Source organism: Larus michahellis, chromosome 7 (assembly GCF_964199755.1).
Source record: "Larus michahellis chromosome 7, bLarMic1.1, whole genome shotgun sequence".
In the NCBI taxonomy this organism is placed as follows: domain Eukaryota; kingdom Metazoa; phylum Chordata; class Aves; order Charadriiformes; family Laridae; genus Larus; species Larus michahellis.
Window position 1 is genome coordinate 7,519,855 of NC_133902.1, and position 239,442 is coordinate 7,759,296.

Here is a 239,442-nt window from a genome sequence, read left to right on the forward strand (position 1 = left end):
AGCCTCCCCAGGCTCAGGGTGCCCGGCGCCGACACCCCCGTTTGCAGATTTGCCTGGGCACAGCGGGGTGGCCCCAGCCCCGCAGCAGCCCCTCGCTGTTGCCTCACCTTCCTTCAGGTGCCGGTGCTTCGGGAATTGCCCCCTTTTCCTGCGTGGTGCCAGCGTGGAGGTGGGGGCGGCAGTCAGAGGGTGCTGGGGTGAGAAGCAGGAGCGGACGGTGGAGCGATGCTGCAGGATGGGGTTTGTCCCACCAGCGCTGCAGCTGAGCGTCCTCGGGCATGCTTATATCAAGGTACGGGATAGTATCGTACATTAAATGTATGTGACATAGTTACAGCGAGGAGAGTTACCCCTTTTCCATTTGGGATCGTTCCTGGCACACGAGCTCCGTCCCATGAGCAGCAGCGGGGGGGAACTGGGTGGTTTTGCCACCCTGGAGCACGCTGCTGGCGCAGCCCCGTCCCTGTCCGCTGAGCAAGCGGGTGCCATAAAACCATCTTGATCCGAGCCCGGGTGAACCCCCGGCCCCCCAGCAGCGCCGCGGGGGAATCGGCAAGAGGGAGAAGAGTTAAAAGCGAGGGGGATGTGAGATCGACGCGCGCGGGTTCGCGTTTCCCGGCAGAATAAATGAGGTGGTGGTGTCTGGCGGTGCCTTCGCAGCTTTGCCAACCCTCATTAGCACCTTTCAGCAAAGCGGAGCTTATTCAAACTATATCACAAGTCTTTTGCTGGAGATTGCATCTGTGCCTAATATGCATTTTTATATAAACAAGGGTACTAAATGGCCTTTCAGTTCCCTCTGTAATGTCTTTTTTAATGGAAGGTCCTGAATTAAGAACATATATATATGACTCTAAGAATTTTCTAAGTGATATTGAAAACCTATTGTAAAGTAGGATTTCTTCTTGCAAAATTATTTTAATGAGGTTCCAGTTTATTTTCTGGCTATATTTTACTTACTTAATCCTCCAGAGGGGCTTTTCACAGGCAGCATCTCATTTTCAATGCAACTATTCTTAACATTAGGGAAAACTACCTTTCTGAAATGCATGAAGGAAAAAAAAAAAAAAAAAAAGAACCAGAGGAAGATGTTTGAGATAAGGATAAACTTGAAAAGCTTTGAGGTGGTTTATGGCTTCTCTTGAAAGAATAACAGTTCATGTATTTTTGTTATGGTGTGGTTTAATGATGCTTGCAGAAAAAAGATAAGGTAGAAATGGAAATATAAAATTAAACCAGCAAAGTGAATGTGATTATTTTAGTTACTAGTATTACCTGGGGAAAACGCTCTTGGGGTTTTTTATCTAGACTAAATATTTGCTTTTCTAAAAGGGAAGGCCCTCTGTGTCTCCTGGCACGAGGCGGGGAAGTGAAATGTTCCTGTTTGTCACAGCCCCACACGGCGCTGGTTTTGCCAGGGTTGTGCCAGGTGCCATGATGGGGAGATGACCCCGAGAGGGGCTTCGCAGCCCCGCGGCAGTGTCTGTGCCACTGTGACACCGCGGGCACCCCCGGCGGGTGAGCAGTGCCAAGGGAAGGCACGGTGGGACCTGCTTCCCTGCGACTGTGTGTGACCGGGGCTTTGTGCTTGTTCTGGAAGATCATCCTTCACCAGGATCCGGGCCCAGCTAATCCCCAGGGTGGCATGGACTTGTCCCATCCCATCTCATCCCACCCCATGCCATCCCACCTGGGCCATGCCATGCCACACCGTGCCATCCCCCCGCTCTCATTTCACCCCCATCCCCATCCCCATGCCATCCTATCCATCTCCTCTCATTTCACCCCACCCATCTCCGTCTCTCCACCTCTCCATCTCTCCATCCCCGGCTGTGGGTGCAGACCTGGGGACCCTCTGCAGCCAAGAGCTCAAAGGCCCCAATCCAAGACCTTTTTGCCTTCGCTGAGCAGCTCTGCAGGTTTCCCATCTGAGCCGAGCCACCGTGGGATGGTGCTGGCCGCGCAGTTTGGTGGGGACTGGACAGGATCAGCCAAATCTCAAGTCAACTCAGGCGCAACAGGCAAGTCCCCGGCTGAGCACGGCCCCCGAGCATCCCGCTCCAGCCGCTGCCGGGCGAGCCCAGCCGCCGGGTCACGAGAGGTAAACTCACCGATGAATTAAGCCTGACATGTGGCCTTGAGCTTCACTGGGTAGTTAATTTTTCAATTTCTTTCATGGATCTGGAATAGCGAAGAGTTTGCTTATAATTAAAGTACTTGAAGATTTATACTTTAATTCAAATAGCTGAAAAGAAGCAGTTTCTGTGTAGGTTTCTTCACTATCAGAATCTAAAACAGATTATTATGTAAATTTTTTCGATCCTAAATTCATTATAATATTCAATTTCAGGAAATGCTCTTGACCATCTGCTGCTGCTCTAAGAAATGAGTCTTGGAGATTGTTTACTACCAGAAATATTGTAGGTATTTAGGGTAGATCACCGTGGAGTGTAAGGGCAATGTTCTGATTTCGGAGTCTGCTTATATAAAACCCTGGCGCTGACGCCACGAGCCGAGCGAGTCGGAAAGTGCATCCACGACAGCGGCAGCTTCTGCTCTGCCAGTGTCCTGGCTCGTCCTGGCTCGCGGTGCTGGTGCCACCCCCCTCTCCCCATCCGCAGCACTGTCCCGTCTGTGAGCAGAGGGTGACGGTCCTTCTCGGTCTTGTAGGGAGGCAGGATGGATCAATGCCTGTTCCTAATGAAAGTGGTTTGAGATCCCTGGGATGGAAAGTATCATCTCCTGTTTATTGTAACCCCCCAACTCGCCAGGAGAAGCCACGTGCTGATCCGTAGGGAGCTTTTTCTCTTGATGATTAGAGCAAGAGGGGGTGAAGTCCCCATCACCCACACGTGCAGGACTGGGAGCCCAGCGTGACTACTGAGCTGTGCTGGACTTTTAATCTGTTTTTTCCAGTGTATTTTACTACCAAAGCTCGTATGTCGTTAGCGGTGTCCGGTGCAATGGATGAAGCCCAAGAGCGGTGACACAGACGTGCTGCGGGATGGCCTCACATCCCGGGGGGCTGCTCCTCCCCGGCTCCCGGCACTTCCTTTTGCTGCCATTATTCAGCCTCTGCAAGACGCTAAAAGATGTTGCTGCCTCTCTGCTTGCTCCTACACGTTTGAGTTTGGCTTTAGGAGGAATGTATTAATCATGGCTTCTTTTTTCTTCTGCCGCAGCCTCGCTCAACAAGTGCAGCACCCACGGGGCCGGTGGCGGTGCCTATCGATCGGGGCTGGGGCCGTGCCTGCCCTTCCCGGCGACTGCGCCCGGTATTGACGGATCGAAGCGGCCAGCGGGGCCCAGGCTGGGAAGCAACGGCTGCTGGCGGGGAGCGGGAGGGGGCCACGGCGGGGGCGTCCCCAGGGCTCACGCTCCCGCCGGGCCGAGCATCACCCCAGCATCCTCCCGGCACGGGGGAGGCGGCTGCCCCACCTCGCCGCGGGGTCGGGCTGGGGACGATGCCGCACGGAGAATATTCATTAATGTTGAATTATGGGCAGTATTTGGGAAGATGAACTATTAATGTAGTGGAGTAAACTTCGGAACGGCACTCGTGTCCATCCGGGTGCGTAGCGTAGGAGTGCCTGCGTGCGGAGGGATGCCCGCGAGTGTTGCGTAGGTCCCGCAGGTTCTAGCGGAGCGTGTGCGAAGGGCGTGCAGCCCCGCGCCTGCCAGCCCGGTGACTCCCGAGCATTGCCTGAAGTCGGTTTTCTTTTTTTTGGCAAACCCGGTTTCACTACAAGGCTCCTCTGTACTACAGGCAGTGCGTGGGAAGGCGGGCGATGCGAGTGGGGGTCTACAGGAGAGGCACCCTTCAGCAGCCCTTGGATAAATATCAGAGCGTAGAGTATGACAGATAGGGGGTTGGTTTTTTTTGTTCCTGTTGTTCTTCATTCTTGTACAAACTATGAAACCAGCGTTTTCTTATCTGGAGTCCTTCCCAGGCTTCTGTATTCAAACCCTGGCGATCACTAATCGTCTTACTTCCCCTCCTTCGGGGAAATTTTAACTCTTGTCCTCTGCCGCCGAGTAGATCTTTAAGCCGGTAATAACATTAGACAGAGGGAAATTAACGGCCTCGTCCTGCCCCTTCCCTGGCTGAAAACTGCTAAAGAATTAAAGTACAGAATTAAAGTACAGAATTAAAAAGGTATAAATTTGCATTCAAATTATTTTCCAGCTGACGCGGGGTTCGTTTCCAACGGGGCGCGAGGGAAGGTGCGTACAAGTCATGCTCTCACCCTCCCCCTCTCCGAGCCCCCCAAGGTTTGGGGTCGGCCGGGGGGCGGCGGGGACCCCGTGGTGCCGGGATGTCTCTGCCCCACCAAGTCCCCGGGATTGCCTGGGATGGGATTACTGCTCCAGCGGCTTGTTCCCCTCCAACATCCGAATCCCACGGGTGACACTCGCGGAGGGGATGAGGAGGGCGGGTGGCCTTCCTCCGCTGTCGGGGGATGCTGTGGTGGCAGCCCGCGGGTGCCGCGCCCCGTGCGCTTGGCTGGGGGGTCACTCTGGGGGGGGGGGACACAAAGGGGGGACAGGGCCACGGTGGCCTTTGTCTGCCTGTGCCAAACAGATGTGAACAAACCCGAGTTCGATTTCCAAGACCGCCTGGGGAATATTGCTAACTAATTATAGAAAACAGAACGATGGGCTCCCCTCCTCTTGCATTTTTTGATAAACATTGTCTCCTCTCAACAGCTGAGTATTTAATTAGTGTTGATTGTTGTTCGCGTGTTCAATAACCACTCATCAGGAGGGGGGTGTCCGCTGGGGCAGCGTGGCCTGGAGCACCGAGGAGCGGAGGGTGTTCATAATTAAGGATGCAATTTATTTGAGTAAGTCATGTGTACAGCGCCCCGTGTTTTAGGTTAATTTTCAAGGTTAAAGGGTAAAAAAAAAATAAAAAAAATAGCTCGCAACTTCGGAGGACAAGGAGCGACGGTTGGCAACTCAGCACTGAAAGGGGGGTGTGCAGGAGGTGTATATATATATATATATTTATATATGTGTGTGTACACACACACGCATAAATATATATATATACATACACACACACGTATATAATGTATCCAAACCTCCAGTGTGTGTACGTATGTGGCTGCACTCCTGCTCCTACCGGAGCCCTCCAGGCCCCTCAGCGATTCCCATCCTCTTTCCCTACGGACTGCGCCCCTTTCCCAAGTTTTGGCTGGAAAACGCTGCTGTTTGTTTGTAGTTGGGCTCTCCAGCTGGGGGAAGGTTCCTGAGGAAGCAGGTTTCATGGGAAAGAAAAAAAGCAGCTTTCCCTCGGTGCTGCTGGGCGTGGGAGGGCTGAGGTTCACCGTCAGGCTGGGTTTACCACATCACGTAGGGATCGCTCCCGTTTCGAGGAGCGACTACGACCTCAGACAGAAACAACTGCGGTTTTAAAGGCGATGCTGTCTGGCGACGGGATGAGTTGGCACACGTGGTCTCTCTTCTCTTTTCTGGTGACCGCGCACCCGTGTCAGGCTTGCACCGACATCCGGAGCAGGACGGTGAAGGTCTGGGGGGGGTGTAGAAGCATCCCTGCCAGCGGGGACACCAGGGTCCCTTCATGTGGTTTTAGGGACGTCGCTGTCATTGTGTGTGACGCTCTGCGCCAGGCAGGACTCACCGGGAGGGGTTTACGGGGGCCGAGTGGGGCAGAAGCAGGCGTTGGGCAGAGCCCCGGTCCCCGCATGGCCCTGGTCCCCGTTTGGCCCCTCTCCTGCCACCAGGATGGGGGGCAGGGGGAGCAGCAGCTAAAATAGTAAATAAGCAAATGCCCGTCTCCTCCCTGCATGGTTTCCCCTTTATTTATTTATATGTTTATTTTGCCGTGCCTGCTGACAGTGGTGATGGAGCTGTCATGCTTTGGTGGCCACCGGCTCATGATCCGGCACCTGTTCTCCGCGCTTTAATCTCTCCGCTCATATAGCGAGTCTATACATAACCCCCAGCCAAACAAAACGTGAAGAAAAATCAAATCTAATTACATGCCATTGATTTCTTTCCAAATTTGCTTCTAATACACTTTTTGACTACTCCCTGATTATATTTTTTTAAATTTTTTTTCCCCAGTTTTCCTTTCTCCTCTCCTTCCCCCGTCCACTCAGACAGCAGTCGCCTCCTCCCGGGGAAGCGAGCGGCTGCGGTCCCCGCGCTGGACACGCTGAGCCCCGCAGCAGTTGGGACATGCACAAACCAGCCTGGTTTTTTTTCTTTTTATTCTTAGTAGGCGGTAGGGATGATCTGTGCGCTGAGCCTCTTCCCAAAGGACAGGTAGGACCGTACAGCTTCCTTCATTGCTTTTCCCCTTCTCCTCCTCTTCCTCTTTGCAAGCCTGAGCGTTGTTTTCAGTGCCGGGGCTGGGGGCAGAGCTGCTGGCCACCGGCACCTCCTCCAGCTCCTGGGTGCTCAGGAGGCGGCAGTGGGTGCCCCACAGGCCGTACCCAGCTGCCCCGGCAGGCACAGGGGGGCTGGGTGGGCCATAGGGGGCTTGTGCTGGTCCCAGCCTCCACCACCGATGAGTGTAGCCGAGGTTTGGCCGTGGAGCAGGTCCCGTGTCCCCGTGCCCGGCAGATGGCTGTGTCCTGGTACGCCACAATCACCCGGGGGGGAACGAGTCCTGGGACTCACAGGATGTGGGGGGTGGCACATCGGCAGTGTGGGACAGACCCTGATCCCAGTTCGTCCCATCACGCGCTGGCCCTGCAGCTCATTAGCAGTGTTGGTGTGTTGGGCCACCACTTTGGTTTCGGTCCCTTGCAGTGGTGGCTGGGCGCAGGTCTGGCCCCAGCCGGGCTGGGGGCTCACGGTGGGGACACCATGGCTGTCCGGGGACACCGTGGCTGTCCAGGGACACACGTGTTGGTTATGGCAGGGGGGACACTCCACACTCAGACGGTGCTTTGATCTCTGCAGCGATGGTGGGGAATGGCTCGTGATGGGCTGTTCCCCAGGTCTCGCTCCCTCCAAGCCGCCATGGCGCGCAGGCTCGGGGGGGGCTGATACGCCGGGTCAGCAAACAGGCGCCCGGCCAGGCGGTGGGCGATGTGGCCGGACGTCCCCAGCCCCAGTGACAACTTTGCTGGGTGGCCAGGGAGGGTGGAGGTGCGGGGTCCTGCCGGTGGGCTCTGGGCAGCAGCTGAAGGGTTAAAGGCAGCGGGATGCAGAGGCGCAGGTCACTGGGCAGCAGCGTTGGTCTGGTCGGAGCTTTCTCTTGCACATCAATATATTGAATATCCTCTAATCCGGATCCGCGGGAAGGGGGCGTGAGCCGTGGGGAGCAGCAGACGTGGCGTGTCCTAAGGGTGACATGGGACGGGAGGGCTGAGGGGGCTGCCCAGGGACCCCACGCTGCCCGGGGCCGCTTTGGCAGCAGGATGGAGGGAGGTGAAACAGTCTCCTCACCTTCAGCATTTCCCTGGGTACGATCTGACCCGCCGTTGGCAAATCTGACTCCTAAAAACGTTATCAGCTATGAAAATTAAGAAAAGAAAAGCCAAAAGAGAAGAAAACCCCAAGGATTGCCCCATCCCTTCCTTCTGTAGGGGTCTGGGCAGGGAAGAGACGCCAAGGCCACATCCTGACCGTGGCTACCAGTGCCACCGATGCGTGGCCCCAGGGTCAGCAGTGCCAGGGGGATGCAAACCCGCATCTGCGGCACCCCTGGAAACACCCAATTCCAAGAGAGGGGCCGGATTTATGGCACGAGGAGATGTATTTAGGCTGAAGACAGTTCAGTTGTGTTAATTATGAAAATCTAAAGGCAATCTATATTTAACGTCAAATTTTTCTCAAATTTACTAAAGAACCAGGCGAATATATGCACGTGATGACATTTAAATGAAGAACAAGGTGCAATTAAACTCCAAAATGTACAGTAGACTAATTGGGAGAGGATGACAAATATAGTTATCATCGGCAACTAATTAGGGACCTGCTTTGGCTTTCCCCGCTTGATTAATCTTGACTAGGTGTTAATAAGTTACGCGGGCCCGGCCGTAAGTTGCGAAGAGGCTGTTTGTTGCTCCGTCTGGTGTGGCCGGGGGAGGGGGGGTTATGTTTTTAGACTCCCGGGGAGGCTGCTTTGTGCTGGGGAGGGATATTCCTCTTAAAGGGGGTTTGTTTTATCGGGGGGGGGGAGGATCATGAGCGCACCCATTGTGCTGCCGGATGCTGTGGTTGGCGATGGCAATGTCCCCTCCGTTGCCACCTCGTGGGCACGGTCCCCCGTGAGCCGAGGGACCAGCACCCGGCAGCGCTGGCTCAGCGTCGTTGACACATCCCTTGTCTCCCAGATTTACGCTCTTATCTTTTTGCATTGAAAGGTAAGAATAATAGTAAAATGTTAATGCCGTACTCTACGTATAATACTGTACATAAACGGATGACATGACATGGGAGACAGATAAATCACCGCTGTGTTCAGACAATAATCTGCGGGAGACAGAATAACACATGAGTTCTCTGAGCGCGGGAATGTGCTCGGGCAAACGGGATTTTACAGCCCAGACCCTCTCTGGTTTTTTACTAGTGCGTTTATTAGAGTTCGATTTTACGAAATTAGATATATTTTTAAATATGCTGTTCCCTGCTCGTAATGGGCACTCAGCGCTGTAAGGGGCTGGAAATACTCGCAGGTAAATGACTCGCTGCAACTTGGTGCCCATTGAGATGCCAAATGCATTGGCTAGAGCTGCGGTAAAACAGGAGAACCGGGAGGAAAATGTGTTTCTGCCTGGAAAACGTATGGGAGCACATCCCCGGCACTGGGTTTGCAGTTTGTCACAGTTCCCTGGGGAAGCTGCGGCCCCATGAAGTCCTGGCTTTGCTGTGGGAGGGCAGTGGGGAAACTTCCCACGGTTCGGCCGCACGGGGCTGGGGTGGACGTGGTCCTACGACCGTCCTACGACCGTCCCGGGCTGAAGCTGCGCTAGAAAAGATAAAAGGCAATATCGCCTTCTGGTCCTGCTTCTTGAATGCCATTCCCAGGTGGAGACCATTTGGTGAGCGCCGTGCCACGAGCCCCCGGCGCCGAGCGGCTGTTGGGGGGGGAACGGTGCCACCACCCTTCAAACACGGCCCTTCTGCAAAACCCACCTCCAAAGGCCCGGGGGGGCGCTTCTCCCGCGCAGTGCCTGGCGGGGTACGGCGAGGAGGTGCCGCTGACAGATCGAAGGCTGTTTTTTCCCGAGAAACAATCCCGAGCGGTGGTGGGAGAGCAAAGCCATTACCGCGGAGGATGAACTTGGCTCAGTCGCCATGGAAACGCTGGCCGGGACCCCGGCGCCGCTCGCGTGTGCACGAGTCCCGTTGACCTCACTTAGAATTATTACCTTTAGCCAAATAAAATAATTTGTGTTAATAAAGAGACCATTTTCTCTCGGCTTCCAAGCGAGCCTTCCCCAGAAGGCAGAGTGACTCCTTAATTACACTTTTACTGCAAGGTGATTAATGTTCAATATGTGATACTCTGTTTAAATAAGTCGCTTATTAACACCTTTAATATGTTTTAATTTTTTTTTTTTTAACTCCTTCCCCCCCCCCCCAGCCCCTCCTTCCCCCTCGCCTTGGCAGGCCGGGCTGGCGGCGGGAAGCGCTAGGTGGAGCTCTGATATTAGACATGGGCATGGGTGGGCACCCACGGGTGAGCCCTGGGGCCCTGTAGCCTCCCAGAAGGACAAAATGATGGGAAGCGGGAGGGAACACCCCGAGCGTCGAGGTCCAGCAGCGGCAAAAGTTAACCGGCCAGCGCACCGGGAAACCCACTTTGCTTATTCCCGCGGCAGGGTGGCCGTGGCGTGATGTGTAATGAGCAGGTGAGGGCTCAGCGTGCGCTCGGCGAAGGGCTGCGGCAGCCGTGGGATGCTGGGCGGCAGCTGCCGGGGCCAGGCCGGTCCCCTCAGGGTGCGGGATGCAGCCACGGCGGGTTTGGAAACTCCAGCTCTGCCCATTTCCTCCACGGACGAGATGATGGTGGTGTCGATGGAGCGGGGCTGTCCTGAGAAACGTGCTGGAGCATGGCAGAGCACTGAGCAAATAAGGGAAAAAAGCTTTTTTTCGTCATTCCCCAGTTACGGAGGGTCTGTTTTGGGGACAGACGCTGCTGCCGTCCCTCCCCCTGCCCAGTGCCGCGCCTGGGCTGAGGGTGGGAAAAATGTCACAAGCCCTCAAGAACTTTTTGCCTTCGGATACTTGGAGGCGGTTGAAGTCCTGACGGCGGCAGGGTTTGGGCAGGGCCGCTCTCCTTCGGGACCGCGGGATGGTGTCACCGTCCCTGTCCCCAGGCGTGTGGCTGAAGGACGGGCTGGCTGTCCCCAAGGGCTGGGTGCAAAGGGGACCCTCCCGGTGCCCAGCGCCATGAAAAGCATCGCGCTGAGCCTGGACCCTGCTGTACACAATGTGGGTATAGAATGTATATATATATATATTCTATAGAATGTATAGAATTTCCATGGCCGCCGAGGCCATGGGAAACACCGCAGTCGTGTTCGGTGTAATAGCGTCATTTAACTGGCCTGGAGAGGTAGAACAGGAACCCTAATTAGAGTAATTCGTTATGCCTCTTGAAACAACATATATATGAAAAATATAGATACGTATATATATTAGCTGGGGCTTGTAGAAATACAGGGGATTCTTCTCTTTCTCAAACCTGATGGTTTGAAAATGCCCTGCTTCTCATTTCCCAAAGGAAACACCTGAGGTGGGAATGGTCCCCGGGCAGCAGAGCCAGGATCGCTGTATCTCCAGCTCCTCTCTGCTCGGCTCTCGAGAGAGAAGAGGGAGATTTTGAAGGGCCCCCTCCCCTTTTGCATGTCATTTTTAAGAATCTTTTTTTTTTTTTTTTTTTTCTGCTCTTGCTCATTGTTCGCTTGGGCGCTTGGCTGGCTTTTAAAAAAAAGAACGGAATTTCTGTTACTCTCTGAAATGGATTGTTTCTCATGATCACAGCTGAATTTCTAAAGTTAAAAAGTCATTTCATTTTATATCAGATTTCTTTTTTTTTAGAACTATTTTTATTTGTGCAGCAACAGATGTTTATAAATACACGTTACTATTTGTCATATAAAAGAATGTATTAAGGGCCGTAGTATATTCCAGAATGTTTTGCCTTAACGCGTGTGATTTTTACAAGGTGCGCTTTAAACAAATCTCGGCAGCATTTGTGAAATCTCTGCTTTCCCACCGCCGGGTCTCACACGTGGGATAACGTCCTCGCAGCCCGGCTGGTGAAGCGTGGGGACGGCTCTGGGCTGGTGACAGCCGCGGGGGACACGTCCCAGGTGGGGCAACCCCAGCCACCCCCCTGCCTCGGCCCTGCTGACACCCAGCGCAGCCAGTTTGCTTCCCAAAATGGGAACTCATACAAATAAATGAATAAATAAATAAATAAACAAATTAATTAATTAATTCTGGCATCACTGTAGAGTTTGGAAATAACGTTGGTGGTTTCTCCCTTTGCAGCCGGAGAAGGTGGCTTCAAACGCCGGCAGACAGGAATGGAAGGGGGGAGCGGGGCTGTTCAGCCAAAACAGCCCCTGTGCTGCAGGGAGAGGGCAAGGCGGCTCGACTGCGTGAGGAATCCTGATCGGAGGGCTGCTGATCCAAAGGATGCTGCGAGGGATGCCGATCTGGGGCATGCTGACCCAAGGGATGCCGATCCGGGGGATGCTGCGTGGGATGCTGATTCAAGGGATGCTGTGAGGGATGCTGATCTGAGGGATGATGATCTGAGGGATGCTGTGCAGGATGCTGATCCAAGAGATGCTGCGGGGGATGCCGATCCGAGGGAAGCCGATCCGAGGGATGCCGTGAGGGATGCTGGCTGCAGGAGGCCAGCGCTGCTCCCCTCCCGCTGCAGGTGCAGGTTTGTTACTCAAGGAGTATTCTCTTCTTCCTGCACTCCTATGGTCGGGACAGGGTGCACCACACAGGCTGACACCGTTGTCCCCGGCAGAGGTACCCCTGTGCCTGTCACTCCAGTCCCAATTTCACCTGGCAGCAGGGCCTTGCCTTCAACTCCAGGGGGAACCCGGGGGATGAACCAACAGCGGCAACGACAGGAGAGCGGCAAAGGGATGATGGAGAGCAGTGACTGGGGGTTATCTGGGGAGAAGATGTAAATCCAGGGAGGTATGTGTGAAGGTAGGTGGGATGGAGGAAAGCCCCCTGTCCTCCGCCGCAGCTGGCTCTGCTGCTGGGACTTTGCACAGCCCATCTCTGCGCAGCTGAGGGGCCGAGGAAGCAACGGCAGCTTGGATTATCCATGTTTGAGTTCAGGCCCTGCATCCCCGTCTCCTACGGGGCAGCCGTGCTGTGAGCACAGCTCCACCTGCTCAGCAAAACGCCAAATAAAATCCTGGCAGAGTCGTTTGCTGGGGGAAATACCCTCCCGGTTGCTGCAGGGGAGGTGTGCCCCATGGGCTGGGTTTTGGCCGGCCCGTCGCAGCATCCTCCACCCTTCCGCAGCCCCCCCATCCCTAAATCCCAGTGACAGTCTCTTAGTAAAAGACAGCTTTTTTTCCCAGCACTTGCAGTGTCTCTCACCGCCGTATGCTGCTGTATATTAGAATGTTATCCCAGAGCTATTCGTTGTCTATCACCGGTGTTTAAGGCTGCGGGATGCTCCGGGGAGCCACGTACCCCGCGGGGATATTCACTGTGACTGAGTGGGTGTCGTTTCTCCTGTGCTGGGGGCCCGATCCAGCCCACGGCTGCCCTTCCCATGGGGAGATGCCAACCCGTTTGCGCCATTGCTGTCGCGTGCAGAATCATCAGGTTTCCTATAAGCGGCTATGAAAACCCACAACGGGAAAAAATGCTCTTTGAAACCCAAAAAAAGGGGAGAGCAGGACTGTGTCGCAGGCCGGTACCCGCAGCGGCCGGAGGGTGCTGCGGCACGTTGGGAACTGGGGACCAGGCTGCTTGTTTGGGAAAGCTGGTGCCTAATTGTAAAGGGGCTCAAGGATGTTGCAGTGCAGTAGCCGAGCCCTGCTCCGGGCACTGTGGCTCCCCGGGGCTCTCGGGGCGGCTTCGCCCCCACCTTTGGGTCATGGGTTCCCAGATCTTTCCGCATCCCCGTGGGCGCAGGAGCAGGATCGGGCCCCGCGTTGGCACGTCATTGTGTTACCGCGTGATCTATGGCATCCGTCAGCGTCGCAGCCGTAACGCTGAGAGCTCCCGTACACCTTTTTAAAGAACTCCATTTACTGCTACAACGAACACCGGCTGCTCGGCGGAAAAAAAAATGGAGACGAGGGGGAGCCTTTTTATTTATACAGACAGCTAAAAAAGACAACCTCACACGGTATGGCATTTACCCAGCGGGCAGGAGCTGCCTTCCCAGGTTGGGTTCTTTCTGCTTTATGTCGTCTATTTTGGGTATCCCAATTCCTGCTTGGCCCCCCCGGTTCAAAGCCGGGGTGGGAAAGGATGCTCCCGGTGCCAAACCTGCCAATTCTGGGCCAAACTGCCCAAAAGTGCAACTCCATGTGGCAGGGGTTGACTCCCTTTCTCCTCCTTTTACCTGCTTTCTGCTGGAAAAGGGGTTAATTATTCCTCTTAATGGAGAAATATCCCAGGGAACTTGTTAAAGAGCTGCCCTGGCTGCTGCTGGGGGGTTGTACTGGGAACCGCTGCAGAGTTAACTAAAATTGCAGAGAAACAAATGATTTCTGAATGAACCTGTCCCCTAATTCCTCAGCGAGAGGGTCTGAGTAAGCGCTCAGGTGCTCCCCGTTGCCAATCTGCTGGAGCTTTTCCTGGGGAACCTCAATTCCCCCGCCCAGGGCCCAGGTAAGGGTGGCTGTAGGTTATAAATGCCTGAAATGCACCTTATTTCTTTGAGGCGTTTTATTTTCTGCCCTTAGCTTGGAGCTTTCTGAAGGGAACTGGAGGTTTGTTGTTGTCTTTACAGGGGTAGGCTCTGGTTTCTTTGCTAGTGATTATTTTTTTTTACTGATTTCTCCTTTTCTTTTTCTCTTCTCTTCTTGCAAAGAGGTGTTTTACCAGGGCCACGAGGGGTACCCCTGAGACCCCAAGCTCTGGCTGCTCTCCTTTGTTTGTCTTGAATTCCTTCACTTTCTTAAAAGGTGCCAAGAACTGGGAGGAGATAAACTGAAAAACACTTGATGTCATTTCTTAAAATTAGCAGTGGCCCCCTTTGGTTAAGGCTGGAGGGGACCCTGGGAATAATCTCTCATTAAATGATGCTAACGATTCTATTAATAGAAAATGCCTTGTAAAACCCCGGAAGAGGGGTAATACCTCTGGTTTGCTCTTGCTCTGGATTTTTTCTGGGGTGGGGCTTGTTTGTTGGCTTGGTTTTTAGTTTCCGTCTCCTTTGAGTAGTTTGGAAAAGGGAGGATCTTTGCTTAGGCTCAGCTTGTGAAAATACTAAAGCTCTGGTAGAGGAATAGCTGCTTAGCTGGTGTAAATTCTGAGAGCTCCGTTAATTTCAGTGCTAAATTAAGCATTTTCGTAACTGTTTGTCCTGCTAGCCACCTCTCTGACAGAAAGGCATCAAACGCCCCCGCAGCCCCCTCCCCTGTGCTTCACCGCTAGGTGTTGGGGAGTTCATTAGTTCAGAGGGCTGAGCTATACATCATCCGGCATTTCTTAATAGTCATCTATTTTGGGACTAATTCCCATTGAAAATGAGCTTTTATTGCCTTAAATAAAAACTTCAGGTAATTCGGAGAATAATATTTCTCTAATGTTCGAGACCCAGGGAAAGTCTCCAGCCAAGTCGATGCTGTTTAATCATCGGGAAACTATAGATAAGGCAGTGGTGGGGTGTGCAGGTTACCCCCCCAACCCCGCATTTTTTTTTATATTACTTTCCAAGTTTGCACCTTTAGTATAATTTTTGCCTGCAGCCGGATATTTTGCTCCGTAATTTCTTTCTGACCTAATGCCACTTGCCTTTACTGGGTGTTTAAGCCGAACAAGGGAAGCCGCAAATAAAGTGAAGTTCATCTTCGCCGCTTGATGGCAACGAGGAGATGGGCTGTAGCAGCCGGCTCCTGCCCCCGGCCCTTCGGGGATGCGTTTCTGATTACTCCTGGTGCTGCTTTCCTCCCGTCACAGACGTTCAGCACAGGGAGGGGAAGGAACGTGAAGCCCCAGCATCTTCATTTTTATTACGGGACCCTCCGCTGTGGCTGGGGTTGGGGCACGGCGGTGGCACCCCGCGGCTGGTTGAAGCCCTGTTGGGAGCAGAAAGGAAAGGGTGAATCTGTCTGAAAGTAGAGAACAAACTTCTCTACTGGGAGAGACGCGCAGGAAACTCAAAGCTTGAAGCGGGGACCCCGTCCTGTGCCACCACCAGTGGGGACATGACCATCGGGGACCCCAGTTTAGGGGAGAAAGTCCCCACTTGGGGTCAGTGATGGCCCTTCTGTGCCCACAGGTGAGACAGTGGCGTGTGTCCCCTCCCCTGTGCCATCAGCGAACCCACCTGTCCCCAACGCCAGCTCTCCTCCTCCCTGGTGACGGCAGCCAAGGCCAGCAGCGCCCGCGGGGGCGGGCAACACCTTCCCTATGCCTTAAAAAAAACTCCTTTAAAACTTAACAGTGGCCAGTAATGAACCAGCAAAGGTTTATTGCCTATAAAGGATAAAATTAATGTAAGTTATCCTCATAAACTCTCCTGATTTGTGCTGGTCCTTCCTGTTCTCTCCGCCTGTCTCTGGCAGCCTGTTCTAAACAGCTAATGGGCAGCCTTGGGGGGGGTGGGTTAATTAGCGAGTACCAGCCCTGCTTTGGGTGGCACCTCCCGAGGGAGCCCGGGATGCCGCCCCGGCCTCTTCCTCCCACAGCGAAACAGAGGCACGAATTCCATTTTCCCGTAAGGGGCTTCCTCGCTAGGATACAATCCTGGGTCAATATCTTTTTCCTAATGACCGCAGGATCATAACCGGGATTTTCTCGCTGTCAGGCCGCGCTGTGCTCCTCTTCCACCCCCCTCTCTCCAGACCGAACCGCGTGCAGCTCCCCGCCACGCGAATTGTTCTCAGAGAGGACGGGGGGAAATCGCACCTTGGTTTTTCTTTCTGATGCTGTAGCTAAACCCAAAATGCGAAATTCGGCCAAAAAAAGCACAGGAGACAAGCATACGGAGGCATGTACCTCTGACTTACAGTCTGCAGCATGTTTTTATGGTGGTTACTTATTTTCAGTAAATTGATGAGGCTTAAAGGGGAAGCTAAACTTTTCGCCGATATATAGGTGAAATAATATTAAATTCCCATATTAAAGATCATCATTAACCTGTTTGGCTTTTATTGGGCTAACAGTAAACGCAACAAGCTGTGAACAGGGCGCTTAATTATTTCAGTGAATATTTATAACATACAGGACCTTTAGAGTAAATAAAGAGAAGAAATTGTTGCACGGTGATTGGGAGGCTGATAAGCAAATCCTCGTCTTTGACCGGAGTGAGCAAAATGAAATGCATCCGCACTGTAAACCCTTGGGTTTGCAGTTTATATAGATATATCTATCTCTAAGTAGAGAGAGAGATTTAAAAAATTAATACACCTCTTATTAATCAACTTATTAGAGAGTAATTTCTTTTTAATGGACACCAGGTGGGTTTGGGATAACTTTGGTTTTAAATAGAAGTATTTGGAGGCTGATGCTGCGGCACCGCGACTCGGGATGCAGACAGGGTCACTAATTTCGGTAAAACCACCAGGTTTTGGGGTTTGGCTGAAGGAGTTTCTGGAGCCCCCAAACCCTCTTTCTGCAGCATCCTCACGTGGTGCAATCACTGCAGAAGTGTTTTTGGCGCTTGCCAGATATTTAGGGAGCCGGTTAAATAAGACATCGTGTAGGGATGGAGTGGAGATCTGCTCTACAACTTACTGGGAGGCTGTAAGAGGTACCACAGCACTGGCTGAAGTCCTTTGCCCTGTGTTATATATAAGGGGACATGAATGTTTAGCTTGTACAAGAATATATATGTTATAAAGCTCTCGATACAGACAATAGGACTGGATGCCATAAAGGGACATGTGACTTGTGAATTAAGGGACTTGGTAATTTGTAGAATGATGGTTTAAAATGACTTTATTTTATAGCTAGTTTCTGCCATCTGAGTGATGTTGCATGTATTGGTTGTATTTATAACTTAATAGCTTTTCTCAATTTTATTATATTTTTTATGATACTTGTGGCTTTATGGTACTTCATAATTTTTCTCAGATTCATTAAATCCGGTTGAGGGTGGAGCTAATGGCAGAGCAGGTAGTGCGTTCTGGGTGCCATGGAACACTCCGTCATTGCCCTGCAGAGCACAAGAGCCAGCTCCGGGATGAGCTCGTACTGCACGAGGTGACCTGGGCGGAAGAGGGGAAGGAGGGTGGTGATGGTTGGCACCCAACGGTTGGCACCCAACAGCTGCTGGTTGGAGGCAGCTCATGGCAGGGCTGGGAACTGCCGCCTGCTCATGGTTATTCTGTTGGAGAAGACGACCCAGTCCTGGCGGAGGAGCAATCGCTGCCCTGCCTGCGGAGCACATGGCGGTGCTTCGGTGTTTAGCTGTATTTAGGCACCATTGCCTTTGCAAACGCAGGGTGGTGTGTTTGCACCCGGGCATAGGCTGGGCTGGGAGCTCAGCCTGGGAGAGTGGCACGGAGACAGCATTGGTTTAGGCTTTACATCATTCCAAAACCAGCCGGTCACGGCACGGTTCCCCAGTATTCCCAGGGCCGAGCACGGGAGGGATCCCGGCCCACCGCAGCTGCCCTGCAGGTGCCAGAAGAGCCGGGAGAAGGTGGAGGTGCCAGCGGGCAGGGAGGCATCGGCTGATGTTTCTTGTGCTCCTCGGAGTCTTCATTTCATGGGTACCCCCGTCCATGGCAAGGTTAGGGTGGTTGATTTTTCTCTTCTGAACCAGTTAAACCAGTCATTCCCTCTCGTAACCACAGGGAAGGGGGAGGGAAATCTTGCATTTAAAACAAAGGTGTATTTTGGCAGCTCGGGCTTTGCTATTGACAAAATTCTGTAGAATTTCTCCGATCTCTGCATTAACCTTTGGCTCTGCCGTGGTCTGTCTGTTGTAACCCTTCTGGTTCTGTAGGTGCCGCGTACCAACGACGATGTTTCTGTGTTTTGAGGGTGTTAAATCCTCACCCTGCAGTTTGGCTGATGCCAACCCCTCCCGGCGTGCGATGGCATCCCGCCGCAGTCACAGGGACTGTGTATATGGAGAGAACACCTCCATGGCTTGTTGGCTTTGGCATTTCCTTCTGCGCTTGAAACTCGCCCAAAATGATGCTAAATTTAAGAAAACTTGTGCGTGACTCAGAGTGGGTGAGGTGGCATGAGGAGCCCTGTTGGCGTAGCCTGGGCTGACTGCAGTTTCGGTGCGATAAGAGGAAGGTGAAAGCTTGGGCCACCCGTCACCAGCCAGACCCTGGGCACATGGGACCCGCGGTGACGGCTCGATGGCTCCTTGGGATGTTTGCATCTCTCCTGCAATGGGGTTTTCAGTCCTAAAACTGCACTCTTTGGGACAAAAATAGCAGCATCTTGTCATTCTGTGTTTTTTGTTTGTTTTTTTTTTTTTCTTGCTGCTTTTTTAAAAAACAAAGACAACCAGGCTCAGGAGCCCCCAAACGTCACCATTTTTAAACAAAAAAATGTCGTTTTTGTTAGCACTGAAATAGAGGGCAACCTGCAGAAAAGCCGCGGGCCCCCAAGGGCAAGTGCCATGAATTCCCAGTGCCCAATGAGCCCCCGGCTGTAATTGCGTCTGCAACAGCCCTGGTGGAGCAGAAACGGTGCTTCGGAGGCAAATCGGGTCGCTTTAATGTATTCCTCCTGGAGCGGGAGATGCCGGGATTATTCCTTTTGTACAGTTTAAAACAATTTAATTCCGAATCCCATATTCTGGAAAATGGGCAAAGATGGAGTTGACTTCTCGAAGAAGGTCTGTGTCCCCGCGGGAGGCCGGTGGCCGTTGGGGACGGGGACATGGGACCCCTTCACCTTGCCTCCCTCTACCTATTTATGATCCCAAGAGATAACGCGCTACCCAACTCCGCAGCAACCTTCATTACAAGCTGTTGGTCTGCGGGACCGCAATGCATTTATAATTTTTATTGTTATATCTTTTAATTTTATTTTGCTTTCCTTGCTGTCTCGGCGAAGGGAAGATAGGAGTCCATATTTATTACAGAGCAAACGATCTACCTCTGCGAATGTATGTATCAGTTAATTTAATCTCACCAGTTTTATTTAAACTGTTTTTCCTTCCTTTCTTTACTTCCCTCCTCCTATCTCCCCCCTTTTCCTCCTCCTCTTGGTGCAAGGTGATCAGTTTGTTTAAAAAAAAAAAAAAAAAAAAAAAAAAAGCTGGAAAGTAAAACTATCCCGTGCCTTTTATAATCTGTATTGAAAAGGCTCTTTCTGGTTGCTACGGAATCGCTCTGCCTTTCACTGCTTACGCCTGTGTGCCTCCCGTGGCCCCCCGTCTGATTGACATTTACAAATTACCAAGCTGAGAGTGTTCAATCTTTGACCCGTGTGTTTCTATTCAGCAATGAGTGAGATTTGCAAGCATTTTGTCATATAATTACTGCAAATCCCTTGAAAATTTCCACAACAACGCCTAGATGAATGGTAATTTGTGCAGACAGCCGCTGATGCCTTTACAATGCACTAAGATGCAAAACAGTCTAATTTTTTTTTTATTTTTTTTTTTTACCCTAAGATTTCTGGGGGAAAAAAATGTTCTGCATGCGAGTGTGTTGTAAAATATTTGGATTGTTAGATTTATTTGCTTACACAACCTATATTTGTGCTGATTTTATTGTATTGACTGTATGCATTTTTTTCCTCCCATTCTACAGTTTTATTGTGCGTTGGTCATATGCATACATCACCCGCATTGTTCTCCGGGAAATTTATTCCACCTTTCAGCATGCTCTTGATAGGACTTATTGCATTACTAGTTAAGTGCTGAGATTTGCTACTACAAAGATTTGAAACAGCCCCTTGTAATGTTTATTTGCCAGACATGGCTGAGATCATACGTTTTCGTAACACTTGGAGTACATCTGCATTTCAGCAGTTGGCAGGGTTGGTCCGCTCAGGGTCTGGTCCTGCGGGATGGAGCGGGTACCTCTCCAGGTTGGGTAGCCAAGGGGGAGAGCATCAACGACCCAGAAGGAGGTGGGTGTCCAACACCTGTTGAAATAATCATATATATTTATTCATGGCTTACCGATATAATCAGTCTGGTTGCACGTGCATCCTCGTACCCCTACACGTGTTGGGCAAACACATTCAGCCATCCAATTCTCACAAAGAGTGGCAAAACCGCAGGAAGCGCAACGCTCCCCGGAGCCGCGACCTTCCCTGCCCATGGGATGCAGCTCTTCCCTGGGGAATGCCGGGGCCACTGACGGGCGCAGAACCAGCGCCTGCGGAATTCCAGCCCGTGCTGCGGGGTGCCAGCGAGGGCTGCACTGATGAGCCCTTGCCGGGGAGGAGTCACTGGAGTTGTGTCTAAGCTGGGAAACGCTACAGTTGTGTCCCAGGAGTGAAGGATTTAGAGCTTGGCCATGGGAATTCTGGATTTATGACCTGTATTTTAAAGCAAGCTATTTTTGCCAATAATGTTTTGGTGGCGTTTAATAAGTATTTGCCTTTAAGCAATGCTTGCAATTCATCCAGATCACCTTTTCACAGTTTCCCCACACTGATGCATGTATATATTTATATTTATCTATATGCACGTGTTGCTGGTGCTGCGGCTGTGGGAGCCTTCCCAGGCTTCGGGTCTTACAGGGACCTGAGCTCGCTGCCTGGCATGAAAGTCGTGATATATGTTTTGTTGTCGTTTGTTAAAAACAAAACAGCTTTGCAAGGATCGTGATAACCAATTTGTGTTTTGGTATTGCTTTTGGCTTTTCTCTCTTCTATGCTGGCTGGGTTTCTGGCCCAGGTGGCATTGGGTGAGGGTGGGAACCTCTGCTTTTTGGGCAGAAACCGCTGCTTTTTGGGGTTTATTTAATGCCGGGGTCGTTGTGCCTGTTGTTGGGGCCATCACCTGGATGGTATTTCTGGAGGGTACAAAACCAGACGCGTTTGCTGGGAAGGTGAGCAGCAATGGGGCGGCTCGTCCTCCCCCTGCCAGTGTCCCCGGCAAGCGCTTTGATACCTGCGATGAAAAACTCCTTACCAATCCCACGTATTATTATTTATTATTACTCTAGTGTTCTCGCCAAGTCAGCCTTGACTGCACTGCAGTATTTTCCCTTTGCTGAGGAATTTCCTCTCTTGTCTTTGCGAGTGATTGTCCCGCACCCCAGCGAGCAGCAGTAAAACACAGATTTTAGGCTCTGGGATGCGTAAATGCACGGCTGCTTGTGCAAAGCCGGGTTTGCATGTGCAGCTGCTGGGTCTGCAGGTGTTTTCTTCGGCCACTTTTAAACGTTGCGTCCCAGTGAAGCACAAGCAGGGTCACCCGCAGCTCCGGGGAACCCAGAAATGGGGGGAAATGGTGGGATGGGAAGAGCCTCGTGGACATAACTCCCAAATTTGTCCGTCTGGAGCTGTTTTGCAAGAGTGCGGCAAGCACCGGGTGACCATGACGGATCGGAGGAAGAGTTCAGTGACTGCAGTGCCTGAACAAACCACTCTTGTCATTAGGTTGGAAATGTAATCTCTGCAAAAGAAGAGGCTATGGTAGAGTTAGCAAGATCTGTTCACGTTATGGGAATTTAATGCACCTGGTAGAAACTAACTGCAGGTCATCAGTTTTTATTGGCATAGTGCAGATATGCAGTGTGATGAACTGATCTGGCAAAACATTAACAAAGATAAAAAAAAAAAAAAAAAAGAAAAAAATAATCCTAGACCAGGTTTTGTAGTGGGTATCATTGAAATCGGAGGAAATACTACTCTTCAGATACTTGTCTGTTCGTCCCCTGTAATTTCTGCTGCTGTGCTGCTGGTGTAGATGGTCTTTTATACAGAGTTCGCAGATAAATTTTTGTCTGACACATATCTAGAACTTATATAGTCACCTGCTAATTTAAACCAATTTGCCCTAGGTGATGGGTGAATACACTTGAAAATTAAATGGGTCTGATTTAAGCATCCCTTCTCTGAAGCCAAAGATTATATAATTAAATTAAAAGAAAATGTGTTTTATAATAAACTGTATTTCCTCTTGGCAAAATCCAATTTTGAAACAAGATTGTAATATCATATCTAAAAATGTTTTCCCATGGGTATTACCAGTCTATTTCATTTAATTGTTTTCACCCATCATATTATGAGCTTTCAAAGTAGTGAAATGAGTGTGGTTTTTACAAAGAAGAAGGGAGGAAGTGGCAGGGAGAGGGGAGGCCGGCTCCTTTCCCAGGAGGACCCTCCTGGAGGAGCAGGGGTGGTGGCGGGGGTGGACACCTCCTCACCTGCCCCAGGCTTTCAGCTCCTCACCTGGGGTGATGGCAGGAGATGCCGTGGCTGGTGGCAGACGGGCTGTGTGCTCAGCTCGGAGCAAGGATCCACGGATCCATGAGGACCTCTGGACAAACCCGGTTTTCAGGGACATGCGACTGGCCCTTGGCATCTCAGGTTTTCCTTCTCCGGTGAAGGCTGGGTGTAGGGAGAAACTCAATGAGCCGTACTGTAAAGATTTTGCACTTAAGCAGAAAATATTTAACACTTTGGGTCTGAGCTGCTGGGAGCACTCCTTCCCCAGCGTGGCCGTTTGCGGCGATGCACAGGGTTCATTAAAGCGGGGGTTTTCCTGGATGTTCCCAGGGACGTGAATGAGCAGGATCAGGCCCCCAGGGTGAGAGGGACCTGTTGTGGGACCGGCAGCTCTCCGGGGTGGGATCCCCGCGGGTACCACAGCCATCCTACTGTCCCACCAAGCGCCCAAATCCTGGGCAAGGGGAAACGCCACATAAATGTAGGGTACACTCCAAGTGAAATATGAGCCAATTCCACCCTTAATTGATACACTTATTTTCTTCTATATACATTTAACTGTTCACCTATTGTTCCGGTGCACCGACGGCACAGCAAAGAGGGACGGGTATCGCATTCAGTCTTGCACATCTAATTAATGCAGTTGACAATAATTTGAAGCCAAGGCGATGGCAGCTTCGATGCTTCCAATTCTGTGTTGATTTGGCAAACTTTGGCAAAATGCTTCCACGAAACACCAAGAAAAGCTGGAGGTGCCCATGCCACCTCGGCTGCCCTGCTCCCGGCGAGCCCCAGCAGCTTTGCTCTGCGGAGGGGCTGGGAGGTGCCGAGAGATGGGGCCAGAGAGCAGCATCTCGGTGTCTCCGCTCCTCGCGGGTCCCCGCTGGACCCATTTATTTCCTAGATGGGAACGGGTCTATTTATTATAACCAGCAATACGTTAATCAGGGGCAGAGGAGTCAGAAATGGGCCCAGCGATGACAGGCCAAAGTGCCTCTGCGTGAGAGCTCAGCACGTGTCCTGCCCCGCTTTCGCTGTGAAGGCAAACACCCTTCCACCCCGAGAACCCTCACAGGTGTCCTCACCTCCCTTATGCCACATCTTTCCTTCTTTTTTCTTTAGAAAACCCTGATTCTGTTTTTATATTTGTCTTTTTTTTGGGGCGGGTGCCCGACACCGCGGGGTGTTTCTCGTGGGGGCATCACGGGGTGCCCTGCGTTGGGTGGGTTCGGTAGTAGCCATGGGGTTTCCTTGGCAGCTTTGAGCATCCTCAGCACCGTAGGCAGGACCACGGGGTACAATCGCCCTTTTCTTCTGCATCCTTCCCCCATCAAACAAATCAGCTCTTCCACTGTAAAAACTTCCCAGGGCTCATTGGCTTTTTAATGCTGGGGGTCATACAGCCCCCCCCAAAGCTCAGGGACTGTATTGGACCAGTGCTGGCTGCTTGGTGATGTCCTGGGTGCCTGCTGTCATCTGGAGCCCCCCAAAATTAAAGCCGCGTTCAGGAGCATGGAGGGAGCTGCGCTGAGCGGTGCGGGGCTTCCCGGGGTTTGCAGCCCTCGGCGGCCTCATTAAATCCTTCAGAGCCTTTATCAGGGACAAAACCGTTGACTTTCTGGGAAAACGTTGATTAAAGCAACAGCGAGCAGGAGTTGAAAGGCTAATATTATCAGTTTTAGCTCGCTGGGGTGGTGTTTGCCTGAGGTAAAACAATCTTGCGGCGGAGAGCGGTGATAAGTGATGCTGCGCCTGAGCCAGCCGGGCTGTACGAGGACGCGGCGCGGGGACCCGGGGGCATCGGGCTGTGGAGGGGGAAGGACGAGGGTATTTAGTCGGGAAGCGTTTTCTGCGGGCGTTCGACTGCTGTCAGCCATTTTAGGTTTCTGAATCCTATTTCCCTGGTGCTTCCAAGAGAAGCTTTTGGGGGAGTCCCCAGCTAAAACTCAAATTTGCATTTAAATGGAGATTTTTTTTTTTTTAATGAGCAGGATGCATGGGAGACTAAGACTATTAGGTTTCCTTGTGGGAGAGTGCAGAATTCTCTCACCTTTTACATCCTACCCCCTCCCCAGCCCTTTTAATGCACACTTTAAATTAGACATTAAAAAAAGGAATAGTGCGTCTTTAAGGAGAATATAATCATAAACAAATAAGTCTCGTTGCCCTTGCAGCAGAACTAATCTTCCCTCAGCTGAGCTGTGATATAGATCAGTAACAAGAGCCACGCGCAGGGGGTTCCTTTGAAATGCATAATACCTCCTCGTATAAATTGGAGTTGGTGTGATGGAGCTGTGAGATGACATATTGTGGCATGACCCCTCTCTACTGATTGTGGGTGAACCCTGCAAAGGTAAATCTAACACGGCGCACACATCAGACAATTTCATTTTCATCACCCAGGGACAAAAACATAGCAACAGAATCTTTTCAAATGATAATCTGCATGCTGGGCGGAATATTTTCCCTTCCTCCCTTCCTTTTTTTTTTTTTTTTTGCATGTTCAATTCATGATGTAGGTGAAAGGAATTATAAATTGCTTCCAAAGTTCATTCATTCCCTTCTTCTCATTCTTCCCTTTCTTTTCCTCCTTCTCCTTTTGTTCTCTACCTCTCTCTCTTCCTCCTTTTCTTCTGTCTTTGTCTCCTTCTCTTTTGCTTTTTTCTTTTCTTTCTCTTTTTTCTCTTGCTTTTCTTCTTTCTCTTTTTTATTTCCTCTTCTTTCTTTCTTTCTTCTCTTTCTCTTTTTTGTCTTCTTTCTCTTTTTTCTCCCTCTTCTTTTTCTTTTTTCTTTTTTTTTTTCTTTCTCCATCTAAAAGTTTGGCATTGTGTGTGTGTGTGTAACTGATTCATTCTTCTCATCCCCTCAGGGACATTCCAGTAATAATGATTTATAGGAGTGCAAAAATCTATGCTCTTACTGTTACCAACTAATATCCCTCCTACCCTCCAAAAAGGGAGTTTTCTTGTAGAAGATCTCTCTGTACAAAACCTTCTCCCCTGCTTCTTTCCACTCCCCCCTTCGCCTTCCTGTGCTTTTCCATTCAAGCATTAGGAGCAATCAGCCGGTTTGCATCGTGCCGACCAGGAATATATAGTCCTGCAACACCATATCTCATCTAGAACTAGTTACAATTGACTAAAACGATGCTACAGCTGTTCTTTGTTCTTCTCTCCAGCGGGTTTGTGTTAGGCTCTATTCTTTTGAGGCTAAGAACGGTATAGAAAAACCCCCTTTAATGCGATATCTCTAATTTACCATAAACCATTCCCCCCGCACCAATCAAGGTGCGTTTGCAAACCGTACGCAGCTACCAGGCAAAATGTGAGTTGTCAGTCCCCCTCCGAGAAGTGCAGCTGATGGTTTGGGTCAACCTGGTGGTTTCGGAGCAGCTGTGGCTCCGCTGCCTTTGCCAAAAGGGAGCTGGGGCTGGGGTGCACCTCGCCGGGGCTGAGCCACACCGGGGCTGAGCTGTGCCGCCGCTGGGGTGCACCTCGCCGGGGCCACGGCAGCTCTGGCAGCCCCAAAGGCATTGCCTGCTGTAGGCACAGGTGCTGGGCTCCTGTGGCAAACAATCGTGTTCAATATCAAAACAGCCAGAGAAATTATACCGAGTGGTATGTCCCAGGACTCTGCTCTGAAGGCAGAGGAGAGCCAAAAAGCTGGGCTCACAAGTGACCTGCAAAGCCTTAGTGAAGAGATGCCAGTCCTGGCACAGAGTCCTCTTCTTGGGCCATTTTTACTGCTATTATTTTTATTAATTAATTGCTCTGTTCATCAACACGCTGGCAGTGCCTTGGGCTGGCTCTCTGGACGTGGCTGTGATGCTCCGGACCTTCCTCTCCTCCATGTTGTAACTGTAAGGTGTTGGGGATGGTTCTGTGGGGACCTTAATGTCTCTCGTCTTTGCCCCGTGGGATAATTGCTGGCACAGGCAGAGCAATTTTGGGGGTGGCACAGGGTGAACACCGCAGAGCAGAGTTGTCCCTGGGTGTCTGTCTGCCTTCCTGTGCTGTCTGTCCCCTTCTGTTTGGCTGCAGATGTCCCTGGAGGGATCAGGGCAGGGACCTGGGTGCTCGGTACCCTCACAGCTATGGCACGGCTTTGGGACAGCCCCATTACCTGTCTGTGCCTCAGTTTCCCCATTGCTATGGTATACCCCTGACATACCTTCAATTTAATTTACGAAGCGATGCAGTATCATTCAGGTTGCAATATCTGAGCCACCTGATCTAGTGGGAGGTGTCCCTGCCCATGCCAGGGGGGTTGGAACTAGATGATATTTAAGGTCCCTTCCAACCCTAACTATTCTGTTTCTATACTATCAGAAGCCACAAGCTCTTACCCTCACAAGGAGAAGTTTTGCAGGAGACACCAACCCCACTCGGAAAGGAAAAACGGAGAGAGCACATAGATTTTTTTGGTGCACTTCGTGTAACTGGCCTCACAATTAAATAACCCCACCCCAGCCGGCACCGACAGAGGGTGGGGTGCAGTGGGAAGGCTTAAATCTGCTCACCGATTAGGGCCATCATGGGCCCGTAATCCCGTCGCTGCCTCCTCGTCGCTGATGCCGAGTGACACGACTATTGTATACGTAAGGGAGTGACACAGAGATGAGTTTGTCGGTTCCACCTAGCGTGATTGCCATTTTCTCCTCGCAGAGGAGAGGAATGAAATTGAAGGAGAAAAGGTCAGAAAGCCTTGGTCATCCTCTCCCCTTCTCCCAAATCACTCGTTCCTCTGGATGGAAACGAGAAATGACAGGTTCCCGTGCCACTTGGGATGCAGACAGCCCAGAGTAAAACAAAAAGGAAAGCTGGTCGGAGTAGGGGTGGATAGCAATGAATGTAGCCTGTTAATAATGCATTTCAGAGGCGCGGGATCCTGGTTATTGTTCGTGGCATCTGCTAACACCAAAGCGACAGTGACAAGTTCTTTGATTAGAAAGAGGTCCCCACCACCTCCTCCCTCCCGCCCCTGCGGAAGGGTTTGTGGAAAACGGCGCCCTCTGCCTCAAATCCCCGCTGGATGCTACCGCAGGGGGGGTTCAGTTGAGGAAATGGCTTTTTTTTTTTTTGTCTTCGGTTTCCACTTTGGTACAGAAATGTCTTCACTCAGACCCAGGAGAATCTCAGCACTTTTTGCTGGTTTTTGGTTTTCTCTGTCTCTTTCCTCACAAATTTTTCAAAGGAGGAACCATAATGATACCACCCATCCTCCTCAAAATTCCCGTGCAAATCGGCACACACCTTTTAAATCCCAGGGCATGGGTTAATAATCAAAAGGAAAGACAATTGGTGGCAGCATCTCTGAGTAGCCATTGACCCTACTTTGGGCAACCGCCACTACCCAGGTGGCTGGCGCTGGGACAGGGCTGGGAGCCACGCGTGGGAGGCAGCAAGCGCCACTGGGTTGTGTTTTCTCAGGTGGAGAATTAATTTTGGGGGTGTTTGCGTCACTGGTGGTTATTTGCTTTCATTGTTGGATAGTTGTTTGCTCTGTCTACATGTATTTTGAGAAGATTGTGCAAGAGAGTGCTGGTGCAGGTGATGGAAGCTCCTGGGAAACCAGTAGCTGGACCTGCAGCGGAGGATGCTTGGGTGGTGTGGGTCGAGGCAGGATTCGTGTCCTCCTGCCTACAAACCATCCTGCCCAGTCCCTCATAGTGACTCCCCTGAAGATGTCCCTTGTGTAAAGAACACTTTACCAAAGTGCTTTCCATGAGAAATGTAATCCATTTGGGGGATTTTTTGCACTGTGAGGTGTTTTTTCTACTTTTATGCAAACATGAAAATCTTCATTTGATCCTTCTAAAAATTATTATTCTACAACCAGCTACTTTTATTTGGGTTTCAGGGAGAAAGCAATGCTCTGTTAAGGTTAGAGGGCTTCACCATTGGCAGGAACTTCACCGGCAGCCAGCATCCCGCAGCGATGCTGATGTGTGCTGATGTCCGTAGGGATGCCGAGGAGCGCGTGCGCATGGAGGGATGCAGCGTGTGGAGCCCCATCACGGGTGCTGGTGGGGAGAGGAGGAGGTTTCACGGGCAGCCCTGGTGCAGGGAGCTTTGGGGATGCTTTGCAGGTGCCGAGCCTCCTTGCTACTGGACTTCCAGAGGCAAACTGGAAATAGTAATGCTCAGAGCATTGGGTACACACAGGCTTGTTCATAAGATCCTGCTGTACCGTGTGTATCTTCTTACCATCATATTTTAATTTTACTTGTAACTTTCCCCCACCCCCCGGAATATCTTTAATGGGTCGCATGGGGTTTTTTTGCTTTCTTTCTGTTTGTTGAAGAAAGAAACTTTTTCACAGGAAACATGGGGGAAAAAATATCCTACCTTTTTTCTGGTGGAAAAATAAGTGCCACCTTTGTTCATCTCTATTTCTGTGTAAATGGGGTTGTTAAAAAGAGAGACTGTGCCTGGGGTGTGCCTAATCTTACCTGTCTCACAGACAAAAACCATCATGACTGACAGCACAAATTCCATGATTTTACTGCATTCAGAGCTGGAGACGAAAACGCAGAAATAAGCGAAAGCGAAATGCACACTGTCCAGGTAGAAACTGTTTTACCAGGATTGTGATTTTTCCTGGGAACTGGAATCAGCAGACATCTGGAATGACGTCGGTTCACAGGCGGCAAGTTGGGCTAAAATACCCACAAATATAAGTAATAAAACCAGTGTTACATTTAGAAGCACAGCGTCAAAAGGTACCAGCAACAAATCAAGGCACAGGCCCCCTCTGCTCAGTGGTGTTGTCCAGACCTCCTCAGTGGGGTACCTGAGCCCTGGGCAGGTTTGGAATTTGCAGGTGTGAGGGAATCGCCATCCCTGGAGAGTTTTAAAATTCATCTGAAGAAGGCCCTGAGCAGCCGGATCATCCCTGAAGTCAGTGACTTTCTGTGGGAGCACAGTGAAGCTTTTCTGTACTTTCCTTGTCTGCCATCCCCCTCACCTGTCTGTGGAGGTGATCAGGGTTTGAGAGGTGATTTAGAGCTGCATAATTTGGTACAGAGAGCGCTACTAAGGTGTAACTGTGCTAAAGCCACTTGTGGGAAGCCACCTTGGCTGCAGTGCAATTTTTGGGCTCTTGTGCAGGCAGCCTGGCCGGTGGGGGCAGGATCTGCCACCCAGCACCTCCACACGCTCGCTGTCCACCTCGCCACAGTCCTTCCCTCGCCAGCAAGGATGATGGAAGCCCGTGGCCAAAGCTCTGTGCTTAGAGCTGAGCATTTGCTCAGGCATGTTTTTTCTCTTCAGGAACAAGATGCCTTCTAAATGCCTTTATTCAGTGCCCAGACTCATTGGCACTGGTTTCTTGACCAAAACCAGCCTCAACCAGAGAAGAGGAACTGATGACCTGTGCCTGCCCACAGTCCAAACCCAGCAGCAAACGTGCCTGAGCTATCGAAGAGGTCTCTGTGGCAAGTCCGCTCCATGGGCAGGAACTTTTCCAACCGCTGAGCCCTCCTCTCCCTGGGTGCTGCTATTTCCATGCTAAGCTGTACGGTTATAGATTTTAAGATAAGGTGCTTTTGTTTCCCAGTTCTGTCTGAGTTACCATTTGAAACTGATATGACAGGCCTAAGGCTAGTAGAGAAATTTGTTACAAGTTCCCATTTCACAAACGTGTCGCCAGTCAAATAGCCTCCCTCCGCCTGAGCCTATTTACTCTCTCGGGGATCTATTTTTAAAAGTTATTAGCAGATTACTGGTTTTCTCTCAACCTCAGGCACCAATCTCCCAAAGATACCATTGTACTTTAATAAGGTGCATTTGATAATCCTCAGATAGAGGCGTTGGAAGTCAGGGGGAGGAGAGGGAGAAACTCTTGCACCGATTCATCTAAGGGACACAGGCTAGAAAAGGGTTAAATATACTCATGTTTCTAAATGGCTGAACTACTGTATGTTGTAGTTTTCAACTGCAAATCATCTTTAATAGCAGACATCACGGGATGGCTCATTACATTAAGCTATTTTTCATGCTATCTCCTGTAATATCCTTTAATCCAATGCGTTTCAAATCACCTCAGGCTAAAATAAGAGACATAGCGATGTAATAGCCTAGTGTATTAGTGGGTTAATTGCCCTGTTGTACTCTCTAGTAGATATCTCTGGAATGAGTTCTATATTAATTGTAAATTGCTTAATACATTTAACTCCTTGAGCAGCTTGGTCCTCTGCTATGTCTTTAATGAACAAGAAAAGTTTGGAGTTGTAAACAGTTGTTTTCTCTTGGCCAGTACCACAGGGTCCCTGGTCTTTCCCCGGTGAGCACCAAGCGCACTCGTCACCCTCTCAGCGCTTCGGAGGAGTCAGCCTGGAGCACTAAAGGGAAATTATTGCTTTTTCCTGGGAGCTGCAAAGTTCTGCTCCAGCCCTGCCGAGCCACAGAGCGGAGCCACGCTGGGAGGTGGCCCAGGGGCCAGCTTCTAGATCAGCATCTGCAGGGGCAGCATGTTACACTGTGGCTATCCCCAAATCGGACAATCGGAGATTCTGCAGAGATTAAAAAAAAAAAAGAAAAAAGGGAGGGGTGTGTGTTTTTAAATAATACATAAGATTTCAGGCTCTCGTCTTGCCAGTGCCGCATCCAGAAAGGGAAGACGAATGAAACGCTCTGCAGCTCTGTCAGAGGATGCAGCGGCGGGTCACTGACACATACGGCTCTCGAAGTATCGCCCATAATGTGCAGTAGCTAGTTTTCTAAAATTACTTTTGCAGTGCTAGGCAGACGTGTCCACAGATCTGCAGTCACTTTTCTGAAGATTGGAACATAAGTGTCACTGGGCTACTGGAGGGTAATGTCACTAATTTCTTTGGATTGCTCCCAGTTTGTGTCAGGGGGGTGGAGGAAGGAGGAGGCACAGCAGAGGTTGGAGGGCGTCGTATAATTTGCAGGTGAGACATTCCTTATTCACTTCTTCTGGGACATTCCGGTTTCTAATGTTGTCGTCAATTTAAAGGAAAGGCACAGAGGAGGAATGCTGAACTCCGTGCTCTGAAAATTTAGGAGAAACTCTTCCCTGAAGTGCCACCTATTGCTTAAAACCAGGAGCATCGCAGCAGCGGTGGTAAGGAGACCACAGGTCAGTGGTTTGAATTTAACCTACGTGACTAGAAGTCCTGTCCACCTGATCTACCTGACCTGAGCTGTGCAGCTCACTGTTCCTGGTGTGGCGTGGCCACGCTGCATCACGCTGACTGTGCTACGAATGTCTTTTCTAAGTCTTACATCTAAGATAAATATAATACTCATAAAGATGCAGTTCAGGAAGCCTTTTATAACACACTTAACTTTAAACGTATGCTCAAGTTCCAGTACTTTTAATGGAGCAGCATTTTAATGCTCCTTTCAGCTGAAGTGTTTAACAGAAGAGATGCTTTGCTTTTGGGTTTGTAAAGGGAGGCTCAGGCAGGTCTTTCCCACCCCTGGCCTCCATGGGCTCCATCTGATGGAGAGCACGAGCAGGGAGGCAAAGAGCCGTGCAGGTATGATTCCTGCGCTGGGGTGGGACACACAGAGTATGGCGCAGGTTTCCACCCCTGCAAGCTTTCTGGACGTCTTCTTGGCTGTGCTTCCACACGGACCTTGAAGGTGGGGATGCAGCACGGCTCTATCCTCTGCAAGGAGAAACCTGACGTCACTTGCCACCATCGCATATGGCAGCTCAGAGATTTAAATTTGGCTTTTCTGAGCCGCCCTGCACTGTCTCTGACTCCTGCACGCATGCACACATGCAGAGTTATGATTATTATTAATAATCGTATAATTCACATAACTTCATATATGATTACTGCATACTATAACACCCAAGTAGAAATTTCCATTGCTGATTAGAGAATGTTCATACTAAACCCTCATAGATGGAGATTTGTTTGGAAATTAAGCCCCAGTAATGCTATTTGCCCTTTGCAGTGAAGCTGGGGAGCAGGGGGACGATGAAGCAGGATCCGCACGCTCACCTGGGGAAAGGCGGCAGCGGGCGAGGAGGATGGAGTCTTGCTCAGATGAAGGCAACTCGAAATTACCCTGGAAATCAGCATCTCCTTCAGTTGCCTTTGTTACAAACGCAGCAAAACCAAAAGGCTGCCTCATTCCAGTGCCATTTAGGCAATTTTTTTTTTGCTGTAAGGTAAGTGTACTGACTTCAGTGGAATTACTCCTGATTTATACCTTGGGAAGCGAGAGAGGAGCCAGACACACCGGGTAATTCTGCTCCAGCATTGCCTGTACCCATTAGCAATTCCTCACGTGTACGTGAATAGTTAGTTGGGGCTAAAAGAAATATCATCCCTCTGGCTTAAAACATAATGCAAAGATATTTGTGAGACAATCTGAATGAGAATTTCGTAACTTGCAGAGGAAAATTTCTGTGGAACTAGGGAGCCGGTTGTTCTTCGAAGGAAAGACACAAAGTGCTTAGACTGCTGGAAAAAAAAAATCCATCAAGTAATTCTCTATCTATAAAATAGGTGGTAATGCAATCTGAGCTTAATTTTGATGGCACACTGTACTTCATAACAGTGACAACACCTTAAAAAATGTAATGAAAGGGCCTGATTTATTACTGAAATAATCCATTTAGCACTCCAATAAATAAAAGGAGAAAATACGACCAATGTTTCGGCAGAAGGGTAAAAAAAAAAAGAGAGAAAAATCGCAATGCATAGCAGTTTTCTGTAAATGCATCCGGAGACTGTAGCCACATGTTTTGGGGCTTATTATTCTTCTGAAGACAAATACAGATTCAAAGTTAGATTTGCGATTTAGGCCTGATGTCCACTCTGCATTTTGATGTCCTTTGAAAACAGCAGCCCTGTGCCTCGGTAACACAAGGACTGGTTCTGACTGACAAGGGGGAGGAGAAGGGGAGGAGAAAACGCCAACTTACTGCCTTACAAATATTTGATTTTGAATATGCTCTCATAGCCGTTATTAAGTGCAAAGCAAACATATTTTCCCCTCATGCCAAATTTGTTTTAATAACATGACGTTACTTCTGCAAATGTCAGCCCCAGCCTCTCTCTCTCCATTTCAGTGGCTCTTGGCCCATGGTGAAGACTGACGGGTTTTATACTCCCTCTACATCACTTCTATTAATCTGTTTAATATGCTACAGGACCAGGCAGTGGCAATGACAGTAAAAGCAATAAAGTCCTCACATGGCAGATGTTTGTACTCGGGTACAGCGTTCTGAATGGCACGCTGGAGAGAGGACCTGCCATTTCTCTAGAGATAGAGAAAAACTTTCTAACACAGAAAGAGCCAGTCAGCAGAATGAGTTGACAGAGGAGGGTGCTGGGCTCTCGTTTTAAGGCCATGCTGGCCCAAGCCTTGAGGAAGGATGCACGAAGGATGCGAGCGTGGCTCTGCAGGGTCTGCTGCTTTCAACGAGGAATGGTGTTAGTGGTGACACCCACAGTAAGGGGGTTCTCCTGCACGTCCCCAGCATCGTGGACAACATAAAGCCATGGCTCAACAACATCGTCCTCCTCGCTGTGCCAGGGTCCGAGAGGTCTTGGCCGAACCTCAGCACACATGAGAACATGTTATTTAAGACGTATAGATGTGGTGTTAGGGACATGGTTTAGCGGTGGACTTGTCAGTGCCAGGTTAATAGTTGGACTCGATGATCTTAAAGGTCTTTTCCAACCTAAACGATTCTATGATCCTATGTTGTTTTGCCACCTCACGGCCCAGATCTCTTGGTGGTTGCATCAGCCAGTGCTGCATGCCATTTCTGCAATCATTAAAATGAATAAGTAGTACCAGGGATGAAAAATGAGGGGAGAAAAAGCACCAAACTGCTGCCACGTGGCCCTTTTTGGGGGGATATTTTGCTGTGTGGCCTCGGAGCATCCGCCATTGGTGGCTTCATCCCTTGCGCCCGTGTCTTGGGCGGCCGAGGCTGGAGGAATGGCTCTGGCGCCTGCGTCCCGCTGCGCCCTGCCCAGTCCTAATTGGCCTGTTTGTTTTGCAATAAGTGATTCCTGCCTGTCTTGGGGTGGATTGTTTTTCACACCATTAAATGAAGTTCTGCTGTATTGATCCCTGTTTTTCCAATTTGAAGCCTGAAAAGTGATGAAGACATTTTCTTGTTTTCTCATGTACTTTTCCCTCAGTTCATTTAGGTGACCTGTCTTTAGTTCCTTGCTGTACTCGCTGTAATTGCTTCTTCAGAGTAATGTTACACCGTAAGCGCAGTACTGCAGCCGGGGTATGTTTTTATGGAAGGATGAAGGAAGGCGAGGTTGAAGTCATCAACCAATATTAACTGTGGAAGGTTTGTCACAAATGACATCTCAATAGCAGTGTCTCAGTGTCTCCTGCTGGAGCCTCAGTAAATAGTGCAGAGGATGAGGGCAGGACCATGGGAGAGCTTTGTCTTTTCGGGCTGCTTCAGATTTTGCTGAAGAGATGGAAACATTGTGGAACGTTATTTTTCCTTGGGCACAGAGATCATTGGTTTTGTCCTTTTTACTTTTGTGAAAAATCTAAATACTTGAATGTTTGCATTAGATTTTTCCAGGGATCTATTTTTGTTTGGCACTAACATAAGGGGTGGATTTTTTTCAGATGAGATCAATAGAGCAGGTGCTGAACTTACATTTAAGTGGCAAGTTTAATTACGGAAGGAGCAATGGTTGCTCCAATGCAGCCTCCCTTGCAATTAATTAAAGTATGAGGTCTAAACTGAGTCCGTGCACACAGAGAAGTCTGCCGGTGGCTTCAGTAGGCTCCAGGCTCGTGGACTTCACTAATGGAAACCAGCACGAGTGCAGCAAAGCCTGGGGCAAACATGGGAGGTTGGGATTGTTGCCTGTCCCGAGCTGTTCCACAGAGCCTGGCGCAGGCTGGGATGCCCCAAGCACTCAGGGTGGGAACGCAGTACCACTCTGCTGGTTTGCCTCAACACGTAAGTAGGGACCGAATTTAAAGTTTGACTTACTGAGTGGTTCATAGCAGCATCTTGGGTACCTCTGCACCCACACAGGCTGCCTCATGTCACTCTGAAGCAAGGCAGGTATTCCTGAGACTCTACGATGCTCCAGAAAATTTTTACTCCCAGGCTTTTCTGGTACTTTTGCTCCCCAGTTCACAGGGAGACACATAAAACATCTTTCTTTTAAGGAACGTATTGTTGCTTTCATTTCTTATGGAAGTGGATTTTGGTGGCTTTGCAATAAACGGTGGAATGTAGCACTTTATTTTGCTTTTCATTACAGGAAGGGAGTAAAGCAAGTGCTAATAAAGAGGCAGCATCGGCAGCTCCTGTGCAAGGCCGGGGGAATGTGCCTCACCTCTGAGATGCTTCCCGAGGGAGCTCAGCCCTCCCTCCCTCCTTCCCTGCTGCGATGCTGCTTATTAAAGCAGCAGGGGGGGTCTGCAAACAGCCAGAGACAAGCGCATCTCAGGTAAGCTCAGGTATTGGCAGGAAGAATTTGTTCCCTGATCCTGGAAATAATCCTGTCGAGACCGAGTGGCCTGGAGGAGGGTCTGGAGTCTGCAGGCATCTGGGTGCGGGAAGGTGGCTGGGCATGGGGGCCTTCGCAGGATCAGGGCACCAGGGGCCGATCTCAGTGCACACTTATTAGAAAGATGATTAATCTATTCATTTTGCATTATTGCTATTATTATTATGCGCATAAGCCTGAATTATGTAAGAACTTTACTGCACAAATTGCGTTCGTTTGCTGCGAGCGCAAAATGAAGAGGAAAATTCTTTTCCTTTGAATATCTTCTGATCTAAACGGGTGGGAAGTGCTGAGAGAGCGGGCTTTGGGGGTCAAGATCTGCCTTTCTTCCCCTCGCATCTACTATCGTGAGGTCCCTGCTCCTAACTGGCCTTCCAAAATGTTATCACAGTGCCAAGTAATATATAATATAGACAAGAGATAGGGAAAGGGTTGCAGTAGAAAAATAAACTTGTGCCAATGTATTTTGCCAAGAATGGCAAAAAAAATCCAACATGTGGTTTGAGAACATGGTGCCATGTAGACATTTGGGGGCAAATTTTGGAAATAGCGTCCACTGGATCTGAGTGGCATGATAGATCTCAAAAGGGTAACTAGGCACTAGGTGGAGTAAACAGCAGAAAATACATGAACAAGGAGGATTTAATGATTTTTCTCTTTCCTCTCCAAATATAAAATCCTTGGAAAAAGGCTAAAAATTTGGAAAGGGGGTAGTTTGTAGAAATGGGTGATCTGTTCATCACCTAAGCGATAGGAGAGGATTTCTTTTTAAATTTTTTTTTTATTGTAAACTACCTTATGACAATTGGTGATAAAAGAGCTGAGCCTTTCAAAAATCCATTTTAATAAAACACCGTATGACCTCATAGATATGCATAGGATTTAGAAATAACATGGATTTTAATGAAGGTACTTGAAAGGTATGGTGCCATATTGCAATTTTATGGAAGATCTTAGATTAATGAAATTAAACGTGAACTGCATTGTTTAGATGATGAACTTAAGGTCATATCTGCAGCATTTGAAAGAGAAACCTTGAGTGGAGGGTGTAGAATCATTGATTTAGACCCTGGTAGACAGCTGAATAGCAAGCATTGAAGCATGAAGGTAAATTCCCATATTTCATTGTTAGAAGGTTAGCTGGTGGCTGCCAGCTTTTCAGTGATAATCACCAACCAATTCCACCCTGTTTCAAAAAAGATTTTGCCTTTGTGTGCTAAGACACTTTTAAAAACCATTACTGTTCAAAGCAGGGGCACACTGTTTAAAGAGAAGCTATTTCTGCAAAATACAGGATGGCAATGAGTTGATGCTGGCCTTGGATAGTGATGCTATTAAGTTCATTAGGATCATCATCCATTTAAAATGCTTATAAGGAGAATTGAGAGTGTTTGCTGGAGATGCCAGGGGCACCTCCTACTGCAAGTCACAACTACATGTCATCAGTAATTAGCTCTCTTGCTTCCTTAAGATTTTTTATAAGACAACGGCCCTTTCAGGTTTAAGTACTGTTTTCCTCCCCAGACACACACGCACACACTCACAGGGCATAAATGCGTGCACATGCACATGTGTTAAACTAATAGACGTGAATTTGTACAACAGGAAAATTGCAAGGAATGAAATCCTTGGGCCTTAAGAATAAGTGATAATAGAATGATACTGCCAATTACTGCTGGAGAACAGTGTTGTCACAGGGAGCAGCTCATGGAGATGGAAGGATGAGGGGCGGAGAAAAGATTCCCTTTTGACAGTTTGCCGTTAAAGGGAATTTGTCAAGGATGTTAAAATTAGATCTAACTGGGCCAGATCCTCGGATGACATAAATCAGCCTGTAGACTTCAAACCATGATCCGGCCATGTACTCCTCTTTGTTCTTTCTTCATCTTTATTATCTGCATCATAACGCTGCCTGAAAGCTGCAATGATGCTTTAAGCTCCATTGTCTTAGTGCTGTACAAATGCAGTGAGAGAAGGTATTTCCATGCTTTCATCTGCTCTGCACAGAGTCTTTTATTGCTCAAAACAGCCACACGCTTTACAAAACCTACTAAGCAAGTGTGGGAGATGGGGACCTTGTCTAGACTAGGATTTAGGCTGCGATGTTAGTATCGCTTAGACAATCTGTATGGGCTGACCCGTTTTCAGTGTGGGTAAGATGAGCCGCTTTGTACAATGGCAGAGTGATCGAGTTGCCTTTAATGAGTGCTGTTGCATACCGGAGTGAGAACACTGAAACGGGAATCCATCATCCTGCACCCAGCCCTGCTGATTAGAAATACAGTAATACTTAAAGGGAGCATTTAGCTTCTGGAGTGGCCTGCAGGGGTGCAGGGGTCTAGCTGGGGACAAGAGGGGGCAAACCTGAAAAAGACCCTCTCAGATGGGAAAAGATCCCGTACTTCCATGTATGTTCTCTTCCAGCCTGGATTTTTGGCAAGCAAAGCTAAACTTTGCCACATCATGAAAACTGTTTGAAAGCTGCCAGTAAGGAAATTAAAGAAGAAATAGTGTTAGATAATGGTTGTAAATGCATTATGATCACTCCTTTCATTAGAAACTTCCTTGTTTTTTCTCTGATGTACACCACAAACAGCTTGCACATGATTTATTTGTGTGTGTTTGGGGAGGAGAGGCAAAGGGAATAAAGTCTTAGCCATTAGACGTTTAAAAAGGCAGTTGGGAGATTTAGGGACACAACCCTTATTAAAACAAATGGAAGCTGTGTGTCTAAATCCCCTGGTCATCCTTGAAAATCTTGTCCCTTATATTTATCTTGCAGTCATTTCTAAATGGGGCATTGCATATCTCATTTCTCCTGTGTATCTAAGTGCAACTGGACAACAAAACCAGGATCACACAAGGGCCAAGTCCAGTGTTATGCCATATACTGCTTAATGTTCTGAGTAAGGAGAGAGCTTTGAAATGGTACAGAGCAGTTTCTGGGAAACTCTATAGAAAAAAGTCCAAGTCCCACACAAGTTAAGGGAACTTGGCTCCCCTCTCCCATTTCCAGAAGTTTCTGATATGTGCAGCCCTTGGTATCAGAGAGACTAGCCCTGCTGCCTCCAGCTCTGTGGAACTGATTTGCTGAGCTTTTAATACATTCATAATTTTCCATCCTGCTGTAAATCTTCCAACAAATATTTTTTAATTTTTAAAAGAAACTATTGGCACTGGCCACTTCAGAAATGCTGACCCATTAAGTCTAAACAGGGAAGTTAGGGCATGTTAAATATCAATTGATTATAAAACCCATATTAATTGACGTTTAGCAGCTCCACTAATGGAGAGGAGCTCATTACATAGCAGTTAACCCTCAACGCATATATATTAAATAATCAATTAGTATTTATTTAACATACAATAACCTCCCTATTAGAGCTAAATTAAAAGCCTCTTTATGGAGGCCTTGCAGAAAGCCCTGCACTGTGCTAACCTGAAGCCCGGAATTTGCATTAATAGCCTGAGTCTTTGTTACCCCTGGTGCTCCCAGGATGATCTTAACACGTTAAGTGAAAGACTAGAGGGGTTGTGTTTGTTACAGTCACTTGGCCCTACTAAGAGGGACTCAGCCCCTGAGTTATATCATGAAGTATGAAAAATGCATAGTTCAGGTAAGTATTTGTTAAACTGAGTGGTAGCAAAAATAAACAAAGTTCTCCCTGTTCTCCTGCAGCACAACGTTCCCGAGAAAGGCCAAGTGGAGAGCAAAGATGGGAAGAAGAGAAAGCCTGAATCTCTCTTGTGGAGACAGATGGAAAAGGTTGCAGTGCTTTTCCCAGCCCCCAGAGCGGACACAGGGACCTTTGCCATGGGGCAGGATAACCTTTCAGCGCCTGCACGTGCCACCACGCTATGCCATCAGGGACACCCAGAGGCCAAGAAAGCGTCCAGGGTCACTCATCCATTGCAGACAGACCACGAAATGTGAGTTTGCCACAACGGACTGTTCTGGCCACTGGGTTTGTTCTCTCATCCCCAGCCCGGTAAGACTGTGCTGACACTGAATCCAGCCAGGGTGTAGGCTGTGCGCTGCCGTGACTGCCCAGCCTGAGCAAAGGCTGGGGAGATGCTGGATTAAAGCTGGACCAAAGATAAGCCTCATTTATCCTCCTGTGCCCATCCGGCGCAGAATGCACTCCACTGACACAATTTCAGCCTGTAAAAATGCAGTTTTGACACTGTGCTACCTTTTATGAGCAGAATCTTCAATTAAAACTCTTCCTAAATGATAGGAATTGTGGCACTAAAGGAAAGGCAAGTGAGGTTTCTCCAGGATAAACCCGGTGCCGACAGAGTACGCAGGTGTGAGCTGAATGCTGTAGGGCTGTGTGGGGGAAAAGAAGTGAGAAAAGCTTCAGTAGCATGTCTTGTGGGCTGTGCACGTCCCGTGTGGGCCTGGCTCAGCTCCCACTCCCTCCGCACGGGGAGAAGCCCTGGGAGCTCCTCGGCAGGGGAGGGAGCACCGGGAGGATGCTCAGGGCAGAGAAGTTGGGGAGTTGCTGCTAACGCGGTCCCGGCGAGACGCAGAGACCCGGCAGGTGAGAGGGACTCACACACAAGTGAAAGACCTTTGAAGTGGAAGAAAAGTATTTTCAAATGTAAAAAGAAAGGAGAACGAGGAGCGAGATGGGCAGACAGCAAGACGATATAGAAAGCAAAGAAGTGGCACGGTTGGGTAATAGAAATAGGGCAAACTGGGGAGCTCAGAAAAGGAATAGCTGAACTAAATTGCTCAAAATGAGTCTCTCCTGTGTTATGTCCTGAGCTGCCATTTATTTCTGTGTGGTGTATTGAATATTAGCAAATGGATTTACTCACATCTCTCTCTGGTGTAAAGGGGTGACAAGAAGGGTATACCAGGGAGCTATTCTGTTTTCCTTGGAACCTAGGTGAGTTTTATATTGGGGTCTAATAGGCCCAGAACCTCTTTGGAGCTGAATTATATCACCCCCGCCCTATGTAATAATCTGTTTTCTGGCCGGGGAAAGCTGGGAAATCAAGCAGCTTCTCCAGAAGTCAATTTTGGTTCTCAAAATGGAGCCAGCTCAAGAAATTGTCATTGATCCACTTCTGAACTTCGAGCAAATTTCCATAAAAATAATCAGGTCCTCTCAGCTGCCGAAGTTTGTGATGCCGCGTGTTTCACTGGGTGGGATGGGCAGGCTGGGAGAGCAGGGACTGAGCAGCGCTTTGGTTTCAGGTTCCTCCTCTTCACCGCACCAAGTCTTGAGTAGGGAGTGAAGGGAAAAGCAAAACTGGAGGAGAATGGCAATGCTGTTTGGAGGGTAATAATGAATCTGATGATAGAAAAATTGCTTTAACCATTTTGGATTTCTTATAGAGAAAATTTAATTGTTTCAGGCCATCTCTGCTGTGAAGTAGAATGCAAGCATATGTCAATGCCTGCCCCTCCCAAAACTCAGGGAGGACTTTGCTGTTTGCTCTTCACTACGGTAGAGAGAGACCTTCGTGGTCTTTTCCCTCCAAGGACAGCACCAGTCTTTTGAGCAAGTGATGGTCACCTGTACTCACAGGTATATGATGTATTTTTAGCACCTGCAATAAATTACTTCTTTTTTCCTTACAGCTTCTGGAAACACTCCCAGTCCCTGGCCTATTCATCAGGATCGTTATATTTCTGCTGCTGAAAAGAGGGAAGTACCTTTTTCTCTTACTATTTATTAGCACGTACCATAGTGTGAGGGACTGTGCTGGGGCGGGGAACCCCGTTGTGAACAGCACTGGGTAAACACAGCAGAAATGACAGTGACAGTCCTCATCACAGAGTGTTAGCAATTCAAACAGCCACGTCAGTCAAAGAAATTGAGAGAAGGGATGTAACAGAAGCCAAAGGAAGAATGTGACAGTTTGCAAACACTGAGTGAGTTGCATGATTTTTCATAGGTGTGTGCGTTCTTTGAGTATCTTGAAGGAAATGAAAATGAATTTTATCCTGGACAAGTCTAAGTACAAGTTGGGTCTGTTGGAGCTTTATGTTAGACATGTAGAAGTTTGGTTTTTTTTTCTCTCGTAGAAAGAGATAGCCCAAAGGGCTTTTTGAAAATTTCAGGAAATTATCCAAGGCTCATTTTTGCCAAAGAGCACAGGGGATCTACCATTGAGCCCTAGGGAAGGGCAGCCTCGTCCTAATCTATTAGTAACAAGCAGAAGAAAGTCGTAAAACAGAAGCAGTGGAGCAAAAAGAAAACTAAAAAAACCCACCAGACAAAACCTGATGATTTTCCAAGGTAAAAGCTGTGGGTAGTTGGAATGTATTGATGTTTCCTAAAACAACCAATTTAATCCCTCCACACTGCAAAGGTAACATCAAACTTAAGAAACTTAGGAAATTAGGCTAAACGTTTTCTATTACCCTGAAATTTTGCCTTAGAGAAATGGTAACACAGAAGGAATTTCCTCAGGAAAGAAATGAGTAAAGGATGCCGCAGAATTATTTTACTTAAACTGACTGCGATGCTAAAAATGAATTCTGGGGCAGGACAATAAAGAAGCTCATACAAGAATATTAATTCTGCTTCCAATCATCCAAGGAGTTCAGTCACTGAAGTCAGGAGGAATTCATAGTCTGCCTGGTTTCCATGGGCTTTGGGGAGGCCTTGCCAATGCTATTCTTTCCTGCTAGATTTGCCTGTGAATCTTCAATGTTATTAGTGGAAATAATTTCCCTTATGGAGAAGCAGCCGCCTCTCTCCTGCTGCTCTGTCTCTGCTGTGGGTTGCTCCATTGTGCATCGTATCTTCCCTCAGTCCTCGCGGGCAGCACCAAGGGCTGCGCCTGCAGGGTGTTGTTCAGTCTTTTGCACAGTTCTCCAGGCACAAAATGTCCATCCTAATCACGAAGGACAGTCTTTTCCTGGTGAGAACACTCTCTGAGGACTCACCTCTGCCGTGGTGCCTTCAAGGAACTAACCCACTAATGATGGGAGAAGAGTGCTTGGATTTATATCATACATGACGTTAAAAGCAGGAAGGGAGATCCCAAGTGCGAGACCCCAGGTACTTGTCCCATCGCTTTGCTGTGCTGCTTGAGCCTTCCCTGTCTCTGCCTCCCCTGGGAGACAAGCTCGCCCCCACAGGGCAGCCTGTATTCCTTCAGGGACTCTTCAAGCCCTCTTTGAAACGCCAAATCTAAACACAAATGTGTCAAACTTTATGAAGTATGGCTGCAGACAGTAAGTAATTCCTACCTGTAACACCACATTATAAAGTCCTCAGCTAGCAGGCAGTAGGGCAGAGTGAAATGGTTATTTCAGCTGCATCACCTCTTACGATTGCTTGTCCTCCATCTCTGTGGAGGGGTGGCTGGCAGTGCACAGCTCCGCTGATTTAAGCTCACCAGTCTCCGGTGTTGGTTCTCTTGCTGAAGCACCTGAGTTGTCTTTCAGGACTTGGCCATAAACTGCGTAGCCCAAGGAAGATGTTGCTTGCTTTCTAAAGGACAGGATGAAATCACCCCATGTATGTCCTCTATCTATTGCCTCTCTGGGCAGGGAAAACATAAACGCCTTTCCCACCATTTTATTTATTGGCTTTTCTCTGTTTCCTGGGAAAAGCCTTTTATTTTTTATTTTTTTTTAGTACTTTCGCGCGCATGTGTGTGTGTGTGTGAGTCTGTGTGGGGTAGGCGTGTGTGTGTGTTTAGGAGGTTAAAAAAATTTCTTGCTGTCAGCAAGTGATGTTACAAACCTGCTCTGACAAGGCTGGTTGTATATTTACAGTTGGTGAGAGCGAAGGCTTCATCAATCTTCACGCTTTGAAAGGGACAGGCCCGCTCCCATGAGCACCTGCTCCGGGAGAACAGCTGAACTGTGACTTTCCAGGGAGCTAGCTGTAAATTTTAGCCATTCCCCCCGCAGCCCACGCATGCTTGAGCTCTTTAACCTTCCCAGGCTGGCAGGAGTCCCGGCAATCAGTTTAGTGCAAAGACTGGGGTTCTTTTTAATTAACCTTTTGTTTCCCACTGCAGGTGTTTCAAAGTTTCTTAATGTTAAAAAGGAAGAGGAAAAAAATTGTTTGCAGAGGCACATCCACTCTCTTCCACTTTTTCTATGCTTAGTGATCAAACAGGATCAAGCCTTTCTCGAGTTTCCCCTCCACATTTGCCTCTTGGATGTATGTCTATAACAGCATCTGCTGGGAATCTGCAGTGTGGATTCCCTGTCGAAAGTATTCCTACCAGTGCTTTGGTTTTGTCCTGCAAGGTCACGTTTCCTTCCTTCATGAGGCACCTGCTTTTCCCACCCGCTCCTCTTTCTCCAGGCAACTTCCTTCAGACACTTGACTCCCTCAATGGGTTGATGCTCTGTTTAATTAGTTTGGCCTCTCGCACCCAGCCCGCCCAGCCAGGAGAAGTTTGATTATAGACTCATTGAATGCTTCTGCAGCCTCCGGCCTTCCCAGAGTGCTCCGTCTGTGAAAGCAAAAAAACCCAACCCTTCCTACAACTCCAGACAGGCCAACCTGGGTTCACCACCTTTAATGTGAGGCCAGTGAGGAGACAGAGTTTAGAAAACGTAGTAGGAAAGCACAGGGAGAGGACTTGGATGGATCATGCTTGGGAGGCGTAGCAGTATTTTTGTATGTAGAAGCACTTGGTTTACTTCAGGTAGGCTGTCCGGTTAATAAAATAAAGCTGTATCACTTCAGGAGGGAAATAGTCCTGCGCTGTAGGAAAAGGGAAGTATTGTCCTGTTTGATCAATAAAATTAGTAGTAGAACAAGAACCTGTTGCATCTCTAAGAAAACTCATGTGGAAATTTATCACAAGGAAAAAAATACATTTAAGCCCCACTTAAAACAATAAAATATATCTTTGAGGGAAAGTTTCAGACTTTTCTGTGTAAGAGGAATAATGGTTTCTATAATTTAATAGGTGTTAAATTTGGTGAGGAGTGCCAGCAAATCCATTTCACGTAATGATATTTTATCTCTCTTGAAATAGTCATTTTCATGAATGTCTTTTTATTGGTTCCCTTGTCCCACAAAGTGTCCAAGGTGGTGCTGCTCATCCTCAAAAGCTGAGCACATACAGAGGCAGGGATGACTAGAGAAACCTATTAATAACGGTGACACGAAAAATGGGCAGGAACTGCATGACAGTTAAATGTGCTCCCTATAAATAAAGAGCATTTCTACTTTGACCCTGAGGGCTGTGGCTTTTTAGCGCTTACTTTTGTAGGAGTTAAGGTGGTCACAGCTATTAAAAACTAGAGATAAGCTGTGAAGAAATTCAGGTGAGGATAACAGGAAAAAGAGGGTTTCCAAAGAAGATCCCACTGAAAGTTTCAGCTAGAAAAAAATATGAAATTGCCCTCGAGTGAGGGATTTTGTTTACATAGGTGAGGGCAATTTGCTTCTTGGTAAAAAGGAGTGATTTATTCTCTTAAGTATCTAATTGCGAATTCACAGCCAAACGTTTTCCTCATGTAGCTCTACTGAGATGGACAGGAGCATTAGTTATGGAGGTTCACAGATTTTTGGAACTCTCAGTGTACATCGTATATAAGCTAAAACTCATGGTTATGGTTTCATTCTGGTTGGTACTTTATGCTGACAAGAAGTAGCAACCACAATCTGTGACTGCTATCACAAAAAATAAGCTGAATTTCAGAAAAGGGAACAGAGAAATTTTTCGTGGGAAAAACAAGCAGAAAGTTGGAAGAAAATCAGAGTAAAATGGAAGGAAGTGGAAAATATACAAGGGCAGGTACCAAAAAGGCAATATATGATATTATAGTGTGATACATACACGTGGTATAAAATGGCCAGTGACATTCACAGTCAGCACAAGGTCTTTTCTGCCATCCCTCTCATGTGCTGTATACCTGTAGAATCAAAATTGTCTGAATTTTGCCACACTTTGGATTGTCCCACCTTAAGTGGCTGGTTGCCTACCTGGGAGCTCCTGCAGCCCTGCCCATGTGGAGGAACAAGGATGTGCCAACACGTGGTCCTGAAACTGCAAATTCAGAATGAAGCAAGGAGCAAAAGAAGTGACAAGATGAGCCATTGTGGGAAATGAAGGGAAGACGGTGAAAATGGTTATAATAAATAACAAGAAATGTTGCATGGGCCAAAGGAATAATAGATCAGCAATGGAAAGACTCTAAAAGCTGCTGACAGTTATTGATAGACATTGTGTAAGAAAAAAATTAAAAAAGATCTCTGACAGTTTTGCCTTCATGTTCACAAAGGTGGGTGGCAGGGCAGATGCCAGAATGAAAGATAAATTTCCTTTTGCATAAAGAAGAAATATTGAAGGAATCTGAGCAGAGGTGATGGAGAAATTAAAAGTGTTAAAAGACCCTGAAAGCACGTGGTCCATGTCAAACCCCTTTCAGGATTTTGATCTGAGTCAGCAAAAAAGCAGGAATAATCTGTTGGGGGAAATGAGAAACTCTTTGAAGACCAGTAATGGAGAGGTTCCTGCAAATGTCAAGTCCGGAGGTCTGAGGAAGCTGTGCAGAAATGAAAGCCAGTGGTACAGAGGAAGGTATCTTGCATAGCCATGAGGCCAATTTATATTTTAATCTGGGCTTGCCATAGAGAAATAGTTAGGAGAAGTTATGAGTTTAATTACGGAAAACCATCAAGGATTAAAAAATTGGAAGCTGTACCAATAAAGGAAGAACACTGACAGTGGCTTTCTGAGGAATTAATGAAAATCATAGTCCAGGGAAAGCCAAAAGATATAACTTCTGCAGTGGCAGGAAAGGTTGGATATAACACAGTCAAGAAGTGTAATCTGGAGTAAAAGTGACGAGTGTGGAACATGCAAGAGCCTGGTCGAGCACTGGGCTGGTGGGTCCTTGCAGGTGAGCTACTTGTGAGGACGCACTGGCTTGTACTGCCCTGGCCGTAAGCTGGGAGAAAGTCTGATGCTGAAGGAACTTGAGGACACAAGAGAAAGCAATTATTGAGGTGAACTTAACTGAAGGAAGCACAATTTGGAGACAAAAGAGATGGGAACAAATACTACAAGGGTTTGAGGGCGCCTGGCTGGTGAACCAGCCAGCATGAGTTCAACCCAAGCCCTGACCAGGCAATTTTCTGTGTTTCTGCAACAAGTTTCAATGAAAGATTGCTAATTCACACACTTCAATTAATTAAAAGTCCTACGTCTAGCTGAAGTAGGTAAGTGCAAGCTGAACAGCTACCATCAAACATGATGCATCAGACTTTCTAACGGTTAACCGGGAGGAAACTGCTCTTCAAAAACCTGGTAAGTGTTTGGGGGGAAATAGCATAATTTTGATTCTCTCCAGCTGTCTAGTGCCTATTTATTTGCTATCCAAACAGCTTTAAAGCACTCATTATCATCTTGCCTAGAGTAAGAAGATAACGGGGACTCCAGGAAGGAATTTGCCCAGTAAATCTTATGTCTTTGTTTTAGGGAAACTGCCTGTTCTTCTACAGAAGAACAAAATGGGAGCCTGGATCCATATTTGCAACCAGCCTCAAGAAGAGCGGCATGTCTTGCTGCTCACCTGTGCTGAGCTGGTACTGTGCCCCATGCCTGGCCCTTATTAGCTCTACTTCGAAAAAGCTTCATGAAAAGCTCATGAAAGCTTTTGAGGATGAATCCACTGAAAAAGTCCCAGGAGTGCTTCAGGAAGCAACAGGGATAGGAATGTGTGCTGGCCCAGGGGGAACATGGGGCTACACGAGGGCCTTCCTCTGAGCTCCAGAGGGCTTCTGGCCAGAGTTGAGGGGAGTAAATAAAAAGGAAAGAGGACCAAAAGAGAGTTTTTCCAGCACTGCTCCACAGCAAGACTTCTGACACCTGTGAGGGAGTGTGCCCCAACTGCCTCAGACAGCCATGTTTGGTGAGGAGACAGCTGCCCCCATCTGTGCTGCCTGTTAGACCCCCCCCCCCCCAAATATCTAGGACTGATTAATTTATGCCTCAGATAGAAATAAATGAGGAAAAGAAGAAGAAACGTCTCCCAGCGCGTGCCGCACTGTGGGCTGGGACAGACTCTGCTGCCGGCGGGATGGCTGCCTCCCTCGCCCCATCGTGGACGGCTCTTTGGGGGACTGGCACGGCCTCGCATGAAGAACTTGGCTCAGCTTCTGTGCGCGTCTTCCTCAGGTAAAGTCCTGCGCTGAGGGGAGCTTCGGGGGGATTGTCGCTGTGTGCCCATGGAGGAGACGGGCCCCGTGAGGCGGTGTGGGACTGGCAGCCTGTGGACATGGCGGCTGGGTCAAACAGCCCTTGGGCGGGAAAGCAGCGGGTCTGTGGGGAGGACGGGCCGTGAAGGGGAAGGCACCAGAAGCGCCTCAGCCGAGCTCGCCGGCTTCTGGTCGAGCCACTGCCCGACGCCCGCCACTAGAGGCTGCTCCACACCTCATTAATAAACACAAACAGCAATTAATGAAGGATCCCGTGCCAGCGGGCCCTGCAGAGCTGGCGGCGGGTCGGGGCGAAGGGGCGGCGGGGATGCGGGTCCCCCCACCGCGGCTCGCTCCCTCAGGCACGCTGGCCACCGGAGGGTCGCTCCAGACCGAGGAGTCCTGAACGGGGAGATTGTCACCTCTTGTTTACCCTATACGGGAAAGACGGGGGGACATCTGTAAGAACTTATCCCCCTAAATAAGTATATTTATGTATAGCAGGAATTCTGAGTCACAGAATGGTTTGGGTTGGAAGGGACCATTAAAGGCCATCTAGTCCAACCCCCCTGCCATGAGAAGGGACATCTTCCACTACCTCAGGTTGCCCAGAGCCCCGTCCAACCTGACCTGGAATGTTTCCAGGGATGGGGCATCTACCGCCTCTCTGGGCAACCTGGGCCAGGGTCTCACCACCCTCAGCATAAAAAAATTCTTCCTTATATCTAGTCTAAATCTACCCTCTTTTAAATTAAAACCATTGTAGCTCATCCTATCACTATACTCCCGGATCAAGAGTCCCTCCCTGGCTTTTCTGGAGCCCCTTTAGGGACTGGAAGGGGCTGGAAGGTCTCCCCGGAGCCTTCTCTTCTCCAGGCTGAACCCCCCCAGCTCTCTCAGCCTGTCCTCACAGCAGAGGGGCTCCAGCCCTCCCAGCATCTCCGGGGCCTCCTCTGGCCCCGCTCCAACAGCTCCGTGTCCTTCTGCTGTTGGTGCCCCAGAGCTGGAGGCAGCACTGCAGGGGGGTCTCACAGAGCGGAGCAGAATCCCCCTCCTCATGCTGCTGGCCACGCTGCTGGGGATGCCCCAGGATGCAGGGGCTTTCTGGGCTGTGAGCGCACATTGCCAGCTCACGTCCAGCTTTTCACCCAGCAGTAGCCCCACATCCTTCTCAGTGGGACTGCTCTCCATCCCTTCATCCCCAGCCTGTGCTGATACTGGCGGTTGCCATGATCCAGGTGCAGGACCCTGCGCTTGACCTTGTTGAACCTCATGAGGTTCACACGGGGCCACCTCTGCAGCCTGTCCAGGTCCCTCTGGGTGGCATCCTGTCCCTCATCTCTGGTGGCTTTGCCAGGCAGAGTCTTGCAAGAAATGCATCTAAACAGATGCCCCGGCTTCCTTGCAAACGTCTCCTCTCAAGAGAGATATTTGCAAGAGATTTTATTTGTGAGTTGAATTCCTTTGTCTCAGAGGAACAGGCGCATGTGTTGTTGATCAGGCAGCACCCCAGAAATTCATTCCCTTTTCACTTCGTTTTAAAAAAACACAACAACAAACCAACCCAGGGATGATACCTTCATGTAAATAGCAGCCCTAGCGCTGTAGCGCTCGCTTTGCCAGGCTGAATGCTATCAGCAAGTGTTGGTGTGCTCTTGTAACTTACACCAAGAAAGCTGCGGTTGTTATTAATCTCAGTTCTGCTGTGAGCTGCCGCTTTCACAAAACAATATACAACTTCATTCAAGCATGCTATTGTTGTTGTCTGCCTGGCAGTTTAGGCTGCTGTGTGAGGGAAGGTTTTATAGGCTCAACATTTACAGTAAGTAAATATCAGCATTTTCACCAGCCTCCTTCCTCCTCTTCCCAAAGCTCAGACTGTATTTCCGCTCCCCCCGCCCTCTTTTGCCACCAACTTGATCTTATTAGTCTGCAAAATTATAGCCTTGTCGTAAACCTGGCATTCGGAACTAAGGAGAACCCCTAGCAGCAACGCTCATATTTTCATTTTGTATTTTTCATCAGTGACGTTGGTCCAGGGTTGTTTTTATTATTACTACTTTTTTTTAACACTGCTCTGAAAGGATAAAGCTGGAAAGCCCTATCCATTTCCTGGAAAAGCCAGTTTCTGCCTGTCAGCATCTGTCATGCCATGTACACTATTATTTAAAAACAACTACAGCAATGGACACACCAGACTATATAAGGGATTTCTCTCACTCCAATTCCCATATTCAGTGGCGCACAGTATTTCTTGTTTAGCTTCCCTGTGCTGCTGAGAAGTGGAAGGCTAAACAAGAAATAAACATTACAGAAGTGCTGCTATCCTCTTTTTGCAGTCGGACAGACAGATAAAACCGCATCCATGCTGAGTGGCTTGGGGCTTGAGGTTGCCTCTGGCCCCCACTCCCTGCCCTGAACATGCATGGTGGGGAGATGCTGACTCCAGTTCCCAGCCAGCTTTTCTCCCAGGGAAGCTCATGGATGAGGTGGGCTTCACTTGCCTGTTCCCTCTGCAAGCACTTCACACAGCAAACACTGCTCTGCAAATTCAAAGCCACAAATGAGTGAAGATGATACAGATGCAGCTTGGAGGCTTCAGACTTACTTGCAAATTAACATCATTTCTCAGAGGCAGGTGCGACTGGATCTTTGTGGGGAGCTAGGAGGGGAATGAAGTCACAGGTACATTACGCAGTCCTCTCCTTACACTTTAAGGGAGGGGGAAAAGAGAACTGACATATCAAATGCGAGAAATCAAAACTTAGCTGTTTGCTTAGGGAGACTGTAAAGGGACCAGCGCCGGGGTCTGTGGTGGGAAGAGGATTTTCTGTGAAACAAAGGCGCTGTCAGCTTTCGTGTCTGTTCTAGGCAGTCCTAGCATTAGGCAGCATTACTGCTCTGCCTTTTAGTAATTTTATGGACCTGATATTTTAAGGCACCAAAGGGAACGATGATGTTCATTCGACATGTGAGATTATAAAATGGTGAAGTGTTTGTTTGCATGGCCTGGATTGGTAATGTCTACTTTAGGGAGCTTGCTGTTTTATTACCCACTTTCTGATGGAGAATACAGGAAACAGAGAAACAGCAGAATTATTATTATTACTTTGTTTCAGTTAGGTTTTTATGAAGGTAGGTGTACAGATAGATTTATAGATATGCATGAGCAACTGCAAATACAAGACAAAAATATGGGATTTGCTTGCCAAAGCCCAGTTCCTGTGACACTTGTTTGCTGGAGAACACCAGTGGTTTGCTTTAATGGAGTATAAAAAAGCATGCACTGGTACAAGGAAGACTTGTGGGCAGAAATGACTAGATGGCCCGTGTAGGCAATGTGGGTTCTCTTTCAACAGTTCAGCGCTGCAGTCATTGTGCAAGCTGGATTTTTTGCACCCGTAAGAGGTGGGTATTTGGGAATGGAAGTCTCCCAGGTTGGGTTATGTGGTAATAGCAACACATGCCCGTGTATACATATTTTTACACCTGATTGTGCATATGTTTGTAAGTAAAACTACCCAGGCTCTTTCAGGAAAAAACAAACCCTGCTGATTTACATATATCCTGTATGTTTCCTATAAAGCGAGGTGGCTGGGCACTGTGATGTTTTGCTACAATGGGTGTCCATTTCTCTTAGCTTGTATTGCTTGAGGGAGTAAGTTAAATTCTGCCTCTAGGTACACACATGCGTTTGATATGGAAATTGAGAAATCTTAGCTGATGAGATGCTGCGGGTGTGCAGCTGGGGGCAGAACTGAGCCCATGGTTAGTACAGCCATACAGGCATCACTTCCTTCCTTCGTTCCCTGGATGCTGTTTCTGCCCTGTGAAATATTCCCCTCGTCTTCCTTTTCTCTTTTCTGGAAAGACCTCCTGTAGCATTTGCCATGCTTAGAGCTTTTTATGGGACTTCCAAATCTGGAGTTTCATTGCTGCTCCATAATCAATGTTAATTCTCCAGATTCTAAGGTTTTAAAAATGTACATGCTCTACTCTTACAAACTCTGTAAAATGCCATTAGTGTGTCTTGGGATGATCATATTTTGTTTACAGATGCCTTGCTGTTGTAAGCCTCTGTCTTTCTATGGTACAGTTACCAGAAAATGGATTAAAAATTAAATGAACATATTGCTTTGTTTGTTTGTTTTTAATGAAAGCTGTTTTCCAATTAGCTCCTTATTTGATCAAAGATTGCATGTGAGTTAAATGTATGGTTTTGCCCAGTTTATGATTCTTTCTCTGAGATAACATCAAAGATACTTGGTGAAGTATTGTTTACCTTGTGACCCACGTAAACCCCACAGTAAACCCCACTCACACCTCTTTCCCAGGGCCAAAGTATTGCACGGAGATACGACTGTAAACTAAATTAAATGCACAACTGTAGGCATGTAGTTATTTGAGGTCAGCATGTCTCACTTTTTCAAGAAAATTTCCATGCCCTGCTCCAACTGACATTCAGTCTTCGGGTTACATACTGGATGAATTTTATAGCCTTTGGTAGAGGCAAGAGATTGTCCCCAAATTGCCTGTGCTACTTGTTTATATCCCTAATGTTGTGTGTGTGATGGAGAAGCTTTGCTTTGGACTGTCTCAGTTTGAAAAATCTTGCAGCCATCATTTAAATGCTGTTGCCCCTTGTTTTGCAGTGCTGTGCCACGCTTCAGACTGTTCCTCTTCCAGCTTCCTCCGCTGTTCATTTCTTCCATCCTGGGCTCCTTTCTCACCACACAGCTTTGGAAAGGTGAGAACGTTTTGTGAGCTGATGCCAGCTTTGCCCACAACACTCATCGCTGCCAAAAGTAGTTATGAACCCTGCATTTTATGTGCTCCCGCTCACCAGGGCCATTCTTACCAGGGTCACTGTCCAGCTGCTGTGTCTCTTAGAGACCACTGTTTTGCGTCCATGTGATGGCTTTCTTCAACAGAAGTCCTTAATGACCTTTTTCTACTGTCCCATCGTGTGGATTGACTTTAGAATCAGTCTTTCCATCAACAACTCTGTAGATATTATTCACAGCCTGGTGATCTTTGCTGGAAGAGTTTGGCTATCTGTTGGGATAGACATAGCCACAGAGAAATTGCTACAGAGGTTTGATGACCTGTGTTAAGCAGCAAAATGAGATTACTGCAGCAATTGTATTTGTGGCACCTTGTTAGTAACCAGCTTCCTAATCACTTGTGTGAAAATATCACAATGAGGTTTCCAGAAATCAGTCCTTTTTGGCTGCTTATCAGAGGACGATGCTCTCTGTCCTCTCCATGAAATATGTGGATGGGAACCGGAATGTCTGTAGTCGACCTGAAATATATAAGCCCTTTATCACACATATTGCATTTAATGCTGCTTTTCTCCTTTTACATAGAATGTTCCCAAGCGACCGGCTGTTTTTTTCAGTGTTTTAAGTTACTTTTTGGCTCTCTGGTGTAAAAATGTAGCAATATTATGATAATGATGTTCCTGGTGACTGTGACAGCGTTGAGTGACCCATCACAGTCTGATATTCTGCTGGGTTTGTGTGGCTGTTGTGAAAATGACATTCAATTAATTTGGTTAGCAACATTAAAATTGATTACTGTCCATGAAAATGATAATTTGGAAATCAGTTATTGATTAACATAAGACCAAGATTCCAACTATCTCAGCATAATTGCAACTTGTGTGAAAAAAACCACCTTTTGTGACTCTTGCTGTTTTAGCCAAGAGGCGTATTCGCTTCATTTAGTGCGTGTATCCTCACCCATCTTCTCTCATGGGGTAGAGCAACTGGTATGGGTAGTAAATATGAAATCTGTGCTGACATGACATCTTTACTGCCAACACCTTCATTTCTTCTTTGTGCTGTTGCTACCTAGATATCATATCAGACACCCTAGGGCTTCCCTCCTGGCTTAATGATAGGTAACAACAGAACAATTAATCGAAGAACACTTTGTTCTCTACCTCCTTGGATGGGAAGGTACAAAACTGTTTCTGATTCTGGGTCTCTTGAATGGAAAGAACCACTGCTTTACTGAAACTGTCTCAGCAGTCAAATGAATGTCAAAAATACTGCTATTTTCTTATGTTTACTATTAAAATAATACATAATACGTGTTTTTATAATTAGTATCAGCATTATTATTGTGCTTACACTAAGAAGCCCAGCTGTTGACTTAGCCCTACCTATGTAGGGGCTGTACAAAACATATAGTTAAAAGGAAGTCTTGGCTGTGATGAACAGAATCCGTTACTTGAATATGAGTGGAGATTCTGTAATTCCGATTGTCGATGATCCCAAGTAATTCATCAGCAGTAGTGATGTTTCTCCAAATTGACACCACAACAGCAGAGATGAATCTGGCCCAAAGTGTCTCTCTAGTGTGTTCCTTTAGCAAATTAATATTAAGTTTTGTCCCCATTCCTTCCGTGGAGTGCCTTTGCTGCTGTGTCTTGCAGCACTCTGCAGGGACACGGCGAGGGTATTTTGCAGAGACAATGTCTAGCTTTGCATTCATATCTCTTAGGAGAGAGTACCTGTGATGCCTTTTTGGCCTATATTTCATATTGTTCTCTGCGAATAACAGGATCCGATGATTGAAATCTACTACCTGGGATCTGAAATAAATTGTTGGCTTTCTCATGAAATGTTACGCTTCTCCATTTCCTTCCCCTTTGCACACATATACATAAGCGTGCATTCACACAGACACACCGGGGCTTCATCATACAGCAAATTGCTTATACACATGTAAGCAAATATCTTCTCAAATCATCTCTTATCACCAAGTGGGGTGTGGTGCTTGTTGTTCAAGGGGTTGAGGTTGCCTTTCAATCTGCCAGGGCCAGCCTGACACCAAAAATAAACAGCATAAGCCTGGAACGGTTGTCACAAGGGGCAGAGAGAACTTGTCAGGCAGGAGTGTGTGAGCCGGCAAGATGATAATGTGGCATGACACTTCTGAAATGAGACACCGGTTGCCATGGTGAGGAGTCAGGAGGGACTATCTCTCCAGAGGCTGAAATAAAACATGCTTTAAATGATGTTTGATTAGAATTTAGATCATGTAACTGAGTGGCTGGACCTTTTTTTTTTTTTTTCCCTTTTTTTCCCCTCCCTTTACTTGTTGTCGTTGTCGTCTTTGGCTGCTGGCAGAGTTCACTTTGGGAAGAAAGGGCTCTGGGTCTGGAGCAGCCCCGACTGTAACCCCCCTCACTCCACCACTTCCAGCGTGCTGAGAGGTTACTTAGTTCCGTGCCCAGTCAATTATGCTCCTTGCTAACTCTGCTTGCATTTTCCACTTGAGTCCATCATAGTTTAAACCAGTTAAAAATGATTCCCTCTGTTCTGAAAAACAGTTAATCAATAATACCCTGAGAATATTTCTTGTCTTCGTTTGCTTTCCCTGACCAGTCTACTCAAGGTATCCGTCATCTTGTTAATATATATTAAAAATATAGCTCATGAAGGCTTATGCACAATATCCTTCTTGGACTCTTCATATTAAAAGAGGATGTGAATGTGTGTGTGTGTTTATGTGATGGTCTAAGTGGTAAAAGGAACCTGAAACAGAAAGAATTTGAGAGAATAACACAAAACAATTGTCCTTGTGGCCTTGTAAATGGAATGGGATGTTTAAAAGTAATTTTAGGTTTCTTTGCAGTTTTAACACAGCACACAACCAAATGTGTTTTTCATGTCTTTCCCAGCAGAAATGGACAATAAAAGGGCTGGTTCTGGGGTACAGAACTTTCTAACTCTGTGGTGCTTTTTGGTATATCCAGATGTTTAAAAATCTTGAAGCAGGTATCCAATGTCCGGATAAATCTGCTGGAAAACAATAGTCAGCCAGTGCCAGTGCTGCCTGGATGTGGACAAAAGCACTCAGCAAAGAAGGGCAAAAGCACGAAGTTCTAATATCAAGATCACCCGAGGGCCAACTATTTATTGATGTAAATCAGCTGGCTTAGCTGGTGCTGATGCACACAGAGTACCAGGGCCTGACATTTGCTAGGTGTCCTCTCTCATCGGTTGTGAGTGGAAGGTGTTAAAATACAAGGGAGTTCATTTTTTTTTAGTTGCTGGAGTGAAGTGATTTGATGACTCACTACTGGGAGTTGTTGTTAAGTCTGCGTTGGATAAGTCAATGGAGAAGCAGGTCTTATTGGCAATTTTTTGACTGAAAGGCAGAAAGTCAAACGATCATGGAGACTTTACTATAGCCTACACTGCGGGGAGATACTTTGTACAATGGTAAAATTCCCGTGGAACTGTGAACAGGGGCTGTGTGTGTGTGTAGCTAATAACGATATTCTTACATACGCACTGCAAGTGAGCTTCCCCTTTATCAGCACATTTAAATTGTGGTCATTTGCTTTGGTAATTGAAATAGTTACACCAGGCCAGTGAACGTGTGACTACAAGTACGTTTTTCTCGGCTATTAAAATCTCTATGCAAGACCATGCTGATTAGAGTTTCTATTGTGTGTATTTAGAGAAAAAAAAGACTATATAGTGGCTATGCATGAGGCAGAGTGTATTCTAGGAGTCAGAGGATGCCCTGTAATTTATGAGAGACAAAGAGGTACATTAGATATTGTTAGAATATGTAATAATCCTCTCACAATAATTTATTCGGCTTGCAAGGTTAGGATCTCCATAATTCTTGGTTGCACTCTAATGAAGGCTGCTGATGCTTATTATATATTTTTGTGTACATTAGAGGTACCTGTGAATATATGGATACTGTACTTGCCTCCTGCTACCCCACTACTCATGGAGCTGCCAGTGGGACTATATTGTGTAGACCATTTGTCTAAATAGTCCAGGAAAGTACATCAGCAGTATTGGCTTCTTGTCAGCGGTTCTCTGTAACTTTGGGCCCATAAAATCATCTTCTGCAGATTTAGCCTGCTTTTCTCACATCATTAGGTCACCCCTGGCTCCAGGGTGACACAAGCATCATCAGGAAGTCATGGTCTTCAGCAGTACATGCTGTCCATCTGCAAATATGGACAAACCAGATAGATGTTCCCCTAGAAGTTTTAAACTGGGCACTCAAACGTGATTAATTTGTTGGTGAGATGGGGTGGGGTGGTCTGGGATGAGAGGAAAAAAGGGAGGAAGGGGAGAAATCAAAACTTTCCTTTTCCCCAGAATTCAGTGACTTTCCATAAAACTTTTGCTCCAAAATCAGTTTATGATTCCACCCATAAAGTAATTTCCAGGTGATTTATTACCACCTGACAGTCCACTCCAGGATTTTTGGTGACACTACACGGGTCTTGTGAGCTTTATGTTCAAATTTAATGGTGATCACTGTAGCCAAATGGATGAAAAATGTCCATTTCTTCACCACTGTTTCTTGTATTGGCCTCAGGGATTGGAAAAGTAGGTCTTTTATTTAGTTACACTGTCAGCAGCAATTTTGATGTGAGTTCAATTGCTCAGTTTGGAGTTCAAATGTTCCAGTCTGAATACAGCCATGTGGGGTTGTAAAGCATCTTGAAAACTGCTCAGCTGCTTGCCCCACATGTGCGCGGAAAACTGCTCGGGGACTCTAATGGTCATTGCTGGGTCTGAATACCAAGTATGAGATGGAAGTAAAGCCAGAGAAGAAAGGGAGTGTCCTTTTTGAAAGAACAGCAGAGAGAACTGAGAGCGTGTGGGTGAGAACCTTGCTGAAAGCAGCATGGATCTTCAATGGGTGGGTGGGCCATACATCAAGTGTGTGCTTTTATGTTGCGCAAACACAATGTGGAGGCAGAGTATGGTAGGGTGGTGGGGAGAAGTAGGGAGCATGTATCAGATGAAGCAATGGGCTATAGCATGTTCAGAATCTTGCCCTATAGTAAAAATTCTTGGTTCCTATAGTAAAAATTCTTGGTTCCTATAGTCCAGAAGGGAGAAAAAATTTCATATTCACAAGGCAATGGAAATAAACAGGGAGAGAGAACTTGAGGTAAGGAGCTCAACGCTGGGTGAATTTATAGAGTGATGCCAACATCGGAGTAATGAGAGGAAAAACATAGTTTTGAATGGGGAAGCCTCAGTCTCTCTCACTGTTTATGGGTGGTTTTCTTCTGTTAGAGACTTGCACTCCTGGCAGCCTCATCTTACAACCAAGATGTTTTTCTGCTTAGGTGATTGCGGCATGGGATCTGTTCACACAATCCTTAAGAATCAGTGGTAAGGAAGGGGTTAAAATGATTTAACTATAGGGCTTTTTTGTGCATATTAATTAGGTATTGCTCTATTTTATCACCATAGTGCATTTTGTGCAGCAGTTTTAAAAATGCTTTAAGTAATGTTTGCTATGCTTCCTGCAGTCTAATCTGCCAAATAATTTAGGTTACCCATGTCACGGAATTTACTTAACACTTACGTAGAAATTAGCCCTGAAGTGCTGGAAGATCCCAGAGCTGCTGATTATGGTTGTCTGTTAAAAGCAGAGGCCTATAATGATTTTATCCTATGTTTTCATTTTGAAGGCAGTCAGCATTTGGATCATAGAGACGCGCATTATGATCCTCACCACCAGTAAGGAGCCATGAGAAAAGCCACTCTTGCAGGCTACTTGGTTTGCAAGGCCATAATATTAAACGGCAGATTCTTGTAGCAATGCTGTGTCTCTGGTCTTGATTCAGGTAAGATCACTCACTATGGTAGTGGCACTAGTTAAATAGCTAAACATTGTTTTGATGATACCCCATCCCTGGAGATGTTCAAGGCCAGGTTGGACGGGGATTTGAGCAACCTGGTCTAGTGGGAGGTGTCCCTGCCCAGGGCAGGGGGTGGAATTAGAAGATCTTCAAAGTCCCTTCCAACCCAAACCATTCTATGATTCTGTGATTCCTTCCTGAATTGTGACTGTAATATGTGTGGAGTTCAGTGACATGGCTTTCGTCAATACAGGGGTTGATTTGCTGCTAACCTGGTACCTGGCTGACACTGAAGACAAAGGTCTTTTTCAGCATGGTGCTGCAGGTACTCAGGAGACAAGAGCTGCAGTCATTTACGATCCTTTTGCAAGTCTGGAGGAGGCAGGTGCTTAGTGTGGAGGTGTTTGTGGATACAGGGATCACGGAGACTTCTCTGTGGACTCCAGCAAGGCCAGGATTTCACCCTTGGTCCAAAGCGGTCTGAGCAGCCTTTTCTGCCCTGCGCTTAGGGTGACTTCAAGAGCCTGGTCTCAGGTGGTTTCTCTAAAGTTGAGTGAGTTATGTCAGTTCAATCCACTTGTAGATCTCAGTCTCCCATTTCAGAGAAATATTTCTTTCTATTAATTCTAGATTTATCTACTTTTTTATTGAATCCACAGTGAGGTCACTACAGAACTATAAACCTTGACAGCGTGTCTCTTTGAGAGTGCTTGATTTCTGCATATGGCTGTCTAGAATATATTCTGCCTATTGAACCTGAATGCATCTAATCAATTTCTGGGTACAGGGTTCTACAGCATAATTAACAAAAAGCAAAGAAGAAATGATCTGGAAATTATTATATAACTTCTTGAAATACCTTCTGTGGAAACTGATTTTTTTTTTTCCTGAAGCAAGCATAAAACCTACAAGATTCTTCTATGGGGAATTTTCCAAGTTTTCTTTTTCCCATCATATTTCCACACTTTCTTGTCTTCCTTCCCTTTGGCCAAAGCACATACCACTTCACCGCGACATTTGCATGTGCTGTGGTAGCACACAGCTCTTCTGATCCCACATCAGGTGTCAAATCTTTAATATGATTTCCTACATGTTTGACTAATCAATGCAGAACATCATCATGAAAGATAATTTTGCCCTCTGGCACTTCAGGGACAGGATAATGAGGCCTGATGTTTTCCATTTTTTATTCTTCCACAAGAATCTACATTTTTTAGTCCCAGCTAATTGATTTAAGTTCATGGAGGAAGGTTTTTTTTCCCTTTCCCTTCCAGTATCTTGGATATTAATGGATTCTAGTGAGCTAGCAGAGCTGTGTGATCAGTATGTTTAGAGATTCAATATACTGCCGTTCTGACCTTTCAGAAGCCAGGGGAAAAATGTTAGGCCCAGCATGTTGATCCCACATGAACGCTGAAATCTCAGGCAGGTTGGAGCTGCTTGAGCTGGCCAGAGAATAGGGACTTTCTGCAAGAAGGGAGGTTTGTTCTCAAATCATTTGCCAAACAGGAGGGAACTCAGTCTCACAACCCAGTGAGAAGTGAGGAGATTTATGGCCTCGCTTAAGCAATGGTGGAAGGCGGAGGGATGGAAACGGAGGCTTTCAGATCAGGCACCCGTGCATTGCTCTGAAAGCCCTGATCAGAGAGCATGGCATAGCAGGGCGTGAGTGATAAACCATGGACACAGGCCAGATCTCTCAGCTCCTGCTCCCCTGATTTCATCAAAGAATCATCCCTTTCCTTTTCAGCAGCTTTTTTTGGAGGAAAGCTGGGCCGGCTCCTCACTCATCATCTGTGGAGTTGAAGGAATGGGACAAAGCCCTTTCCAGCAGTAGCTGAATTCCATCCATCTCAGCAAAAATATAGGTTAGTCTAAATATCCTTCCCTGAGATGGTGTGAACTAGCAGGTAAAAAACTGTTTTACTTACTGAGGCACCCACTGATAGCATGATAGCACTGATCGAACCTTTCCCAGTCACTCCTATTGTCCCTACTGGCCACTGATCCACTGGGTTCACTAGATGAGACCTAAAAGAGAGCATACTCCTGCTGCAGCATGTACCTGAGGCTCTAAAAAGTGTGAGCTAGACATGTTTTTATGAATAATTCGTATATTTCTTCTGTATTTTACCACCATTAACTAGAGTTATTCTTGTATTATTATTTTTTTTAGGGATGGCAGCAGCTTATGACAGATTTGTTTAGGGTTAGCCCTATTCATAAATTAAGTGGCAGATAAAATTTAATTTTTCTTATAAGAAAAGCCTATAGCTCCTTAAATTGCTCATTTAACATCACTGAAAAGTAATACTCCACTTTAGAATGGACATCGTATTAACTTTAAAAGGCCTATTTAAAGTGACGGTTGTCAGTGAGTGAAAGCCAGATATGGTAATTTCGAGTTACAAATCAGAGTGAGGAAACTGTAGAATGGACAACCTTGTTAACACAAGCGCGACGGAGGAAGCACCGGGGTCAGAGTGCCAGCACAGAAAGGAATAAAGACACAGCACCAAAAATATGTCCTATAATTAGGGCAGCTGTAAGAGTCAAGGTTGAAGATTCTTCACCATGACATGTCTGATATAGAAAAAGTGATAGCCAAGAGTAATCACTTACAGGCACCGAGCCTTAAAGGAGCAGCTCTGCACTTACCCTGGCTGGGGCAGGGGAGCCTGGAAGACAAAGAACGGGGGGCGTGGGGTGACTCTGAAGCAGTGTGTGTGGGGAAGCGGGTAAGGAGGAGTTGGAAATTTCAAGGGTCAACACTCAAAGGGACGGAAAACTAGAAAAAATTTCTCACTCGGCAGAGAGGTTTTCTGATCATGGTGTGGAACAGAGTGGTAACTCGGAGAGTGGGATGGGTTACACTGTGTGCTGGTGGGGGTATCCCGGGTTTAGATCCGAGTGAATGGGCACAGAATCACCCCTGGGGGTACACCGAGGGAGGAAGGTGACAGGAAGAGGCTGACACAGTGTGTGTCTGTAAATGGACAGACATAGGTGTGCATAGGTACACTGGGCAGCAGGAGAGCAGAAGCTGGGGAAGGGAGAATTTGGTGGGCACACACCAGAATGTCATTCAAAAAAAGTCATTCAAATGGCACAGAAAGGACCCAAACTCTAAGCAGCGAGCAATCAGGAGGGCACACATCCAGTTGGATGAGCAGCAGAACGTGGGATGTGCGATTGCTTCCTCTGCCTCGGCCTTCCCCGGGGCCAGGTGTTCATGGAAGGGAGGGACAGAAGATATCTAGGGTCTGGCTCAGACTCTGGAGATCAGCCTGCAGAGATCTGCCTCTTCATTTGGGGTTGGTAAGTAGGAAAACAGGAGCTGGAGCCAGTGTGCAGCACACTCCACGCTTTCTGTGGGAGCCTTCACGGATGCAGGATGCGTACACAGGAAAGGAGTGGGGAGTCTTCCTTGGCATCCTGTCACGGCAGACCTGGAGAAGCTGGTGTGACCTGACCTGTGGCGGTTGTCTGGCGAATGCTCTCTTCTCCTCTCTGCAATGCTCAGAGGAAGATCCCTTGCCAGCTAGGTCAGAGTGGAGCAGGGGGGCAAGGAGACATTTCTATTAGTGGAGAATGTCTCCGTATAATGATTCCTGCTTCCTGGGAATCCTTTGGGATCTGTGGAAACCTTCCAGGCATTGTGCCTCCTCTGTGACCCTCTTCAGCAATGACTGAAGGAGTCACAGGAGAAGCCTCCTCCTCTTCTACTGCCTTCTGCTCTATTTCCCTGGGGAAGGCTCCAGTCCAGGCAGTTAATGTGGAGTGACATGGGCACATGCTTTTCTCCTTCAGCCCCCACCTCCCCCATGGGATCCCCTTGAAAGGATAAATGAAATTGAGGCTGAACAAATGCCTTACCCCCCAAACACTCATCTTTCTCTGCATTAAAGTGTATTCCACAAGAACTGGTGTCATGTAACGTAGCCCCCCTCCAGCTGAGCTTCCCTGTCCTGCATCCAGAGCCTTCTGGCTGTAGCAGGCACCCGTGGTCTCTGGGAGCTGGGCAGCGCTCACTCTCCAGCTCCACATTTCCAAATGACCCACAGCACATCTCTGGACAAGCCCATTCCTCACCTAGCCCGAATCAGTTCTTACAGTATTTAAAGGTTTACAAGTAACAACGATGAGCCCTTAAGAGAGGGACTGGTTGACCTGGCTTTGGGCTATTGTCTCCCCTCCCATTGCTATCAGATTTGGTTGCCTGAGATATATTTTTGCCTACCTGCTTGTAGAGCCAAACCTTTCTTCAAGGGCAGGAGGATCAGCCTGCCTCTTTGGACATCTTCAGCATCCATCGTTTGGTTTGCAGCGTGCTCGCTGTGGGTTTCAAAGGCTGAAGTGAAGAAGCATCTCTCCTTTACACAAACCCCCCAAGAACAGTCACTGTGGCACCGGACAAGGAGTTTTCTGGCAGATCAAAGGCTGTGAGTCGTTCAGCTTCCTATCCAGCCCCTTTGTCAGCCAGTTTATTTTGCCTTTGTCTTTGGCGACCTGTACTTGGGGACGCTAATTCGATTTTCCATTGAGAGGTGCGGATATCTATATTATTTTCCTAAAACTCCAGAGAATATTATAAATTTCTTTTTATTGCTTCCAGCCATGTTATTTAAAGTAATTAACCTTAATTTATAAATTTTTATATCAAACTGCCTTTTAACTTTTAGAACTGGCAGGAGAAGTCCATTTCCCAGGGCTCCTAATAGTTCTCCATTTAATCAAAATTCATCCATCAGATTCCAGTGTTAAATCATCTTTTAATTGGGAGTTACATTCTGGTTAATAGTTTTATAATTCGCCGCCTCTAATAGTTTTTACCACAGGGATCTACTCCATTTTTTCTCACTCTATTATTCCTGGTGTTCAGCAGGGACATTTTAAAAACGTTCACTTCCCCTGCCTGTTCTTTGTGATCTCATTAATTCTTGATAGCAAGTTCCCTTTCTCCTCATTACTGGTGCATAACTACCTTTATCACTAGGTGAAACCTTAGTCATTTCTACATGCGCTCTCCAATTTTTTATATATTTTTTTTTTTGCCTCTTAAAAAAAAAAAGTAACAATCTGCAATTTGTCTCAGCAAATAAGATTATATGTGCTGTGTATGGTCTTGGCACTTGACATTATTGAGATTTCAGACTGGAGATTTTTGGGGCAAGAAGTTTCTCTGCCTTTGTGCAGTGCTTCTCACAGCGGGGCCCTGACGTTAGTCGGGTTTTCTAGGAGACAGATCCAATCAAAAATATAAATTGATAATACTGCTGACATAAGAGAACAATCCCGGAGTCATAAAAAGGAATTGATTGACAGGGACGGCGGATCTTTTTGGAGGGTGTCATTCACTGTGAACCCCCATGCCTTTTGCACAGTATGTGCCGTTAACTGCTCCCGATGCTGGCCAGTGAGAGGAGCGGAGTCGAGCCTCAGCACTTCTTAATACCAAAGGCTGGCTTACTTGCAGATGAACTCTGTGGTGTAGCACTTAATTGTCAGACACACTGCATGCAAATGGCCTCGCTCGATGCAGCTAAGCAGTTAGGGCAGTGTTACATTAGCTTGGTATCCTCCTAAAACAATAAAAAGAGCCCAAGGAGAAGTAAATAATGTTGTATATGAGGTAGTAAAGCCAAGCTTGTCGTTTTTCAAAAAATGCTTAGAATTAGCGTAAAATTAAATTTGAAACCTTAATCCTCCAAGGGCTGATTCTCAATTTGCAGATCCACAAAACCTCTGCAAATTACCCTACCAATCCTACTGACAGTCTTATAGGAATATGTTATATTGACTACACAAAGTCAGCCTCTGCAAAGAAGAGTACATTGTAAAGTGCCATTGGTAAGAGTACGGAAAAACAATCTCCCGGGGTTTATGTCTTAGTCCTGTAGAATCATTTCATATAAAACTTCCTATAAGAAAAATAGGATGGACAAGTGTAAACAGAATTATTATACAATTATAGTGGTCCTCGGAATAACTATAACGCTGTCCACAGTAATTTTTATGTCTTCATAAACTACTAGTGCCGCAGTATTCTTTTAGCCCTTCTTTCGCCCCATGCGGTAATGTAATAACTTTTCCTACTTAACGTATGCATCAGTGCAGTAATTTGATATGACAATGATTACGAAATACTCCAGCAGTTTTAATTGACTAGTGTTGAGATCATATCACCAGAAACAGACAAGATCTTATCTCATGTATGACTTCCATCCCGCCTGCCTGTTACAATATTTATGTTAATAAGGATCGCAGGCATTAGCCAAGTATTAAGTCCTCAGCTGTGGTAACTACATTTAGAAGCAAACAATAATTTCACAGACTGCTGGCCACCCTTTCCTTTGAGTGCCGTAGTGATGAATAAATAAATAAATAAATAAATAAATAAAGGTTTAGCTTTTCGCTAGGTACAAAATATATCTAAGGAGTTTTTATGTCCGGAACCTAGATTTCAGGATTTCTTAGGAGAAATATTACAGTAATTCAGCAGTTTAAAAGTTGCCAAAGCTTGATACTGTATCTGAAGAAATTACCATAGAAATCTAAACCAGTATTATGCCTCTCGTATGCATAGCAGGCATACTATTACCTCCTCTTTTGTTGCTGCCGCAAACATTTACTTGGAGAGACCTTATTGTCAATGAATTTTTGACAGAGGTCAAAGTATTTCTGAGTGAAACTGAAAGAGGTCTGGGGCTTATATCAAACAGCCGACAGCATCAACAATAGTGTGTTTACTCATCCTGCCTGCTGGAAAAATTAATTAAAAGTGTTTGTGAGATGTTCTGAGCCTGCAGAAGCGTTATATGCTGTTGGTAATGAGCACACCGGTCTCGCCTGTGGGTGGAGGAAGCATTCTAGTTGGCAATAGATCTGTTGACTGGAGATCGTTGGCGTTTCTTTGGTGGGGGTATTTAGCAAAAACGCGATTGAGTGTTGCGCTGAGTCAATGCACGACTCAGGTAGGAGATGCCCCATGGATTTTGTTTCGCGCTGTCAGCAGTGACACCAGTGCCCGGTACAGACGGGTCCTCGTGGCTGCTCTGGAGCTTTGTGCGGCCATACGGCAGTCGTGGCGTGAGGAAGGAACTCAGAGGCGTGTGCTCAATGACGACAAGTTTTTCCCTTTCCTACAACAAAATATCTGTGAATCAACCTGTGGTTTTTTTTTTACGTCTAAGATTTCTAAAAAGGTCCAAGAGTGCAAGTTCTCCGAAACATTTCTTAATTTTGTAATGTTATAACTTATTCCTAGTTTTAAAATACTCATTCCAACAGGAAGTTGGTCATCCACAAAACCATGCAGAAATGTGGTCGCTCTATGGCATCACTCTGTTATGTGCCCATTCTCTTCAGACTTCACGGGATCTTAGTGTGTGCTCAGATGCTGTCCTGCAGAGAAAGGAAGACCTCAGGACACAGAAATCAAAGCACGTATAATTGTTCATTTTTTATTTTTTTTTATTTTGACTGATGTGCGCTTAGGGCTGGGTTCTTGCAGTACTTAACCTCCTCATACTTTCGGGTCATTTTAATAACAGGGGAGAGTACTTTGTCCTTTTAGGTAGTGATGCTGAAACCTCTCAAAGGCTTTACAAACTCTTATGAAAAAATGTTTCAAGATTTAATGAGATGTAGTAACATTTTCATAGACTTTTTGAAATTTCCTGTAAAACTGTTGTCAGCTTAGAGAAAGTGCTTTATCCACCTCCATGTGTACACATATGTGTAGGAGTATAAAAACCCCTTGCTCTCAATTGGGGTGTTTCAGGATTATTTCAATGGGGCATGGATGATTTTTTTAGGAGTTTTGCTGGTTTCTGGCTTTTCAATGCAGTTTTCATCAGAGGACTTTTTTTTTTTCTCCCAAGTAATATTGCCTGTGTCTGATAGAGATGGGAACTTATGAGGATTTATCTAATCTTGAGTCACTGAGGACCTTGGACTCATACTGCAAAGTCCTAGGTGTTGGTCACTTGCCATCATAAGCCTCCCAGGAGTCTGAAAACATTGCTTTCTCTTTTACATCTACAGATGAGGAGACCATGGGTAAAGTTTCTGTTTTTTTTTTCCTGTAAAACACAGTATTACAGTCTTTGTCTTCACCTGAAGTGTTCAGTGCTGGGAGACGCAGGTCACGGAGACTGTCCCCACAAAACAGCTCAATGTATCCTGTACTTGATCCTGTACTTCCCTCGTATGAATAAACCCACTCTAAAATCAGTGTTTCAAAGCTTTTCTAGACCTGGCCCAGCAGGCTAAGCACCTTGCAGACTCATGTCCCAAATTCAGATAAATCCCATCACCGATGCAAATTGAAGATTGGTTGGACATTAAAACTGGTGCCTTTCATTTTGCCAATATATATATATACACACACACTTTTAATATTTGGCCACTTAAAATATTCATCAAGTATTTTCATTCTGTTACTCTTCACTAATGCATTTTTAAACGCATTTCTCTCGAATCAGCCCAGTCTCCTCTTTCATGAATCCTTATCTCTGTCCTATGGGCATCTATATCCCTGCCCTAATGTTCCACTGCACAAGTACTGAGCTGTTCATAACCCTAATCATACAAAAACAGACGATTCATTACTGAAGTAGATGAAAGAAGGCATTAAATATTGGCATAAAGGAGAAAAGATAAACTGGTACTGGAAGGTTCATCTCTATTAGCTAAAGTGTTTGGGGACACCACAGAAATAAACCTAGGGTTATAAATATTGCCCTTGATTAGGAACCTGCAATGAAATCCAGGAGAATGAACTTCTGTGCCCTATTTAAGACAGCGGTCTGCCTGCGTGGCTCTCACTGTGGGATCAGGGCTGATCAGAGGTGGAACGTGTGGCAGCCATCCTGGGTGCAATAGTTAAGGATTTGGGCTCAGTGTTACACTCTTGGTAACTGTGGGTGTTCACAGTCATGAAATAACTCAGGAAATACTGAACGCTAAAAAAGTCTTGCGGGCTCTTTTGAACTGCAGTGCAGACCTTAGGGATCTTCATCTGTTGGCTTTTCCTGTCAGGTAGGAGGATTAAGGACTTATTTTTATTTTTTAAGGCAAAAGGCAGCTGAATTCACTGGACTTCAGGAGCTGAGGGCATAAAGATCAGATCTTGTAAAACTTCTGATTAAACAAAAAAAGCAGAGGGAAGCAACCCTGCACTGAAGAATTGCACTCCTGTAGAAGGACATAGTGATTTGGAAGGTAATAAATACCAGCACAGTTTACCACGCTGGTCTCAGATATGAGCTAGGAGACAATGGTTGGCCAGGAACACATTATCCTTCGATGCATCAACCCAAACCCTGAAGATGAGCCTTAAACGAGAGGCTGAGCAGGAGGGCAGGGAGGGAGGCCAGGCTACAGCAAACCTGCCTGCACTTGCCATCACGAGGGCCTGCAGCTGTGCGTGGTTAGCAAGACCCTGGGGAAATAAGTGAGGAGCTGGGGGGGGGGGCTGTTTTTTCCTTTTCAGTGGAGTGAGTGGTACCTGTGCCAGGCTGCTGCAGGCTAGCAGGACATTGCCTGCTTGATGCCCACCTTGGAAAGTGCTGCTTTGGCTCCAAGGCTCTGGTGTGAGGCCCGTGAGTGTGGTTCATCTGCTGCGAAAGGTAAGATGTTATTTTCCTCTTCTCTGGGGCTGGGATGTGGAGGTGGTTGGTGAAGATGTTGCAGTAGCAGTGTGGTGTCCCTGGCGTGCATAGCATTGCTATATGGCCGTGTTTGGCTTCTTGAACTTCTGCTTGGGCGAAAGCAGTTATTGAGGGGGTTGTAGAGCACTGATGTCTTGTTTCTCCTTCTCTGGTCTCTGGGAATGTGCCTGGAGGTGTAGGACTGGCAGCTTCTGCAGCAGTGGTCTCTGTCTCTGGGCTACCTCTAGGGTAGGGGCCAGTCTACTCTGAAGAAGAGGAACAAGGTGGACTTCCCAGGGAAGCCCCTGAGAGTTCAAAATAAATATGCAGAACACAATTTTATTCACCTTTATCACTCAGGTGGCTTGTGAGCAGTGCTCCTCTGGAGCCCATGTACTGGACTCCGTGAAATAACTGTCCCTCAGACACAAATGAGATGTCCCTAGAGAGCCAGGGAATTGCGTGGTTGGGAAAACACTCCTGAATATCAGCTCTCCCTGACAATGTCGTGTTCAGCTACGTGCTGTGATGTAAGGCAGCCCTAAATTATAAGCAAATAAACACAAAACCCTGTCGTTCTTCATCTCTCTACTGTGTGGGCAGGAACTCCTCTGGTAGCCTGTAACAAACTGCCTGGGTGGCTAGCAGCCAGGGAGGCGGCTCAAACCACTCCTCCCGTGGAGATGCTGCAATTTACGGAATCGTTAAGAAATAATACAGGGTGTATCACTCTCTCTTGTTCTCGCCACCCATAATCAAACTGAAAATATGCAACATAATCTTGTGCGTTTATTTGGGGTGAGAGACAATGGCCTTCAGAATAAAGACCAGCTATTTTAAAAGGAAGCAAAATGCTCTGTCTCTGCTCCTCTGTCCCCCAGCTGACTGCTGGACCTTTGTCCAAAAAGTGGTAGTAAAGGGGGTTAAACCCTTACAGAACTAATTTAGGTAAAATTTACACTCCTTGATTTTGTGCCTCTTCTTTTTCCCCCCTTCTAGTTTTGTAGCTATGATGTGGTATTGATCCAAAGATCTATAGGATCATACCATGGCTCCAGGTGGGTGGCAGAATTGAGGCTAGGCTTCATTTCCATCTGAATGGTGCAGAAAATAATTCCACTTTCCAGCTTATATTGCTCAGAACATTGCATTTCTCTCATTGCAGTGTATGGGAATTAGCTCTGGAGGAAAGAAATGATTCCCCCCCCCCCCCTTGATGTAGAGTGGAGCAGAAGGATTCAGGAAGAAATAATGTAAGAAAGCAGACAGCAAGCTCATTGCTGTTTGAATTAGGTGCAGCTGGATTGCTCTAACTAAATGGGACTTCTCATCTGGGTTCAAGTGGTGTTTCTGTGGATGGATGGTCCCCAGACTGCAAATTCCTTGTCTGGCTGGGACAGTTTCCTGCAGTAGCGCAGTGTGTTAAATACAGTAATAGCAGAGGAGGAGGAGCATGCAGTTGTTCAGCTTTGTTCTAGGTGTCAGTGTGAGGGGATGCCTGATGGAAATCAGCAGGACTGCTGAAGGGAGAAATGCCTGCAGCTGGAAAATGCCTCTAATCACCACTGGTAGCCAGGCCAGCTCAGGTGGTCCATGTGAGCTGTGGTAATTTGCATCCCAAATCTACCCACACATCTGTGTTGGAGTGTGTGGCACAGCTGGAGCTTGGTCCCCACTGGGGCTCCAGTACCAGCTGTGCTGAGGCTGTGTGTGTTTTCTAGAATGGCTCCAGGCTATATTAAACACTGGGGACCAAAGGAACTTGATGGCTCTCTGTAGCCAAACAGGTTACCTTGAAAGTAATGAAGTTACGCACATGTGACTTTGTAGGCGGCAGAGAAGCCAAGTGACAGCAGAGCAAGGAAGTACATCTGTGAAGATGCAGACACCTAGGGCTGCATACTCCCAATTCCTTTCATGGTACCTCACTAATGTGCACAGAAAGGCCACCCCCACCAGGCTGGAGAATAACAGGTGATTAAGCTGCTTCTTGCTCAGTCTTGTGCTTGTTCTCCTTTCAAACCATCATCTTGGTGGCAGGGTGGGGAGTTATCTGGTTCTTTTTTCCCCACCCTACAGCAAAGACATGCCCGTGGCTCAGTGACTGAGGAGAGCAATTGAGATGGTGACCCATATTGGACTTCTAACATGGACATAGTTCATTCAATTTGCTGTGTGAATTTAGTAAATCCGAGAAGTAATTTCCCTGCAAGAGAAGTAGGCTGCCACCTGTTCGTGATCTTGGCAACCTTAAGTCACACCTCTGGTTTTATATCCTGCTAGAAAAGTTTTCAACAGTTATTTGCTGCTAAAGGGGGACGAGGGGAGGAACTCAGTAGCATGCTGAGGAAATAGTGTTGTCTGTGCCCAATGGCCAACCAGGAGAGACAGTAACTGGGAAAAGACTTTCAAAATCCAGGGGCGTACTCTGATAAACATAGCTCACAGATAATCTCATTAGTGTGTTAAGACTGGTTATAGAAGCACAGATCCTGGGAACTCCTTGTCAGTGCCAGTGTCTCAGGCAGAAATGGGGAGGGGGAAATAAAAAATAATCTACAAGGGTTTAGGTTAATTTATGAAGGTTCATGTAACGCTGCAACTGGCAAGATGCTAAATGTTTCTCATATCGGAGAGATGCTCTCAGGAGAATACCTGTCCTTATGAGGCATTTACTTCTCTCATAGAATAGATGCTTCTACTACCTGGTGTTACTTCAGTCATGACGCTTTACATGATCGCAGCGGGATTTTCTTCCCCTTCCCTGCTGCTCACCCAGCTTGTCCCACCCAGGGGGTTACTGCCTGGCAGGTCTCTCGTGGGTGCTAATCGCATTAGCACCCTGAGCAGAGCCTGCTTCCGTGCTTCCAGATGACTCTGTTTGAAATGCGCTGAAACTCAGGCTACAGGATTTGTGCTTTCTGTCAATGACAAGTGGAGCAAATATTGACAGTGCCTCTCAAAGACTCCAGTTACTATTGCTCTTGTTAATTCAGGGCAAAATTTATCCTCGTGCCAGAGACCCACGTTAAGTCTGTGCTATTGAAACAGCTGGACTTCCCTCTCCCATTTTTTGCTGTGTGGGTAATTTGGAGAATAAGGGAAAGACCTAAGAAAACCAAGGATGTGTTGTGGTCATCTGTGTGGGCTTTTTTGCTTGTTTTTGTCTTTTCTTTTCTCTTTTTTTTTTAATCCCTGTGCTCTGCTTTCCTGTTTCTGACCTTGTGTTGGACCACTCATGTGTGCAAAGGTATAATATGTTTTGGTAATGGGGCTCCGCTCTCAGATAAATTATTTATTAAACCATTCTGTGGTCCAATAGAAAAGATCTCATTGCGGTGGAAGGCTGGGTGGGGGCATTCCATGGGGCTTCTGCTGTTATTGACGCTTTCTGCGTTCACCTTCTCGTTTGAGTCTGGATTTGGCACTGACAAAGAGCTATTCCTGTTTTGTCTGCCATCGGAACTCCTCATTGTGCTGCTGTGTCCCAACCAGCATGAGTTGCTTTGTGCTTGTATGTTTGGCTACTACTTATGCCTGTCTCAGGAATGGTGAGTTTTGCACTGCTGACTACTTCAGATGATTTTAAGTAGATTAGAGGCAAGACAGAAAGGGTCTCAGTGAGACTTTCAGATAATGCTCAACTAAAGGGCCAAAGACAGAAGAAAAGACACTCCAATTCTTGTGACTATCAAATGCTGAATTGAGCTGCAAATCCTTGTCCTAGAGGCTGGAGCGTAGGCTTTGCGCTGGCTGGGGATTTTGGCCATGTGCGCTGAAATAAGAACAAACCTGGGCCGGACACAGGTGAAGCTGTTAGGTTAGGGTGAGATGGTTTGCACTAGTGAAGATGAGCCATGCTTGAAACCAGCTGGTTGGTGAATTTATTTTGATGGTTTTGCTCATAATTTGTGCCACTGTAAAAGATTGAGAGCCTTGCTCAGGCCCTACAGCCTTGCTGTATCTTGTAATCTGGGATTTTGAGGACTTGGAAACATGCTAGGTGTCTACAGCACCAGAGACAATGAATGGCAAACTCATTTCCAGCTTTCCTTCAGTTACCAGATTTTGGAAGGCCTTGAGGGCTTCAAGAAGTACAAGGGGAGGAGTGTGTGGGGGCTTCTTTCCCCTCAAATTTCTAGTTTGGATTATGTGCAAACTAAATTATAGGGTTCTCTGCATTGATCTTCCTTGGATGCAAAATCCTGTGAAACTTTCAAAGACTGTTTGGTTGGGGTTTTTTTAACTCTTGTTACTTCAAATTGGGAATGGGAGGAGATGGAACTAAAGAGAACCATATAGTCATTTTCCTCCTGAAGCTAACAAACTTCTGGGTAATGCTCTGAACATCTGTCTCTTTAAAAGACTCCTAGATTTAAAGAAGAGAAAAACCAAAAACTAAAAAGACATGGAAAAAACCTGGATTAAACTGTCACTCATTCACAATCTATCCAGGAAGCTCATCCATGCCCCTACAGGTAGCTAGTTATCCCATCAGGAATTTCATATTCTTGTCTGAATCCTGGAACACAAATTGGTCCAGCACTATGGGTCTGCCTTGATTAGGGCCTGCTGACACAGATGTCCACAGCATGTGTTCCAAAAAAGCCTGCTCAAATAACTGCTTCTTTCCCCAAAGGGATCAAAGGTTGAGATGGTCTTTCCAGAGCTTTAGCCAGGCTGTGCAAAGCATCTGCAAAGTTTAATCCCCTAACCTTTCCCTTCTTCCCTCCCTTCTCTCTTTTTTTTTTTTTTTTTAAGGATGGTATAAATGGAGTTTAAGGGTTTATCTTTTTTCTTTATAGAAAACAGCTATTATTTGTAAAGAACCCCTGGAAAAGAAAGCGCAGCCTTGCCTTTATCTGAGAGACAGTTGGGTTTTGGCTACTCTGTCAAGGATAAAGCCCAGAATACCTCTATACGCTTGTGCAAATATCTAATGTTGACATCTTTTGCCAGCTGCTGTTGTGACTTCCTTTTCCTTGATGAACAAAATCCTCTTGTGATGTGGCCTCTGGGCGCCATTATAATTAAAAGAATTAAAATTCAATTTGAGCTATTGTCGTTACACAATGCAAAGTTCAACACCACTGAAGGTTGATTTTATTGATTCTGTATTGGGTACTCCACGGAAATAAGTTACCCTGACACAAACATGGTATTGGCGGTAGAAGGCACAAATGGTCCAGCTCCAGCCCTTGCTCACTTTAATTTTATTGTTAGCAGCACCTTTCACAAAGACAAGTTGTGCCAGCGGTTCTGTCTTAAAGCATGTTTTTTCCAAGATCGCTTCAATCCTGGAATTATCTCCAGTTTAAATAGTAAGATAAGATTTACAGCCTTGGCAGAAAAATATATGTATGAGAGTTAAATGCTACAAAACTTGTTAAAATTGCAGCTGTCAGCGGCAGCAAGGAACCTTGCTCTTTCTTGTAGCTTGAGTGGTCAACTTTGGCTGCGTTTCACTTGTACCCTTACTATTCAGGCTTGCATATATCTATTTTGTTTCTTTATTTTAAAGAGTGGGCTTAAGTAAGGCTTATCTGAATTTTCCAAATCTGTTTCATTAAGAAACAACCGTCACCATCAAACGTCTCTTTATTCAACACAATTATTTCCAAGAGACTGAATATTGACTTGAAATCAGCTCTTCTGAGTGTAAGATGCTTTTAAGCACGGATGAGAATTGTTCCTGTTCTCTGAAGCTGCTCCTCTAAGCAGAGCAGCTGTAGCTTATGCTCCATGTATTAATGGTTCACTCAAACATGACAGTAGGAAGGTTAAAATTGTTGTGATAGGGAGACGGTGTGAGAAGTGAAGAAATCTTTCTGGAAGGTAGAGGCACTTGGACAAGAGCATGGAAAAGCTTGATCTTTGGAGCCTTCTTTTCTAGTCTTTATACTGGCATTCTTAGTTTGGGGGGAGGCAGATAACATGTTTCTTTTTTCCCTGGAGTGCCTCTTTTCATTGGAGCTTCTGTGCTGTTGCAGTATAATTAACTAGTAATAATCACCAAGGATTGAATGTAGGTGGGAGAGGAGTTTACTTGTCTCTGTGGGAGGCTCTGTGTCCATGTGCTGGGAGATGAATTGGGAGCAAGGAACCAACTTCTAAGACTAAACCCCAACATGGTATTGACCATAACTTGTGTGTGCTTGAACTTTCTCCTTTCCAAATGTGTCACCTTTCCTATTACACTGCTTTGCCAGTCCTGTGGCCATCTCGTGCATCATCCAACAAGTATGTAATGACATGTAAATATATGGCTTAAATCTTCCCCTTGGTAGGAAATCTGAAATCTGGCTGGGAGGTGCCCTTGTGGGAAAAGCAAAGGGCTTGATTACAAAGGTGTTTGTGTTTGAATTTTGTTTTAGAACTGGTCCCTGTGCCTGCAGGCAGACTTGTGCCAGCAAGGCGAGGGATGTGCATGGGGTCTGTTTTGGTCTCCGAGGCTTATTTGGAGTTGGGAGCTACCCTGGGTCTCAGAAGTCACGCTACCCCATGTTCCTGGGATGCCACTAAGCAAGACGTAGGGACAGGGAACACAACAGCCTTTCTCTGCTAATGTTGTGTTCAGCACTTCCAGAGTGTGTCTTCTTCAGGGGGAAAAAGCTGGTTGGGAAGGAAAAGTGTTACGAGTTGTTTTGACAGAAGGAGCAAACTGCCTGCGAAGACCTTGTCTTCGTATTATGTGACTGCTGCTCAGCTTATTGCTGCCTCATTAGCAATGAGTTACCTAATTAGCAAGGCAAGGTGTTAATTGTGTATTGCATTACTCAGCTTTAAAAATTCTTGTAGATGCTAAATATTTTAGTGATTAAGGAGTTGTCACTAAACTATTTTTTTTCTGTGTAAACTTCTCTTTCATCTGCCAAAAAGGAACAAATCGTGAACTGTTGTAACCACCACAGATTCCAGAAAACGGACTAAATTTCTTGTGACAGAGTTGGCACTAATGAACAGTAATAATTTTAAAAAAAAAATATAATGGAAAAGACTTGGTAAGGTTAATAAGATAGTAGAACCCCTGTGTATCGAATCAGTCTTGATAAGAGAACAAAAACTACATGTTTTCTAAAATAACTTTAAAAACAAATAACATTGACTTTCCACACCTAGCGGAGACCAAATTTTCACTTGCTTGCATGCCTGCTCTCCCGGCATGCTAGGACCTGTCACCGTTCCGGCTCTCACCAGGACAGTGTGACTTTGATTTTTGACTGCTGGGCAATCTTTTTCATCAGATGGAGTTGGATCACAAGGTGGAAATTAGGTGTCCCTGCATCTTCCCACTCCTTCAGCTCACATGAAAATTTTGTGTTGAGGACATGTATCCACTTCCTACTGGCCCCGCCGCGTGAAGCTTTGATTAGCAATTATTTCTGAGATATTAAAAAACACAATAGATGTTGCAAGGCTCTGGATTTTCCGTTATGATTATTAAGGGAAAAGAAAGGCTATAGTTACAACTCAATCGTTATTTCTCTATGTCAGAATGTAAATTATTGGCATGGCCTTATGATCGTATGTGCATGTATGCTCATGTACCGAATACTTATATGTGTTAACTGTGTCTTCATTTCCATTGATTAGTTGGATTATGATTTTTGCCTTTTTTTGTTTTTCTTGTGGGGGATAGAATAAACTAAAGAAGACAGTACCAAGTGCTTTGTTCTTTCTCGCTTAGCAATGTGTCTTCACCCCTACCCTGCTCCTCCTTCCTATCTGTGAACCAGGATAGTAAAAACTTTAGACTTTGCTATATGGAAGAATGAAAAACATCAGTCATTACTGAATAAATCGCAGACAGGGCCTCTGTGTGCAGGGGCTGGTGCTGTATGGTGTACGTACCCTAGCAGTTCTTTAGCTGTCATTAAGCTGCATGAGGACACAGCTCTGGTCTCTGTTTCTTAGTCTCATAATCTCTGAAATAAGGCTCTTTTCAGTAAGCACGTGGTCACTTGGTGATAGCGGCTTATTTGCTGTTGAGGTGTGTAAGTGTATGTGCTTAATATCAGATGAACATGTGTTGCAAGTGATGTCTTTCTTTGGGACCCTGAACTGTAGTGCTATCATCTTTCTGTTGCCTGCCTGCCTGCCTTGTAAATGCACTGCAAAAATGCCACAAGGGTAGCATTTTGGTGATAGGACTTTAAGTAGTGCATTTCCCAAAAGATGCCAGCGTTGGGTTCTTATAGAACTACTTAGGAACACAGTTGTGGAGCCGGGCTAATCCAGAATACTGCAACACTGTGCAATCTAAAATGGGCGTTACCTTTAGCTATCAAATGACTGAGGATTAAAAACAGCCTTTGAAATAAAAACCAACACCTGAAAGCACTGTGCATTGCCGTCTCATACTTTCCAACTGCTGTAATCTCAGATGAGATGTGGAGCTTCCAGGGGACAGGGCAGGTTCCCCACTTTGTGCAGTGCCTGGCACTGGGAGACCCGGTGACTCTTGAGCCCTCCTGAAGCACGAGTCAGTGTGTGCCCGTTCTTCCAGGTGCTGATGCAGCCCATCGGGGTGGAATCTTTAAAGTAGGAAGTGTCCACTCTTAACTATTTCATAAGGACTTTTGGGTAAGGAAAAAGTAAACTTCCCAGCGTGCAGTTTCTCATGGGGTGAAATCAGAGGCGAAGAGGCAATGTTTTGCGCTTGTAGCACTGATTGCGCTATGGGTTAAAATTCTTATTTGATAGTCAATAAAGATAAATTGCGCACAAAAATAGCCACTATTGCCGGAGTGAGCTGGCAGTTTGCAGAAGGGGGTATGTGGTATCTTAACGTGCAGTCAGTTGTAAAGGCTTGGGAAAAAAATTTTCAACTGCACATTATCTGAGTGAGCTTCCATATTTTACCATGACACCGACTCCGAGACTCATTTCCCTGGGTTAAGTAGTGTGGGGTGAAGTATCTGCCGCTCTCCTTCTCCCTATCCATCTGCTGCGGTATTCTGGGCATTTAACCTGGAGCGCTTGCTGATGTATGACCAAATCAGAGAAAAGAGGCCGCGCTGTTTAACCCTCTCCCTTTGTAGCTGCACTTAATGAATGTCACACAGGCCCACTATAGAAATGATGGAACATCCATTCTGGCAGCATGAACAGAGCCCACCGTGCAATGATACGGTGAAATATGCTGAAAATATTCACAGGAACCTGTGAACATAAACTCATGATTATTTTTTTCCCTTAAATCTCAATATTTGAGCTGGTTTCCCCCCATATAATAAAAGTGCAGTTCCTAGCAGCGTCTACTTTTTTTGAGGGGAGGAAAACCCTATTTTCTGTTTAATGTGGCTGTACTGAAATGGCTAACTTATGCTAACCAAAATGTAATTATGTTGTCCATGCAGGTCTTTTTGTCTTTCTAAAAAAATGTCTTGTAAATAAGATTGCGGGTCTTAATGACTCTATCCGGTCATTCCTGGGCTAAATTCAAAGGCGATGAAAGCAGCGCTATGCCTCCTTTTGCAGAAGTTATTTTCACGCAGGTGTGTGCTGTCTGATGGCCCGATTCTTCTACCTTGACTCACGGGGAGTCGCAACTGGTTGTTACGAACCTGTGCTCTTAAGCTGAGCAAGTTATTGCTCAACATCTTGGAGGCAGGCATGAGTGAGCCATGTATGGAACAGGAGCAGTATCTGTCTGTAAAGCAGCTCTTGTCATGAAATGCAAGAGTCTAATCCTCCTTTCACCATTTAATGCATCTTTCTCGACTGAACTACCTCCCCCCCCCAGCCCCTTCTGTGGCTATGTCTTGCTACTTCCCACTGGGATCTCCTGTTCCCTTTGGACTTCATTCCCATCATCTGAATTCAGCTGGAGAGAAAACGAGTGGAACTTGCTTTTGGTTTGGACGGCTGTACAAAGCCACCTATGTCACTTAAGTTTCCCTAAAGCACCATGATTCATCAGCCTAATTCAAAAATAAGTAAATCGGTTGTCTCGCTTCAAAAAGAGACTATAAATTCTAAAAGCTGGTGGCTAATTACTTCTGTTAGACTCAGCTTCATGCTGGTAGCAAATGCCTGTCAACTGTTCTGTCAATGGCTAAGGAAAGTACTAAAAATGTATAATTTCCTGTTACAGAGGATGCTGTGTTCCAGTGATGCTTTTCATAGAATTCCTCCCCAAATAAGAACACCAGCACCCCTGGGTGTCTCGGAGTGCTTTCCCAGTTGATGTACTCTCCATTTACAAAGACCGTGTTTGTACTGGAGGAGGGAGACCAAGAGAAGCTTGGATCTCAACCCTTGCTTCTCCGAGATAATCAGCAAACAGTGTGAGTGTGTGTGTGTCTGAACATGACGTGTAAATAAATGGATGAAATACTGTCACTGGGACCTTCATTTCACCCAAGCTACCGAATCATCTCGTCATAACTGCTTGTTATTAACCAAGTGGCATAATTCCAACTTAAACTTCCCCTCTGTTTACTAGAGACTTGCTGAAGAGCTACTGCTGAATACTTAATTTCTAACTCCATGTATTTATAGGAGGACCCAGCAACACTTAACTCGAAGATCTAGAGCTAGGCGATGAGCAAGCTAGGTGTGAATCTCAGCTTTATTTTTTAAAATAAAATTTCAGGTCTGTGTTTTAATAGAGGAAAATCTTATAAACGTGATCCATTTAAACATAGCATGATGAAAAACCAGAAGGTGCAATTTCTAATATTTACATGCTCGCTTTAAAGCATCAGTTTGTTCATTATTTTAACTTTTAAAGGTTTTTCTCAGGAAGCACGGTGCTGAGTGTGTGGCTTATTTCTGTTTCTCCTAGTCTGTCAAATTAATATTGTGGCTCCAATCAAACCTTGACTTCTGTTCTGGTGCACCGGGCAGGAGTTTGGCCTGTTATAACAATACCGAGTGTCTGAAATACCATTTTTACCATTGATATAGGCAAATTCATGCTGACATTAATACAGTGCTGGGAGGTCTTGGTTCTTTTGCTCAATTAAAAAGGGAAAATATGCCAATTGTGGAGCCTGTACTAATAGTCTTAGGCAGGTGTTACTCGGGTGAAATGTTTTAGCCTTCCTGCTAAACGTCAGGGAGATGAAATAGTATTTATATTGAGAAGTTAATGGTAAGCAGCCAAGTTTTAGGGACTGTTTGTACCTGGATAATCTGCTTTCCCACTGCAAGGAACAGAGGACAAAAAGGCCAGGCGTATGGGCAGGGATTGAGCCCGGCGCTTGGGGGATGGACAGGTCGCTCTGAGCTTCTCCTGCTGCCTGCAGGCAATTCTGTGGGTGCAAAACTAGGCAGGGGGGAGGAAATAACCCATCCTTTTTTCTCCAGGTGTGACTGCCGTAAAACAGCTGAGCAGGAGCTACAGCTGCTTGTGTCCCTGTGTGGCTGTCTTGCTCCGTGCAGTAGTTTCCAGGCAATATTCCAGCTTGTCAGATGGAGGGAAGGGAGGTGATGCTTCGCATGAACTGTCCTCGTAGCAGGTTACATGCATCCCTTCCCCCAGCCAGCCCACAAAGTTGAGCACTTCTTCTGTGATGACTAGAGGCTTAAAAGTACGAGTGATTGCATTGTCTGCTGCTCAGGGTGAGAGCAACTGTGCTCTGGACATGAGCTTGCTTATTTCTGGTCAGCGACTCAACTAAAAAGGGAGATTATTTCTCCCCTTTTTCTTCGCTGTCTTTCCCAATGTATACAGTAAAGCAGCCTATTTCTGCTATAGGGAAAAAACTGACTGATTTACTTTATCAACTGGCATAATGGAGCAGGCTGGGCTGTAAGCTGGTTTGTGGTGACTCAAAACTCATCTTCCTTCTTGCAGCTTCTGCTGGAGCTCAGAAAAGGTGAAAGCAAGTTGTTAATCATACGTGCTGCTGTACATCTTAATAAATGTCATAAAATTAGGATGGAAAGGTGGATGTGGCATTGAGGCCGAAGGACTGTGCTTAAAAGAGCAACCACAGCTCCCCCGGGTTCTGGAGCAGGGTGAGGGGAGTGAAGCTCCTGATGGAGCAGGGCTGCTGACAATTCTCTATTGAAATGAGAAAAGAGCGGTAAAGGCATCTCAATAAATTCATTTAGATGTTTAAATGATGCTGTTCATCCTTTCTGTAAACAGGGCTTTAACAACAAGCTGTACCTGCGCTTTCTGTGTTCAAATACTCTTCTCTGGCCTTCCCTTTCCCTGGTGGAGAACCACCAACCTGATTAACATATTAAATGAAGCAGAACCCAGTGTTATCTCTGCACATTACTGCTTCCTGATGGTATACGAGCAACTTCCAAATTACCAGTTGTAACTATCCTCCACCTTCCTAACCCAGAATATCCATATTTTAAGGACATTACGCCATGTGATGGAGGGTAGCTGCGTCCCTCAGATTTTGGGTTCTTAGCCTTCAAAAAAGGGGTTTGGGTTTTTCTTTAATCATCTTTAACTTTTCTTTTAGGGTACCTCAATGCTGCCCGTCCTTAGCACCCTGCACAGTTGTTGTTTTACCCTCTTCTGGCCCAAGTCTTCATGCGTGCAGCGATGCACAGGCTCCCTCCTGGAGCCAGCCTCCCTACCCCAGGCGGGCTTGACAGAATGGGTGCCCCAAGATAAATAGGCACCTTCTGCACGTCGCTGAAAATCGAACCGTCCCCGTGCTCATCTGGAGCCGGAGCTGAATAGATTGTCACGAGAGCCTGGGGACACGGGGAGCTGGAAGCGGGGGGGGAGGGGTGTTACTGGTGCTCTGTCCTCCTGCAGAAGATGCGATGGGGACACATCGGGCCCGAGGATTGCCTGGGTCTGTCTGCAGCACCCGGCTGCAGCCAGGCACCGGAGAGCCCAGGCTGCTGCGACACAGCATATGGGGCCCCGTGGTGGTGCGCGGGAGGGGGCACGAAGAGCTGGGGGAGGGGAGAAGCATGCATATAAATCATTATTGGCGAACATCTCAGCTCTTGAGCCAGGCTGTCGCTTGCCGCTGCTCGTGGTGCAGCCCAGACATAAATCATAATTCCCCTACAATAGATCCTTTTGCAGCCGCCATCAGGAAAAGTGTGTTGGTTTTATCGATTTTTTGACACCGGGGCCCTGGCAACGGCCGCTCTGAATCATTATGAAATGAAACTGATTAGGAATTCATGGAATACTAAATAAACTTTACGAGCCCGTTGTAAGTTTTTTGATGCATGGGGAGCGGAAAATGAAAACTAATGATATAAAAATTACACAGCGTGCTGAGTATTATTATACTGCTATTGATTTGTTTCAAACTGTACATCAAAATCGAAGTGTGCTGGGTGTGCTTGGCTGCAAGGCTGATGCTCAAAAGCTTTTGAGGGTGGTGTGGTTTTTTTTTTGGTTTTTTTTTTTTTTTAATGCTGGCTCCAGCATTTTTTTGCCAGCCAGTGAAGGTTAGTGCCACTGCAGAATTGCTGAAGTGCTCCCTGCACCTGCCTGTTCTTCTGCAACCACCCTTTGCATGGTTATCACTGACTTTATTCTCCTGTTTGCATGCGGACTCTCGGGAGACAAAAATATATTGACGAGGATTTTGAGCCTAAGTGGATAACTCCCCACACGCGCTTCTGCTCTGGGGAATTTTACTTCTGTTCCCTAATAGCCAACGTTGTGAGAGAAGCCCGAGACACTTGACAAACATTTATGCAAAACTGCACAAAGGGATCATTTGTTCTGGCACTAACTGCAGCCACCGCGGGAGTGAAGGGGAACAGCTGGTTATAATGCTGCCCATCACTTTGGGGCAAGAACAGATAACTTACCTTTTTGGTTTTTTTAAACTTTTCTTTCTACAAACAGACAATTTGTAACATGATCATAATAGCCCTGTCCAGATTTAAAATCAATGGAAATAATGAGTAGAATTGGTGTGATCTATTTGCTTCCTATTTACTATTTCAGACAGCAGAATTTAACAAAATTAAATAAGGAAGGAAAGGTAAAAAGGCTAGGATTGTTGCAGTGTAGCCTTGAAGACAAACTGCTAAATAAGAGCCAAGGGTGTGGGTAGTTAGATATATTGCTGGTGTTGCCATTGCATGCTTTTATTGAAATAAAAAGGACTCTCATGCTGCAGCTTGTCGTGGGGGACCAGGAGGGTTCCTGCCCTGGCTCAGCTCTGTCTCTTACAGTGCTGTTGCAGCTTTCCTGACGTACCCAACCTGGCTCGCTCTTCCAGGCAGGATGCTGGAGGATGCTGCTGCAGCTCATCTGGTGATTTTCTTCAGGAAAAAAAAAAATCCTGCCCTGAAGTAACTAGCTTGCTTCTTCATGGTATCTCTTCTGCTTGAGTTTCGTATGATGCAGAACCACGGTGGGACACGTGCTGTTGCGTTTAAAGCATTATTTGGAAAAAGCTTCTTTCATTTGGGTGCAAAAACCGAACTCTGATTTAGAAATCTTAGGTGGTGCAAATGGATTTGGCAGGTGATGGGAGCAGCAGTAATAAATAGGCTGGAACAGAACTCAGCAAGTCCAGAACCAAACCTTCTTGCTCCTGCAAAACCACCACCTTACTGGTGCTGGCATGGGCACAGGTTTGGGTGCAAAGAGCTTCAGGTACCCTCAACTGTGTGCCAAATACTTAACCTCTGCAGGATTTTGCAAAGTCGATGGTTTGCGGATTCTGGGGGTCTTGGTGAAAGCTGTGCTGAGGCTGCAAAGGTAATCCTGCTTCTAATGAACGGGTCCGGAGTGAAGCGCTGCGGTTTCTTGGGGAGATGGCTGATTGCAGGGCTGTGAGTGTCTCTGAAGTCGCGTGCAAGGGCAGGAGCTGTTTCTTTGAGCAAGTGAATGTACCGTGGTAGCTGGTAGCGATGTCCGATGGCCTCAGCTCCTGGAGGGGAGACAGATGGGATCTCATGGGGCAATAACTGCTGCTGTAGGATTATCTGGCAATTTAGCTGTGCTCTGATGCAGGGGACTTCTTAGAGGTAGGCACCTGTGTCAGCTCTATTTCTAGCTACCGGTACTGGTGATCATCTCTGGCCTAAGCATACTGCCTGTAAATGAAAATGTAATACTAGTGAGTAGGAAGAAAATCCAACGGACTCAAGAACAAGAGAGGAGGAGAAAATTTAAGCAACTGGAAATAAGCTGCTGATCCACAGAGGGCTAAGCTGCCATGTCCCTCAGTCGTCTCCTGAGACTAGGCTTTTCTGTGAGTAAACCTCACGCAGCTCCTCCTCCATCACTGATAAACTTGGATGTCACCGCTCCTGGCTGCGTATTGAACAGCAATTTGTAAACTGTGGTCTCCTGTTTGGGGTGTCTGTGCCTTCAGCCCACGTGGATTCAAGGTCCTTCATCTTACAGACAGGTCCACTGGGGCTCCTTTTCATTCCCAGACGTACAGAGAGCGGAGCGTGCTGAGTATTAACAGTGAATGTTGTTACACTTTGGGACAGGAGGCCTTTGGTCAGGGAACCTGTGTCTGTGGCCATTGTGGTACTGGATAGAAAGAAGCTGTTATCTTCAAATTCCCCCCAAAACTTCGCTCCATGAGTTTGAAAAGAAATCTGGTGGGTAACACTGAGCATCCCCATTTATTTGGAAAATAAAAACCTTATTTCCATCAAGTAATGGCACTTCAAGTGTGAGGTCCTGCCTCTGGTCCATGTCTGAGCAGTCTGTCTAGGTATAAAAAAAATAAAAATATTGCATTCTTTTTAGCCATTGTATATGAATATAGCATGTATTGAAGTGCAAACAGCTTTAGTGTTTTCCCCTAGAATGGAAGATGTGCTTAACTGTGTCGTAGCCTTCGTGCCGCTCAGCCGAGGGTGATCACGGGTGAGCTCAAGGAACAGCAACTCGCGTGTGGGGAGAAGGGTCTCCGTTCTCTTCCTCCCAAGTCCTGACTGGTCCCAGCATGCCACAGACTTCCGTAAATCCCTAGGCAGCGGTGCACTTGTTACAGTAATCTATGTTTATTTCGATATTTTGTCTGCTGTAAACGGGGAATCTTCTTAAATGAAGCCAGTTTTCTTCCTCCTTCCATACCACATGCAATAGCAGGGTCCACTTTATATGGCTTGTCAGCGTGCGAGCGCGTGCGCTGGGGATTTTTCTAAGATATGTATATTGAATTTAGATTTGTGCTCTTAGTACCTTCACTCATTCATTCAGAGCCATATTGACTACATAAATTGAGTGTTACAAGTAAGAGAGAGTTTAGCCATTATTTTCTCAGTGATTTGATTTAATGGCCTGGGTGTTTTGGCCATTACTTCTGGCTTTTCATTTGCATGGATTCTTGGCTCTGCTGATTAGCATGTTTTTTATATTTGCCATTTAATCCCCCCCCTTTTGGAAAGCTGAATTTTTCATGATTAATTAAATTCCTGTGTCTGTTTTATATCCTTCATGCACACACCCATATATATATACGTATATACAGGACTACATATATGCTACATATAGTTTTTTCTTTCTCCTGTCTCTGCTGATTATACAGAGTTAAATGCAGCTGTCTGTTTGACAGGAATATTGTGTACTGTATGTGGAGTGATATACAGGTCAGTATATTACTGATGAATAAAAGTTTCCTCCTAAGGCAGCTGCTGCAGATTACTTAGTGCTTGACATGGCGTGTCTTTGTGTCACTGTTACCGGGTGAAATTAAATCAGAACAGGAAAATATTAATTTAAAGTAGGGGATAGAGGCCGCTCACTTCCAATTACTCTCTACCCTGTCAGCTTTATATGGGCGCAAACAAGGAAGGAGGCTGGATTAATTGCTTTGGACTCTGCCCCACTACAGGCCCAATTATAGAAACATATTGGCTCCCAGCACTATTATATACACTGCTGTGCAGGAAATTGTGTGAAATTTTAACGGATTTCAGATGTAATAATAGAGAACACGATTCAGGACAGCATTAGCAGGCTGGGTGGAATCTTTACGGATGGGTTAAGGTTAAGCTGTTTGGGGGTCCTTTGTGTATTAAAGGATCATCTGGTTAACCCATGTACTGGGAGCTTTTGATACTGGCCTGGGAGCAAACAGAATAAAAACATTCATCCTCTGACAACAAGGAGCTAAATCCTCAGTCGGAATGAGGGCAGAAACATACAGCGTGAGGATGGAGAGCACGAGGCTTGCGTGCGGTGGGATTCTGGCGCTGGAGAGACGATGCGGAAATGGTTGTGTGGCGTTAAACACGTTGATGTTTCCAGATATTCTTTAGAAACCATTGCTGGCTAATGTCTGCTTTTGTGTGAGACCCGTCTGCAGAGCCTGGGTCAGAGCAGAGAGCTACTAATGCAAAGTGAATAACACTGACATTTTAAATGCGCATTGGATGATTATTTTGTAAGCAGTTGTAGAAATAGATTTTCAATTCACTATTTTAATTTAAATTTGTTTAGGTTTTTTGTTGCTTGCACTCAACGAAGAATTTTCCCTGCCGGTTGGTTGCTTTTTTCTGTGTTTAAACCCACGTGTTAAAGATGCTTGATAACTTGTGTGTGCACATATGTACTATTCTGTCTCTCTCTCCCTCGTATAAAATCCTTATTTTTACTTGCTGCAGCAAGAACACAGAGCTTATTCCAAATATAGAGCAACTCTCAGTACTCCTGAATGTACGATCAAATTACTGTGCCTCTGTGTGTGTTCATGTGTATAGCACTGCACATCAGATGTAATTTTGGTAGGCAAAATAGAAATTATTATTTTTCCCAAGGTTAATTTTCTTCAAAAATAGTTTTGGACTCTTGGTTCCTTTGTTTTAGGATAATTTATTTATCAGATGTGCGTGCATGTATCTTTGAGGGCGGTTGTTTTCTAGTATTTTTTTTAATTAACGTTAATTTAGTAAGAGGAGGTGTGCAATAAGTTAATTGATAGAGGCTTGTCAGCATTGGTTTTGTTTGTTCTTTCTCATATTTTTGTTCACTGTGTATTGACGTTGGGCCAGTTTGCATGAGTAAGTTGGTGCTTTTTGGTTTCTTTCTGACGCCAACTGGGTAACTCGGCCGTGGGCCCAAAGCCTGATTTTGTGAATAACGTCATTACCTGTTCCCATCTGAAAGCAGACAATAAAGCAACAGGCGTTGGGGTGAGCTCAGACACAAAGCCAAACTTGTCCCTGTCTGTTCCTTGTATATTCTGTTCTATGAAAGGAAGATTATTTTTTTTTAATGAGTCCACTCTCTGCTCCGTGAAAGGATGGTAATAGAGCTTGTGCATGGACATCCAGGGAGCAAATCTAGAAAGGTCCATGCCCTCGGGAATGCTGGCAGGTAAAACTGCCAGGTGGGCACTTTGGAAGGCAAACAGGAGATCTGATCCATAGCTGTGGAAAAGGAGGAGGGGAGGCTTTCTAATACACTTAAGGTGCTTTGGACCAGCCCAATGGAGATGTGAGGAACTAAGAAAAAAAATCTGTTGACTTTGCTGCTTCCTGCCCAGACAGAAATGCTGAAGTCATGTAGTAGATGCACCTTTGATCTCCTGCCCACCAAGCACTTTGCAAATTAGGCTTCACAACAGCCCTTTCTATGGAGTGAGAGCAAACTGTGAGTTTAGCAAGTGTCTACCATGCTTCCTTGTCAGTCCTAGAGCAAGCTTTGAAATTGTGCAAACTGTGTGATCTCCATCACTTCCACAGTGTTTCCCATTCATTGCTTAGGATATTTCAGTGCCAGCTGCTGCAGATTTTGAGAAACTGTTAGTTGGGATTGTAATTCGGGTAAATCTGGGCATTGTGGTTTTAGTTGGACTTGTTTAAGGGACCTGAGCTGATTTTTTTGGGATCCCAAAAAGCATTAGCGATGGAACTATGTCTTGAGACACGATGTCTAACAGCAAGTGAGATGGGATTGCGGAGTCCTGTTCCCCTTGGTGGGAGCCCCATGGCACAGTGGGGTCTGAGGCTGGAGGCAGCCCCGTAACCTGGGTCAGGGGCTATTCCCTTCCTTCCATCCTCAGTGTGTCTTGCACATAAAGGACAGTCTCTGCCTGCTAACAGGGCTACAATAAAAGTGTTGCAATAGAGGCGGTGATTTAGGGTGGCAGGGGAAATACATAAATAGCTGTCTAGAGAATCCAGGACAGTAGAAGCAAAGTAAATTCTGACCAGGAGTGGTTATTGAATGGCAGGATCTTTGCTATTTCAGTCTATTTGTCTGTCTGAGGAAAGTCTATTTAGCTCCCGGATGATTATTTGGAGGGAAGCTGCATCTCCAGCCCCAGTCCTTGCCTCCCTCCGGCTCCGCTCCCTGTTCGGAGAGCCAGCAGGGCTGCAGAAACCTCAGAAGCATCGCTTTCATATTTGCAGTTTGTGCTGGTTTTAAACCAGGAGGGGTGAAGCACTGAATTTATGATGTTTGGTTTGGGAAATCTATTTTTGTTCCCTTTAACTGATTGTCTTGTAACCGTGTCTGTTATGAGTGGAGAGCAATGTATCCAGATCTCGGGAGACACACGTGCAGAATCTTATTCACGAGCAGATGACAGTGTGAAAATTCTTTTGGCATTGAAGGTGCAGTGATACAGTGAACCGGGGAGGAGGGAGATGCAGGGGAGGCTGACGCGGTCCAACTTGGCCTGAACAGTTTCTGTCTCTTTAGTAGAGCAGGGGAGAATGCTGGAGGCGATAATGCCAACCGTCTGCGGAGTCTGCCAAGAGCACATCTTGCTGCTGGCGTTGTCTGTGTCAACCTGAGAACTGGTATTGACCTGAAAACCTTAGGTATTGACCTAATCCCTTAGGGTTATGCAGAGTTTTAGATGGAACTTGCAGCAGATCAGTAGTTCCATAGCAGCCCACCAGGACGCAGGTATTAAGCTGACTGATGGAAGAGCTTCCTTCTCCACCGGCGCGTGTAGGATGCCCTCTGGCAGGTCAGTGGGGTCTGAGGGCTTTCCATTCATGTGGCAGACCCTCTCCTTACTGACTCAAGGAGCTGCAGCGGTCTGAAAGCAGGTCCCAGTAGCTCTTGAAACCATGCTACTGAAAGGGAAAAGCAACAAGAAAAGGCTTGCATCACTGGCACATGAGGGGATGCTGAGTCACAAGAGAGAGTGACTGTTTGGCAGCAGTGACTTGTCTTCCATCCATCCAGTAGTCACACTGGGGACCTGATACACAGCCTCTTCTTTCCAGTGGAAGCCACTTTACCGGTTACAGTGAAGAATTATCAGGTTCTTGAAATGTCTTTCTAGGAGCTTGGCAGAATTAGCTATTGGGTTTTTTTGGGGAAAAAAAAAATTAAAAGTGTTGTCTTTAAAGCATGAGAGATGAATTTGCCACTGATCTTTTGAACAGAAAGACCTAAAAGGTGCCTGTGGCACTAAAACAGCACAGAGGGGGTTAATACTCTGCTTTGTTGATTTTGACTAGGGCCCATGGTTTTACTACAGCAGTAAAGTCACTGTCCTTTTATGTTTAAAAGCCAGCAAGGAAAAAGTGCAATTACAAAGACAACTAAAATCTTCACTGGTACTCAACAAGGTAATCAGTTCAATTGATTTTTTTTCTTTTTTCCCCCTAGCCAGAAAAGTATTTAAAGTTAAATTCTATCTGTGATTTTTATATGGGGAAAAAAAAAATACCTGTTCTCTGAAATGCTTCCTGGTTTTAAAAATGCTCTATTTTATTTGCCCTATAAATGCAAACTTATAAAATGCGATAAGGGATCTTTCTCTTCTCCCTGCACAGACAAGACCTGAGAAAGCTCACTGCTATTCCTGCATGGCTGCCAATTGCACAGACAGATATCACTCCATTAGTCATTAGCATCTAAATCATTCCCCTTCTCATTCAGGTTTACTGGGCTGTGATGGCTACTAGATTCATAGGACACCTGAGCCAGGTCTTTTGTACAAGGTCTCATGGAGCAATTGATTGTAAAAAGACAGCAGGAGAGCAAACCACTGGTTTCTGTGCCTTTTGAGCAGGGAGGATGGGCTGTGCTACCATGTGTTTTCTCTATGAATTATTAAAGTTTTTTTTTTATTCTTGCAATATTGTACAAGGATGGAGTTTGTGCTGTGTGTAGTGGTACAACACCCTGATGCAAAAACTGGAGGGACTCTGGGGGGAAAAAATAATGCACAAACACTTAATTTTCAAGGGTGCTTGGGATCCCTTTTGCTGGAGCGTGTGAGCATCTCCTCGCTGTCTTTCCTGGAGTGGCAGAGGAAGAGAGATAAAGGAGCTCCATGGCAGAGCAGCTCCCCGAGAGGTCTGTTCTTGGGGTATTATAGCTAATGTTGTGGTTAAACTTGTTCTTTGTAGGAGCAAAGTCTTATTTACATGGAACAGACTTCAAAATCAAACATGAATGATTCAGCAGCTGCTGTAGCATAGGCTAATGTGTTAATATGGCTTTAAAAATACTGGGAGAGTTCAATGGAGTTTAATATCTGAGTAGTGAGAAAAGGGCTGGGTTTCTCATTTGGATGATTTGTTTTCCCCCCAAGAAATGAAACACTACAAAATGTTGGCCTTTTTCCTATCTAGTAAAAATGTCCTTTGTTAGGGTGGAAGAGGGAAGGTGAAAGGTGGTATTTTAACCAGTAGCTCAAAACGTAGCTGATGCAGATCCCATAAATGGAAAGCTGATTTCTGTGTTTTGGTTTTTTTATGGTTTTCCTTGAAGGGATCTGTGACACTTAAGCTGCACCATATTCTCCTATCTCCTGTGTTGGAGTTTAATGCCAGGTAGATACCATCTAAGTGCAAGTCTGACTCCCTTGGGAAGGGGTGAGACTTTCTGGAGCATCTGGACTGGGCAGTGTCTGAGATGCCCTATCCTGGGGGGTTTTATCACACAGGCGTCTTTGCTTAGGGGTTAGAAGGTGCCTTTCATGTTGAGGTCTACAAAAAAACCCAAACAAACAAACAAAACCTCCAAAACACCAAACCAGCCAACTCTTCCTGGAGCTTTGGAAAGGCAAGGAGAAAAGAAAATGAAAGCGGAAAGCAGGCTGAGCTGTGATACAGCACTTACTGTCAAGGGATCGCGTAAAATCCACGAGGAGAGAAAGAAATGCTCACCACTTGTTTATTTTTACTTCATGGTTTTTAAAGGAAGTGTCTGACTTTCCAAGAACATGCTGGTTTGGGGGTTAACCCTTCCAGCATCCATGTGCCATTCCTTTGCCTACAAACCATGTATTACAAGCAAGCTCACATAAATTTCTGGCAACAGTATCCTTCCCAAGCCCTCAGGCTAGAGGGATCTTTAGTCACTTTGGATTGGACTGGATTTGAAAATAGGTCCCTAAGGTGAAGGGCCAATATATCAAACCAGTAAATCATGTTTTATACCAACTCCTAATAATGAATGAAGTGCCATTTCATACAATACCTAAGTTAGGATTTTATTGATTAACTCTCATCTTGGTGTTCCACCCAAATCTAAGATATATTGCCTGCTGTAATTTTTACATTAGCTGTCAAATTCATCTTGTCTTCCCAGGGTTATGATGTGTACAGAACAGACAATAAACAACATCACAGTTTCAGTGTTTATCTAATGAATATACACAGGCCAGAAAGATTAATAATGATTTGATAGGCAGAGCCAAAAGGCAGGAAACATCCGTGTTCAGGGCAATAGCTGAGGACCAGGATTTCAAATTACCAGGAGGGCCGGAGAAGGAAGCCTGCTTGTCGTGCCCCACGCCTCCCTCTGCCAGGCAGTAATATATGACGGAAGACTCAAGGAAGCAAAGTTGATGACTTTTTTTTTTTGTGCATACTGCAAAGGAGCAATGACAATAGGAAAAAGACTGCAAGTCAACAGTGAATTAATCCTCTGAATGATTTGCCCAAAGCTTTGTCACTGGTACTGATCCTGGGAATCCAAATGAACCTGTGCTTCCTGCCCTATGGAAATAACTATTTTGAGGATTCCCTTCCTTCCTGATATATCTTGTGATTAGTAACAGCCTGGGCATCCCCCAGTCTTGGAAGAGAGTCATGGGTGATACCTTCCTAATCTGAGTCTGATCCTTCCCAGTATCCTACAGCTGCCTCTGTGTTTTCCATGGCCCTGGGGGCCTTTGGTCTTTGCCCAAAGGTGGGTTGTGACGGAAGAGGGAGCCCTTGCCCCGGGCATGGCTCTGGCCACCGCTGTCCCCAGAGACTGGGGCCACCCCTTCTTCTGGGGACAGCTTTGCCCCTGGGACGGGTGGGGGAAGATGAGCTCCCTTGCTTGAAGCTGGGATTCAGCCTTAAATCCCTCTGCGCTTTGGTCCTCCAGTCTGTGAAACGGAGAGATTTGTGGCTCTCCAGGAGAGGGGCAGAAGAGGTTTGAGCTCTGTTTGCCGAAGCGCTCTGAAGTACTGGGATAAAAGACACTGTGGAAGCACAAAGGGCTTGTGCCTGTCTATTGAGCACAACCCGGGCCAACTCGCTCCGGTTCCTGCAAGAGGATGTGGCCAAAGCACGGGCTTAGGGACGGGGAGCAGGAGAGGTTTATCTCCCTGCCATTGGGAGCCAGAACTCACGCTGGGAGGGGGGGATGCTGTGGGGTTTTTTTAGGTAAATATGTGCTGTTCTGCTGGCTGGGGGCTGCCTGGAATTTAATGAGCATTAAGGAAAGGAGCGCTGTGCTGCGAGGGGGCCGTGCGGGAAGCAAAGCTGCTGCTTCCAGTGCTGAGTCAAGCTGACCTTACAGGGCTTTGGAGCCAGTGGCTCAGAGCTGCTAGCCACCTGCTGTTCCCGCTAGCCACAGCGGGTACTGGCTGCTCCCAGCTTGGCAGCCAGTCCCTCCGCCACCATCCTGACCTAGCAATGCCTTTGCCAGTTGTATACTCTGATGTAGGCTGAATTGTGAGCTCCTCAGGGCAAGGACTTTTTCCCCTGTCGTCATTTTCCTATGGCAGGAGGAACAGCAGAGTCCTGACTGGGGTGCGAGTTTGCTATGAGGTTATACAGGTGACTTTTCCAGGTTTCCCATGCCCTGCAGTTCTCCAGGTTTGGTGCATATTGCATATTTCACCTGTACATCCCAACCTCTCTACCAGCTAAACAAGCAGTCAGATCATAATCTGTTCAAAAATCTATTTATTAAAAGAGAGTAACGAAGCCTCAAAATGAATTGCTTCTCTGCCCACTTTCCTCCCTTTCTTTCCCTTCGGTCAGTGTTTGTTTGCATTTTTTTCTTTTAGACATCCCAGCATGAAACAGTAACACATTACAGCACAAAGCAATACACCACTTATCTAATCTTGAATATAATATGGGATAGACACTCTGTATAGAGGGGAGCTGCAACAGAATACATGCAGCAAGAGCTGCCTGGCGAAGGACAATAGATTGCCGCAGATACGGATTGAGTTAGACAATTGAACCAATTATACTATTCCGGAGACTTCAATGAGATCGGAGAGCATTTCCTGAGCTTTGGTAGAAGTAATCAGCATTCCTATTCATCTCGGCCGCCGTCCTACCTGCCAGGCGGCAGGGCTGTGCCGAATGCAGCTCCTCGCCACTTGTGGCCCTCAAACAATTCCCCGGCACGCTTTGCCAGAGTGGTCGCTCGTATCTTATTCTTTGTCCTGGTCAGAATTTAAAAATCACTAATTTTTTTTTTCCTCCCCTCCCTGTCTAAGCGCATGTAGCCATCTCACTTGCCTGAGTGATATTTTTCGAGTATTCCATCCAAATGTTGTTTGATTCTGTCTGGGAGCGGCTGGTTTTTCACCTCCGAAATGGCTGCATTTTGGCAGCTGATGAAGGGACTCCTGCAAGTCTAAACTGGAGCTGGTGGATAACACTACAAAGTGCTCTGTAACACTTTGGGTGAGAGGAAGTAGAATGACCTACGCTATTTCTTTTTAGCACCATTTAAGCTGTAAAACCAGCCAACCAACTCTCTTCCAAATGTTGGCTGCTGAGATTGACTGCAGCCATGAAGATAACAGGTGGGAAGTATTTTTTCTCTTAAGAAGTCCATAGCTGTCCTAAATCAGCCAGGGGATCCTCGAGGGCCGCCGTGTGAGTCTGAATGCTTAGCATCCCAGCCAGGGACATAAAGACACTAGGCAAAATGTCACTTGAGAAGTGTTGCCTCTTCTTTCGCAGTAACTCTGCTCCATAAATGCAATTGATCTCCTGAGAGAGGAGGGATTTCTTCAGCAAATGCAAGCTTTTTTGGGGAAAATATATGAGCTGTTGGGCTTCTGTTTCTTCTGTATTTGCTCCATACGAGCTGTTGGGCTTCTGTTTCTTCTGTATTTGCTCCACATCCAAGGCCTCCAACAAGCATCAGAGCAAACACAGGGAGTCTAGGGATTGTTGTATATACAGTTATGTGCTCTACATTGTTTTGCATGGTTGAATTAAATTTATTTAATTCAGATTTAAAATCACTTCACTGTCCAGGTTTAAAATCACTTCAAGCAGTTACCACAATCTGAGTTTAGCAGTGAGGTTTTCACTTTCCTTTCATTCAGTTTTCTTAGTAAGATACTGTTGCTGTTGTCCAACACCTGTGCTCAATCATGCATTTAAATCAACATGAATGGGAAGGTTTGATTCAACCAGTTTAAGTCTTGCTGTCTGGGCGAAGAAGCAGCTCAAGCATCTTCAGCTGAAAGGACTGTTTTGCAGGAGGGGGTTGAGGGAAGCGCGTGTAATGGTGGGAGTTTTACAAGTGTCTAAAAACAGAAGCTTATAATGAAAGTGCTTTCTCAGCCATAACTATAGCGTGCTGGTGTAATTGGAATGCTGAGTGGTGTGCTGGGTTTAGGAAGGTAATAAGAACTGCAATCAGTATTAAATAAAATGTATCTTCCTTTAGGGGAAATAAATGTATATTAAATCAAATATTCATGAATCCAAGTTAGTCTTCATACATTACACAAACAGTTTTTCAAAAATGCAGCTCTCTGAAAGGCCTGGTTTGATGCGTGTGAAGGAGAGGGATGAGCTTTCCACATGCATGTGGGGAGGGGAAGGGGCTGTCCTGGCCCCACCTGGAGGAGTAAAGCCCTGTGGGCTCCGGTGAGGTCCTGCCTGGATGTGGTGTTTGAGAAAGTGATCTAATTTGTGCAGAAACACTAGAAGAAGTGAAACTGCTTCTTTCTAATACCTGTCATCTCCAGCACAACCCACATGAACCTTCCAAGAATGGAAACCTGAAAGGGGAGTTAGGCCAGTGGTGAGTTTGTGGTGTTCTGGCAAATGCTCTGTTAACGAGGGGAGGATTTCTGCTCTGGCAGTCATTAAGTGATTCACTTGCCTATAGTCAGGCTGGCTTTTTAACTACTGCAAACTCCTGTTTTCCTGTCAGCCCTAACACACAGCTGAGGGACAGCAGAGCTTCCTGCAGAAGAGACGGACCAGAGCCGTCCCCTGCCCTGCCCAGCTGTGGACTATTGCGCTGGCAATGCGGTGTGACGGAGGAAAAAAAAAACGTGCAAGATGGCGGCTTGGTACCAGCTCCGAGTGTGGATAACACAGGTGTGTGAGAGCTTAAACTCCGCAGGGGTAGGATGGCTTCCCGCTTCTCACCTGAGCGGAGTCCTCTGTGTGCCCGTGGTACGGTGCCATGCTTGGCTATGAGAAACGCATTTCTTGTTTGTCACAAGGGCTCTCTAAGCTTCACAGCCTTCATCCCAGTTTCCATACAGCGTGATGCCAATTTACCTAAACGTGTGGGGGTTTGAGACGATTTGATTTAATCACTCTGAAGTCAGGCTATATTTATTAGCTAACACCTATATGTTTAGGAGACAAGGCAGTAAAAGTTCAGGTCAGTAAAAGTAGTGGTAAATCTGTGTTTCCAGAGGAGTTTGTTAGTTTAAGCAAATTGGACTTATTTGGAGTTGTGTCAGCAAAATTCTTCTGTGCAGTTTATGAAATGTCAGTGCTTTTATCTAACTGCTACAATCAATTTGCTGTTTGATAAAATAAGCAAACACTTCCGAGTTGCATCCTTATCCCTGTCTTTATAAACAGAGGGGCAGAGAGGCACGGGGATGGATTCTGTTACCTTCCTGGGGTGAGGAGGGTTTCAGGCTTGAAGACTTCCAAAAGAGCTGCACACAGCTGTGGAGAGAGGGCTAATTTGTGTCATTTGCTGAAACCACTAGGCTCTTCTTCCCTGCTTGGGGAATTATTGATTTTATCACTCTACGACCTTACATGTGTCACTGTCTTATGCATGCTGGCCTGTAGGAAGTGCTATCTACTGATTCACAGCTGAAGAATAATCTTATTTTATTTGTGATTACTTTCCCATTTTTGGCTCGTCAGCTGTGTGCACTTTTTCTTTTTCTCAGGCCTAAATCTTCAGGCAAAATGCACACGATGATATAAAAAACCAAAACGAAACGTGCCCTTTTCCCTGCCACCCTGCCTTCATGCCACCGCAACCCAAATACTTTTATTCATCTCCATGCAGGAGGAATATTCCTCTGTAAAGACTCATCACCGTCCCATTGATTTCATTGTCTGGGTGTCTTCAACAGTGACACGTTTTCTTGGATCTCTGTAAGTTGGGGAGTGGAGAGTATGATTGCAGGTATTAATACGCGAACGTGTAACCCTATCGAAAGGCTGTCAGGCTGGGGGAAGCGGACGGGGGGTTGCTGCGTGTTATTGTGCAGCTCCTCTGCCAAAAACTCAGTCCTCGCCTTCAGAAGTGGAAGGGAGATGAGCAGAGATGCTGTTATGGAGGAGGGGTGGTCGTAGGAAGAAAATATATGGAGCATCTACTAGAGCTTGCATGGTACATTAATTGTCTGTAGCTTTTTCCTTTCCTTCTCAAAGCAAAATTAATTATGGGGAGGTGATGTTCCTTTAATGAACATCATTTAATTTAAAAAATGGACAAGTATACTACCATTAGGTCTCTTACTTAATGTAGTGTGTTTTCTTAAGCTGAATTCAGTTATTGTTACATTGTGAAGGTGAAGAGAATCCCCTTTCTCTCGGATCTGAGAGAGGAGTGAGCATCTTGGCTGCCGAGCATCGCGTATAAACAGAGAGTCCAATCTCTCTTTGCCTGTGGGGGACACTGCTTGACCGCTTATTGCATATTTGATCAGTTTATTTCTGGATCTGAGAGTCTCCGATGGGTGTCAAGGTGACAGTCGGGTTCAGATTAATTGGCACGGTAAAGAATGGGAAGGCGGGGGACGTGCAGCGCCCGTCGCGCTGGGCTGCCAGTTTTGAATGATTTTCCCCCCCTTCTTCTTAAAGTACACAAAGGTGCAGCAGCACTCGCTGGGAAGTGCTTGTAGGTTGACAAGAGCTTAATAACATCACTGGTGAAGGGTGTTTTTGTTTTTGCCCAACACTGGTGAAAATAAGCTCATATACAAACCACCTCTGCTCCTCTTCCCGCTGCCACTCTTCATCAGCGCAGAACAATATAAACAGGCTGCGCAACGTCACTGCGGGGACGGGCTCCCCCAGGCAGTCCAGTTCGGGGGAACGCACGGCATCACCGTGACGGGGCCGTCCCGGAGCTCCCCCCCCTCAAGTGAAGGGCGCAGAAATTAAGAGCTTCAAAAATAACATTAAGAAATGGTAACAAGTATGAGAAGTCCAGGTTTTAATTAAAAATACAAGCTGTGGATTTGTAAATTTAAGTGTCCACCGGCAGTCACTTTGGTTTCACGTGTTCCTTGCTGTCATATCAAATCATGATTCTAGAAAGGTTAATCTCAAAATTACATAGTTGATTCCAATTAAGAAATGTGCTCTTACACTTGTAAAATCAAATGGTCTGCTAAAGACAGACAGCTTACTTGAAACATGCTTTTAAATGAGATGGTCAAAATCAGGATTTTTTTTTTTATCTAAGGCAAATGGCACGCGCAGGGAAAAAGGTCTTGATTTTTTTCTTTTTTTAATTGCTGCTTCTTTTGAAGATGGAATATGATGTTTCTGGACCGATTTCTGGCTCTCAGCACTATATATGAAGTGTGATTCTCGGCATGTGTGTCATCTTGAAAGATTTTAAAATGTAGACTTTTTAGAAAAACTAGAACTTAAATTTCAATGGGTGAAATAGGAGCTGCTCCATAGAAATTGTTAGGAAAGAAAAATCCAAATACCGCTGTACTGAGTTGCTGCTGAAGGTTTTTGGCAATAAACTTGAAGGCCAGGGAGGAAGATCTCAAATCTGCAATACCCACTTCTTAGCGTTGCTGCCGGGGCTCTTGAGCCTGTTGCTCTAGTGGGTTTTGGATCAGGCGGTTGCTTCTGTGCTGCCAGACCAAGCATCCTGATTTTCTGCTTTTTGTTTTTCTTTAGCGTCAAGTAGGATGTTTGTAAATGAGCTGTTGTGACACCTGAGCAACTGTATGTTAGTTATTTTTTTTGTTGTTGTTTTTTTGCCTTGAAGATTTTTTGGGGGAATTCAGACTACATATGTGGGTACAGAAATACACACTCTTCCCCTCTTTTTATTTTTATTTTATACAATATATGCCACTTGCTGTGTATTATTTTCTTCCACTGTCAAGGGGTTATTGCATTTGTCATCTCCTTTTGCCATGTGGGGTGAGATGCGGTATTTGTTAATATACAGGAGAGATGGCATTTCCACATCTGAGAAATGATGTACTTTAGAAAGTCATTTGAGGTGAAAAGTGCTACGTAAGGGTAAAATGTTATATGCCTGAAACAATGTCCGTGAGCAATGATCATCTCAGGCGCTCACCTCTGCAGGTCCGAGGTTTTGCCACCCAATCTCCCATGCTCAGATTAACTTGGCAGTATTAAACAAGTGCCCTGCACAGACTGCCTTACCGCTATCTGTTCTATCTGGTTTACTAGCTCCTACATGCTAAAATGGGAATTTTTTTTTTTAACCTAACGAAAACTATATTCCATTCTTATTACCCTCATTGTCAAGCTGTGTTTATACTTCAAAAATTGCAAGCCTAGTTTCCGGCAATAGCTGCCAATAGAAAAGATTACCTCTCTATTTTGAGCATTTTATTGGCTTGTTCAATAGCACTTTTCAGTTATTTGCCGTGACTGGAGGGTCTGACCGTGGGGCACCGCAGCCAAGAGGTACCGGCACCCCCTTCGCTGCCACCCCCCCAGCACTGCTGTCTCCAGCCGCCGGTCTGCGGGCAGAGTTTTCAGTTGTTTTGCGTTTAGGTTACTGGCGAGCAACTTGTTTATGTTGGGGCTCGATGGCCTGTCTCTTGGTGGAGCTTGAACTTGCCACATCAGGCACGTGTACGTGGCGGGGAATTTAAGAAATGCATGGTGAGATCTGCATGACCTGGAGTTGCCTGCGTGGAGCAGGAGGCATGGTTAGGATTGCCTGTGTGGCTAGGATTTCTTTTTTTTGGTCTTTACACTCTGTAGTTTGTTTTTAGTGCTGGCTTGGGGAATACTTTGTTGACCCGGCTGTGAGAGGCTCAGTTCTGCTCTTGGCATGCACGCGGGGTACAGAGACAGAGCTAATCCCGTTAGTGCACGAGCCTGTCCAGCAGAGAAGTCCTCAGTGGAGCCTGTAACAAATGCTGGCAATTCTGCCGGCCCACAGGCAAAACCCTGTCCTTGGCTGTGCTGGGGAGAGGGATGCAGGCAGCGCTGGGTGGTTTGGAGCGGGATGGAGAGGGATGCAGGCAGCGCTGGGTGGTTTGGAGCGGGATGGAGAGGGATGCAGGCAGCGCTGGGTGGTTTGGAGCAGGATGGAGAGGGATGATGGCAGCACTGGGTTGTTGGGAGTGGGATGGAGAGGGATGCTGGCACAGTGCTGGGTGGTTCAGAGCAGGATGCAGAGGGATGCTGGCGGCGCTGGGTGGTAGGTAGAGGGATGCTGGCAGCGCTAGGTGGTACGGAGCGGGATGGAGAGGGATGCTGGCAGCCTGGGCCAGGCTCAGCCATCACCCACCACCCTCCCGAGAGCACCCAGCCTGCGGCTCGGACGGGGCTGGATGCACAGTGCTGCCCCTTCTCCGCTCGCTTCTCCCCCACTCCCCTCTCTGGCGACATAAGAGGGCGCTCTGTCATCTTCGCTTATTTTTTAATCGTAGTCATTTCGTTTTGGTGGTGGGATTTACAGGCGCAGGGTGGAAGTTCTTGACAAACAGGCAGGAGGACGTGCGATAACAGAGCCCGGTGCTCTGCCATCGGCACTGCGGTTATTATCCACCGCCGCTCTCCCCAACCACGCTTGTGTTCCTTGTTGGCGGGGTTGTCTCATTTTTTTGAGATAGTAAATCTGTAGCATCGAAGCGAAGCTCCAGGCTGGGATTTTCAAAGCTGTTTGAAGGGGTGTGTGTGTCTAGTTTCAGCCGGAGCAGTGTGTCTAAATCCTTCTGCAGCTGAGGGGGGGAGGAACCTCCAGTCCCGCTCAGCCACACCGTGTCCCTGCGCACCGGCTCCTGCTGGGAAGGCACATCCTGAAAAAAATGCACTCACCTTGTCAGTGCTGTCATGTGGGTGGTGCAGGATGAGCTCTGGGATCACCGCTCGGATAAAAACCCCGTGGCTTCTCGTGAGCGAGCAGGTCTTGAGAGGCAGGAGCGGTGCAGCTCCCGCAGCCGGGTACCGGGAGGCGATGTGCCGTGTACGTGCTCCACGGCAGGCTGCTAATTCACCTCCAGCAATTCCTCCAAAGTGCAGCAATCTATTTTGGCTTTAATAGTATACTTTTTAGTTACTGGAGGAGGTTAAGTAACTCTGCTGATCCATCCTGTTGTTAAGTGAAGGTAGCAGGGTGCCAACAATTAAAGAAGTAATTGTTCAATTGGTTCTGCAATAATACTCATTGATTCTTTGTTTGAAGTGATTCGCTTTTCAATCCTCTTGCATTTAGAGATCTTGTTTCACCTGTGTCAAGGCAAGTTCAGGAAACCTAATTAACTGGGTTTTGTTTTTTATAATTAGGTCCCTAAAATAATTCATAGGTGGTGTTAATAACCCCATTTAAAAATCTATTAAGCTTTTGGAAAAGTTGGACAGAATCCTCTGTGCTGATTTTTTTTTTTTTTCCTTTCCCTCCCCTCTTCCCTCCTCCTTTTCCCCTTGGAGATGTGGTGCGTCTTCCTTTTGCAGCGCACTAATTAAAAACAGTAGGATTATGGTGGGAAATAATATGCATGTGAGGTTATCATCCACAGGGCAAAAGGAGGCTGCTGCCTCTTTTCCCCTGCCTCGCTCCAAGGTACGCTCTACATCTTTAGCGTGAGCTGGCAGAGTTCATTAAAGGACAGATTGCCTGTGCACGCGGCAAGGACCCTTGGCATTTGTGAGGCTGCAAGCCGGGCCCAGAAGGGAAACGACAGGAAGAGATAATCTGCGGAAAACGATGGGTTTGGATCATCCGCTGCGACTTCTTAAAAGGCAGGTTTCCATTTATGGGAGACCCTCCCCAAAAGACTGTCTGCAGAGAGAGCTTTTGGTTTTTTTGGTTGTTTCTTTTTTTTTTTTTTTAAGACCTGTGTAAACATTGGTGCCAGCCAGCTCCAGCCCCCCTGCCCTTCCCACCTGGCCATCCTGGGCCTCGTGACGGCTCTTCCTGGCACGGCGGTGGTGCCGGGGCTGTGCCGTGCTCTGCGGCAGCCAGCCTGAGCCGTGGGGAGCGTTTGCGCAGCCAGTCCCAGCTCACTCGCAGCGAACGCACATTTAGACTCCTTTTAGCGGGAGCAAGGAACCAGCTGCCCCATTTTACACGAGCTGGTGACTGGGGAGAGGCTTCTGCTGTGTTATTTTCTCCCCTCCAGTGGAGCTCTTGCAAACCGTTGCAGACCGAAGTTGTCTGTCCGTCTGTGCCGCTTGTGTGTGCTCCTCCGTGCCACTGGCGCGTTTAAGGGCTTTGCTGCCATCTGTGAGCAGGCCCCCGCTCCCTTCGGCTGCTGTAGCGTAACGCAGGGAATCATGTGCCCGTCGGGATGCCAAGACTCTCCAACATGGATCCTATGAGGAATTTAAAGGAAATGCTGCCTTGTGGCTAATGCACAGACATATGTCAGCTTTGGGCCCTGGTGCTGCTGGAGCCGGTACAGGAATGCTTTGTCCTGCCTCCTCCGGAGGAGGTGTTTATATGTGTACAACAACAAACATATCGGTAAGCTGCTGGCATCCCATGGGATGGGGCTCTTGCATACTGGATGGTCATCATGTGTGCAAAGGCTTTGCCTTGGAGCACAAGTTCTGCTATATTCTCCTTGTGCGGGGGATGTATAAATTCCAAAAGGAGACATAGTGGGAACATCTCCTAGTTAAATCTGGCATTACCTGCGAGGTCTGCTCTTAGCATCCTCAGGGAAAGTTGCAGACCATTTTTTGCCTGGCAGAGCTGAGATGATGGCTCGGAAGTCCAATATGACCTTCTCTGTGAGCTCTGAGGCATGTCACACGTCCTGAGCCAGCTACAAGAGCAGTATTTTTCCACCACCACCACATTTTCTTCCTGAAAGTCAAAATGTAAATTTTTTTATTACCCCTCATGAATGTGACAAAGTCCTACTTAAAAATGTAAAGACTCCCATCTTCACATGCACCATAAAGGCCTTTGCGTTCCATGTGAAGCCTCCAGACTGTTGATTTATTATTGAGCTGCAATGGCTGGAGCAGGAGAGCAAAGTTAAATCTACAAAAGTGGCTGATGTGACAAAATTAACAGTTGTCAGCGGCAGAGAGGGGGAAGCAACCGAAGGCGAATGTTAATACTCGGCAAACTGTGGCATGGGGAAGCGAAGTTGACTTCACACTCCAGTTGCAAAAAGCCTCCTGCAACCCCAGGGGCAGGACGAGGGGGATGCCCAGGAGCTCGGAGGCAGTGGCACAAGGACAGGGCAGCCTTCCTGGGGGGAGCGACAAAATAAAAGGTGAAGAAGCCCCGCAGGGCACTGCCCCATCAAACCCACTTGCTTTGACGGTGTGAGATTATTTTCTTAGGGAGGAACGATTGCTGTACAGGGGGTCTTGGGCAGCGTTCCCATCGGTATTCAAGGTAACTTGGGCTTGGGCATGCATAGCTGGAGAATTTTAGGCTCAGAGGAGAAGAGAGTTCAGGAAGGAAAAATAAAATAAGCAAACCTGGTGGGTTTGGTTTGGTTGGTTTTTTTTTTTTTGTTTTCCTAGATTGAGCGCAGCACTGAAGCTCCTGATCTTATTTTTCTGAACCGACAGGAGGGGGCAGGTGTCATATCTTGAAAGTGGATCTGAGATTTGGAGGATGAGGTTAATTATGGGGTTATTTGTTATGAACTTCTGAATGGAGGGCTTTTGCTGAGTGGGCTGAGTCTGCAATGTGCAGCACAGAAATCTGGAGCCCTTGTCTAACAAAAGGGTGAATCGCGCACTTGGTGAAATTGTTTATAGTGGGCCAGGGTTAAAGCGGTTTGTGAGATGTTTGCTGTCGCTTTCCAGGCTTCAGGCATCGCTTTTCACCTTGACTTTGCAATTTTTGTGGCTTTCTTGTATACAAATGGCTGTGCCATTCCAACAGGGCCCCTCTTTGGTTGTTTGTGGTGTTGCTGGCAGGAACCAGCCCTCCTGTTACCTGGGAATTTTCCATGCGTTTCACTTGAACGGCTCTGATAAAACAAATGACTTCCTAGGTGGATATTTTAGAACTAAACCGCCTCTTTTTTCCAAGCAGCACATCTTGAGTTTATGAAACAAAACATGTGAGAAGTTGGCTGACCAACCTCTTATTGGAAAACGTGGGTCACAGTTTGGATGAAAAGCTCTTCACAAGACTCCAAGCAAGATACTTCCCTGTCAATCCTGTGTAAAAAAAAAAAAAAAAAAAAAAAAAAAAAAAAAAAAAAAAAGGAAAATTATATTAGTGAAAATTGCATCATTAGAAGAAGCCTGTTCCTGCAAAATGCACAAATATAGTTGAATTCACAGATGCATTAGGGTCTTGTGCACTAGGAATATTTGTCATCTCAGAAGAAAGTGGAAGAGGCTTGTTCTTCAATGCCTGACATGTCACTACATGCTGTGAAGTGCAAATAGAGGAAAAAAATTAACACATAAAAGAAACATACTGTTTCTGCAGGAAAATTAGCTAGTTAAAGCTGCGGGAACTGGATTTTTTTTTTTAATAAAAAAACCAAAACAACACCCAAACAACAAAATAGCAGCAGAAAATAGCAGCAGTATTTTCTTTTTCCTTTGCTGGAAAAGAAAAGAAGAGCAAATTTTATATTGCAACTTCCAGTGCTGTGAGCTGGAGGAGATAAGACTTTGCATGAGAGGCAAAAATACTCGCTAGAAATACGCAAAGCTGGAACAATCCTGCAAGCCCTTTTGTGTTTACAGAGCTGTAATTCTCAAACGAGCAGCGACTGCGAGGCATGTGCAATAGTAAGGGAGAAGGAAAGAGGAGGAGCTGAGCGCTGTTGCATTGCCTGCATAGATTTCTCTCTGGAGAAGCTCGCTGCTCCTCTCCAGCGTCCCGGCAGCCTGCCTTCCCTCTTCCTCTCCCCTGCCCACTGACATGGATAAAAAGGGGGTCTCAAACTGTTGCTCAATTGTGTAAACATACTGAGTGTAAGAGAAAAATAATCTAATTATTCTATGATGAGGCACTATCAAGTACTTCAGATCCATTGTGTGTCTATGTCTTGTCTTTGTTTTGTTTTTAAAAAGGATTTTGGAGGCTAATTGACTTCTTGACTTACCCCTTGATACTATCAGCCCTTATGGATATAGTTGACTTCAGAGTAAATTTGTGGGGTTGAGCAGGGTTGGGACTCTGAAGAGTAGAAACTTATCTGTGGCTTATGTTCCCAAAAATCTGAGAGAAAGAGCTGTTGCTGTGGCTTTGGCCAGCCAGGATTAGACGCTGTCGGGTGGTGGAGCTGTGCCTGAGAAGCAGTAAGGGAACTAATGTGGTTCATTGACCTTGGTCTTTGGAAAACAAACACTGGAAAGGCAATGTCTTAGGTGTTAAAAAAATAAAAATCAACTCACCTTATCCTCGTTACCATGAAAAATGGATTAGTATCTTCTGATCTTGTGGTGTATTATGGGTTTGTTTTGCTCTGTGGCTGATCAAGCCTTCAGGCTGCTCACGAGCCACAGTGTGAAGTCGGTCCTTGCAAGCACAGACCAGAGACAGGCGCTGCGATTTGGTCGCGTGTCCTCGCTGGGCCCTTGAGAATAACTGCAAGCAGTGCAGAACTCCCGGTCTGCTATGTCCTAATGCTGTAAAAGGAGATGAGCAGAGCGTGGTCCTAACCTTCCTCCTCCTGCCCCTCTGGGAAGCGCTGGGAATGTATTAACTTCACGAGATGTCAGATGTCCAGAGCCTCTGTGGCTGAGGTCCAAGGCTTTAAAATGTTAACTATAAAATGCTTCAACCACCACAGATTTGAGAAAAATGTTAAACCTATTTCATTAGCTGCCTATGTTAACGTTAGCGGTGAAGGCCCTCAGAAGGGTTTCACTCCTGAACGTTTTTGTGTTGCCTTCTCAGTTAGCTATGTGAAGTCCTGATAGAAGTGTCTCAGAATAAAGCAAGCTTGCAAGGCTTCTATCTTTATTTTCAGGATTATCTCGTACTTTTATATCAGAGATTTTTTTTTTTTCGAGTGAAGTAGGTGAGGACTGCATTACCAAGGAATTTCTTTGGCTATGAAACAAAATAAATGCTAAGCTTTGTCCCAAGAAAGCAAACACCAGCGCTCCTGGCTGAAACACATCTGCTATAATCTCAGCAGCTTCTAGTTACACATATGGGTTATTACAGGAGAAGGGCTTTGCATCTGACCAGCATCTTGGCCTTTTGATAAATTAGGATGATGGAGGTGACTTTCCAGCAGGAAGATTAGAGAGTGGCAGCCGTGATTTTTCTAACTCTTTTCCCAGGTCTGCCACCTGGCCCAGGTGAGAAATCATTTATTACAGAGCCAGGCTGCCATTGCAGGGTGCTCGCTGCCTGTGGCACACGATGCAGTGAAGCAGGGTGGTGGGGGGCACATGGTAGGACTTGGGTTTTGACCTCCTCAGGAACGGGGAAGCCTTTACCAGTGTGGAGGACCCTGCTGCAAGGAAGGGCTGTGCAGGGTCTGGAGCACGGGGAGCTGCACTGTGTGGGGAGGAGAAACCTGTGTGTTTGTGTCCCCTCGGGTCTGTGGTGTAGCCAGACATTGGCAATCTGCTCGGAGCAAGGACATTACCTGGCCTTTATTCAGAGTGGTGGGGCTCTGGTTTAAAGGGAAGTGGCTGAGTTATCAGTTTGCGGTGACCACAGGCACATCCTCTGGCAAGGGTGTGGTATTACAAGCTGCGATTCGCTCCTTCCCCTTTGAAGAACTGGGTAATTGGAAGGAAATAACCCCTTGCCTTTACCTGCTGCCATGTTGTTGTATGGTGGTCTGAACCTGGAGGTGGGCAATGGTCAGAATTTCATAGCTCTTCTGATATGTGCTGAGCTGAACCTCTTAACCTCCTGGTGATGCTGCATGCGAGGGATGCTGCTGGCGCCTGCGAGGGCTGTGAGCACACAGCACTCCTATGGTAGCGTGAGGCTGCTCACAAAGGTCAGCTGTTGGAGATGGGAGTCCAAGTGATTAAACGAGGCTTATTTTGGATCACAGCAGTATCCCTTTTTACTCCACAGTCTGTAAAGTAAAAGGCCGCCCGAGCTTGTTCCCTTTAAACCTTGTCTCTAAGCGTGAAGTGTGGACCATAAGCTGTAGGCTAGCAAGATGTCTCTGTTTCCCTGCTCCCCCCATCCTGATACAACAGGACCACTGCCTCATTCCATTCCTGACGTGATATCATGCCAGAAGTCTGGTCTTTGCAAGGCAAAGGGCACAAAGGGGCAAGGGAAGACTTGCTTGAGACCTCCTCCTGGCAGTCGCTTTTAATTGCAAATGGTGTGATTTTAAAAAAGGGGGAGGGAGAGCCCTTGCTTCAGGCTAGGGAGCAAGAGATTGAAAGCTTGCCGCTGTGGTCATCGGAGGTGAAGAATAAGTCATAAATGATCCAAGGGCAAAGGCCAAATATAGACTGATAGCTGCATTGTTCCCTGCAGCCTTGGGAAGGACCTTGGTGCCGCACTGTGCCTGCAGCACCCGTGGGCTTAACCCTTCCCTGCTCAATGCTGTGACAGACAGCGGATTCCAGCAGTGGATGTCCCGTGTTGTTTGTCTGGGTATTGGCGTCCAGCTGGGCTCTTGGGTATTCACCACCCAAGCACCCAATCTCTTGCAGAAGACCAAGGCCTGCCGAGAATGTCTATGGGGACAGGAAGGAAAAACGGAAAGCTCTGTCCTCCTATTGCTTAAGCAAATACATGATGTTGTGGGTTTGAAACTCCCCTGAGAATATTTGCTCAAAAATATCTTGTGGTGAATATCGTCTTTTGTTCTTTTCCTGGGCAAGTTAATGTATTTGCCCTGGTTTATCCTCTTAAAATGAGCACCATAAAGTTGGGAGCAAACTTCATGGCATCTAGCTCAGAAGCTCAAACTCCTGCACTAAAGGCTTTGCTTTTGGTCTAAGTGTTGGATGGTCACAGGTCCCCAGTGTGATGCAGTCTCTGGCCAAGGTGAGTCTCCAAGGCATGGTCAGGATTTCCTTGTAAACTGATGGGTGATAGACATCTGCTCACCTGGGGCCAGAGGCATTAGGCACTGTTTAGCTTCTCTTCTTTCCTCTTCTCTCTATTTGTTGGCCTCTCTTTATACCAGTGTACAGCGTAGTACACACGTAGTACACACATAGTACATCCTTACATGCAGCCTCAAAGTCTTATATACAACCTGCGAAGAACACAGGCTGGCTTAGTTGTACTAAGAGACACCTGATGAGCTGTGAAAGCTCAGCAGGACGGTTACACCAGCTCATCTCCTTTCAGAGGATCAAGCGCTGACCAGGACCCAATGCTCCACTCGCCCACTCCTCCTGCCTTCCCCCTCCGACCATCAAGCCAGGGCTGAGGAACCATCCCCAGGACGCACTGGCATGGAGAGCAGGCTCACCCCGGTCAGGCTGATTGCCTCCCAAATTCTGAATCCGTTCCTCCAAGCGAAGCAGTTGTGCTGAGCACAGAGGCCATCTCCCGCCCTCCTGGATGGGTTTCTGCAGCTGGCACCGTGGGCATCCATCCATCACTGTCCCTGGTTAATGCTCAAGCCAGCTGTGGCAGGCGGCCAGCAGCTGTGAGACGATCTTCCTGGAGCAGGGAGAAGATTGTTGGCTTTGTAACTCTACTTGCCACTCCTCCCCCTTCCCGCTTTAAATGAAATGTCTTTCATCTTTAAAAGAAGTGTAAAGAAAGCAGTTCCCTTAAAAAAAAAAAATATCCAAGCTGGTGCAAACATACTGTAGGCAGGCTGCAGAATTTGGCTGATCTTAAAAGCGCAAGACCATGCAATGGGATGGGGTCCTCTGATGGAGGTTCTCCTGCCAAAGCCCCCCTTGGCACCCTCCGGGGGTGCCACCCTTCCCTCGGGGACACTGTGGAGTCCCCTGGGCCGGGACACTGCTGTGTGTGGCTGTTGGCTTGGCATCACTTGAGCCATGAGTGTGAAGTCCCCTGTGCCTCAGTTTGTCCTTTTCCTCCCTTTTATGAATGGTCAAAGTTCTTCAGCACCTGGATTTGTGCATCACCACAGTGGATGCGCATGGGGCTGGGAAAGAGTAAATCTCACAGCCTGAGAAAACGAAAGGGAGCTGAGATCCAAGACCTTCCACGTGCTAGAATTCATTTTCCTGCACATGTGAGTGAGGTGTCACTCTGCTAAGAATTAAGTTAATTCTCATCTGCATGGGGGTTTTAGCTGCGGCAATTCCATTGTGGGTTTTTTCTTACAAATTTGCACCCACTGATTTTTCTGGATCAAAATTATCTCAGCGTCCGCTTCCCTGAAGTTTAATGGAGCTGCACTAGGGAAAGGGAATGTTTTAGCCCATTATCTTCCAGGAGAGGCAGTGGCAAGATTTTCTCTATTTGCTGCCAGGCAGTATAGAGAGGCTGGCTTCTTGTATGGTTAAAAAAAAAAAAAAAACCCTTTACTTTTGATGGGGGTCAGCAAGGGGTCCAACAGTGTGAGTGCACATTTCTTTCCCTTCCTTGCCTTGTGCTGACGGGATACTCGGGGAGCAAGAAAGCTCTGTAGGGAAAAACAACTGCACGCCTCAGCCTGTCGCCGAGCCCCGGCGTTGCTGCGGCAGTCCTGTGCCCTGCATGCATTATTCCTCAAATCAAAGGAGGAATCGGCAAGAAGAATGTTTAACTGGAGCCTGTGATCCTCAGGTGTGACACTGGGGGCCCCACCGCAATGAGATGCACAGTCATGCTCTCTCCGAGACGCAGGGTTAAAGATTTGCTTGGGGCCAGTCAATAGCACGCACTGAGTATCTTCCTCAAGAATGTGTCTGCTCTTTTCCTGCCTCCAAGTAGCAGCACTTGAGTCTCAGTCCCCTACTTGAATCACTGCACTATCTCCACTTCATCAGAAACCGGAGAGTTGAGTCTTTGATGATTGTTGTGACTCACGGTGTCACAGAACTACTTACCCTGTGATTTCAACTTTAATCACTGATCCACTATCTATAGAGCTGCCTGTGGAACAGTTCAAATTGTAATTATAGGAAGCTCATCTGCTGCAAGCCACAAAGCAGGCTTTACCATATGCCTTTAAAGGTGAACTAATGTCATGATGAAATAACTGTGTTTTGCTGCAGATTGATACCGCTGGCTGGGAAGTTAACATACAGGATGAAAGCTCTGACATTTGGCAAGCTACACTATCGCTCTCTAAGTCATGTTAACCTAACATTCCCCGTTGTTTTACAAGGGATCCCAGGTAACTGGGAAGTGTCCTCAGACGCCAGGGATGGGGAGGGTGTGCGGTACGGGGGGAATGTGCTGAGGTGGGCTACGAAGCTGTGCAGTGGTTCCTGTGTAATACAGGCTTGAGAACACGGAAATATTGTCCTCCCTTGCCCCTCACCCGACCTTGAGATTTATTTTAGTCTCTCTCTTTTCCTTGCTTTTGAAAGGTATTTGCTAATTTTCTTTTTTTTTTTAGGGTTACTACTGTCTGCTGCCGCCTCCATCCCCATTTTCTTGGGAACCTTTTTGAGGGGCTGTTTTGTGTCGCCCCTTGCCCGAGTGCTAAAATCCCTGGCAAAGATCTGCCCTGTGCTGGGTGTTTCCTGTGCTGCCGATGGGAGCGTATTCATGCTCCTAAGGGCTCAGTGGTTGTACGCAGGGGATATACAGGGCAGGATGCAGATGAAGGGAAGTAACTTGCCCAAAATCTCAGTCAAAGTCCCTGCAGGGGTTTCCGCAGCTATTCACACCATGTTGTGTGGGTGTCTGCAGCACCTCGCTTCTCAAAAACCCAGCAGAAGCATTAGCAAAATTAACTTGCTCCTAACATGCGCTATAAGAAGCATTATTTGCTTTCTCAACAGCAAAATGGGAGCTGCAGGGCACAAAGCAGTTGAGAGAGACCCCTTTTCCAAGGCTCTGTGGTGGAGTTGGGAATGGTTCTCCCAGTCTTTTTCCAGCTGGGCGAGGCGCAGCGTTCAGGCTGGGTTTTCAGGTAGAGACCTTTCCTGTTCCTCGTATCTGCAGCCCCTCCTTTGAAGAGGAGACAAGGGGAGATGGCAAAGTGAGTTTGCTGTGAGAGGTCTTTCAAGACCCCTTCAAGAGGAGTGAGCAGTAATGCTGTCAGGTGTGGTAGAGATGGTCATGCCCCTAATTCTTTTCTAACCTCCTCCTTCTCCCTAGATACAGATGCATTTCAGTAGCGACAGCTCCACATTTGAAGAGATGTTTGGGAGCTGGAAGGATCTGTTTAAGTCCAACCCAACCTTGTCTCGGTAGATATCCTTTCCACTGCTATTCTCATAATTAAGCTTTTGCCATAAAGTAGGGAAATGATGAGATCTGCAAGTCTGAAGTTGGCAACCCCTCATGACTCCTGGGCCTCCAACTCCGCCTGTGCTAAACTGCTTCTCTTTCCTCCTGCAACTGGCCGCATAAAGATAAGTAACGAAGATGGTTTTATTGCAAGCAGCTGGGGAAAATCACGTTGCTTCAGTTTCCATAAAATAGCCGAGCCTCAGCTTTTTTATCCTGCCCATTCGCACATCCACTATAAAAGGGACATCAGTTATAAACATTTCCTGTTTGTGCATACAGTCTTCCAGTGCTTATGATGTATAGACTGACAAAAGGCTTAATGCTTTGAATATATAAAACACAAGGCCTGTGCAATGGAGGGTGACAGTTGCCCTTTAATGTTCTGCTTTTTAAAGATCAGGGTAGAGTTCAGAAAGCATAGTCATGAGGTTTAATGATTTAATGGGGACGACTGGGGAGCAAAAATAGTTACTACACCCTGGGGAAAAGTGGTTCCTCATACATATTACTTTAGCCTAATGGCCTATGAATGCTTCCTCTGTGGCATAGGAGGGTGTCACGGTACATAGACTCTATAATACTGAATGGGTTGATTAAATGCATATTAAACAATACTAAATTGGAAAAAAAAAGGCGCCACCAACTGTATTTATTCTGTTCTTAGAAAATGTTGTTACTCATTCAATTTCATTTGTGATATTATTATAATTTTCCCCCCATTTCGTGCTCGTCGCAGAGCGAGGGAGCCAAGTGTAAACACCATTGATGGATGGGAGGTAGCAGAGTTCTTGTCTAGCGGTGGATGGGGAGGTGGGGGTGAGGGGCTGGGCGCTGCAGGCTGAGGACCACCTGGCTGGGGGCCAGCGGCGATGGGCTGAGCAGCTTCTGTGTGTTGGAGATGGCTGCAGGTGGGACCTTCTGAAACTGGCAAAGCGTTTGGCTGGAAAATGTGGAAAATGCCTTTTTTTTTCTTCTCTACCTCTGCGCTGGTTCAGGTCCTTCTCCTGCGCTTTGTGTGTTCCCCTTGCTGTCTGCCCTTCACGGCAGACTTGGACTTGTTTGTTCTTTGACTCCGTCGTATAACTCAGTGGTGCCACCTCCCTGGCACCCAATAAATGCCGTTTTGTGCTGCCAAATGGAAGTCGCAGTTGACTTGAGGAGTCAAACTGTTCATCCTTCCTGTGAGTCCAGCGCAGAGGGCAGGTCCCTATGTGTCCTGGGCTGCAGGGCTTTGTTTCCATTGCCTGTCCTTAACTCCACTCGTGATGTCCCGGTGTCTCCTGTTAATGATTGCGCAGACCCTGCGCCGCTGTCCTCGCTGGGAGTCAGACCAGGACGGTGGGTGCAAGGGCGACCAAGCTGTTTGTAATCAGTTTTCAAGTAAATGTAAACACACCATACACCAGTACTTTCAAATGTGTTTTTTAGGACCCCCAAAAATACAGGCCATGAGCATATGCTATTGCTGCTATCTCCTAGTTCTGAATATCTGTGCAAATTTACAATTTTCTAGACAGTCTGTTTTTCTAGTCATGACCTGTTAATACCATGTGGATTATTAGATATTATAAGAAGTCTGATCAAGTGTGATCTTTCTGGAAATCACCTGACAGTTCTGCCCAGGTATTTTTATGCCATAGCATTGTGTTCTGTCGGATATGTGTTAATTATCTCCTGTATTTCATCTCTGACATGTATATTCCCTCCCAAATCTTGTTACCTTGATGAATGAAGTATCTTTTTCCTACGGCCTTTCCACCAACGTGGATCTGGTGTTTTCTTTTCTTTTTACTGCTTCAATCAGCTGCTTTATTCTGCACTTTGTAGTTTCAAACACGATTTACAGTTCGCTATACTGCAGGAGTAGCTGGAGCGCTGAACGCTGCAGAGCAACTCCAAATTAAAGGGAGAGGAGAAATTGCCTTTGTAATAAGAACTGCAGTAGGGTTGCAACCAACAGAAATAATTGTCTGGAGGAAAAACAGCAGCTGGGAGGCATGAGCAGAGGGTTGCGTGTGTGTCATTTGGGTCTATAGGCTTTCTGGGACTCTCACTCGGAGGCATCTTCTCTTTCTTCATCTTTGAAGTCCTGCTGACTTGACAAGAACAGCGTTCAAATATTTGCTCACACCCGCTATGTGAACTGTTTGATGTTTTCTGGGAGTACATGAATATGAAAGGAAGAGACTTTAAGGTGGTCTAATGGCTTCGAAATGAGAATGTCATAGGTTGTGGCTCCAACAATGGCTCTTCAGATGTCCACACCTGTTTCAGGCCTAGTCCTAAAACCTTGCTTCGTATCTCTATATTTTGAGGTGGCACTAAGCGTTTGCTTTTGTCAATGAGCATAGATAAAGCTTTTATTCTCTAGACTTCTGGCCCCTCTCTCTGATGATACTTTTATGTCTTGAGCACCTGGCGATGCTGAGGGAGGATCCCATACCCCATACAATGAGCTGCAGGAAGAGCCTCCTTTACTGCCAGTGAAATTCCCTCAACGTATAAACATCCATCCCAGCAGCCAAGCAATGGACCTTCTCTCCCCCCTCCCAACAACTTATTATTGATAGAAACATTTTATAAATAAACATCTCTAGGTAACATATTCCATAAAATATCTAATTATAGATTATTGGATTGAACATTTCTTGCTTCAATTAAGTGATATTTTTCCCCCCACCTCAGGAAGCCAGCTCAATGCTCTTTCTGGGGAAATTATGAGTATTTATTCTATGTTCTATAGGTGATGTCTTTTTATGTTGTTAATAAATAAACTACAGTGCAGTGCTTTACCCTAAATAAAACTAATGGAGGTCAGGCTTTGCATTTATTTTTGTTTTCCTGATGAGATCTCTCCTGTCTGGTGGTCTACAGCTTTAGTGCGCTGATCTCTGTAGAGAAGGAAATGAAAGAAAAAGGGAATGAAGAAAAATGCATAATGACTTGGAGATCTACATTCTTGTACCTGCCTCAGACCAAATGCATTTAGATATTTAAAAAAAAAAAAAAAAAACAACCAAAAAAAACAAACCTGAAAGCAGAGAATTCAGCACTGGTGTTGAAGTTCAGTCCCATTCATCCTTCAAGCCGGTGTTAGGATCTTTAGGTTTGAGAGCTTGATTTGAATTACTGGAAAGTTGGTGACATTTTCTCAACAAATTTGTCTTTAGCTCTGGGTTTGAAGTGCCCCAAAGTGTCTGTGTTTTGCTTGATTTAAATCAAGGACTCAGTCTTTGGCCTGTCTATTCTAGGTCTAGAAAGCTACTGCAGCTGGGAGCTGGAATTGTTGTAGGTCATGAAAGGTGGCGCTGGCAGCTTTGACACGGGAGAACCCAACTGAGCGGGCATGTGTGGTTCTGCTCTTTCCTGAGAGAGGTGCTGTAGATCAAAGATGCATCAGTTCAGAGCAGCTCTGGTAGAGCACGGTCAGACCAGGCGATGCCTTTGTGGATTGGGTACCTATGAGCTACTCACTCTGTCCTCCTGCTGCAACCTTCATTCCTCACCAGCTCTCATCTCATCCTCTTTCCCGAGTGGCGTGTGAACCTGGGGAAACCCAAGTTCAAGCTGAGCTATCCGAAGGGACTTCAAACAGGACAAGCTGAGCTATCTGAAGGGACTTCAATCAGGACAAACTGAGCTTGCACGCTTCTCCTGGGCTTTCATCAAGCCTTTCAGAGGGGCCTGCCTGGGATTTTCCCTTTGGCCACCTTCAGCCAGTGAAGTGCAGTGGAGGTGGCAGGGGAGTTTGCAGTGGAAGGAAGGTGTGAGTATGCTCTGAGGTCTCGGAGAGGAGCATGGCTCTGAGCTCTTCTATGCCCCTCATCCTCAGCGAAAGGGGAGAAAGTCCTAATCGGGGAGCTGCAGCCTTTCTCTCGCTCCCTTACCTGCCATTTTAAACAAATGCAAATTAAAACCCTCCATCGGGTTGGTTCATTCCCTTCCTTCATGTAACTGATGTTATTGGATTTTTATGCAGCACATTACACCCTGAGCCATGTCTTCTACTATTTTGCTTTCAAATTGTATCTCCTGCCATTTGTGTCACATTTAAAATGCTAACAGTATAGAATGTCATTTACAGAATCGGGGCGTTTGCTGCGGAAAATTAATTTGACTTATTCCTTCTGCCTGTTCCTATCTCCAGGCCAATATTATGCTACTCATTCTACAAGAGTAATACTTAATGAATAGGACTATTAATAATGTCAAGGTCCATGGGGGTCTTATGGGTAACGGATAGGCGTAGACTGTAAGGGGGCAGTCACCTGACTTCGGTTAATGTTCCATGAAAATATCAGGCAGTGCAATGTAATTATGGAGCAGAGGATAGTAAAAAAGGCAGGGAACTTGGAGTTTCTTAAATATTTTTTCAAATTAGTCGGTGCTTTTTCGGTAATTTACCTGAACCTTCGTCAGACCAGGTGTGAAAACTGTTTAAAATTCGAAAGGAAAAACCAACAGCTAGGCACGTGGTTCGTAAAAAAGGGTGTATGGTCAGATGCATTTGCAGTGCTAGGCAGGAATTGTGTGTTTGGCGTTACACGAAAAGATGAGGAATGTATGTGTGTGTCATTCCTGTTTGCAGGAAATAGGAATGTGAGGAAAGGGGGGTTGCTGGTTTGTTTGTTGGGGTGTTTTTTTGGTTTGTTTGTTTTGTTGTTTTTTTTTTTAGCTTGTACACTTCTCTAGTATTTAAAAAATGAAAAACTATTGGTGAAAACAGAAAATTAATGTTATAATGGGAAAAAATTCCAAATAGAAGCAGCAAAATGTTTTTTCCTGGTATTTATTGTGCTATTTGTTGTGAAAATACTAGCCACGGTGAAATGGTTAGAGGCACAAGCCTGGCATGGCAGGGCAGTGCTCATTTTTATATATATTTTTTTTTCTTTTTTTTTTTTCCCCATTCTCAAAGCTGCCAGCAATGCTAATGCAAGTGTCACAAGCACACTGAGGGGGGGAAGGAAGAAGCTGCTTTTAGGGCTTGCTAGGACCACTTTTTTTTTTTAAAGTGGGTTTAACAGGGGTATTGTTTGATCCTCTGATTTTTCTAAGGTCCTTGTGCCTCTAGTTGTGGCCAGGATTATTGGGTATGTGTGCAGGAGGAAAGGGATAAGGAAATCGGCTACTGAGATGCTGCTTCTCAGAACTTTCAGCTTTTGCCATCATTTTTTGCTAGTTATGTGAGAAAATGTGATATGGCAGTTAAATCTGAAAAGGGGTGTTTGGAGACCTGTTTGGTTGTACGTACTTATGGCTCCTGTTCTCTGCATGAAAACTGGATGCCACCTAGCTCTCTGTGTTGCACCTTTCTTCATTTGTCTTTGTCTTGCTCTTGGGACCGTTGAGACCGACGGAGAAGGTTGTAAAATTAGCCTCCTGCTTTCCAAAGAGCAGGTGAAAGAGGCTGTGAAAAGAGTTGATGTTATGCAGCAAAGTAACTTTGCATCCGCTCTCTTCCTTTCCTGAGGAGTTAACTGTTTCCAGATGCAGACTGCGTGCTGAAATCATATTGGAAAAAACAGAGGTTGTGAGACAAACTGGGTCATGTTGTAGTGAAAGCATCAGGAGACGACACTGGCAGAGACCTGGGGTTCTGCCTCCCCGTGCCTGGAGCTGCTGGTGGCTGGGGCATTGCCCAAGAAACCTCTCCCACCTCTCTCCAGCAGTCGTGCCTGGGAGCTGCTGTGACAGTTGGCTGGCTGTGGCACCTAGAGGACATGAGACCTCTTCAGATGGAGAGGCTGTCTAGAGTGTCCCACCACACCAGCAGAGGCTGTGTTAGCACAGAGGAGAGCAGCAATGAATTGCTCCATCTTGCTTGGATAGAGGTTGAGTGTCTTTCTGAAATGTCATAGATGGAGGAGGATGGCGATACAGAAAGCTCTGGCATAGGAAGGTCTTTCTCAGTCTCTGACCATGAAAGTTCTCAGGGGTTATTTAAAAGCAAAACATTTCTCTCTCCCATTTGTGTTCGGTGGAGTCTGTGTGTGTGGGACTGAGGTCAGCGCCCGCATGGAAGGGAGAACACCTTTTCGATAACTGAGCGTTGGCCAAGCTTTGCGTGGCGTATTGGGCTTCCCCTTGGTTCCTCCTACCCCTCTTCATCCTCTTATTATTGTTATTTTTTCCCCTCGAAGAAGCTTTATTCATTTCTGAAGCGTGCATTAATATCGGCAGCATTAGGCAGCCCCAGTATGTCTCGTTGCTGTGTGGCTCACTAATTCTCACTATTAGGCCACCTGCTGACAACTCCCGAATGGAGCCGTATCCCTCTGTCAGAGTTCGCCATGAATAAACATGAAAGAGACAAATGAGGCAGCGCTGGCGGTTGCTTTGCAGCCAGCCGTGCGTTATTCCTCGCCCACATGCAGATGGCTGGGCTTTGGTCAGTAGGGGCACACATACCTCCTGGTGGGGTGGCTTCTCCTCAGTAGTGGTTTGGGGGTGTTTGTTCGGAATCAGAGACTGGATTCCTCTTCCCGGCAATTGGGAGCCCGAACTGTAGATGATGTGGCGTAGCCACACTTGGATTAGCAAACGAAGCGTGTTTACTGCAGCTTGTTGGACGTCCTGTAAGCACACATGCCACTAGATTTCTTGAATTAAACTCGTGTGAACTTTAAGCTGTTTCAGCAAAATCAGTGAAGATACTTTGGATTACAACTCACTTTAATTCCCAGCCATGTGAGGTTAGGAGAGGTGGGTTCACTGACAAATGTAGACTTGTGAGGAAGGTGGCTCTCATGAGCAAGCAATGCTGGTCAGGAGTTAGATGTCCACAGACCCTCCCAGCTGCCTCTTGGAAGATGCTTTCATGGTTGAGGCAGGAAAATAGCTCCTTAGATTTTGAGCTAGTGAAAGAAGCAACAGGTATTTTTGCAGTGACCTGCAGAAGCAGGGCTGTTGGTGGCCCTGTTGACTCTGTGCCATGAACCTCCTGGCAGTGCAGAAGACGGGTGCTCCTCTGGGCTGTTGGTCCCTTGATCGGGCCTGTAACCAGAGAGACTCAGGTCTCTTGGCTTCCATTTGTGGTCAACACTTAGGCCATGGGGGACAACCTCAGCTGAAGGAAGGCTCTGGAGAAGGACTGGGGTTGAAAAATAGAGACTATTTTTTCTTTTCCTTTTCTTTTGGTTCTCTTGAACTTCCTTTAATCAGAAAAATGTGTGGGACCAAATATTGAAGGGGTTTTTTTAATGATTCTTTGAAGGAAATTAGGTTTTTCTAGTCTTGATTTATTTAAAAAAAAAAAAACATGCAAAAATCCCAAAACAAACCCACAAAATATTGACCTCTTACTGAAAATTGAAATGACCCTTTTCTTTGACGTTTTCCTGTGATTGAAAAGCATCCTTTTTGTGATATGACTCTCAGGCCGTGGCACTGGAGGAGGAAACAGCTACCTCTGACTATCTCTGAGCAGAGAACGGGTGTCCAGGGCCTTCTCTTAACTGTACCTGTTCTGCTTTAATAGCCATTACAGCTGATTTCTGTAGCGTCTTCTCTCTTGGCTCCAGGACGTTGGATGGGTAACAAGGCTAGTTTGTAAATTTTAAGGGACATCCCCACTGCTGTATATATCACACTTAAAAATACACACCAAATGTATAATAAAGGCCCGTTCTGAACTCCTGACGGTGGCCGGGAGCAGCAGCGTGGCTCGGAGCTGTGCGAGGCAGCCAGCCCAGTCAAGTGCTGTCTGTAGGTGAATGCTCTAAATCCCTGGATCACAAAAGCTCAGGGGCCATATCCACAAACCAACACGGCTTCTTTCCCTTCGACCCCCATCTTCTCCTGCCACTCTTTGATTTCTCCTCTTGCCTCAGATTTACAGCTACCTTGTCCAAATATATTACAGGAAATAAAGGATAAAATGCTTTAAAAACCAACCTTCCCAAGCAGGAGAACAGGCTTTGGTGAAAATAAACGAGCTAGTTTGTTATATTGCTCAGCCTCTGTCACGTGAAGGTGAGGCCTCCTTTTTTATTATTATTATTTTTTATTGCTACCCATTTGCCTTCATTATAATTTATTTGTTAATCCATGCTCCAGCTCATGAATTTTGCATTTGGGGAGGTGGAGAGAAAAGGGGAGGGGGATTCAAAGCACCAAAAAAGATGCTGGCCCACTTAAAGGTGAAGGACACAGTTGGAGGGCAGGGCTGCCTTCCTGGCCTTCCATCATCCTTTTAAAAGGCAAATATGCAGTCAGCAAAAAAAAAAAAAAAAAGAAAAGGGGGGGATGGGGGGGAAAGCTAAAGACTTCCCAATTAATAATTATTCTGATGGCCTCATCGGGATTCAGAGCCTCACAGGTCAGAGAGGACAAATTCAAACCCCCTTCTCCTGAGCTCTAGTCCTCAGGTGAGCTGATGGCTCCTGTGCTGTGCTTCCATGTCTCCCATGCCAACTTTCCTTCCTTCCTTTTCTCTCTCTATCTTTTTTTTTTTTTATGAGGCATCCTGAGTGTAAAAAATATGGCCTGCCTTTATGGTGCTCCAGCACGAATGAAGCTATAAAATTATGAACAGTTTTTATGATGGCTATTCAGGGGATGCTTTTATATTGATGGTACGCATGCTGTATCTATCTTTTTTCCCCTTTCTTTTTTGCATCCCTTCTTTCCCTGAAAAAGATGGCAGTATATGTGTATGTGTGGGAAGGATCTGGCGGGGGGGCCCTGTGTAACTATTTTTCATGCATTTAATATATTAATTATCCGGTAAATGCTCCCTAGGCTGTACTTGGGATGCCGAAGAATGACAGCTTTTCAACGAAGCTCCAAAGGCAGCCCATCAGCCCACAGTGTATTATGTCGGAGAGGTCAGGGTGGGGTTAATGTAACTTTTTATTTGCTGATTTTTCATAGACGGGAGCAAAGCTGGTAAGGGGAAAAAGAGAGAGAGAGACTGAAAAGAAGGTGCAAAAAGAGCAGAGATAATGGCAAGTCTGTTACATTCCCCCTCCTGCCTCCCAGCCCACTCCATGGCAGATAGGTTGATTATGCAAACGAGAGCGACGCTCGCAGCCTTCTCGGGATGCTCCTTCTCCAGGGGCTTCTCTGCAGAAAAGGGGACGAAAGTCTGCGAGGGGAAAGTCTGTCGAAGAGACGACAACAACAATGAGAAATCCCACGTGCAATAACTAAACTCAAAATAGATCATCCGTCCTCGCTGAAAATAGATATATCTAGGCAAAAAAAAAAAAGTAGGAGGAAAGAGGCAAGCTTTGGCTGCTCGGGGGGTTGTGAAGCAAAAGGCACCAGCGAAACCTGAGCTGGATGTGCAGGAGTGAACTGGCTGTCCCGGGATCCTGCTCCTGCTTCACTTGAGTCTTGTCTCTCCCAAGAGGATGGTCTTGGGCTCCAGGGGTGTAGGACTGTCCCTGCGAGGAGCTGAAGCACCAGGAGGACAAACCTCTTCTTCCTGCCCCCCTCGCTCCTTCCCACCCCTCCTTTTATGAAGGGTCTGGGGCGGCTCTGCTCTAATGGCCGTCTCTATCAAGTATTGATCTAAGAGAGGTAATAGGGGTTTAATTTTCCTTTAAAAGGCCTGTAAATGATCTCAGGAAAGATATTTAAAAGAAAAAAAAATCTGTCTAAATCAAGGTGGAAAAGCTAAAGAAATTTAAAAGAATTTAAATCTTTTAGTTAGAAATTCTATAGCGAAGTCTGCTGTGACCCTCCTTTGTAGGAGGGTTTGTGTAGCTTCAGCATCTACCTTGTCAGGTGGAGGTAGTTGTATACAATATAGGGTTTTTTCTAATTTCCGCTAATAAAAAAAAAATCCTAGTGTTGTATATATTTGGTTTAAAAGTATCTTTTGTGTATGCAGTATACATTTGAATGAAGAACGTATCGAGGAAGGGAGTGTTCATGTGTGTGCATTTACCCAGTGGTTCAGTGATGCTCCTGTTACACTTAAATTGAGTAAAATATGTCCCACTGAGTACAATTGCTACAGCTTTGGGTTTGCTTTCCCTGTTTTAATGCTCCAAGCAATCCTAAGCAAGAAGGAGTTGGTTATGCCGTATTCTTTGAGAAACTGAGCTTGTGTCGCATCACCCTTCGCTGCTCGGCACACCCCTGGTTCTGGCTGGAGGAACGTGGGTCCCATGGGCCGTCCGGGGCCAGTGAGACCCCGGGGGAGGAAGCCAGCTCTTGGGAGGCCACTGTAACCTCTTGGGGAGGTTACACTGCCATGAAGGTGGCGGCAGCAGCCGGAAAAGTTGGCTCCTGCTGCTTTTTAGTACCACTGGGCACAGCTGTAATTCAGGAAACGGCTCTACCATGAGCTCAGCTTCAGCTGCTTGCCTGGCATAAGAGGACTCCACAAATGCTTGAAGTTCAGCCTGATTTTGTTGGACAGGAATGTGGATTAGTGTGTGCTCTTGCCGTTTTTTTGGTTTTGGTGTTTTCTCTCTTTTTTTATTTTTTTTTGTTTGTTTTAAAGAGGACATCTGGTTCTGAGGAGGTGGAAGAAAAATGCAAACTGGCAAACTTGACAAAAAGTCATGGGTCAAGGTGACTGAAGTGATCAAGTCCAGTTCAGATCCTTAGATCCCAAAGGCACATTAATTATTTTCTGGACATCACCACACAAGATATTTGCCCTGTTCCTATGGGAGACTGCGTGTTTCTTAGTGTTCTTGTGGTTTTCTCTTTGTCAGCATAGAAGCAAAAAAAATATTTTCCATCAAATTAGCAATAGAAGTGTGTTTTGGTTTGGTTGGGGGTTTTTGTTGGTTGGTTTGGGTTTTGGGTTGTTTGGTTTTTGGGTGGGTTTTTTGTGGTTTGTTTTTTTTTTTTTTTAAGAGCTTGATGTGGTGTTTGTCATCCAGGATGAAAGTGAGCTAATTCTGCACTCTCAGAGCAGTCTGGCAAACAGGGGGGACACCTTCCCCTGCCTTGGCCTGGTGGGGAACACCCCCCAGATGCTATGGGGAGAAACACCCGTGTCTGGGGGGGAAGATGGGGATGGAGACACCCAGACCACCCCCTGCCCCTGGCAAACAGAAAGGGCCTGTGGGAAGTCGGGGCAGCGTACTGCAAATAATAGCAACTGAGATACGTGGAGGCGCTGCAGGTTTTCCTGCCCTGATGGTGAAGAAGTGCTGCATGAGGAGTGGGATTACGGTAACAGCTCGGTCTGAACGCGAGGAAGCCGTTGCCGCCTGCAAGCCAGAACCTGGCCTTAGGCATGTGTCCAAGCGTGGAGAACACAGGGAATGGACACGAGATCAGTCTGGGAGTTTGTTCCCCCTCATTTTAAAGCACGTGGCTGATCCTCCTTGCTAGGCAGGACATTTAAAGCAAAAGACTTCGAGGGTTTCTTCATTTCAAATGAACTCTTTGCTTCCATAAATCATATCTGAGTTTTCTCTTCCCTGACCTACAAAGAGCATCTCTTCAGATGCACTTTGCTGCCCAGTGGTGAATGCGATCGGCACGGGATAATCGCTCCGTGTGAAGAAGGGTCACTTGGAGCTTGCGGTTACACAGGCACGAGGCCAAGCAGGAGTGCAGGGGTTAGAACGAAACGCTGCGAACCTCTTCCATGGGCTGTATTGAGGATTAAGGGCCTGGTTTGTATTCCAGGACAAAGGCAAAATGGTTAATATTAAACAGCTGAGTAGTGGGTTCATTGCAGTCACTTTTTGCCGATACATACGTCCGCATTAACATTGTGTAGGTTCCACATAGCTTGTGACTGCAGCCTGGTGTCACAGCTTAACTATAACAAATGCTTGCTTGGTCATTGAGTTATTAGAGCTCAGACTGCAGGGCCAAATTCTAGCAGGTGTAAAAAGTCTTTTCAATAGAGAATTTTTTTTTTTTTTAAAAAACTAAACATCAGAGCTGCACCAGGCCCCAAGAGTAAAACCTGCCGTGGGGACCCAGAAAGAAGAGATGCTTGCCGGTTGCATCCATTGCATCAGCTTTTCCCTGTGTCATCACGATAGGGATTTATTTTGCGTATAGGGATTTATTTTGGACCCTTTCCTGGAGGCCTGCACCTCCAAAGCAGCCTTCTCCAATGCGCTGCTGAAGTGAAAATGGGCCTGAACGAAAAATCACGTATTGAAGGTTTTCTCAAGATATGGAAGAGTTTGAATTCTAAGGCAAAAGGTCTGTTAAATGGGTTTTGCTGTGCAGCATAAGCTACGTGCATCAGAGAATAGAGAGTAGAAATGATGTGAAACGAAGGGTATGAAAAATCCGTGGCAGCAGCCCATGGCCCAAAGTGCTCGGAAGTCCCAGAAAAGTCTCTCTTGGACTGGAAACTAATATTGGCACAGTCGGTACACACCAGAGGGCCACGAGGAGCTGTCGGCCCTTCTTGTTTGATATCTTATCTGCACATATAGCTTAGACACATCACATGGCTTCCTCAGTCTCCCAGCTACATCCCAAGACTCTTCTTGACTGGTATTCGGCTGGATCCATTCCTTAGACAGGTAGAGCGCTACCTGGGGAGGGCTGCTGCTCTAATCACCACAGCTCTGTATGTTCCCTAGCTCGCTTTCTCCTGCATTTTGCAGGAGAAATTACATTCTGTATTATATTTTTTTATGTTAATATTTTACATTTCAGAAATGTAAAATAAATAGACTAATAGTTGGCAGGTAATACAGGGCGCACATAGAAACTTCATCAGAAATGCACAAAAAAAAAATAAATATGGTAACAGCTTGAACTTCTCTTGCCTGGCAGAAATTGTTTCTGTCAATATTTTTAATTTCAGCTTGTGGAAGTGTAGGCTGAATGGGATGGAGAACTGAGGTCTAAGCAGATGGTTATTAACGAACTGATAAGCCTATTCTGCAGCCAAATATCTGAGCGCAGAAATCCAGGAGACGTGGAGGCCCAGCACCTTCAGCTGTCTGTATGCACTGGAAGAACTTTTGAGCATTTTAGAGTCATCTTTGCTGACCGGTTTATTTAACAACTAAGAAACGCTTTCAGATAATAGTGCTTTATTGCAAAACATTGTGTCATCTGGGAAATAAAGGTAAAACAAATAAAAAGCCACATCTTCAAATTACCAGTAGTCCCTCCCTTAATTTTCTTAAGGCGACTGCCATTTCATAGACCTCCAAAAGCTTACTGCGGGAAGACCTTACATCTTTTACTAAGTCTAGTATAAACAGAACAGTTTAAAAATTTATTTCACAAAATGATGCCTTCGCTATTTATGGGCTAATGTCAGTGCTAAAACCCTGAAATGGACTGGAAGCATGACTGTAGCCGAGTGACCTTTCCTTATTCTACTTCAGTAACTGCATCCACAGGGAAGAGCAACTGAAACATTAAAGCTTGGTTTTGTTCCTCAAATCTTTGGAAATTTAATGCAAGCACAGAAATGGTCATATTTTTTTTTTGTCATTTTCTTTGCCACTGGCTGTTGTTTCCTTCCAGCAATTCTATGTGGCATGAAATCTGTTTGTTCTCTGTTTGTCTATGCCAAAACCCGTCCTAAGTTGTGACCCAAATTCTCTTTGGTTCTTCAAACAAAGGTTTATGCCACGGCCAAGCCTTAGCAAGGTTGACAGCGCTGCAGTGCCAGGATCTGAGCAAGGAGTTTATATTCTCAGTACAGAGAAGGAAAACTGAGGCAGGCTGACAGCAGCGTCCTCCAGAGCTTGTACAGCACCTCAACGGGAGACCCCAGATGTCGTGGTATCTACTCTGAATCGTGTGATGAGAGAGGGCTATATGTTAACCAGCTTTTACACCAGGTTTAGGTGTTGCATAGGAATTAGTACAACTCCTGGCAAATGTTGGAGAAGATCTTCAGGAGGTTTGGATAAAAAAATGCACTTCCGTGGAGGAATAATGGCGATGTGCTGCCTGATGTGTTGGTTGTAGGCACTGGCTTCCACATGGCTTGTCTCAGGTGTCTGTGCCACCTTTCCCTGTCTCCACTAATCATTAAACCAGGTACAGGGCATATTAATTGCTTTGAAACTCAATAGTAAGATGCTTTGGATGAGAACAAAATGGGGTCATTCTCACAGCTGTAATGACTCATAACTTGGTGCCAGTAAAAAAAAAAAATAAAAAAAAATCAGCTAAAATAGCAGGTGGAGGTAGAGAGCAGATCCTTCCTGACTTGTGTTGGTAGCTGTGATGTGAGATGAGTTCAGGGGGAGTCAGACTAAAGTCACTGGAAAGGGGACCTGTCCCTGGCCCCAGTGGGGAGCTGCTTTGTGGGTGCAGCTCTGGGGTGCTCACAGCCCGGCTGCCCCGAAGCATCCACCAGCGCCTCTGCCGCGGGAGGAGTGCTGGGCCAACAGCTCTGACCTCGTAAAACCGGATTGGAAATGCAGGCATGATTAACTTGCCATAGATTTATGTGGAATTAGTATGTGTTTCAACGCTGGTGTTATAAATACAGGTTGCCCTCATCTAACCAGCAGGGCTTTACATAATTTCAGAAGGGCCCTCGCAATGGCAGCTTTAAAATGACAAAGGAGGGGAGGAAAAGCTGAGCGCGGCAGGTCCTGTATTAACTGCACCCCAAATCCTGCAGTAGGTTGTGTCGAGGGGAAAAATGTACTTTTGAAGAGTGAGGATGTCTGTTCTGAGCGCAAACTGTTCCATGTAGCGCAGCTCAACCCCGGGTATCGAAACCACCCCGGGTACCACGGCTGTTCCTGAGCTCCCAGGGCCCTCACGCCATCCCCAGCGGAGCCCAGGGCTCCAGGCCTGCCTTTGTGCCGGGGATCTGCAAGTTGGTTTGGTCTCGAGAGCTGTGAAATGCTGTGAGTTGACACAGACACCTCGTCTCGGCTTTCTATGAGTTTGCCCCATTTTCCTGAGGGCACTGCAGAGACCCAGAGAAGGGACCTGCCTAAAGAGGCCGGGGAAGGGACCCTGTGTCCCACACTTCAACTACAAGCACATCGTCTCTTTGAACTTCTGGCTGTGCAATGCCAACTTGAAGTTTGCCCAGAAGTTCTTTCCTCACCACTTTTGGTTTATATTATCGGTAACTCCACATTCCTTAAGGCACCTCTGCAGGCTTTTTGGTTAATAACTTAGTTCTCGAACAGCAAAATAAGCCAGCAGCGGCGGTGCAAACCACTCACACCACTCTGTAAAATGCTCGCTGCTCCATGAGGCAGTTTTCCTATGTGCTCAGTGTGGCTAGTGAGGTGGCTGGCATTATCCAGGGCCAGCAGCAGGCTTTAGTGGGACTGATCCTTGGGTACCTTCGAGGTGTTCACCCTACCTGGGAGGAAGGCTCAGTTCTGGGATCCAAGCGATGAAATGGGGCTCTGTGCCCTCCTAGAGAGGAGCGTGCTTCAGCGAGGAGACTCCGGTCTCTTCACAGTCTGCCTCGCAGGCTAGCGCTGCTTTCCTTTTCCAAATAATCTACAGCATTAGAAGGATCTTTCTTTGGCATCACCACACGACAGGTTGCCTCTCTGCAGAAGCACTGCATTGTGGTATGCTCAGGTGATGGTCCAAAAGCTGCCCTAGCTCTGGCGTGCGCTGCTATTGCAGCAGAACGCCAGGAAAGAGACACTGCGACTGAGAGGAGAGGGTCATGCTGGAGGGGGAATGGTGCTGGTGGTCATAGGAACACGTGCATCACAGGAGATTGTCTCCATTTTTGTCCGTTCCCTTCGCATACTGATTTTTAGAGCTTCTGAATCTTCCAATAACTCATGTTTTAGGGTGAGTGCCAACCATCCAGACGAACTGCGGATGAAGGATCTATTTTTACTTTTGCATATTTTTAACCTCTTTTCTTGTTGTTCCAAATGTACTTATGCCAGATTTAAAAACAAACCAACCACACAAGGCGCCCAGTGAGACTTTTGTCATTTGTTAATACCTGAAAGAAGCCTGCTACGACACAGGGACCCTCCTGTTCTCTTGGAATAAGTTACCCGGGGGGGGCGGGGGGGTAAGCTGAGCCATTGAGCCAGGCAGGGACGCGGCTGTGACCCGCCACCACACGTGCTGCCCTCCCCGGCATCCCACCTGAGACAGGTTGATCTCTGCCCTTCCAGGAGAGGGAGGTGACACGTGTGCCCCGAACTAAAGGTATCTGGACATAAACCCGGAAGAGCATAATTTGAAATTCTAATTGATACGATACAGAGCTTTTCAAAGTGTTTGGCATTTGCATTGTGTTGCAGAGCAGACTCAGCTGTGTGGCGGTTGTTATGCTCTTTCACAGCACCCTAAGATGCTAGATATCTGAATGTCAGTGTACGGGCGTCTACATAAACTTATATTTTGTGTGCTCTAGAAAAATATTTTCCTGGCATAATATATGCGTGTTTATTGTCCAGTGCATATAGAGGGTCCTTTAACGTGTCTGTATGTCAGTGTATGAATAGCTGTGTGATTGCACATATATGCAATATACTAGGCCTTGATTCTTTCACACATTTCATTTCCAGCATGAGTAGTGCAATTTGACTCTGTAAGGATATTTGTGGGCAAAATGAACCTTAGAGATAGAGGCTGAGCGCGGCTTTAATTTTTTTCTTTATTAGCATTCTCTACATTACTACTTAGCTCTGTAACCACAGATGTCGCAGGGATTTGTGCATGTTTCTGGTTAAAATACAAGAAAACAGCAACATTTCTTCCACTAGTGCACTGAATCTGCAACTTCTGAGAGACACAGGGGGCAGGTAGGTGAGGGGGGAAGAGGAGTGGTCAGTAAAATCCAGGCTATTACTGAAAATAATCAGGAGCAGTTGGCAACCCTGCTCCTGCATATTCGCCAAGTGCTTGGTGATTCAGCCCTTCTCCATTTTCAGGCCAATGCGGCCGTCACTCTGAATTATTTTCAGTGAGCACTTCTATATCTCATGTCAGTTCCCAGTTCGAACCCATCACCGAGTGTCGAGGCTGCGACGTGCCGTACATGCCGATGAGCGTCCCCCCCTTCCCCTGCTTTGCTATTAACCTTTCCTTTTACCAGAGTTACCCCTTTGTCCTGCTGCAGTTTGCAGTGGCTGATAGAAGCAGCTGCCTGTGGCCAAACGACCATCACATTTACATTTTCTTTCTTGAACCAAAGAGTGAGACACAGAATTGCAGTAAATGATCTCCCCTTTCTCTTCTTGCCTCCCCCCCCCCCCCATCGTCTTTAATGTATTGCCTAGAAATCTATTTCTTATCTAATTTTACTAGATGGATCAACAGGGCTGAGAATGTAACCCTTTGTCATCTATGGAAATCTTTTTATCCCATAAAAATGATTAGATTTGATGCAATTAGGATTATGAGGAGGTGGGGGGAGCCTAAGACAGTGTGCCTTGTCTACTGCTGTGTACTGACACATTAACAGCCTGTTTATTAACTGCTTTACATTTGGGCTACGAGCGATGCATTCTTATGCCTGATATGCCCGGAGAAATGCGCACGTGTGTGATGCGAAATGTGAGCCTCACTTTTTTTGGCTGTCCCCCTCCCACCTTTCTGCATATGAATCTAGGAGGAGGGCTCTAACTTGAAACAAAACCCCAGTTCCTGCGAGAGAAAAAAAAAAAAAAAAAAAAAGGCGTGTTTCCATTTGCCGCTTCTCCAAGCGGTGGCTTGTGTTTTCCGCTCGTCTAGCAGGGAATATGCGAACGTGGATCTGCTCCTCTGCCCTGCTGCCCCCTTTGTATTCCTCCCGATGGGTTTGAGGGGGTTTGCACTAGAGACAAACGTGTGTGTGTGTGTTTTGGCTTCCTCCTTACCAGACCTGGGCTGGAATTGCCCATCCTTCCAATGCCACCCTGCCATTCAGCTTGGATGTGTTCTTGGGGGAATTATGACTTTAGTTTTCTGAGATATTTTTTTTTCCCTCTGATGCTGTCAGAAAGAGAATACGTATGGGTTATTTCCCAAGATGTTTGCAAGCACGTCTTCCTTGGCTTGCCCACGTTTCTCCCTGGGCTTGCGCTGCCCAGGCTGTGCTCACACGACTTCTCGAAGCGTCTGACGTGCCATGAACACCAGTCGGTGCCTCCCAGTGCACAGAGCAGGCTGGCATCACAACAGAGAAGAACAAATCCCTCCCAAATCAATGGGAAAACACAGGGGGGATGTTGATGCGGAGCTCAGGGAAGTGTTTTTGTAGTGCAGAGCGTGTGTGTGTGTCGACCTTTACCATGGCTCCTGCTGCCCACTGTGCCCCAGATGTGTTCTCGCAGAGGTGGGTGAGGATGTGGGGCTCGGAGCTGTGTGAACAGGCTGTGAGAGGGAACCCAACTATGTTCCCCGTCACAGAATCATAGAATGGTTTGGGTTGGAAGGGACCTTAAAGATCACCCAGTCTGACCCCGCTGCCCGGGGCAGGGACACCTCCCACCAGACCAGGCTGCTTAAAGCCCCGTCCAACCTGGCCTTGAACACCTCCAGGGACAGCTGGTATAGTCCTTTACATGCATCTTTTTTTCAAAAATTGCTCCTGAGCATCCTTTTGCCTCCGTTTCCCTGTTTGATGTGAATAACAGCTCCTGGCTGGGAGAGGACAGAAGCTGAGCGCAAGCTGGCACAGGGCTCAGAGAAAACTTTATACGGAAACAAAGGAATAGATTTACTGCAGGTCCTAGATATCAATTAGTAAAATGAAACTAAATAAATCTTATTTTGTGAAGATAAAAAAAAATGATGCCTGTGTATTTAAGCACCTTTTGGCTATTGCCCAGACTTTGCGTGCAGGGTTCCCATGTGAGCAGTGTCTCCCTGTGTGAGGCACTGAGGTGGGTGCTAATGCTAAAGCTCTTCTCCGACACAACTCAAAGGACAAAATCCAGCCTTTGTTTCTCACGGTTGCCAGAATGCTGAGAATATTTCATTTACAAACATCTCCGTGTTACTTAATAGCAATGCAATTATTTTTCCCGGCTTTGTTTGCAGATCACAAATAATCTCCTATGGGCACAGCTCGCCAGCCCCCCTCCGCTTCTGCTGGTCATCTGCATTTCGTTGCAGCTTGTTTCATGCCTCTGCTTCAAGTTTCTAAAAATAACTTCAGAAATAAGTTGAACCGTAGCAGCTGCGCGCACCCCTATCCGTCACCGTGTGCCTGCCTTGGGATTGTGCTCCCGGGAGCTGGCAGAGCCCTGCTGGGGGGAAGGATGCTGGTGAGGGGGCAGCAGCAGTGCCCTGCCAGCGCCCGGGGCAAGAACCGCCCTGATGCTGCCGACACCCCGGAGTTGGGGGTTAGGGGATTGCTCCCGCAGGATATTGGGGGAAACACGGTGTTATAGCCCCGTCCTTGCAAGGATTTATCTTAAAACTGTTCTTATTTAACAACTTCTCTTTAAAACTCAGCTTCCTGGGACCTCTGGAGAGATTTGCGTGCCCAGAGCTCGCTCTGTCCCACCACCCAAACATGTCTGCGTCTTATGCTAATGAAGTTTCACGTTGTTTTAGTGGCAAAAGAAGACACAGATGACTTATTCTAGGAAAGGAGGCTGAATATTGGCTATTACCTTTTCCTGCACAAGGAGAGGAGAGTCAGGCTGGCTCAGCTCCTTCCTCTGCAGCGGGCACGAGCAGCTCTCTGGGCAGTGCTCTTCAATACGTCTGGGGCTGCTCAAAATACAGCCCTCCCCAGGGTTTGATGTTAAATGGGGTATGGCTTGTGCTGAATTGGGTTAAGCCTGTAGCAGGATCAGTTCTCCTCCCTTTTTCTCTTTCTTTCTTTTTTTTTTTTTTTTTTAAATTGTGAACTAAAGAGATACTTTCGTTGGATAATAGCACATCTCTTGCGTTCCCTTGAACTTAATAGGTGCGAGGGAGCCCGGCAGCCTGTGTGAGCACCTAGGAATCAAGGCAATAACCGGCTTGCCTCTGTATTCCCAGCAAAGCCGTGGGATGGGGGATGAGCGTGTACAGGAGCTGATGTTTATTAGCCTTATTTCTTACTAGAGGAACAAATAGCCCCTCGTTATTAGGAGCAAAGCAGCGGTCCCCTGTCTGGGCACTGTCATCCAAGGCAGCAACCGAGACCTTGGTAACTTCAGCGCGCGGGGCACATTTTGTGATTTACAACTAATACGCAGCCTTGCCAGCGCTTTCACAGCCACTCCTTGTGCTCTAGATAGATAAGCCCAAATCCTGCATTTGAAATGCCAGCAGCGAGACCCTGGAAGAGTTTATGCAACGTCTTCCCATCTCTCCTGCCCCGCTGCGGCTCCCTTTCCTCCAGGGAAGGTGAAGGCCCGGCCTCGAGGCATCTCGGATTCTAAATGTGCGAATGTTGTGCCTCCCCCCTTGACTTCCAATTGAAAAAGATTACAAATAATGTAAAATAATATAGTTTATAACCTCAGGGCTGTTTTCAAAGGTGTATAGACCAGTTGTCAACAGGCAGAGAGGTAGGGAAGGGAAGGGAAATTATAGGCTGCACAAAAGAGGAAAGTAAAAGTGAAAGCTCCATAAAAGAAAGTGGAACTATTATGGAGCAAAATGCCAACTCATTACAAAACAGCCAAATAAGAGAGAAATACAGCTTTACCCGTAATAGCAGTTTACAAGGGAACATTGTATTGCAACATAACGGTGGTGCTATAATTTGCTCTAACAACTCCAATTATGCCTTTTATTGATTTGGCAACACATTTAATAGGAGTAGCCACACCTCTTGTGTTACAAATCATTAAAGGTGTTGAACAGTGTAATTTTAAAATTGTCCTTCTCCTACAGATGTCAGTGTGACAGCATAATTTCCCCTGATTTCTGCTATGTAAACAGCGCGTTACAGTAATTTCCCCCTTACAAAGCAGAAATGTTGTCAGCCTGGGTTTTTTTGTGCAGAAACATCCATTTAATATTTTCCCCCCAGTCTATTCTCCTAATTGCTGGGTTTTTTTCCCTTTTTCCTCTTTCTTTCTTTTTTTTCTTATCTTTGGAAAATAAACATGCTGTTTTGCTATCTTCTACAGCAACCTTAATTGCTACTTAAATCTTCAATATGCACTTAACATTGGGGAGGTAAAACCCTTTTGGTTCAATTCTGTTCCACTTCACTCAAGTAGCATTTCAGAGCTGGTTAAAAGCCACGTATCTCCTGGTAGCAGTTTTGACAGGGGATCGCAATTCCACTACCCAGTTTCCTTGCAAAACTCAGAAAGCATCTCGGAAAAAGAATCAGAACTTATTTAATTTTTGTTTTCTTCCCACCACGGAGGATCTAAATTTTGCGTAGGAATCGAGGAGGAAAACTTTCTTGTGCTCAAAATTATAGGCATTTGGATAGATGCAAAGCTTTGATGGGCTCAGTAGCTAGGTCTGCCTCCCCTAGATCCCAGGAAAAAAAAAAAGCTTGATTTTAGGAAAAGCAGGACAAAGATGTATTGAGCAGGCAGGACTTGACATTTACGCTGCTTAAAAGCTGAGGTGGTGTTTCTCAGGCTGGCGGAGGATGGTGGTTGAAGGACCTTTTCTTGCTGGCCTTTGCTCCTCGAGCTGGAGCCTGGGCTGAGCCAGGAGGACGTGTTTTCCTGCTCGCGGCTCCGTCGGTCCCAGGGGGCTGCGGCCGCGGGGCTTGCGGGGGACCCGGCAGACAAAGAATGTGTTTCCCCTCTCTCTTCAAGCACATGCAGGCGGTGACGTGTGTAAATGAACCTGACAAGCTCTTTGAAAAACAAATAGAGGCCACCAACCAAGCTTTTGGCACGCCAACATGCCACATGTTTACACCGAAGGTGCCACGTTGCCCTGTTTGCCCGCTCCCAGCGCTTGGCCCCCGGGCAGAGCCGAGCGGTGCCTGGCTGCGTTTGTCTGGCTCCAGCAAACTGTCTCATTAACAGCTGTGTGCAGAGGGGGGGAAAGGGAGGAAGGGGGGAAATAAAAAAAGCCAACCCTGAGGAGGGTGACATTTTTCACGCTGGAGCGAGTAAAGCGGCTCTGTGTCCCGCTGCCAGGGCTGACCCCCGTCCCGCCCCATCTGGCAGCCCCAGAACAAAGCGCCGCGAGCCGGCCCGGCTGGGCTGACACTAGCCACACACCCGCCTGCGGCTGGGCAGCCAGGGCTGCCGAGAGCCCCCTGGCCACATTTCACACGTGCCTGTGTCCCAAGGCACCAGACGGAGCTGCCGGGCTCTCCTCTTCCTTGGCCGCATCACCTTGATTCGGGTTAAGGCAGGGTGTGCATGAACATCCCGGCCGAGGGTGATGGTGGTCACTGCTGCAGGAGACGAGGTCCCATCAGTTGGATGAGGGAGGGTGCAGCCACCATCACCATAAGCAAAAGGTCGACCCACATCCATGGGGCTTGCTCTGCTGATGTGGGGTACCGTGGCGCTGGAGGTGGTGCGGCAGCGCAGGGCTGTCTGGAAGCTCAGGCTTTGGAAGGTGTCAGTTTTTGGCCATCCCAGCCGTGCGTGGGCGCTGGGACGTGCCATATGGAAACACACCAACATCTGGAAGGCTTTCCAGCCAAGAGGGCTGGACCGCAGCAGTCGGTGCCAGGCAATCTGCAGGTGCATGAAGAAAAACAATGTCTGACGTTTGCCAAACAAAACCCTCTGTAATTACCACCCGTGCCTGGCGATCTTGAATTAAACCGGAAGCCGTAGCTTTGGCTCCAACAGAATCTGGGTAAATAATTAACTAAGAGTGAATTTATCGGCTTAATTTAAACTTGTTTGTGGAAATTTGGTGAGCAAAGCCACTCTGGGTTTTCTCAGATGCATGAAAGCATTTCCGAGCGCCTCCCGGGTGTAGGCTGGTGCGGCCGTTGGAGCGTTGCGTGTGGGTTACACGGACCCATCCATGGGATAGGAGCAGGGGCGGGTTTCTGGAACCAGCATTGTGTTTCTGTGAATTAAAAATTGCTCTTCCGGAAGTTTTTCCATAGATCTTGTACTAAATACCCTGCTTGTACAAATACTCGTTAAGGTGGGGATGGAAAAGGATTGGGGAAAAAATTATTAGTGAGAACTAGAGAAATCTGTTTAAAAAAAATGAGGAAGTCCAAGACTGCAGAAGGGGGGGGCTGGCTGCCTGTCCTGGGTCAGCCGGAGGGACACGGTGTGTGCCACCGGCACTGCCATCGCCTCTGGAGAGCGTTGGATCATCGTGGTGACGAACCCGCCAAGCCTCTGGCTGCTGAGCACATCGCAGGTGACAACAAGCCGGAGTAGGGAGGAGCGTATTTTGAAGGACTGAAAGCAGCCGAGCTTTGTAACAGCCTCGTGTATCTGGTGTTGGCCAAGGGGACCGACGTGCTGAGCAGATGAATCATTTGCCTGGGAAGACGGTGGCAAAATTCATAATTCTCAGAAGGCGTTAAACTATGGCTTCTTCCAAGAAGTTTGGCTGCGCTAAAAAAGCCAAATACAATGGGTTTTCACCCTTTTTAGTGAACAACAGGCAAGTCCCCTCCTGCCCAGTGGTGTCTTTGTGAGAGGGGTGCTGGCGGGGGGGAGCAGCGGGGGCGGGCGGCGCGGCGCGGGCTGTGCTGGGACTCGGGCTGACGCCGGGCTCCGAGCGCCGCCTTAACTCCAAGCTTTTCTGGGAAGGAAATTTGTTTTGCTAGAAACTAATCATTCGCATGCATTTTTCATTAGCGTTATTATCCAAAAGAAAGGCTGCTGTAAAGTGCTTGCAAGGAGAGGAGATATTTGCTACCTCTAGGGGAATTTTACAAAGGGAGCGGGAAGGAGGGAGCGGAGCCGAACAGCAGCTCCTGTTGGTATTCTGATGTGATGCCTCTCAACTGATCTTCCCAATCAGTTCAGACTTAATACCGAAAGCCTGCTCAAATATACAAATCATAAGGAAAGATTTCAGAGGGTTTATGTAGCTTGGTTTGCCTGGGTCTTCTCTGGATGGAAATTGTGAATTATTTTGCTCTTCTTGGGGTATACAACTCCTAGCAATGAAAATTATTCCATGTGCCAGGCCCCTCGTCGTTTGCCAGGGTTGTGTGGGATGTGCCAGGCGTTTGCAGGCAAAAAAAGGAAAAAAATTCTCTTGGCTTAGCGAGGAATCTTTACCTCAGCGTGGATATCAAACAAATTAGCTGCGATGTAAACACGAGGCTTGGAGAGGCTGCGGCTGTGATTGCTGGTGGAAGGGTATAGAAAGTAGGGCGATTCCTCTTTTCATAACGATTTTGGTTCCATTTAAGTTGGAAATCAGATGCTCCCCAGTAAAGATATAAATTACAAAGGCGCTAAACTTGAGCACCAATAAGCTTCCCAAATTTATTTGCATTTGTCATCTGGCAGTTTCATTTACAGTGAAGAAACTTTCACAGTGGATCAGATCTTTTTAATATTTCCTCATAACTTCCCAGTGACAATCAGTTTTTCCATTAGGAGAGATCAGACACATAAGTAATACTGAGAGAGCTACATGAATACCAAGTCATTCATTAGGAGCAATGCCACTGCCATGAATGCTGAGTGAGTAGACAGCGAGGGGACACTGAAAATTAAAGGTTATTCTAGGTTCATTAACTTCTGCACTCCTTTCTAAAACAAAACCTTGGGTGAGAGCAGCCTTTGACTCCTAAACGGGATCTCCTTGTCCCCTAATTTAAAAAATATTAACATCGGTTAACTATTTCCCCTTTCTTCTTAATACGTGCAAGAGGAAAAGTGTTTGAATTAATGTTGATGGAAGTGACAAGCACAGATGGAACTGCGTGTGTGAACATCTGCTTTGCTTTCCTCTCACCATGAAGCCTTTCTATGCACCTCTGGCTTGATTTAGAATCATAGAATGGGTTTGGGTTGGAAGGGACATTGAAGATCATCTGGTTCCACCCCCTGCCCTGAGCAGCGACACCTCCCACCAGCCCAGGTTGCTCCAAGCCCTGTCCAACCTGGCCTTGAACCCCTCCAGGGATGGGGCAGCCACAGCTGCTCTGGGCAACCTGGGCCAGGGGCTCATCGTTCTGTCAGTAAAGAATTCCTTCCTAATATCTCATCTAAATCTCCCCTCTTTCAGTTTAAAACCGTTCCCCCTCATTCTGTTGCTCTTCTGCCTGATAAAGAATCCCTTTCCATCTTTCCAGAGTCCCATCCTTGGAGCAGTGGATGAGGCTATTTTAAACAGTGTTTTGGTAATTCCTGGATGGAGATATGAGACAGTAGCTCTCAGTAGCTTGCTCTAAAGCGAGAAATAATATTTCTTCCGTACAAAGTCTTATGTTTCTACCATTTTATTCTAATTTTCTGTTTGCATACGTGATCTGTCTTTAGCCGAACAAAAAACTTAAAGCAGTTTGGTACCAAAAGTAGTTGCAATCTCAAAGGCAGCAGAAGCAATAGGTAGGAAAGGGGCTGATACGTGATGGTGATGGATGTTAGAGCCTACAGAGAAAATGTCATTCAGGAGGTTAGAAAGAGCAAGCTGTCCCCATGCTATTTTCATCCCTGGCACCACAACGTAGTTGTGCTTTCCTTGGCTGGTTTGTTTGGGTTTTTTTTAAGCCTTTGGGTTATTATCCTGTAAATGTCACTCACGTATGAGTGATATTGATGGGCAACGTGCAGATTGGTTAAGGACCAATAAGCAAAAATGGAGTCTTTACATACGGAGCAGCACATGGGAGGAATGACTGTACAGTAGTCCAACCCACAACTGTTTAGTTAATTTGTTAATCCCAGGCAATTATTAGTTTTCACCCCTCTCGGATGTACCCCAAAGATATGACCACTTTGGCGATAGAGAAGGGTGACTATCAAGTCCCCAGAGAGGAGCTTTTGTTTGGAAGGGAGGAGTAGCGGTGCTGTGTAAATGGTCTTAAGGGAAATCTGACACTGGAGTTGCCTTGCTGTTATTTGCTCCTTCCTCTGGCCTGTGTTTTTCTGGATTTGTTTGTTTAGTTGTGCTTGTGGCAGTGGTTGCAGAGCGGGAGTTATCAATGCGCTCTGTGGGCTGCTTTGTCCATCTTGCTTTGGTCTCCAGCGCTTAAGCCTTGATTTAGGGAAGCTCCAAAGCTGTTTCCCTTTGTCTCCCTCTAGCGCGGTGTCGAGCACATCCTTAAGTTCGTTTCCTTCCTTTGGGGCACGTACAGTACGGCTGGGAAACCCCCAAGTGCAGGATGCTATGGAAAATGCCCAGCGAGCGGAGGTGACTCTCGAAGGTGAGAGTGGTGGCCCAGACAAGGTCAAAGCTCCTTCCCCCTGTGATGGACAGTCTCCACCACCTTCCTCTCACAGAGGAAATATCTCGCTGGCCCCATCGCACACGGTGTAGGTGAGCAGCTGGGCTCAGGTGCTGCGTTCCCTCCTGCCGTACGTGAATTTCCCCGGCGTCCCAGGCTACGGACCTCCTGACTCACCTGCGTGGCGAAGAGCGAGGTACAACCGTGTTGTACTTTTGTTGCAGAGCCTTGAATCCATGTTCCTGCAGGGAGGGGGGAAGAAGCCTCACGTCTTATTTTATTTTTTTTCCCCCTCTCTCCCTACATGGGTTAATCTGTTTAGCTTTTTAACCTGTGAGCCAGAGGAATTCTCAGCCACCGACAATGGGAAGCTTTTGAGCCGGGGATGGGGGAGGCGGAGAGGAGAGAGGATGGGGAAAACGTATGGGAGGTGGGGCTGGCTGGTGAGATAAAATATCCTCCTGAATTTCTGGCTGGAAAATTATGCTGATGGTGGAAGGCGAGAGGTTAAACTGAGACAGAAAAGTTTGTGTCAGCCCTTTTTTGATTTCTCCCTTCTACAATTGCCACCTCCTTTTCTCTCCTTTCTCCCCCCGCCCCACCGTACCGTACCCCCCTCCCGGTTTGGAAAGAAGGAGGTTTGCTGTCTTTGTATTTTAACTGTAGCAAAAAGATTAAATTGTTTACGAGCTGCGAGCCCCGGCTGCCTGGATGAGCTGGGAGAGACAAAGATAGACAGTCTAATTCTCCGGTGTACTTTGTGCTTCCGTCCCCCTGCGCTGCCACTAATTCTTTTATCTGGCCCCAACACTCCAGGCATTATGTGCATTCATAAAAAAAAAAAAAAAACCTAAAAAAAAAAACCCCTAACTGAAGCAGGCAAAATTACTGTTCTCTGCGCTTTACCTCTGATAACAATCTCTTGAATACTGATTACTTTTTTTTTTTTCCCCAACACAAAGCGACCAACACAAGTTGGTCTTTAACCCTTTATCTTTAGCAAGCAGAAAGACACGAGGAACATCTTACTCAGTTGGAAAAAAAAAAATAGCATACAGAAGAATTACTGTTATCTCCTAGCCAGAAGAGGAACAGCAGAGATAAGAAAAGCCTGAAGAATTAAAAGGAACGTTGCATTTGGGCTGTAAATTCGTGCTGAAGCTGGTTCTATTTGTCTGTCACTAGGGTTCATAATTTTTCGAGGTTGTTTTGATAGACTTATTGTGAAGACTGCATAGAAAACTCATCAGCATTTGTTGCCTCTGAGCATTATTGTCAGTGGTAACCGCATGGTTATAGACTGGAGGAAGATAATGGTTGAAGTATAAAGGAGATAAAGGCAAAACCTCTTCTCATTAAGGGCTATCTCCACCTCTGCAGACTCTACAGTATTGAGTGACTGGCGCTAGTGCATTGGGCATAAATTATAGCAAAAAAACTAAAGGCAGCGTCATTATTTCGAAAAAGTTATAATGACATGCCACAAGCTTAAGACCTATTTACTCCAAAGACTGACAATAAATACAGAGAGAGCTTACTGTGGAGTGACCAGCACTGCCTCCCTATTGATTGTACCCCCGTGCACATCTGTCTGCAGGTAGCCTGCTCCAAAAGGATCAGCTCCAACCTCTACTGTACGTACAAACCCCAAAGCCCAATTGTTTTCCGCTGAGTAACACCCTGATGGAGGCCAGGGCAGGGACTCGTCCTCCCCTCCATTATCTGGAGCAAAAATGTCATTTTTTGTCTGAGTTTCAACTTGTCTTTTGGGAATACCCAGCCTGGCCAGAGCTTTCCCTGTAGGGCTGTACTGAGACAGTGCAGTCGGGGTAATCTGAAAGGATGGGACAGGACAGCGTGAATCTGTCCCATGCAGGTGGTGGTGTCTTTGTTGGTGCCGTTGTGTAGCTTCCCTGTCCTTTCGGTTTATTTTTTCCCAATTGCTGTTCTGCAAAGTGAAGGAAATCTCCTTTCCGCTGCTCTTTCTAGGTGCCATTCTTTTCCCTTTTCATCCTCAGTTGCCTACAATTTGAACTGTTTATCTTCAACGTGGTGGGGGAAGAACTATATTCAAATTCAAGCCAGGTCCACAGCAGATAAAGCACACTCCTTTGGTTGTTTTTACTAGGCAAGCTTGTAAAAAACACTCTGTACACCTGTAACACTGATTATCTACAGCTTTCACAGCTACTTTCTAAATTGGAATTAGTTTCCAATGCCCCTCTGAGGAAGGGGGATTTTTCGCAGTTGGAGAAACTGAGGCCGGAGACTGGGTGAAGCTGTGGAGATTTGCTGGCGGTACCTCGCTTTGCCAGAGCCCGGTCCCTAAGCCCTGCTTTAATAACTAAGCCAAGTGCCTTTTTAGTGATTGTGCTGGATTAGCGGCCCTAGAGGCTCCTAATCTGCTATCCATATGGCACATGCAGGGCAAGGATCTACCCACTGATCTTCCATTGTATTTCAAGGCTGATTAGATGGGCCAGTCCCCTGAGATCAAAACCCAGTATCGTCTCCCCAGCCCATTCATTGGAGATTTGCTACCACAGTGCCCAAAAGGATGCAGCTGCCCTTGCCGCTTCTCTCTCCTTCTGCGCCATGGACCACGAAGTGCTGTGCTCCGTGTGGGTCAGAGCCCGCTCAACGCATTGCTACATCCAGACGAATTTTCCATCGTTGTAGTAGGATGCCTTGGTGGGCAGGAGGAGCAGTCGCCGGGATGGAAATGGGGTGGTTGTGGGGTGTCAGGACAGGGTGGCAGCTCGTTGGGGGCTCTTGGAAGAACTCCGGCATTGCAGACTTCCCAATAGCTCTGCAGACACTGCAGCATCCCTGCCAGAGCACCAGCCACGCATCTCGGTGTTCTTACGAGGGTGGAAAGCTGGTCTGTGCGGTCCTGACAAAGTGCATCTCACGTTGCGGGGAGAGGAAGGTTGCCGCTGCTGTTTCTCCAGCTGCGCCTGGAAGGCAAGGCACATGATAGCCCCTGGTATTTGTTGTTTAATCAGGTACGATCAAGCAGATGCCTAGTAGCGTATTGACTCCATCTATAATTCTGGAAGAAAATTGTGAGGAAATGTGAATTCTGGTTTCATTTCTGTAGCTTCCCGGTGAAATAGTGCCTAGTCTGCAGGGAGATAAGAAGAGCAATAAGGCTGTTGCACTTGATTTGGAGGTTGTTCTGCCGTTGCCACCAACTTATTGATAATTTTGTGTCTCACTACAAATCACGGCAGGCTGAAGAGTTGGTTGTTGATATCTGGCCTGCGTTCCTGGCTTCAGCTTCGTCATCAGTACTGAAATTAGATCGTGGGTTTGGTCTCTAGTTCAAAAGCAAAGTTGCGCGAGATCTTTCTGACAAAGCTGAGGTTGAAATGAAGGGTAGGTGGAACATTTGCACTGGTTTTGGGGACAGTGCTGTTTGGGGTTAAGTAGCAGTGGGGGGCATTGCAGGTAGTGAGCATGAAGCTGGTGGGATCAGGGCCTTAATGAGGCCGGTGAGCAGTGTTCCCCTCCACTGTGCAGGAAGGTGGTGGAAGGACGACATGCAATTAGATGAAGATTTCAGACACTTGGGTGAGAACTAAGGGAAGCTCCGGAATTTCTTTGCAATTCCTTTCCTGGGATGATTGGCAGCCGGAGGGGAGGAGGTTGCTCTGTAGATACAGTGTTTGTCTCTCTGTCCTGAGTGGGCTCTCTAGATTGGTGATAACCTCGGGGTTGGCTGAAGAAATGTCACTCTAAATACAGGTATCGACCTCAGTAGAAATATTTTCATTTTATAGTGTGAAATGCCAACAACGATATCTACCTGACAGCTCACAGCTTATAATATCTGTTCCCTACCAGCATGGGTACAAGCCTACCATTCAGGCTTACAATAAATACAAACATGGGTTGCAGTCATATTTCATTTTTGATGGCATAGCCGAAGGTTTTGATTATATAAATCAGGCTTTAGAAAAGGAATACGGCTTTGTGACTGACTGAATAAATAAGTAAATGCAAATGTAAAAGTCCTTACAAATAATAATAATAATAATAATGATAATAAAATCCACAGCTTTCGAATGGACATTCAGGATCAACCAGAAAACATTGCACTCTTGGTGTGAATAGGAGAAATCAGTTGGGTGCAGCATGCAGGCGGGTTCCTGATAAACTAATGCTCCTTCACACAATTTACAATCCAACTGAATTCATTTGCATGACAAAATTGGCTCGGGTATTCATGTGTTGCAGCAAGACAAGTGTAACATTACAAAGAACAAGTAACCATGGGGAAGGTTAATGCAGACAATAAGGAAATACAATGACATGAATCGGGTTCTTCTTTTGCCAACCTTTTATCTGAAATAGAAAAATAACAAGCTCCCACCCCCCCGTTCCTTCTTGGGAATAAAGAGTTGTGTTATGGGAAGGGGGGAGGGAGAAAATGTGCAAAGTTGGCAAATAAAGGTCTGTCATTTCCCTTTTCCTACCTCATGGATGTGAAACGTGTGCTTGTGTCTGCATGTGTGTGTGTGCAAGGAAGGTGGGAGAGACGAAGGACAGGGTGTCGTTATTTTGGAGCGGGCGAGCAGGTTGGTGCGACATGCAGCCAAATGCAGTCGGTCCATCGGGGAAGGACACGTGGCCGGTAGCTGTAGTTCACTGCCCTTGTGCTGAATCTCGTCCTCTTGTAGCAGAAAAGTTGAGCTCTGTTAGCTCAGATGTGGCTCAACTGGAACGAGCTTCGCAGCACAGCGGGCGCTGGCTTCTCGGGAGGACCTGGTGGGTGTCGTGATGGCACTCTGAAGACACTGAGCATTTTCTTGCACATCAAAGAGTTATTTGGACACCTGCGTGGGAGTGGGCATTGATGATCGCGTTCCTAGCTGGCCCCTCGGTATTTGAAAATCCAGATTACTATATGGGCTTCCCTGAATGCATAAGATTTTTTTTCCCTGTGTGAGTCCACGTGAAACTACTCTGCCATTAGGCACGTGATGCTTGGTGATAATATATTTGGGGTTTCATTTGGAATGAGGTGGACAGATTTTTCATTGCATCCTGAAAAGCACGTTATTAGATTTTTTTTTTTAAGTTAAATTAATGTTCAAAAAAACCCTCTCTAATTGGTGGAGAATGTGTTAATTGTTCCCTGGCATTTTGGCAGCTGGTTTTACTTTGCAGCTTAGTGTTCTGAGGACCTTCCCTGAAGGCTCTAAGTGTAGTTTATTCCTCCCAAAAGACAGTTTCAGTGGGTATCAAACTATGCGGAAATCATAAGTTCATTGTCTTGCCTAGTGTATGAGCACTTGAAAAGTTTGGCAGCCAGGGCTAGCTGCTCACCTTGACTTCTTTTATAGTTCCTGGTGGACAGTCTCAACCTGCTTCACCTGCCCTGGGCTCCTGTCTTCGAGCGGGATGAACCTCTGCTCTTGTAGGGTCCGCGTTGGGTGCAGAGGCTGCACAGATGGAAAGCCAGCGTGGGGCTGCAGGCTCGCAAAGCTACTCTGGTTCCCGTGCTCTGGAAACTGGCATCTGCCTCTCCTTCAGGGGAGCACGGTTTGGTGCACACCAAAACGGTGTTGGTAACTCCCAGGTGCCAGAGCTGCCTGGAGACCAGGGTGGAAGAGATGCAAGGGTCAGCGTTGGAGGGGCTTCCCCTGGGCTCAGAGGAGTCTCTGCTCCTGGACGCTGTGGTCCGCTGCTGCCTTCAGCTCACAACTTCACTTATGGTTGCTAGCTCTTGCAGCAGGAGAGGCTACGTTAAGTGCAAATTCTAATTATTCCAGCCCAGAATTGCTAGGAGAGAAGAGCTGTGCTGGCTAATTGGCTAAATGCTTAGTGCATGGGGGAAGCTGTCTGGGAACAAGGACCACGTCACTCTCTGCAAGCAGACGGCATCGTTTTCCTCATTGTTCTCACACTGGAGTGCTGAGCTCCCTTTCCAGCCGGGATTAGAAGCTCTGACATCGGCACTCACTAAGTACAAGGGCCCCTCTTTAGATCAGCTTTGTTCAGCGACGCAGCAGGCTTGTCCCTCAATTGCCATCTGCAACAAATCTGTAACAAGTTGACAAACGACTAATTTTAATTTAATCTTTCAGTTTCCAACTTAATGATGAAAAAAAAAAAATCCAGGGGAAGGAAGTGCTCACCCGCATCTTGCCTTCACACCGTTCGCTCAATGGGGGAGTTTCAGGGCAAAAATGGTTAGGAGCGCAATAAGAGCCTTACATTTTTGAATTAAATTTAACCCCGGGGTGCCACTGCTTCAGAGCCTTTGGAGGCAGAGTTGTAAATCATGGCAGCAGATTCTGCTTCTGATGAGCACTTCCCATCATGATGACATTTAAACTATTAATTAATTAGGAGAGAGCAAGATGAGAAGATTTGGAATTCTCCCCTTTGGATAATTACTGTCGAACACATTTGTTACTGTAATGAACGAACAGGATGTGACTTCAGCCCGTGTGTTCTCCCTGCTTGTGTGTCTTTTCACATTATTATGCCTTAAAAGGAGAAAGAGCGTATTTTTTTCTTTGCAACCATAAATAGGGGTCATTTGTGTGTTTAGCATTTTGGCAAAGCTGTAGTTGGGAAGGAGGAAACAGATGATGGGAGCGAGCGTGACCATCAGATCCACTGAGACCCGGAGCCTGATGGGTGTGTTGGTCCTCACGGTGCAAATCTGTCTTGTGGCTTCCAGTTGGGCAGCTTTAGGCCATTCAACCCCTTACTAAGCCCATCAAAGCTGGTGGCAACCTTCCTCTGGAAACTTGCTTTGAAAAGAGATCCTGAGTCAGGCACATGCAGTGGGCTGCGCGGGCTGTGCAGTGGGAGCCTGAGTATCCTGGAGATCCCTAGAATCATAGAATCATAGAATTGTTGAGGTTGGAAGGGACCTTTAAGATCATCGAGTCCAACCTTTAGCCTACCCTGACAAGAGCCACTTCTAAACCATGTCCCTCAGTGCCCCATCTACCCTTTTTTTAAACACCTCCAGAGATGGTGAATCCACCACCTCCCTGGGCAGCCTATTCCAATGTTTAATAACCCTTTCAGTGAAAAAATGTCTCCTAATATCCAATCTAAACCTCCCCTGACGTAACTTGAACCCGTTTCCCCTCGTCCTATCACTTGTCACCAGGGAGAAGAGGTCAGCCCCCATCTCTCCACAACCTCCTTTCAGGTAGTTGTAGAGGGTGATGAGGTCTCCCCTCAGCCTCCTCTTCTCCAGGCTAAACAACCCCAGCTCCCTCAGTCGTTCTTCATAAGGTTTGTCCTCCAGGCCCCTCACCAGCTTTGTAGCCCTTCTCTGGACACGCTCCAACACCTCAATGTCCCTCCTGTAGCGAGGGGCCCAAAACTGAACGCAGTACTCGAGGTGGGGCCTCACCAGTGCCGAGTACAGGGGGATGATCACTTCCCTAGTCCGGCTCACCACACTATTCCTGATACAGGCTAGGATGCTGTTGGCCTTCTTGGCCACCTGGGCACACTGCTGGCTCATATTCAGCCGGCTGTCCACCAACACTCCCAAGTCCTTTTCTGTCGAGCTGCTTTCAAGCCATTCTGCCCCAATCCTGTAGCGCTGCATGGGGTTGTTGTGACCCAAGTGCAGGACCCGGCACTTGGCCTTGTTGAACCTCATACCATTGGTCTCAGCCCATCAGTCCAGCCTGTCCAGATCCCTCTGCAGAGCCAACCTACCCTCAAGCAGATCAACACGCCCGCCCAGTTTAGTGTCATCTGCGAACTTACTGAGGGTGCATTCAATCCCTTCATCCAGATCATTGATAAAGATATTAAAGAGAACCGGCCCCAGCACCGAACCCTGGGGGACACCACTTGTGACTGGACACCAACTGGATTTAACTCCATTTACCACCACTCTCTGGGCACGGCCATCCAGCCAGTTTTTTACCCAGCGAAGAGTACACCTGTCCAGGCCATGAGCAGCCAGTTTCTCCAGGAGAATGCTGTGGGAAACAGTGTCAAAAGCTTTGCAAAAATCCAAGTAGATAACATCCACAGCTTTTCCCTCATCCACTAAGTGGGTCACCTTATCATAGAAGGATATTAGGTTTGATAGGCATGACCTGCCCTTCACAAACCCATGCTGACTGGGCCTGATCACCCTGTTCTCCTGCATGTGCCGTGTAATGGCACTGAGGAGGATCTGTTCCATCCTCGTGCTGCTGGTCTGATCGAGAAGTTTTCCATAAACCTTGGAGGAAGTGGACGCTGTTGGAGACTGAACCATGACAACCAAGATCTCACTGGGCTTTGTCTGAAGCTCCACCAGCGTTGCCCTCCTTCGCAAGCCATCCTTCTCGCCTGTGTTCAGAAAGATTTTTGAAAGCTTCCCTGGTTTTCCCCGTTTCCACAGGATTTTGTCCTCTCTAAAAGCAGAGTTCACTACTCACGGCATCTCTGCTTCCTGCTAGCAGAGATCCTTGTTTACTTCTCTAGTGTTAATATGCCCTTTCGCAGATAATCAATCTTGCTTGGCAGGATCAATTAAAATGAAGTGGGGATGCTCCACGTACCTTGGTCTGGAAATTTAACTCCAGTTGTACTCCCACGTCTAAACCTACATTTGCAGAACTCCTGGGCTAGATTATCACCATCTCCAGTGACTGTAACAGCACTAGCGATTTAACAAAAGGAATACGTTCATATTGACTCTTAGAAGCAGTTATTAATTATGATCATCAGCAACGTGGAAGGTTTAGGCAGACCTCCTTGCTGGAGATGTTGGCTATGAGAGCATCAGCATGGCTTTGGGTCATGTAGGTTGCTGTCATCTCGGCACCTTTCAGCTCACAGCACTGGGACACTACGGCATGTCCGAGTGGGTGAACTGAGAACAGTCCTGCCCTGCCAGAGCAGCTGGGGCTGCTCGTGTGGGGCTGGGGTTCCCTCTGCAGCGACCCCCTGATGCCGTGAGGTAGAGCCCGCGGGTGTGCTGGTGCTGTGCTTTGAGTCACTGGAGCTCCCTGGGAGCGTGGTTTTCCAGAGAAGAATGCGCTCTCGTGTCTTTTGCTGCAACAGCTGGCCCTAGAGAATTATCCTCAGGTGAACCGATGATTTTTTGGCAGAGAAACATTTACGTTTCTCATTTTAAATGGAACCGTCTCTAGGTACTTCTTTTTCATCTTACTCATTTTAACCTTCTAAAGAGAGGTTTTTTTCCTCCTGGATGTTTCCATGACCTATTGATATTTTTCTGTTTAAATGTCTCTGTTCAAAGTTGTCGTGGCAATTTTTTTGGTGTCCTACAGGAAATGAGTTTGGGCCCCCTCTAAATTCTTGGTGTATAAATATCCACCTTGAAAGAACTGCTATGCTTTAACCTGAATACGTGCCGTCTATAATCTCTAAGGGCTCCGACCTTCAGGGCTGCTCTCACCAGTGCAGACTCTGCTCAGTGATCAGGGAAATAGGGATGTGGATGACTTGAATTTTTTTCATTTGCCAAATTTGCCTTAATTGCTGCTGCTGCTCTTCTGGAGCCGGGAGTTAAGCCTGGTCATTAGGTGCAGCCCAGCCGTGCGCGGTGCTGTGCGAGGTTTTGCTAGAGGAGGGTTATTTCCCAGTGCCCTTGACTTGACAAAGGCAAACCTTTGGCGTGGAGCTGAGGGGATACGGGGCTGTTAGCCAGGCTCGCGTCGCCTCGTATCTCGTGGTACCGTTGGCAGAGCTGCCTCGAACCTCTTGCGAACGTCTCATATAAAATAAAAGCCCTTATGTGTACGGGAGCACGCGCGGCGTCGCAGGCTACGGCAGCGCTTTGCTGGTGGTCGGTGAACAATGACCCTGATGGGACACGAGCAGCTCTGCTCCCACGGGATCCGGCCCCTTCCTTCAGCCACCCAGGGAATTCACAGTTATCCCTCCTCTAGCACTGGGAAGACACTGGGGATCGTGGGGCTCTGCTGCCTCTGAGCCTCACCAGGTAGGTAAAAACACGTTAAAAACCTGATCCTGTGTCAGGAAAGCAGAATGGGTATTTTGGGCTTTGCCAGGTGGATTTTCACAGGAACTGGGCCGGTTTAAGGGCCATGGTCGTCTTCAGTAAACAGAACAAGTTGTAGAACTTCCTGCAATGGAAAAGACCATCTGCAGCTATTTCTTGGTAACTAAATGCGTGGATCTTAATATGAAATATCAGTGTTGTTGTAAGAGTGTTTTCTTTTTTCCTCAGAACCTTTGTCGCTTGGGGACACTGATCTTTTCATAGGCAAGCTGGAGAATTTTTACTGTGAAAAGAAAAATAGAAATACTGATTCCTTTTCTGGAAAAGCAGACACTTTTCCCAGCGGGAAAATAAGTATTCTTAACGTCCTCTTGAGGGAGAATGACATCAAAACTCACGGGGTGTTTTTGTCTTTGCATCTTTTTTTCACAGGGATTCAGAGCGAAGGTTTCTGGCTTTGCTCTTTTTTCTGGAAAACCCAAACAAAACCATTACCAAGCATCGCCTTTTTTTTTTTTCCCTTAATGACATCGCTTTTTTTTTTTTTTCCCCCTTCCAAGTATGACTCATAAATTATTTTGCAGCTCTGAGCCTCCCACATGGCGCTCTCACTCCAGGTAGTTCAGGACAGTAGGAGTTGGTGGTGCCCAGGGTGGAGCAGAACAGTCCCTTTGTTCTGGGGATGACTGGGATGAGCAGGGCTCGGCACGGGGAGCCATGGGCGTTGGGAGCTGAGTGCCCCCATTCTGCTCCCCCACGTGTTTTATAATGAACGAGTTTCATCGCATACCTCTCCCTCCGCCGGTGCCCACGCGAGAGATGGGGGCCCAAAATGAGACAGACAGACACGCTCAGACACACCCCCCCACGGGGAAATTAATACTGCAGGAAAGGTCACTGCAAGGTGGGATTTATTTTATTTAATGGTAAATTATTTTTTTTATTTTAAGTTCCAGTGATTTAAAAAAAAAATAAAAATTAATTGGACAGAAAAATATTGGTCTGTATGTGGAAAGGGCTAAAATTTGAATCTAAATTGAAGAATATTGGAGGGGTATGGTAGAATTAATTTGTTTGTGCTCTGGTATCAGCAAAGATGATACCGGAAACCTTTGGAGACAGATAAAGGCTTCATATGTGAGTCAGAAAACATACAATCAGTCAGCAACAATCATCTTTCTGGAGATTCTAGATAATCCATGCTTCAAAGCAAAAACCTGTGTTTTGGAATATTCATGCTCTGATATTCAAACATCCAACTTTGTTCTTCTAATTATTATTATTATTCTTTTGATGTTATATCAGACGAGTGCCATAAGGGTCTTAAAAAGGGCAAAATAATTATTTCCTTTATATCTTAATACCCATGTGATGCGGCGGCTTTGGTGGAGAAAGGAGTATTTTTTTTGACAAATCCAAAGGGGGAAGCTTGGCAACATGGTATAGTTGAGTGTAACCATAAATAAAACCCTGTGTGAATTCCCCCTTGGAGACACTACAGATCTATTGAACAGGGCACCCTCTCTATAAAAATTGTTCTTGAGAGGTAATAGCAAGCTATACATTATGAAAAAATATAGCACAGGGATTTGCTGTACTTGGAGCAAAACTATGAGAAAAATGGTGGGAGGTAATAAGGGATTGTCGTTCCATCCCATTAGAAATGTGTTTTATTCCAGACACCCAGATTTTATCTTCCCCCTGCACCTGAATTAGAAATGAAACTGCCAACTTTCTAGGATGTGCAAGAATCCACACAGTAATGGGTTTTCTTTTTTTCTTCCCCCCCCCCCCTTTCCTTTTCTTTTTGGGAAGCTAATTAGGGCAAACGTAGATAAAACACACTCTGTGTGTTATGAGCTTGTAAATAACGGAAAAGGGTTTCCTTAGGAAATTAGCACTAGGACATACAGGAAGCAATGAAATCCAATGCTACAAATATACACTGTATTCTCTACGTAGATTAAAATAATAATAAAAAACCCTTTAAAACCAGTCATATACAGAAGGGAATCCTCTAGGATTTGACTGGCACAATCCTGTAAAAGAAGAAGTTCAGTAAAAAAAAATCCACTCATTTCTAAAGAAATTTCCCAGATTAGATTTGTAAATCAAAAACCAATATATAACATGCAAGAATTGATCTGTTTTATATTCCTCAGTTACATTTTTGTGAAGCACATTTAGAAGATTTAGAACGTATTTGCGCCTGCTGGTTGAGCCATTATATGCTTGAGTTCATACATCTATTTGTGAGGCTATAAAACAGGCATCGACTACCCATGTAAATTGTGTTCTCCACAATAAATTATATGCATACTTGCAAAAATACATAACTGCTGTTGGTTGGCTTACGTAGACTGAATACTAATGATGTTTAAAGTTGTATTGTCCCTCTTCTCGGGCCTAATTTAGCCTCTACATCAAAAATTATGTAGGAAAAAACACTTTATCCTCTCACTGAGAAATAAAATGGCACTTACGGGCATCCACATATCTTTCTTTTATGAAACACCACCATTTTCATACTAATTTTAGCTGCATAGGGTTCATGGAAAAGTCTGTGTCGTGCAAACCTCTTAGGAGACTTCAGTGTGTATATACACACACAGCTATATAAAATGTATTTTTGTGGGGTTTATATAAATGAATTGGGTTTTATGCGCGTGATACGCGCTCGCAGATAGTATAATCCTTTATGATAGTCTGAGTATTTTTAATTCCTAAAGTTCTGAGAGGTTTTTTTTCACGGTACGCCAGGGTTTAGTGCGGCACCACGAAATCCTTGAACAAACTGCCAGCCCCGCCAAGCGATACACAAATGTTGTGCGTCTTCTCTCCCTTCTACCTGCTGCCCATCAAGGCACCACCGGGTTAATTAATTGCTTTTGCTCATATTTCAGTTGTCTTAAGAGCTGTGAAATGCGCCTCCTCTCACAAAGGAGCTGGGGCTGACCCCGGCTTCACCATTTTGGGTCATTTATTCTCGAGCGTGAGGTCGCGCAGCCTGTGCCTCTCTGGTCGTTTTACAGATTTTAATGGAAGCCAACGTCCTCGGTACAGAAATGAATGAAGGCGCCGCGTAACCCTCACACGTGTTCTTCCTCCCATCTCACCCTTTGCTCTGCTCTCCCCTCCTCTCCTGCCGCCACATATTGATATCATTTCCCTATGTCTTTTTCAGTCTTTCGTTAACCTGCTTTATTTATTACTTTCACCGCTTATCCTTTCCTTGCCTTTTTGCACAGAGATCTCTTTCCTTCACAGGTTTTGTCTCCCTCGGTGTATTTTCTCCATTTTGCCCTTTATTCCCTCCTTTCTCCATTCCCTTCCCTCGGTTACAAACAGTCCTTCCTCCAGCTACAAATTACGTCTCTGCTGCAGCCCGTTTCTCCGCGTGCAATGGATCACTGTGAGCGCCCGGGTACCCCCGTCTCTGCCGCTCTGCCCGTGGGAAAGGAGAATTTTCCCGTCCTTCTTCCCTACCCAGGCCATGCGGGGAATATGGAAGCTGTCACACACTTCCTCTCCTGCCCAATGATGTGTAGGAGCATAATATATCCCTTTTATTGGGCTTGCAACTGGGCAGAGGAATGAGAGAAGCAAACTGCCTCCTTTTTCCTCACCCGGAATATCCTTTCAACTCTAACATGCGTTATCAATGCCGTCCCGGCCGTAATTTTGTGGAGCCCTCCCGAAAGGCCTGGGCTGTGTCTCTGGGGACAAAGCCTGTGCAGACGCAGGGACGGCACTCTCTGGTGACACGGGTGTGCCAGGGACGGCACTCTGCGGTGACACGGGGGTGCACTGCACGGCTGAGAGCGACGGCGGGGCCGCGGGGAGCTGCGCTGCCGGGCACGGGAACAGGCTGGATAGCTCGGCCCCGCTTTTCCAGCCTGACTTCTGCTACCCCGCTGCAGAAATTCAGGCTGTATGCCCAATACTAGCACTGTAAAGCTGGTGCTAAAAAGCAGGTAGTTTGTTTTTCCAGGGACAACTTTTCTGGGGCCCTGAGCTGGAAAGGGATAAAGGGAGAGGTACGAAGGTGCGTGCGTCACACAGCGCTGCAGGGGATGTGAGTTTATGCAGGGAGGACAGAGTACAGCTGCCTGAGACCTGCTCGCTGGTCCTGTTCCTGGTTTTCCTGAGACCTGCTCATTGGTCCCATTCCTGGGTTTCCATGCACCAGCTCTGGATGGCTGCGTCTGACCCCAAAAGCATCAGGCAGAGCCCAGCTCACAGATGAAAGCCAGGAGGGCCCTCTGATGAAGGGTCGTGATGTGCCACGAGGGTTTGTACACGGTTAATACACGTCCATATAACTTTCTATGTTGTTTTTCTTAGTGTGTGATCAAATTTTTAACTTCTGGAGAAAAAAAAATATTCCCGGAAGGGCTCTGCTGCGTGGCAAACGGGGGGGAGTTCACATGGGTTTTGGGCAGGGGCAGCTTTCGGGAGCCAGGTTGTCTGAAGAGCACTTTGTGGAAGAGCAGACTGCGCCTCTGGCTTCTGCAACCGATTTGTTTGCGAATTAGAGGAAGGGCGGACAAAGAAAACTACGCCATGCTCACACCCCATACTGCTGATTTATTTGTCGTCATCATCATCCTGGGAACCCTCGTGGCAAAGCCTCAGCGTCGGGGTGTTTCTTGGGAAAAGGTGGCAGGACCTTCCCAGAGGAGCCGCCCGCTTTTTGGGGCAGAACTGGGTGTTTCCGTACTAACGTAGCAAAGTTCCAGAAATGCCTGTAGTGCTGGAAATCGGCCTGGGACAGGGAGGCGATCAGCGTCGCGTGGCCTTGAAATACAGCCTCGTTGGGCAGAGCGAAACGCTGCCGGGGCTGGGTCTCATCGCAGCCCGTTAGAAACCTGTGTTGCTCTAATACCGGGTTTCAGAGTTGCAGTGGCTGACAAAGTAACCTAGATATCATTTTCCTTTGTGTCACTTCCAGCCACTAAAATTAGTATTAAGAGACACAGAAAGCTCTGTGGAGTTTTCCCAGTTTATCCTGCGGCTAATCTTTTTATATCTTTTTTTTTTTTTTCCTCCCTTTAAAATCAGGGGGAGGGGAAATCCTTCCATTCTCTGCAGCTGGCATGTCTAAACTACTAACATATGTGCTTCTTATACAACATACAGTAGCTTAGGACTTTTCAAAAACACAGAACCCCTGAATCCAATAAAATTGCAAATTTCACTGTATTTCACAATATCCTAAATAAACATGAACAGCGTGCATTTCTCTTTCTGGCATCAAATATTAATCTGTCCGTGGTCGGAAATGTGCTTTCCATCTTGTGTGCGCTCACATTGGGTAAACACTTGGGAGATTGCTATTCCAGACCTTTCATTCTCTCCTAGAGTCAAGAGCATGACAAATTTTTCTCCTAATTACACCTGCCACTGTTTGCCTTCTAATACTGTAAATCCTCCATCACATAGTTTTTCAGATTCAGGATTAGGTTCCTTTTCTGTCATACAAATGATTGGAGGTGCAATATGCAGTTAGCAATGCACATTATGAATGTTTAGGGTGGGTTGTCTTTTTATTATTTTATTTATTTTTTTTTTAAAAAGAGAGGGATCGGTGTGAAGTAGATCCACATTTAACTTGCGATGTTGAACCAGGACCTCTGGGTTGGTTTTTCCGGCTGTTTTGAACCAGCGGAGCCCTCTCCCCTCTGTCTGAAAGCACAGCCCTGTGCTTGTCTCTGCTTTTCGGTTTGTTTGGATTTGTCTCTGATGGTGGAAATTCTATTTTCTCGTATCTCCTTGCGTGGCTCGGTGTTTGTGGGAGAGCGTGGAGCTGGGCAGGTGGCAGCTTCCTTCTCTCTGGGGAGTTCATGGCTGTCACAGTGTCCTGGTCTGCCATCGCAGTCCTCCTGCCTGGGATGTTTCAGCGTTGGCGTCTCACATCTTTCTGTTGGGAGAGGGCAAAGCATGAGGCTCTTCTATGGATCAGGACCCTCTTGTTCTGGGTACTACTAAATAACGCCAGGTTTCCCCTTCCCTGGTCTGCAAGAGGTCCCCTTGTGTCTCTCTGGCAGGATGGAGGAGATTCAGTATAAGGATGCTGGTACCTCGGTTCCAAAAACCAAGCAGTTCTGGGAGTGGCAGATGGTCCTGGTCTGCTCAGTGCTCCTGGGTATGGCAGGACCTTCACAGGTACCATCGCGGGGGCATGCGGAATCCAGTGACGTGTTTCTGGAGGTCGTGCTGCATTCGGTTTATTTTGCTTGTGTTCTTGAAAGTCAAAATAGTTAAGGGCAGCCAATGAAGATATGTGAAAACACATCAGAAAATGGTGGCAGACTGAGAACCGCAGGCTGCCCTTCCACAAGACTATCCCTCCACTTTGCGGGAGGATGGGGAGCGATGGGGGAAGCAGCCTCTGCCGCACTTCTCCTGCTCTGGCTTTATGTTTAAGTGAAAGTCTCTTGGGCAAAGAGGCTGTTTCGCTTTGCTGGTACAAATCTTCCATTAACATGTTCCAGCAGGGGGGCAGAGAAATTGGGCCAGCTCTGAGCTAATGGAGAGTTAATACACACATGATGAGCTGATAGAAAAAGAGTAGATGGGATATGGGTGAAGGACATGCAGTGAGGAAGACCAACAGCAGAGATGTCCACAGCTCCTGTGTGTGTGTGTTTAAATTGGACAAAAAAATGCATTTACATGTTCCATTGGGATGCAGGGGTGTCCCAAATCCAGAGGGTACACCATGCAGTGCAGCAGGACATGGGTGACGTGCATGGTTCCTGCACCTAGAGTAAATGACACGAGTGTTTTAGTGTGTGGCTAAGAAAAATCAGGCCAACACCGCGTGGTGGTGGCTGTGTGGTTGTGTGGGAGCAGAGGACGAGTCCGTGTTTGCACTATTTTTGCAGGGTGTGCGGGGAGGCTCGCTGTGCCGGCACTCGCTGGTTCCAGCGCTAGGAATAAATATAGAGGACTTGAGCCGAGAGAGATGGAGTGAAACAATTTATTTGATTACTAGGTAAATAAGCTAAGCTCCTTGCGGATAGATGCGTCCGTGGTCGCTCCGTGAAGCGGTACCTTTCTCTGTTTGCCTCTCGGTGCTTTTTTAGCCAACTGCCAAGGAGACAGTAATTCCTTCCCTCCTAGTAGACTTCAAAAAGTTATGTATTTTTTATTGGAAGCTTGGGTAGAAGGGAAGAATTTTCTTGATTAGAAATCGGTCTCGATTTTCAAAATGTAAGTTAAAAAAAATTGCCCTCTGCCTGATCTGTTTCACTACAAGACTTTGGATGTTTTGGATTCTATTTTTCTTTGAAAAGCCGGGAGATTGACTAAATTAACAGTTTCTTGTGCAGTTTTCACTTTGTTTGAAAAGCTCTTGCTCGCAGGAAAAGCTTTTTATTTACTCATTATATAAACCCCAGTCTTTCTTGCTGCCTGCATCCTTTCAGGACAACCCCTTGAAGGTACCTTACAGAATGAGCACCTCCAGCTTTGGATGGGGCGCGCTCAGTACGTGTGATTTAGTGTACATACATCGGATTATTGTCCCACCCCAGAACAACTGTGAAAATATCACTTTTGTAGCAAAAAGCTAAACCTGCATTTAAAAGCAAAAAACCACTCTTGGTTTTCTAATGCTCCGTGACCACAAAGGGGACCTCTCGTCGTCCTCTGCCCACCCTGTTTTCATTCAATTCTCCTTTTACTCCATGGTGCATTTAATTAACGGGCTTTTAACTAATACTTTATACCAAAAAAGAGGTTGCCGTCATCTGGTGGATGGGCAAAACATGGCAAAATTGCTGTTAATTGAGAAAGGAGAGGTGGCTGAGGGTTAGTAAGGGCTTTCTGCATCAAATCCTGTGTTTATGAGAGGGAACAAAGTCTTGGGGCCGGGCTGCAGAGGAGCGGGAGCCCCGTGTCACCTCTCCCTGCCAGAGGGAACATGGGGACGGGTTTGTGGCTTGGTGTGGCTCCGTCGGCTGATCCCATGGGAGGACTCCAGTCTCTTATGCTCCGAGTAAACTGTTCCTGCTGCCCCGTGGGGTCTGTCAGTGTTTCAGCGTGGTTTGTGCGTCGGCTTCGGGGCGGTATGTCCCGACCAAAGCTGTGCTTCACCAACCTCCGGGCTGCAAGTAGTTAAATAACTAAAATCATCTCTTTGGTCAAATTCTCTTTCAAAGTGAGAGGTTTGGGGGATGTTTTAGCCGAGAATAAACAATTCCCTCTATGTTTGTATCCTATACATGAAAATTTCAATTTTAAACCTTGTGTTCAAATACAATCTTAGAATTCAAGCTCCTCCAAAAGGAGGATTTGAGATTCTCATTTCTCTCTTGGATGAAGACTCCAAGCGCCAACTTTTTCCCCGGCATGAGTCCCGGGGCAGATCAATCCTATCGTAAAGCTGACACAACCTCATCCGCAGCGCCCCGACCAGCCGCTGTAACGATGGAGAAGTGCCCGCGCTATTGCAAAATCCATTCTGCTTGGCTCTGGATTTCTTCCAATCCTTCAGCAAGAAGCGAATGGCAGCCACTGCCACCAAAATCCGATTTGTGCCTGATTGCCATCCCAATACCATTTCCAGGGGTGACAGGCATGTCGGAAAGGGCTGGGCCGCGGCCAGGCTGGGCACCGGCTGCATCCCAGCGCCGTGATTTACGGCCCCTGGCCGCGGCGCGGATGGTTTGTGGCTGTGACCTGGTTGTGACCCCGGCAGATAGCAAGGAAACCTTTCGGTGAAACACAAACAAAAGGTTAAATGCTCCAGTTCTCAGCTTAGACAGAGCCAATCATTCTGAAAGGACCGCTCCCCCCCCTCCTTTAATTGGTTCTTTATTTCATGTAATATTTCTTTCGCTTGCTTGCATGTGCGCTCTCTCCCTCGCACTTGTACACACAAAACTCACCTCTTTAAAACATCTTAATAGCAGCCACTTTAAAACTACGCAGCAGCTATTTCCTAGACCTCTTTACAACGGGCTGGATAACATCTCCATCACATGTGGCAAGTTTAATGAGTTAAATCTCTCAAGGGTTTCAGTGTTTGCTTCCAGGGCTGCAAACGTGATTGCCCTATTTTATTTTATTTTATTTTATTTTTTTCCGGGGGTGGATGGTGCTGCGCCTGGCAGAGGGCTCTGGCTTTGGCAGCTCTCGCCCCGGTCCCAGCGTGGGTACCGCCAAGGCATCCCTCCCTCCCTCGCAGCCTGCTCTAACTCCGCTCTCGACACAGGAATGAGTCAGAGACAATATGTTGCGGATCAGCAGTGCAGGGAGCGTGTGCGCCAGGGAGCTGGGAGTCACGGCAGCATCGCTTCCCTCGTCTGCCCTCAGCAGGGAGAGGAGACGGAAAGCTGGAAGCGCCTCCCGAACTGCCCCGTCTCCTCCTGCGCTTCCCCAGCAGGATAAGTCAAACACCAAAGGAAGAGGCTGAAAAGTATCAAGTTTGTATGCTTAAAAGCTTACAGAAAAAGTTACCTGCTAACTAACTACACGGTGCCTACTGTAGTGCCATCAGCCCCATGTGCCTTTTCAAAAGTGCGTATGGTGAAGGTAAAAATAGAAAAGTTCAGAGTTTGTCCTGATAAAAAAGGATGTCAAAAAACCAAAGCCGGAGGGCTCAGCTTCCTGCCCTCTGGCTATAACCCTTACAGGAAAGGGTGAAAATAACCAGCATTTAACTCGAAGACGCTGCTCTGCATGTCATAAGTACCTACTTCACAGCTGATGAACTGGCTCTCGGGTTAGTGACCCCCAGACAGGGAATTTGGGGGGGGTTATGCTAAACAGGACCAGCTGTGACCATCCAAACTGGCTTTTTGCGACCAAACTTCCCCGATTCTGCAGAGCTGGGAAAGAAAACCAGAAGGAAAACCCAGGTGTCCTCACTTGGAGCGGTGTTGGCTGTTCCCGCTGATGAATGAGCGCCGTCCATAAACGTTGAACTTTGATTAATTCCTAGTGTCCAAAACCTGCGAGAACTTGGCCATTTGGCCTCATTGAAAGCGGCACTCAGATGTCACTGTGATAGGAAAAGCAGAAACCACCTACAGCAGCAGCGGCTGTAAAACATCGGGAGGAGAAAGTGACAGCTCGGAGTCATCTCACTTACCATCCCTAAAGGACTGTGCCGGCATAAAGCTGCCCGGCATGAACGGATTCGCTCACAAGTTACATCAACAAAGCTATGATGAATTGAACTAAATGAACTGAGGCAGTCCATAAAAAGTGTTTGCCTTCTTTTTAGTCCCGGAATTGGAGTTTATGAAGTGATTGTTCAAGATAAATAGGAGCTGCTGCAATAAGTTCAAACTAGTTCAGAAAACTATATATCCCTATCCCATAAATGGTATTTTTTCCCTTCTGAGGGCTAATGTTTTTTCTCGGATTGTTTACCTTTTTCAAACTCGGCTTTGACCTGAAACATCAGCGATGTTAATGATGTTTAGAAGTGATATTGCGGATTTATGATACTGTTGTTTAATTCAGAGGTTTCAAAATGCCAGAATAAGTATTAATTTGTGGTGTTTGCTGGTGCGGCCGGTCAGCGTTATCCTCAGCGTGCTGAACTCTTGGTGAGCTGGCGAGGGGATGGCACCGATTCGGCTGGGCTCCTGCGCACGTGCTGCCTCTCCCTGCCCTGCCCCGGGCTGTTGGGTTTGTTAGAGAAGGGCCCTCCCCCCTTTACTCCCCATCCTATACCTCCAGAAACCAGCACCTGAAGATCTCAATCTCCCCCCAACTTGTCCCTTTCCTGACCATCAGACAATACTCTCCTTAAAAGCGAGGAGCCGTATTTGCCTTTCTGGAGCTGAGGGTACCTTGCTCTCTAAACACACCGTGCCACAGAACAAAGGCATTGTAATTCCCCTGGTGAGTATTAGCAATAGATGCACATATGTACAGAGCTTTTCAGAATACTGTAATTATATTTATCTTCCTGCTCTTGCTTGTGAATTTTTTTTTATTTTTTTTTTTTTGTGGAAGATTAAAGGCGGTGTTTTATGATCCAGACTGCTTCCCTCCATCCCCTTTCAGCAAACTGGCAAGACGTTGTCAAACGCTTCCCGCGCGTCACTCACATTTGTCAGTTTAAAAGGCGTTGCCCTGTTTGCCATAAACCAGTCTATAGCGGCAGTAGCCTTTCCCTGCAGTAAATTAACAGCTGACCTCTCTGAGCTGGCTCAGCGTCACCCCCAGTGACACTTGGCCACTGCTTTGGCCACTAAATGCCACTGCAAAACTGCCACGAGTCCCAGCCGGCCTCGGCATCCTGGGAAGCGTCACGACCACCACGCAAATGGTTACTCGATGCTTGTGGTCCTTCTGGAGGAGAGGATGGGAAATAATTGAGGTTCTAAAATAAGCAGTCGCTCTCTTGCTAGCGTTAATGAGCGAATGAGATTTAATTAATTTGGTCCAGCAAGTGGGTCAGCAGTTTCCCCAGCCAGAGAAAAAGGTATCGTGGATGGGGAGCACAGCAGAGGACGCTGCCCCTCAAATAAACACCTCAGATTTTATACAGTGGGGTTTCTGGGCTTTCGGCTTAACTTTATAACCTACTCAAGGCAGTTGGCTATTGCAACTCGGACCTAGGAAGACAGCACAGAATCACAGAATGGTAGAGTTGGAAGGGACCTCTGGAGATCATCCCATCCAACCCCCGGCCAGAGCAGGGTCACCCAGAGCAGGTGGCACAGGAACGCACGTGACACAGGAACCCTGGGGGGGTTTGAGTATTTCCAGAGACGGAGACTCCACCACCTCTCTGGGCAGCCTGTGCCAGGGCTCTGCCACCCTCAAAGGAAAGAAGTTCCTCCTCATGTTGAGATGGAACTTCCTATGGTCAAGTTTGTGCCCGTTACCTCTTGTCCTGTCCCCAGGCACCACTGAAAGAGCCTGGCCCCATCCTCCTGACACCCACCCTTGAAGTATTTATAAGCGTTGATAAGGTCCCCCCTCAGTCATCTTTTTTGCAGGCTAAAAAGACCCAACGTGTTCCTTGGGTGGTGTTCCAGTCCCCTAATCAGATAATGAAACTCAACCACGGTCATGTGGCTACCATGGTGGTTGTCTGCCAGCTCATTTCTGCTTTGCGTAACATGGATCATTTTAGCTTGGGCGAAATCAAAATCCACACACCCCCCTACCTTTTCAGCCCCACTTCTTCTCGCTTGTCAAAGTAATAAAACGCCAGCTCCTCCCAGCTCTGCCTGCGTGTAAACGGTGTTAATGCAGCCACAAAACAGCCCGGTTTGAAACGCCGGCTGCCGCGTCCCCGAGGAGCCCGAGCGCGGCCCTGGGGATCGAGGGATGGAGCGTCGGCCTTGACTTCGCTTTCTCACTCCTGCTCGGTATTTCTGACTCGAGCTGGTTTGTAGCTGCCACCTTTTATTTAAACATAGGAGGTTTTTTAAAATTTAAATTAGATCTCGGAAAATAGATACTGTGCACCTTTGTGTTGGTAAGAAAAAGAAGTGGTGTCATTCATGTCAGATAATTGGTGGTTTTAGCTCTCTGCAGAATAAATTACAGCAGTCATATAATGGCCTTTCATCCAATCACTTCTCTACTCCAGATCTAGACTTGAAATGAGGTTTGTTGAAAACATCATTTCAGGGATTATTGACCACAGCAAAACCTTGTTGTACATGTTCTTTGTATGTATTGAAAATACGTGAGTTAAAAAGGTAATAGTTGGTGCTTTGCCAGGGAATTGGAAGCCGCTCCCCGGGATCAGCGGGAGGGACGAGGCTCCTGGGGGCACAGTCAGTCTCTCTTCTCCCTCCAGATAGAGGATGGGAGGTGGGGGCTTGGTGCTCCGGGCACGAGAGTCGCTGGGAAACAGGCTGTACCGTCCTTGTGATGGTTTCTGAGTTCAGATGGTGGGGAGTGCTGTATTTAGCAAGATGGGGCTTCATTTAGCCCATTTGTTTGACCAATAGGCAAGCTGTCGGGGATGTTTTGATATCTTTGACTTCTAAACGATTATCTTCTGTGTGTTTAAATGACCGTTGTTTAGGTAACATGCAAAAAGGCAGCATGGATGTGATGAGTGAGTTGTACGGTCCCTCACACCTGCAAATCTTGTCCCTTTCTGGGGCTTCTCTGTACTGCAGAAGTGCGTTAGGATAATCTCGTATCAGGTGCCAAAGAGTTCAAACCAGTCTTTACGTGAGAAAAGGTTAAAAGACAATGTGGTCATAATCTACAAATACCAGAGCGGGGAAGAATAAAAGACAGTAAAAGACTCCAAAGCCGAGCAGAAAAAAAAAAAAAAAATATATATAACTAGGTTCCACGTTTGGAAACTGATGGCAGACAAATTCAAATGAGAATTGAAGTGCGTGTTTTGACAGTCACAGTAATTAAGCATTGGAGAAAATTGCCAGGGGATATGGTAGATGCTCCATCACTCACAAGTTTTATAAATAAAGGCTGAATGTCTTTATAAAACAAAAAAACCATTTCTTGGGGGGAAAAAAAGTTGTGGATGAGCCACAGGAACTGTGTATATTAAATTCCTGGGTCCGAGTTTAGGTTGGCCTGGAGGAGCTCCATGGATCTCGCTGGCATCTAAATCCAAGGACCTGCTCGTTTGGAGCCGTTGGTTTCGGGCGATAGAGACCCCGGTGTTGCCTTGCACTCTTTCAGTCGTTTTTCACTCTTGCAAAGAATTCAGGGACCTGCTGGCTCCGAGCTGATCAAAGCCCTGCTTGAGGAACGTAATAGACCCCACCAAACCGAGCTGGTCTTGCAGCCCTTGTCACAGAGAGCGAAACAACTCTGATGGAATAATTGATCATTTGCTTGACTAAGGATCAAAGCACCTGAAACTTGGTCACCTCTGTCTGCCATAGCGTGCCCCGAAAGAATAAATTCTTGAAAAATAGTCTTTTCCGTTTATATTATTTACTCCCTTTTCCTACTTATTCTCATTTCAATCTCGTACAAACCCTGACAGCTCGGAGGCCCGTGTGACGGTCCTACAGCCGCGACCATTAGCTTCTGCAGCTCCCGTTTTCTAAAGCAAGGCAGGGGATTCAGACGCCCAGCTTTGCGTAGGGATGAATGGGAATGAGGTTTGCCAGGCTCCTGAGCAGCTTGGGAAACTTCAGCTCCTCCTATTTCTCTTTCACTCTTTAACTTCTGGTACTCGGGAAAGTTCCCGGAGCCCCTGCCTGCTGAGACCACGAGGGGAGAGCCTGCCCAGACGCACCCGCTCGTTTATTTTAATTTAGCCCCTATGACAATTTCACGAACCGCTGTCGGAGGGGAGGAGGCGCGTTGGGTCTGCGTTTCTGCTAGGGAAGGGCTTTTCTTGCCTGCTTGTTTTCCTTTCCACCAAATTATATGACCCCTGCTGACGGGCTGGGTACTAGTAAAACCAGAGCCACCCTAGCGTGTGGTTTCCGTGCTGATGTAAATGAAGCCTGTATCTTTTTATTTCTCTGGAAAGTGCTGCTTACACCGTGCCTGTTTCAGAGCTCAATGGCCATCTTTTATGTGACTGCTGCTGCTCCTGTAGCTAACGGTTCCTTTGCTTCTCCTCCGTCAACCTACTCTGGCTGCCTCGCATTTCCCTCCTGCTGCATTGTTCAGCTGTTTGGAATTTGCTTCCAAAATGCACCAAGTGTATTTGTTTTAAATCTCCAGATGGATACTCGCTGGTTCCCAGTTTCTTTTAAAGCTGTATCAGTTGGGGAGAGCATCTTGTATCCCCTAAGGAAATAAGATAGGGTGAAAAAAACCAACCAAAATCCCCTTCTTTGCTTCTAGGTGGAGTTCACATCCAGCAAATCAGAAATAAAATCTCAGCACTTCGAGAACTGCAAAAAATCCTCAAGAAATAGAAAATATCTTGGTTTCTCCCCAGTTTGTAGTGCATGGATGCGTGGCAAAAGCATACTGAAACTCTCCTCTTCTGATCAAAACCTCTCTTTAGAGAAATATGTGGGGCAGGAATAGGATCAGTGGAAACATCTGATCTGGAGTGCGAAGGCGGGATGCTGGAGGCAGTAACCCAGTGCCCAGCAGAGCTACAAGTTCCTGGGGAGTTTTTTCCAGGAGCTGCTCTGAGCTGGAGCAGAGAGATCTGTGCGGATGTGCATACATTTATCTGTATCTTTGGTTATGTCTGTACAGCTTAATTTGCAGGGTTGGAACCCAGAGTGTGGATAGCAGGACGATGGCCAAGCCCAAGTCCTGGCAGTCCGCGCTGCGCTGTGTCGGTTCAAGAAATTCGACTTTTCTGGTCAGAAAGTATTTTACCAGCTGCCTCCTTCCCCTTCTTTTTCTAACCTTGGTAGCGAACCGCACACGGTTTTGCTTTCAGAAATCTCCCAGTTTCACTCAGTCTCTCGTTTTGTATGGGTTGATGACAGCTTACCATACGGACATAGGTATTTGTGTCGGTACCACTCCAGGTGAGCAAGGTGTGTTTGTGCCCCAGAGCTGTCCATCAACCAGAGGAATGACACGAAGGGTCTGAGGCGCTCCCCGCTCTCCAACACAACCCTCTGCGTGTTGCGTTCGTTCATACTAATACCTTTGATAAAGCCCGGTGGGCTCCTGCTGCTCGTCCCAGGCCCAAGCCCCACACCCTGGCTCAGCTGCCGCTTTCCAAGGTTGGCTCCGTGCTCTTCTTGCTTTCTTTTCTCATACTATTGACAGTCTGGACCAATTATTCCCCATGTTCCCATTGTGAATCGAAAGTACTTCTGAGCTCTCTCAAGGCAGAAAAGCATCAAAACCCAGTATAAGTCCATCCGTTCTGAGAATTGCACAAAACCCAGCTATGCAGGTTAACCCTTGCAATTGTGGCATTATCTAAACCGTTGCCTGAATGGAAAACACCACTATTTATAGAGTGAGAAAAGGAGGAAAGTGCTCTGCTCATGGGAGGCACGTGGCGGGGTGTCGGGAGGGAGCCCCAGGCAGTGCCAGGTCTCAGGTGCTGACTGTGCATATTAGATGTGGAAGACAAAAATAGCCTTTCAGGAGGATCAAATAGTGGGCCTTTTAAAAAAAATCAGGTTTGTTTCAAAGGGTTAAAAAAAGGCATAAGCGTAATTTTGGAAGGTGTAAAGAATTACGGTGTGGGGCTGGGAGCCAGCGGGGAGGGTTTCAAGCAGGAGCAAAGTTTTACAGCCCCGTTATAAACCCAGCGAAACAGGGAAAGGGTCGAGAGGAAACCTTGACCCTTTCTAACGCTACCAGGTGCTGTTCTGGCGATAGCGTGGTCTTGCTGTGGACTTCATTAGCCAAAGGGAAAACGTCTTCATCCTCCGCAGTGCTCTCGGGGGAGTCGGGTTAATAGGAACCAGATCACGGGCAGTGCCGAGACTTTGTCAACTCAGGAGAAACAAACCGCAATTTGATTGTTCCCTCCACGAGGAGATCAGGGAGGAGATAGGGTCCAGCTGTCCGGCCATCTAGGAGACTAATTAGTCCAATTAATTAAGAAGTTGCTCCATGTTTCCCCAGTGTCACACAGGGCTCTGAGAGAGAGAATGACAAGGGTGTAGAGAGCGAGAGGTCATAGGGAAAGCTTAATGTCTGTTGGGGTAGATACACAGTAATTAAGTGACAATAGACAGGAACTTTGCTGCTAGAAGAGTGCTAATTAAAACCTGTAGGGTACTATTCTCCCTCCGGGTATGCAGCATGTGCCCCTGTATCCCACTGGCATAAATGGGACCGATCCAGCAAGGAGCAATTTACTCTGTTCGTACACCAGCGAGTCTTTTGTGCAGTGACTCTCGCACAGGTGCCATGTCGTACGCAGCATATGTGCCTGGGATCTCGGACAGCTTCTTAGACCTTAGGAACGTCCGTGGAGAAACAAGATGTTAAGCTCCATTTTATGGATGGGAACACCGAGGGTTGCAGCAAGTGCAGGAGCTCCTGGCAGGGAAGCTCAGAAGGTTCCGTCCTTCAGCAAGGAGCGTTGGGTTTGCTGGTGACTTGCTCAGGGAGTCTTTCTGTGGCCAGGTAACTTGTACTTTTTGGTTTATGCACATCACTACACATCCTAGCTCGTTCTTACAGCCCAGGAAGATGATCTCTTCTCTTAAGCGTTTGGTCGGGGCAATGTGGCACCCCAGGGCCTCACCAGCAAAGAGGAGACCCAAGGAAACCAAGCCGGATATTTACTTTTCTGCTGTCCGTGTGCTATTCGTACTTTATACCCGCAGCAGGGAAAGCCATCCCCAGTTGAAACCTAAGCAACAAATGTTAACATTTCGTGTTAAAACCTAAGCCAGCTCACTTTATAATCCAGACACGGCGTCCTGAGCGAGCGTTGCTGTTGGATAATCACACAGTGGTGTGGCCTTTTGCCCTCGTGCCTCGCACAACGCACCCGAGGCGCGAGATTAGGCTCCAATAATAACACACCCCGTTGTGCCTTTTTGCTCAATTGATAAACCCGCTGTATTAGGAGATATTGTCATAAAACTGAATGGCACCCTGTAAACCTGAATCACTCTCTCTTCCTTGTAGCCAGGGAATTAGATGTTCTAGCTCCTGTCTTGGCTTTATTTCATGTCCGCAATATGCAAGAGACTATATAAGCTGCTGCTTTATTGTTTTTAAAACACTATGAGCAACACTGGTGCTGTGTAAATATCTATTTTATATACTTTGTCTGATTCCCGTCTCACTCACTGCTGTGTAACTCCACTGACTTCCATGCGGGTCCCTTTTGGTTTATATCCTGGCGGGAAAAGCAGAATTTGAGCCCTTATTTTCCCGCAGAGAGCGTGCGGGGGGAGACGCTGCTGCTGTATATGTAGCTCAGTGTGGAGTTGAGTTTTTCTGTTGTGATCCTGGGTTATAAAAGTGCCAGAGGCGCGCATCCGTGCAAGGCGGACACCCCCGGTGCTCCTGCATGGTTTTTAGCCCTTCCCTGGACTTGAGCTACTTGAGCTGCAAGTCCGTTAACGGGGCAGAGGGAGCCCAGGGATGGAGAAAACGCAGTGGCTAGGGATGCTTTTGGAAGCTTTTTCCTAACAGAGACGGCAAGCTAGAAATAGGCTCTTTTTTCCCCTACAAATGCATCTGTTTCCCGTCCCTCCCTCTCCACCTTGAGAAATTTCCCGCTTTTGTCAGGACGCGTTTCTAAAGTTGGCGTCGGGCAGCAGTGGGACCGCCGAAGTCCGGCGGATTTCCATAACAGAGCGGCACCCCGGGTGCCCTCGCTCCGTAGCAGATTGATTAACAAAGCCTCGCGCCGGGGTGGCCGCCCGGGGCGGCTCGGTGGCCCGTGCGGTGCTCCCCGCCGGGCGGCACGCTGCTCGGCCAGCGTGGGCCGGGGCCGGCCACTTCTCCCCGTGTCTGTCCCCTCCCCGGGCGAGGGATTAACCAGGAAGTGATACAAAAGGCACATATGCTCCTGTGTCCAGTCCTGTCTATTCATATGTGTGTTACTTAGCCTAATAAGGATTAGACTTAATGAATTGGAAGGAGTTAACAATATAAAGAGGCAATAGAAAAAGGCCTAAGTAGTCGTAATTCCATTTCATGTAGCTTTGGTGTTGCTTTGCTTTCAGCGAATAGGTGTAATCCTCTTTGAAATCAAAGGTGGTACAAAGTATGAATTTAAATTTGACATTTACAGCTCCTGTAAGATTTAGTATTCCAGAAAGGTTTGCTCTTAAAAAAAAAAAGAAAAAAAAAGAAAAAAAAAAAGGCACGCCATCTGCTCTCTGGGACCGTCCCTCCGCACTGCTCCTGCACAAAAGTTTGGTGGCGGCGGGGTTTTTCCAGCAGGAGAAGCGCTGGGGCCTGGGGATGGGCAGCATCTGGGAGTCGCACCTCGACCCTCCGCCTTTGGGGATCCCGCAGGCACTGGGTTGATTTAACTGGATTAGTTTGCAAACGGGTGCATGCGGTGGGTTACCGGGGAGCTGCGGCCTGAGCCTGCGGGCACTCTCGCTGCAATAAACGTTGCTCGAACTGCGCTTAGGAGAGGGCACAGCCCCGCGTTTGTCCCAGCATTGTCTCTGCTGCTAGGGCCCGTGTTGCGTGGCCAGCAGGAGCTGCAAGCCTCGGCAATGATACCTACCCACCTTTCATCTCGTCACAAGCAGCAGTCGCCTCCCAGTCCCAGTTTACCTGATCCTTGGTGCCAGTGAGACAGGGATGCTCTGCCACGAGGAGAGTGGTGCAGGACTGGCCTCTTTTTCCTCACTCAGAGGTGCCTTTCTGACGGCTTGTGAGCTAAAATCCAAAGCGTGTCTGTAAATATGTCTACTTAAAGTCGAGATGTGACCCCCTTCTGCCGTTCCTGTTCCGATGCTTGTGTGGGAGATGCCGGTTAGCCCCGTTGGAGGCACCCCCTGGCTGCAGTCCGGCTGGGGACGCGGCACCTGGCGGCATTGGGGGCACCGTGGCTGCATTTGCCCCGTGAGCAACGCTTTGGCGACTTGTGCACTTAATATTTCTTGTAGGTTTAAAGAGAAATCGCTGGCCCCGGGTTATCCCACGGTGATGTGTATCACAAGCAATTTTACTGAAGAGGGGAGATGCATGGGTCTAAAAACAGCCTAACCAGAAAAAAGGCCCTGGGACCCCTGGGGATGCCTTCTGCTGTTAAAATCAGCTATAGATGGAGCTGCCTTACTGTCACCTGCGGTACGGGATGGCTGGAACAAACCTGGAGCCGTGGGCCAGGACCTGGCAGGGCCCAGGTGAATGCAGAGCACTGGCCTTTTGTCCCCCAAAATGTACAGCAGAAAGCATCTTACAGCCTTTTAAAATGCATCTCCCATTTAGACCTTCCAGTGCTTTTGCTGTATGCCCAGCTTTAAAACACATCAAGCTTCCCATATTTTCAGGAGCAACGTCCCCGGGGACACCCGAACACGGCACTCTGGGGGCTGGAAAATGGAAAAATAAAGTGAGGGAATTCAGGGTGTTTGAACTGGCTGGGGGTGCCGGCCTCGCCGCTCCTCCTGGTCCCCCCTGTACAGCGTGCGTCAAAGCTGTCCTCAAAGAGATTTTTTTCTTGCTCCTGAAAGCAGACAGGCTCTGCGTGGAGGTGTCATTTGCTGCCTGTCCCTTATGTCATTGATTTTTAAGTCGTTAATTAACGCTAGGTGTCAGCCTGGAAGATGAATTCTGGCCCTCCTCTCCCTTCTCTTTTGTTTTTTGGATTGTAAATGTTATAGATCTCCCATGATGGAGGGATGAGGGGTCAAAGGACATGAGAGCATCTCTGCATATGTGCACACAGTCCTCCTGAACTGCCCATCTGTATCACTCAGTAGACGGGGACGGGTGGCGGGGGGGGGACATCCCTTTTGTTGCCTGTGTCACTTCAGATAGAGACGTACCAGCTTTGGAGGGACAGTGTGGCAGTGTGTGCAGGCACATGCGTGCGTCGGGTGTAGGGGAATGCTCTTGGTGCATGGCTCTGCCAGATTTTACCACCTCTGGTGTTTCACCAGTCTCGGAGAGATTCATAAGGGACAGTTTCTCCCGACTGTGCCATTCCCGTTGTGCTGCAGACTGGCTGCATGACGCCAGGGAGGGAGGAGGAAGACGGAGCAAATTTTCTTCTGTGGATGCATTTGGAGCTCTTCACAGTTGTCAGTGGTTGTTCTCCGGCCCCGTTTAGTAACAACTTGAAATTGAAGCTGCCGGCGGGGTTTTCCAGGCCATAGCGAGATGGGATCTTCTTAGTACAGATAAGTGGAAAAAGCCCAAAGTGTCCCCCAGGAAGAGCTGTGGCTGCTCTGCCAGGGCTCGTCTTCCCCCAAGGGCCGGTGGCCGTCCCTTGGAGAGGCTCTGCAAACAGGGATGATGCTGCCGTGGCTCTGGGTGCTCCATGCGCCCGGGTGGAAGAGGAGCGTCTGGTCCCCTGTGCCGTCGGCCCTGTGTTTCATGAGCTGATGTGGCCTGGGCCACCTTGACTCGGCGTCACCTCCTTATGCCCTGCGAGGGACAGCAGAACTCTGTAGCAGTGTCCTCGGTTGAGTTGTCAGTAAGTGTTTCAATAACCTGAGTATGGAGAGAGGACATCGTGCAGGTCTGTGTCCGGAGGGTGCTTCGGCGGCGAGGTGCAATGTCCCCAGCTCAGCTGCCCCAGCATGTCCTTGTCCTGGTGCCTGGGTTTGCTCCCCACGTGTCACGACAGTGTCACCGCGTCCTGCAGCGTGCAGGGAGGGGATGGCAGAGCCCAGCTTTCCGTATGGGGATGTACCAGCTTGGAAGACAGCAAAAGGCAAACTGCAAAAAGCTCTGGGGGGAGGAGGAGGAGAGGAGAGCACGTCGGCAGTCTTTTATTAGCAGCATTAACACGTACTGATACAAACGACCGAGGCGTGACAGGAGTGGATTGGCTAAGGCAGGCGAAGAACCAGGTCACAGAATGGTCGGGGTTGGATGGGACCTCTGGAGATCATCCCGTCCAACCCCCTGCCAGAGCAGGGTCACCCAGAGCAGGCTGCACAGGAACGCGTCCAGGAGGGTTTGGAATGTCTCCAGAGACAGAGACTCCACCACCTCCCTGGGCAGCCTGTGCCAGGGCTCTGCCACCCTCAAAGGAAAGAAGTTCCTCCTCACGTTGAGATGGAACTTCCTATGCTCACGTTTGTGCCCGTTATCTCTTGTCCTGTCCCCAGGCACCACTGAAAAGAGCCTGGCCCCATCCTCCTGACACCCACCCTTGAAGTATTTATAAGTATTTATAAGCATTGATAAGATCCCCCCTCAGCCATCTGTTTTGCGGACTAAAATGACCCAAATCATCTGGGTAGCCCTTTGCTGTCCCCTCTCCGGTAGTTCCCTGTCCTTCTTGAACCGGTCAGCCCAGAACTGGAAGCGGTCCTTGCCCATCTGTGGGGCAGTGAGGTGGCTGGTGCTTGTGATGCCCTCCCCTAAGAGAGGTCTGCAGAAGCCTCACCGGGGCGGCTGGGCTGGTCCCGCGGTCACCGTGTTGCCTATTGTGATGGGCCGGCACCGGGGCCTCAGGGTGGGACAAGAACTTCATGTACGAAAAAAAATAGCTTAGGCTGAGAGAGGACTCAATATCCACTTCTAACTATATGTTGCCATGAACTGTAGTAAGAGGGAATTCTCAGTATCATATCCATCGTCCTCTTTTTCCTAATCCTTATTAATTTGCGGCACATCCTCGTTCTCTGCAGGCGCACACTGCTCGAGACAGCGGGTTGGTTTGTGTTTTCTTACTTCGGTGGAAGGAAAGAGAAACAGAGAGGAGGCAATGCCACCTGAAAGGCAAACTTGTAGGGCTGTGCATAGCCCCTGGACAGGATACGGAGGATAATAATAGCGAAGCATCCAGGTTGTGCAGCGAGAACTGTGTGTTGGGCAGAAGGGCATTTAAAAGGATTAAGGAAACAGGTGCTGCAGGACTTGGCGATTTGTGAAATCTGATCCATTCCCAAAGCCCCCAAAATAAAGTGTTTTTCAAAAATCTCTTTAGAGACCCCTAAGGGTAAACGTAATCTTTACTGGGGATTGTCAGTGGTGTTCCCCATCCTGCCCCTGAGAAAATAAAGAAAGAAAAGGTGAGAGGTGTTTGTGAGAGCTGCTGGCAGAGACTTCATCCCAGCTCCCGTCCCGTTTGGTGCCTTGATTTCATCGGGCATTGTGCCCGCGTCCTGCGGTACCTGAGCTGCTGTTGAGGGACCCTTGTGACCGCGTCGCTCGGTGCTGTCAGTAGGGTATAGACAGCACTAAAGAAACATGCGATCTGATTTCGGAGCATTTTTGGCTCAAGGATGTTATTCTGTTACTGAATTGCCTCCCTGGTATCATGTTTTGTTATGCTGTGAGACGTAAGAATAGTCTCCTGATTCCCCCTGCTTCAGTTTCGGTTCCTAATACAGTTTTTATTGTTTCAGAATATAGAATCATCGAACGGTTTGGGTTGGAAGGGACCTTAAAGATCATCACGTTCCAGCCCCCTGCCATGGGCATATCTTGCATTTTGTTTTGTTTTCCAAATTCTCATTTAATGTTTGCTTTGTGATAGTTTGAGAAGTGGAATCCGAAATTCGCTGCCTCTTTTGCCCGTCCGCGGGGTGGGAGGAGACGTGTCCAGCCCGGTGCAGGCGATGGGCAGCAGGGGGAGAGGGGCCCACGCAGGGAGCCGGGCAGTGCTGCCCACGTGCTTGCGAACATGCGACTCGGCTCCTCCACTCGGTTTTATTCAAACAAAATCTAATGGTACCAGGTTTTTACAAGAAAAATGCCCCGCACCTGAGCAATGTGAGAACCAACACCCAAACAGCAAGTGGAACTGCCTTGGCTTGAGGTTTCCGTTCCCAACACGGGTAATTCCCGATGCCACCACAGCCACCTTGTTCTCATGCCTTGGGGACATACGGCATATGTTCTTATGGACACGTTGCTGCCCTGTTGCCCCAGTTTCAGCCCAGTGGAGCAGCCTTTGCTCTTGATTACAGTTTATTTTTCCCTTGTTTATTCCAGCATAACAAATCCCCTTTGGGTACCTTTGGACAAACTGTGCTCCGTCACCATGTTACCTTATTGCCTTGGTTGGGTCACTGTTATTTTCATGTCGTGATTTTTCCTTTCTGCTGTATTTTTGCCCACTGAATGTGGAGGAGAGCTGTGTCTTAACCCTCTTCCTCCTTCCCATCTCTAGCCAAGGAGAGGTTGCACGCTTCAGTTCACTGCCTGATCCCTTCTTCCTCCAGCCGCTCGGGAAAATCTCTCCCCTTGGAAGCAACACAAACAAGAGGGATGAGCGGGAGGAGGAACCGTGCTGCTCTGTGGAAGTTTGGGATGTTTGACTTACCTAGAGACTCTTGATGGACTGATTGCCGCTGCTGTAAAAAAAAAAAAAAAAAAAAAAAAAAAAACAACAAACCTCCGGGAATGTAAATTGTAAATGAGCTTTGGAGAGGGCAATGCTAAATTTTCCCGTGCATGGATTTAAAGCAGGCTGAGCTTGTTTTCTACCTTGGAAGCTGATCCAGCTATACACACTGTTAATCCACTGTCCCCTCGCCGTACTGTAAATCAATCGGCAGGTCACACGTAAAGTGTTTTCGTACGCTGGGGTTAAGAGTGGGCCTCGGACCCGGTGGCTTCGGGTCACTCCAGCATGGCAGGCTGAAGGTTGATGCTATCAATGGTGGGATTTTGGGGTAAGCTTTTATTAAGTGGGAGAATAATATCTTTTGTGGTCGAAAGGGTTTTTCTGGGAGAGCTTTGGGTTGTGTAATTAATCATCAACTGTGTTTTGCTTCTTTTTCCTCTTCTCCAGAGGACACGAGAGCAGAGAGCTGAGGTCATGGAAAGCCCTGTTTCAAACGGCCAGCTCTTGGCTGTCATTCATCCTCTGCTGTTCAGAAACCCTAGAGTTTTTCTATAGTTCTGATATTTTTTTGTCATCCTGTCTCAGTTTTCCTCCTGAGAATTTCCCATTTTCTGCGTGTTCCCTATTTCATCATATATGTATGTGTATCCACGTGAAACATCACAGAAGCACTGAAAAAATACAGAAAGTTCTTAAGTCAGGCTGTTTTAAATTTGAGGTATGGCCCACGTTAGTTTAGAAATCTCACTCAGGTCTTGCAGGAGGCTCTTGGGATAATGTCTGAAATTTGGGAGCAGAGGCTCCAGGCCACATTCAGGACTGGGAGATTCGGGCATAACAAAAATCCACCCAAAGGAAATGCTTGACCAAGCTCCTGGGTTTCCTCTGACATTCATTCACGCCAGGAAAACACAAACCTGGCTGAACTTCTCCACCCTGAGGAAGAGATTTGCTTGAGAGCAGAACGATCCCCCTCTGTGGCTAAAGTTCACCCCTGTGCATAAATCTCTGCAAAATCAGGTCTCAGCTGCCTCGTATCACACAAACCCCTTTGGGGACACGCTGGTCTGAGCCAGGGGTGACCCTGGGTAGGGTAAGTCGGGTCCCGCTGGGAGCATCCCTGGTGCGAGGTGCCACCTCTGTCGCTCCCGTGGCGACGTGCCGTACCGAGAGAGGGTCTCCGGTACAGACACCGAACAGAACGCTGCGAAGTTTGTCTTCCCTTAAATCAAATGCTAGCACCCAGCGAGGCCCTGTTTTCAACAGGACACTGGCTCTTGAAAATTTACAGTATGCTTGGTTAAGGCGAGTAATTTTGTTCCGTAAGCAGCCCTGCGCTGTGGGGTTATTGCAGGGCTGCCAACACGGGCTGTAAATATCCCCGGACAACAAAACTATTCATTAAAGAAATGCACCCTCAGACATACAGCCTTAAGTTTGCTGACACTTAAATACCCCTCTATAATGTCACTTGTTACTGAGCCTGACTGCGGCCAGACCCCCTCGGACTCCCTGTCCGCCTCTGGAGTAGAAGGTGGAGAATCTTTTGCGGGGATGTGTTGCCACTTTGTTAGCCGATTCCTCCCTTCCCTCTTCTTTTAGATGTCCTTAGCGTGGCAATATCATGTTATCCTCCTGCCATCTTCCAGCCTGTGACATGGGGGCTCATACTCAGATCTTTCATCCGAGTCGTCACTATTTTCACCATTCAGAACAAGCTATTGTTACAGTGACATCTTAATGCCGGTTATCGGATTGATCTATTACCTGTCTCCCTACATAGGGACGAGGAAAAGAAATGAGAGAATACTTTAATCATTGAAATTGGAGAAATATAGCTTAAGAAAACCTCTAACAACGAACAACTTATTTTAAAAGTTAGCAAGTTTCACGTGTTTCACTTTAATAAGTGGGTTTATTCCAGCAGAAAGAGAGGGCTTTATGTCCCTCGGACCCACAGAAGATTAATGACATTGAATTGCGTTCCACGGGTGCAAGCAGGGGGTGAGATCCCCCCTCTTTCTAGTGAGGACAAAAATCCCATCTTAACAAAATTTCCCCATTTCAGGCCTAAAATGGGGCAGAAGATCTGGGGGTTCTGTTTTAACGTGCTGCAGAACAAGTTCTTCCCATGTAGAGGCTAATTCAGCACCTTTTTCCAGTTCCGGAGTAAACGAAATTGTATAAATAATAATTAACGATAACAAATCTAAAGATTTAGGAGAGACATGGAGGAACAACACTTAGTGGATAGAGAGGGCATCTTTCATGGAATGTGTTAACGAGGCAAAAATTGATTGCAGAGCGTTGGTTGGGATAGCTGCGCTTTCCCCGCGTAAATGCCTTTTCCAGTTTTTGTCACGGCGTGGAAACAACTTCTTGCCTTTCTCTAGCGTGGCTCTTATAAACAAGTGTTCTGTTTAAAAATACGCGTTAAACTGTGTTAAGTAATGTAAGCAAATAACACACGTGCTGTGCCGGAGATCCTTTCTGCTGGCGGATTGAAGCTGGTTTGCATACTGATTTGTAGCTCTGCCTTCCCTGCGTCTGGCACCTGATCTTTCTTGCAGACGAGGCTGTTTTGCCTCAAGGGTTCTCTACCGATTAAGTAATAAATAAATAAGGATAAAACCGAACGTAGCCTTGCCTAAAATAATTTTGGAGGTTAAAAAACAGAAAGACGGAAGGGGTTGCTATTGATCGGAGCTATTAAAACATCACGGCGACTTTTCGGCATTAAATGGCGATAGGTTTGGGAGGTGAATGTGGAGAGAAAGAGTGAAAAATAACAACCGTGCATGAGATTAAGGGGTTTCTTTGCTGGCGGGGCTTGTTTTGGTTTGGTTTTATTTTTTTCTTGACTATTCCGTACTATCATCCACAGTCCGTGTGCTTGCAGAAACGTAGCAGATTGTGCCAAAGCTGATTCCCTCTCATGAAATGTTGCTTTTTAAATCGGGCTTGCAGAAGTTTATTTTTGGAAGCCCAGGAAGGAATCCAGCCCTAAATCCCTCTCTTCTTAAACTCTCAGATTGCAAGGTCTGGCGGGCCAAACACACGGTTTTGTCTGATGCATTAAACCTGACACCCTCTTACCTAATGGCCTTCAGATGGTCCCGGCGATAGAATCATAGAATCGCCTGGGTTGGAAGGGACCTTTCAGGTCATCGAGTCCAACCATCAGCCTAACTCTTGACAAAAACCATCACCAAACCATATCTCTAAGCACTACGTCTACCCGTCTTTTAAATACCTCCAGGGATGGTGCCTCAGCCGCTTCCCTGGGCAGCCTGTTCCGATGCTTAATAACCCTTTCAGTGTAACAACTTTTCCTAATATCCAACCTAAACCTCCCCTGGCGCAACTTGAGGCCGTTTCCTCTTGTCCCATCGCCTCTTCCTTGGGAGAAGGGACCGACCCCCCACTTCTCTACAACCTCCTTTCAGAAAAGTCCACGTGAGCAATTTGCAAATATTTTAGAGTTCCTCACTAATACAAGGAAACCAAACTCTATAATATTTCCTAGCTACTGCCACAGCGGTGGCAAACCCTACTGTAGTGTACTGCAGTACTTGGCTTGTTATGAAGGGTAAGCCAAGGGCAGGCAAAAAAAAAAAAAAAAATCCTTCTTGTTTAATATTATTAAACTTCAAGTCTTCCAAGTTGCTACAAATAATAAAAGAGTAAATTTAAAAGGGACTGTGAAAAATGGGGCAATGAACATCTGTGCTATGTTGATTTATCCAGTAAAAATAAGCAGAGGAGTGAAAGCAGGAGCGGGAGTAATTTCTCCTCCGTGGCGCTGGGTTGTTGCAGGGAGCGTGTTTGCTGCATGGCAAAGAGCAGCGTGGCGCTCGGGTGAGAGGCGAGAAACCCCAGCCTCCGCCGCCGGAGCCTCTGATGTTAATCTTTGTGATGGGGAGGGAAATATTGACAGCAGGATGGTGCTCTCTGGCTTGAATGACAGGCCATATGTTTGTAAAATAGACTGAAGTACCAAACAGAAAAGGCATGGGCAAGTGGAGGGAGACGTATTTTCTCTTTACATGTAAAACTTCCAACACTTGGCAGGAGCCCAGCAACAATTAATCAGCAGGAGCCTTTTAGAAAGCTTCTTCCTAGGAAATAAGGGTACAGAAAAATCCTTTAAATTAAACATAATTTAAAACAAAGTAGTGTGTCAATAGGGGGGAAAAAAAGCACGGAGAATGGACTTACAATAAATACGGATTATTTGGTATAAATCCATCAGGCCTGATCCTGGTGTAGCACCTATCTGTGCCGCTCTCTCTCTCTTGGCCTCAGACTTTTGCCCAGGGATGAGCCGGATGGTGGGGTCCGGGGGAGGGGCTGAAGGGCTGCAGGCAGCGGGGCTGGGGCACAGAGTGGGATCCCCCTGAGCCCCAGGACCCCCCGACCCCTGTCCTGAGATGCCCCCAGTCTCGGGAATCCCAGCCCTGGGACCCACAAGCTCCGGAACCCCCAGCCCCAGGAGTACCCAACGCTGGGACCCCTGAGCCCCAGAGCCCCCCCAGACCTGCGGTCCCCCATTCCCGGCATCCCCCAGCCCCGGGACCCCCAGCCCCGTCCCTCGGCGGAGGAGCGGGGGGCTCTCACCATGCAGCAGTGAGCAGGAGAAATGCTGCCGCGGGGGAGGGAAAGGAGGGAGGAGATCAGATTTCTAAGCACCCTTGAAACCAAAGCCGCACTGTTTATAAACTTCCATAAATATTAATTGATATTTAATAAGGTAGGCAAACACAAGGGAAAGTATTGTTTTGGCCAACTCCTACACAGCGATCCCAGCGAAGCGTGAAAGAGTTTGTGTAACTTTCCTCGGGGGTTAAGAGCGGGTCACCGAAGGTCCTTTTTCCTGGCCGGTGTCCCAGCTTTTTAAGCTAGAAGGGAACATGGGAGGCTCCTGGGAATTTAACCCAAATACCTGGTGTCTGCAGGGTGAAACTACTTGGCTGCAGAGAGGGAAGGGCAGAGCCTGGGCCACGGGCATCGCTCTGCACCCAGCCCCGGCTGGGGCTTTCCGGGGGGGATTAGGCTGGAAAGGGGGTGACTGTTTTGTCAGATGGGAAGTCTGATGAGATAATCACGGGCCGTTAATTGATATGCTTTCCCACATAACTTGACAGTTCAAACAGGTGGTGAATAGCCCCTCCGCTAATTCACATCGGGCTGATGTCCCGTGCCTGGGCTCCGGCTCGCACGGATAAAATGACAGAGGAATAGGTCAATGTGGAAAAAGGAAAAGCTTTGCACCCCCCGGCGGCCCTCAATTCCCACCAACCCTCCTCTGGAATACAAGTCCCATACAGGGCTCCTTTACTTAATCTGTACTACCAAAGGGTGGAGCAAAATGCAAGGGAATGCATTTCCTCCCTTGATTTTTGGTGACTTGCTGAGATTTTGCTGCCAGCTCCAGAAAAAGAATCATAAAAATATTTTGTAGTTTTCTTTCTCATTCTCCTATCATGCGTGGGCTGATTCATGGATTTGCGCTGAGACTTAGAGGAAAAATCAATGTCAAAGAGAATGGAGGCTGATATTATAAAATTAAGATCTAAGATTTTCTGGCCGTAGAGCTGCTCTCGGAGTCAATCTGTTACAGAGGCATGGACTTGTAGGAGTTTGGAGGGGGGGGTCAGATACGAGCCCTTTTCTTGCCAGCTTCTCTCCCTACAACATGGGAATGATTCCGACTCCGCGTCGGGGCCGGCATCTGACTCCTCCTCGCTGCTGGCGAGGTCGAGCTCCCAAAGCCAGCCGTCCCCAGGCCATTCCCTTACTCTTCTGCATGGGGAGCCAGCCAGTTCTTTAGAGAAACATCTCATCCGAACCCGCAGCTGGAATGCGAAGTTTCAATTTCCCTAGAATTTCATAATTTCGTCTTTAAGTAAATGGATGCACCATCTATTCTGATTGCTCGCCATTTCAGTCTGTTCCTGTGATTTTTCTCCTCATTTGTTTGGGGTGGGGGGGGGATAGCACGGCACATTTGTTGGCCACCAAAATGCCCTTTTGGAGTCATTCCTCAGGCAGTGATAGCAGCCAGGACCCTTCTCACTGCAACGCGTAGAATAATTGGAGCCAAGGGGAAATTAAATCAGTTCCTGGGCATCAGAGAAAAGTTGGATATTTTAGAGTTTGGGGTGGAGTTATTTTTGTCTTGGTTTGCCTTTCCTTTTTTTCTTTCCCTTTTCCTTTCTTTTGGGGGGTGGGGTGGGAGGAGCATCCTCAGCATTTAAGCAGATACACTTCTGCGCTGATGAGCATCGCTCCAAGTTGCACCTCGTTTGGGAAGCGCTTGGCATCCAAAAGCAAAGCCTGACTGCAGAGCTAAACATCGCTGCCGGTATTCAAACAGCAGACAAAGGCGGCTTTACAATAGTTGCCCGTCTGTATCGAGTTCACCAGTTTTAATTACAACACCCCACAGTGGAAATTTCACAAAACATTTTATCCGTGCATAAAATTTAATTAAACAGAACCCTAAAGAAAGCGTTACATTTGTCACAGTGAAATCTGCGGCGGAGCGGGGGTATTTCCTGCTCCTCCGCACGGGTTATGTCTCAGGGATTGACAAGGGGTTACCTTTGATGCAATGCAGATGGAAAAAATCAAAATGTAGGGATTAATCCCTCTCTCGGCAGATTATGCAGGAGCGTGAGCAGGTGGCGGGGGAGGCCGAGCCCTTTCCATTTCTCATTATGTTGCGGCGCTGGCGTCTGCGGCGCCGGCCAAGCCTCTGGCGAGCGTGTTATGTGATATAATTGTAAGATGGAAAACAGCGAGGGAACTTCTTCCTTTGTATTTCAAAGGCCGCGATGGCATCTTTATTTGATAAAGGAATTGGATTATGGCTAATCCCTGCACTTGGAGGCGTTTTATTACTTAGAAAACACTTTCTTAAAAAGCATCTTCGCCGCTGCGAGCGGGCTGTAAAATATCACTTGCGGGAAAGCCGAGGGCAAGTTTTCCAGGGATGAACAGAAAATCCTCGGTGCCTTTCTGTGGGGGCTGGGTTCAGACTTAAGGCGTTTTTTTATTAAGTCTCAATTCTAAAAGTAGAGGCCAGGCTATGCCTTTTAATGAGCATCTGATTAAGAGCCCAAAGCTGGAGCCACCCAGCTTGTTAGCCAGGTGCTTAAATCAGTTTACGCTCTGATTCAGGATACGGCGTAGGAATTTAGATTCTTTCATAATGAATAATACATCCATGAAATGCGAGCTCTGTAAATTTAGGGAAACGAGCTGTCAAGCCTACCCGAGGAGGACAAATGAAGAGGCGAGTGCCATGAGCACAACACGGCGCACATTGTCTCGGGAACTTCCTTTGGCACCGGCGGTGGGACACACTTCGTAGATCAAAATAAAAGCTCAAAGGGGAGAAGGGGAATGACGCGGCTGGAGAGCGCTCAGCGGTTGAGAGCATTTGTAACGCCGCAGCGGGCCGGGAGCTGAAAGCTCCTGGGCCTTGGGAGGCTCGTGTGGGCTTTTTGGAGGAACACGGTTCAAACAGCACCGAGTTCCCTTAAAACAGGCTCAGCAAACTTGCTCAGAGCTGCAGGTGAGGTGCCTTTTTAGTCCCTGTGCTTTTATATTCTCCCTGTCCCCGCACCAGAAGTGCTTCCAAGCACGATCTCATTTCAGGAGTCAAAGTTCCCGACCAAAAACGTCTGCTGAGTTTCCTTACTGGTGCCCATCAGCCATACTGGGAGAAGCCTCCCTCACCCCAGTGAGCCTCCAGCCTTTTAAACCAGGGTGATCCCCTCCCTGGAGCCACCGAAACCAACCCCCTCTCGCCCCGCACAGGCATCGGTCACTGCCTGAGCGCTGGGCAGGGTCCACCGCACTTCAGGCAAGGCTGGCTGGGAGCTGGGAGAAACCCTCTGCTTTCATCTAGGGCTGGCGCAGAGTTTTGAAGCCTCTTTAGCCATCAAGCTGAGCCGTGTAAAGCTCAGAAAAGGAAAGATCTGGTGGGAAAAGCTGGTCCATGCTGGGGCCAGCTCAGCGCCCTTCTGCTGTGCTTGCCCTAACCCCCTCCTTGGCTCCAGAGAGCTGGATCGAGACCTCCTCATCTCTGCTCTTCCATGTCCTTATATTTAAAATTAGTCTATCGACCCTTATCTCTGGGTTTTAGAATTACTCTGGGTTTTTTTCACCCCTTACATTCCTTTCAAACATCCGCTGTGTGGCCGAATGGCAAGTGCTGCTCTAAGTGCGAGACGCGATTGCTGTCTGCTCCTCGCCACGCCTGGTTTCTGCGGGGTTCGGAGGGCAGCGGGGATCTTGTTTCTATGGGAAAAAGGTCCTCTTTCTCCCAGGAGACAAATTTTATAATCCTAATTCCCCTGGAGGGATCCATTTTGGGATGGGACGTGTGCGTGAGGGAGGCTGTGCATACATGTATCCATGTACCGTGCTGACACCTCCTGTGTTGGAAACCCTACTCCTTGTTTCTCTGCTACTCGTAACATCTTACTTGAAAGCTCGCAGAAAAATATTTTTTTAAAATGCATTTGTGAAGAAAGACGTTGTTTCCCAAAGTTTGGGACTTCGGAAGAACGCTGTGTTTTAGAGGCCGGTCCCAGCAGGGCTGGGTTTTAGGAATCAGGACTGTCAGGGGATTTTTGTTGTAGAAAGGACTTGCAGCGATGCTGGATGTGGAGATGTTTCGGTGGCTCTGGATCCTGAACCCAGTGCCATCCCCAGAGGAGGCGCCTTCGTATGATACATAGATTCTGTGATTCACTTTAGCTCCGTTAAGCTCAGCTCTAGAAAGCAGCAGTGTCTCCCACAGACACTCCTCATCCTCACACAGGGAGGCTCCCAGGTGGGAAAGTGGGTTTCCACTGGTGGAGAAGCTAAACGTCGCTTTCTCCAGAGGAGGCACAAAACCGGGGCCGTGAGTAGATATTTAAGAAGGGACCTGTATCCTTCTTCGGATCCAGGGTTTTGTGTTTGCCTAGGGAATGTCCTTCGCCGTGATCTCCTCCTACATGCGCTGGAGTTGGGAGGGAGGGAGGAAGCATCGCTGAGCACCACGCGGCCAGAGCATCCCTCGCCCCGAGGTGGGCACGACGCGATTTGCTGGGATGCCACGGGTGCCCGGGGCAGAGGTGGGACCTGACCCCCCCTTTCCAGCGCTTGGACCTAAAAGCTTTTCTTCTGCTTCCCTGAGCTCGCTGCCTGCATGCATGGGAGATGCATAGCCTTCTCCTGACTGACCAGTGGCCAAAAGCAGAGAAGCATTTTATTCCACAGGCTGGTATTTCACTATACAAGTGCTTTTGAAATAAGGAAAAATGGGTGGAAATTGCAGTGGGCTTAGCAGACAAAATTGAGCAGTTGACTGTGGCAAGGCACACAGTACTTAAATGCAAGAGCTGATCTAATCGTTGTTCTCGAGGAAGCTTTTTGCTGCATTTTAGCACACAAAGCTTTTCGTTTTCTCTTTTGTGGCTTGAGCTGCTATTTAAGAAAGCAAAAATCAATAAACCTTTCCAGCTTTCAATCTTTTGCCCCAAAAGGTGTTTTTTTGGGTAGTGTTTTGTCATTCATAAGCTGTGGCGACAAATCCTTGACATCATTCGTGGATAATATCGATCAGCTCTTCCGTTGCGCCAAAGGACAAATAGAAATCATTTATCTGTCTGGACTCCAAAACAGCAAAAGACAAAGGGCTCTGCCAGCCACCCATGACAATCAGCAGCTGAAGGTATTAGCAGGGGGTCAAGTTCAGAGGTCAGCGGTCAAACAGGTTGTCATCAGTTTCTCACAGCTATCAGAGTGGAAAAACCCAGCTGGTTCTTATTAGCCAAATCCGGGGAGGCTGGTGGCCGTGGGTGCTTGGTGGCTCGGGATGCGCCCGCTCCAGGGTGCTGCCGTGGAGAGCGGGGCCGCTGCTGTTCCCTGCCTAAGGGAAGGAGACCTTGTAGGTTTGGTTTTATTCATTGCAAATAACAGGGTCTTAACTCCACATTTGCTCTGCTGGGAACTGCTGGGACTACGGGCCAGGCCCAGACGAACCGTGAGAAGCTGCAGTTTTCCATGGTCTCTTTGCTCCAAGCATTCCCAGCATCCGTTTGTTTTGATGTTGTTAAAGGATTTTGTTCAATCTTCTGCACCTGTTTTGGGAACAGCCTCTTCTTGAGCCAAGGGTCCTAAACCTGCTGCTTCAAATCTGTCTTCCATGAAGGTGTCTGCAAAGGAAGGCAAAAGTTTGAAGTTTGGAGATTACTGAGCCAGGTGCCAGCACCCCAACTGTATTTCATCAGGTCTACACGTCATAGAGGGAAAGGATGAGTTCTACCTATATGTCCTTGTTCTCCACCATCAGTGCCACCAAATTAGAATTAACAAATGTTTCCACCAAGCTAAAACGTGATGCTGTATGAGCTCAGTCCCCAGTGGAAGAGCCTCCCTGGTGGTATCTCTCCAGAGCTACGAGCAGGCCACTGCCAGCGCTGTGCCTCTGCTGCACCTGCAGCATCTTCTAGCCCTGGTGTCAACACTGAGCCTCAGGTCTACAAGATCTAGAAGTAGTAGAAAAAGCAGCTAAAGAAAACTGTGGCTGTTTTTTTTGCGTTTATCTGCAATTAAAATAGACACCCGTATGGTCCTCCTTTCTCCAACCCCATAAAAAACGTGGGCTGCTCTGAGTTTTATGGGAAACCCTTGGTCCATCGTTCAGGCAGGACAGCACAGCTGCTAGAGAAGTCCCAGGGGAAGGCTCTAACCAGAGCTGCTGGTCTCATCCCCCCATGGGCTTTCCATGAACCTGGACCATGAGGGAGCGTTTCCACCAGTCAGCGGGCACCTCGCCCGCAATCGGCGGAGCAAGGGGAGGAGGCCCTACAGAGATGGCCCGTCAAGTTATCAGCAGGGTCACCATGTCCGAGAGCTGCCCCACCGGCCTCCCCCGCGCTGCTGGGGACATCGCGGCTCTCTGTAAGGAAGACGCAGGTGTCAGGCAAGGGGCTGCGAAGGCTTTTACACGTGTGTCTGTACACCTGGCTTAAAAACCAGCAGAGTGAAGGATTGTGTTAATATTTCTTGTTGGGAACAGCGTCTGCTCTTCAACAGCAGCTCTTTTTCTGTGCTGTGAAGGCTTTCACGCGCTCTCTCCCCCTTTCCCATCTCCAGCTCACCACAGTTATACTCAATGTTTTTATTTTAAGGGGGCTGGCAAACAGAGATTCATCTTGTATTTAACTACGAGCGCCTCGGTGGAGTTTCGCTCGGAGATTATGCTCACGCAGTATTGACAAGTGGTCCGGGCAGCCTGGAGAGAAACACGCTGTACACACACTCGGAGGTACATTTTATTTAAACTGTGACAAGTTTTCTTCTATTCATCAACAACCAGTTGAGGCAACGGAGACTTTCTTACAAGAAACGGGCATCTTCTCTTGCTATAACAAGGCGCTCTCTTTGCATTTTAGATAGATAGCTGGGGAAGTACTTGTGCAAACATAAACTCCCACTGGAGAAATAAGCCGAATCCGCAGTGCTGGGAGCCAGCGTCGCTCCTTCACGCTGCAAAGTCGATGTGGTAAACGTAGCCCTTTGCTTAAATTTCTTCTCGTAGATAGAAATTCTCTCTTTTATTTTATTTTATTCTCCCAAGGACACTGTCAAGGTCACCGCGAATCCTGATGCTCCAAAGAGTGTATCAGGGATACAAACCCATTTCACCAGGCTATTGTTGTATGTATCCTCCTGTGCATCCAACTTCATTTCCACTTCAATTTTATCAACCTTCCGCTGGAGACTCAAGGAGATAGGAAACAAGTACTGACACGAATTAGCCCGGAGATTGACTGATATAGCTCAGCCCAGGGAATCCTGGGTAAAACCTTCTCCGGGCTTTTTCTCTCTTGCTCTCTCTCTCTGCCTTTTTTTTCCTTTTTCCTTTTTTTTTACCCCTTTTTTTTTTATCCACTACAACTGTCTTTGTCAGTCACCTGTCAGAGATGTCACCAGTCCTGTCCAGGATGACAGACAAGGCGGTGAGGCTTTTGATGGGGTAATTTGCCAAAAATACCCAAAGTGGCGTATTAAAGATGGCAGCAGGTGGCAAAGCCTCCAGGGAGGAGATCCCCGATAGGCAGCCACGGGTAAAGCCAACTTTCTCTTCTCAAAACTGCTGTGAAACCCCAAAGGCGCTCCCCGCTTTGCTTTGGGGAACAGGTGGGAGAGCTCCGCTGCTGTCCATCGATGCTCTGGGGACCTCGCGGTGTGCGTGGGGTTGGGTGGGGTGACACCCCAACCTTCTCCCTCCGCCTGTTTGCAGCCCATCGTCCCTCACCGTGAGGCTTGGGATGCCGGGAACCCTCCAGGATGAGTAAGGGTGGCAGAAGATGCTCTCAATGACACATCCCTGACGCGGTCCACAGGCTGCTGCCGCGTTTCCTGCGGTCCACAGCACGAAGGGGCTGTAGAGCAGAGCGGCAGAGCACCAGCCGATGCTGGTGGTGGTGCTGACAGGTTTTAATTGTGCTCAGCAGCAAGGATCCCAGCGAAGGCAGGGGGTTATTTCGTAGCATCCCATCAGTGCTCCAAGCGGGGAGCGCTCGGCTCCGGCGCGGTGCAGGGAGAGGACGCGCAGGGTGCGATGGGGATGCTCCGCTGCCTGCCCTCCCTGCAAACTTCAGCCCCTCTTCTTCCTCAGAGCAGAGCGGTAGGAAATTTATGCCCTTTGGGTTCAAAAAAAGGCTCCTGGAGGAAAAGAGAAAAGGGAGAGAGAAAGAGAATGAAAATGATTTTAATTTTTTTTTGGCGTAGAAATGAAGCTGATATTGAAAGTGAGTAAATTTTAATGAAACGGTGCAAAAATGACATCATTTACTCAGAAATCATTAATTTGTCAGCATTAATATTTCAGCTACAACATTGCCTGTCATTCTGTGCCAGCAATGACTGATAAATCTATAAAAGTGTGCTGCTAATTTACTGAATATTTATGTGCAGTGTCATTTGCAGAGTAGGATTTGAATTTATTTCGCTCAGTATTCAGCTGGAGAACATTTCTAGCAAACCTAAAATGAACAGCACCAGGCTGTGCGAAGTAAAGCTGGCAAAAGTTCTTAAATAACATTTTAAAGGGAGAGGAGCGCTGGCAGGAGGCTGCGGCATTTCCCTCGGACCAGGCTCTTGCGAGACGGGGTCCCAGCAAACCCCGCACGGGTGGCTTGGGACAGGGCCCGGCAGCTGCCAGCCCCGGGGCTGTGCTGACACATATTTGTCACATCTCTAAGGTTTTTCATCTCCAGACCTCCTTAGAGGTGTCAGCTTTATCCATTCCACCTCCCCGGAGGGACTCACACGTGTCGGGAAGGAACAAATGTTCCCGGAGCGGTGGTTTGGTGGCAGTTTGTGTGGCGGTTTGGAAAACGGGTGGGAAGTTTGCAAAGCTGGGGTGGGAAGTTTGAGGAAACTTTAACTGGGGGTGAGTGGGAGATTTTGGCAAAGTCGTGCAGCTGAGGTGGGTTTGGCTGGTTCAGATTAACCACACCGTGGCAGCTCAAGGTGCCCCTGGTCAAGCCCTACCTCGCGTGACATGGGGCCACCAGCAGAAGACGCTTTGGGTCACCAGCATGGAGGAGCAAACGCCCGCAGCAGGCTGGGTTTTTTGTGGTGAGGGTTATTTTAATCGTACCAGAGCCTTCCTGCAGCTCTCTCCAGAGTGGCCGCAGCTCCTCCGTGTCAGTGCTCTGATCCCTGCAAACCTCCCAGGGCCGCTCGGCTCCGGTGCCTGCGGAGGGCTCCGATGGTCCCCAGGGCCGGAGTGGGACACAGCACAGCCGGCATGTTTTGGGAGGGGGAGTGCTTTGGATGGGTAGCTCGGTCACCGAAAAATGCGATTTTGGGATGAAAGAACCCATTTTGAAGTTCAGGCTGAGTTTGGGTAGTGTTTTCAGGCAGCGAGAAATAAATTAATTTTTTGGTGGCGTGAAGTTCCCCTTTGGCAATTTGAAAATGGAAACTTTTGAGTTTTCTATTTTGAAATTTTGGTTTTGGAGCAAATTTATCAAGGGTGTTTTCTCCTTTGACACTACAGATTTTTTTAATTAAGTAGGAAGTTTCATTTTGAGTTGAATAGAGGGGCATTAGGTTGGGGTTTTTGCAAAAGCAAACAGTTCCCAGGACCACAGTGCTCTCCCCTGTAAGCACTCGAGCCATAGAACGAAAAATGCTGCTGCCTTAACCTGTGAAGTGTGGATGTCAAACACTGACGGGGAGGCACAGGAGAGAGGAGGGACTTCCCGGGGCACCCAGGAGCCTGCCAAGGTGGCCAAAGCCCCATGCACGTTCTCCATGCGCCGTCCCTGTGGCTGAAGGTGCTGGTGGCTGCTCCTTATTCTTGCACCGGCTCCCAGACGGCAGCGGTGCAGCTGGGCCACTGAAGTGCACGTGATGGGCTGGGTTATGTACACGCCAGCGTCATCTTGGGCTCACTCTGAGCCTTAGGAACCTCCTGAACGTGAGAGTTGAGCGCTGCTCATCAAGGGCCATCCGTTAGGCTGGAGACCACAGGAACTGCTGGTAATTAACAGGCGTATTAATCCAGTAGAACACGATAGCCTTATTATAGTCACATTTTTCACTTTCATCAGAATAATATCATATTATATTAATATTTATTTCTCGCTAATGGGCTGTGAAATGAGCTGGGTGATGTTCGTGGTGGGATGCGGTGTTGGAGGGTGGGAGCAGTGGGGCAGAAGGACACGTCATGGAGAGCCTGCTGCCTCCAGGATCCCCAGGGCTAGGGGAACCGAGCACATCTGTCCACACCGGCGTGGCCTGCGCCCTGTCCCTCTTCTTCCTTACCCAAGTGTGGGGAATGATCCAACTGGTGGGAAATCACGGTGCCACCGATGTCACGATGCCACCAGCATGTCCTGGTGCCTGTGCCCCCTCTCCGGCACAGGGCAGGGAGAGAGCAGGATAAAGAGACGATGCAGACCCTTCAGGTTTGATAGATTTGGGTATGGCTGTCAACAAGATGGAGATTTACTTTAAAGAAGGGGGAAAAAAAAATCTTGCTTACACTTCACCACTTACATCTATTACTCTGGGAAATAAGGATGGTGTGAGAGCAAGGAATAAATTCCTTCTAAAAATATATTGGGTGAACGTATTAATTTTCTGTGGCACATGGATGAGGGTAGGAGGATGAATTTTAAGCTTGAGTCATTCTCCAAAACGGATCTTAAGCCTTTTAATTGTTGAGTGTTGGCACAAAAACATATTATTTATGAAGCTGTGGCTTGGTCCTATATGGCCTCTATGCCTTTTTTCTTCTTTTAAAGCAAATCTCATTTATTTCTTCCTAAAAGATGCTCTAGAATCTAATATGAGCATTATGAATATTTAATTTTCAGAGCAGGGTTTACACAATACCAGAGCGTCTGGCGGCTCAGCCGGTCCCTGCACAACAAGCCGGGTTTGGAGCTCCAGCGGATCTACTCGAGTTGATCGTTGCCTTTCGGCTCCGCTTGGTTCCCGTCTACCAAAACTCATCATTTCCTGCCGATCTCAGGCTGCTTCATTCCTGTGACATCTGTTTCTATAAAATTCATGTGTGTGGCAATAGGCAAAAGCAGCGCAGGAGGCAGCGGGGAGACCCCGCAGTCGTAGAACTTTATTGGCTTTCTTAAAGGTAATATGATAATACAGTAAAAACATTTCACAGGAGAGGAAAACTCCCGCTCTTCGGCTTAATCGTTAGTAAAAAATTATTTCCTACAGTGTTAAAGATCTAATTGGTCCAATCGAAAGGCAAATTAATTATGGCTCATTTGAAGAAATCTGCATGTGTCCTAGCTTTTGTGCAGAGGCTGCACATAGGAGCGACAGCATTCCCGAGGCTGGGAACGCTGTCCTCTGCAACACCAGGTGTATTCCCTCAGAAGGGACTTCATGCTGGTTGGGACATGGGGGAAGGACAATAATTTTATTATTCTTCCTTTTTTTTTAAACCTGCAACACTCAGATTTTCCCCGTCACCGTTTGGAATTTTCCTCTGAAACCAAAGGAATGGATTTGTGCTGTTAGACCAGACAGCCCAACTCCCATATCCATACCAGACCAAATCCCTTTTCTTCTGGGAAAATGTATTATTTTCTAATTTATAAGGTTTGTGGGGTTTTTAACAGGGGAAGGAGCATTTTTCTGTATCACATCCTGACTTCTTGCAAACCACTGTAAATCTGTTCCTTTTCTCTTCTGTAAAATCACAATCCCCGTGCCACCGGATGGGTTGGGAGACAAAATTCATAATTAGTTCAAACTGAAGGATGCTTTGAGATTTTAAAATGGACACTTCTGGACCCGTGCCTGCTCTCGTGGTTTACATAGGTTTATCTCCTGTCCGTACCCTGCAGGAGGGTAAAGCATGTGCCAGCTCTCCGCCAGCTCTCAAACCTCAAAGCTCAATTTTATTAAAAAAGTATTGAACATTTTATACCAACGAGTTCCCACAAAACACCGACCTGCATCCATGCCTCATTAGTCCCAATTTTCTAGAACAGAGTAGATATTAAATGATCTGACCCCCAAATATACTGCAAAAGCACTTTTCAAAGGCATTTCAGGCATCCTGGGCCCTGCCTGCAGCATCGACCCGGTACCCCGCTCCCTTGCCCCCCGCTGCTGCAGAGCAGTTGCTGGGCTCGCCTCCGATGGGAGGGTTTCTATACTCCTGCGCCAGCTAAATATTTATTGGTGCTGCATTTCGCACCCACGTAACCAGCTGATGCTTGTATGGCAGCGAGGGTTAATACCCCCCAGGCTCGGGCTGGGGCTCCCAGCATCGCTGGTCCCCACACCGAGCATCTCCTGCATCCCTTTCCGCCGAGCATCTCCTGCATCCCCTCTTGCCAGGGCTTTCCCACCTGGGGCCTCCTTTGTGCTTCCTCCCATTCAGCCCAGCCCTGGCTAAAATGTTTTTTCTTCCAAGATATTCCCTGCATTAAGCTTAACCAGCCCAAATTGTCTCACCTTTCCCCCCCCCTCTCTGATAAATGCTCCCTCTGCAGTTAATGTAACCTCCCCAAACGTCCTTCATTTGTCAAAGATCGCAGCCTTTTACGGCGGGTCATTATTTCACGAGGAATTCGAACAGAAATATTTCCAGTCCACACCAAGCGATCTATTTCGCTTCCCCACCCACCACATTAGCCTCTGAATACTCTCATTATACCATTACTAATTAGAAATTCTCTCAAATTGGCGGCTGCATTAAAAAAAAAGACAGTGTGCTGAGCATATGGCATAATATCCTATTAATGAACACTCTAAATTCAAACTCAGGTCAGCTGCTCATTTCTTGCTCATGACACCCAGGCAAGGGGGAGAAAAGCAAGCTTCCCTTTTTTTTTTTTTTTTTTTTTTTTTTCTAAAATGCATAATACTGAATGCTAGGGATGCCTTAGGCCAATGCTTTCTTTTATTTGGCTAATTTTTTTGGTAGAATTGTAAAAAAAAAAAATTTAAAACTGTATGTGTGTGTGTGTATATATATATACACGTATATATGCATTTATTAACCCATAGTGGAAGCCAGTGACTTGCTGGCCAGTGCTTGTTTGCATGTTGTGATGTTGCCTCCTTTAAGCAGGCCATGGGCACTACGGAAATAACTTGTCACAAACAAGATGAACGCTGTTTGAAGTTGTGTGTTGTCCTGCCAGCATCAATGTCTTCCGTGTAGAGATGGGGGTAAGGCGAGGAACTGCAGCATACGCTCTTCTTTTTCTTTTTCGTTAAATGGGCTAATTGTAGCAGACACTCGCGCCGTGTGAGTGACTTTTTGGGTTGACCTCACCTTGTCCCGAATTGGCGGATGCTGAACCGGGGTAGGAGCCAGCGCAGCGGCTCGTGGAGTCCAAGGAGGTCGCTCCTCAGCGTCACCAGTGGTAGTCCTGGGGGGTCACTGCAGCAGAGGGCTTCAGTTGCGGGGGTCCTGGGGCCTGCCCGAGTGGCTCTGGGGCAGCTGAGCAGCAGGGACGGGGCACCCACGGCCGCTGCGTGCCCGCGGTCCTGCCGAGGGCTGGGGAGCGTGCAGCCCTGACCGCTCGCTGTGGGATGCTCTACTTGCATTTCTGAGGCTTGATGGAAATCTGCTAATGAGTGGAAGGGCTGGGTGTGAATATACGTGTGTTTCTGGAGACAGGCAAAGGTTACCCGCCTTTCCGAGGATTATTTTATTAATTTTTTTTAGTACCATGAAATTTGCAATACGGTAAAATAGCAAATTCTCGTACCTTCCTCTTTTCTGGGCAGATGAGCTGTCAGGGCTTTACGTCTCATCAGTCTTGTTGTCACTGAGGTTTATAAAACTACCAAATGATATTATGTCAGCTGATTCTTTAATGGGATAATCATTAGCCAAGACCTGAGTAAGGTTTTTTTGCCATCACTAATTTCACCTCAAGGTGAACGCGCAGGCAAAACCCTCCGGCGCGGTGTTTGCAGTGATCTATGTACTCGCTTCGCTCCATGCCATTGCGCCAATCCCTGCTCCTCCTGCCGGGACCTGCCACGTGTCCCTGGGTGGCGTTTGTCACAGTGGGATAAGTCACAGCATGAAGGTTGTGACCGTCATCCCTTGCAGAGAGACTTCCATGGGTGTCACGGGGCTTCTGGCTCCGACCCCAAAAGGCTGGGCTGCAATCTCAGCCCTCCATTTATCCGGGGCATCGGCAGCAAAGGATGCACGAGGGTGATGGCTGCATTGTGCAATTTGACCTTTCGGTGAAAAGTTTTGGCTTTTCAACAAAGTGAAACTTTTCCATTGAAAACAAATATTTTGCCCCATCAAGAATCCAATTTTCTGTCAAAACAGTTTTCATTAAATATTTCCAAGCAGCCCCGGGTTAGTATTGATTTAAACTGTTACAACAGAGAGAAGAATGAGGCTTTGTCTCTACAAAGATCATGTTTGCCCACCAATTAAAATTACAGTAGAAGTGAGTAATCGCTGCCGCCTCCAAAGGGGGATTGTTTAACAAAACGCATAGTAATTATCCTCGTTAGTTTGCATAGTCCCGTGTCACATCCCGGCGAGCGGTCAGGACCCCGAGCACCGAGCAGTGGGAGCAGGCAGTGGGGCCGAGAGTTTTGCAGAGCTGCGGGAAGGGATGCCAAGGAAGGGAGGTCTTCTCCTCCTGGGAGGGACCCGCTGCTCTGGGAGGGGACCTGAGGGAAGACCTGGCCTTCATGCGTGTATCACCCACTTGGTTTTCCAAGTTTTTCCTTGGTTTTCCAAGTTTTCCCTTGGTTAAGGAGCTACCATGGCTCATGCGTGCTGTCTCTGTGCTGTGGCTGTTGCCTTCTGTGGGACATTGTTTGGACTGAGAAATAAATTGTGGCTCATGGCAGCGGACAGGTGCCAGAGCTGGATGCTCCTTGGCAATCGCAAAGCTCCAGTCCTGGCCCCGTGGCCAGGCCATTGCTCTTCAGCAGCTTCTTATGTTGCTGTGCTGCTCGTTAAGGCTTTTCCCAGAAAATGCATGGGTCATCCCATAGAAGTTGAAGTGAGGGATGCGATCGTCCATGCAAAGGGTTTCTGGTGCTGTGCCAGGGAATTGGGAGCAGGGTGGGTGACGGGTACTGGGGTGTCTCAGCCTGGGGAGGGCGAAAGGGCTGGAAGGGGCAGCAGAGAGCGGGAGAGGGGCCGGAGCCAGAGTCGGATCCATCCCTTCCAGCCAAGTCAGTCTCGTGTTCTGAGGGTTAAAGCCGAGATGAGCACTGTGCAGCCCAGGAAGAATTGAGGTTTTATTTCATCGGCACCGGGGTCATTCCTGATTTAATTATGTAAAAATTAATGTGAACGTCTTTCTTGGTACGTATAGGCCATCCATGGAAATTGAATTGGGTGAAATGCTGGTTAAGCTAATCACTTGCAAGTCATTATGATGGCTAAGCACAGGGATGTTGTAATCTGTTGGGACTTCTCAAAGACCTGATTGAAGACCAAGTTTAAGACCCACAGGTTTAATCAGAGGGGATCAACGTTGTTGCGCTGAAATGATTTTTCCTGTTAGCGAGGAGCTCTGAACCATTTCTTCCCAGTATGAGAAACCACATTGTAAGTCCAGGTGGGATTTTGTGTGCTTCCCAAATCCTTCCCGACCTGGCCGCTGCAGAGGGAGAGCTAATGATGAGCTCCTGGGTTTCACTGGCCAGAAAAGTGCACTCTGCAGCATGGCACGAGATACTCAGATTTTTAAATCCTGAGAGGATCTACGGGTTATCTAATCTGTCTTTATGTATCACAAAGGTTTACAGAATTTCCTTGTCACGTTGTATTTTGAGACCAGTAGCCTATGTTGTTCCACAGGATTTCTGCTAGAATAGACAACCTTGGCTTCAGTAAGAGACAGCGAGCGGTGGGAATCCATCCTTCTCGTGGGGCCTTGTTCAAATGCCTTGCTGATCACGCTGTTCACAATCTACACCTCCGTTTCTCGTACAAATTTGCCTGGCGTGGGCTCCTAGCCATGTTCATGCCATGACTTTCTCTGCTGCAGGAAAGAGCCCTCCGTATCTGTATTTTCCCCTTGTGAAGCTGAGTGCGTATATCTTGTTCTTAAGAAATCACTCATGGTATATGTGTAACCTTAGTTTACCCAACATGTGTATGTATTAATGCAATAGCCACACTGCAGAGGATGACAAATAGACATTTATGACCTAATTCAACATTTTTTACCTACTTTTTTTACCGACACATTGTACGCCCCTTCCCTTTGTGTATCCCCAGGTCTGAGGTCCCCTCCCTGGCAGTGGGGCTGCCTCCCCGCCTCCCCATACGCTTGCCGATGCCACCTACACTTGCATAGCCATAAAAACGTACGGCAAATTACTGCATGTGTGGGGAGGGAGGATGTTTAATGCAAATAGGAAAGGGGGAGAAGCTGTGTCGTGATATTATACACAGGCATTCATAAAGAGCGTGATCGCTGGGAAAAATCCCTGCCCCTAATCATGCCTTTCCTCCCTGCGAACGCAGGGGCTGCAGGTGAAGGCAGCGTGTTCGCACCCAGCTCCTCGTTCCCGCTAGGAAAGCAGCTTCTGCCAGGGATTCTCTTCCCGCGTCCTCCAGCGGAAATCAGTCATTTTAAGATAATAACATCAATCGGATTAAAAACACCATTGAATCGTGTGGGATCTGTACCCCGCAGGGTGGTTCAGCTGGACGGGGCTTGGCTGGGGCGGGAGCCGCAGCGGTGCCCGCGTGGGGATGCCGGCGCCAGTCACTTCCCGAGCACCAGCGTCTGAGCGAAGGCAGGGCAGTGGTGATGGCGTTCGGCTCCTGCTGACGTAGGCACCTACTCGCTGGCCTGGTTTATTTTTTTTCTGAAAGGCTAAGCGGCTCGTTCAAAGACCCTACTGAGCACGGTTCGCTTCTGAAAGGAAGGGTCGGTGATTTAATCACTTAAAAATAGATTTGGGAGTCTTAAGTTAGCACACCTTCTCCTGCTATTACACACGTATGTGTAAATGCATATATAGAGAGACTTGTACACGTCCATCCATGTGTGCGTTTTCAGAGCTGGCGGGGCGGGTTTGAGCCCTGTGGGGCCAAGGCTCCAGCCCTGCAGTTGGCTGCTCTCCTGGGGCTCCACGGAGGAGCCCGGTGGGGGTCCTGCAGGGTCTCTTGAGAGGTCACCTCACTCCGTCTGCCATTAACCTTCTTTAATCTGGGTGTCGGACCCATAACAATTTTTATACATTTTAAAGGAATAAAAACTTGAAATCAATATTTAGAAGTGCGTGAACAGCTTGCAGAGCGTTTTATCCATCTGTTCCCTAATACTAAAAATGACCACCTTTGTAGGTGCCTGGAGGGTGCTGGGCCAGAGCTGCTTCCCAGGCTTTGTCAGGAGACGGCTGATGTCCATATCAAATCAAGATGCTTGTTGTAATGTTCGCAAAAATGTAATTTGATTTGCCTTTGTCAACAAAATCTGCAGAAACATCCCCTGCCTGAATAAATATCCCTGCAGGGTAGCACATGCTTTGTAAATAATTTTCATTGTAACCCCCTCTTCCTAGCAGGGTGGAGAGTTGAGAACATTCATCAAGTCTCACATTAGGAAAATAATTTTCTTGTACCTAATTTGTGCAATAAATAAAGTCCACAATTTCTTGTTTCTGCAGCAAGGAAATGCAAAGAGCTGAGACTAGGGGTTTTTTTGATGCTAGGTCTCTTTTTGATGGCCATCAGGCTTTGTGCCTCCCTGACACCTTTGGCCAACAACTGCCCAAGAGTCTGGTGCTTTGGGGCACGTTATCTTCTAGGCAGTCTGACACAGAATGACCCGAAGGGGCTTTATTCGCCAGGAGGGGGGATGAGAGGCTCGTTTGCAGCGTGCCCCAAATACCAACAGACTCCCCTTCCTGGCTGCAACTGAACAACGTGGACGATGCCAAGGTTGGGTAGGGTGATTTACCCCAAACCAGGACACAAGGGCTCTTTGGCCAGGCCTGCCCACTCCTGCCAGCACATAACTGGCACAAAGTAAAGGTTATTTTTCAAGCAAGAAACTTGGAGAGATTTGCTTGCTTGCAAACTGCACTCTCGACTGACTGCAGAAGGGGGGGGGGGTGGTTTTAACCTGAATTGCCTATAGAAATGCAGCCCTAGCAGTCTGCTTTTGCCTTTTGATCTTACTAAAGTCCCAGCCAAAAGGAGCTGCAGTAAAAGCACAGCCTTGCTTCCCCCGTCTGTCCCCGGGCTCTGAGACAAGTTCCCTCCAAAGGCAGCGCTCCTCTTTCCAATGGCCTCAGTTGCCTCTGGCCGAGGCTCTGGTAGCTGCACCGAGTGCTCTACACCTTCAGGAGTCACCTTCAGTGCTCCTGCCCCTCGGGCTCTGCTCCCAAGCAGCGCTCAACAGGCACGTGATGAACCTACAGGACAGGGCTCAGTGGCTGGGAAGGAAAGATGGAAGAGTTTTGGCATCTAATTAGCCTCACCTTGGGTGACCAGACTCTTAAATTCCTACTTATCGATCCCTTGTCTTGTTGGAGAACTGGGGCACGGGTCTGTCAAGCTGGGAGAATACCAAGATGGGAGGATAGCTTTGTTTTTTTCCTTGTAGAAATGTAAATCTGTTATTTATATATATTTTATGGATGGCATGTTCCTATCCCCAGGCATTTTGCATTGGAATTCAACTCATTGCAAGCCTATTACATGTTCACTAACTATAAACCATCTGATTTATATTCATTAACCAGTAGTAGACAGCAGCAGTGGCATAACTTCAGCACTGGACATGCCTCAGTCGGCGGGTGAACTAAATTTCAGTTAATTAAGGTGCCGTAATTGTTGTCCAGTACAAGTGTCTTCAGGGCATTCACTTTGTAAATAATTTTTCACCCCAACCTTTCCCGCATACTTGGTTGCTGCTTTGCAACTTTGTTCAAGCCATAAATTATTAGGAAATCAGCTCTCCTGCCTTTCTGGTAGAAGAAAGCCCATTTTCTGTTTCTTGCCAAAGACAGCAATGGTGTTAATGATTAGCAAAGTGCAACTGGACTGCAGGAAAGCAGCAGAAGGATTATAACCTCCAAAATAAAATAGAAGGCATCTGGTCTCCAAAAGGGGTGTTTGCTGGGCAGGAGGTCTGGTGCACGGCCACCACCAACCCACTGTCAACCTCGGCTCATCTTCACTGGAGGCTTTTTCTCAGAGATAGCAGGAGGAGCTCACAAGATTGAGCTTTGCCTACACAGCTTCAAACACAGCCTGGGTCAGAGGAGACCTGCAACAAAACCTTGGACGGGTTAAACCTGGTTGCCAAGAACTTAAAAGTTGAAACATCAAAACCTAACTGGGTTCTCAGCTTTCTGGTCTGAAGCCCTCCCACAATGTAGACATCTTGGCCCGGGTTCAGGTGTTGGTGGCTCTTTCCCTGTGAAACCTGAGGAGGAGATGCAGGAGAACCTTCCCCAGCAGCAGTCTAGAGCGAGCAGGGATGGAGAAACCCCTGGTCCCATCTGTCCCAGGTGTCTGAGACCCCTGGAGCACCTTTGCGGGGACCATCCCTTTTCCCTGTCCTCTGTCTACGAGGGGTCGGACCCCCTGCCTGCTCTGGGCAGGGCTGGTGGTACCTGCCGGGCAAGACCAGGCTGGGCAACCACCGTGCGGCTGGGGGGCCGGGGAGGGCACAGGCTGTCTAACGGGCCCAAAGCGAGCAGTCGGTAACGAGGAGCCGGGGAGCGATCAGTGCGAGCAAGATAAAAATCCCTGCTGCTCTGGAGTCTGTGCACACCAACCGCGGGGCAGTAATTAGGCGGGAAGCTGGATGTGGAATTGAAACTGTAATTATGAAGAACTGCTAGATGCTACTGTAATGCAGCATTTAGCTTCCTCCTCTGCCGCCACCTTTTTTTTCTCCCTTTTTTTTTTTTTTTTTAACGCCTTAGGATTAATTAGTTTCTGCTTTGTTTTGTCTTCTCAAAAGTTCAGATTTGGAGGGGATCCTTGTGGAAAGGGGCATTTTCTCACCTCCCTTTTACATCCAGCAGGTTGGAAGCCAAGATGGAAAGTGGTTTCTTGGACTTGAGGTGAAAATTAACATGGGGCAGCTCTGAAAGGGACCATCCCCAAGGCCATAGAGGAGGGCAGCTCATGTGGTTGGAATTGGCACTGAACGGGACATTTTCCTTTTGCTTTTTGTAAACAGGGCCAAAATTATCCTTTCTGTAGAGTGTGTGCTGTAGGTTTGGGCTTCCTGGGTTTGGTTTGGGTTAAAGGTTCTCAGGAACTGTCGCTTTTGGGGGACCTGGTTGAGTTACAGCTCTCAGGGACTGTCATTTTTGGGGAGCTGGCCTCAGGGACCTGGCTGAGTTACAGTTCTCAGGGACTGTTGCTTTTGAAATGGTGCTTCTGGTTGGACTGGGATTGGATGTGCAGTATTGGCGTGCATCCCTCATGCCCATCGGCTGTGTTTTAACAGTGTAGCCTGAACGAGGGGCTAGATTTTCTCATGTGCTTAAGTACTGGAGCGAAAGCCAAGACTCCCCCATATGCTTTCACCCAAGCAATTTCGTACATGTTAAAGACGAGCCAGCTTTGCCTGCAGAAGCCTTTTTAGCTGTCCTGTGTGTTAGTAAAGTCTCCCCTCCGTGGCTCCGGTGAGCGCCCGCAGACATCTTCGCAGCGCATGAAGAGGGGCACTGGAGCTTCTCCGTTTGTCTGCTCGAGTTTCCCATTGATCTGACAGCTCCTTTCCAGACCTGCCTGGCAGCAGACATATGCCAGTCTCTCTGATAGTTCATGTTCACTTATTAATATAAAGATTCAGCTTCACGTTTGCCGGAGTAAACCTTGCATGATGCCTCTGACAGTAATTCAGTTGTAGCCTCAATCAGATGCTGGATCTCCAGGCCATGGCTATCCCGCTAGCCTTTTCCAATTTTTCACTACACCGGTCATGAATAAATCACCAAAACACATCAGATTGCTGAAAATGGAAATACCAGAGATAGGCGCCAGTTCAGTAGTCAAAGAGCATCACCTTGCTGCAGCCAGCACGCACACTCCGTGCTCCCTTGTCTGCTCATAGCGTCCCGTCCCGTCATCCGGAGGCCCCCAAATGTCTGCAAACCGCCAGGGTGCATCCTGCGCATCCTCTGCCTTTGGGCGCAGATCCCGCCGCATGTGGCTTCTGGCCAGGGAGAGGCGATTTCTATTCACCGGACGCCTCGCCAGACGAGCCATCGGTAGTACCCAGATGCTCTGAGCGCAGGGTTTGCCCTCTCATGCGTGCCAGAGGCAAGCGCTCTTCATTTTCAGTACTTGGGAGCAGAAAAAGCAACAAAATAGTTGTTTTTTCCAGGCTTTTCCCCTGCCCTCAGTTAAATGCGTTTTGCAGAAGGCTCCAGGTGTCATCGTGGCAGCCCCGAGCCCCAGCCAGGGTCGTCTGCTGAGACCCCGCCGGGACGGGGGTCCCAGGTAGCGCAGGCTGGTCCCCGCCGTGTGGGGCATCTTGTCCACGGGCTTCGATGCAAATCCCAACCGCCACCATTTATTTCCCTACCTGATGCTTCAGCACTCCTGATTTGATTAACATCTAACCCTGCTCCGTTCACCAACGCGACTGAGCCTGAAAGACTGAATGGTGTCTTTTCAAACTTGACCCCAAAGGTGAAATCTTGGTTATGTCCAAATCAACGGGAGCCTTGCCACTGGCGTCGGTAGGGCCCGGGTCTTCTCGCCCTAATCTACCCATTACAAATGTGGGCATGTTGGTGCCTCTCCCATGTGGCTGAACTCCTCTAGCGTTGTTTTGTGAGAACTACAGATGAAAGGAATCACAAACTAGTATTATTTAAATCATTTTAGGTCAGAAAATCAGCTAGAACTTAAAAAAAAAAAAAAAAAAAGCCCAAATCACCACTCATAAAATAAATCAATTTCTTTAAAATTAGCCTCCTTAATTTTGACATCAATTCTATTTCTGTAAGGTTTGTCCGTTTTGCAATTTTGTTTATCTGTGTTGTTATATTAAACCCCCTGCTAATAAAATGTCAAATTAAAAAAAAAATTAGTATCCCTAGTATTGCAGAAAACCAATAAAATAAAACCTTACAAGAGAAGCAAAAGAAAATTTCCATCATTCTCTCCTTAACCGAAATCAAAATTAGAGTGTTATTAGAAATTTCATTAGGATGGAGCAGATTGGTAATGAAATTACATTCCAGCTTTCTACAAACCCAATGTATTAAGTAGGTTTGATCAATGATGTTCACACAATTAATTTTGTCTGATTGCTGAGGATTACTTTATCGACAGTCACATTTCACACTTGTGGGTTTTTTTGTTTCCACAGTAAATTCTCGACGATGTCAGATCACATGATGGCGAAGCAGGTTTGAAGCCCCAGCTCTCAAAGCAACTTCCAGCAGACCATGACGGGAATCAAGGTAAGGATGTCACCGCTGTTAATTGCCTTCGTTACGGTGGTGCTTATGGACAACCAACCTCGGGGCAGAGGGCTTGCTGAGGAACCCTGAGCACTCTCAAGCAGTGATGGAGGGAGACCGCGTTAACGCTCTCCTTGGGTAGCCTGGAGACTCTTTGTGGTCTGATTTGCTCCCGCTTTGTGCTGAGGGTCTCAGTGGGGGTCTGGGTGTCTTCCTTGATGACCTGTCTCTCTGAGCTGTGGCTACAAACCAGTGCTGCTCTGCTGGTGTGGGCAGCACTGGGCCACGGGAGCTCCGCGGGACCTTTGTTCGCTGGGTGCGGAGCCAGGCGGGATCCGGCACCGCTGCTGGGAAGGGTGCGGGGATGCTCGCCTGGCTGGGACAGCCGCTTCCTTGAGGTCGTATGCGTTACTTCAGTCTCGGTGCTGGTGTCACCACAGCTGGCAGCACATCTGGAGGCTGCACTGAGGCAGGAAGGAGAAGGAGAGGGCAGAAGCTCCATCCATCACAGGTTGGTTTAAGTGAGCTCTCTGCCGCTGGTTTGTGAGGGTCCTTCTGTGTTATCCTGTGGTGCCTCACAACGTAATTAGATGACTTTTTACGTGAGAAAATGAAGTCAGTGACGTTGTGGAGGCAGAGTGAGGTCCATCGGGTGCTGCAAGTCTCCATTTACCATTGTTGTACTGAGATTTTCCAAGCTATTTAAGGAATTTTTACAGCAAACTCCTTTTTACATCCAGGAGAACGCGATATCCTCCAGAAATCTTGACCATCCCCTCTTCGGTCTTTATCGAGCTGTTGCTCTAAGTTGTGTCGTTACGGGTGTCCTGCAAAGGCTGTGAGATGTCACGGCTGCGGTGGGTGGATGCGGCATTGCTTGGCTGTTCCCTGGCAAATATCCTACAGGGCAATATAACATCTTTTTAAAAGAACAAGCAATAAATGGCTATAGGTGTTGCCTGCCCTGCATCTATTTTCAGGGGAGATCTGGGTCCACAAAGTGCTCCGAGTGCCTGCATTGCCGGGGATCCTGGCAGGGCCTCCCAGCTCATAGGATTCTTGTGTTATTTGAAAAGCAAAGGTATGGGAGAAGGAGATATTTGATCTCTGGGGGTAAAAAGTTCCCATTATAACATTCAGATTCATTTTAGAAGTCATTTTGAAATCTTAAGTTAAGAAAAATACCTAGAATACCTACAGAAACTGAATAATAATATTATTAGGGCTTGAAATTACCTTTTTTCCTCACCTTCTTTTACCTGTATTGATCTACTGATGGGTTAGCTGGGAATCAGCAGCAAGTGATCTGTGCCGTTCTTTTTTACTCTTTGGGAATTACGCATTTGTTAACATTTAAGTTGAAGGAAAGAACTGGTTCCACGGGTCGGGTCTCTGTGTCTTAGAAATAACCCTGGCTTTCAGCTGCTCCAGCTGGATTTTACCCACAGAACTCCTTGGAAAGCTTCAATACTTCAAGACCTGGAAAGGAAAATCCCTTTTTCTTTTCCTAGGGATAATCTTTACCATATTTTAGGTACTTTCTGCTGAGAACCCAGAGTACGTTTTCAGTGCTAAGGAAGGAGGGACAATGTCCCACCGCGGGGATGGCGTCCCACGCAGGAGAGGACTGGAAGAGCTGGGACACACGGCGCTCCTCTCCCAGTCGCTGGACCCTGTTTCCTCTGTTGTACGCACAGCAAAGATACCAGGTGGATCTCATTTTTAGAGATGAGACATCTCATCTGTCAGAAGCTGAGTGAATTAGAATAACAGTATGCCTTTTTTTTTTTTCCCCCCTTAAAACAGCCCAAAGTTTTTATCAAGATGCCATTTATCAGCAGCGCTACCAGCCGCTAGCAGTAGGCATCCTGCCAATCATTTTATGGAAATCGGGAAGGACTTTAATGTTTGGATGCCCATCTGAATCGACTCTTGTTCATGTCAGCAGATCTGATGTGAAAGCAAAGGTGCCCCTATGCAGTCTAGTTACCATCAAACCTGTAAGTGTCAGCATTTTAAAGGCAAGGAACACAATGCTGATGGTGGGCAATGTCACTGGTTTAACCTATTTCAAAGACATTAGCTCCTGCAGTCTTTTCCTGCTCCTTGTCTCTCAAGGATTAGTTATGCCCGAAGTGCACCTGCTCAGTTCATCTCTGCAAATAACTATTGAGATACCTGCACATCCCTGTCTTCTGCCCTTAACAAGTTCATCCCAGCTGGTTAGTTGCAAACATAGCCAACGGCTATCTTGATCTTTAAACCCTGGGATCTCTTTTAAAGCAGGAGCTTTTTTTTGTCCTCAAAAGACAGAGCTGCTGAAGTTACCGTCCTGCTGCAGAGGGCTCCTGCAGCCCCGACTCCAGGGTCGAGCTCCACATGGAGCTGCTGTCTGAGAGCAAATCCCCCTGGGGACAAGGCAGCCTCACAAGCCAGGGGCGAACAGACGCTGCTCGCACCTTTCTGAGTCCCGTGGGCCCAAACCACAGGACGTGCTGGGTGAAGAGCCCAGGGGGCACACGGGGACTTGGGCACAGCGTGACTGATGCTAACTGCAGGGTAGGAGGGCTCATGCTGTTGTGTTCCTCAAAAAAATGCAAAGGTGTCATGTTATCCTGAGGACACGTACGCTATCGTCTGCGTGGGCTCTCTGGGTGATTTTCCCTTCAACCCTTCTCTAGACAGCCTAAACTTTTCTGGGCTCTGCCCATCCTGATCAAGGGGTAATTGAACGTAGGAGAACCAGCATCGTTAATCTCTCCGGCTGTAGGATGGGCGTTTCGGCTGAGCAGCTTCCCCGTGGGAGCGGTGCGTGGAGCTGAGCTCTCGGCTGCATCCCTGTCCCAGCCCTGTCTGCCCCTGCCGGTGTTCGGTTTCAGGTAAGGAGTCACGCTGGGCTCCAGCCTGGAGCCCTGTGTCTGCCGGGGGCAGGAGCTGAATTCCCAGGGTCTCTGCATGGAGAACCCAGGGGGAAAAGGAGCTGAAGTGGCTGGAGGCAATGCACGTTTCTGAAAGCAAGCCTGTAACGCAGCATGGAGGTGACGTTTCAATACATGCCTAAAGCTGGGACGTGCAAGGTCTGGCTGAACACAGCCGTGCTGTGGAAACACTGGTGAAAATTCAGGGTGAGGCGTCTGAAAACACCCCGGGAAAGCGGGACTCTGTCCCGAGTCACAGGAACACCTAAATGCTGAATTCCCCCGTGGCCGGGGCCAGCGGAGCTGGGCAGAGCCCCGGGGGAGGCTGTTAGAAAGCGAAGGGGTCGGCTCTCCTCTGACGGTGGAGTTTTGGGTGATCAGTAACAGGCATCCCATCGAAACGGGAGGGCACTGGCTGGACTGGGCGGCGCGATGTGCTGGAACTGGGCAGCAGCTCCTGCGTCACCGTCTCCTGTCCCTGTGCCTCCTTCCCTCTTTGTGTTCTCTGTTTCCACTCCATGCTGTGCGTAATTCGGAGGGATTTCTGGCAGTGCCTAGCACCGCGCTGCCACGCAATCATGTTTCCTTCCCTTGACGGTTTCCAGGACCGTCTCAGGGACGCAGAAGGCTGAGCCGGGCATCGCCGCCGCCCGGGCCCAGGGCTGTGCCTCCCTGTCCCCATCCCTCTGCTCTGCAGGCGTCTCCGTCCCCTCCCTGCCCTCCATTTGCATAGCAGTGCCATCAGCTTTGGAAGGTCGGGGTGTTTTGGAGGTGACCCGAAGGGGTGGTGGCGGTGGGTGGGCAGCGGGGCGGAGGCAGGGAGGGGGATGCGGGCAGCGCGTCCGGCCTCGCGCGGGCACCGCCGGCACCGCTGCAGCTGTTGACACGAGAAGTGATTAACATGGGTAGGACAGTGAGAGGGAAATAAATAACATCCTAATCTCTGGCACCATCGTTCCTTTGATGAGAACAAAAAATATGAAGACTGAAAGATCAAAATAACTGTATTAGAGCATGAAAAGGGAAATGCTCTTTTAACCACCGCTGTTCAGATGTATCTCCTTAGATCTGACATGCTGTAATATATTTGTAACACAGATATATATTAGGGGGTAAAGCTGGTGATTAATTTGCTTTACCTTTTCAGAGCATATACATAAAAACCTACATTAGCAGAATTAGCATTTTACCTGTCTTTGAAGATCTTGGCTTTGAAATGTATAAAGTCTTGTCGATTTTATTTCTCTCAGAAGAATAAGAGTCATTTTTTTTCATGACGCTTCCCCCCGGCCCACCTCCTCCCCGGTCCGTGTGCATGGTGCAGGCAGAGATGCTCCGGGTTTTGTCTCTAATTACTGCATCACCACCCTCCGGGGCATTGCTTGAGCTGCTGCCCATATTCACCCCTCTTGACTCATAATTGCTGTTGAAGCTTCTGAGACTAGAGATCAAAGTATTCATGTCATTCATGTTTCTGTCAAAGGTCTTATCGTCAAAGCACCAACTATATTTCGAGAGACGTCTCCTTTTCTCAAGAGCAACAGACAAACTTGGCTTTGCCTTTTTTTTTTTTTTTTTCCTCTCCCCTCCTCATTGCAACGTTGCTGCATGGAAAGGCAAGGAGGAGGAGGAGGGCAGCAAGGGGCTGCCTGGGCTTCTCCGGCCATCGCCCCAATCCTGGGGGGCTGCCCAGACTCCTCTGCCCATTGCCCTGATCTTGGGGGGCTGCCCAGACTCCTCTGGCCATTGCCCCAGTCCTGCCCCCACCGTGATTTAGTTGTTGATTGTTAAGGAGCATCATCCTGACCAAAACTGCTATTGCGAATTTCTTTCTTTGTCTGACCGGCACCGTCCTCCCCGACGTGGAAGGATGCTAGAGCTGGAGCTGTCTCTCGCTGCTGCTGCCTCCTTGTGCTTGGCTGCCCAGGTGAGCCAGGGTGACTGCTGCGGAATCTGGCCCTCACAGCTCGGACGCAGCCCTTCTCCTAGTTTTCCTCTGGATATTGGCTCTTGCCGTATGCGCAGACTGAGTGGGAGCTCTTCTGGACCGCCCTCTCTGGCCTGGCATCGCTGCATTTGCTTTTGCGGAGAGATTTGAACTCCAATCAAAATGTGAGATGTTAAAAAAAAATAATATTTTTGTTGCCTGTGGGTTTTAATGCAATCTTAAATTTGGATTCGGACAACTTAGCACAAACGTTAAGCTTTATTTGTCTAGTTTTCCTTAAGAAAGAGCTGGGCGACTGAGGCTTGGGGGGTCCTGGCGAGGGTGGGTGGTGGTGCCCCCCCGGTGCGTGGCCCGGGGACATGCCTTGGTGGTATGTGCCACCCCAGGGGTTCCCCCTGTGAATAGCCGCACTCCACTCTGCAGTGCCTTGTGAAACTCTTCCTCACCGCCCATAAATCCTCACAGGAGCAGCAGGCATACTCGTGCACGCGGATGCAGCTCCTGCATGCGGGCTCGCGTCCAGCCGCGCTCCTTCTGGGCGCCTGCGTGCACCGATAACAGACGGTGCAGGAGCCCTCGGCCTCCTGCAAGGGGTAACGGCAACGGCGCTGCCGTGCTGCGAAGATTTCTCTATCCAGGGGCTGTTGCTCTGATTTTCCATCCCCAGGCTGTGCCGTTACCGAGCCCACCTGGTCCCGTAAAGGCTTTGGCAGCCCCAGCTTTCTCAGCTCCCCAGCAGCCCAGAGCGGGAGGTTCCCACCCGCCTTTGAGGGGGAAAAATATCTAAGTGGTGAAAGGAGAAAGCTTTCATCATTTAGTAGATTCACATACTGGTTTTGAGCTTCTATAATCAAGTTATTTTTCATCTGGGCAAAATGGGGGTTGTGACTGCAGCTGGCCCCCTGCGGCACGGCCAGGCAGAGGCGACGCCTGGTCCGAGGGGTCCCCGCGGGGGCTGGCCCCGGGCAGCTCCCCCTCCGTCCCTCCCGTCGGCTCCGCTCCTGGCACACGGCACCTTCCCCTCGAGGGAACGCGGGAGCGTGGAAGTCCGTGTCCAGGCAGGCCTGACGGGAAAAGCGCTCTCGGGCGCGTTGCTCGCCTGAAAGGAGCAGTCACAGCCCAGCCCCATCCCACCTCCGTGCCTGCTTTCCTGTCCCGGACAGGCGCTTTCAGATGCTTCCTGGTTCTCTTTGTCCTGCCTCAATTTCTCCTTGAAGGACAGGGGGAAGGGATTATCTAAACTCCTTAATCCTTTTTCTTTTTTTTTGTGATGTGAAAAAGTACAAATGTCTGTTCAGCCGTGGACAGGCGTGTTGTACCAGCGTGCCAGGGCTCTGCGGCGCTTCTGCGCTCCACCATGCCACATTTTTTCTTGTGTGTTTTTATGTTCTTCAATATTAAGTTATTTCTGGTTGAAGACGGTCACTTTGGACCTTCCATGCACCGATGCCAGCGGCATTTTAGCGAAGAGGGATTGCAGCCTGTATTTAATGTCGTGGAAAGTCCTTTCCTCTAGAAGATCAGAGCCAAACCTTGAACTCGGAACACACTGAGCACGTTTGAAGGGCTCAGGGGGGCTGAGGGTTAAACTTTGCCCCAGCGCGAGTGGGTTCAGAGGCTTTTCCATGCGGCAGAGCTCCCCAGGAACCCCGGCTGGGAGGGTGCAGGTAAATCCTGGCCCCACCGAGGGTGCGGGTGCAGGAGATGCCCCAGCACCCACCGATGTGCAGGGAGCAGCAGAGCAGCCCCGCTCCCTGCCCGTCGCACCAACTTCTCATGAGTTTCCCTCTCAGAGTCCTCAGAATCGGGAGCAGGAAAAGAACTTTATAAAATTCTCCACGACCAGTCGAGCGGAACCTATTTTCTCTCACAATGCAATTAACGGCACCAACATTTACAAAATATGATTACAAGCACTTTGGTTAAGTAGAGGAAAGTATATTAGATAGCAGCGAGGGGTTGATCTTAATGTGCATTTTTTCGAGAGACTTGCATTTTCTTTGTGCAAATAAAGAGGCCCTAAATTCTCCATAGGCACTAAAATCAATGCAGTGGAACCATGATAACAAACACAGGCTCCACTTTTTGCTACATCCCCCAATTAATTAAGCCTTTCACGGGCATGTAATTAGGAACATTAGCAAGTCATAAAATTGCCGTGAGTCTCTAAATTATGTGCTGGCCCTCAGCAATTTGTTTTTAATTCCTTTTGAAGACAATGGCACTGCGGGGTCCCATAGATCTTCATAGCAGCCTACTGTTTACTTCTTTATGGCTCTATGAAGATCTAACTGTTTTCTACTGCTCCCAGATGCACCCGCACTATTTTCTTGTGCGTTTTCATTACCTGAGTTAGATTTAAAGGGAAACGGCGTCGGCGTGCCCCGCGACCGCCCCGCCAGCGCAGGGAACAGAGGGGGAGAGGAGCCGGAGTGAGGATGCTCGCCTGGAGTCCGGGGCTGCTAATCAGCGAGCCGCCGCCGCCGCAATTTATGCACTTTTATGTAGACTTGTGCGAAGCCGGGGAAATAAATAAATAAGTTGGGAATCATTTCGGGGGAAGGTTTATTTCCCTGTTATTGTGATTTACTCCTCCTTGATGAGAGTGTCGCTTTCGCGGCAGAGGCGCAGAAAAAACATTTGTACGCTCGCAGGGTCAAGAACAGGAGAAAGAAGTAAATAGTGGAAGCAAATTGTTTTTTCTTCCAAAATATCCTGGGTCGTTTACAGCTGACGGGTCACCGTGATAGTACCTGGACGTGTGTTCTAATAGCGGGGTTATTTCCTGATGGATATATGTAGCCAGCTGACTTTTTTAACTGATTTTTGGGTTTAATGCATCAGTCTATCGGGCGGTAGAAGGAGGTGCTGAGGTGCCCAGCAGCACGTAGCTCTCATTTGTGCCCCAGTGTGGACCCATCCCGGTGTTACCGCTCAGCATCCCGGTAATGCCGGCCGTCACTGAGCGGGTGTTGCTTTCCAGCCGTCGCTCGCCACGCTTGCTTGTTCCCCTGAGCACCGGTGATCTTAGCAAATTAATGCTGTTGAATTACAAAAGAGGTTTGGCGATAATAATAAGCAGAGGCCGTAATAAAAGAGAGGTGAATTCTGACTCATCTCCTAGGCCAGCACAGGGAAGGGTTGCAGGGTGAGGTATAACGCACCGCTCAATTGCACAGTGAGGGTACGTGGCAGGGACCAGCTGATGCATTTCATATTAGCCAGGGCTAGAAGTTGCCTTTGGTGCGCTGTGGGGCTCGGAAGCGGAGGGAAGAGGGCTACAGTACGGGTATGGAGCAGAGAGCATCTTCCTTCCAGCCGCGGTTGCACTGGAGCTTGTGGCCGTCCCCAGGTCTCCCGCCAGCCTTTTGCACGGTCCTTCCTCCCTCCGGGCATCCAGGCACTCCCCTTCTTTTGGGCAGGAGCAAAACCTTTACTTCCATTGTCTGTCTTTATGCAAAGTGGAGGACATTTTATTGCTGGACCAGGGAACGTGTCAAAAAGCAGCAACCCAGAAGGAAAACCGTCCCCAGAATACTTCATCTTCGCTGCTGCTTTCGCTGCCTGATTAAACTTTGTTTTGGGGCTGGAAGAAATATCAAGCCGAGCATATGATAACGCTGTGCCTTCTGGTGTAAAGCAGCAGCCACTGGACAGAGGGTGTAGAAGTGGATTTATCAGTAGGCAGGAAGGGAGAAAAAAGCGAGGAGCATTTGCAGTGTGGAACACCAAAATAGCTCGTAACACGGTGACGCCAAAAGGACGCCTGAACTGCAGAAAGAGGGTGGCTCAGCAACCCCCCTTTTACAATCCATTCTCATTTCAGTGAAATCCTGGCTCTCGTGGGGTTGCAATGTCCTGCTGGGGCAAACTCGGCCAAGCTCTTTCCCAAGTCCGGAGGAGGGGGAGCAGCGTGCGGAGGCTGCCTACTGCATAGGTGGGACGGGATTTGCTTCTGCTCTGCTGGCTTGCGAGCTGCACCGTGTCACACACTAAAATTTCATCTTCCAAGACAAAATGTTTTGTGTGTACCTGCGGGTGCGTGATTGTGCGAGTTTACTGTACAAAGAGGGAAGACCGCATGGGTCAAATGAAAAAAAAAAAAAAAACAAAAAACCAAAAACCACAAAATCCAGACTAAGGGACCAGCCCTGTGGCCACATACAGGCTTTGGGAGAGGCTGGCTCCTGGCATTATGCCTGTGCCTTGTACGTGTCTGCCCTTGGGATTTGATGGGAGCGATGCCATGCTCGGCTGCCCCAGCTACACCCACAGCGCACCCCGTTCCTGCCCATCCCCTCCTGCCCCTCACAAACCCCTGTCCCAGCAGCGACGGTGTCCCCCATGATGGCACGGGCCCGGCTGCATCGCATGGCCGAGAAGGAGGAGGAGGAGGAGGGCTGCGCTCGGTGCATGTCCGCTTTGCTTTATCTCTCCTGGTTTCCATCGGGGAGATGGTATCAATGGCAAGGGACCGTGCAGTCCCTGCCTGCGCTCTGCTGAGCGGGGCACGGGCAGATACCATCTCCGCTTGGTGATAGACGGCTTTGACAGCGCAGATTTATCAGGAGCCTTTGGGAAAGGTCTGTGTCTTTGTGACGAAAAGCCTCGCTGGGCCAGAAGCATGTGTGAGCCCTCGGCCACGCCACCCCAGCTGCAGCCCTGCCACCCGCGCCTGGCTCTACGGGACGGATTTGCTTTTAAACCAAGTTTTTTATCTTCTTGTAAGCGTGGGTCTCCTTTGAATAGGTGTGAGCAATGCGACTACTAGTTTTCATGGTCGTCTTTAAAGTTTGACGGTGTTTTTGAGGTCTGGTGCTGACATCCCCGGCGTCAGGCAGCCCCTGCCCAGCTCCTGCTCCTGGAAAAGGTGCCAGGGATGGGCTGGGGTGCGTGGGCTCCCACTTGCCCTGTGGCCATAGGGAGAGGGTGCCCAGCTGCAGAGGGTGGGGGTCCGGACTTTCACTTCTGAGCAAGGGCTGTAAAATTGTCTCTGGCGAGCAGAGTGAGTTCCCGCGCCCAGGAATTCCTTGGGTTTTACCCAGAATAGGAAAAGGCACAATTTGCATCTTCCTGCCTCAAAACCTGACGGGCTAACGAAGCCCCTCCGTTAGCCAGCGAGGGGCTCAGGCACGTGGCTGTTCAGCAGGGCAGCCGCTGGCCGTCGCTCCCGGGGCTTCGCTCCCACTGCGGGGACCATCGGCTTCGTCGGCACCGAGGCAGAGCCATTCATCACCGTCGCTGCCCTGAGCCCCCGCTCAGCCCCGAGCCCGCGCACATCGCTCATCCGCATGCAGAGCCCAACAGAAACAAAGGCACGCGTGAGGACTCCGCCGTGCCTCGGCAAGTCCAGAAACTGAAGTTGAGTTTGCCTTATTTCACGGACGCAATCCCCCAGGATAGAGGGAATGGTTATTAAAAAGCCCAGCGAGCAGTGTCTAACCTTGAGTAAGTGTTTTCTTGTTGTCATCCCAAGATCTAAAGAAAATCCTGAAGAGAATACATGGTGAAGACATATATTATAGTTGGAGCTTTTTATCTCACACATGTGACTTTGCCTATCATGAACTGTACGTTTTTATTCTCACTAGTGGGACAAAACTATATCCCACTGCAGCATATATCAAGAGGAAGAACATTGTACCTTCTTTGCATTAATATAAATAGCTGTTTAGGACCGATTCCTTGGCCAGATACTACCATCTTACCTGTCCTTTATCTAAGATATTTGGCATGTAGCTCAAGTTTGGTTTATTTAGAGTCAGGATGCAGCAGCTTTTACATATTAAAGGTGCATTTTAAAAGAGCATTTTCTATTCTAATTTGGGGGGAATGGAGCTCTTTAGGGCATTCAGGGAACGATGTCCATCTGATTTACATTTCCCTTGTTGGAGCAGAGCTGCGTACGCATATTAGAATGTAAATAATAGTGATGGATACATGTATCTTTAAAAGATCCATTTTCTCTTTTGACTAAGGCATCCAGGAGAAGGAGGGAGAATGTAGATCACTTTTACAGGTGGAAAATCAATCTTCTAAGACAATGTGTGCGACACAGGAGCCAACCCCTCCTTTCCAATGAGCTTGGTGCCAGGGTAAGAGGTGCAAAAGTTCCCCGAGAAGTCGCGTGTGGCATCCGAGGGGGTGGTGATTTGCTGGTAATTTCCTTCATCTCCGCTCTCCTGGACCACTCGCCGGCTGGTGTTACGGGTGCCCACCCCAGGTTTACTGGCACGCTCGGGTCTGGGGGTGAATGAGCCGCTTCTGAAGGGTCTCACTCCCCGTTCTCTGAGCTGGAAAGTGAACTCAGTGAATAGCCAGCAAAATTAAAAATTGTAATTGGGCTCATGCTAGATAGCTTTTTTTTTTTTTTTTGGTTTGTTCTCATGCCAAAGTTTTGATTTTCAGCCATACGAAGTGGGAGAAGAACAAATTTTAATCTGGGGTGTCACAGGAAGGAAATGCCGTTTGCTCGCTGTTTTACAGATTTGGGGAGACCGGGGTCTAGGCCGGTTCAATGATTTACAAAGGAAACATGGCAAGGCTGGGACTGGATCTCTGGTTTTCGGGTCCTTAGTTCAGGGTCTTAATTACCCAGGAACCTCCCAGTTCCCGAGGGCTCTGTGTGGGGACTTGGCAAGTACAGGTTTAAGTGATCTCCATTTAATATATTGTGGCTTGAGGAATTTCCTGGGCTCCTTCCAGATCTCCCTGCCAGCACCGTTGGAATGCCAGGATTCAGATCTATCCCCAGACCGTCGCATCCCTATTGCAGTGATAGGGCAGCAGTAAGGAAACCTGGGAATGGACAGTTTGAGATAATATTAGCCCAAGAGAGGTTGAAACTGAGAATGTGAGTTTATCTCTGCCCTGGCTCCCCATTTTCCCGTGTGCTCGGTCACAAGTTGCTTCAGGGACACGGGAATTACGAGGATTTCTCCTTCATATTGGCATTTCGAAGGTGGCAACATGAGCCTCGTAGCAAAGCGACTGCTAGATCGCAGTTCTTCTAGGGGACATTTGCATTGTGCTAAAAGGCTTTGGTGACGCTCACTGACCCAAAACGGGCAGCACAAGTTTGCTTTTCAGGTTTACTGCTTGTAAACCTCCCAGGGGAATGTGGTGGGTACCCAGGGAATCCTGCATGAGTTTGGGTCTGGTTTCAGAAATACAAGGTGGCAGGTAATCACGGACTCTGCATAAAGCAAGCATTGGTAGCGCTTCTGCTCCCGTGTTGGGTTAACCCAGAAACTCCTGCAATAAAACCTTCCCTGGCGAAGGTGATTTGTGGTGAAATCCTGAGCCTCCGGTGAACTTTCTCATTTGTCTTTGGCTCTGGCTAAATTCCCTCTAACTTCAGAGGTACCAAAAGAAAAAAACAATAAATATTGAAGTCCCTTGATCATCACAAGGGGAAATTAAACTTCTGGGCTTAGCCCTAATTTCCCTCAGCCTTCCAGATTGTCCAGCAATGGGAGCAACGCTCATTTCCTCCAGGATCCCCTTGTCGGCTGGTCGCTCCAAACTGGTGAAGCAGGGGAGGGGCTGGATGTGTGAGTGATTGCCTGCAGGAAGGGGCGGTAAGGAGATGAGCTAAGATACTCGTCTTGTTTCAGAGGAGCATGAAATTAAGCAATCAGCAGTTGGGGGAAATTGGGGTTGTTTACAGCCCCAAACAAACAAACTTTTGGCTCTGGAGGGGAAGGCAGGAGCAGAGCCCAGAGATTCTTTCATCTTCTTCACTCGTGGGGGCATGACTAACCTCCACGTGAGGAGTGCTGCCAGCAGCCTTGCTCGCATCAGGAGAATGGGTGAAGGTCTCCCTGATGCCATTGCTTTGAAAGAATTTGTCTTCAGAACATGCCTTTATCAGCTCTCGGTCAGAAAGGACTCCTTCCATCTCCCCACCTCCCTCTTCCTCTTCCTTTGCTCACACTTGTTTCCAGGGGCTGGTGACAATTTTTTGCTCTTCTATTCTGATAGAACCCCACGGGTACTTTTCATGTGTGTGGGGCTCACCTGGCAGGACCATTCTTGCACTCTTCTGTTTACCTAAGGAAATATATTCTTTGGTATTTATTGGCCTCTCTCCATCACCTTTTACTTTTCAAGTAACCTCCGTCATCATGGAGACTTCATGGTCGTTTGTCCATGCACGCATTGGTTCCTGACCCGCTCTCCTGGCGCGAGCAGACCCAAACGTAGGTGTTTGTGAGATATTTCACTCTAACTCAACGTCTTACCCTGACATGAGTGAAATTCCAAGCAAAGGCAGGGTCTGCTGCATGAGAGAGATGGAAGCACCGCAAAATACAGCTTTTGTCATCTTGCAACGATCGCAGCCGGTCATTTCTCTTTACTGACATTTGCACTTGGTGCACGGGTCTTACCAGTACGTCCCAGAGATATCAGTACAAGGAAAACCAAGCCTTTGTAAATGGTCTTGAAACACTCAGTGTTGGTTTTAATCCTCTACTTCTCTTAGAAAGCACTTTTGGTAAAAATATGTTTGAAAGGTCTTGTACCTCTTCAGACTCCTGCAAGTGAGCGGGACTGGCCAGGAGGCTGGGGAGGGGGAAGGAGCGACGTGACTCATGTCGTGGAGGAGCAGCGTAAGGAAGGAATAGGCTCCATCCTCCTTCTGGTGTGAGGAAGGTGAAAAGATAGTGAGGAGCAGCAAAGCTCCTGATGCACTGTGAAGTGAAGCCCAGAGACAGAGATGAAAAAAAAAGAGTATGAGAGATCTGGGCTCAAATCTGGTCCTCGCTAATTGTCTGTGCATTAATATGTGTCAGCTATAGTTATATGCTGCTACGTAAGAAAACTTACCGTTGCCTCATTAACCTCTCTAAGTCTGATTTTGGCAGCCTTCAGAGCACGCTGTAAGGTATACTTAATTAACAGGGTATTGAATGAATGAGTGAATGCTGAAGCCAAGATGCTCTTTCAGCTGAGTTTGAATATAATTATTTTGATTATACATTTATCTTGATAGTGCCCCGGTGAACACTTAAAACACAAACAGGCAGCTATTACACGTGGCTTCTGAAATCCAGAGTGAGCCGTGTTGCAGTTCTGCAGATAATTTCTCTAGGAGTTGGACTGGATGATCATTGTAGGGCCCTTCCAACTCAAAATATTGTATTCCTTTTTCTATTCCATTCCGTTCCATTCCACTGAATGGAGTGGCCAAGCGCAATGGAAAGGAGGGAATGGGTTTTCAGACCACAGGGATGGCTGCCTCCCAAGCCATTTTCCTCCTTTCCAGCTGATGTGCTTGGTTTGTGCAGAGAAACAGCTTTGGATTTGGGGAAATGGGAAGCTTAGGGAATCCCAAAGTGCCAGAAGGGAAAGGAAAACGCACCTCCCTGCTGAGCAGGGCCGATGCCAGAGCCTGGTGGGATGGGCTTGGTTGAAGCGGGAGCTGCCGAGCATCCCAGCCCCGGCCCGGGACAGCCCTGCGTGCGGGGCGCGGGTGACTCTAATGTGAGGGGACATCGCTCAGGGCCGACTGACAACACGAATGAAGCAGATCAACGTCAGGCGTAAAGGCAGTGGCTTTCCTCTGCTCAGATCACAGTCATATACCGGCTCTGAATCATGAGGCTTGCCACCAGCAGGCATAAATTTATACTATACAGATGAGAACTGTGCCTCGGAGACAGAACATCTATCTCCTTTGCACTTATCTGCCACCGTGACACAAACAATCAGAGATGATTCTCTGGCACAACAAACAGCAAAGTGTCTTCTTTGTCTTTGCCTCAAAGGAAAACACTATAACACATCTTTTTGGCCCGTGCTTTTATCACTTACTTTTGTTCAATAATCTTCCTGCCCAATATACAGGATTTGGCCGTGTGTGTGCGTGTGTGTAATAGGAAATCTGCCCTGTTTGCAGTGTCTGAGCGAAGGCATGGGGAGGAAATAAATATACTGTCACTGGGGCTTACGCAGTTTGCAGCAGCCCGTGGCTTAACCCCAAATCTCTACGTTGATGCTGGATTTTCTTTACTGCCACGGAGCCTTGACTTTCTGGGAACAACGTGGAAGAATAAACTTTAAATGCTACGGAGGAGCCTCCCTGGGTCTGCGAGTAACCTCGCCTGCGTGCTGGAAACTGGGCTGTGGGGGGGTGTTACAAAAGCATGTGAAAAGACTAATTCTTAATCTACAGCACAGTCATTGTGCCACAGCAGAGGGAATCAAAAAAGCCCCTCAGCTGCACCTTACCCCCTGTTCAGGTCAGGGTGTTAATTTTGGAACCTAATGACAAACAGCAGCACGGCTCGTCAGGGACCGCTGGTCACTTGAAGGCAGCGATGGGGCTGTTTGGGACCGTGGCTGTGCTGGAAACTGGGAGAAGGACGTTTGCTTTAGGTGGAGAGGGGAATAGGCAGAAATTGAGTAAAATATCTATGGTGTCTCTTAACGCTGCTCAGAAATGTTTTGTAAGGCTTAAATAATGGATGGTTTGGGCTGCTAAAGCGTTGTTCCGTGCGGGAGGAAAGACCAGTCCCTCTGCTGAGGGGTGAATGCAGAAATACTCATTTTATTCAGAAGGTCACGGCCGATAATTGGAGCGGGTCCCAGGTCCTGCCGGGCACAGATCCATGCGGAGCCTCCCCAGCTCCGCGTCCCGCGCTGCCCGGGGATGTGACCGGCTTCGGCCGCGCAGCCGTGTCAGCGCAGCCCCTGGGATCCACACAGTTAGGAAGAAAAATTGCCTTTCCGTTTTGCATTAGGCTGGTTTGAATAAGGAAAAGAGCTTTCCTGGCCTCAGCGCGGGGCTGCGCTGCCTCGCTGTGAGGGGCGCGCGTGACAGCTCCCGCCTGTCGGCAAGGATTTGGGATATTCCGCTTGGCGTAAAGGGACTTTCCTGAACCACGTACACGGAGACAATTAGGAATGGCTCGACCTGTGCGTTTAACCGCCCTGGGCTCGGCTGGCACAGCATTCCCGTCCCGACGAGGGAGCCTGTCCCTCACCGCCTCCCTCATGCTTTGACAGGATTTTTCAGGCATCAGCAACGTACTTGCCTTTCCCTATTTCAAAAGGAAAAATGGAATCCAATTGCGCCTCAGATGCAGACAGTCCCTCGCACAATATTTCCTACACCTCCTCTCCAGATAAGCCACCTTTTAAGATGATGTATTGTACCACTTACCTTTTATAGTGTTCCACCTAGCGAGGGATGCGGAGATCCACTCTATATTTAGTCACAAGTAAACCGATCCATTTAAAACATAAAGTTGGATGTATGGGGCAGAGTAAAATGGGGGCCAAGCTAGTTATGGGCAGATTTCAGCCCCCAAAGTGTTGTAAGTGAAGCATTTTGGAGGGGAAAATAAGGGGAAGAAACAGCCAGGACGTTGGTGGCGGGAGGGGGGCTGGCTTGCTCTTTTTTTTTTTTTTTTTTTCCCAAAGACAAGAAGGGAAAAATGGTTCTGGTGTTTGTTACATCCTTCTTTAGATTGAATTCCAATTTGTTATTAGCATTTTATATTTTCCCTTCAGATGATTATGCGTGCAGATTAAAAATGCCTTATCTTTCCAACGCCCCAGCCCGCTCTCCATCGGCTAATCCGGAGGGACGCTATCATTTACACGGTGTGATGATAATACGGGAATCTCATTCACTTGGGGGTTTATATTGTGTGTTTGTTTATTTTTAGGCGCCGGGTTTAGCACTGCTCATCGTCTCCAGGTCTGTAATCTGCATTCTGCCGTGCAATTAGAGGGATTCTCTGCCTTTCCATGCAACCCCAATATTGTACGTGGTGTGCTTTCCAGGCTCCTCTTCCAGCAGATGCAAATCACTGCCCTGCATCCTTTATCGATCCAAATGTGTGTTGATTTACCGTGAATTTTAACCCTCAGAAAGTCTGTCGGGCAGAGGAAGAGGGGAAACTCGGTATTTTAACAGCTTGCCCTGCAAACTGCAGACCCAGCTCAGCCCTTGTGCCCCAGAGACGCCCAGTGAGCAATAACCCGCACCCCAAGTTCCAGGCTAAAGCACATAAATGAAGTATCATTTCCTGACTTCACCGAATCAATACCTACTTGATGGTGACTTAAAAACACCAGACAGCTTTCCTAGACCGAAGCCCTTGGATAAATGAAGTTGTCATTGACTTCTGGTGTATCTGGTCTGTGTGAGATCCTAATTAGGACAGGATCATAGTAACGGGGGGAGATAATAGACCTATTGGATCAAGTCTGTCTACCTACAATTGCAGCATATTATCCCCCTGATATAAGCTGTACTCGGCGTTAAATAGTAAATTGCTCAAATCTTAGGTGGACGTGGCTTGTGATTAAAAAATACACAAAACTAGTGAAAGTATTTCCTGGGAATTCATCAGGAGAGCGTTCAGTTTCCTTTCTGGCTTTCATTTTCCCTACTCTAGAAAAGCAGACTTTCTCCTGAAAAATCCATGTCACTTGAGTAAAATTGTGAGTGTGTTTCCACTGCAGAATGGGGCTAATTATAAGGAATACATAACAACGAATATACTTTTTGACATCTCAAACCTCTAAAGCCAGCAAAAATAATTCGTGAATCCCCTGCGCCGAGCCGTCTTGCAGCGCGCAGAGCCCCTCGAGGAGCCTGGCCTCTCCCTGTAACTTTTTACGTGTCTCTGGGCTGCTCTGTGAGAAATCCGAATGCCATGACAGCCTTTCCTTGGCATTCACAGGGCCAGCCTGGCCCCGGCTGTGGTTACGCAGAGTTGGCAAGCTCTTCCCAGCACAGCCGCCAGCAAACCTCACTTGAAACTCAGAAGTCATGGGAAATATGGGAATAATCCTTGAAGCAGGTTCAGTCCCAGTTTTGGCTGCTCCAAGCTTAGTCCAATCCTTTATATTACTCTTTAAAGCTGCCTGCTTTGTAGTTGCCTCCCAGATGGGGCTGCTGCCCTGCGTTGCTCGTGCCCTGGGATTTTCTGGGGACCTCCCGGCGCTGTGGGGACCCGGTGGCCCTGGGATGCTGTGGGTACACGGTGGCCCTGGGATGCTGTGGGGACCCGGTGGCCCTGGGATGCTGTGGGTACATGGTGGCCGTGCCGGTCGTCAGTCCCAGGGCTCAGCAGCCTGGGGGGCTGCTTTGTGCTGCCCCGTAGATATTATTCTTGCAAAATCAAAACCCAGCAACTCCTTCCGCACCCCCGCCCGGAGCAGGCGCCGTCGGGAGGCTGGGTGCACGGTGCCCCTTGCTTCTCTCCATTTTCACCCCTCCTGTTTCTCCGAACTGCCCTGTCGAATCTGGAGCTTTAAGAAGATGAAAGTGTTGGGAAAGCGGTGGCAGCGGAAAGCTGTTTATTTGCTCTGCGGGTGCACAAGGCCCTGGACACATGGAAAAGACTCTTTGATTAACGTCGGCTTCCTCTTGGCACTGTTTGACGGAACAAGGCTGAGACACTCCATTTCAGTGAGCCTGTGTCGCGCAATGTGTATTAGAGAGTCCTCAATTTCACACGTGCTTACTCCTGAGTGAGTTTCGCATAAAAGGATTAAGGAGAGAGGAAGTGCAGAGGAAATGGGATGTTAGACACCTTGTTAAACGGGCTGTCAGGGTTTCTGGAGCGTTCATTCTAACTCTATTCCACTCTGCATAGAGGGCAGGCCATTACCCGGGGATCACAGGGGCCTCTTCTGCGCCAAGAGTCAGGAATTACTTTTTAAAAGAAGAAAGCAAAAGCAGAGATGAAAATAGTAACGTGATTGTTGTCGTTGTTGTTATTATTTTATTCTGGTTGATGTTTCTGCCGGGGGGAATCTGGAACACGATTAGCAGGAGCCGCAGGTAGCAGACCTCTAGCTGCCCTTCCCCAATTAAGTTCAGTAACTGGGAGATTGGCTGGGAGCAAAGTGGGAGAGGCAAACCTGGGGAAGGTTCAGTGGGGCGGGTTTGGAGGGGAGAGGCCGTGTGGGACGGCCGGGCAGTGACCCAAGGCGAGCAGAGGGCACCGTGGCACCTCCTGTGCCGGGCTGTCCCCATGCCCGCTCGGAAGCAGGGACTGCAACAACGCTCTGCCCTGGTATCTTCGCTCACAGAGGTGCTCAAAAAGTTCCCGAATTGATGCTGCCCCGGAGGAGGTTTGCAAGGGAGGGAAGGTGTGATGGCAGCTGGGGTTTCCGTGCCAGCTCTTGTCCAGGTGGCTCTTACTGGGATGCTGGGGTGGGCTCTGTCAGGCTCAGCACAGATCTCTCTGTTTTCCAGATCTGGCCCCAACCTACGTGGCCAAGACAACCCCATCATCCACGCGGTTTGTCCTAGCCGCATAGTTTGGGGCCAGATCTGTGGGTTTCCCATGGATAAAGTAAGTGGTTTTCCCAAGCCAGGATCCTTTTCCAGGGGCACAGCTTGCCTGCCCAAACATGCTGCGGGATGTTGCAGGGTGGATATCCAGGGAAGCGGATGGCGGTATTCAAGTCAAGTTTATAAGTAACGCAGTTTCGCATCAGGTTGTTTCCTATAAGTCAGATCCATTTTAAGAGCAGTGATGAAAAGGGCCTCAGAATCCACTCTATGAGCATCCAAATTAAAAGCTAAATAGGATGTAGCTTTCAGTTTGGCTGTATCTTCATATGTCAACACTCATTATCCTCATATGTCACCGCTCCGCAGCCTTCCTCCCTAAGCCTGGCGGACCACGGATCTCCTCTCCGTGGCAATGGTTTCCTCCTGCCTGCGTCCCCGCTCAGCCGGGCTGTGCTGGCTGCTGCCCCTGGGCTGGGGGGGCAGCGGCGTCTCCTCCAACACCAGCGCGGCCGAATGTGCTCCTCTGGGGAGCAGGTTTCCCCGCTTCTGCCCTAAAGCAGCACACCCTGAGCTCTGCACTGCTTAGCAAGGAGGAGGAGGGACGTGCCAGTGGCTGAGAAGAGAGAGACCTCGGGGTCTTTCCTTCACCACTAACCTTGGGGAATTGTTTTCCCTTTCCCGTTATCAGTCCTGGCAGACCTGCAGAGGTGTATTTGCATTGAGGGCTGCAGGCTCTGGCATGAGAAGTGCCGTGTTGGTATAAAATATAACCTGGGGTTGTATTTCGCGGAAATTACTGCCGGAGCATCATTAGGAGCGGTGCTGGTGCTGGGAGACATGGGACCAGTGGTGGGGTCTTGGGCGGGAGGGCCACGGCTGTCACCTCTTTTTGTTCCATCCATTTGGGCTTGCGTTTTTATATAGAAAACTCCAGGTTTTGCAGTCACGAATAATTTGCCACGGTAGCCCAAGGGGCAGTAGCGTCGCAGCAGCCTTCCCACAGACGCGTGGAGGGAGCAGCCAGACAGCTCTCACCGACATTGCCCGGCGTGAGGTCCTGGTTCTCCATCCCAGGGCTTTCCCCACCACGCCGTCCTCCTTTCCCCCTAGTCCCAGCTCTCTGCAGCTCCGGGCAAGGGTTTATTTGGGAGGAGGAATGGGAATGGTAACAGGGGGGATTTGAGGCAGCAAATAGGAGCTCTGGCTCTGCCAGTGACTTTGGATAGAGGCAGGGATTTCACTCGTTCCACCCAGATTCGGGAATAAGACACATTGATAATAGGTGATGTCACGTACAGCATGTTAATGCAGTAGAAAGGGTAAAAACCCCTCAGATCTCCCCAAAACTGCCCTGCCAGCGGCGAGACAGGGCAGCTCAAGCATGGGACACCCTCGGGGAAGTGCTCAGAGTCTCCCCCAGCATCCCAGCGCTGCTTCCCACTGCGGCTGCCCTCGTGCTGTGCTCCCTGACAAAGAAACGGGGCAGCCGCCAAGCTGGGTAGGAAGACGGAGAATCCGGGTAAAATTATCATTGCTGCCATAAAACTGGGAGTGGGGAAGAAGCAAGTTTAGCCATGAATAATCCCACACCTGGCCTTTTAATTCAGTTATCTCCTGGTCGGGAAAGTCGGATCTGCTGTGTGCTGTGGTGGTGCCAAGTTAATTACTTGAAAATGAGTGCCTGGGGTTGGACCAAGAATTTCTCATCAGCATTCAGCACCCGTGCCATGGCGCGAAGGAGAGCCCGGCGCATGCTCACGGCAGCGGCTGGCTGGCAGGGGGATGAAAGGGAAGGAGAGCGGGGCAGCGGTGGCTTCGCTTTTCTTTGGAACAGGCTGGTGGAATTGAAAAAGCACTGAACGGGGGCAATGCCGGGTTTGTTGTGCAGAGGCTGTGCGGGGGACTTGTCCCCAGGCGCGGAGCTGGAGGGTTTGGGGTCAAACTGCCTGGCCACATGCCGAGGCAGAGGGTGCCGGGGCTGCGGGTGGCAGCAGCCCAAAAATCAAGAAAGGGGAGCGGATCCAAACCGCACAGCTGAGATGCCGCTTCTGCTCTCGATCCCCCCCCTTTCAGCAGCAGCTGGGTTTTGAAATTCCACTTCTGGCGCCTTTGAGAGGGAAGTTTTGCTGCGGGTTCGGGATTTGTTAACCCCCAGGATGCTGCCCGGGCCACTGGCAACCTCCAGCCCTGCCCTTTTTGGCCCGATGCTGTCGGGAGCATCCGTACACCCCCCCAGCCAACCCGGGGCTGGCAGCACAGCGAGACGGGGGGGGGGGGCTGCGGAACTCCCGGCCTCTCCCTCCCCCTTCCCATCCCACCGGCGCTTGCCAGCTGAATACAAATGCAGATATTACGGGGGAGAGAGGGAGGCGAGAAGGTGCAGCTCCAATACTAAATAGCTGGGCCCTTTAAGCCGTTTGGCCAGACCTTATCGTTAAAAAGGAGGGGAAAAAAATAGTCTCTATAGGATTCTTTGAGTCATTGCTTCTTATGTGTAAACAGAGGGCGGCAGCTTACATAGCAAACTCAGCCTGGAATAGCTTGCGGTGATTAACAGTTGTTTGATTCCTCGAAGATTTCCACATGCTTATGCCAATCCAACTGGGAAAGGCAGAATAAATATTTTGAAATATGCCCCTTCTTTTGTAAATTAGGCATGATGAGTGCTGCTTAACCAGTTAGCTCCGAGTTACAGAATTGGTTTTGTTCAGCAAACAGTAGCAGAAGGGCAGCGCTCCAGCGCGCCGGGAGCCGTCTGCGGCCGAGACGGGGCCGGGGGGTGGTGGTGCCTCGGTAGCCCCCGCCATGGGCTCGCTGCTGTCAATGGTGCCTGGTCTTTGTACCCCAATTTACTGGAAGGGAAGCAGCAGCTGAAGCAATTCAGCAGCATCCCACTCCCCACCTTAATTCCCCTAGTTTCCTCTCCCTAAGATTATTTGGGTGTCAGCCTCGCTAGACGGTGTTAATGTATAAATTGCAGCACGCTTTGCCTCCACCAGATAAATGTTTGTAGGTGAGTTAGTACCAGCTTAACCCCTCGTGCGACACCGGGGTTGAAGGAGGTGGCTGGGTCCCGCAAAGGGCTGCGGGCTGCTCCGTCCCCCCGGTGCCAGCGCCACGGCTCCGTCATTGGGAAGGACTTTGCTGCTTAAAGAGGGGGCTCCCGGGCTCTGCGGGGTTACAGGCACAGCAGGACATAGGAATAGGAAAATGAGGATGGCACCAATCAATTTGAAATTGATGTTTATGGTAAAAGAAAACTTTTTTTTCTTTAAAATGAATTGTGGCGTTCATAGTTGGTTTTCCCTTTGTTTATTCACCAGTGATAGGGCAGTAAACATAAAGAAATATTGAATCACTTGAACCATAGAGGGCCTGCTCAGCAGTTGCTCTGTTCATTCCCATTACAGGCAAGGAGAAGAATATCTCAGATTTAGTCCCAATTTTATAACAACACTTCCCAACCCACCTGGGGACCACAAAAGTGCTTTACATGCATTAATGAAACAAGCAGTGCCACCTCCAACGGGACAGTTAGGTTTTATCTCCCCTTTGCACGTGGTCAGACTGTGAATCGCCTCCCTCAATGTCACGGTTCAGATTTTCTCCAGTGACCGGCATGTGTTGGTATCTCCCATTTTAGGGACCCCATTTTAGGGTGTCCGAAAGGAACCTGTTGCTTTATTCACTTTGAGTTTACAAAAGATCTTTTCCATTTGCACCTGGACAAGAGGTGCTGGCACAAAATGATGTGTCAGGGTTTTTTCCGTGCACAGAAAGTTTCCAGCAAAGCTGGTGCTGGAAACCAGCTGCTGTTACCCACTATCCCCTGTTTTACCGCAGGCAGGAATCCTCGTTTTACCACAATCTTCCTTTTCCCAACAACTGACCAGCTCTCAGTTTCCCCAGAATTGCACTTTCTTTGTAAAATCTGCTTTAAAAAAAAAAAGTCTCTGAACTTCTGGACCATAGGGTAGCAGAAATATTAAGGCTGAAGGGAAGTACTTTATTTGCCAGATAAATAGGCTTGGTGACACTTTGGATATGTAGAAGGTGGTGAATAATTTCTTCTGCTTGGGCTATATATCCTTAGAGGACTCAATGAATTTTTCATTCTGGAAGATGTGTTCGGGTCATTAATTGCAGTTTGCCACAGGTCTGTTCCACTTTTGTCTGGGTAAAGCCTATCTCCTTCAACATACAACTCATTTACCCTTTGTAATCTATGTAACATTTGCATTGTAAATTGGTTAGCTTAACTTAATACGCGAGTAACCTTAGTAAACCTTTGGAAAGGATATTACGTGCGCTGTTAAAGAAGACAGGGTCTTTTCCTACGGCACCCGGGCTGGGCAGCGTGGCCGGGGGCTCGGGGTTCCCCCTCTCTGCTGACTTGGGGGTCTCCAGCAGCGTCTCAGCCCCACCCCCGGCCTCGCAGTTCCCCCCCGAGGATGGGGGGCACGTGTGGTGGTTTCCAGCAGGATGGAAAGCTGCTGCAGTTCGCTCTGGGGCAGGGAGGAGGCTGTATTTGGCGTTGCCGGTGTGGCCTCTGGTGCAGCTGGAAAAGTGAGCAGAGGGGACTTTAGCAGGGGGTCGGGGTCTGGTGGGTCCCGGTTCCCCTCCTCACCCCAGCCGGAGCAAGCCAAAGCCGCGTGCTAAAGCCTGGGTTCCTGCCCTTCTTGGAGAGACATTGAATTCTGCTCCGTCACCAGCTCTGCTCCCAGCTCCCGATGGAGTTGCGTTTGAGAGCCCGTGGCTGGAAATCGTCTCCTAAGCCCTGCAAAGTCGGTGCCCACAGGCATCGCCGCGGCTCCAGGCTCTCGCGCTCGGGGCCGTCTGTCGCGGTGGCACCGTGCCCAGCCGCAAGTTTTGCTGGAGCTCTGCCCGAGGGCGCAGGTGCCAAGAAATGATGGTTTGCGAGGAGCGGGCTGCACCCCCCGCTGCCCCAGCTCCCTGGGAAGGAGTCCCTCCGACCAGCTTTCTCCCCAGGCATCCGTCCACCAACACGGGCAGGATCCCTTCCCTGCCCCATCCTGGCTTTCCAGCAGCCTCTATTTGCATAGAATAAACCCAAATAATTTAAACTGCTCCGGTGCTGAGCGATTCCTTGGAGTGAGTAACAGCTCTGGGGTTCCTACAAGTGGTGCGGAGAGGAGCAAGACACAGTAAGTATAAATGGAGTGAACTCCAGAGATTGGAATGAGAGCTGTGAAATATTGCTTCGGGCCCGAGAAGTGCGTTCAACCCACTTTCAGAGCTACCTGAGGGAGACGGGGCGAGAGCGGCAGACGGCAGCGCGCCGGCGTCGGGGGCAGCGTGAGCAAAACCTGCTGTCCCAGTGCTTTTGGCCTCCTTGGAGTCAAGACGTTTCTGAAAGTTTCGGGGGGGTTTTTTGGGGGTTTTTTTTGTGTGTGTGATGTTTTCTGCCCCACTTTTTAAACTGAAGCAGTCTGGAGGAATTCAGACAGGCATTTGAAACCTTTCCCCAGTGAGAGGAGACGGCAGCAGGGTGGTGACCGTCAGTCCCTACAGCAGCAGGACCACAGACCCCCAACCCGCTGGTCCCTCCTGGCCACAAACGGCTCTGCACCAGCCCAGCGGCTGTCGCCCAGGAGCGATGGCTGTGCCATGGGGCTTGGTGCCGCCGGCACTGCTCAAAGCCAAGCGCAGGAGAGGAAGGCAAACCAGCTGGGCAGCAAGCCTTTCTCTCCTAGAATTCCCAAAATGATCCATCTGGATAAAAACCGCACAGAAAAAGCACTGGCTGTTGCATATAACTGTGGTGGCCGGTGGCTCGGTACCGCCATAGCTGCCACTGGGGGTGCCCTGCATATTTGCCCACACCAAAATGACCCGTTCGTATATTTTCAATAGAAAAAGTCATGTGAGAATTAGCACAGCCTGACACTCCCGTGGCAATCGGCACCTCTGCCTTCCGGGGGGGCTTCCCCAGGCACGGCAGCGTTTTAATCTCCTCAATAAGAGGAGATAAAAGAATGGAGGAGCTGATCTGATAGACCCAGGGATAATGGTGTGCATTCTCTGCCTCCAGATAACGGCTTGGTGTGCAAAGACAATAATCTATGCAGGAGGAAGCGTTGCGTACCGAGGACTGGAGGCGTATCAGGTGTGATTCCCCCGAGTCTGCCGGTCCCGTGGGCTCACCCTGGGCAGCTCCTGCCTTTTTCACCAGTGCTTTTTGCTCTGGGAGGTCCCTCCTGTCCCTTCCCCGCAGCAAGGGCTCCCCTGTGCCAGCCTGGGCGGGAGGAGAGAGCCGGCAGCTTGCCAGTTCACTTCGATGGTGAATTTGCACTGTTCCAAATTTGCTAAGGTTTGGCTTTGCCACGGCGCTGTTGTCCCCTGCCCGAGGCAGCCTGAGGGTGCTCCTGCTCCCGTGGGGAAGCAATGAGCATCTCAGACACGGTGACTCCATCACCTGGAGCTGCAGTCACCCCGTGTCTCCCACGGACCCTGGGCTTTCATAAACTCCCTGCTCTGGGTCACAAAGGACAGATTTTCGATCCACTGTGAACCACAGCCAGATTTTAAGCTGGGATTGTGAAATGCCAGGTCCCACCACCCATTCTTAGTCCTCAGAGCCAGCCAGGCTTTGGTAGGGAGCATCCTGTCCCTGCCCGCGTCCTCTTGCCTTGCTCTCAGCTCACATTAAGTAGATCTAAATAGCACTTTTATCCCGGAGCTACTCAAATCAGAGCTGCTTTGTTTATACCCTCACCACCCCGGGGAAGCGAACGTGTCCCAGCTTTGTGCTGAAGCAGCAGCGGAGGAAGAGGCAGGGGCTGTCACGGTGGCCTGTCTGTCCCCTCTCCAGCATGGCCCCAGCAGGCTGCGAGGCAACAGCCCAAACCCGCTCCCCGCAGCTCGGCTTGTAAGTCACCTTAAATGAGACTTATAGCTCCCACACCTGAAATCTTTGAAATATGCAGCAAAGAGGAAACTTAATGAGTATCAGGGAAAATCCTAGGAGGGCTGTAATATTCTCAGTGTGTACAAATCACTGTTTAGGGTGTCTCAGCCTCAAAGTCCTTTTTCACCTGGATCATTACATGGTGCAGGAGACCCAGCCACTGTGTGCTCGACCGGTGCTGGGGATGGGCTTGGTTCCTGCCTATAAAAACGTGGGGAAAAGTGAGGATTTACAGCACCAAAAATCTCCTAAGTAGCTTTATAAAGTTCCTTCTCTTAACACAAACCATGTGAGCATACAAAGATTGTGGATGGCAGGGCAGCTCTCTTTGTGGCTTTAAATCTCTTACTGCCGTACAAACCCGTGGTGAAACAGGTATCGCTCCACCCCAAATCTGAATTCAAACCCAGTAAAGACATTGTGCTGTGGTTTCTAGACACTGAGACGAAACAGCCGGATAACCTGTTTTGGCAGTTTTTGCTCTTTCTGTTAATACCGGAGATAATAAACCTTCCTGCCCCGGCCCCCTCTGTAGTTGAGCAGCAGCAGCACAACAGGGCCCCAATCCCGACCCTCATCTTTGAGCTGATGCCAGATAATCTGTATTTACCGTGAAGAATAATATCTTAAATATGGACACTAGCCCACCTAGTTAGAGTTCAGTCGTCTTGGTAAGCAAAGGGCAGAAACTTTTATGTCTGCGCATGTTTGGCTCGGAGGATTATCGGTGTTTCGGAGCCGTGTCTCTGCCTCCCGCCTTTGCTGCCCATCGGACGAGGCGCATCCATTGGGTCATTGCGGGATAGGGATGGGAAGGAGTATCCGGAAGGTGGCGAGGATGGGGAGAACGTATGTTAAGTAGTACCTTTTGCTGAATAAATCCAAGAGGTTGCCAGCAGCCTGCCACTGTAAATACGCATGTTAAATCAAATCAGATCTGCAGCAATAGTAAAGATTTAATAGTAGGGGTTTGTTTTCTCCCTACCATAAACACGGAGATGCGAGCGCTTCATGGTGAGAACATCTGTGGACTGGGCAGGAGGTGTCAGAAGCTGGATCTAACATGCAAGGCTTCTCTTCTGTGGCCAATTAAACAAATTGCAGCAAAACAGCATTTTATTAGTATTTGCCCATAGCAGTCGCCTGCTGCAATAAATTTCCTTCAGGCACACTCAAGAAAGGGGAGGAAAAAATTGGCACGTTAACTAGTGAATGGTGGAGAGAGCACACCGCGGCGTAGCCTCTGGGGCTACTGAATACCAAAGTGCCTGTCTCCAAAAACAACTGCTCTGCTTTATCATAAACACGGTGAGTTATGAGATGCTGTACGGTGTACCAGGCACAAATAATAACGGCGAGGAGGAGGCAGGAGGGAAGGATGCTTTCCCAAAGCAGCGGGACGTACAGGAGGTATGATAACAAAACTTATCCCAGCGCTTCTCCTCTCCCCTTCTGTTTAATTAAAACTTAAATTCTTTAAGTCATCGTCCTTGCCCATTTCACCTGAGCCTATCCTGTCCTCTTATTCCCATGTGCTTCTGCTTTTAAGGACAAGTTTTGTCTTTTTTGCATTTTTTTTTCCTTTTATTATTATTGCTTTTAAGGGAGAACTTGTATTTCTTTTTCTCCCCGCAAACGGGGGCTGCAAAGTCAGCCAAGTCCCTCCCCAGCGTCATTTTGCTGGCGTTCTCTGGGATTTCTCAGGTCTGAATACGCCAACACATTTCTTGGCTGCCTGGCACGGTTATAGACAGGGGTGATATTTGTCAACGTGGTATAGCCCAGACACCTTCTCTATCTTGTGTTTTTGGATGATGGAGAGCTCAAATGGGAGACAGATATTTTTTCTTCTTCTTCTTTTCCCCTTTTCCTTCTTTCCCTTTTCTGTTCTCTTTCCTGGGCCAAAGCATCACCATCCAGTTGATCAATACCCCATTCCCACTGATTACCAGCTCTCATATCTCAGACGCACCAAGCGAGGAAGCACTTCAGATCAAACCGTCCTCTCCAGAGAGGTCCTGGGACAACAGCAAGTACCAATAAATACCCCACATCACTGAGGTTACAGCAAACAGATGGTTTTCGTGCTGCACAAATACTCTCTGCCGGTGAAGTGCTACAAGAAATGACCTATTTGTTGCTCAGTTATCTCCATATTTTATGTTGGAAGCCCCATTCATATCTAAGTAGTGTCACTGTTATCCTGGGAATTCCTCATTTTCCGACGCGGTTATCGACAGCTCCCTGTTCCCAGCAGCCTCCTGTTGCTGTTGGCTCTCCCCCTTCAAGCTTTTCAGCATGATCAGGTGAAGAGATAAATAATTCTAACTGCACTCCTGATTGATAGCAAATTAATGTTCAACAATTACCTCCTTTAAAACCTGCCATTTAAGACTGTCTAAAAATATTTTTTACTCTTTTTTTATTTTTTTCTTTTTCCTCAAGAACAACAAAATCAAGGCAGCAGATTATTACTGGACATTAATTATCTATCTCTAATGAAGTAGCTGACCAGATTGGCTGTTGATGGATTACACCTATGAAATTGTACTGCTGTTGATACATAGGATATGTTTAGATGGCATCAGCCTTTTGACTTAAGCATGGATTTGATTTATACTTCATTAACATAATTCCTAACACACTGCTTCTTTGAAAAGGAAAATTAGTGTCTAACCAGGAGCTAACAAGTTTAATGGCTTGCTTGAAGGAAAACATAACCATTGACTGTGAATAAGCAACTAGAGGCATTAATATGTTGTTGGTGTTGTTGCTCTTGTTTTTATGAATCTGTATTTATGGGGAAAAGTTCCCATAGCGCTGCTGTGGGGAGATGGGTACGGGTGGAAACTCCTCGCTAAAAAGCCTGTGTCTAACTTTGCATTGGGCGGTTCCTTCGTCGTTTGGGGATGTGGGTGTCAGTGTCGGCCTCCAGATGCTGCAGGGATCGGGAAAGGCACGTGCGGCGGTGGGGCTGGCTCCAGCATTCCCAAATGTTGGCATTCCCCGTCTCTTTTCTTATTAAACGTGAAGCGCGGTGGCCTGTTAGTGACAACAACTGCTGCTGGGTTTCCTCTGGCACTTGCATTGCTGTATCTCAAACAGAAATCACCACTTCTACTGTCCTGCTCAGGAGAGACCGCGACAAAACGGCCTTCCCAGGGCTTCCCAGTAAGCCAGTGGTGACGACTGGGGCTAGAGGCCACATCCAGCACTCTCAAACTTAGGTGTGGATGAGCGTGTCTGGCGGCAGCTGGCACAAAAGCACTACAAAGCACGCGGAGATGGACGCGTTGGGCTTCCAGACACGATTCTCATTTATTTCCATTTTGCAAATACTGGGTTTACCGATGATTGCCTGCTAAAGTTTTCTATCAAAGAAGGCTTAGCTAAATAGCTGGCAAGCCTCTTTTCTTCTCTTCTCTCAAAAAATGAATAGTCCTTTTTTGTTCTTTAAATTACACCGTGTTAGCAGATAAACAAGGCAAAAAATCAAAGTAGTCCAAGAGATCCAGGTGGGTACATGAGCGAAATGAGCCCAGCTAGTGAGAACGCACCCGCAGAGGAATGAGAAATCGTGGTATCAGGACGGAGCGGGACAGAGAGGGAAGGGGAGGATGGCTGCACTGAGATGAAAAAGGACAAATGGCTTCGGGTGACGGTTCGCCCCTTTCTACGAGCTTTGCTCTGCTCTCGTGCCGTGGCTCGGTGGGCTGGCAAGCCCGGATCACTAGCCGCTCTGTAGCGCCATGCATTCACTCATCTCCAGCAAGTGCCCCATGCACAGCATCGCTTGAGGCTGGACCGTAACTGCCTCTGTGCTGGTGAATTGATATCTGCGGGCTCCAGCATTTGGCATCTTCTGATATGGATGACGGGCCTCCCACTAGTCAGAGGTTTCTGGTAACGGTTTTGTGCATGAGATCCCGTTTGGCACAGTACTTGCCTTGTCCCCGTCTCTCCCAGGTGGGGAAAAAGCCACTAGAATCCTCAAGAACTTTATGCTTTGAACCGTTCATGGGTTTTGGTTTGTGGGTCATATTTTAGGGGGTTTGATGTTGTTTCGTACCTGCCTGATCCGGAGGGCATGCCGCAGATGCAGCGCTTGCTCCGGAGGACCGTTCCACTCCCTGCCTGTGTCTGCCGGGTCCTCCTCCTGTTTGGCATCTTGACACCTTGGGCTTTGATTAATGAGGTGCTCTTCCCTGCGCTATACGAATCCCCGTTAGATTTGGTGCTTATTAATTACAGCACAGCACCGTCAGCACATTTAGAATTGGGGTCCCTGCTTTTCTAATTCTCTTCTTATTTCACGTTGCCTTTTTTCCCTGGTTTCCTATCGCCCGCGTCTCCTCCTCCTCGGGGTCACTGATGGATGAGGTTTCAGCGGCGGTGGAGACCACGCTGGCTGAGCCGAAGGTCAGCGCTGGTAATGGCTCCGGAGAAAGCAGCTGTGCAGCAATTCCTCCTCTGCAGTGCCCGGCTCCCTCTCGCCCGGAGCCAGCTCTCAAGCCCAGGGTTTTTCCACTGCCACCTCCTGCATCCTGCATCCCTCCTTGATTTCGTAAAGGTACTCCAACCTTTCAGACTCGGTGTGTCCTCCAAGTTAAAAATAATAAATATATGAGATACTTGCCGAATGCAGAGCGCTGGGTGTATTTTCAGGGAGCGGGTTATCTTTTGTACCTAGTGGCCCCACTGTTGTCCCCGCTCCTGTTACCCTCATTGCTGTTGGTTGGGTTTGAGCCAGGACAGTGCCCAATTCGTGTTGCTCCGTGTTGTCTAAGTGTGCAAATGTCCCGGCTGAGACGTTTGGGAGCTCCGTCACCCTCAGTGTCGCACACACATGGAGCATGGGGATGGTCCAGGGGCACACTGAGATGAGACACTGCTCCAGGTTAGCGCTGCCTTGACCGGCTTTCCCTCCCCATGAACTACAGCAGACCTTCTCTCTTTCTGCTCCTACACCTATGGATTAAAAAAACCTTATTGCTCAGGTGGAAAAAAGTGAGGACCTGCAAACAGCTCCCAAAATGCACGCAGTAAGAGCTGGCACTTGGGCAGGGGACAAGTGGAAGAGGACAGCTAACAGAGGATGCAGTTTGGCCAGAGAAGTGATTCAGTAAAGGCTGTGCGCAAGCTCCAGTCCTGTCAGTTCCCAGTTCGGCTGCAGCCCTCACTGGGAATTCAGGGTGGTGGCACCCAGGTAACGGGGAACAGGCTGTGTCACCCTCCCTGCAAGCGTTGGGGTGCTGGGGCTGCCACCAGCCCGGCGCCCCGCAGGGACTGTGCTTGGTGTGCCGTCCCCAGCAGCGAGCGGACAGGCTCGGTGGCTCCCTTTCATTGACCTGTGGCCTCACCTCTCCCAAAACAACGCGGGAATTGATAATAAATGAACACACGCGCCTCCGCCTGAAGTCACTTACCTGATAAACACCCCGGCAGGAAGAGGGCAGGCACGATAACAAAGCGAACAGCATCCCCCTTAATCTGGTTTTAAAACTTTTCTCTGATAACGGGATTGCTATTTTATTACCAGTCACTGTTTAGCTCTTTTACATGACCGAAGTAAACACCACAGTAATTTATACTGTCCTCCCAGATCAGCTTTGCCCTCTTTTACATCTTGCCTTGCAAATAATAAGGCAGCCCACAAAGCCATTTGTTTCCTAACGACAGGGGTTTCCATAGTGAGCAGATTAAGGAGGAGGAGATTAGAAGATTATACACCAGGCAGGATTCACAGGTTCACAGGTTTATGGGGCTTTGGAGATCCAACGATTAATGCATTTCATAAATGAAACTTTCTTTAATGACAGGTAGAACGGAGGGAACTGGGTGTTGTTGGGTTTCTAATTGGCAGAATTTATTTAGCAATTTTCATCGGCGATGCTTAAAGCACTCGGAAAGGTGTGTACAATTATCGGGTCCCGCTGCTCGGATGTTGATAAGGTTGGTAGATCGACTCCCTCAAAGTTGCCGCGGATGAACGTGGGTAGTGGCATTGCGAACCGTGTCCGCCCAGGCAGAGCCCGCACCCCTTTCTGCTGAGGGTGCTGGGTAGCATTAGTTGTTTTCCCGCTTCAATGGAGGGAGGAGAAAAGCTGCTTTTCCAGCGGGGCCGTGTGTGCCAGACGTACTGTTGTTATTTATCGTGGCACTGTGATAGCCACCCAGCATCGTCGTGCCGGGCAAGGTGTGCCACGGGAGTCCTATTCGCGTGATAAGGTACAGCAGGGGAGGAAACAGAGATAACGGCCAGGACACGTATTGTCAAGTGCCACATAGCTTCGGTGGAAGGACGAGGAGACTCTGGAAACCTGAAATCCTCATAAACCCTATGGAAAAGGATGTAGCTGCTAAGGCTGCGCAAGGGTCGATACTGGAACGTGCCGGTGCCCTGGACAAAGACGGCTGACGGGAGCCAAGGAGAGCTAGGGGAGGGGGGTGGGTGGTTTTGGTTTGAATTCCCCACGTAGAATCCCAGGTTTGCATCAGAAAGCTGAAAAAACAAAACCTGAGAAACTATGGGAGGGACCCAAAATATCTTTTTTACCCTTTGGCCAAAAGAAGCTGAAAAGGAAAAAATTGGGAAAGAAACTGTGACAGTGTTCTTGTATTTAATTTTCTGATGAAAAAGCAAAACAGCAGGAAAAGAAGCAGTGCTTGCTTTCATTTTGTTGGAAACCCAATTTTCCACGAAAAGTAGGTTTCAATGGAAAATTTCCACCTCTCCCCTCTCCCTTGTGGATTGTTTTAATGCTGGCCGCCTTCTCCCCATCGAGGCCCGCGAGAGTTGTCTTGCTCGAAGGGGCACCTCGGAGCTGGAGGAGAAGGATGCAAAGAGCCACTTCGTGTGACCCAAAAGGACAATTCATGATTAGGCGCCTGAAACGGGCTGTGCAGACTCTGGTTTCTGGCACGCTGGCCTACATGCCAATGAGGCCAAAAGCTTGTCTCGTTTTCTGCATGGTGTCTGGTGTGCTCACCCTGTGCCGAGGGCAGCGTCCCGGCCTGGCTGTGGCTGAGGGAGAGCTGAGGCTCGGGGAAATCGGGGACTCGCTCGGTTCAGCCCAGCTCTGCCTTGCGGAGTAGCCCCCAAGGCCCTCTTCCTCCCATCATCGTCAATGTCATGGCTGAAACACATGGGGAAGGGCTCAGGGGGGCTCTAAGGGGGTCAGGAGATCATCTCCTTGCTAGGGCTGACTTCCTTTTCCTCTGGTCGCCTGCACAGAGAAGCTGTGGATTTAGCAACTGTTTTTGAAAACCCCCTTCCCCTCTCCCTGCAGGTGGTTCCTGCAGCTCGGTGCCTCCCGTGCCGGGATAGGGACCTTCTTGGGGACCATCCCTCTGCCTCCTTTCCCATTGCTAGAGTCGGTTTCAATTGACTGTTTAAAATTAACAATAAGGGCTGAAAACAAGCCAGTCCGGGCCTTTCTAAGCCAGGGCACGCTGACAGGCAGGCGGAGCTGGAGAGTGGTGGGAGCCTGCGCTCCAGCGTAGGGGCTTCAGGTCGTCCTTCCAAGACGACTCAATCAACTTTGGCTCCTCAAACAATACCCCTGGCCTGCCAAAAGAGACAATGCAGACGGGACTCTTGAACCGAAGGGTTGGGGGAGCCCTGTCAGCCTGGATTACAGGAGCGCTTAAGAGTTAATTAAATTACAATTTGCTATGCTGCCAGTTCACATGAAGCTGCAACATCTGCGGATGGACGGAGGGAGAGGAGGGAGCTGGGCAGAGAGATGCCGTCCTGCCTCTGGGGCTGCAGATCTCCACCTGCTCTTTGGCAAGGCTACACTACAGCCAAACAGAGAAGGCACAAGATTCATGAGAAAAAGGCTGATTTCTGATACAATAATATCTGTGGTTGTGTTTTTAAAAATCTTCAAGTGACCAGGAGCTGCGTGGGGTGCAGCTGGTTGCCCCAGGTCCTGGGGACTACCTGGCACATCAGGGTAAAGCTCAGCAATGCCAACTTGCGGAACGAAAAAAAAAGATACTGGGAAAATAATTTTAGGCACTTTTTGCATTTGCTTTAAGCTGTTGAGGCTCAGATTTTAAAACTTTCCTCTGTGACCACTGGTTTTACACATATATCAAGCTTTTTTATTTTCTCCTGAATCCAGGAGCTGGAGCTTTAGGAAACCTGCTGGGAGGGTTCCTCTGGCGAGCTCTCCCCATGGCTCTGCTGCCGCGAGGGGACATGGAGGCCCAGCGGCAGTTTGGAAGTCCGTAGGCAGGCTCCTTGTGTCCCTGCAGCCCTGGGTTTGGCTGATATGAAGTCAGAGGTCGGCCTCTGAATTTGTAGCTCTTTCGAATCTGTCAATCGGTCGGTCTGGTTTTTTTCTGTTTTCTTGTTTGCAGCCAAATTATTAAAGGCTGAAAGCAGGAGCTTCGGTCCAGACAAGTGCAGGCACATGCACACGCACAACCTGAGGAGTAGCAGGCGAACACTTCTGCGGTAATAAGCTCCATGCTGTGCTCAAAAAGGGCACTTAATTTTTCATTCTTAAATGCTGTGATGTTCTTGTCTTCCGGCTTCACCAAAACTCCTCCATGGAGATGGATGGGCCATGCAGAACACAGTTATCAGAAAGATTAAGCCAGGACTTGTCATTTTTTTATATCAGCGAGCAGTCAGGTTGACGAGTGATGTCCTCTTAGCTCCTGGGATGCGTCCGGCACCTTTAGTGCCAGTAGTAAAAAGGACTATAAAAAATACCATAGAAGAAAGGGTAATGATGAAATTTAACTGCTCCCTAGCACACACCTGGGGTCTAGTAATCTGGAAATGGGGGGTTCAGGTGCTTCATCTTTTACTGCCTTGTCCTTGTCTGTAAGTTTAAGGTCCTTCCACTGAACCATAACATATTGTGGTCAATGCGAAGAGCCAGTCCTTGGCCCCTGCCGGGAGACAGGCAGGGATGTGTCGACGCAGGCAGGGGGATGCACTTTTCTTTCGCAGACTGGAGGAAGCAAGCACTTTGGAGGGCAGCCGGGCCATCTTCATGGCGTGGTTTCTTCCCTCTCGCTTGCTGCTCGTGCACGTTAGCGGCCAAGAAAAGGCAGTCGGCGGTGATGTGTGCTGCCGGCTCCGGCTGGGGAAGGCCGGGGTGGCACAGTGAGGTCCCTCTCACCGCCTGAGGCAGCACCTAGCAAAGGGCCGGGGCGATGGAGGCAGCTCGACGCGTGTTGTACCTAACAAGTCAGCATTACTTTATTATGTTTCAGGATTGCGGCCTGTCCCCGTGTTATTAATCTAAGAAACAACTGATACTAAATGATCATGCTACATTAAATTTATAGACCCTTGCATATAGCTTCTATTGATCTTTTTTCAAGCATCATAAATATGTGATGGAGTGTATGTGGCAACGCTTTCCCCACCACTCCATTAATGGTGGTTAAACTTTTCATCTCTGTGGCGGAAATGGGCAATGTGTCTCTGCGGGCAGGGATATCCTGGCCATATCATTTGTATTTTAATTACCAGTAGGTGGAGAAAGCTTCACCAGCAGAGCGGGAGGGAAGAGCTATTGCATTTCTTCTTTCCCTAAGTTGCCTCTTTCCCTTTTCCTCTCCCTGCCCGGGATCTGTCACTTTTCCTTACACACCTTCCGTCTGTCCAGTGCAATGTGTTGGTGCGTTTTTTCTTAACCCCAAGGACCACCCTCCAGCCCTGCTGCTTGCAGCACCGGCAGCGTGTCAGAGCTGGGGGGGGGGGGTGTTCATTTACAGGAACGAAGCAAGTTTTGTCTTGGGTTCAGGAGAGCGGCTTACAAACGCCTGGATGCTTGCCAGGGCTGCCGAGGCTTTTCTGGGGTTCTGTAGCATCTGCCGCGCTGACGGGGGCTCTGTGCTGTGCGAAGGGGCATCACTGCGGGCACGGCACTGGGTAGCACTGGGACAAGGATGCCCGCTACCCCCAGCGTCTGGAGGAGATACCCAGACATCCCGCCCCCCCGGTACCTCTGATATAAAAACCGGGAACAGGGGTTTGCAAATCATCCTTCAGCACAGCCTGGAACAACTTATATCCTAGAGCCATCTAGGGGCGAAATCCCGGCTTCATTAAGTCGAGGGGAGTTTTGCTGTTGAGTTCAGAGGGGTCAGGATTTGGGAAGGAGTGATGTTTTCACACTTATACAACCTTGCGGTTCCCCCAAACCCGTGCTGCAATGGCTGGTGTAATGAATATTTGTCTGTTGATACTTCTGCCGTAGCAGTGGCACGGGGGAGCAGTAGTACTCGGAGCCAGGGCTTTGCCAAGTCTGCACCGAACAAAGGCCGTGGAAAATCAGCTGAAAATCTTTTGGCTTTCTCGATTCTGCTGATAATTTGCGATGTTTTTCAAGTGCAGATCAAGAAATCGGTGCTTGAAAGAGTCTCAACGGGATGAGAGGTGTGAAGCCTAGATCCTGCATCTAAATGAATGTGTAAAAAAATGTCTCTAATTAAGTTTAGAAGCGCAAGCGATTCTGGAGTGAGCCCTGCTGCGCAAGCCCCAGAGACACCCCTTGCTGTGTCTGGGAAGGCAGGTGAGAACAGGATCAGGGGATCGGGACTGGGGATTAGGGCAGGTCTGTACCTGCCCTGGGCCCGTGTATCGCTGCCGGTAAGTGACTGCCCAGCCACTGTCTCCTGCTTTTTCTGCTGCTTTGGCTCTCCTGCCTGCAAACCCACGGGCAGTTTGAGCTCGGAGGCTCTGCGGCACCACCTCAAAGCTGTATTGCGATGCTCTGTGCCTCAGTTCCCCCTCTGCAAAATGGGGTCAGGAATGCATCTGCAGAGGAGCTGGAGGACACTGGCGAGATGTCTCAGGACCCTTGAGCGGGACGTGCCAACAGCGTGCCCCGCTATCCTTCTGACAATTAGTTCCACTTATGATGGGAGAGAGGGGATAACTCCTGAGCAGTACAATACCCTCCGTCTAAATTATTCCTCCTCCTCCTCCACAAATGTCATAGCAGAGATTAGCCATCATGTGTCCTTAAGTATCCCATTTATCCCAAATGACTCTGAGCATGTTAACTGCATTTAGATTAAAATGAGCCTTTATACCCATAGCATCTTCCTGGCCTGGACCAGCCCCTGCACGGCCCCTCGTCTCACTCTTACAGGCGCTGAGGATGTGGGGATTCCCAGGCGGTGGGACGGGGAATGTACTCCACCAGCACGGCAATTTCCTTTTCCCAGATAAACATTTTTCTCCCTACAGTTTCAGGACAACTTTAATCCCTGCAAAATTCTCTTAATTTTGATTTGCCAATCATGGATTCCTTTTAAATTAACCTCAAAAAGCACCAATTAAAGAGAATAGTGCCGCAATCACATAAGAATAGGCTACACCAAAGCCTTCAGAAGTGTTTTAGCACCAAAAATTAATGATAAAGGTCAAAACCAGGTTGCAGTGCAGTTAGCTTTGAACAGGAAACCCCCGAGTTAATGTAAGCACAAGCCCACAAAGTCTTCTGAAAATTTGGGGTAGATTTACTTAAGCTTCTAATTATACAGCCAAGTTTGTCTCGGATATGTATAAAGAGCTTCGAACGTGTTGGCGTCTCAGATTGAAGGCAGGGGAGAAGCCTGGCTCGGCACAGCGATCCCCAGCAACCGGTTGGTAACGCTGGGCGTTACTCCAGGCCTGAGCAGAGGATGCTCTGAGCAGTTCGTGAGAAAACCGGTAAGAGGAAAAGCTCAGGGTTTTTCTGATGCCCTGGCCAAGCTTGTCACTGGCATGGGAATTTGTGAGCAGGTCTCGCACAGTATCAGCTCTCTGGTGTCACTTTGTATTGTCTTCCTCCCTTTTGCTGCTGTTTTGTGAGGTGAGAAGCATCCTCCCAACACTGCAGCCCTGGGAGAGGCAGTGCTGTCCCTGGGGGTGTTTGATGGGACAGGAGAGTTGGAAACCCCCTGGGATCCTCATCCTCGGCAGTGGGAGGACAGAGGCAATGGGACAATCTGAGCTGGTTCTGAGCACTTGGAGCCACACGGTCAGAAAACCGTGCAGATGGCATTAACAGGCAGAATAAATCACACAGGGCTCAGCAACACCATGTCAGTGAGGAGGACAGGCCCGGCTGTGTCCCCCGGACTGGCTTTCAGGTTGAGCATCCTTCTCGGCATGCAGCCGAAGCCACCGCACAAGCACACACACACACACGGCTCATCTGCTTTTATGAGGTGGGAGAAGATCTGTGGTGGAGCACATGTTTCAGGTGACAGATGACTCCCTGTCCTGCGTAACTGATGGTGGGAATAATTTCGACTGCTTTCTTAGCTCCGTCGGGATGGGGATTTGATGGTTGGGATGCAGTATGATGAAGGAGAGAAGATGTCTTGTGGTGGTGGTGTGAGCAGAGAGGCCGTGCAGGCTTTGGGAGAGGATGGGGTGGAGGTGGCCCTGGGCTGCAGCAAGCTTGGAAAGCAACGGCCAGCGGTGTGGGCTTGGGGGATGGCTGCATTGCTGGGGCAGCTGGCATCACCCATCCTGAAAACAGTCCTGCCTTGGGGCAGGCTGCCGGCCCTGAAAAGAAAACTTGGACTTACACCATCCCAGTGGAACAATCCAACTTGCATGTTGGCCTAGATGCCAGCAGGGGACCACCCAACCTGGGGACTGCCACCGTAGCACAGCGGGGCTGCTGAAGGCCATCAAGCCTCAGGGAGCCCTCTTGCATGTCCCCTCGCTCTTCCACACCGCCCCAGCCGCAGGGAGTGGGACAGGTGACACCGGTGATGGAGGTGGCCGATTAGCTCTGGCAACGTCAATGCTCTGCTTGTCCGGCTGAGTCACCAGCACTTTAACAGCAAGTTAAAAAGAAACAGGTTAGCATATCGTAACATGACAGAACTTTTAGAAGATTGGACTGCTTTTCTCCTCTCGTTAACGTCCCCCGAGGCCCGCGGTCTCTTTAGTACTAACACAGTAACGAAGGCCACAGCCTATTAATTGCGGTGACAATGATAAAGGAAGAGTCAGAAGCAGCTATTTGTCTTTCATGTAACCTCGTGCATCATCACAAGATAAATGAAAACTCATTTTCTGCTTTGATTCAGTCTAATTTTTCAGGGCCCCCGAGGCAGGTTACAGGAACTGTGTCGCTTCATCCCCATAAAAGTGCTGGCCCCGAGGTTCAAGGGTCAGGGAAAGTGCAAGCCGGCCGTGAAAGCCTGTCTCTCCGCAGCCTCCCAGGGGTGACGTAAAAGCAGGAAGGGGTCTGCTGCTCATCATCATTAAATCCCCATTGAAAGGCGTTGTCCGGGGCTGATAGATGATCCACGTGGCAAAGCTACTCCCTGTCCCCAGCACCCCTGGTCACCTTCCTGGGGGACCTCCACTGGACCCGCTGTTTGTGCCCCTTTGTAGCGTATGCACAGGGGCAGGTGAAGTTTGGGGAAGAGTTTTCAGGGAAAGCACCTCATCCCAGCCCTCTACGCAAAATTATTGTTTCCAAGCCCATGGGGGGTTTGGGATAGAGGCTGGGATGATGCAATTTCACCTACTTTGAGGTCATTGATACTTTGACAGTTAAATGCACTTGGGGTACTTCACCCGTGCTGTGACCTGCTTAGCAAGGAGTGATCATTTAAGAAACAACAGGGCCAACTTCAGTACTAGTATAAAGGGAGGAAAATACCCCAAAGTTTCTATCAGCTGCAGTTCCCACCTCTCACCCGGCAGCCTGGTCACGCTTTCCTGCCATCTGATGTCCCCTGTCTCCCAGGGACATTCCAGATGCTCCCTTGGAGCATCTTGTTGATCTCCAAGGGGCTGCTCCAGGCAGGGAGCACCACGTGCAGGACCTGGGGTTTGCTGGATCAGGCTCTCGCTTTGTAGAAAGACTGGTCCAGGCTGGGGAAGGAGGTTGAAGAGCTGTGCAGAAAGGTTTGCCTGAGCCATACAGCAAATTTAAAAAAAAAGAGGAATTGGGGGAAAAAAAAAAAAAAATATATATATATAATTATATGTTTTGTAGGAAATTAGCCCATTCTAATCAAGAGGAATGAAACCTCACACACGCAAACTGGACACGCCTCTTCTGAAAATCTTAGTGTTAACAATGCACAGTACATTAACTTGATTAATCATAATATAATCTTTGTCTGCATGCTGCACTTACGTCTTCCCCGCCAATCCCCAAAACAGCTTCCCCGTTTTACACTACGTAATACCCGTTTCCCTCCTGGTACAAAACAAGAGCTGAAAATAGATACAGCCCTGACGATCCAGCGATGTCCTGACCATCCTGGTCCTGCCGCCCTCCTGGCTCAGGGCACACGATGGCACGGACGGGGGCTCCCATATGTCCAGGTTTCCCAGCCTGGAAGTTTTGCTCAGCCAGAACTCGTGGACTTTGGCCCTGTGCCTGGATTTCCGGACATCCGTCAGCCCACTCGTAGCGGTAGCTCCAACCGAGCTGTCGGATGGCTGGAAGTCACGGATAAATAGCCGGTGTGCTGTACGGCCCCATAATGCGTGCGGTGCCCAGCACACCCCCAGCCGGCTTGGCCCGCGGCGGGTATGGCAGAGGGTTCACACATGGGTGGCCTCAGGGAGGTCTCCTGGTGGAGCCAGAAGGACTCGGCGCAGGGATCCATCCGCAGGGGCATTACCGCAAGGTTGGAATTCTAGCCTGAGCCTGGTCTGGGTCCTTGCGGCACTGCCTGGCCGTGGCCCCGGGGTGATGTCCCACTGCCTTTGGAGAAGGGCACAAAGCCGCTCCGTCAGAGGGGCGGGAGTAACAAAACACGCGTCTTACTGATTATAGTGTGTAAATGGGGAAAAGAGCACCGAAGGGAAGGCAACCGGGGCTATCCAGGGCTGCGCCTGCTCACCACCCTGACGGCAGAGCCCGCAGCGGGGACAGGGATGGCCGGTGCTGCGGCGGAGCGATGCTGGGCTGGTCCCCCCGGTCCCGGTGCCTGGCAGGGCTCTGCCATACATCATGTTGGATTTTAACTGGGATATCACTTGCCTCCTAAATGCTGGATAAGAAAGTATCACCAGGGCATTTCCCCGGTGCTCATTCACTAATGTCTGCTCCAGCTGAGGCCAGCGAGAAGCCTAATCTGGGGGAGATTTGAATGTTATTGGAATTCATGAATTTTTGCTTCGCTATTATTTTGTGGGGGCTTTTTTTAAGGCAAAACAAAACTTTCAAAAATGTTAAACTCAACTGGGAGTGTTTCATACCCTAGGGTTTGGGGCCAGCAGCTGAGCAGTCAGCTTGGAGGGCTCCTTCTCCACCTGAGATGGGCAGGATCGCCCAGAAGCCTCAAGCAGGATTCCCAAAACCAACCTCTCGCCGTGACAGAGGCAGAGGGCTCTGCGTGGTGGGTTGCTCGGGGGCAAAGGGACACGCTGCAGGCTCTTGGCCACCCAGCCCAGGTGGAACAATTGCAGATGGGAGGCAACAAATGTGGGAGATGTGCGGGGACACCTCTGGCCTCCGAGGAGGTAGTGCTATGTGTGACAGGAGGGACCGCAGAACAGGAGCTGGCCTGGACACGCAGTGCCAGGGTGTTGCACAAGGAAATGGAAGCAGGAGCATCGCACCAGGGATGGATTCTCCCATCCTGGGGACGAGCTCTGACTCTGTTATTTAACGGGTACCTCCTGCGTGAGAGGTGCTTTAAGTATTTCAGCTCATAGCTCAGAGAAGCTGCCGAAGTGGCTCGATGACCATCAGGGCAGTTCACACCCTGAAAGAGGAGCTCACCTGCAGGAAGCCCCGGCTTTGTCCCAGGTGAAACCCCCTCCCTGTTGAAAGCAAAGGAGTTTTTTCTGGGGCTGGGAGGTCACTCATCCATCTCCTGGGCAGGAAAGCACCAGCTTTCTTGTGGAGCCTTGTACCCAGCCCCACAGAAGGGTGTGCGGGGAGATTTCCAAGAGGTCTCAAGTCAGGTTTGGAGGAGGAGCGGGATCAGGGTCAGTCGCACCTTCCTCAGCATCCTCCACCGTTAGAGCCAAAGCAACATATTGCTTTGGTGTCCCCGTGTGCCAGTGGGACACGCAGGGGAGCCGCCAGGGGGTTTCACATGAGGTTTGTTGCTATCAAAACCCACAGACAGGTTTCAGGCGAAAGACTAATTTCCCACACTGGCGTTTCCTGGGTGGATTGCGTTTCATTTTAAGGACTTTCGGCTTTGCTTTTTGCCCTTTTGAAGTTAGTTACTCTTAAGGTTCCGCGGTTCCTTAATTCTCCTTCTCAGAAGCGCGGAGTGAAGGAAGCGTTTTGCGTTTGAAAATAAGGCAAGCGGTGTCATTGCTTGGGTTTTCTCGTTTTTTAATTTTTATTTAAAGGGAGAGAGAAGCAGTGGGGCAGGAAGAAAGGGACTTAAAGAGCAAAATGAGAAATAAAACCCAAATAAACACACAGATTCTTCAGCACCAGG

The 239,442-nt window shown here is 47.9% G+C and overlaps 1 long non-coding RNA gene across 1 annotated transcript; it reads left to right on the forward strand.

Moving 5' to 3' along the window:
- The first annotated feature begins 68,244 nt into the window (after positions 1–68,244).
- LOC141746762 (uncharacterized) lies at positions 68,245–214,115 on the forward strand. Its single transcript, XR_012588475.1, has 3 exons — positions 68,245–68,376; positions 196,891–196,984; positions 213,526–214,115. It is a non-coding gene; the product is annotated as an uncharacterized LOC141746762 (long non-coding RNA).
- Positions 214,116–239,442: the final 25,327 nt, after the last annotated feature.